We start from the raw sequence: 285,574 nt of genomic DNA, 5'->3' as shown, positions 1-285,574 counted from the left end.
AAATTATGTATCTCATTCGATACTCTCAGGACATAGTGATAATTTCGACAAATATTTTTGGTCTGCCTTAAAGTACTAAGGCAGGTGAAAAATATACTTCATGGTGCTCTGTTGATTCTAGTCCAGGAACTTGTAAAGACAAAAATAAAACAATACTTTAAGAAAAACAGGGTAAAATTAAAATGAACAGGTCTTGCATGACCAGTTTATTTGATTTACATTACCATCACACGTAATGGGATGAAAGAGTTTCCTACATATTAAAGCTATCAGTCTTGTATCTTGTTCTGGTCACACAATTCAGTTTGATTATAATTTCTTTAATGTGACTCATCTAAAGTTTGTTAGATTCTTGATCATCCAAACAGCTGAACAATGGCAGCTAAATTTTGTCACTTGTCATGCAGCAATGAATGACAGAAGTTTATTTTAAAAGCTAAGTAGAAGTAAAACTGACAGAGTAATTTTGTCCATTTTAAATATGCATAATTTTAGGTTCTGTCTGATGTGCAAAAGCTGGTGAATTGCTCACATGTGAGCATTCCTTTTTACCTCTCTCTGGGAACAAGATGCCTTCAAAATAAGGTGAGCCACCTTTATGACAATCCTTAATTGATGACAGGCAAAACAAAATATGTGACAAACTGCTTGTTGCATCCCTTAATTGCATCTGAAGTAAATGCCAATATCCTGACTTGACACCCTGCAATATCCTGCAGAGTGTCACCTGAGGAGGTGTGTTCCCCCACACCTGCAGACAATCAAGCTAATCTTCTGGCATATATGAGTCAGTCTCTCAAAGCTTTAGTGTTAAACCTCGTGGTAAATCATACCTCTGAATCGCTGTGGCCCAATGTATTCCTTCCTTGAACTTCTCAAAGGAGAGGAAAAATTCAAGGTTATTAATTTTTCCCCAATTTTGACACAGAGTTTGATACACCTGGCTCATTTTCCAGGTTATTCTAAGCAATATTTCTCTGCTCACCTCGCTCTCTGCTCAGACACTAAGTCCTCCCAACCCTTCAGAAAACCTCTCCTGGACGAAGATCATCTACATATTTCATTGCACAATAAATATGTTTCTCTTTTTGTCTCCTGACAGGATTTGTGTATGTGGGTCGGGCATTTAAACAAGACCGTGACATACCAATAATCCAGAAGCAGAGAGAACAATATTTTACAATTATGCAACATGGTAGGTGCTCTGCATTCTGACAGTCAAAAGCATTGTCCAAAGGCCAAGGAACTCCCACACAACTCTTCAGAGTGTAACACTTTATTGTGCTGCTGGCATTCTTTCAACTGTTCATTCTCTTTCTGCCTAAATATGACTTTACTTTGCTTTCCAGTTGAGAAAAATACATTTATGTTTTACCTGAGGCTTGAACACTTATGCTCAAAGTCGCCAACCTATAGGGGCAAATTGGAAATGGAGGTGCTTCTCTCCAGCTTGGAGCAAGAAATATATAGACTCATAACTAACAACCCTAAGAATAGCAAAGTTTTGGATCTTTGTTTTGAAAGGATTTCTCATCTCAGTTACTTGAAATTGTTTTTCGTTCAACCAGAGCATTAGTAGCACATTTGTACATAGAAATGTGACATAAACTGTGATAAAATCAATTCCAAAATCAATTTCAAGTGATACTGGATATGTTGAAACTTTAAATATGGACCATTACATCTCTCCATGGTGGACACTTTACACTGTCATTTACAAATTCATCCTCTATCTGGTTCCATTATACTTGTCATGTTACATTTTAGGCAAAAAGCATTTGCTCTCAGGAAATTAGTGTTTTTGTTGTTGTTGTTTTTTTTTTACATGTTTTCCATCAGTGGGTATTGAGCTTGGCAAAAAAGCATTCTGCTTCTTTGGCCCCTCCACTTGCAACATCAATCAGCAAGACCTGGAGCAGAATAATATAATGCAGTATATTATGTGTATTGTGTCAAATAGGAATCAACATGTTCACATTTTTCTTTTTGTTAAAACTTGATGGAAGTGACCCATCAAGTTTTGACTCCCTGAAAGGAGGGTCAAAGGTATCAGCAATTTGTGTGCATTAATCAACTTTTGTTGATTAATGCACATTGTTCGATACTTGACCCCACAACCCACAACTATGTTAGCATAATGAAGGTAATGTAGACTTTCTAAAATGTAAACACTACATTTCATAACCTAATTGAATTATACTGTAATTTAATATTTGTAGTTTTTGGTAAAGCATTACTTGATGTAGATCGGGCTAATCCTGCAAACGAGTCTACTATATGTCATGCTTTTGTCTTAAATAACAACAGTCTGCATTGGGATAGAGATAATTAAAAAATAAATAAAAATACATGATATCAAAAATATTTTTGATATTAGGTTATAACAAAATGTCAGCTTACACTGTGAAGGAATTTATCTTTTATGTTCTAAATGATTCTGGCAGTAGTTCACAGTTATTAACATCATATTTAAATCTTTTGTGGAAGGGTTGAACATAATTTTTGTTTTGTCCTATAAAAGTTTGCACCCGCATACCGGTGGTAAATACCAGATATAAAACTCTGACTCACTGACAGAACTAAAATAGGTCAGCAAAGGTCACGTTTGGATGACTACAAGGATTATTTCATGGCAGATTTGTTTGACTTTAAGTGGCTCTTTTGATTTGGCTGATCAGATGACATTCCTTTGACGTGCATTAAGCAGTGGGTAAGCATTGGAAGAAGAACACTAAAAGGCAAATGGACTATTTTACAGCTCCTTCAAATCCTCATTTGTATTCCATAAAGTGCCTAGAAATGTGTTTCTTAATCATCATTCTCTTCAACCACAGAAAGCACAGAAAGCTCTTATCATCTTGTGTGTCTGCCATGAAAATCCTACACCATTTTATTTATTGTTGATATTCTTACATGCACACATTGGGAAAAGTAGGATTCTCAATGAGATGGATGCTGAGGACAAAACCAGTGGGCATTTGATAGGAGGACAAACACTCTAAAAGCCTTCTAATGATAGAGGGCATAAAGACGAGCAATTATTATGTGAGCAATGCCACAATGATTCTGTTTATTTTGGTGAACTGTTTACAAAAGGAAAACACAACCTTAATCAATAATTTGGCAAAAAGGCTTATACATGCCTACTCTATTCATAGAGCCTACAGCAATGAACAATATTTCTGTCCATATACATGGGTACACATACTCACATTTATATTTAAATATACATACATAAATGAATTGTCATGACTGTTTCAGACCAAATTATTTATTTAGGTTGTTTTTAGATGTCAAAAAGCCAGAGTTTAGATCACAATCCTTAGGTGGTTAATACATTCCTAAAGAAAGACGTACTGCCAACGCAATCTTGAAAACTGCATCTGTACCTGGCACTTTCTTAGTAGTTTCTGCTTCTCCTTCTTTTCTATCTTCACCTTCTCTTATCGCTCTGCAGCCATCTCTTCCTTGCTGCAATTCTAACTGGCATATTTTTCTGTCCCTCTTTAACAATGCCACAATCTGTCCTTTTCTTACACTTAACAGCAACAATAATAAATTTTGTAAGCATTTTGCAAAGAATTTATGTTGCTACAACACAAATATAATATAAAAATCAACTTGAGAAAATTGCCAAACACAAAGGAAGTGAATGACTGTGTTTATTTGTGTTTGTCCTGAGATGGTAGAAAAAAAAAATCAATCAAAAAACACAATTGTGGAACTGGACATATAGTTTGTATATTCAGATATTGAAGACAGACTTTCTCATAAAAATGTTTTCTTCTGGATTAAAAAATACATGCCTCCTTCTCATAATCCAGTATGATTGATTTTAATTGATCAAGCAGATTAATAATTTGTGCACCTACAGTTTGGCATTGCTGATAGGCAGCCTTTAGTTTTCTGTGTGGCCTGAACACATCCAAAAACACTATCATACTCTACATTAGTAGAGTATGAAAGTGCCCTGCAACTTTTAGATGAGCCTCTGCTGCAACACACCTGAATAGAATTATTAGGTCATCCTTTCTTTTTGGCATTTTGGACAATTTGCCCCGGTCATCTTTCTTCCTTTCTTTTTTCTTTTTCAGATCTCCACTTAACATGAAAAATATCGGCCTGATCCAGAGCTTCTGGTGTTAAACTCCAAAAGTTTCCTGTTGACAGCATCCACAATGGACTCCTCCAATGATGGAATGTGTCTTCCTGCAATGTAGAATGGAAAACCTGTTGACCTGATGTAAGCGATAACCACCTGGAGCTCAATACTGTCAAAGGAATTGAAATGAATGCAGACTTTGAGAAGAGCCCTGCCTTCACTTTTCATCGTTCAAAGTGAAATTTAACCTGTCAAAAGAAACTGATAGTGCATTTTTACTGGCCCCTGAGTGCATCTTTTCCTCATCCACCTCTGCCTGGTACATTGCTGCCACTCTCAGGAACAAAAGGAGGCTCTGATGTGTCATTCAGCTTGCAGAGAATGTGATTGGATGTAATTTGGCAAGGCAAACAGACATGCATGTCTCCAGGACTTTTAGATTGGCAGGAAAAGCGTGGCCACCCACCCTGGTCATTTTGTCACTTTGCTCTGAGACAAGACTGCGACCCATCAGGACCTGAACCTCCCAACAAAGGGATACGTGGTTCACATTCAGGTGTTATGACACCTGAATGTTTTGACATTCAGGTGTCACAAGATGCATAAGCCATTTTTATTTTTTAATATTAGTATTACTGTCTATATTTTGCATTGTCACTGCCTCCTGGACAAAACTCCCTTAAACAAGAGATTTTTTTATATCAAGCTCAATAGGATTTTATCCTGATAAAGTAAAGGTTAAATATACAGTTCAGACCAAAAGTTTGGACACAACCTTCTCATTCAATGGGTTTCCTTTATTTTCATGACTATTTATAAGTTAAGAAAGCCCAAGTGAAAACTATTTCAGATGACGACCTCTTGAAGCTCATCAAGAGAATGCAGCGTGTGTGCAAAGCAGTAATCACAGCAAATACAAGGCGTATTTTCAGTTGGTTTACAACTAATACAACTAAATTAATAATTTCATATGATTTATAGATGAATATGACTCTTAAATGTATATATTTTTTTAAGACTTAAGGCATTTTAAAGACAATCCAGTTGAATTTTTTTTAAAGAATTTATCCTTTCAGTTTACAGTAACTGTAGACTCATATTTCACAATTATAATGACAATGAAGAACACAAATATTGATAGCATTAAAGTTATCTAATGCTACATCTTCGGCTGCTCTTCAATGATAAAGAGAAGCCAAACAAAAACAGAGACCTAGTAGCAGGCAGCATGTGATAATCCTTGTGAATTAGGGGGGAGGATGAGTAATACTGTCAATGTTTGCCAACATTTGAAAATAGGCATTAAAGAGGTGACCTCTGTTGATGCAAGTAGTAAAAGGTCACCTTTTGATGGTCACAGCAATCCTTGAATTCATTTCTTTCAAATTTGTTCACAAACAGCTGTGCTGTTCTTTGTATGTTTCAACATGGTCTTTGTCAGTAGCTCCATGCAATTTATTCACTTACTTTTCATCTGTTCTTCATTGTCGTCTGAAAATTACACTACTCCATATATCCTCCACTCAGCTGCTTTGTTACCCCACACAATTATAAAACTACTAAGTTACTTTTAAATTTATGTCCCTGAGTTCGGCAGCAAATAACATTTTAAAACATAAACCAGCATCAACCTAAAGTTTGAAGCTGAAATTTAAACAATCGAAACTTTCCATCTGAAATCATTAAAGCATGCAATTGGAAAGATAGATGTACATCCTACGTTCTTCAACTATCAGATTACATTCCTGGAAGGAAGTGTGTTTATTACCAGCCATGATCCTTTTCTACTGGTGTCTATCAGTAGAAAGAAAAGCAATCAACCAAGAAGCATCATGGCTTAAACAGATCTTCTAGGTAAATTTATAGAAAGATGCTGTGGGAAAAAATGTGTTTCTGTTTGACACCAGGTGTTACAATGCTACAATTTTCAGAGAAGAGCAGGATAACTCATATGATTGATAATAAATAACATAATTTTTATTTATTGAGGAGAAGCCTAATGACTGGTTGAAAGGGGGCAGATTTTCCCAGGTCGGAGCAGGAAGGAACCACACCCTAGCTGTTTCCCACTGACGTTATTCTCCTGAATAGTAGGACAGATTACTTACAGCTCTAAGTACACATGGCGTAGTTAAGGTACAATGTTTTTGTTATTGTCTGGTGCCATAGCAACTTCTTATTAACCACTTGGATGACATCAAGCTGGTGGGTGAATCAGTAGCTCTACTTCAAAGGCTGTTCCTGTGTGGGATCCATATCTACACTCATATTCAATAAATTAAGATATGGTTAATACTTTTAAGCAAGTATTAAATATATTTTCTATTAGGCCCAAATAGCTGCCTTTGACTTCTTTCATTGATCTGATGTGACATTCTAATCTGGTCATGTTTTAGCTGTTGAAATAAATTCACAGAAATAAAAGCTTCAAAACATCATTCTGTGTAATTCATATACTGTATGTACCAAGGGTGTTTTACTTGTGAGTTGAGTTACCGAATACATGAGCTTTTCAAAATTATTTTAGCTTCAGTGTTACCCAAAGGTAAGTAGGGAAGGGTGAATTTCCTCCATGATTGTGTTGAATTAAAACACAGAATAATAAAAACAGTCTGGATTTTCAGTGCTGGAAAATGGATTCTCATATCCATTTCCCTCTGGCATTTGTCATCAGTATTTCGCCCTAAGCAACTGCTGCACTCTGCACAATTTCTTTTTATCAGACTATTCTCTGTCACCCAGAGAAATTTTTGTGCGTACAAAAACAAATACACCAGAATCCTGACAACTGGGGCCAATGCTTTACTCTCATTTTATATTAAAACGGTCTGAAATCTATTTCATCCAGTGAAATGTAGCAGCTGGATAACACTTATAAAGTTGATCCTGAAGGAAATTTTACAGTTGTCTGCTGAACCTACTCCTGCAATAACAAACACTAAAGATTAATCAGATAAAAAACAATGAGGATTAAAAAATAAAACACCTCTAAAAAAGGAGTTTAAAGCTAAGTTTTCACAAAACACAACACAGAAATCTTCCATTGTTGTGTTTGAACAGTTAGAAAGTCTGCAATCAATCAAAGTACGACCTCCAGCAACAAAGGACAGTGTTGCTTTGATGATTTGGTGGCCCGAGGCTGATAACTGATCTGATAAGCAACAGATAGTGGATCAGATTAAGAGACTGGCCCCAGCTCTACGGCTGTGAATAATGTTTTTTGTGGTACTTGCTGGACACAAGCAATGTTTAAGTGGTGTCATGGCACACCTTTTATACACTCTTGGGTATTATGATTACATCCACCACTACAGCTGTTATTCTTCTCTCGAAGTTGAAGACACGCTTGAAGACATACTTCATTAAACTTTGTAAACCTTGAGTACTTATGGAAAGAAAAGCATCCAAGTTATGTCCTTCAGGAGAAAAAAAATAAATTCCAGCTTTCTCTTGGACTTAATGACACAGGAAGAAATGCATATCTTTAAACGATGACTATTAAATCCTGCAGCACTTTAATTTGTAGTAAAATAATTTATTCTATTTATTCTGTAGAATTCTACAGAATCATCATTTTACATCTTCAGGTTTTAGCTACTTTACCTCCATAAAATAGAGCAATGCTCAAGAGAAAACCAAACAACTAGAATCCCACCTGAGCAATAATGTTCTGATGTTTCTAAGGCTCAGTGAAGGTTTATATCCCTCAGCTGCCTGGACAGACGTAAAGTTCTGAGCTAAATTTCAGCTCTCAAAAGGGCACGTCTACATTCAATAATACTTGAGATTTGTCTGTGGCTAAAGGCCATGGATGAACATTGAGGTTGTCTTGAACCAATATGCAATAAAAATTTAAAGCCATTCACAATGCGCCTACAATAAAAATTGAAGTAGCTTGGCTATGGATATTTTATATTTTGCTTAAAAGCATTTAGTAGTATAGTAGTTGACTTAAAATTGTGTATTTCATTATGTTGTAAAGAAAACAAAAAGTCCCTAAAAAAGCACCAACTGCTGGGTGAAAACACTGAACTCACTCTGCTTGGTTCTGGTCCAATACAGCACACAAAGGTCCCAGCGACGTCTTCTACGATAATTTGAAAAATAAAGTTTGATGTTGAAGCTTGTCAATCATTATTTCTTACTTTTCTGAACTTGCAATAGTACTGGTAAAAAAACATCTGTGGATGTCTTAGAATTGCTTTGTTAAATATAATCAGCTCTCTGCTAACTTTTTTATTAGCCCGTGGTATTTTGCTGCAGTAGTAATTTGATATCCTGAATGTCTGAGCCAAAGAACAACAGATTGAACAAGCACTTTCACTTTTTGCGCTCATATTCAAGCACGTCCACTCCTTCCATCGTGTGTGGTGATTATATCATGCCTTGATGAGCTAATTCATAAAAAATGTTTACAGTTCTCAGTTCCTTTAGTTATTCTCTTGAGTGTCCTGGGGAAGCATGAACACAACTGAAAAGATAAAGTGCAAGATCCATAATGCAAAGTTGAAACCAGATATTTTCAGTAACAGTATGAAAAGACATATAACTTCAGGGTATGAATATAACCTGAGTTCTCTTATAATAACACAACTGTCTCACCATTTAGATCTCCATCTAAATGACCTCAGCAGAAACATAAAAGCTGCCACAGTAATCACTTCACAATTTGACACCTTTAAATTGGCCCCTGTTTCTTTAAGAACAGGGGCCAAGAGAAAATCAGCATATTTACAAGCATTCTTAGGAGCTTTGGGCTAAAAAGTAGTTTACAGAAGCACCTCAGTATACAGACCGTTACATCAGGTGTTAATTGCCGTTGCTGCTAGTTTTGAGGAGATTTGTGGGGGCGAAGGCTTTTCTGGGGACCACAGCTCTAAGGAGGAGGTTTGGGTAAATAGGCGTCACTATGTGGAAAAAAACATATGGGAGCCAAGGGAGATTCAAGGATTCCTCAAATGTGTTATAAAATATCAAATTAACACCTCAGCTATGTCAATTATGAAGGAATATTAAAACATAAAATAAATCTCAAAAAAGTTGATTTCACACAACACTACACCCTCTTCTCCTCCCCTACCTTTAAAATTAAAACCAGGGTTACTTCTTCTGAGCACGTTTGCAATCTGCCCCAGACCAGCTTGTGGCAAAACGATAAACAAGCAGCCAGCTCAGTTTTGCTGAAACTGGTTGGATGGATTTTTTTACATGATAATTTAAAGGGCATTTTTCGTCAGCTAGGAAATGATAATGATGTCCCTGAATGAGATAAGGAAGTCTGTCTGGCACTCTGAATGAGATGTTAGGGGTTCAGAAGAACTCCCAGTTGGATAAAAGATGTCGGTTGTTTACACTGTTTGTATCCAGAGAATAGATGGTAACAATGAAGTGATATCACCAGCTGCAGTTTCATAGAAAAATATAAATTAGTTTCCTTCCTTATTAAAACATGTTTTCTGTGAGTTGAGTTACTCCTAATCCCATTGCTCTCGTCATTCATAGAAAAAAGTCTGTTACCTTATTAATGAAAAACTTAAAAAAACACACACACTCACACAATGATTTACCTTTCAATCACAAAGTCCCAATTACTTTGTGTTATTTAATACTGTCACTGTTTAAGGAATTTTCTATATAGGATGCCAAAATACTATGAGAAGATGTCATTAAATCTTGAACAACAAAAACATATATTTAAACATTGCAAGCTTCAAGAGTGCATGGGATACATTTGTTTATCTATTCCAGGATCCCCTTCTTAATGTGTGAATGAAACAATTCTGTTGCAGTTCATGTAGCTTGATTTTAATGCAGTTCTATTTTTGGTATGAGCGCAAGCAAATCCCCATCTGTATAATTCATTGTAAGAGACTTAGAGAAGAAAACGCTGTGTTCTGGCTGAGAGATTACAGAAGAAGAGGGCTCTTAACAGATGATGGCTGCAAAGCATATTTTTCACCCTTGGTTTCATCTGAATGTTTAGCTTCATTGAAAAAAATTAAAATTTTATTATTTTATGGAAAGTTACATCTTAAATACCAATTTATTTTTCCATTTTATCAGATCAAGACATACAAGCATGCCAAAAAAGAATACAAACAAATAAAAAAATCTATGGTTTAAGAACAGCTTTGTAAAAATGGACGTGCGCCTCACCAGCTGAGTGTCAAACTGTGCTTTGATGTTTTTCTTTCTAACAAGAGTTCTCTGCTGGAGATTGGTGTTGTCTGACAGAATGAGTTAGTAATGCTGTTTGAGAGTATAGCGTTCCTAACCTGCAGCACAACACAAGAGGAATTTCACTTTTTTTTGTCATTTTTCTTGATTATCCTTATTATTTTGTGATTCATTAAAATCGCTTTTCAATTGAAAATACTGTGAGGGCTTGATGTTTCAATGAGTCAGATGAGTTCAGTTTTTCTTTCGTTGCGTGAGGCAAACTTTAATCAAACACAGATGCAATCTACAAACAGTGAGCCATCATCTTAATCCTTGTTTTAGTTGGGAAAATGTCACATCCCAAATTACTAATGGGGTGTGACATCTTTTCAACTAATTCCAATGAGTAAGACCAAATTACCTAAGTACATGCCTGTTAGTACAGGCATGATAAAAAAGTCATGATAAAATAATAAAAAATATGCCTGTACTCACAAGTAGCTCCCTGTGATGTCATTATAAGAAAGAGATGATGTAATAAAATGATTGACATGGTGGAAAGTCATGCGTGATAAATCACAAAAGTAATGTGGATGTGAAGAAGGCGAGATCAATAATGGGGATCCTGTGTGTGAATTAGGCTATTTCAATTTTGCACAGTTTCAATTCCACTCTATGGATTAACATAGACTGACTTTTATGTTAGATTAATTTTTGTTCACAGTGGCACAGTTGCTAGTTCTGTTGCCTGGGTTCAATTACCAGCACAGGATCTTTCTGTGCACAGCATGTTCTGCATGTTCTTCCTGTGCATGCATGGGTTCTCTCTGGGTACTCCTTCCTCCCACAGTTCAGAAACATGACTGTCAGGTTTAATTGGTGTATCCTAATTCTCCATGTAAGTGTGTGAATGGTTGCTTGTCCTGTCTGTCTCCGTGTTGCCCTGCAGCAGACTGGCGACCTGTCCAGGGTGTGCCCTGCTTGTCGCCTGGAATGTTAGCTGGAGATAGACACCAGCACACTTCCTGACCCCACTAGGGACAAGGGTGATAAAAAGTAGATGGATAGATGATTACAAACTTGCTTATCTACCCCTTTTGTCTTTATATGTGTATCAACCAAAACTTGACTTTCACAAAAATTTTAGAAGTAAAAATTGATGATAAAACAACATAGCATGACCAGGAACTAGTGTGCACTGGCACCAGTGGCTCATTTAGCTCTTGACTCATCTTCACAATGTCTTATGTTTAAACAAATGTTCCCATATTTTGTAACTGTGATCCTGAATAAAGCTGTACATGTAGGATGCCTGTCTTTTATGCTTTTAATTATTAAAGACTTATTTCAGATGGCTCAGATGCAAATCTAATAACTGTTTCTTTATTTTTCAGATGCAAGCCTAAGTAGAATACAAATATATAGCCTTAGAGATCTGCTGCCATTGTTCAATGCTATGTGGATTTGTAATTCTTGTGGTGTTACTGAGAGGTGCAGGATCAGTGTATCATTCAGCTATATAATAGATAGATGCTCTACTTGTTGAACCCACAGAGAGAAAATGAGATGTAATAAGACACTAAAGCAATCAGTAAATTTATGCATAATGTATTAACTTTATTAGTTAATTTTCTTTGTTTCTTTGTGTTAAGAATTGGCAAATGATGCTGTGGTTACCCACTATATAATGTTGTGGTCTCCAGACATTTGCACATTTAAAACCAAGCTATGCCCATATAAACCACTGTGCAAAGTGTGACAACCACACATCAGAAACAAGTTAAACAGCTTTGGTTGCTTTTCTTTAACCTTCATCTCTCCAGAGAACTACAGATTAAACTGTGCATGTTTCACTGTAATTGAGGGAGTTACTGTCAAACATATACTTTACATCTGTTGTCGTCTTTGATGGCGCTCTTTTTATGAGTTGTAAATGTCTGAGAATGACATTCCTGGTTCTGTTGTGAAGTCTGTACTTTTGTTTTTACTGTCAAAAACAAATAGTACTGAGACAGAGCAAAGGTGACGCAGAAACACACACATATCACAAACCCTTTGTGTTCCTACATCTTGATAATATTCATGTTTACCCAAATGTCAGAGCAGCAGGTAACTGATTGTGGGACTTGCTAAGACTTGCCAGCGGCAGCTGAGAACAGCCTGAAGACTTGGGTGTCACCAGAGGTGACTCATAAGAAGGAAACTTCAGGACAAAAAAACTCTTCATAACTTTGTAATTTGTGGTGAGGAAATAAACATATCTGGACATTGTGAAGGGGAAAATCTTTCAGTCAGGTGCATTAAAGTGTCATATAAGATGAGAGCAAAGAGTTCAACACAAAACATATATCTTGTAAGTTCCTAGCTGCAGATTCAGTACATTTCTTTCATTCTCACTGAGTCTATAAGCATGACAAACTCAAGACATGACATTAACCATGAGGTGAAAGAACCAAGAAGCCAAAGTTCAACATAGTCTTGAAAACAATAGTCAGAAACATTTATCAGCACACACCCAAGACTAAATACATAACAAGCCATGCTGCAGATATCTCTTTCTTCCTGGCTTTTGTGCTTGAAGCACACAGAAGGAACAGACTGTTGAAAGACTGTTGTTATCAATCACAAACTTAACTGAATAAATGTGATTCAGTGCACCATTTCTCAACTTTTTAAACTAATATCTCCTTTAATTAAAAACAATTTCTAATGTTTTAGCAAGGGATTATAAAATGATTCCAAGTAATTGCTTAATTTTTCTGTGCACACAAAGTGTAATCTTATGTAACACCCAAATTGCAGTGGCTCCTTGTAAATATAAACATTTTAAAAAGGAATTTAATGAATTATTTGTTTTCAAAGAAAGAAAGGATTTTGCTTTTTCAAAAAATGTCAGTGTTGTTTTAAACATGCATAATGGTAAATGGCCTGTTCTTGTATAGCATTTCACCAAGTCAAGCTCACACGCTAATCATTGAATTGAATCTTAAGCACCAGATAGGAGGAGTCTATGCATAAACCACCTGTACTTTAACTTCCCAGGACATTTTATTGGGTGTTGAGAATGTGTGCGGTGTTATTTAACCAAATGTTAAATGAAGCCTCTGGAGAGTTTTGAAATGCAAAACCCGCATGCTTGCCCGTCATAAAAAAAGCTCCAGTGCTGATAACATATGGATGGGATAAGGGTTTTTTCACCTCATGGTTGTTAAAACATTTTCTGTGAACAGCTGTCTTTCAAAGCCTGTTCTACAGGTATAATGTAACATATTGAGTCATGTTTTTTTTCTTATTTTTTTTGCTCTGGTCTGTGTCTGTTACTTTTTGACATAGACTAAGGAAACTGAAACCTTAGCTTGAAATTTAGCCAAACTACAGAAAGTCCTTGGGTTACTTCAAAAGGAAGTTTTGACCTGACCTCCAACCTTCTCAGATCTTTATCCAATTCAACAGGTGTCAACATGTTCTGGGAAAACAAGTTTGATCCATGAAGGCCCCATCTTAAGGCACTGAAAGGATCTGCTGCAAACATTTTGGTGCCAGATACCACTCCAGGTTGTTTGTAATCCAGAGCAGGGGTGCTTAGGCTGAGAAATTAGACCCATAAGTGCTTAGTACTTATGTTATGTCTAATCTGGACATGTTTTACTGTTGAGGCCTTTACAAAAAATACACCAAACTAATTCAGAGTCAATTTAATTATTGTGAGAAACACAACCATGTTACATTCATCTGAAGCATGCAGAAGGCAATTTCATTTTACAAGGTGTCGTCTGTTTTTCTTTCAGCATGTAAGTTTCTTTCCTGCAGAAAAGTGCAATACAAATCTCCTATGCCTTGCATTTTGAGTAGCAGAATAAATAAACTCCATTAATAAAGTCAAGACAGACCTTTTGTTGTTGAGTTGTTCAGGTAATGTTCCACTTATTCTTTGTTTGCTATAAGGCTTTGCATTCCTTTATTTATGATCTTTGATTTAATCTAAACATTTAGACTTAATGTCAAATAATATGCTATTGTCTGCTCAAGCAATGTGAGATGCACTTTCAAGCAATTTTGTAAGAAGGAGGGGTTCCATCGATGATAACATTTGATAAGATTTAATAACAGAGATTCTTTAATCAAAATATATCTGAATGTTTGAAACCATGTTTAATGTAATTTGTGTTACACCAAGGTTAGCTCTGTTTTTTTATTCTCAATATTCCTGGACTAACACTTTGACCATTTATTGTTTTTACAATGATATATAGCTTTTTCTGTGGAAAAATTATAACTTGCAGTATTGTTCTGCTCTGTGCCTTCCATAAAGTCAAATCAAGTGAAAAAGCCCTAAACTTCCAATGAAGAATGCAGACTCCATATAAAGAAACTCTCTGTCCAAGTGTTGACGCAGTTAGGGCACAAAATGCTGAACAAGAATTCACAAATTGACATTTTTATCTCTCATCTGCACTCTCCAGTGAACAAGAACTAATAAACAAAAAGGAAAACGAGTGTGCTCATCCAGGGAATGTTTGCAACAGAGATAAATAGGTGATAAAACTGATAAAATTAACTACACTCTACCTTAACTAGTTATTATTAGGTCATGGATGATAGATTTAATCTCCAGAAGTCCCAGAACAGTGTAAGCAGTTGACAAGAACTAATGCTGAAGCATTCACTAAAACCTCATGTCGTCACAATCTTGATTTTCCTTAGTGTGAACTTTGTTCTTGTAGACAAGATGGGGAGTGGCTTAATGTCTCAAACAGGTTTATGTCTGCCTGGAAGCCAGTTTCAAACTGGACTATTTGCATGTTGAAACAGGAATCCACACCCTCCCACTTCAGACTGCTGATCGAGTTTAGATGCCTCCTGTCTTTGTTTCTCCCAGCTGGGTCTCAGAAGTCGCCCCAACACTGAACACAAGCTAAATGGAAGTGGGATATTTTACGAGCAGTCTTGGGGATTTCCACAAAGGTCACTATGAAAATGTAAGTCATTGTTGAACATGGCACTCCTATGACTACTTTCTTGTGCTTTGGGACTCTTTAAGAACAAAAAGGGTTTTTTTCAAAAATAGCAACTTATTTCGCTGGAATGTGAGAGTTTGGAACAAAATGTGTGACTAAAGAGTCTTTCTCTTGGTTGTGTTTTATTGTGTGGATGCAATTTATTAAAGCTGCTGCAGCTTTTTTTACATTTAAAGAAAATTGCTTACATGCTCCTTTCACATCTACAGCTTTGTTTTTCAAAATCCTAGTCACACAACAAGCTTCATTGTGAAAAGTTCAACATTTTCTGCTAAATAGTAAAATGTAAATGGCTTCTAATCAGTCTGATGATTACTCGTCAGAGTCTAAATGAATGTTGAATCTGCTCATCAGCTTTGACTATTTTGGCAACTAATTCAGCCCAACATGAACATGTTCAAAAAATAGATTAATGTATAGAGAGACAAGGCTCAACATGAAAACTCATCATTAGATTCGTGGGAATGTAAAATTATTCCCAAATGAAAACTATTTAAAAAACTGATAGAAAATAATTTGGATTTATTTTTCTGTTTATTTTATACACTTTTTCCACTATTACAGAACACCTGAGTTCTGAATAATTTTTTAAAAATCCTTAAAGGTGTGAAATTTAGGACCTTAAATCATTCAAATCCAAGATGGCTGCCATAAGTCCAAAACAAAGTGTTCGATGCAATAATAATATGCTTAGCTGTACTTTTCATTGTTTGTATCTCAGTGATTCTTTCATACACAGATTACTGTGTATGAACCATCTGCAAGTGGACACAATGGTTTACAGTAATCAAAGATAAAATGCACAGATACATAATTAGCAATGTGCATATCTAATGGTAATTAGCTTGTAATTGAGCATAGCAATTATATTCCACTAATTCTTTCTCTTGCCATGGAAACGTGGTTAAGTCTGAGTCAAAGTTATTCCTTGATTGATGGTTGCACTTCAGTCATAAGTATCCCACTTCCGTGTGAAGATGGAGTACTTCTAATATTCCTCACCACCCTTTGTTTTTGTTATTGAAGTCAGGATTATTTATGAGTTGTTAGGTGCATCAGTAGTTGACATACCACAGCAGTTCCACGTGATTTGACTATGTTTGGAAATGATAGGCTATTTTTATGACAATTTGCTCAGAGATCTATTTTTTTTTCTCTATATTTTTTAAAATACAAGTGTGTTCCATTGTTATACTTTTTAAATGTTTGTTTTAGATTTGGAAAGTCTGTCACCATTTTAACTTATCTGTATTTAAAACTCTTACTTTTCTTGCCAAATCAAGTAATCAGCTTGAATAGGCTGAAATTAAAACACAGGTACAACAAAGGAAATTTTAGAAATTGACACCAACGCCCCTTTTTCCATAAATGCACCAGAATTTTTGATTTTGTTTTGATGTTTGCTCACTGACAAGACCTTGTGTCTCTATTACCTTCAACAGGTCATAAACAAACAGTCCGGGGAGATGGACTCTTCAGAGTTTTCCCTGCTGTCATCACTGAGAGGCGACGTTAAACATGAGGATTTTGTCCACCCTCATTATAAGGAGTCATATCGCCTGGCAATCGATCGACTTATTAAAGATGGCAGAGACAGTTATTTTGAGTTCCTAAAAGAAGAACGTATTGTGAGCTTCCTCTCAGAAGATGAGATTGTCTTCCTCACCTCTAATGTTGAACAGCTGCCATCCCAAAACCAGACAGAAGAAATCACTGACCCAACAGACAACCAGTCGTCGTCTGGGACGTACTGGCCCACTCACTCAGATGTGGAAACGCCAAATTTGGATTTGGGTTGGCCACATGTCCAGCATGAAAAACATCCAACTAATGTCAATCTGCTCTACCATCCACCGAGACTCAATAACCCAACCATAAAGGAGGTGATCCGGAAGTATATTCAGGACGCAAGAATGGTAATTTAATCAGCCTGCAGCTGTACACTTACAGAGGCAGCAAAACAAACAAACAACAACAAAAAAATCAGGCCCTTTCCACTCTAAAGCAGTTATTTCACAACATGGACTTTCTCTGGTTTGTGTCCACCATCCACATTAAACAGTTTTTTGTAAGAAAAAATGCTTTTCAATAGAAAACCACCCCTTTAGGATTTTTTGCATGCAATTTTCCATTTAAGCTTTGAAGTAGTTATATCAGAATGAATATATTGTCCACTGACTTAATACATAAACATCTTATATTTTCTCCACTTAAACCCTAATATATCAGTTTCTGTGACTGACCAAAGTGTGTTGCAAGCTCTCCCTCCCTCTATGCAGCCAGATTGCTGCTGACTACTGCAGCTCTTCATTTCAGAGGAAAGGAGTGTCTTCTGGGCTGGATTAGGAAATATCTGGTTCTACAGCTTAGTTTCGGAAACACAAAGAACCATTTTCCAGAAATGCCACAAAGTTGTAAGGCCAAATGTTTCTTAAATTCTCAATTACCATCATGAGACTTAGTCAGAGGACATAAGAAACAAATTCTGTTTTATAAAACTGTGTAAGATTTGAATATACTGGAGGTTATTTGTAACACTTATGGCTGCTGAAATTGCAAAAAGGTCTTGATCTAAATGGGTCAAAAAGCTTTCAAAACTCAACTTTCTGTGACTATTTCTCATACAGTATAAATCAAATATTTGACTGATATAGCAAAATATTTAAATAAATTTTTTTTATTAATAGTTAATATCTATTAGGGGTTAAAGTTTACATGACAATTGCTTTTAGGTTTTTAAATTAAACAAATCAAATTGTATGTGTTCTCTTGTCAATTTGTGTGTACTGAATGGAAATAAAAAAATACTTTAGTTTAATCAATAATTTCACCATAATCACAGGAATAAATTATAAACACCATTTTTACCACTATTATAGTTCTACAAGTTCTAATGATATAAACTTGTAAATAATCAATGGTTTTGGTAATGAGAAATATTCTGTGATATGCTTTTTTTCATTTTTTTACTATAAAAGTGCAATGTGTTTTTCCAATACACATTGCACGTCCTAATTTGATCTTTGATGTTAGAACATGTGTACTTTTGTTAGTGCTACGTCCTGTTTTGGTTTCTTTGCACATGCACAGATGTAATTGCAATTGAATGACAAAATGCTCTATATCCATTCTGAATTCATTCTGCTTTCTCTTTGAAGGTCATTGCTATTGTGATGGACAAGTTCACAGATGTTGATATTTTCAAAGAAATTGTGGATGCTTCTGTGCGAGGTGTGCCAGTCTACGTGTTGTTAGATGATGGCTATTTTAAAAGCTTCCTCAAGATGGCAGATGATTACGATATCAATCTACAGCAGCTAAGAGTAAGTTCATAAAATATGTAAAATGTAAAAAATGGCCAGTAAGTGGAACATATTTATTGCTATGTCCTTATATATGATTATATCTCTTCAAATTTAATGAGGTTTGAACAGTGTCAGTGTTCACAAATTACATCTAAGTTGTCACATCACTCAGATGTGACCAAACCAAACTGAGAGAGAGAGATGCCTTCTGCCTGATAGTTGACTTTGTACATTATATAAAACCTCACCACTTAAGTTTTGTGCCTGCAAAAACTGGAAAACTGTTGTGCGAAATAGATCTTGTCTTTTTTTGACAACAGAAGAGGAATAATTATTTGATGATGCATGTTTTTTTGGGGGGTGGAGTCAGAATTATTAGCAAGGTATTCAAAAGTGTGAAACACACCCTATAAATTTCTCTTTGAAAGCACATTACGTGCCAATAAAAAAAGGAACTCAGTGACTCATCAAACTGAAAGCAACATAATCTGCAGAATGCTTTACATGAACTTTTGTTTGTTGTTAGCGGTTGTGATTTTAAACCTGACATGATCCTTTCACTTCTCTCGCAACAGAACATGAGGGTGCGCACAGTGAAAGGTCCGGATTACCTCTGTCAATCTGGAGCCAAATTTCATGGAGCAATGGAGCAGAAGTTTCTTTTAATCGATTGCCAGACAGCAATTTACGGCTCATACAGGTAAATAATGTAACAGTATAACTGGAAAACATACTGAATGTGCTGCGGTGTGCACAAGACAGAGTACTGTACTCAATGTCAGAGTTCAAACATTGTAGAAATGATTTCTCACTGACATTTTGTGAAAAAAGTGTACATCTGGTCCTTCTGAAAATAATAAACATTTGAGGCTTCAGTAGTTGTTTATTTTATGCAAAGCTTTTAAAAAGCTGTAAAAAACAACTCAGCACCAAATTCCAGCGATTAATTGCATTTAATCAACAGATGGGTGAATTTTTTTTTTTTTATCTCTAAGTCAAATAAGTTAAGATTTGTTTGGTCTTTTTTAACAGCTTCTCTTGGTCTTTTGAGAAGATCCATCTGAGTATGGTTCAGGTCATCACAGGCCGGCTTGTAAAGTCCTACGATGAGGAGTTTCGAACACTTTACGCCCGGTCAATGGAACGAGCTGAGCTTGGTACCTCACCGGAAGGGACAAACAACAGCAGCTTTCATATGTTGTCAAGACATCATTCTGCTCCAAGGATTGGACGAAATGACCAGATGAGGCATTCCTTGGATGTAGTAAATTGGAAAACCGGTGAAATGAAATCTGGGACCAGAGACAGACTCATTAAAGAGGATGGTAAATTCCTTAGTCCCTTAATGAAGACACCTCAGTTGGAACTTCAAGCCCTAGATGAGATGAATTTGTGTAAAAGGCACAGTTACGCCTGGGAAACACAAGATGGATGCATCCCACAAAACATGAGGCCTAGAGGAAGCAACTGGAATATCCACAGAGACTCTAGCATTCTACAAAACAATTACGCAATGGATAATTATTTGCAAATACAACAAATACGCAGAGGTCAACACATGCGTAAGTCTTATAACGGCCTTGATAAACAAGTCCTTTCCATGCAACAAAACTTGCCAACATTGGAGAAATCTTCCAAGTCGTTCATGCGCACATGGAGAATTGAATCTTATCTTAAAAATCCTGACACTCCATCTCCAGACACATTTGACTATCTAGACCAGCTTGAAACCGTGGATAAAGCTAACTTCATGCAGGGACATATGCGTAACTCGATTGCTCTCAGGTGCCCCATACCAGGACATCTAGAGCCAAGCCGACTCATAAACCCTCCTTCATGCCTTACTGGTTACTCAGCAGGACCCAATGCTCCCCTGCACTACAGTTCAATGCAGTGGGATGCTGCAGCAGCTGAGAACAGAATGAACACCAATGAAATCATGCTAAAGCAAAAGAGTTTGCAAATTTCAGACAATTTTGACAGCTATGCCTCAGGTAAATATTCTCATCACTCCACATATTCCAGTTTAAGCAGAACTAAACATGGTCAGATAATTACAAACCCAGACATGTTGACAGACAGTTGGCAAAAGAGGCACAGTGTGGCTGATCCAAGGTCAAGCACGGAACACCCACATGAAACCTCGGGTCACATGTATGGACATTTTGTCCGGAAAGAAGTAAACAGGAGCACTGCGGAGATCCCAGTTCAGAATGGTGGTTATAAAACAAGCATGAATGAAGATCAGCGATCTCTCTCCCACTACGATGTTAAGAATATTGCAAACAAAAAGAGCCCAAATATTCGTATTTGGCACAAACCCCCTACCAGGGCTGTCTCTGCAGCCGCCCTTCATCTCAATAATAAAGAATTAGCAAACAAATCCAACAGTATGAATCCTCAGCCCATGCCAGATAATGGCTCCAAGAAAATTCAATCTTTGTTGAACATACCGGAGAGGAAAGAGGATTTCAGAACCACGGATACAACAAGTCTCAATTCTTGTGAAAGCTGTGACACTTTAACAGCCGATGATGATGCAAGATCAACTCAAAGTGGAAGAAAATGTCAGCAAAGTTCAACCAGTTCTGTCAGATCATCGCCAGAAAGCCATTTAAAGTCCGAAAAGCCACAGTTCAAAACAAAAGAACATCAAGATCACCAAGTAAACTCTCCCTCTAAGGCTGCCATACAGAAGAAACCCTCGTTTTCTGGAAAAAACACTAAGCCGGCAGCTGAGAGTCGTGTGTACAGCAGGTTTGAACCTTTCTGCTCACTTGAAAAGAAAAGCTCCCTGTTGCCTGGTTCCAAACGTGCACAGTCCAAAAGCCTTTCTCGAGGTGAAGCAGCCATCGAAGCCAGCCACAATCAGGCAACACGAGGACACCAGGAGAACAAGCTGGAGAAATTCTTCCATAGAGTGGGAAGTTTGTTAAATAAGAACAAATAGTGAAGACTGCTTTCATGGCACACTCAAGTTAACTACTGTTGATGCCCACTAGATTGGCAAAGTTTCCTTATGTAGTTCAAGTATTTGGATTTTATTTTTTACCTCTTGTATTGCACTAAAAAGGATAAGAAAACAGGGTACATTGATGTGCATTACAGATTTCAGTGATTTAGAAATAACCCCAGTCTTTGTTCTGCTGTCAATTAAAATGATGCCAAAAATATTTGCTTGAGCAGATGGTCGTTTTGTCAGGTCACATAATTATGTATCTTTTCTTTTGCTGGAACTTCAGATGTGAAGGGTGAACATCCCTCACTGATTTCTGTATAGACTTTGTGTTCTTGAGCACTGACATCTGCTCCAGGTGCAGACTTAAAAAATACAATAGGCGTGTAAACTCAGACATCAGGACAAGCATTTCTTACTAATCTGTTTCACAAAGGCTTTATAATGCAGTGAAGTAGGGCACAATATTGTGAGAAAGAATGCACATTGTGTACTTTTCTCAATTAAAGTCTTAATCTTCCATTAATTTTATAAAAAATTAACAGGGTCTTTAGTAATGGGATTGCTTTGTTTACAGAATGGTGCACCTTAATGTGAAAACTCTATGTATATACGGACAAGATAAGCCAAGAACGAATGACTCTTAGCTTCACTTGTGAGGCGTTGATACTTTGGTCAACGGTTTTTATTTCTTAGGGGATGAAATGAATGTGCTCAGAGATAATGCACTTTTAAATGAATGTATTGTAGAGGGGTAGATGAGGGTTTGTGTGTCAATGTTACTGTATAGTAAACACACTGCAGCCTGGAAAACGTTTCTTTTATTTTGTATTGTGTTTATTTATCATGTCAGTAAACATTTTTATAAAGAATTTTAATTATCAGTTTAAATGTTTTTCTTGAGTGCCTAGTGATTTATAATTTGTGGCCTCATTAAAACATCAGTAGACGAGCATTTTCATTGTAGTTAACCAATATTTTGTAAATATGCTAATATGCTCATACATTATTAGCTGTGAAACTTATTTATATTGGTGAAATGGCTTTTTGCCCAGGGTAGCATTTGCCTTCAGATAACATTTTCTCTTGTGATGCCATGTCATTTGTACATGGAATACGTTTTCTATGCCTTATTTGCCTGCTGAGTTAATGAACAGTAAAATAGGCTTAATGTGGAACTTTTAATTGTACACCAATGGAAAATATTAACATGCCTTGATCCAAATTTAAGACTAAAATCATCATAAACCAAATAACCGCAGTGTTAGGCAGTGATTTTCTAGAATAGAAAGTGATACCTAGAGATGATTCCTATTACTAGCTATGTGGCCAGAAACACATTAAAGTGGTTCTCATCAATGTATATTCAGATTGCAGAATAGCTCAATAACATTCTAGACCTACCTAATATTTTTCTATTTTTGACAAAACTCGAAAATTAAAGTTTCATCATGATTGCTAGTAATTTGCTTGCATTTAGCATTACAGGGGTAATTACTTAATCTTCCTGGGAATACTCTATGCAGAAGCATACTGAGATATTTCCCCACATCTCTATTTTGTCTAGCTTTGTTTCCTTAAAGCTGTTCTTATGGTGTGTGTAAGTTAGATTAAAAGAACCAAGGTCCCAGAAAGGGCTACTTGTTTTTGTTTTGCCTTGCTCACGTTATTCAAGATATAGTCCATGATTAGGCTTGTGCAGGGACTATCGCTCAAGGTGTCAAGAAACACAATTCTTACAATAAGTGTCATGATGTATGAGTTTGAGAATGAACCAAATGCAGACTGGAGCTAGAGCATGTATCATGTTAATTATTTAATAAAAAACTTACGAAACTTACAAATAAAACCACAGAGAAGTAAGGAGTGTGAGCAAGAGAAGGATTTAAATACTGTGACTGTGAATGCTGGAACAAAAGGTCTGGGCTGATGAGCTAACAGGTTGCAATAGTGAGGAGAGAGTAAATGGCACAGGGGACAGGGTTAGAGTGCTCAAGAGACAAGGAAATTAACCTTAAACAATTAAATTAGAGTAACAAGAATAACTAGAGACAAGAAATAAACATAGTATACCAGAATCACTAAGAAAGGACTGAACCAAAGTAAAACACAAACACAGCTGAGCTGATAAAAAAGAAGGAACTAAGGAAGACAGAAACGAACAAAACCAAATTAAACAACCTGAGATCCTAACGATAATAGTTTGCTTTGGTACACATAAATTCAAAAAAACTGAACAATACGTGTCATTTCCTTACACACTGAGGATGGTGAATCATAGGAAAATTACATGAGATTCCATGTTCATCAGAAACAAAGGAATGTTTTCTTAACAATCAGATGCCTAAAAAAAGATAGTTAGCTAGTGGCGATATCATGTGACAGTCGTCAGAAATTTATAGAGATAAGCCTCGATTAGCTCTGGTGCAACGCTGTGATGAAAAATCCTTCCCTTGGGACAAAAGCTTCTGTCATTCAACTCTCTCCCCACTGAGTCGAGGTTTTACTTGTCCAAACTTCTCACTCATAGTGTGTCTTTTGTATTGTCCTAAAGCAAAAAAATTAAAAGAGAAATAATTTGTTACAATCATTCCACTTCAGAATAATGTACTACTTTATATTTTCTTTGTAATGTGTTCTTTGTGTTCTTTGTAAATCCCACATAAATCTCAACTAAATTTAAGGTTGTTGGACTAAAGAAGTAAATAAAAATCAGGAATTTCTAATGCTTTCAACCCACCAGTAAACAGGCAAAAAATAAAATAAAAAATTATGACAACATCAAGAGAAAAACTCAAACAAAGTCTCCACAGAAAATCACTAGGTGTTGGTCTTGATGGTTTGACATTTCAATAAGTGACAGTAGACAGAGATCAAAACCATTTTTTCTAATCCAAAGAAATTGCCAAATTATTTAATACACATCCATCTATTGAAAACTTGGTTAGTGTGTTATAATAGGAGTAACAACATAAGACATTAAACCGCATGGTTTGTTTGCTTGCAACAATAAGAAAGAACTTGACTTTGATGAGTAGCAAAAAGAGAACTCAAACTGACCTTTCTCCTTTTTTCACACAACCCACAGTCTGACTCTGTACATAACTGTGGGGAAAAAACTGAAATAAACAAAAATCTCTGGCTACCAGAGAAGCCTTCAGCATTCTTATCACCTTTCATTTGGTAAATATTGAAAACATAAACTTTGCTGGCTCCCTTCATTAATGCTGATGCCTCTAGCAAAGTAAACTTGTGGGAAATGTATTTACCTAATCCAATTTTCCAAACTAAAAGACATTTTGCTTCACAAGAGTGGACCTCAGGCTCCCACCTCTCATTGCAATGTGGAGGTGTTTATCCAAGAATGTTGAAAATTGTAAATTTACTTAAATTTATTTTCTCTATTGTAAAAATTGGCCTATACCAATAGGTCTCAGAGATTAATTGCCCCTTTTATTCTGCCTTTACCCTGTCTTTTGTCTCTTTTGCTTAGTTCATTCCTACTCTTAAAGTATAGCCTTTGCTGTCTATCACTAATACTCTGCTTCAGGAACCTTTGTTGCAAGACATTTCCTATTGAGTTTTCCCAAACTCTATTCTCTTTGCATATTAAGCCAAAAATATTGAACCGTTTCCTTTTTGATTGTGTCAGACAGTGTAGTTTGACATTTTGAGATGATGACGATAGCAGAGTCCAAAAAAGCAAGGGCAAACCTAGAAGCATGTTCAAACAAAAATCGTCCAAAAATAATTTCAGTTTCTTTTATAAACTTATCAACAAATCCTGTGGAAGAACATGTGTTGTCCTCAATACTTGCAGTCTTTACATCATGTCCATTACATATGAAAAATATTGTAAATTTATTTAAAATCAGATGTAAACATGCCCAAAAGGATTTTGTTTTCCTGAAGTCAGAAGTCACAGAGCCCTCCTGTTGTCTTCGGGTCATTTTGACCCGAGGCCTGGGTTTGGTTATTCTTATTTTTTTCGTCAAGTTCACATTTGAATTGCTCCAGCAGAAAATTCCATCTGAGTTGTGAACACTGTAGTTCTGATGCAGGACTGTTAGATTTCAAGTTGCTGTATGGAGTTGCAATTAAAAAAATGTTTTTTAAGGGCTTGTCCTCGGGTCATGTCAACCCGAGGGCAAGAGGAGGGGGGGAAAAATTTGAAAAAATATCAGTTTTATGGAGATCAATGATGCCATTTCAGACTGTTTGTCTGAAATGGCAAACAGTCTGAAATTTCCTTAGTCTTCAGGTCAGTCTGACCTGAGGCCTGGGTTTGGTTATTTTTATTTCTTTTGTCAAGTTCACATTTGAATTGCTTGAGCCTAAACTTCCGCCTGAGTTGTGCACACCGTATTTCTGATGCAGGACTGTTAGATTTAAAGTTGCTGTATGCAGCTGCAATTGAAAAAATGTTTTTTAAGGGCTTGTCCTCGGTCGACATGAGCCGAGGACAACAGGAGGGCTCTAGGAAATTGTTGAGGCAGTTTCCTAGTTTTTGTCTTTTTTTTTCTCTATAAAATTGCAGATTTTATTATTATTTTTTCTTTAGTCTCAGGGAAAAGAAATGAGGTGAGTTTAAATTTCGAAGGCCTTTTGTGCTGCTGATCAGCTAATTAGAGACAAGAGTCATCAGTGTCACTAACTGTGACATGTCTGTCAGATAATGAGTTGGATCCATGAAGTCACAGATAATCCTGTATAAGGCAGGGTTGCATTTGTGCAGATAAACAACAAAGTAACAACAACAACAAAAAAGAACTTTTAAAGTGAGACTGTTTCCAAAATGCAAACCTCAGAGCAGCAAGTCTTTGTTGAAAACACAGCAGGAGCCTTAACCCTATAAGCACAGCACTGCCCGAAGCAGAGGCAGGAATCCCTGATTTCTCACTGCAACATGGGTGGCCTTGAAAAGAAACGAAGTGGTGCACTTTCGTATTTGCAACTTTATAAATGTTTCTTAACTTGTTAGGAAAACATAAGTCCCTTTTCCTTTTTAACTGAAATCATTTTGAAAAAAGTTAGATTTTTGTTTTATGAGCATGTTACATGATTCCAGCCAATGTCTTTCTCAGATGACTTGATTTGCAGTGGTGCATTCAAAAACAAAATGTAGATTTTGTTTTGTTCTTTTTTTCAGTTTCTTTGGGTTTATATTTTAAACAGTTCGACAAAAATAGGCATATCTTAATTCTTATGCATCGACATTTATTTTTCTTTTCTTGCATTTTCATCTGTAGCGGACTAATGACCTCAGAAAATATTCCGCCTATTTTCCATTATCCCTTAAAGTTCTCCATAACCTGTAACCACTTTGGAGCGTGGCCCTGTTTTCGTAGATGGAGACAGTTGGCTAAACACCATCATCATTCTGACGAGGTCGTTGGAGTACGCGATCATCGCTCCACGGTTCCGCGTCTTGGCACAACAACCTCCGATCAGTGCAGACGCAGGTCCCTTCGCCGCAGTTCAGAGCTCATATATTTACTCGAAGCATGTCAAAAATCACGGAGAATGCAGATTGTGACGACTGTAAGTATCCCGCCCCCGGGGGAAATGACACAGGACCGCGCGTGCATTCCACCATGGATGAGGACGACGAACTTCTGAGATACATTTGGACCGATTATTTACACCCAAAGGAGTACGAGTGGGTTCTAATCGTGGCTTACATAGTTGTGTTTTTTGTCTCACTGATCGGAAACTCGCTTGGTAAGTGGAATTTCAAGCTGCGCTCCTCACTCCATTCATGCGTAACGAATGTTGCAGAAAGCCTTAAAGCACACTTTCAAATTACACTTCGAACAAATCAATGCACTTATAAGTGAAAGGCGAGTAAGATTTTAAACCATGTTGATGGAATCCGTAAGAGTGTTAGTTTGTGATTAGAATGTCTGATGCGCATCTGGTGATGCAGCGGCATGCGCAGCCACAGAGCGCAGAGCAGCAGAGTGCGTCTCAAAACGAAATGTTAAGGGGTATTTTCATGTTAGAGGCGGCCGTGTACACTTAATATAAGTCATTTAACACTCTCACATATAGATGTGCTCTCATTCTGGTTTGATCATGAAATAAACTTGAAATTGACATTTTACCATCATTTTACCCTTCTTCATCTCCTCCTTCGATTGCCCAGTTCCATTAGAATCTTGGAAAAGTTAAGTGCCACGGGTGGTAATGACAGCACCACCCGTGGCATTTTTATCATGCAGCTGGATGTTCACTGTTTTGGTTGATTTACATAATTAAGGCTTAATATAACCAGTTTGGGGTACTGACTTATCAGGCGCATGTGCCTTCATACAAAAAACTTGGAAGAAGAGAAATTATTTGGTTTTAGAGTGATGAATTAATAATGATTGAAATATTTTTTCCTTTTGTTGTTTTCTCTGTACATATATATGTTTTAACTTTTTCTTTTTCCCTCACTCGGATTTGGCTCTGAAGGCTCTTTTTCTTGCAATTTTTTATCAGAGTAACTGTTGCAATTCAAACTCCTGTGTGCCTGTCTTCCTATGCATTTTCTTGTCATTGAGTTTTATATAATCTCCTTGTTTAGCAGCTTTTTTTTTAATTTGCAAAAGTACAGAACTTCAATTAAATATATTTTTTGATGTGATTCATTTAATGGTTGTTAATGTTCATGGCTGCATGATGGACAGGAAAACAAATGTTATTTCACAATGAGTATTATAATTTTTTCACCAGCTTCTATGCACCAGAACATTTTCCATGCAATCTCAGCTAAGACTTTGCAGCACAGCTTGTTCCTTCTAGAAATCCATGTCCAGCAGGTCTAGAATATTGTAACATAATATGTGGAAGTGATTAATTTGTGAGTAGTGTGATATTGTTTTTTTTTTGTAGGGCCAGTCACATTGTTAACTGTCCTTGTGATAGTCAAAGGTTCATATCTGTGTGAAGTCTAATCAATCAACGGGACCTTTAAAATTTCATCATTGATGATTAAAGTACACTAATAATACAGCAGATTTTCATTTCCACATAACAAAATAATTAGAATATTTAGTGGATGATTGAAGTGCAACTTTACAGACTACTCACTCAATTATTTAGACATCCAACGGAGACACCATTATTAATGTCACAGTGTTGTTAAATCAAAACAGTGTTTTATAATAAACTTGTCAAACAGAACACCATGTTTCAGCAGATTTAATTAGTGTGGCCTGTCGTGCCAGAGCTAACAGGGCGACATTATGATTGTCTATGGTTGCTAAGAAGCAAAGTTAAATAAAAAATATGAAAGACAAACCCCCCCAAATAAGATGTTGGCAATACTGGTTACATTTACTGGAGTAACTTTTTGAGAAATAAAACTAACTATTTAAATTTTACTTGAGTAATGTTATAAACTATTGTTATTGTCACTTTAAAATATTTAGTAGTACTGAGAATTTGATATTTTTAGTTTTGTTAGTGTTATATAATTTAGTTTTAGTGTTGTGACAAACATATTTCACACTGTGCCATATGTACCTTGTTAATTTCTGCAGCAGGGGCGTCACATCTCTGAGAAGCTGCACACTCTGCATTTATGACACAGCTAAAAAATAAATGCAAAACTGGTGAAAATGTGAAGTAATGACCTGATAATAACTTTTCTGATATTGCATTATGCAAACACAACTTGTCTGCTGTCATGCTTCAACACTAGTCTGTTTTATTCCACAAGAATTTTCTATAGCACCTGCAGGGAACAGTCAGTGCTTATCACATCACTAAATGCAATATCACAATTAGGCCTCTTGGAATTGCCTGGGGTCCCAGGTGGAGTAGGACATGTAAATTTCAACTGTGCTTGTCGCTAAGTGATAAAAGAAATCTATTAATTTACCTGCTGGCAGTTAAATGCAAATTGCACCTATCAGCTTGTCAAAAATAAAGCCATATTATTCACGATGAGTGGAAAAAAGAAACCAGTGGTTTCTGGCATGTCCAAAATTGATTTATGATACAATTTTGAACATGCCAGGGTATTTTCCCAGATAGCAAAAAATGTTAATTCAACGTTATGTGGTCCAAAGGGTTGACTTTTGGTTAAGGTTAACGATTAATGGTGGATCAACCATTAAATAATCATCCAATTCTAGCCAATTAACTAATGTTGAAAAGATGCCATTGAATCTGTGTTTTGTGGTCAAGTTCTAATGGTTGAGATGTCAAAGTCTAATCAATGTTGAGTCAACGTATGCTGTGTGCCGCACCCCAAACCCTCTCTTCCTTCTCCTTGAGGTATGGATGACAGCATTTTGTTACTGGGTCTGTGTTTATCAGTAATCATAGAAATTTGTATCTGATCTACATTCACATTTTATTTAATTTTATATTAAATCAATGTTAGGGAAACATTGATTTAATATTTAGAGTCAGGTAAGAAATTGTATAGGAAGGAGTGAATCCTTTCTGAATATTTTCTTACCTGTAATATTCTTTAGAAAAGATTGAACCCTCTTAATTAGAAATATGTCAAATAGAAATATACAAAATCACTGATTTATAAGTTTCATCCATTCTTATGTTGACATTTTGATGTTACCCTATGGAATTTAATAATCAGCATCAAAGTCATTGTTCTTTGGAGCAGACACATCTTAGGAACTCTTTTGTGGCAATTTTTTTTTCTGGTAGTCAGCAGGATGTTTAAGATGTTTATTTCTTCCACCACATTTCCTGAATCAGGAAATTAATTAGGTCTGGTAATCTCCCACACTTTAAGTCAGGTGTGTGAAGGAAGGGAAGCCCTAAAAATGTACAGTGTATTGGGTTCTGAGGACCAGGAGTGAAAACCACCACTCTGAATAGCTTTGAGAACAAATAGATCAAACTGGATGTTCAAGTCTTGGGTTGCGTTACAGAGGTGCTACACTTCTCATAAAGATATAAATAATGGAGAAATGTTCTTGCACATGCCATAGCAGATTTCTTTAAGTTTTCTTGAAGTAACTCTCCTGGATCGTTGTTTTATGGAAAAGAAGGGTGATTATTCTTTTAAAGTAATTATTGATCTGCAAAGCATTTACACAATTATGAGTTTGTGCCTCATAATTTTAATTTGTTCCTCAACATGTGTTGCTTTTAATTGTCTTTAAAATTAAGAGTGATTAATGAGGCTCCTGTGATACGAGAAAGGGTTAAGCCCAGTAGTAACAAGATGTGTCTAGTATTGACTAGTGAGCACAGTGAAGCTAAATAAAAAAAAAAAAAAAAAAAAAAAAAACGACATAAGGGTATATAGGTTTTCACTTTCAGCAGATGTCAGAGGGATCCTTAAAACTATTAGGGTAGAGACCATGCTGTGTGGATCTAATAATATGGACATATTCGATTGAGATCCTGTGGTCTCTCTTCTCTCAATCTTATTAGCATGCACTATGTCCCTCTACCACCTTCTCAATATTTTCCCCCAGTGGTAATTTGCTTGAAAATCAATCCTGACTTCAGAAAATGTGTATTTTTCTTGGTCAGGCATGTTTCAGACTTTGACAACCAAAGGAAAGTTTTCTGCAAAATTCTGTCAAATTCACGACTTTTCATATTTTATTATATTCATGCCAGTAGAAGAGAGAGAAACATTTAGAACATATCTTAAGCCACAGCTGCTGGCAGTGAAAAGCAATAAAAAATGATGTTATACACTAGCATGAGTCCATTACTCAGGATTATCCTCAGTGCAGTCCGCTTGTGTTTCTGCTGGTGAAATTTGACTGTCTTGTTCAGTGGGGATTTGTTCTTGGTCTAAAGAATTGTTCTTGGATCACAAATCAAACAGCATTTAAAAAAAAGAGAAGAACAAACAGAACAAGAAGTTAATTTGTAATCAAGACAATGTCTCATGTATAGCAATGCACAGTTTGTGACTAGCAGTAGTTGTGTTGACACTGGAGCATAATAAGGTCCGAACCTGATTCTACATTGACTGGTTGTAACCCGATTGTTTTTGAAGTTGATTTGCTCGTGTTTCACTCTTGTTATTGCAGAAGAGTTTGAAAACATAGCTTCAACAGCTTTACAATAGCTTTACTCATGTCAATAACCAGAATGACTAAACAAATTCAGTTTGGGTTATTTATATTACACCAATTTACAACAAATATAATCTCGAGGCACTTTGCAATTACAAGTCATTTCAGTTCAATCCCACATACATTTCAATCAATCCTAGCTGTCAAACAATACACAGACCAGTCGACCATCCAAATTAGTTTAAAAGTGATTGATCTCAGGAAACCCAGCAGATTGGGTCCACTCATCTCAGACCAGCATAAAAAATGACTGAGTTCTTACATCAGGTTCGGTACATCTGGTAGAGTACTGTGGCTTTGACAGAAACACTAACATAACTCTAACTTGGTTGGCCAGGACCTGCCTGAAAAAAGGGCATTAATCTCAGTGGGATTTTATCCCAGTAAAATAGACCTAACCTAAAATAGAAGTTTATATTTAAATTTTGACATCAATTGAAATTATAACTCTTTTTAAAAGTTGTTAATTGTGTTGAAATCAATATGATGGCAAGAAAAAAGATTTAATGTAACATACAGCAAGTCAGCAATTATAAAAGCAGAGGAGAAGCTGTAATGGGGCTTCACGCCAAGGGCTGTAGTGTGTGGTGAAATCTTTGCAGCTTCAAAACAACACTGATTACTGTTTGCAGCTCATCTAAATGAGAGTGCAGTGAAAACATGAAATGTCAGAACTACACCTGATAGTAGAAATGAGAGGAGCAGAAAGAAGAGAAACATTAGAATTAGTCCCCATGATTCAGAGTCATGTGGAGCTTTTGAATGAGCTCCCCTTCCACAAAATTCAACAAATTGCAAGTTAGACCTGAACACAGCAATCCATGTTGTGGTGGGAGCTGCTCTCAACGTGTCCTTTTGCTCAGCTCAGTGCAAAACCAGCTGTTGTTGGAGAGAGGGCATAATGCAAATTGATGGATTTCACAGCAAAGGTAGAGTAGTGCAACAGTATGTGTGAAAGTATAAACAGGAACTGAATAAAGGCGAGAGAAGATACAGAAATAATCAAAGCAACCAGAATCATGACATAGCACAATAAAAAATAAATAAATAAATAAATCAACATGAAAAAGACCTTTAAATATTTGTATCATATCATTTGACTAAAGAGCATTTTTGATTTAGGAGAAAAACATGAAATGAAAAAATTATATAGAATGGAAAAGAGACATGTTTTAATGAGTTTTATCTTTCTGACATAAGGTAGTTTATTTGTGTATGTTTGATTTACAGTTTTATATAATACTTAATGTCTACATAACCTGTTTAATTTATAAACTTTTGATATGGCCTTGTATTCACACTGAGGAATATGACATCTTTACTGTGGCAGAATATGTGTCTGAAGGAATTAAATTAATTAATTAATTCATTCATTCATTCATGAAACAGTAAACATATTAAATATGTCTGCCATCAAAAAAGAAGTGGATAGAAAAAACTAAAAAATGCCTTACGAGTTGAACGAAATATGGCCGTAACAAGGAGATCAAAATATAATTGGCAGATATTACACACATGCTGCACCAGCTGTAAGCTTGAGAATTGCAGGAGGTCTGCATGAGGTAAAGAGAGCATCATCAAGGATGCTGCAGCTGTAAGCCATTTTAGGATTTGTAACCACAAAAACTCTGTTGGTAGAGACAGCATGGATTTCCCAGTCAAATGCGAGTGTTAGAATTGTATGAGATTAAATAAATTCAGAGTCAACGGTTTAATCTTTCAAATGGTTGTTTTTTTTGCTTCATGGGTTTTAAAAAAAATTGGGACAGAATGCTTTTTCTGAAAGTGAAATCCACACGGTAGCCTTTTTCATTTAGCACCATGCCAGGGAATAATTTTCTGAAGCCTTAAAAATATAATTGATAACACCGTTGCACAAAATCAGACACAATGTGAAGACAAGTTGTTTTGTTACATTAAAGTTTGTGGTTACACAAACTTTAATGTGTAACCACACATTAAAGATTAGAACAAAATGAAATACTGTATAATTGTTACACGAAATAAAAGCTAGTCATGGTTTCATTTTTTTTTTTAAACATAAATGACTAAAAAGTGTTGTGCACATCTGCATAAAACAAGGGTACTTTGTAGAACCAGTCTCAATAAGCTTTGAACCACTAGAAACAGAAATAATTTTCTCATTTGTCTTTGTTAAACTGTGATGATTCAATGTTCTACCATGCCTGTTCTTCCTTCATGTTTTCAAGTCAACATATTTTTCATGGCAAGTCTCTCACTGGTAATCAGTGAGATTCAACCCACCTGTGCCGTGTCTAATTGTCTCTTTCGGTTTCACCTGTGCCCTGCGCTATTTTAGCCGTCTCCAATCTCTGCTCCTCTGACAGATTATCATCCATATTTGCCAGTAGAAATTTCCCTGCTCTTGTGATTCTTGGTTTGACATGATCCATGTCTTCCTTCTTTTCCTTGTCCACTCTAAATTCTGTCTGCATATCTACTATCTGAACCTCAACCTGTCTTGTGCCTACAGATTCTGGTCTAAAACCTCCACTAAGTATCCTGACCTCCATTTAATTTTGTGTTACATGCTGTCTAGTTATTTAGCACAACATTGGATTTTGGACTGTGTCTGTACTTTTATTTGAGGTTTTTGGGTAGAAATGCCAATATAAAAGTGTCAGTAGGAACGACAAAATTGGACTGCACAGTTAGCATTTGAATGTCATCACAAAGTTGGCAGCTGGAGCTCTGCTTTAAGGTATTCACAATATGTAACTATTGCCAAGTGCGACCTAATCGGCTTCATTATTTAAAACTTTACAGAAAACTACAGTATTAGACCAACTTTGATTGTATTGTTCGCCGGAGGCAGCAAGTCTCAGCAGGAGGCAGAAGACCTATGCTGAATCCATCTGTTTGGTGTGAAGACATTCACATTATTAAAAGGTTATCATTGCCAACTTATGAAGTCTAGTTTACTGCTACAGTTAACGTCCAACACTCATCAATCGGTATGAATCCCAGCATTGACGCTGTCTGTCTGAAAGTTCCTCTTGATTAGGGTTTCTTTACCACAACTGATCCGTGTCTTCCCATTAAAACACAGATTCTCCTCAGACATGTTTAATTTTCTGTACATTACATGAAAGTACATTGTGTGGTGCAGAAATATAAAAATAGAGTAAACATCAATGTTTGATATTCCTAGAGTCTATAAAAATATACAAAAAAAAAAGACTGGCAATTTTCACTCTAATATGCAGATTTAAGATAAATAAAAATCAAGGGAAAATCAACATCCTTAAAAAAATAGGTTTATATTTGAAATGTCAACATATTTCAAACTTTTATCATTTACAAGCCCTAAAGGGAAGTTCTCTTTATGAAACAGCCTATAATCAGTGAATCAACTTTTTGTTGATGAATATTTCACAACTATCACAGCAGAAGTGAAATAACATTTTAATTTGAACTCTTTGCCTAATAGCATGCCTTCTGGGCTTGTTTGTAGTGTGTCATACATTTCTCTGATATTTAGTCAGTTTTCAGGTCTTAAATCATCTTTGATAGTTCATTTCTTTCAGTTTGTTTTGCAGTGTGGAAAAATCGTCACATGCGCACAGTGACCAACTACTTCATAGTAAACCTCTCCCTGGCTGATGTGCTGGTCACCATCATTTGTCTGCCTGCAAGTCTTGTGGTTGACATCACAGAGTCTTGGTTTTTTGGTGAAACTCTTTGCAAAATTGTCCCCTATCTTCAGGTAAGAAATTATAAGGTGATTATCATTTCAACTGAATTAAAATCCAACAGTCCATTTAAACTATGCTTAAGAATGTCAATGTAAAGTTTTATATACCCAGCCAGAAAATTTTACTTTCTGTAGCTGGAAATTGGCTCAAATGTTCATAGTACTTCTTAGTGGATTTGGAGTATTTTAAAGGTCTTCATTGTTAACATACAATGTCATCATCATTTCTGAAAAAGAAAAAAATAATGGTGGGGTTTCACAAACCCCCTTTTTTTTTTACTTTCTGGTGTTTTTTTCTGTGCTTGTTAAATATTTTATTTAAATCTTTGAATGTGGCCAGAAAAGTTGGACATCTTGATGCATCTGCCAACCTAATGCTTGATATTTTAAAAGAATTGAACTGAACATTTATTTCCCACCGGAAGTGATCACAGATTTTGAACTTCTAGGCGTATAGAAATTAATACTGACGAAAGCTCACTGCAAATTGGAGAAGTGCACCTTCGAACTCAATTACTTCTAATGCAACAAGTTCGGCATCTGTCCAGCTTTGCAGATTGGCATTCTGCTCTGGTGAATCCGCAATACACCAGAGCAGGGGTTTAGATAGTGGCGAGAGCAGTGTGTCCTCTTCCCTCACTGTCAGACTTATTTAATTCTCATAAAGTTTACTTAGAACTACTCACGTGTAACGTTTTAAACCTTTGAAAAATAATTCTTCCTATGTGCATTGTGAGAGTCACATAGGTATAGTAAGCTGTATTTGCATATGAAGAAGACCATATTTTATGTTAATATAATGGTCCCAGAAGTAGAGATGAGAACTGGAAGAGCATAATGTAAACTTATTTTAAATTGTAAATTAACTAAGAAAAAGAAACAGCATAACTGTTTGGAGGCAGATGCAGAGGATTGATACTAAGAAATATTAATGCAGGGAATTCATACATGGCAGGTAATGAAAAATAACAGAAATCTAGGAATTGCAGGGAGCATGTATCAACCTGTATGTTTGCTGTAGCATTTCTGTAATGTCAATTACAGAAAAATACTAAATACTGATCTCAGTATGCTGTGGGATATTTTGAAACCATCATTAATTTATCTTTCATCTGGAATTGTAAAGACAATTTATTAAGAAAGATACTTCTGGGTCATTACACAAGGTGCACAAGATTACACAAGATTACTTTAAAATTTATAACTCTTTATCCTTCATTTCACAGTTCATTTTATAATTTACTATGCACTTTGAAGTATGTACACTATTTAGATTTGTAATCATAGCTTTTACACGCCAATTTATCACATGGAAAAGATTCTAAAACTCATGATTGCATTAAATATTTTAGGCTGTGGTCTGTAACTTTTATACAGGACCTGTTCTTACAGAATTGCAGTGGGCATAGGCAGAGGAGTTACAAGATTGTCTCATACTATACTCTGATGACATAGTGACAATTTCAACAAATATGAAATGAACATATTTTTTCATAAATGTTATATGTGGCAGCTTTAAGAGGAAAACAATGTAACTGTTTGCCTTTTAAAGCTCTTGAATTTAACTCTTTTCTGCTGTTTTTTTTGTAAAAATAAATACGCATCTTAAGAGGTTTATTTCCTTCTGAATTAATGTTTAATGTTAAAGAAGGAATCAAAGAAGAGCTATTTTGTTTTTGTTATTTGGAATTATTTGAACAAGGTAAATGTTAATCATCAGTGGTACCCCTAGAAAATATTCACATTGATGGCCATATCAGACCAGTAAAACTTTTAAGGTGGTACACCTAAGAAAACAGTACCACAATCAGTCATAGAATACTTGAAGAAATGAATGTTCACTTGCGAGCACTATAGATAGTAGATCAAATCACCAAATGTGTTAGAGACAACAACATAACTTTAGTTTTTTGGGTTTTGCTAATAAAGGCTAACTCCATCTTTTATCAAAATCAAGATTTCTGACTCCAAGCAAAAAGGAAATGTAATTCATCTTCTTTACATTTTAAGTAAAAACAAACAAACAAAAAAAAAACATTTGAAGAATCACAATATCTTTTTGCTTCTTTGTGCTTTATTTTGTCTTTCCAGACCATTTCTGTTTCGGTGTCCGTTTTGACACTGAGCTGCATTGCTCAAGACCGTTGGTACGCTATCTGTCACCCGCTTAAGTTCAAGAGCACAGCCAAGAGGGCTCGCAAAAGTATCTTTGCCATCTGGGTGGTGTCGTGCATCATCATGATACCACAGGCCATTGTGATGGAGTGCAGCAGTCTTCTGCCTGAACTTACAAACAAAACCAGCCTGTTCACAGTCTGTGATGAGCACTGGGGAGGTTAGTTGTTGTTCCATTTCCTTAAAGATTTTCAGGAATCATGTAAAATAAAATAAAATAAAGGTACCTCTTATTCTTTCCATGAAGCGGAAGATTACATGTGACATCCGTGTCAAAAAATAAAAATCGAGTGTAGTTTGATTTGTTTTTATGAAATTAGACATAGCACAAAAGAGCAGGAGACAATGAGTTCACTAAAATGTTGTGTTGCTGCGATCGCTGTGTGCAGAGTTAGAAAAAAAAAAACAGAAAGTGGCTTGAAATGGTTTTAGGGTAATCCTGTCAGGCTGCTTCTGTAATTACAGCTTTCAAAGGAAGAAAAGCTTTTTAAACCAATTTCCTGTAAAAGTCACTGCAGAAAACAATTGCCTTCATACATCAGAAACTTTTTGTTTCATTTTTCAATTTCTTTATTTTCCTAATGAGGAGTAAGAACTTACTGATGGATAAACAGAAATAGAGTGTTATTTCACAGTTTACATCAAATGCAGTTAATGAGTAATTTTATGGTTCTTTTAAGATGAGTTGCATATTTTTCAATGCATTTTTAATGCAATGATTAATGTATAGGCTACACCACAATTACTGAATTTTATTTTAATTTTTTCAGTTTTTTTCAGTAACCCATCATCCCTGATCTTGTTTTTTTTTTTTCAATCTGATAATTCTTATTTTTATCATGGTATTTTGTCCTTTTTTAAATCTGATAATTCTTATTTTCATCACGGTATTTTGTCCTTTTTTTTGTTTTCTTTTTGCAGCTGAGGTCTACCCAAAAGTCTACCACACTGGCTTCTTCATTGTTACATATTTTGCTCCATTATGTCTGATGGTCCTGGCTTATATTCAGATTTGTCACAAGCTGTGGTGCCAACAGGTGTGTATGTCAAACTTAAAAAAGGTCTATTTCTAATAATTGTGATGAACAAATTCAAAATGTTTGCTTTCTGCTGTTGAGGCAGCTGTTAGGCTTCTCATCATTATTCTTCAGCAATTCTCTAAATACAATATGTTGTGCAGCTTGAAAATAAATAAAAATTAAAGAGAGAATATGTTTGTGTATAGCATATTCACAAACTAAGCAAGTTTTTACTAGCTCTGTTCAACATTGAGACCCTGAGATATGCACAAAGTCAATGTATGCAAGCCATATTCAATATTATGCTATATACTGATTAATTCTCTATTTTATTGCAATTGTTTATTATGTTTCAATTGTTAGTCAGTATGAGTTTATTTTTTACTGTCTATTTTGGGAGCTGGTGTGATTATTTTCAACAGTGTCTTGATCCTTGGCTCCAACTGCTTTGTGAAATGTAATGATCTTCCTATATATATGTGTGTATCTGTACACAACCTTGTAAAGATCATGTAAGTATCGCTTTTGTAGGGTTACATTATATGACATGTTGAACCTCTTCCTTTTAATTTCCTTCACTCTCTGAAGTATTATGCCCTTTTCCTACTCTGAAAAGTAAATACCTAATCTGCTCTCCACCCCAGGGGTCTTGAGGTTCCTAAGCCTGCAGAGTACAACTCATCTCAGGTCACATAAATGATCTATTCAACTGACAATTAGGCAAACTCACATGCATTCTAACGACTAAACTGAGTATCTAATCTCTCAACTTTCTGTGACTCGGGCAGACAAGGGATCATTCACTTGAACTCAAGGCATTGTCCTCCAAACTACTGCCACTCCCAGATGATGATTGCAATATGTCTGACCATTCTGTATAACCCAGGGAAAAGGCTGTGTGAAAATCAAAGTAGTTTCTTAAATAGCCAAAGAGTCACATTCACAGCAACCTAAATACCATGTGATCCCCACTCTGATGGTTTTACATTTCAGCTCAATGCCTTTCCTGCATAGATACCTACAGTTGAGCCTAATCAAATATCCAGTTAGTACATGTTGTGTTAGATAAATGGAAATAAACTAGTCAGGTCATAGACTTTTGTATATACATTTTAATCTTAGTAGATGTTGACTTCAGCTTTTAACTTTAAACTCTTCAATAGCCTTAATCAGCTCCTTCAGCTAAGCTAAATGATTTACATGATAAATGCTCTCATCAGGAAAAACCATATGATCTAGATTGCATCTGAACTCCACATGCAAAGGATGAAACAGTCTTCAAGGCATTATAGCATTTTGTTCTATTTTATTGAGCAAATATTAAAATAGATATTAACCAGGCTATGAATTTGAACACTTTCATCATTACACAAGAAAGCCAATAACTACACCATTAGTTGCTTCACTAAGTCTTAAATTACGTGCTTCCTCATCTCATGAAGTCAAAAATAAGCGTACAATATATATTATATGTTTATGATAATTGTTGAAAACCTCTCAAATATGCATATATTCACTAACTAGATTCCTGGAAACACATCGGTGATTCAGAGGAATTGGAGGACTATCCAGTGCTCAGCTCGGAGTTCAGGATCGGGAGAGTCTGGAGGGATGAAGACAAGCACAGTTTCCGCTGAGATCAAACAAATCAGAGCCAGACGCAAAACAGCTCGCATGCTGATGGTTGTGCTCTTTGTGTTTGCTCTCTGCTACTTACCGATCAGTGTGCTCAATATCCTGAAACGGTAATAATCTCTCCAGCTCCTCTGTTTACAGCATCGACAGCCAATAAAAATGAAATGTGAACTAAAGTATTAGGGGCCTATGCATCAAAATTGTTATTTTTCTTAATACCTTTCTCATCTTTTTGACTGCAGTAGATTTTTTTAAATGCATAAAACTGTGGCTTATTTTAACAATACAGTGTATGACAAAACAAACTTGATGCCTATTTTCATTTTTTCTTTTGCACCTTCAGGGTTTTTGGGACCTTTAAGAACACAAACGATCGAGAAACAATATATGCATGGTTCACTTTTTCACACTGGCTAATATACGCAAACAGTGCAGCAAATCCCATCATCTATAATTTTTTGAGTGGTGAGTTTTTCAATCTCCTTTGTTTCTAACGTTTTTCTTCGCAAAAGAGCAGGTTTATTACTGCCCTCTAGTGAACAGTTTTATATTAACAATTACCCAAATCCTTGGAGTTCCAATCCACAGTTTGTTGATAATCCAACCTCTACACTTAATATATTTCTTCATGGGTTTGAGTTTACTTGTTCATATACGGATTGGACTTCTATCTGTTAATTATGTGTTCTGAAGCATTTCTAAATTCTGTGGGGCAATAAAAGGTTACATTGACATGTGAAAGTGACGAAAACCCTTAACATTTCTGAATTCGTTCATATTATACACACAAGCTTCACATAATTGCAACGCGAAAGAAAGAGGTGCAGCAGGTTTTATGTGTTTTTTTTTTCTTATAAATAAGAATCTGGTGGGTGTTGTGTGGACTTTTTTAAATTCAGTTATCTTGAGACAGTAGTTTGTAAAATTACACCTTTCTGTCTTTTGGGTGTCTACAAGTTTTGCAAATCTAGAGATAAATGGTTTTGTCAATTTTCTTTTGCAAAATAGCTGAAGCTCAATCAGATTGGATGTGAAGTATCACAATCAGTCAATTTGGCTGGCTTAGTTTTTATGCCCGTCCAAGAGGTAATAACGATGGCCATGAGAATACTCTTATTTTCTTATTTATGAAGAAATAAGAAAATGGTTTTATAAACTTCAACCTGCATTTGAAGGAATTGTGGTTCAGTATAAAAGTAATGAGATTAGACTTTTAGGATTTTAGATTTTGAATTTCAGATTGAATCATACATTTTTAATTTTCCATTTAATGTGTTTTTTCAAGATTTGATCTTTCTTTTATTGATGTTTTGTCACTTCTGGTCCTTCTTGAATCAGACATGGGGACAGCAGATGACAATTAGCTGGAAAGAAACAGAGTAACGCAGTTCGTCTTGGCTCTTTGAACAAAATGTTTTTCTTGTGCATGATCTCTTTTAAATAAACAAACTTGAAAGGCCCATGATTCAAAGCATTTAATATTATTTGCCTTCTTTCCAGGGAAGTTCCGTGAGGAGTTTAAATCAGCATTCTCTTGCTCTTGTTACGGGCAACAGAAAGACAACAATACAAGGATGAGGATGCGAGCAAACAGAGACAGCCGAAAGTCCATGTCAACCCAAGTTAATAATGTGGACAACTTATCACGGCTATCAGACCAGATTGTGTAGACTTTAATACATGTGAGAGGCTTAAATATCCATCTCAAGGACATGGAGATAGCAAAAAATCCCACTGAAGAATGTAAAAACTCTCCAAGGACTTGCTACAAAAGAGTAAATGGGATATTAGTGAACATTTTCAAAGAACTTTCAAATGTTATTTTCTGGAGACTGATAAAATATGTTTAATTTCAAAAGATGGATTTCTATAAACTGTAAATGATGCAACTTTAAGGTTCAGTGTTTTCTTTGTTTTGCTACACATATTAATAATATACCCTTTTTTCCATATTAAAACTGTGCTGATTTTAAAAATGTATTTTGTTTCAGCAATTAAAGTATTTATTTATTATTTAATTATTTATTCTATTCTAGTGGAGGAGTTGTGGCTGAAAAGATCAAGTCCCTTGTTGCTCAGAGAACCTCAATGAGTTTTGTTGGTGAAAGACTGCAGATGTGAATTAAGATTGAATGTAAAGGTAATAAATAATTAAAATTGTCAAATTACAGTATTAGTGGTGGTGGTAAACTTTGATTTAGCTTACTTTGTTAACAGCAATACTAAAGTTCACCTTTTAGCCAGTACATGCAAACCACAGAAGTCAGATTTTTGAATCTCAAACTATGTAAAAAGGCAATTTCCCACTTTATAGAAATAATATTTTGAGTGGATGCTTCAAGGTATTTTAAGGTAGTCTTGTTTTCTTATTTTGTGAGCATTACAATGTATCTTCTGGAAAAGTATGTCAGGCTGCTAAGGAAAGAAACATCTATTAACAGGCAGATAGCAGGGCAGAAATTGTTACAACCACTTTTGTAACCAATTATTTGTTTCTTCAACCAAGGACGTGGTATAAAAGTCATGTCTAAAATTTTAAATTTTATCACAAGCCTACTAAAACAGAGGAGTTTATTTATATAGGTCCAGATTGTTTAGAATATTATTATTTATTTATTTATTTATTTTTTAATTGTTCCAAGGTAAAATATGTTTTCTGTCGGGAAATATTTTACTCAAATTAGAGTAAAAAAATCTACTGAAGGATTGATTGTCATGCATCGTTTTGCTCTTACACAAACATTTGAAATGATGAAACAAATTATTGCTTAATCAATGTTATTCATAATTGCAATCACTGCATCTGTTGAAATATCAACAGGTTACAACAATCATGTTGTAATCAAAGAAAACAAAGATGAAAATTAGCTTCAAAGGACCTGCTTTATGTCTGGTCATTGACTTGTGCTGGACTGTGTTTCTGACCAGCTGAACTATTGAAGGTTTGCTTTGTTGAAAGTAATTGTGGACACTGTTGCCGTTATTTGTTTGTTTTGTATTTATTATTGTGATTATTTTGCAATTTTAAAGTTATAGGTTTGAAAAAATAATTTCACATTTTGATCGTCTGATTGAAAACCATTGAGTTTTGATGTCACTGCTAAAAAAAGTTTGCAATAATTTGAAGTCTTAGGGTGTTGAGCTTCATGATTTAAACAAATTATTTTGCTTCTTCCATGCAGATGTACATTGTTACTTGGTTTGAAATGTAGTGTCTTGTTTTTGTTTCTTATGATTTGTAATCTATACAGGGATATTGTGATTGTTAATTTGTTCTGTGGGTTTTTTAAACGTTCTTCATCCGAGTTGACTACTGCAATCAAAGTGCTTAAACTGTATGTGGTTGAGCAATAAATTATTTTCATTGTGCAATATATCAGTTTATTGTTGACATTCACATCTTATTTACATTTATTGTGGCGTATTTGTATCCAGCTTATGACTTGCACAGTATTTCTTGACTGTTTGGAATAAGCAAAACTTTCACAATTCGTTTAAGGTGCAGTATGTGAAATTTACTTCTTTTTTTGAGCTTAGAATGTTTTACGTTATCAAAATCTGAAGTATTGCTTTAATCCTTCATTGCATGTTTGATGAATCCGTGAATTTGTTATGGCAGGAGGAGGAGGTTCTTAAAGAGACAGAGGCCAAATTGCAAGGTGTCAAGGTTTGATATATACAACATTATTATAACAACTGAAGGTAACATAGTTACTTGATTGTGCTATGAAATGGCCATATGTGCTTGGAAAAGTAATAAGTGTATCCCATGTGTGTAGTTTGATCAGAATATTGCTGTTGTGTGAGGCCCTTAAAAGTTTTATAGAGAACGATAGAGAATGTTCCAAGCTTTGCAAATCTCACAGACCACTGACCAGTCCATCATCTGAGAATGAAAAGAGCATGGCACAAATGGAAACCATCTGACATGACCTCCTGTCAGACAGTTCACATGCATTATGCTACCATCTGGAAAAATGTAAAAAATTCCAAGAAGTATGAACAGTTTTGCAAGACTGTAATTTTAACAGCTTAGTCACATGAAATAAGTGGAAGATAAGATAAATTAATAAGGGAAACAGAAACAACACAAATATAGAAGCTCCCCAAAAAACTTAAATGGGAAGACAGAGCCCTTAATTGGATAAATCATTAACTGGTATCCCCTGTAGAACTCTAATTGTGTAAATAAATTCAGAATGTTGCATCTTTGCGTCTGTTTTGGAATTACAAGTAGAGGCTGTAATGAATGTGTTACATCACGTTGACTCTGTGGTGGTGAATCACTGCTTCAGCTGGAACTCCACAGAGAGGGGCAGATCAGGGACAGATCAGGCTCAGGGAGGAATCAGTCATCATCACAGCAGCCAGCATGCATTTGATACATCTGGATGTCGGACTTGTTCTTGGTAAGTAGACTTTACAAAAAGCTGCTTCAACAAATAACAACAATTTACATTTTTGTCCGTGAAATTTTGTTAATAGCTTTTTGACAAAACCAGTAATTAGTTCTAATTCACCTGTACTCAGTATAATTAAGGAATATTATTTAAAAGATGTCATTTCAATATGTATTTTAGGATTTTTTTTTATGCAGATATCCAGTTTCAGCTTCTCATCTCCAGCTTCTGGGTTTTTGGCTTCAGTGGAGACCTGCATGTCAGACTTATGCAGCTGTGAGAGGGCACTTGTCGCTGGCAACTGTGAGGGTAAAACATTAAGAAGAATAAAATAACATGTTTACAGTTCACTCTTAAAAATGCTACTTTTTGGTATAGATTTGTGAAACCAGGTGCCATGTAAGGACTATGTTTCCATCTAAATCAGCTTTGTTCGTGAAACCTGAAATTAATTCACTAATTCACAGTTGTAAAATTTAACATACAACTTAATTTGACACCTGGTGTTTTTCAGTCGTTTAATTATTTCAAATTTACTGACAGTCTCACCACTAATTTTAATAGAAATAAAAAAAAATCATAAAAATAATATTGGAGTTATAAAATGTTTTTCTGGTAACCTCCTTTTAAAATACTAACAGGTGGACAAGGTGGAAATTTATCATTGCAATCTTGAAAAAACTTGTTATTGTTTCTTTAAACATAATCTGAATAATTGATGGTTACACAAAAGCTATACTTTTTATGTATGTCTTCAATAGATTATTAATAATAATTTGTTTTTTAAATTATCTCATTCAGTAAAAATTACATTTTATACTCTGTTCTGTGTTTTTCAGGTTCTCAATAATAGTAGAGCCTTATAAATATCACTAATATGTTGAACATCTAAAACTGACAGTGAGGTAGAAAACACCTGTTGCACAGAAACTTCACCAGCTTATGAAAAACCCTGTTTATTTGTTTGTGATATTCAAGATGACAGGTGCCAAATAAAGGGTTCAGAGAACTGTAACTTGACCATCCAGGCTGCACTGGACCACTTTCCATCCCTGCAAGGGTGCGTGTGTACATGGGAGGAGGAGTTCTGTGACTCCATACAAATGCTGGCCACACAATGCCTCCAAAAGCCAGGTGCTGTGTTCTCTCATTCATGCTTGGGTTAAGCATTAATGCCTGACATTATGGTTTTGTTTACGAAAGGTGATGAGCTATATAAACACTGGTTGTTGTATGGTAGAATATGTCCAGAAAAGCACACAGTTGAATGAGTATTTGTTATTTGAAAACTAATTCTGTGTCTTCTTGTTTGAACAGCAATTCAGCAGGGGAAGATCACACCGACTGTCTGGAAATCAAGTAATTTAGCAGACAATGGTGAAAATGATTTATTTATTATGACAAAACACAATACAGTACATCCATTTAAAAATTGGCATATTGATATGAACTCCATTTGTCTTTTCTTCTTTCTTTAATTGTACAAAGTTTGCCAAAACAATATGCTAGGTTGTATCATATTTGCTACATAGTCTTCGTGCTGTTCTGTTGATAGCCCCTAAGCTACGACAAACCAAGCTGATGTTGATTTGTAATTATAGGTTTTTCACTATTAAACCATTTTTTAGTTCCTTTTGTTGCCCTTCTTTTCCTTTGAGTTCACATGAGTCATCCACTCTGTTCCTTTCTGAAATCCAAATTGTGGACTAACTGGAGCTGGCTTACTTATTGTTTAGCATAAATTTCATATCAACAAGCCCACAAGAAAATATACTTAAATGTTCATCACTCACTTTCTCTGCTATAGATGTGCTTCTTCCAGTGTATGAAGGCTCTGGATCCTGTGTGGACCGCATTGGTCATTGTGTGAGTGAGCCTGTTTGCAACAAGCGTCTCACTCCTGTTCTTCAAGCGTGCATGGCTGATCAGTGTGACAATGAAAGGTGTCGGCAGGAAATTCAACAGTTCTACGGAGGCATGCCTCAACAGTCTGCCGAGATGCTGGTGATGTGTGAGTGTGACGACTCAGATCAAAGCTGTTTGCTCATGAAATCCGGGCTGCAGAGCGGGGCTTGTGGAGTTGAGACAAGGATCTGCCAAGAAAGAGTCACTCAGTGTGTCCAAGACAGCAACTGCAGGTAGGTTCTTCTCCAGTCCTAAAATAAAAAGTTAATACATCCATTCCTGAACTGGAAGGAACTCCAGTTTTAAAGATTCATGCCCTGGAAAATATCCAAAAATTAATATAAAATATTTGTTGAAATACAATGAATTTGTATGCTGGATTTTATGGATCCTGCTATAGGGAACTAATATGCCAGGCAGCAAGGTAATATGAATGACATAAAGTATGCTAAGATTCGAGACGCAGAGCATTTGCTTATTAAAGATAACCAGGGAGAAAAAAAATACTGAAAACCCTGGTTTGCAAGTGAATTCTAATATGAAGGTCCTTGAAAAGAATGAAACTGCCTGAAAACTGTGTTTTTTGACTCGGACTGACAGTCCTATAAAAGGCTTTTGAAATGTGTGGAGGAGTAGGAAGGAAAGGAGGCAGAAAAATGGTGTTAGATCCAGAGTTTGGATCTAACACCAGTTAATGCTTAAAAATGATTTTGACTGTGAAAATGTTAGGATCAATGAGAAATGACTTTTGATGTTTTTGCAGAAAGCCAAGATGATTACTGCTGATGGAACCTTTTAAATATAACATTTTTATGTCGGCCAAACACAATCCTCTGATATCTTAAAAGCTGAAACAGAAGTGGACTTGTGACATAAAAGCAGGGAGGTGGCAGTCACAATTATTGTAAGAATACCAATGAAAACAAGTGAGATCAACTGGCTATTTGTAAAAGGAGTCAAAGATTAAGAGCCATTTTGTACCATATTAGATGAAATAGTAATAGTGTAATTCTGTTCTCAGTGTTGCAGTGTGTGTTTAGCACTTTTGCTGTTCATTCACCTTTCCACAAGTAGATGGCAGTGACACAACATCAAAGGTTTAGGCTCGATGTGCCTTGAAGCAGCTCGAGTTGTAATGTTCTTAAAAAAACACATTCAAACATTGTTGATTTCCCCATACTACAGATCTTGGCAAAGTAACCCTTGAAAAAGCAAAACCAAAAGCTTCATTTTATCTTTGGATTTTTATCAAGAATATTTCTGTGAAATTGTCCATTCAACCTTTTACCGGTTACATAAAATGGAAGACAATTCCCCTCTAAAAATAATGCATGCAATGACTCACAAACTGTTGAGTTATATTTATCAGTATTTCATAAACATATACATTTTTTGCATCAAATTTTAAATGAGCTTTTTTATGCTTTTTCTTAACCCGCGCACAGTTATTAGATATGTACTATTAATAGGGGTTATTTGCGGAATACCAAAAATTAAATTTAGTTGAATTTGAATGATTACTTTTACTTTGACTTTTTTGTTGGCTCTGTGTCAGACTAGCATCTTATGGATGTACCTTCCATCTTGTGTAGCAATAACTTGTCACCTCTCATCACATGTGACCATGCAGCTACAAGATAAACCAGTGATACAAAATTAATTATTGGATTTATTTATCTTGTTTTTTTTTTTTTAAAGCTTCTCTCTTTTTGACAAATACAACTTTGTGAATTCTATCTCTACTAAAAATGTTGCCTGTCGCAATGAAGGGCATGCGAGAATGTCCTGTACACTCACAACACTCGGTTCTGTTCTCGTTCACAAGTTATTTCTTAGAACAGTACGCTTGTTAAGAATGTGGACCTCTTATCAAAACATGTTGCCTGTGTGGTTGTTTTTCTTCCTGATTCATTAGGTACCTCTTGAAAACACTCCAAGACAAATGTTGGAATCATGAAGAAATCCTATGCAGTGAAAGAAATCTCCAAGAAAATGAATGTTTTACTTTAAAGGATCCCGCTCTTATCCTTGGCACAAATTCTGAATGCAGAAGGGCCTTTTTAGCCACTTTGGGTACGGTGCTTCATCATCCTTGCACATGCAAAGGAGTGCACAGCAATCATCTACGGATGTGCAACATGATTCTTGAAGTATTTCACAACAGACTACACTTCAGTAAGTAGTGTATTTACTTCTAAGAAGTGTTTCAAATAATTCTTTTCAACATTTATAAGAATTTGAATACAGTTTCTTTTTTTCAGTGAAACTGGTGAAAAGCAACATCAGCCCTTCCAAAGCACCTGAAATCAATGAATCCGAGCATTCTCACATGTGGCCATATGGTAAAGCAGCTTTTGAAATTCAATCATTTTTATTTCATTCTATAATAGATACTAAATACCAAAAAACGTAAAACTAATATTTTTATTTATTTATTTTTCGTAGGTTACCTCTTGTATGCTTTTTCAGCTCTCTTCCTTGCTGGAGTTGTCATAATATCACCTCTGGTTTTTCTCAGTAAGATGTGGTACGTAAACAATATACACGTTTTTGTTGAAAGGACTGACATTTTTCTGAACAGCAAACCTCAAAACATTGCTTTTCATCATGTTTTCTTTTAGGTTGAAAAGGAGAGAGCAGATAAAACTTAACCATCAAAGGAAGGTGAATCATTTCACTTTATAATATAACATCCTCTTCGTGACTATTTTTTAGTTTCATATTTTATGTGTTTCAGATAAAATATCTGAAAGAGTCACTCAGTGTGTCACTTGTCCATTTGACATTTTATAATAACTCATGGAACTTTAGGTTTGAAGGTGTTAGCAGTTTGAATAAGCAGTTAGGTTCATACAAAGTTAATTAAACTCAAAGAATATTTTCTGTGACCTGAAGTTTGTTCTTAATGAACAAACTTTTTTTTTATTAGCAACTGTATCTGTGACTACTCCTTTTGGTTTTAAATAGGTAATTGTATCTGGAGGTCGCTGCTTGGTGGAAGTTATTATGTTGCAAAATAAATTCCCTATTCAAAGTATCACGTCCTGGAGTCATTCAGTGACTTGCAAAACTATTTACACCTTCCTGAACTTTTTCCCCCACTTAACATCAGCAATTTTTTAAGGCAGCATCACAGATAGTATGTAGTAATGAGATATAAGAAAATGCATGCTAAATATTTTTAGATTTGAAGTGAATGTGCTGCAGCTGCAGGAACTTACAAAAGTTGTTCTTGCAGCCCCAAGATCAACTTTATGTTCTCTGGTGCAGTATTTACAGTCGTTAATAAAAGTTTCACAGCCCCTTAGGCTATAATAAATGTACATATCATTTCAAAACATTTCTGACTAAGAAAGTAAGTTGATATGATTCAAGGTCATTTTTAATAAGTGCATGTATCATTTTCTAATCAAATGGCTGGATTATTACTTTGTTTGCTTATTAGATTTTAGTTCCAAGGTAAACAGAAAAAATATTAATCTTTCAGCTAAAGGTGGAAAATGGGGTACCTTCTGATCAAACATTTGCTTTTTTCTACATTAGTCAGTTTTCAAAATCACATATAGCATTAAATCAACTTCTAAAACTTCACCAATGTCTTTATTAGTAAAAGCACATATTGTTTGATCATAAAATAATCCCTGAACATTTTGGACAGTTAACAGTTTCATTTAAAAACTCTACAGTAACATGGCAATCTCATTCAATTTTTTCAATCATACATACTGTATATTCAAATTATTTTTTTCTTATTGAGCATGGAGTGCATTAAATTCAAATCATTATTCAATTTAGTTAAAAAAAAAAGTCTCAGAAAATCTAACAGGTCACTGACTTTTAGCATTCACTCCTCCTAGACAAAAAAAAACCAAACAAATTATTTGAAAATAGTCAATATTTTTTTTATGCACAGCTGAATAAACTATTGGTGACATTTGATAAAACATTGGATTTATTGATTTTGGATACATTTAGAATTACACGACCTGGAGTACAAAAAGACTTGAAGCACCGTGGAGATGAGTTGTAAAAATGCAGCAGGTAAAGAAATACTTCCCAAAAGCAATAAACTGAACTTATGTTTGTGTGCTCAATTGTTGTTGTCGTGTGTATCATCTTTCCACTCTGAGGACAAAACTGTTAAAATGGATGATTGAAAGTCCAAAGTTAAAATGGATCTAATTTCCATAATTAATGGTTGTAAAAGTCATACATAAACACACTTCAACTACAAGTTGAAGTGTACTGTTGTACTGTTGAAGCTCCTCCTCTCAAATCTTCTCATCTGATTTTCAAAGGGCCCTGCACAGAATAAACATACACTGCTCTGATCTATTTTAGATAATATCAAATTAAAATCCAAAGTCTTTTTAGATACCATCCTTTTATTATATACTGCAACTTTGCAAGACAGACACAAAAATAAATATCAAATAACTGTAACCTTCGGTATGATCACAGTCTTTTCAGTCAGGGTTTTAAAAAAGAACAAAAACAGTTAAGGAGCTCTGATTCCTTCATTTTTAGCAAAATTATTGGGTTCTTTGGGTGGTTTAGATTGTAGCTGCAATCTAGCAGGGAAAACAAATACTTTAATCCATTGGGTAGTACTGCTGTATGCTCCCAAGAAGTGGTAGCATGTATCCCATGTAGCATGTTGATGCAAACATTTGTTCTTGGGACATTTCAACAGAAATTGGCACGCTGGTTAATTTTAACATTAGCTGTAATTAATGCAGGATGAATAAATGACCAGGCACAGTCCAAGCATGCTCAGTGAGGCTGTGGAAGGTGGTAGAATGAGCCCATAGATCAACTTTCTGCCATGGGTGCCATAACAACTTGGACTGGTTCTGAACCATATCAAGGTCCTAGCAGTCAGACGTTTTGTTAAATGAAAAACAAGAATCAACAAATTCAAATACAATGGTGCAGAAAACAGATCTGAAAAGAAAAACAGCAGAATACACCCTTAAAAAGCAAGTGCATAAATGTACATAGCATCCTCAAAGTGCCATGCTTCTTGCCTGAGCCACCTTGGAGTTTGTCCTGCGACCTAAAGCGTTGCATATAAAGTCCCCGGTTTCTATGACTTTGTCAAGGTTCACTCCCTGCGAAACAGAAAGACAAAACAAAAAAGTAATAATTCAGGCTAGATCCCATCGCAACAAAAATGAAACTGCAATAGAAATATTCCACCAGCAGGGGTAGGGATTGTTAAAGAGTTTGAGGGAGCACAAGTGCAGTGCCTTCTTGCTCTTGCATAAGTTGTGTAAAGACATTGATATTGGAAAAATAAACGTTTACAGAGCAGCGTATTTGCAGAGCAATCAGTTTATGTCAATATGGTCTGAAGGATTGTGTGGGTATGGTTTTCTGGGGGATTACTGAGACAGGTCTGCCAAACTGAACTATGAAGACAAACTTACAGTTTCAATGCCCATGCCATGGAGCATGTAAAGAACATCCTCTGTTGAAACATTGCCAGATGAACCCTGAGCGTAGGGGCAACCACCGAGGCCAGCAACTGCAGAGTCCACCACAGAGACTCCCATCTGTGAGGACAAACAACAGGGACATTCAGCACCTCTGAGCAACCTTCACGTCATATTAAATCCAGGAACAATCTTGTTCTGTTTGATTGTTCTGTCTGGTGCCCTGCACCTCGCCAGACCTGCGGTCATGTTTTACGGCTTTTCCGGAGAACTGTGGGCTCTGCTCCTGAAGATGAGCGGGCAAAGAAAAGTCCCACAGTACGGCCTAGTCATCCTCTCTGTCAGCGTTCACTGCCAGCACTATATAATTATGGTCTTGTTCCTGAGAGAGGAATATTATAAATACTGAACAAGACACTTTATGTGTTACTGATCCTCCTGGTTATTCATGTTTTTACTGGACTGTTCTGCTCTCAACCACAGGGATTATCTTTCTTGCCATTTTTTCGTCATCCAGACTTGTCAATGTGACAAGTCTCCAAAACTGAAAACAAACCAATCATTGTTGCAGTTTAAAAAGAACTTGTTTAGGTATAGAAATGTAAAAAATTTTCACACATTTGATACTGTTTGAATATATTAAATTAAATGCAACACTAAAATTCACTGAAATAATTAAATGTATTGTTTTTAAATTAAATGTGACAGACTAACATTAAGTAATGCACAACTGAAAACTGGAAAGCGGGTAGTATGACATATAGCAAGATCCTTGAGTACATTCTGATGTAAACCTTTCTTAGCGCTGGCTTCGTGTTTGAAGCTGTGATCCTTTAAGGTAAATAACTAATTTACCTTAAAGGAATATCAAGTATTTGCTGCCTTGAAAAAATATTCTTCTAGAATTTATCTTTATTTAGCTATGTTCATCTTGCCCTTGACTCTGAGCAGCTTTAATGTTTCTACTAAAGAAAAGCATCCCTGCAGCATGATGCTGCAACAACCATGTCTCACTATGAAAAAATTGTGAGCAGGGTGATGCATAGTATCTACATATGCACTCTTATATTTCAGTAAAGCAAAGATCATTTTGGTTTCATCTGACCATATCACCTTCTTCCACTTGTTTCCAATGTGAGCTTGGGGTAAACTACAAATGGCTTCTGCTAAGCCGTCTTATCACCATCAGTACACAAAGGCAAGATCTGTACTGCTCATGCTAATAACTAATAGTTATATTCTTCCACTTGAGCTTCTCCAGAGCTATTATGATGTATTCCTTATTGGTTTAAAACTGTGCCATATTTTTCAGACTGGTCTTTGCGAGATGTTCAAAAGTGATGATTTTATGAAATCTAATCCTGGTTAAAAATACTTCCATCACCCTTTGTATCTTTTGAGAACTTCCTATTTTATTTAGTATGTCATGACAGATATTTTCATAAACCTTCTACCACTTTGATATAGGTATCTTAGAACCAAGTTTAATTGTCTTTATATGTTTTTTGTAGTTCTTTGTGCCTTCTTGCATTATCAAAAATAACATTTTGCATTAATGTGTTGTTATAGGATTTGCATTTTGCTAAATCCAGTGTATTTGCCAAAATATTTTTTCATCATTAATATTCACTGTCCGCTTCAAATAAAATCTATTTTGTGCAATTACATTTATTTCCCTGCCATTGTCGAATATGTTTCCTGCTCCTGATGTTGTTTGTTCAATAATTCTCTCTGAAAATGCTGTCAGGAGAATTAAACTCCATGCTTGATGACTCTTGTAAGGGATTCGGTTGCATTCTGTTTACTTGGGGTTTTCATAGTAAAGGCATAGGATGGAAATATGCACTCACTTTTCTTTATCTTTTCACAAAACAAATGTGTCCTTTTATGTTCACTGTGTGAGTTAAAAACCAAATAAAACATGCTGAGCATGTGGTCATGAGAAATGTATATAATATAATAGAAATACCTTTTATCGTCTCACATTAGGGTCATTCAGGTGTAACAGTAGCATGAGGATTAAATATATGTTCTTCCACTATTTAAATGTAAATGTACAGATAAAAATGAATAGTACAATTGTTCTGCCTATCAAGTTTCCAGTTCTTTATTATTGGAAAAATAAAAAGATTCTGAGCACATGGACACAACAGACACAAGTATTTTGTTTTTCATGCAAATGTTCCAAGTCACCATGAGTTTACTATTATTTTCACACCAAAAGACACCAAAGCCAAAACTTCTGGTTTTAGTCAGTCTGTGGATGTTTTCCACATGTCCCTGGGACTATCATGAGAATATTAAAATTGTTTTCCAGCTTCTGTGTCAGAGCCAGATGTCGGAAGATCCTACAGTGAGACTAAATTAACACAGTGGTCCTCTCAATGGCATTCGGGACACATGGGGCTTCCACCCTGTGGAGCACGACCAAGCAACTTAAATTAAAAAGGACCTTTACATCTATTTTGGAACAATGAAGCTAATTGGGTGCTTTCCTTGCAGACAAGAACCTGCTTCTTTCAGGGTTTGTCTGAGCCAGCAGTAATTGCTGTTTGTGTTGGCAAAGGGAGAGAAGGAGGTGTATGTTACCCGTGCACCAGGTTTCCAGGCCTTGGTAAAAGCCAGAGGAGGATACTTTTCAAGACAGATCTTTTTTTTTTTTTTTTTTTTTGTAAAATAAACACAGAGTTGTAATCTTCCATGTCAATCGTCCGGCTTTAAGCTGCCACCACTATAAGGTCACAAGCCTTCAGCATGAATGTAGCCCCTCAACAGCATCTCCAGTACCGCTAATCATGCAGGAACTGGTGGTCAGTCCTTAAGCTTTCCAACGCTCAGTTAGACTTGCAGTGCCCAGAAACCAGATGTGTGCTTAGCATAAAAAAATAATATTCACTAAGCTGTGGCTGTGTGGAAAACAATACATTCCTGTATAAAGACAATGTGCCTTGTCAGACTACAATGATTTGGGGTAAGCATGTTGACGTTTTAAACTATGACCGGATGAGGCTTTCAGAGGGACATAATCACAATTTAGTATGAAAACTGCGTCAAAGGAAAAGCAGTGTGTATTTAAAATGGGATATGAAGCTGAGATACATAAACAAAGGTGCTAAAACTAAACTGACACATGTCCTACAGTGAAACACAAACCTCCCTGTTCCAAAAATGTAAAAAAAAAAAAAAAAATTCACAAGAAGAAAGCAAACCAAAGAGCACTGGAAGGCACAAAAGCCCACAGAATATAATTTTACTTCATGACTTCTTTATGTATTAAAATTAAGTAAATGTAAGAAAGTTTCATGCAATCCATTTCATGCATTGGTAGGTTTACTGCATCCAGAACAAATAATGTCCTCAATACAAATACAGATTGTCTTAAGTAAAACTCTTTCAAAAAGTTTGATGAATTGTGCAATTGAAAAATACGTTAAATATGTTAATTTTATTATTTTGAACCTCTACATGATAATGTAGAGCCTGTCAAAAAAAAAAAAACCCTGTAAAAAAGAGAAATAATTCAAACTGAAAATAATACCATCTCAATGCAACTGTCTAACCTTAATAAACAGTTTAGGAAAAACTGAAAATTTATACATTGGTAGTTGCATGCTTAAACATAATAATGTTGGCTTAAAACAGAACTTTAGTACATTCAATCACACCCTTGTATGTGCTGATCACACCCTGCCCCTTGTTGTGTGCTAAACTACCTTTTCCTTCCCCAAAGCAGAACCTGCTGTTAATGTGGAGTCAACATGGACACTGATGGCGGAGGATACACAGTTGTCCAGTAAAGGTAAGTTGTTTTCCTCCGTCATCAGAGCTGCAGCAGACCAACAATCTTGAGCAACACAAACTGACAGAGATGTGCGTTTCTGCAGATATGTAGTAGGATCGCAGAGAAGAGACACAAGGGTTGGATCTTTTCACAGATTATGTGTCTCATTTTGTCAGGACATGTATATATCTACAGACCATAACAAAAAGCAAATGGAAGAGTTAGACTGAAAAACACCAGCTTTCATAAATAAATACTATGACTTTACAAAATGTTTGAATTATTTAAATTTAACCTTACGAGTAGAACTGGATTCAAAGATAATGTGATTAGGAAAAATAAAGTAATAAAGTTTAGCAGTTTATAATAATTGTTTAGAATTTGTGATAATTATTTTTTTTTGTGAGCCATAGAAAATTATAAGATTTTTGATGGGATTTCAATTAGAAAAATACTTTTCAAATACTCTGCTGTCAGGTAGCAACAACTGACACGCTGTCCATGATAAACTGATCATTGCCTCTTATAATACAAAATGTGAATGTGCAAGATGTCTTGAAGAAATAAGACCAACAAAAAGTTCCTCTAAAGCTACTTGAATGCCAGCAATCCCGGAAAGAGAACATAGGCTACTGTAAATCCCAGACAGAGTAGTGCACACTATACCAAAATTGCAGGAAAGGATATGAAAATTTCCATGCCAAGCCTGTGAAATCTAACCACATACGTTGTCATTGTGTGACCTGCCCCAGTATGTTTCAGACAAAGCTACCCCCGACCTCCTGAAAAAAAAAAGAAGTTACAAAGACCAAGGAATGTCTTTATCAGGAACAAAAGCGGTGACTCAGGGCTGACAGCACTGGGGGAATTCATTTCTCTCTCAGTTGGTGGTGCGGAGTTCTGGCACACAGTAATGAAAAACTATGATAAAATCTTTCATTTCCTTCTTGTTTATGGGCGAGCAAACGGTAAGCTAAATATCCCTGGCTGCTATTATTTTCTCCGTGTATACTGCAGCTGTGATGAATCATAAAGAGTACGATCCTCAAAAGAATTTCACTGACTCACAATGCTCCTTCACTCTACTGTTAAAGATAACAACTTTAATAATGCATGCTTTTTAAAACTGACAATGTCTGGTTTTTCAACAGTCTAAAGGTTGCATCTTATTTAGACGACAAAATCTGTTTCAGCATTTATGCATTTTATTATGCTGTTAAAATTTACATTTTCTTCTACATAATCAAGAAAAGAAGGTGATTTGAAAACTTTTGAGTTTGAGGCTGCAGCACTATTCACCACATTCCCAGCACGAAGTAAATACAAGGATCATTTTCCAGCGGCTTTAAGCACAGCATTGTCAGAGAGTTCAACAGCCAAGCGACAGACGAGTTAGGAGCCCCCCAGGGCCCTTCCATCCACCTCACTCCCAGTTGCTTTGTCCAACAGACACCGAATAGGTGAGCCTTTGTCCTGACCCCTTCACATCTGTTGACCCACCCAGCCCCCAATGAGCTTCCTCATTTGCAGTGACAATGTGCTCCAGAGAACTGATACAGCCATATCTCATTTACCTCTGTTTTATGTCTGGATGTGTGTCAGGTTTGCAGTTGCTGCAGGCAATGTGGTGAAAACACCCCAAATGATGCTTTGTCCACTGATTACAGTTATGCTTTTGTGAGTTATTATCACTGTCGTTGCTCTCTGTTGTACAGCTTATTTTCAAAATATGGAGAACAGCACATATTTTGTTTAAATTACTGCATTTTTTTCACCAGATTGTTTGTGAGAAATGTTGCTTTCTGCAGAAACAGATCATATTTCTTAAGCTCTTCTTGTCTGTTGACTGTTTCACTATTCTCGGAGGACTGTGAATTTCACTTTTTATTATTTTAGTTTTGCATTTTTCAAGAAAATAATAAAAAAAAATGTTATTTTATCTGAAAAGAAAAAAATAATGCTGTCTCTAACTGAGATAATCTAACTTAAACAAAATGTCAAACAAGTTAGATTGGGGAACAGTTTAGCAAATAATAGTACTCATCACAACCTTAAACATTGCTTCTAATCTCTACATTAGAAGTTAGAAGAAAATATTATTAATTCATATTAGCTTAGGCAGTTGTAAGATCAAATGCCACATTAAACATTTAAGCACAAGCTTTTTGGTTCAACAAATATACTCATAGATACTTAAAGGCAGAAATTATAATCAATTCCAAGACATCCTGGATGTCTAAAAATATCTGTCCACAAATACCTCCATTTTTGGTACAGAAGTATGACAAATGGTTCAGCAGAAGTTGATGAGCAGAAGTAATAATTATAAGAAGTAAAATAGTGATTTTGAGATAGTAAAAGCCGGGAACTAAGATGCCTGATCCATGGCATGATCTATAGATGCCATGCCATAGATCAGGAGACCTACCTGAAGAGCAGTAAGAATGTTAGGAAGTGCTTGACCATAAGTGTCATGGCAGTGAACAGCAAGAGCACTGATGGGGACTTCTTTCATCACCTTCTGCAGCATCTTGAACATGGAGCCAGGTGTACCAACACCAATAGTATCTCCCAAGGAAATCTCATAACAGCCCATTTCATACAACTTTTTTGCTACCTAAAGAATAGAAAAAAATGCTGTAAATATTTTCGCAAGAAGCCAATTGCTCTGAAAAGCATAAATTAAACAGACTGCCAATTTTATATTTATGAACAAGAAACAAAAAGAAACATACTGATAAGTAAGTACTAAGTAATTGAAATCAGTGGTAGTTCATTCGCAAAGTAATTCCATGAGGAAGGCATGCTAAAAGTGTAAATAGATTTTTACCTCAGCAACTTGCGAGGGTTCGATGTGCCCCTCATATGGACACCCAAGGGCACAAGAAACATACCTGAAAAACAAAAGAGTATATTTATCCAAGCTTAACTGTCAAAAACCTAAACAACCTCTAAAACACCAGCATTTTTTTCAACATGAAAAACCTCAAAAGCTGTTGCTTATTTGATTCCAAAACTCAGTGGTGTCTTTACTGGGAAAGAGTTACAGTCCATTTGGACTTGTGGTTTAGGCATAGTTCAAAATAATCTGGTTAACATCTGGAACTGTGCTATCTGGTTTGTTTTTCTTCTTTATGGAAACTTTTTTTTGTCCTTCATAGTAGATCTGTTATTCAGTATAACATCATAGGGATAGTGAGAGGTGTAATTCATGTTTTGTTAAATGTGATAATAAACATTTAGAATACAAACCCACGAACAGGGATTTGTCGATCCTTGGCAGCACTAATGACCTCCTCAAACCGCAGCATGCTTTCAGAAATAGAACAGTTGATATTTCTTCTACTGAAGGTTTCAGAAGCCGACCCGAACACAACCACTTCAGTGGCTCCTGCTGCAACCTTTAAACATCAAAGTTATTTTCAAGTCCTTCCTTAGTGTGAAACCAGTATACAAGAGTGACAAAATTCTGGTAATTAAAAAAATCTGTTTTTATTTATATATCTCACAAATCAATACACTGAAAGCACTCGAAAAGCTTACGGCATCCTGAAAACCTTGGATGTTAGGAGTCAAAACAGGATATTGAACTTGAGGCACTCTCTGGATTCCTTTGACAACATCTGTGTGGTCTGCCATCTAAATGTGTCCGGAAAAAGACGTGAAGAAGTACAATAAGCCATGTTCTGTGACACAAATTTATCACCATGAAGAGAATAAGTTTCATGTGAAATTTTGAAGAGCAACATTTTTTTTTCTTTTTAAGTAAATAAATGAAGTGCAATTTATGGCATGGAATGCTAAAACAAGCAGACCACAAACTATAAAAACCATCAGTGGATCAAACCACAAGAGCACATTTCCATCAATACATATGCAGCAAGAAATAGTTCCTAATAAATCATTCAGTGCTCTGCCATTGTGCACAAAAAAGAGCTATTACCTGTGGTACCCACTTTGAAGAGACAAAGCTGGTGGCCTCAATCACAGACAGACCTGTTGTGGACAGCATATCTATCAGCTGGATTTTCACCCTTGTTGGAACAATTTCCTGGGGAACAATGAAACAAGTCACTGGGGTTTTATCCTAAAACAATGTTTTTACGAGAGTCACACAAATGGTATTTGCAGAAGGCGGTAATGGCTGTATAGCATGCTAAAAAATATTAAAAACTCCATTGCAGGTAACTGAAATATTTGTAAACTGTTTATGTGTAATACAAAACAAAAATATTTTTCACGGGTGAGGGATGTAGTAATTGTAAAAGGTATCCATACAAATTAATGAGGTTTGTGAGTGACATGTCAAAGTATACCTTTTCATTTTGAAGTCCATCTCTTGGCCCAACTTCAACAATTTTCACAAACTCTGGACAGTCATCTTTGGTAATGATCTGCAGAATTTATTTTTATTTTTTGTGATAAAAGCAGAATATTACTCAGCATAATAATGAAAGCTTGTAAAATTATCCACAGTGTTGTGATGGAATGCACCAGGGCATGCTATTCTGAACATAAATTCCTTATCTCAAAGCCAAGTGAAATCTATTTTCTAGTCTAACATACAAAATAATTGTTTTGATGATGCATTAACAGATACTGAGTGGAAAACAGTCGATTTTACATAATATCTCCTTTAGCAAAATAAAAAATGGCAATGCATTTCTTTTCTTTGTATATGTTCATTTATATTTATTTCACTGATTAGTATATTAAGCTTAACTAATTCCATGTGATTAGATTTATAAAATAAATCCAGTTTGTTTCATTTAAACAGACTGGATTACGCATCCGCCAGATGTTTATGAATTGCCCCCAAAGTTGGGTCTTAGATAAGGGAATGACTACATACCTTAGTTAATGTTTTAACTGTTGTGATGAAAACTGTTTCCAGTATTAACAAATAACAGAATATAATTAATAATTTTCTGCATTTAAAAAGTAAACAAATTACAAACACACAAATTGCACACCACTTTGTGTCACACTTGTTTAAAGAGATAAAGGATAATAAAGTGCTAGATCGCTTTGACTTTGTCTATTTGTAAAGTAGCCATTTTAAATTTGAACTAAGAATATTATCTGGGAAATCTGCTTTCCAAGTCATATTTCAAGTTCAAGTTGCAGTCTACTTCAATTTCTCCAACTTAAAACAAAAAAAATCTTGAGTTTTGAAGATATATGAAATGCACCAAGACAATGTTGAGATAGAATGATTTAGACATTTATATTAGTAACACTTATCAGTACACAAAAACAGTCAGAATGACATCAATTCAAGCTTTTACTAAATGTGAAATTACTGCTATACATCAAGAAAAGCAGAAACAGTTCAGTTAATTGCTACTACTATGTTGCCAGCTTTAGCAGTACGATGAGTGGCTGCTAAGAGGCCTTTCAGTAATGAGGAAGTTATGTCACAGAACAAGTGCAGCAGATTAGAAAAAAAAACAGAAAATATTATCCCCACCTTCTCTTCCTGCAGCCAGCTTCTAAACCAAGGGTATTCCTCGATGATTTGCTTATAGCTCAGGCAGTGCTTCACTGTAGTGGGTACGTTACCCATCAGGCTGATTGCTGCTCAACTCCTCAGGAAAAAAAAAATGTATCAGCAAGTTGCAGTAATAATCTGCACACTAATTCGGGCCTGTATGGTGGATGTCCATGCTGCGTAGGAAGATGACATCAGAGGAAGGCTACAGACCGGGTGGAGAGTGATTCAGCAGTTGTCATGGCAACCACATCTCCGACAGGAAGAGTTGGTGCAACGGAGGGAGGGTGGCTGTCATAAAGGAGAAGCGGTATGGGGGGGAAAAAAGGACAAAAATGAGCCAAGAACCAAATAAAGAAATGAAAATGAAGAAAAAAAAAGAGACTCAAAAATGAGAAAAAAAAAAATCCCAAAAGAAAAATGAGAGGAGAAATTGTGTACAGGAAAGATTGAAACTACGAAAAATTTAAGAAATATGTTTTGTAAAATAATAAAAATATTCTGCCAAACTAAAAAAAAAAAAAAATAGAGAAAATTGCTGTCAAGAAATTCACAATGTTTGAGCTTCAAAGCATCCAATAGGAGTTGACTTATTCACACTTGATATGTGTTTATGTTGAGTTAACAAGAGGAGAGACGTTCTGTTCCCTTTTTCAGCTTGGAGCTGAAGGCTGCAGGGAAATAGCCTGCTTACATTGATCTCTTGTGTCCTAAATCATTGGAGGCTTTCATTGCCAGACCTGCCACTGCTGCCAATATCAACTGCCTGGTGTAATAAAACCCCTTGATAAGGCAGGTCAAGATTTACCAGAGCGCGAGTTTTTCTGAACCCAGATGTTAACAATAGACAGACTTATTGAAGCCCTCACCTTCAACCATCTCCTCTCTGTACTAGAAAGACGGGAAACTCATGGGATCAGCTTTAAAAAGGAAGGACTTGGAAACTCAATGTAGAGATATCAGTTGCCCTAAACGTTAAAACACTTTTCTGACTTGTTCTGTTTCTCATGTATTCAAACTTTTTTAAGAAACAGAATAAAAGTACAGCAACTTGAAGGGTATTTTGATCTGATCAGACTTTAATCAGGTCAAAAGTTAGATTTTTTTTCAGTGTAATGTCTATTTGAGCAAAACTTGAACTGGAAATTAGTAAAATGCTATTTTGTAGATTCATTTGAAATAATATATGTTTAATCATTTTACCATAAAAATCCCTGTTTATATATTATTTTAAATATTCATTGAATGTGTTGTTTAGGACAAACACATACTTTAGATTTTTCTTATTTGTGTTTTCTGTTGTTTGGGTTTATGTAGAATTTGACATTTTTTCTTTCTCTAACACTTAATAATGCTGATTTACGATGACAGAAACCAGCTGCAGAAGGTCACATTTAAGTATTGACCTTGAGGGCTCTTTCTCCTCTCAGAAATAAATCTACTGCAGGTGAAGACTCTATTTAGGTTGGCATGTGGATTAAATTTGTTTGACAATTTGTCATTTTACAGCAGTTAATCTGACATCTAAAAAGCTATGAGGATATTTAAAATTAAACTTGACATAATTGGTTTCTTTCATTGTACTGTAAACAGTACAACATTTAATCTATAATTTAAAAAAGAAAATATCTTTCACCATTTGTGTGGGATTAAATAAAATTTCACCAAATTTCCAAGAAAGAAAATGTCCATTCATTCATCCATTTTCTACAAACACTTAGTCCAGCAGGAAAACAGGCAGGAAAATAGAGAACGTAAAAAAATAAAAAATAAAAATAAAGTTGTCTGTGTTCAAATGAAACCCTCTGGCTTAAAAAAATGGACACAGATGTGAGAAATTACTTTAAGGAGTCCAGATTTCATCAAGGCATGAAAGTAGTTTCAAGCTCCGATGTTTACTGAAAATGTAGAGGAAAGCATATTAAATCAATTTTCATCTCCCATCCGTTTTAAATTTCTACATGGTATATTTAACCAAATTGTTCAGCATGTCAGTCCTGGTCCTTTTGTGAATTGCCTGTCACTATCACCCTAAAAGTAGTTATATGAAAGGATTTACTGTAACCAGGTGGAGGTGAAGTCCAACAAAAACAATTCCCTTAAACTATTTGTAATTGGACAACAACAACAACAACAAAAAAACATGTATTCACACCAGAATGAAAGCACATTTTCAGTTTTCCTTGATTAGGTTTGAATCATCATATTCAAATATGCTCTGGATGAAAAAAACCCCAAACAATTAACACACAAATTCACTAAATAAAACATGAAGACTGTAAACAAGTACAAGACTGCCATACGGTTATTCAGGAAGAGATCTCTGAGTCAACTTTCCACCGCTCCCCTTGGAGACAGCATGTGCAGTAAAGATTATCATGGTGGTAAGTACAGCAGAGTATCCCAGGCACTCACTGAGGTTTTAGCTCTATGTCCACATCAGAGTAGATGTGAGTCTTGCATCATTTTCTCTCACTTTGCAAGTGTAGTTTGAAATAATGCATTGCGTCATTTATATTCTCTTGATATGCGTTTACTAACAAGTACATAAATTACCTAAATGTAAACAAATTAAAAAAACAATTAAAATTGTTATAAAACTTTTACATCTCGTTGTCTGTCTGTCCGCCCATTGATCCATCATTTGAACACACAGGTTAGCCCAAAATTCCCTGGTATATTGTGATTTTTAAATATTACATTATATTGTATTATATTATATTATATTATATTATATTATATTATATTATATTATATTATATTATATCTCAAAATATATTAAAAGCATATCAACAGAGTATTAGTCTTGTTCTTTTTTTACATATTCTTTATGAAAAAGTTATTCTCCATCAGTTATCCAGTTTCCAGGTAACTTTTTGTCAGTAGTCCATAATGAACATTCAACCTTTTTGACTTAATTGTGGCACTTTTGGAAATCCATATTACCTAGAATTCAAAAATCAAATGTTTGTTTAAAGTTGAAGAGCTGGTAAGCCTTAATGATATGCTTGTTTTGCTTTGATTGCCAAGGACTGTGTCCAGATATGTCCTGATTTTAATAATAAGGCTCATTTTAGAAGTATGATAAAAGACCTCAGCCATTAAATCAATGAGCTTGACTAAAATAAGACATGTTTTGGCCTCAGGAGTTATTTAATATCCTGGTTGCCTACTTTGGTTTACATTTTACCTTTAAGCCTCTTATTTAGTTTTATGTGTTCTTTGATGTAAATTGTGCTACAATTTGGCAACAACAGGATATGACTAACCTGTATATAAAGAAGAGTTCATGCATAGCACATGATTTTAGAAGCTTTTATTGCTTGGAGAAAACTACAACTACAACTACAAAAACTGAAATAAAATTAAAGACCTAAATCCTGCAGGATTTCAAGAAAAATATGTTTTACAAAAGAACGCATGCGGTGAAGAAAAATTGGGAAAACAACAACTGTAAATCTATTTTATAGGGCTTGCAAAATAATGAAATATAATTCTGGTGTTTTTATCGAATTGGCCGAGAGGGTGTAAGCATTAAAATGTAATTTTAATGCCAAATGAAAAGAAAATATTTTAAAGACAAAGACTGTTTCAATCCACAGGTGCCAGGACTAATGTTAATGGGAAGTGACAGCTTCGTTCATAAATACTCCATTGTAGCTCAGAGAGCTCTGAACTCTTCCCCTCTGCGCACATATGAATAACTAGCAAGTATAACAACGTTTCTGCGCCACCCTCTGTGAGGACACATTCCTCGCTGTCCTCCTGCAGCCTTGTCATACCAAACAACATGTAAAAATGTGACCCATATGGTCTCCCTTTGGAGAAGCACTGATTGAGCTGTATAGAAGTCATAGCCCACCCACAGAAGGCAAATAAGGAGAACCATATGTGGTGAGATGAATTAGGTAAACTGCACAACATTTTTATTAGATACAATTTCACTTGCCATCTGAATGGACTGAAAGGTGAAACTTTGAAAATAAACTTAGGAAGATATCCCAGGTTAACACAGGAAAAGCCAATGAAACACTGAATTTACTAAATAAAATTAACAATAATTTATAGTTTTGTGTCTAAAAATATCACTTCAGTTAACACCATCTCTGTCATTTACATTGCTGAAACAGGGGACCGATGGTAGATTAGCCAAAAATCAATAATGAACTCTGATAAGATGGTTTACAGTCCATGTTTAATTTAATTTAACAATCCACTTAGGACTTGAAAGAGTAAGATAATTCCCTCTGCAAATGTTAGCTTTCTGAAAATTGGTTTACAAAAGAAAGGTCTACAAATAATTGAAGAACTTCCTAAATAAGGCAAAGAATGTGTCCAATGAAAAAAGGAAGATAAGAACAGCATAAAACTGTCAGAGGCTATATTTTCTATATTACTGTGTGCTTTCAAAGACTTCAGCTCCTCTGATTTGTATTTTTCCTGAATTTACTTCAATAAAAGTGGGTAAGACATTACTGTGTTCTGGTGTTTAAAAGAGGGGAAACAGAAAATGCATCATTCGTGACTGTAATCTCTGGTTCTCATATCGTGCAGAACATCTCAGTTGCCTTGGGCACAAATGCTATCCTTGTTGGTGGTCTGACAGGATTAGCCGCTGTTATGTCATCATTTTCGAATTGAATTAACTGAATAACGTCAATCCACTGCTGTTGGAGATGATTTAAATTAAATAAAAAATGACTTGAATCTTCCATCACTTGTGGCTTTTGACAGACAGCCAGGTCCAGAAGGGTCAGGGCTAAGGTTGACTGAATGAAGGCACATGTTTTTAGCAGCTGCTGACATGGATGTGCCTGTTTTCTTAATCATTCAATAAGACTAAACATATTTGTGAAAGAAAATGACTTATATCAGCACTTGGAAACTTGGTGTTTATCCAGTGCGTTCACACCCCCTGAACAACATCTATAAATTGAATCTATTTTAAAGGGGTTTTATTTTACAGTAATGCAAAAAGGAAAAAAGGATGCATATTTTTAAAAGATGCTTTTTAAAAATATGCATCTTAAGAGTTTTGTTCTAATTGTGGAATAATTAATGAAAAAATAAAGATTGAAGAAGAGGTTTATATAAAATAAAAATTCCAGGGACTGTACCTTTACTAGCATGTTGCATAGCTTCCCATTGACTAGATTAATGTAAAGGCACTTCAGATTCACTACAGCTTTTTCCTGAGTAGCAAAGTCACATTATTATTCTGCACTATAAAATTGCCTTGTTGATCTTTCTCTATGCGAGTAAAGTCATAAAGGTTGTGTACTTCTGTGGTAAACTAATAGAGTTTCATTCACAGGACTTCCTGTATTTCTGACACTAAAGACATGTAGCTGAATTGGAAAAAAAAATCCATGAATTAAAACAGTAGATGGGATTGTAAATGGTGAGTAGTAATCATGCAAGGCAAGAGGCCGCAGGAATGCATATCATGCCTCAAGCCAAAGGTTTAAGCTAGCAGGTGGCCGCTTCTATTCACCGAATGTCAACACTTCTTTTAGATGGAGCCTACATAACATCTGGGCATGTCAGCCACTGCTTTTAATTAAGTGAAATACAGTTACTCAATGTTCTGCCATGATGGAGAAAAAAAAAAAAGAAAACTAGGGTGAAGTGCGAAGGGAAAAAAAATTGACAGTACATATACTGTTCAGTGAAGGTCAGCACAGATGTGTAAATAAATATAAAACCTTCAGCTAATCTCTACATTTCCAGGATCATTGGAAGTCCCTAAGTAATCAGAATACTCCCGTAGAAGCAGCTCAATCCCCTGGGCCATTTTTCTGGAAGTTATGCTGATCCTGAATGAAAGGAAACCGCAATAACCACCATTCAGGGTAGTTTAAGCTTTAAACAGGCCAACAAATATAACATATACACTTTTCCAATATGTATTAAAGTGGCAGAGCACATTGAACTTTACAAAAATGCTTATTGAGTGATGATGAATGTCTTTTTGGCACAAGTGCACAGCTATTAAAATATGTCCTTTCATCCAACCCAAGTGATACTTTTCAGTCAGCCATAGGAGTCCATAACCCATTTAAATTCTGTTTTCACTGCAGAGATTCACAGCAAAGGTGAATCTGTGTTGTGGGAAGGAATTTTCTTATGCATGGACAAATGGCTAAGTTTTATAGCAAAATGGATGAGGCAAAATATAGGGCAATCTTGGAAAATCTCCTATAGGCTGTAAAAAACTTGAGATTTGGGTAAATATGAAGTGATTCGTTTAGATCCCATCAAATTCATTTTTTAGAGTCAATCTAGTTCTACAGTTGGGAATCTGTAACAAGACTTCCAAATTTTTGATGACCGACTGTCTGCATCAAATCTGAATGAATCTGGAAAGCTGGTAAAGAAATACCCCCAAAAGCTTGAAGTTTAAAAATGCAGCATGTAATATTTAATTCATGCCATACTTTAGATTTGTGTTTGTTTTAGACTGTGAAAACCATGAATCTTTTTCATTCCACATCAGCTTTTGACAACTTTGTGTTAGCCCATGACATGAAGTCCCAATAAAATCCTTTAAAAGTAAACAATGCGGTATAGCCACTGAGATTGCAATCTTTTTTCTATTTTTTTACTACTAAAACTACTCTGCAAGAACATGTCAGAGGTTTATATCATGCTTGTTAAACATTTATAAATCTGGGACGGTAGTCCAGCAACAGAATGCTCAACAGTGAGCGAGTTCCCAAAAGAATATGAGGCGTACAAGGTCAGTTTGAAAAGGTCTGGACAAATTACATCTGGTAGAGGAGTATACAGTGGAGAAGACTTTTCTTTCAAGGCTTCATTTGCAAATGTTCATCAAGTTTGGGGTGATAATGTGAGTAAAAAAAGCTGTGGAAACAATGAAAGAAAAAATGTTTCTAATGGAATATTTATTAAACATACAAAACATTCTATCGTTACCGATTCTTTCTAAACACAAAATAAAGTTAGTGTGGCACTAAGATGGTTGTTGCAATGAGGAAGTTCACAGAAAAATGACTGTTTAGATGTGGAGGATTACATGAGCAGAAACTGTTTAACAAAGATGGTAAAGCTCTCATATTTAAAATTTTAACTATGTACGTATTCGATTAAAAAAATATATATTAATGCGGCACTCTTGGTGAAATAAGTCAGAATTGAAATGACATTTTTAAAAACATTTTAATGACATTTGTAACACTATTCTGTATGTATTAATGATCCAAAACAACAATCTGTCACGGAATTTACCACAAAAGTGAATTTTTGCATTAAATATTTTACAGCACAATTTCACAACTTAAAAGAAAAGGCAAATATGTCACAATGACTCCAGTGAAGTGTTTGATCATGGAAGATATATATAATATATATATATATATATGCCAGAGGACACAGAAGATAAAAGATTATGCACATAAATTCAAATAATCATTTTGTACTAAACACTTAAATATTACAGTATTCAGTGCTATTATTTTAAAAGGAAATAAATTAACCAAGAAAACTTTATATACATAATACTGTACATCAAATCACACCTGCAGCAAATGTGCTTCAAAAATTAAACTGTGTCAAAACTAATGGCACCCACATGATCTGACAACCATATTTCTGTATTTTTTCAGAATAACATTAGAGCTGTCATCAAAGTACAGCACTGATATTGCATTGAGCTTGGTTGGGGCACAGCAGGGCTTTGGCACGTTGTCAGGAAACATTAAATGAACCTATAAAGAAGAAGTATAAATTTTTAATGGCAAGAATATTGTAAGGCTAAGCACATGTACAATGCATTTCAAACAGCACTTACCAGGGTTTGCACAATAGCATGATTTGTTGCATTCATTTGAGCATTAAGTGGAAAAGAGCATTCGCCGTCACAATAAAAAGCAGCATAGCCCTCCGGTGCAATGATCCAATCCTTGGCAAAAAATAAAAATAAAAATACAAGTTAGCTTTTCTAGTTTATAGCCTGGATATGCTTTTCCACATTCATATGATTTTAATGTGACCACCATGTGGTAACTCTGTCAATACTGTTTTACAAGAAATTTGAAATCTTTGTGTCTTACCTGCCATCCCAAATCTCGAAAGCTGACATAGAGCTCATGCTTTTTGCAGGCCTGCTTTTGTTCACTTGTGTGATAGTCTAAGGGAGAAAAGATAAAGACAGAAGTACAATTAATCAAGTAATGCACCATATACTAATCACGAAAGCTGTTTTGCATGTCAGACACAGGATAATAGTGTTTATCCTTGACGGTATAAACACTATTATCCAAATACAGCTTCAGGATCGCCTTTCTATATGCATTTTCCTGTAACGTGCATAATTTCAGCTCCTGCCATGTTGGATACATGTGACCTGAGCCTCACAGAAATACTACACTTGCAGTTAAAACCAGAAATTTACCCTCACTTTTAAAGGAGACATAACCCTTTTCTCAACAGTCTGTCAATTAAATCAGTAAAATGTTTTTTTTTTGTTTGTGTGTGTGTGTTGGGTAAGCTACAATAACCAAAATTAGACTCATTTGCAAAATGCCAGAACAATGTTTTACACTTCCTTCAAATTCAGAAGTTTACTATTTGGAAGAATTACCTCTTAAACTGTATGAACTTTCTATGAGTTTCCCAGAAATTTGGCTCATTTCTCCAGAAAGGGCAGAAACTGAGTCACTTTTTTAGGTCACTGCCCTCAGAATGAACCTTCAGCTCTGCCAGTGAATTTTCTATGGATCTGAGATCAGAACCCACCCCACCCCAAAACATTACATTACTAACACGATTATGCCGTGAAACCATGTGCAGACACCCCAAGATTTATTCAACTCATGGCAAAATTCTATGCAGTTCCAGTTAAAGGCAACTTGACTTACTTTTTTTAACATAAAATCATGTAATGATTACTTGAACATTTGGGGGAACCCCTTGTACCTTTGAGAGAGGCCATCTATAATTAGTTCCTACACATGTGTAGTATATTGATAATTTGGTACCCTTAGTAGATATTTTTAAAAAACTCCAAAAAATGTTTTCGGGGGCTGTATAGTAATGTAGACATAATTGAAACATTTCTTTATTAGTGAAATGTGGAATTGTTTTTTTTTTATCTCTGTGTGATTAAATAAAGATTGGTTCTCATCCAATCATTTTGTCTCACTTCTACATATTTTAAGTAGTTGTGTATATACAGTTGAGGGTTGCTTCTAATTATGCGTATATTGGAACTAGTAATAGATTTCTACTTAAAGGTTCTAATTTACACTGATCAGATTAAAGCATACTTTGAACAAACACTTTTAAAATGTGTACATTTTCAAATTAATTTTGACAATGCTAATAGAGTCATTGGGAATTTTGCTGAGTTTTCTCACTCTGGCATTTTTCTCTTCAACTAATGCAATGTGCTGAAATTAGTGGCCTTTTGCTTTCCAGGATAACATGTTGGGGTAAAACTGTTTTTTTTTTATATGAAATACATATATTTTAAAGCTTTTTACACATTTTTATCATCATTATCAAGTATTTTATATGAAAGAAATCATTAAAAACATTTCATCATCATAAATGTGTGCTCACTGCGCACCTCCAGGTTTTGGCATCCTTGATGATTCTTGTTGATTAGTTGATTTATTGCGATTGTGGTTCTTTTTCTTTCCGCCAGCAGCTCTCACAGAGCGAAGCAGTACTCCACTGGCCTTAAAGAAAGCAACGACAAATGGCTGTTTGGATTGAGGCCCATTCCTCCCAATGATTCCAGCAGATTTTATGTTGATGCTCCTTCCTTTACAAAAAACAAAATGAAAAACATTTAAAATAAATGGGATACTTCGATTTACGTCTATTTCTCAGCAATCTAATGATACTTTCTTTGGTTATATTTTTGTTCAATATAAAATGTTGACATGTAGAATAAATCAAAAGATGAAACTCAAGATTTTTCTGCAGCCCAAAGCAAATCTGTGGATCATGTATGTTTTTGTAGACTGATCCCAAAAATGTTGTGAAAAGCAAAATTAGCTTTGCTTACCGTCCATCATTTCCACACAGAGCTGAAGACCAAAATTTTGCTGTGGGTTTATCACCCAATGGTTACTGGTGGCTGTTATATCAAACACAAGCCAGCCCCCGTTACATGCCTGCACCTTCTTGGAGTCGAGCAAAAATGTCTCTGCATCTCTGTAAGTACAAAAGAGCAAGAGAAGCATATTTTTTAATAATAACAATAAAAAAGTGCTTAGAGATTGTGTTTTTTAAACATGTCTTTTCAGAGGCCTGCCAGTGAGAACAACCTAGACTAAAACACATGCAGCCATTGTTGAAAAGTTGCATGCTGTGACAAATTGCACTTATAAGGTCAGATCTGTGCCAGTACTTAAGCCATTTGATGAACATAACATTTTTAGGGCAATGAATCATGCACTTCAGCTTTTGTGTATTTTACCATGAGTTTAGCAGAAGGCAACAATCAGCCATTCTCTTTGAAAAATTATAATTAAGCAAAACTTCTGCAGTTTTTGTTCGATTCCTTTCAAGTGGCAGATCGGATAAGGCAGCAGCTGTTAGTTTTTTGTGGTTTCACAGAGTTGGTTGGAGACAGAGGTTCTCCATGTGGTCTCAATTGTTTTGGAACTAGTCATATGTTTTTCAAAGGTGAAATAAAACTCTAGATTAATTCTTTTGAGGGACCAAGTGTTGAACTTGCTACGGAGCCCTCCAGGGGACGTGGGAATTTTTGTTTTCTTTTGCGTCCCCTTGCAAAAGGTTTTACGTTCCCTCACAATAATCTACTGATCAGTTATGCAGCTTAATTGAATACTGTAAGCCCTTCTTACGGTGGCCGCCATCCTTTCTGCCTTAATACAAGGTTATGTGAGGTTTTCACATGTACCTTTATATCTCCTTATGAAATATTTGACATTTTACATCTTTTTCTTTGGGATAGAAAGGCACCACAAACCTATAAAATAAACAGAAACTTTCCATAAGTAGAAAAGAAATAAAAATACGTCCAAACTATTTGGACCATTTCCGAGTTATTATCGTGGGTATTAAGTCATCTGACAGTTTTGACTGCGTCTCTGTTATGTTTGAAGTCTGAGTGGTTTAAAGGGCTGCTTTCAGTGCTGTTCCATCTTAGCCTTAACAGACAAACATGCAGTAAATAAATCGATTTTCAATCAGTGTTTTGCACCAAATACTCAAAAATAATAAACACATTTTCACTGAGGCTCTGTAAGAGCCATATGAATGAAATAAGTAATAATTGACACGACAGGAGCATGCGGTTTTGACACGGATGGTGGGCATGTCGATGTGGGCGTGACCGTCATCAAGTATGACTAAGTAGGTTACTGGAGAAATGGGGGAAAATAAATTGCCATGTTCCCTGGAGGGCTCCGTAACTTACTCTTTAAAGGGCAAAAAAATAAAATAAAAATAATAAAAATCAAGCTTCTTTTGTTTTGCGATTTGAACTGTTAGAGTGAACATTTACTGATCAAATGACCATATTTCTGAGGAAATTTTTTTTCTTATTCCTGACTGAATAGTCATCAGCACTTATCAAATAGGAAAAATTTGGTGGAAACAAATATAACCCCAGCTCTCGCCTGTAGATGGGCACCAGCACCCGTCCCAACCCTACAGGGGTGTTAGAAAATGGACGGATGGATGGATGGATGGATTGAAACAAACATGTAATGACACTTAACGTTGCCAAAAATACTTCCTCATGTACTAAACTGAACTCTTAATTTGGTTTTGTTTGTCATCAATTGAGTTCAGAAGCAAAATTCAAAGATTTGTGGAAATTGTTTGATCCGCAAAGATGAGTGACCTTAGTTATTTTGATTTGTCAGATTACAAAGGTGTTGTCGCTGTAAATGTAGGCTCCTTTATGTATTTTGTCCGAATTTTTTATGAGGCTAGTGGCTTGGGTAATTCAGCAAGACTGTGATGTCAGTGAGTGTATAAGTTTTCAAATAAACAATATTGGAGATACACTATACAGCATCTTGAGGACACTTTTCATTCTCTGTAGTTTGCATATATCTTTTAACCAAAGACTGATATTACGAGAGATGATTCCCATTTTTAAAAACTGACATTATTTCTATGCTTAATGATTGTATATAAAATACTTATTCAATCCTTCCCACCATGAACGGTTATTAATTATGTATTTGGGAGCAAAGGTAACTCCACACCACATGTGCAGATAAGCTACAAATATCGTAGAAAATAGCAATTTATTTTGTGGTTGTTTGCTATAATTACATTCTTCTTGTTTTCACATTAATTTAAATACCTCACTGATGTTGTAAGAAGTAAACCTCTCTTTGCACAGCAACATCAATTCTTGCATTATTAGAATTTAATCTTATGAACTAATGCACTCTGGAAACAAGTTTAAAGAAAAATTCAGCTTCACAATTGTTCAGCTTAGAAGCATGTTTGCTCAGTGCCATTGTAGGTTATCATTCTAGTGGTGACTGAAACTTTTATTTACTTGAATGAAAGATATTAGATTAAATGAACATTAGCTTCACAATGAAATGAAGAGAAATGACGTTATACAAATTGTTGAGTTGTAAGCACCAATAAAGTCTCACTCCTGCTTGGGAACACTAATCAAGATTTCTTGTTGAAAACATGTGTAAAAACATGAACTGAACCCCCTTCACCTTTAAGATGGCAGAGTCCATTGACTGAGACCTTTTCAACTCCCTGGAGGGCCGTATCTCCCCTTCAATCACTCACACACGTTTTTGGAAAGCAAATGTGGGGCCACTGTTAAGCACACCCCTGTGTATTTAGCAATGCCATACTTTAAACTTCCGGAATATTTTTAAGACAGGCAGGTGGTGGGCAAAACACTGACCATGGGCTGACCCATGAGAACTCCCCTGACCTCCAAGTGTGGTCCTTAATGCTTTGATTTGGGACACAGCCAGCTTGGTAAGCAACACAAGATGAGTGACAAGTGACAAACTTTCCAATCTACACATAAGTGCTCGACTTGCTAATGGGGTTCACTTTATCCACAAACTATATTTATAAAAGCAGACAGTGCCTGTGAAGGAGACCAGAGTTTCTGATAAAAGGATGCTTGTTGGTGGAAAGGACACCAGCTGAAGAATTATCTGCCTCTTTTAAATGTGAAATAATACATAACTTTTTAAATGTATGTTGTACCAGAAATGGGTAAGTGCTGCATTAAACCCTTTAGTCTAATACAAGAAATAAGAGTTTTGAAATTAATTTCCATTTTATTTCAGATATTTTAACAACAAATACAAAAAATCATATTTTGTGTATCATAACTGACATAAGGTATTGTCAGTCCTGTGCAACCATGTCTTTGCAACTAAAAATAATAGATACAGCTGAAATTAAATATTAAACTGCACACACACAAACAAATACTTCAATCGATTAAGATTACTTAAATGATTTCTACTTGCTAAATGCCAATAAACACATATCAGGCAAGATGAAGAGAAGAGAAGAGTAGATCTGCACAAGTCTGGATCCTCCTCAGGTACAATTTCCAGACAGAAGTAGGTTTCACATTCATAAAATAAGCAGTTATTTCAAACTATAGACACCATGATAATATTCAGCCATAATAACGTTGCAGACGAAGTTGGTTTATGTCCCAAATATTACCTTGTTTATGCAAGTAAAGTGCATATTTTAAGGTCTTTGGGCCCAAGTAAAACCCAAAGACCTTGTGAAGATGCTGAATTAAGATGATCAGATGGTAGGTTGTAAATCTTACTTGCTGAGGGGCTGTAAAACCACTCAGAGACATGATGAATATGAAGTGGCTTGTACATGTATGGTACTTTATGTAATCCAGAGGACTTCAGAGCGCTTTATACTACATTCAGTCATTTACACATTCATTCACAGATTCTCACGCTGATGGTGGGAAGCTACACTGCAGCCACAGCTGCCATGGGGCAGTTTGCCCACCATCAATGACAATGCAAGTGTTTAGCCTGGACAAAAGACAGAGATAGGAATAAAGGGGGTTCAGACTAGCAACCCACTGGTCATAGGGAGAACTCCTACCATCATCTCTACTCTGCAATCTATCTACCCAAAACAAAATCCAAAGTCCTTGTGAAGACGCTAGTTTATGGTGGTAAGAAAGTGTTATTATCCATGGTGTTACAAGTCCTGTTCAGCACTGGGCTGAAAAGTCATGCAGAGACAAAGGAGCCATTTCTCCAAAAACATAACAAAAATACAGATAATAGGTTGCAAATCTACTAAAGTCCACCATGAGAATAATCAATAAAGCAGCAGAAAACAAAAGCTTTTATGAGTTTCTATTTGATAGTGGCATTAGTGTGTGGGTTTTAGCTGATTTAAACTTACTTGTTATTATATTCTTTGATAACTTGATATATGGAAACCTTCAGGGTGATATTGCTGTAGCGAGCGTGACTGCGGTCCTTATAGATCCTGAATTCAGCAGCGGTCACCGCCTCTCCATCTGGGATCTGAGTCAGGTCAAAACGGAACTCCTTGTAGTGTCTTCTTTGGTGAGAAAAATCTTTATCTTTCTCCACTGGGAAAAGAAAAAAAATTTTACGATGAACTTCTGTATTACTGCCAAGTAAATCTCAACAGAAAATATGAGTTCACCTCCTGAACTGCGTCTTGTGTTGCATGACAGAGAAAGCCAGCATGAATTGCAGAGGAGGGGAAAAAAAAAAGAATATTTATCACATCTTCTTTTACATTCAAGATCCAACCCAAACATTTTGAGTACCAACAAAAGCACTTTCCAGTTCATTAAATCAGTCAACTGAATACAGGTAGCAGTTCCCAGACAGGCCCTCTACTGTGTGCCATACTGCATTCTCCAGCCATGATGAATGGGCTGTCAGTTAAGAAAAACAGGCTGATTTCAATTAAAGACACTTTCCGCTGCTGCCAAGCAGAAAGAAAAGAACAGGCAGGACTCTTCAGAGCCCATGTGAGTGTCTGCTCTGACCTCATTTCTGACCTGCAACTCACCTCTACTAAAAATTCCCCAAGGAGTCGTTTGTGATTCGGAAATAAAATGAAATGGCCCTTGTTGAGAAGAATTTTGAATTATTTTGACTAACACAATAAAATCTGAGCAACAGCATGAAAGATAACAAGTAAGAAGAGAGAGTGACCTCAACTGTCTCACATCCAAAACTAGCGCAGCAAGGAGGGATGCAGCTGAGGTCAGCGGACGTCCTGAGATTGGTGGTGATATCATGTGGGGTGTTTTCCTGATATTTTATCAAGAGAGAGCACCTGTGGTTACTTAGCACAACCAAGTCAAAGGTCAGGCTTGACTTTAAACCACTGAGTGACTTCTATTAAATTAGCCATAGGCTGTAATCTGAAGCAGAAGTGCCACTGAGAGGAAAGAGCTTTTAACTTTGAATGTCAAAAGCTTCAATGAGTTCTCTCCATGTTAAGACTAACTTGCATGAGAACTGCTGACTAATTAAAGTCACCAGAACAATCTTCAAACCTCTTTGAGAATGTTATTCAAATATATTAATATAGTTAGGCATGTTCTTGTTAATAGTCTCAAGGTATTCCAATTATTTAAAATGTTACAATTGATACAGTTTAAATTTTTTAAATGTGCTCTGATTTGATTGGGCTATATTGCACATAATTCAATGCAGTGCTGTCCTTCTGTTGCTGTGCACTGCTAATAAGCTAGCTGGTTACCACTGCACTTTCCCTTACTTACAAGAAAGACACATTTGACTTAGGGGAGCTATTTCCTGTCTATAAAAACTTGGGTAAGAGATAGGCACCAGCAACCCTCCTGAGCCCACTAAGGACAAGGGTGTAAGAAAATGGATGGATGGATGGATGGAAAAAATGAGGGAGTCATTGTTTGAAAATCACAGAGTGATTCTAAGGTTAGACTTGCCTTAGAAATGTTTGCAAACTATAGTTAAACTTAAAGCAGCATATCTGTTCAGCTGTTGACTGCAGGCCAACTATTGCAGCAGATAACCTGATATCAGCTTTATTACACTAATATGCAAAGAATGGAACAATAAGCATTTATTTACTATTATTAAATTTCATATGTATAGTAGATATTTTTTTTTTACTTGGGTTTATTTAATAAAAATGAAAATAAATATTATATGTAGTCATAATAACCAGTATTTTAAATAATTTTAGCATGAGTTGTTTTTCAATATTAAATGAAAGTAATTAGATCCCTGTGTACTTTTTTTGTTAATACAATCATTGAGAATTGCATACCGACTCATGGCTCATTACAATATTAGTTGCATGAAAAGGCAACCTAAACGTTTTTTTTTTTTACACAGTTGAGGACCGCCACTGTCTTTAGCTTACTGTAATAAAGACAAGAGCTTCTTTGAGAACTTTACTGAAAATCTCCCAGAATGAGAGCAGAACTCGAGGCTGACAGCGTACATGCCCGGGTAGAGCGGTAAGTGGAAACAGATGGCCTCAGACCAAGGTGAGGAATTATTGTTTCAGGCAATGCTGCACACGTTCACTTTCTTTTTTTTCTTCTTTTTTTGACATTTTTCTCTCTGTTTCATGTAAAATATAATTTTCTACCTTGAGATGCCAGCACTATGTTACATGGTAAGAAGTTTATATTTCCAGGGATTTTTAAAAATAGTATATTTATGTTATGACTTTCTGAGTAATTCACCATGTGCTTGAATTATCCTTACAGGGCAACAAACAAATTTGCCAAATGTTGTGGAACTCTAACAATGCAAGAACCTCACAAGCAGGCATCCATCAATATCACCCTCCTCTCTCTCTTTTAACAACAGGAAATAATTGAGATCAATTTTCTCAAGGTCAGACAGTCATCTGATAAGCTGCTCTGAACCACTGGGTTCAAAGTTGCAGCTACTGAACAAATACAATCATTATACAAATCAACTGCTGTTTTCATTGAAAGGTGCACAAATGAAACTGGAATGTTAGAATGCATGTCAAATTAAAAAAAAGAAAAAGAAAATAAAATCAACCACTAAGTCTTAAATTTCAATGGTGTTTGAATTTTACATTAAAATGAATAAGATTAAATTTTATTAGTGATTTATGTGACCTGTTTTCAATTAAGCCGTTTATACAGCAGCTCATACTGGCAGACACGCAGCGGGATTTCCAACAAAAACATATATACCACAATTTTTCGTGCGTATTAATAAATGTGGATAGGAGGATTTTCTTGGAATAATTAATATTATTCAAGAGCGTATCAAAATAAAAAAAAAAGATTTAAAAAATTAAAATTGAAGCTAAAGACAAACTGCGTCTCTTATTTGAGCATGGTTGGAAGTTTCCTAATTTTTGATAGTTATTGTTAACCTTTTAAATGTATTCATCATTGCCCGGGCCAGTCAGACACTCACCTAAATTGACAAAGCTCATAACCATGTCAGCATCATTGAGGAAATTGGTGTCGTGCGCCGTGGTTAGTGAAGGACTGTGCCCCAGCAGAGGGGCCGCTCTGTAGGGCTGCGGCACACGGGAGTAGCCGGCGTGCTGCGGGTTGTAGTAACTTTTCTTGGAGTGCCCTTGAGCTTTGGCACTGAAGCTCTTCCCTACGCTCCGGTTTAACACCGCCACCCCTTCCTCCTCCTCAACGGCCATGGCGTTGTACAAGTCGAGCATGAAGAGCGGTGCGGAGGACGACTGTTTCCCGGGAGAGAAGGGCCTCGGACGGTGAGGCAAACCCAGGATGGAAAGGATCTCTCTCTGGATCTCCCTGCGCTCGTGATTGCGCAACCTCCTGTAAATAAAGCTGGAGTGCACATGGTTGTCAGTGAGAGCGCATTGAGCGCAGGAAAGAAAACTGCTCCAAGCAAGTGCGAAAAGTGCGCGGCTCAGAGGAGTACAAAGCGCTGTCATCCTGGCAAACTGCTCTCTTAGAGATGAGAGGATGAACTACATGGCAATCTCTGAGGGAAAAAGAAAAAAAAACAAGAAAAAAAAACTTCTCTAAAAGTCTACAAATACGGATTCATAAGCTTTCCATAAAAATAGAGGAGCCACAAGTTTCACGGTATAGACAGGGGTCTGTTTGGGTACAAAGTCTGCAGGAAAAATCGGTACTCCTGTCTGTCCTGTGTGAGAACTTTGTCTGGCAGTAGGCCCGTTTACTCCTCCAAGGTCTATCCAGAGTCTCCGAGTATTTATGAAGCGGTGACCCCGTCCCTCACCTTACTCCTCTAACATGAAAAAAAAGGAAAACAAAAAAAAAGGTAGGTTGGTACGCCCAGGACGTCGAGGGATTTATTCGTTTCCAAGTGGATGAAATGTGGTGAACTGTGTCAAAAATAAAAACAGAGGAACACTCCACTCATGCCCCGGCTCGTATATAATATATGTATTTATTTCAGGAGAATGTGCACTAACTGGGGCTACAGTTGTCCTTTGGGTCCATCCCACACTCTGTTCTTGTTGTCGCATCCTCCTCTAGCGGCCGCAGTAAAACTTCAGCCAGGGTCCCATGATGAATGTGGCGGCTTCGGAGTGTAAATGGAGACACTTGAAATCCGAGAGCTCAGTCCTAACGAGTGAAAGAGTAATGACAGAGCCTTTTAATCACCTCAGCTTATTGAAGTCATGGTGTTTATAGGTTAGCGCTCCAGCTGCATTTAATGCTTTTGATCCTACTGTAAGTACTTTAAACGTTGAGAAAGTCAAATTAAGTGTTTTGTAGTTGTACACCAATGACACAAAGCGTAATAATAGAGTTCATTAATTTGGCAAACTAGAGCATCTACCACCGATCTAACGGTTGCACTGAAATTTAAATGTTAACTGCAATGAAATGTAGGCTATTTGCAACAAAAAGCATGTAGCAAATGCATTCTGGTTGGCTTAATTAAACAAGAAGTCACAATGAAAATCATAAAGCCATATTAGAAGGAGACACAAATCAAACTTTCACATGGAAAAAACGTTTAATTTCATTCCTCGACTGAGTTGTTACCCTGCACTGACATCTAGTGGAAGCTAAAATGCCGTCATTAGGTCTGCAGTCTCCACTATAGTTCAGCTGCCTAACAAAAGTATTCATACCCCTTACAAAGTACTCACACCCATTCCCCCACATTAGAAAAAGTGATCTTGTTTGAAACATCAACACAAGTTACAGAAAACTGTGAAGCAGGGGAAAACCATATCCCATTTTTAATTTATTATACAACTGAAAATAAATTAAATTATTATCCATGTGCATTCATTCTCCTTTAACCTGAAACCCATAAAATAAATCCTGTTTACCATTAATCTGGTCTTTATGGAAGAGTGCCAAAAAGAATGTAACTGGTTAAAAAAAAAACATGACTTGCTACTTCTTAGAGAACATGCATGGTCCCTCTTACCTTAATTTGTTCCGTGAACACCTGAAATTTCTCACTATTGGATAGAAAACACTATTCCATATCTGAGGTCTTAAAATCCAGGCCTTCAGTAAGTCCTGTGGCCACGAGGTCCTAAACCTGCAGCCAAGTTCTCCAGACTCTTGCTAATGATCTCATAATTTGACTCAGGTGTGTTGAAGCAGATACGCGTCTATAAGTTGCAGGGCATCACCTATTAAGGCCTGGATGTGAAAACTTTTATTCTATACTATTCCATTTTCTGTTTGCACAAATTATGTAGGGCAAAGGAAAACATCCTAAAGACCCCACTTATAACGGTTAGTGTGTGGCTGAACACAGACTAAACGAACACATACTGTGGTCAGACTTTGTGGTTTATGGAAAAATGGATGGAACTTAATGCAAAAAATATATATTCATTGTTGCAGAGCCATAGCATAGAATTAGCTGAACTCTAAGTTTCTACATGTGCAAAGTTGATAGACACTTAAAATACCTGCAGCTATAACTGAAGCAAAAAGTAATAGTATCCTTTCTTTTTGACTTGATGGAAAAGAATCAAAAACCTTGCATCATTTTACTTGCATGTCACTATCATGCATCTTTTTGTGTTGGTTCATATGATCCTAATCACATGTTTAAAGTTTTTGGTTGTAAGACACCATAGTCAACAACTCCAAATGCACCTTTGGCAGTTGAGTTCATCCAGTTTTCTGACTTAAGGGTTTTAAGCGGAAATATTAGATGGCAAGCATTTTTTGTAAGCTTTTTTGCCAGTAAAACGTCATCTTTTTATGATTTGAGATTCACACATATGTGTATATGGGTGGATGTGTAAGACAAATTAATTTCCCAAATTGTTCAAAAATTTTAATTCTATTTTTTTGAACATTGACAAAAACGTACAAAAATCACAAAATATCTACATTGCAAATGTGTTAAAGATGCATCACTGCTGCAATGCACAGATATGACTCTTATAAATAACAATACAATACCTAATACAGAAATTAAAACTGAAACTGGGGAGAGTAAATTAAGTAAAATGTCAAAACTGTCACTTTTTTTTTCTAATTTTCCATCCTAGATAAAATGAGGTGACATCTTAAAGACTTCTGTGAGGAACAGTCTAATTTTATCTCAGAAAATACACAATGTAGCTGCTTGAAAAGCTTAAGAAATGCTCACAGGAGATGATAATCAGTAAGACCAAATCAAAACATGCCAGATTAACAACAAAACATGTAATTTATATAACAGTTTTATTTAGTTTCAAACTTTAAATAACACCCACTGACAGTGTCGTGAAGTTGGTAGAGAGCGTCATGCACTGAAGCAACACCAGAGGGCACTAAAGGGAAGTGTACCAGCCACAATGACATACAAGTTTTCAAGGTGCTCAGATGGAGGTATTCAAATGAGCCAATTTTCAGTTCTCCTAGCACCCTGAAAACCTCAAGAATAATGTTAAAAGACAAAGAATAAAATATTATTCATTATATTCAATACACATATTAAAAAAATATACAATGGTGAATGAGAACACAAAAAAGTTGAAGAGGTACTTTTAGTTTTTATGATAGAGAGGAACTGTAGAGATTAAATTTTCCTGAGAATGGCTGCTTGTTCCATATCAGCTTTAGATTTGAGACATTAGTGACACTGCACTCCATCAATAGTTTGGGCCTTTGCTGAAGGAACTCCTTCTCATTATGCTAGGGTAGCACAGGGATGGGTCACATACTCCGGGATGGCCAGGAACACCGGGATTACCTGGTTTACCCTCTGCTCCATTTTGACCAGGAAATCCATGCTTACCAGGAGGACCTGGTTTGCTGTACCCCTGGGGACCAACAGGCCCTGTCAAGATAAAAACACTGAGCCATAACAGTTGCAATAGGAGACTGATGAACACAGACATCAGGGCAACAATGCTAGTCAGAACCAACGCAGAAATTGCACCATAAATTCAATCCCTCCAGAACTTAAGTGATTTAATTTATAATTGTTGTCACAAGCATTCCTTGGCTGCCTCGCTTTTGTTTCCTTTTTCTTTTCACACTTCTTTTCATATTTCTTAATTTGGAGCAAGGGAAAGAATAAACATCTAAGAAAGAACTTAAAACTGGAAAAGAATTGCAAGTATTTGTTTTTCATTCTGCTGGATTTAAATCAGGTTATACGTTCAGCTTCAAATGCTAACAGAAGAAGCAGGTGTAAACCACAAAAACAGAAAGAGAATTTTATTGAAAATGACATTTAAACTCAAGCAGGCTGTTGAACAGCTGATCAAAAGTTCAGCACCCAAAAAACATAGCTAAAAATATAAAAAACAAACTCAGCAGTGAGTGGCACCATGACTCTTGCTGATCACTTCAAGAATATGCTCAGACATGCTTGATGTAAGTGTTTCCAGTTGGCTAACTGTAATATTGATCCATGTGGTGAAGATAGCTTAGTGAAGGGCATCTGTGGATTAGAACTGCCTTCCATTTTTGCGCACTACCCCAAACACTTTCAATAGAACTTGTTTTAACAATGCCTTCTTTGTGTTTTGTTTATTTCTTCTTTTTTTTTTAACATTTCAAAAATGTACTTAAAATCTGGACATGATCACCTCAAGAAATGTGAATCTTTGTGGTCTCTTACAGGTCTTTGTTTAAATGTGGATATCTGTCTCAAACAACAACCCGATGTCCACAATTCAGGAAAAGTTGTAAGACTAAACATATACAAGTAAACATACAAATTTAAAGTGTTGAAACCTGAAAATATTTCCAAGATGTTCTGTCAATAATGTTTTACTGAATGAAAAGCAACATTTTCTTACCTGGTGGCCCAGGAGGTCCCTGATCCCCGACCATAACTTGACCAGGACTCCCTTTCTCACCTTTGTGACCCGGTTCTCCTACAAACACCATTCTACGTTTAGAACAAATGTATATTATAACTTTTGTACAGCACATATGATTGTACTTTTACCTTTCAGCCCAATAACCCCTGGACGCCCTGGACGACCAGGTTGTCCTCTGGAACCACTAAGTCCAGGAAAACCTGTGAGTCCTTGGGGACCAGCTGGACCTTGTGCACCAGGTGACCCCGGCTGGCCTTGACATCTTGTACAGCTACTCTGCTGGTTGCTTAGCAGTAATAAAGGCAGCTCACCTTGAATCAGAGACAAAAAAGAGATTTCACATGGTGCAGTTGTGTAGAAACAGCTCATTGATTAGATTGTAAGGCAACTCACTTCTCAGAATGTCTCTGCAGATTTGTCGAATGTGACTGTCTGACATTTCACTCGTCTGTAGTTGATCAATATGATGTGTTGGTCATCACTGCATGTCATAACGACCGAAAAAACATTCTGTTTTCAGAAAGTGTCAAACTTACAGATCTGCCTTCGGGTCCTGGTGGCCCAGGGGGGCCTGTGTCCCCTCGCGTCCCTTGGGGTCCAGTTGGCCCTGACTGACCTGGTTGTCCAGGCCGTCCCATTTGACCTTCTGGCCCCCTCTGCCCTGGATCCCCTGCTGTCCCTTTCTGGCAAGAATACCACCCTCTTGTTAGAAAAGCATGCATTTACACAGGTTGTGCTGACGTAATTATCACATTTTTCTTCATCTCAACATACCTCCCCCTTGAATCCCACTGGTCCAGGTGATCCCTGGTAATCAGAATAAGTCACCAAAGACATTAAAAGTCAATCTACTTCAAAATGCACAGCAACTGATATTATCCTTATTATAGGACCGAGTCACAATAATAAAATCATTCATACAGTGGGATCATGTTGAAAGGAATTTTTCTGATGAATCAGATGCACTGATGCTAAAGAAATATTTTTTATAGCATCAGTGAATAATGTAAATCAGCTATGATATTGACTGTTGAACTCAGATATCTGCATACACTACATAGGCAGATGCAAAATAATTTTTTCTTCCTGTCTGACATTAAATAATATAAAAACTTTTTGGTTTTCCATCAGTTTGAAAAGTTCTTCTAATTGCCAGTTTAGAGAATAATCAGAATTTTTTTTTTTTCCCATTGGTTTTAGAAGATAAATACGCTACTATTACTATGCCTTTGGACATTAAGAAAGCTTTGTTGTGGCTTTGTAGGTTTTTTGTACTGTAATACACAGATAGCCACACGGAGGTGCTACAGCACCTGTTATTTTTCCCTGGACAAGAAAGGTCCCTATTGAGATTGATTTTTCCATTGTATCCACATGACATTTCTGTATTTAAAACCCTATATGTCCACCGCTGCATAGTTTTGAAATTTTGATTGACCCTTGATTATCCTAATTTTATAGGAGAAAGGAGAGCTGAGTGGCCAAGTCAATTAGATGATCCAAAGTAGTATCCAAATAAAAATCTGTGGGAATAAGTCAGTATTTGAGTGCATAGAGGAACATTCTACGCAGAATGGATCCTACATGAGCAATTCATGTTGTTAGTTTCTCCATTCAGGATAAACCTTTAAGTTGTCATCATTAAAAAATGGCTGTTTTATATGCAAAGTAAATGTTCACCTTACTTATCCCCTGTCTCATTCATTTATTGTTTTTGCTCATTTTTATTTATGGACTAAATTACTTTGATTTTATTGTGTTTTTACATTATTTGTGTTGCTTCCAACATCTGGTATGAATTTTAATGTCAACAAACCTCAACAAGAAATTTAGTTTAAGAGAAACAACAATGCAATTTAAATAGAAATATGTTATTCCTACCTGACCCAATACAGAAAGGTTCAATGTCAAACAGGGAGAAAAATTGCTAAGTGTCTTTTTATAAAGTGTGTGAATACCTGGTTTAAAATGCAGATCATGTGATATACATTTTTAAAAACACCATAAAAATGTTGTGAATCACATTATTTTTCATTAAATAAAATCCTTTGCCAGATATCTGTAAATGTTGGTAAATCGGAATAAAAATCCCACCAGATAAAACATTCAAAGATTGAGGTATGTCTCAGCCCTTTCATTGGTAGTATTTAAACATTGAAATAAGGATTATGAAGCAGCCACCACGTTTATTTTAGATAATCCCCCCATAACCTCCAAATTGGAAGCATTAGTTTATTGTAGTGTATATGCTTGAAATGTTTTTTGAAAACTGGCCCAAAGCAAATTTTAATAGATTTTAACAATGTTATTGTTCAATTTATTTTATCTCACTAGCCAACAATTTAATTTGGTATTCTGAGCTAAAAAAATTGTACAAAAAAAAAACATACAGAAATTCCTGGTCGTCCATGTTCCCCTTGATCACCTTTCACTCCCTGGTGAGAAGAAATGTTTAGATTCCAACCAACATCTGAATTACAGCATATGACAGAATAAACTCTGCAGTAATATATTGTCTTATGCGAAATATAAGCGAATATATTCTCTCTATGACATTAAATAATATAAAAACTTTTTGGTTTTCCATCAAAAAGTTTTTTTTGATGGACATCAAATATTATACAAAAGACATATTATCTTTTATCAATTTTAAAAGATAATATATTATGTGGAGTTAATGATAAAAGAAAAACAGCTAAAAGTTGTTTTAGTGGGAAACGAAATTAAGGTTTCGTTTCCCATGGAGTCTTCAAATATCTTGCACTGGATATTGATGGTTGTGTGTAAAGAACAGTTCCCCGTTACAGCAGCTGTCAAAATATTTAAAAAGGTGTCTGCGCTGATGTGAAATATTAATGCAGAGCTATTTAGTTACGGTTAAAGCTTACCATCACTCCTGTTTCACCCGTGTGTCCTCTTTCTCCCTGAAGAAAATAAAGATGACAGAAGAGAAAAAACAGAAGAAATTTGTAAGCTGGAGACTTCTAAGGATCAAAATCTACAAACAGTGGTGTTTAAATAAAAAAGGGCAAGAAGACCATCATGAAATATAAATTTTTGATCTTTGCGTAATGTCTGTATGAAAAATGCTCTTGATTGATTGATTGATTGATTGATTGATTGATTGATTGATTGATCAATCGATTCATCGATCGATTGATTGATACCTTGCTTCCTTTCAGGCCTGGCATGCCTGGGTGTCCCGGTTGACCTGGTAATCCTGGTTCCCCTGTGTTCCCCTTTTTGGAAAATAGGGATGTAGAACATAAACAAAATACTTACAGCTACCAATTTCATAAATAAATAAATTTAATTTGTTTGCTCTTTTTAGATGAACAACAAATTCGGTATGAATTATAATGTTTTGAAAGAAACTCACCACAAGCCCTTGTGATCCTCTCATCCCAGGTTTTCCACTTTCACCTTTGTTGCCCTTGATTTGTTAAACCAGATATCGATTATTTTACAGAAAATCATTAGGTTACAGGCAATATGTGACTGTAATCATAATTCAGTTTAACCAATGTGATCCAGTTGATTTTGAAGCATAATATATTAAATGTGTAAAGCTAAAGGCTTTACACAGAGACCAGAACTGTTGCTTTTAAACTAAACATTACCCTGAGAAGTGGGTCTGGATTTCTGTTAAGTTTTGTTCCACTAAGAGTGCTTTTTGTTATGGTCTCTTTTAGTTAAACCCCTGACCAAGCAAAACATGTAATGCTCTTCAATCACATTTTTTTTCCCACAGATTTTTAATCTGCCCCCCTTGAAAGCTCCAAAAATATCCAAACTAATAGTCATTTGAACTGTATTTTGTGAAGGATATGCAACATTTACTTTGAGAATACAATTTCACTAAACACTGTGCTGCTCTGTATTGCAGTGTAAGAAAGTGAAAAGTGCCAGAAATCAGCGTAACTCTCCTGCCAGTGGATAAATAATGACCTGTAAATTTGAATACAACTAGTGAAATGCTCTTTAGTCAATGTGTTTTATTCCTGCCTCAAAAATACTTGCCACCATCACTGGAAAGACCTAATTGTTAGTTAGAATGATAGACTCAGTGAGGGCCAAATGGCTGACATCACTTTGTGTTTTTGATTTAGTTATGTCTGCTTTGAAGTGAAGAGTTTCTCTACCTTACACGATCAGGAAGCACACACTGTCATCCTCGCCCTCTTTCCCCAAAAATATCAAGGTTATCATCCAGCATAAATACTTACAAGTCAGTTATATCGATACTATGACTTGCTTGGACCGGTTATTTGCAATTATTTTTATTGCCACTTTAATGGATTTTAAAACTACAGCGTCTGCAAATAAATGAAGAAAATGTGTACTTTTAGTTGTTAAAATTTATTGAACAAATAAGCAAAACTGAGCACAACTAAATAAGTTTAAAGGAATAAATTAACTTAACTTCCAAAGTTCTTGCTAAACACAAAATGTTGCCATTTAGTTTTTCTTTTCTCTTTTTTTTTGTCCCAAGAATAAGCTACTTGGGACAACTTCAGCCTGTAGAGGCCCTGTGGGATCTCCCAAGCATTTTTCTCTAAGATATCAGGTTTCCACCAGCGCAACCCTGGCTCAGGAATGGCAGCAGACTACAGTTTTGGCACTAACTGAGTATGAACAACTAAGACAAGCAAAAAAGCCAAGATCCATCCAAGATGAAAATATGTAGGATCTCACAATAAGATAATTCTTACTATTTTATTGAATTATCAATGTTGATCTTTGAATCAACACTGATGAAATGTTAATTATATCACTTTATGTTATGGAAACCTCAGAAAGAAACATTTGTTTGTGAAATAACATTTCTGTCTTTCTGCACGGCTTGGCAGTAGCTATGCACTTTACTTAGAGTCAGATGAAATTAAGACATGACTCTAGTTTCCTTGTTGCAAAAGTTTGCACATGAGATCTCTGGATCATGCTAACGTCGCACAACCATCCTGGTTACTATGTACTTAACTGTTTTTCTTTTTAAAAGTACGTTTTCTCCATTTTTAATTTACCTCAAATTCTAACAATTTCAGAAAAGCTGAATCTTGCTTACAGTTACAAATTATTTACCTTGGGTCCAATTGGTCCCCTCATGCCAGGTTCACCAGGTAAGCCCAATTCCCCCTGAAAGTAAATATATTTCTTAAGAAATAATCCATACCAGGCCAGGCATGTAAGTAAGGGACTTGACTCTCACAGATGGGCCAGCAGATCCTTTGATTCCTTTTGGTCCAGGCTCACCAGTTTCTCCCTTTAGTGAGAATCATTCCAGTCAAAGAGGATTGCATTGTATGAGGCTTTGATTTTTGCACAACAGCACAATTTTACCTTTTGTCCATTCAGGCCTGCATTTCCTGGCAAACCAGGAATACCCTGGAGACAGTCAAGTATGGAAGATGAGTTTACAAGAATTACAAAAAGAGCACCTGAGACATTACTTGTTGTTTGGTCAAGTTTTGTCTTCTAAAAATGATGGGAAATGAGTTCTCCTTTTTAAAGCAAGCTTTCATAATGTTTGATGTTCAACTTGAAAACATTCAGCGTGATCTTTTTCCGTCTTGTAAGTCTGTCTCTCTGATTTAGATCTCAAATGGTCAGCAAGCTTCTGGAACTATTGACTCACATTTTGTGAACCTATTGCAAACTTTTTGACACCACCATTGATCATGATCTGTGTGATGAGTCCCCAGTTGGAACAATTTGTTCCACAATACAAAGTTCTCAGTTTTGGGAACAAACAGTCTCTCGATTAGCTTTTTTCACAGTCAATAATTCAAGCTAATGTGCGTTGCTTATTACATGTAAGGATTATCCTGTGGTGACTTATTGGAGTCGCACTTCTGATTTACTGGTTGTCACATTCAGTCTTTGTGGGGGTGGTTATGACACTATGGTTTCAATATGACACTCTACACTTCATTAAAAACATAAATCACAAACTTTGTCTTAGTAATCATGTTACAAAATGGGTTTGTGATCATTCAAGCAGAGGTAATTTTTGCTAAAGTCAAAAAACAACACAGTAAGTAAAAGTTTTATAAATCCATCACACCACATTTGTCATGTCTACAATTTTGAATTAACTTATGGTTGCTCTGAAAATCTACAGAATACAAAAATTGCACAGAAGTATTTTTCGCTTCTTCACATGACCAATGCAAAGGAATGCTTAAATGTACGTGGAAGGATACATTCTCTTTGGATCACTGTATACAATATATATTTATTTCAGCCCCTCCAAATAAAGGCTTGGAATAACAGTTTTGCACTTTAATGACCAGATTTGTACCTAATCCAGTCTCTAATAGGTTTTGGCCCATGGTTATTTATTATTTAACTCTCTCCACAACATCTACTCTGACTTGCTTCCATGTTCCTGTAGAATAACCACAGTCCCACAGCATGTCGCCTTCACCACTATGGTTCACCTTAGGATGGTGTGTACAAGTCAAGGTGTGGTAATATGGTTCTGTATAATATGATCATTTTGTTCGTTATAATTAATTGTGGTATCCACAGATCAATTCACCTGAACTGTGGGTCTCTACTGCTTCTACTGTAGGCTTCTTTGATTTGAATTTACAGTGTTTTTCCCAGCCTGTCTGGTATATTCCTTGCTATGTTTGTTCACAAACATTCTATAAAGAACTTATTAGACCTTCACAAAAGAGTTTTTTTTTTACATTTAATAACACATAAGTGAACTGTTTACTTACCAGGAGATTTAGGCAACTGGTAGCACTTGATTCAATTTTAAAATATTCAAATCCAGATCAGTCTGTTTTGAATTCAAATTGTAAACTCAGTGTTCAAATTTTAGTCTGAAAATATTTTGAAAAATTTGCTTTCATTTCCTTTTACGACTTAAAATTACGCACTGATTTGTGTTTGTCTTTCTCATAAATCCAAATCCAAAACATTGTAGTTTGTGTTTACAAAGAGAAACCACATAAAGACTTTAAAGTCTTACAAATGCTTTTGCAAAGCACTGCATATTGTTAACATGTGTACTCACAGGATGGCCTTGTCTTCCATCTGAACCAGGAATACCGATGGCTCCAGCTTCACCCTAATAGAGAAAAAACATTTTGATTTGGTTGAAAATCAAGTCATGTGGCTTTAGTGCATTTCTGAATGCTTTATGAAGCACTAAAAATTTTATCTAAATATGAAAATAAAATAAAAGAAATGATAGATGTCCCTCTGAACAAAGAGACGAGTTTCCTATTGATTTGGTTTAAATAGTTGCTTGAAAACAACAGCTGTTTTCTTGGAAACAGTTCAATTATGTTCACTGTTCTCCAACAACATGCCTCTGTTTCATCCCTCAAATCGAAATGATCTTTGTAACATGTAACACTGTCAACACTACCAAACCTTTTGACCATGATTTCCTTGAATTCCATCTTTTCCATCTCTCCCAGGAAATCCCTGTAATTACAAAGAAACATTTTTTTTAATACAATACAGGCACAAGGAATGTGGATTTTATACTCCTACATGTGACACACGTACAGGATTTCCAGGAATACCTGGTGGCCCAGGAGGTCCTATGCTTCCTTTTGCACCCTGGAAAGAAAACAATATCCAGTTAAAAAAAAATAAATACTGTATGACAACCCATGTGGCATCTGAGTTTTTTAACGCCTTTATTACATTCTGTATTCTTACCAATTGACCAGGTATTCCAGGCAACCCTGCAATTCCTGGTAAACCTATTACACCCTGAATGAGGCCAAAAGATGAAAAATAAACATTAGATTTGTTGCAGAGATAAGTCTGTCTCTCTGTATAGATGCATAGATGAGCCCATTGTTTAACTCCATGACCATCCAATCAATATGACAGTACATTAGGTACTTTAGTTAGCGCATGGGACAAATAGTGTTGAGCAGGTAAGAAGTATACTGTGAATTGAAAATCTCAGTCAGTGACATATTCTACTGATATCAGCCATCAGAGGAGAAATCAGTATCATTGAGCCATTGGAGCTCTAATATTTGGGAGCGGCTATGTATGCTGTGTTTTGGGAAAATTGTAGACCATGATTTTAAAGAAGAGCTACGGAGTCAACACGTTCAAATGACACAACTTTTTCTGAACTGTGCATTGTTGTTATTCTAAAATCATAATGAAAAAAAAAAACATCATCGTTCTGCTACGATGATCTGTTGTCATTTTTGCCAGAAGTAACAGCCAGTTAATGATTGTGTAACGCGTGAAAAAAAGTAATTCTACTGCACTTTTGCAAAATACATTTATTTTGATATGATTGAAAGACCGCTTCATCCTAGAGCAAAAACTTTTCGTAGAAAAAAGGGAGTTTTTTTTATTTTTATTAACCTGTTTCCATTAAGCAAATGTATTTTCATAATATAAATTTATTCAGTGTCATAGAATGGAAACTAAATTACTGGTGTTTCCATTAGCTGACGATATTTGTTGCCTTTACCCTAAAAGACCTCTGAACATAAACAGAACCTTAAGTGGCTCTTTGGTGTTTGGAGAAATCAAGTTTGAGAACCACTTGGATTCTTTTGATATTTTAAAATTATTATTATTCTATCCTTCATGAAAGTTCTTTCCTGAGGGCAAACAGAATTGGACTTGTATAAGTGGAAAATCAGTTTTCGCATTCCAATATTTGTTTTTTACTTGGCACCTATGAAGACTAGTTTAAAAATTGGTTGCCAGTTGGCCACAATTTTATTTGCGGAGGAGTCAAAAGCACTGCAGTCTGGTCCTGCTTATAAATGAAAATTTTTGAAATGAGACTTCAGGAACCATGTACAACTCTGTTTTAACAAGACTGAGTTTGTGTACCGGCCACACTGATATTCTTTCAAAAAAGGAAGCAAACAAAAACCTTAGGTAGAGAAGGTAATTTTTGATTATTATATTCTTGATTGTCCAGAAATACAACTAGAAATTAGCTGCCATTTAGCTTCAAATGGCAGCTAAAATCTTAAGAAATCTTGGTCACGATTGATCTAGCTATGTTCAAATCAAAAGTGATGTATGTATCAAGAGAAAATCCAGTCTCTTTTATTTCCTAAACCCTTGACAGTTTTGATCTTTCCAGAAATAAGATTTAGTGTCCGTTGAATGGAGCTGGATCTTGTAGTGCTGTTTCTTTTACAAAGCTATTTAAAAGATTTATTTTCACTTCCGTTTATTTATTTTGATTCATTTCCATTTTGTGATGGAAAGCAAGTTCAGGCAGAACTTGCTTGCTTTGCTAAATCTGGGCATGTTGGCATTTCCTCAGACATTTCTTTTGATCTTAGCATATTCACTCTTACTTCAACAGTCAGAATACAGCAGACAAAAGGTCGAACATTAAAGCAGTGCAAGCCACTGTAAAAATACAGAGTCCTGATGTTCTCATGATGCAATATGCATGTGTGTGTAATTTTTGTAATTATAAATGTGGTTCCCTTGTTTTTTATCTTATCTTTAAGATAAAGTTTTCTTTTTCAAAATATTTTTTGACTTAGACTTAAACAAGAGCTGCTTAAAGAACAACAAATCTATATAGTGCACTTTTATTTTTCAGGACTGTTTGTTCAGTGCTGTCAGATTGCACACATGATGTCTATGTTTGAATCTGACTATAGATAAAGGCTATTTATCTAAGAATGAGCAGAAATACAGTCGATTTAGGTAAATGATTCAGCGTTAGCACCTTCTCTCCTTGCTGCCCTGGCAGTCCAGGTAATCCAGGCATACCCCGTTCACCCTAAGCAAAGGAAAAAGCAGACTTACACTGAAACACTAAAAAGTCAGAAGGTAGAACATTTCTACTCAATTAACTGTCCCGTGAATGATGTTTTGACCTTCCTACCAAAACACCCGGTCTCCCTTGCTCGCCTTTGTACCCATCTGCTCCTTGTGCCCCCTAATGAAATTGACACAAAAAAGCATCCTTTTTTCAGGATAGTGTTCACCAAATGAATATTTTTGTTATAGTAACAAAATACTGATTTACCTTTTGTCCTGGTGGACCTGGAAGCCCAGGAAGTCCTCTAAGGCCAGGAATACCCTTCAGATTTAACAAATTATTGATGGTTGATTAAACATTTAATTGAATCCATTCAGAGGCAAGACACAATAAAACTCTTCCACTGAACTTTAGATAAAGTTGTATACATGTTAATTTTCTATAATGAGAAACATATTCTGATCAGCAAGGACTTAATTGTCTGTACTCTAAACATTTCAAACATCAACATTTGTAAAGAAAACTGGTACTGGTTCACTTTCCTAAGTGGCAGGACAGGAACTAATCCAACTGCATTTGATCATACTACATACCAGGAGATCCCAACCTTGCTGCTCAAGGCACACTGCTCTGAATGCTTTCGATGTTTCCCCACTTCAAGCGCAAATCATTTCAACTGATGGCTGATTAACAGATTTTTGCTGATCTGTTGTTTCAGGAAAGTGTCTAAAACATGCAGAGCAGTGTGCCTTGAGGAAACACTGCTATGGGCTACAATACAAATTGTGCTTGAACACTTTCATTTTATCCGTCAGGCAGCAAGTTTCCTTCATGCAGTGGAATTTCCCATTAAAGAAGAGAATGAAGCCACTGGTTCACAGATTAGAATCATGGAACTGTAATGAGATCAACATGCAATGTTGGTAGTTTTCATCACCCTGACATTTGCAAAGGAGGGAAAGCTAACAGAAAGTATCATTTAAAAGAGGTTTTATTTTAGGTGCTTCTGCAATCTTACATCTCCAACTGGAGAACTGGAGAATTAAGGAAGCCATAATTTACCAAAGCTAATGGTAATTGAAGTTTATAACTAATTTATTTATAGCCTTTTAATTATTCACCCTCCTACGTCGACCACAGCCTCCTATGTCGACCACAGGACTGCCTGGGATTCCCGTGGTCTATGTACAACCAATTGTCTGAAGAATTCACTTAATTAGCAAATTCACAGTTGTCATCCAATGACGGTATCAATACGACTGTTCTGTGAAGGCATCAAAAGTTTTGTTAGAGAACATAAGAGGAGAAACAGTATCATGAGATGCAAATTAGTTTATAAAACAATACCCCAAGCTTTGAGTATTACAGTTTAGACCAGGACTGGTGTCCTGTGGGTTTTAGATGTATTTCTCCTTCCAATATAACTGAGTCAACTAATGAGGTCATTAACAGCACTGTGGAGAACTCGACTGCACCGAGGAGATAATTCAGCTATTTAATTGAAGTGTGTTAAACCAAGAACACATGCAAGGATTGCAGGAAACCCACTCTCAAGGATTGGGACTGCCTGGGATTTTCCTGGTCTAGTATTTTATGTGGATCTGGAACGAGTGGCTCCTAATCAGACAAGCAGTGGAGGAGCTGCACAGATCTAGTGCTTGGTGGGATTACAGTTATTAGTCAACAAGTCAAGTCTATTTGTATTACACATTCCAGGAAAAAGACAGTCAAAAGTGCATTACAAGACAACATAACATAATAACTAAGACAAAGATCTACTTAGATAGTTAACCATCTATCCTCAGGTGGTTGTTTCCTTCTATCTAACTGAATTTACTGCACTGTATATCTGGGGTCAATTTGGATGTATGTGTGAATGAACTAAAATGATTTTTTTTAATGCCTCAAGACAAAATTTAGTGTAAATTTGTGCTATATAAATCAAGTAGAATCTGCAGTGTGTGATAAGTGTACATACTTTGAAAAACTGCTAGCTTGTACCCAGCGAAGAGTATGAATTTACTATCTGAAATAGATCAGATGGAAAGGCAGGCAAAGCAGGTATCAAAACAGCAGGAGAAGTTTAATTGATATATAATTTCTTTTGTTTAACATGATCTGATACTAAATACCATCCTGAGCACAATAGAGATTTGGCAAGAGATAGAAGTAGAAGCATCATGGAGAGGGGAAGCTTGTTTCCGTAACAGCAGATCAGATGCTTAGTGTTCAAAGGTAAATTGAGTTAATGCATTCTAATCCTGAAACAAAAACCTTTCAGAAGTAAGAGACTAGGGTTAAGTTTATCTTCCAACAGGACAGAGGTCTTAAGAACAAAACTTCAGGTACAATAGAGTTTAGATAAAAACCTCTTTGTTTGAATGGTCAAGTCAAAGTCGAAATTTGAAACCAATTGAAAATTTCGAATAAAACTTGAAAATTGTACAAACACGATAAGTTTCAGAATACTTATTGTGGCACACACCATGGTGTCCTTAGGAATAACAACAAAGTATCTTTATAACCATTCATTTCTCATCCATGCATCAAATGAACCTATATCTCATCAATGCAAGCAGAAAGCATACTGTTGCCACCGTGTGGTAGAAATAGCCTTTATGGAATATAATGATCAGATTGACACAATGTATTATCACGTGTGTACAAAATATTTGTCATGTTTATGCAATGCCATTATCACATATGTTCGAACAAAAACTGACAACAACACACTTCTCTAAAATACATTTGGTTGTAAACGTGAAAAGGTTTAAGGGCTGGGAAAACTTTTGTAAAGTCACAATAGATCCTGTGTTATGCAGTGAGACACAATATGACGTGAGACACAATATGACATTTTTTTGTATTAAAGGTCACTTAACAAAAAAAAGCCCATTGGTATTTACAACAATTTCTAAACAACTGTTTGGAGCCACATAAAATCTAAAAAAAAAACTAATGAACTACATAAACTCATCAATGATCATTTTAATGTTATTTTTAATTGAACTATTGCCGGTTATTTGCTGTGTGTTTGTATAATTATTTATTTAGTACTCACAGGCTTACCATCAGCACCAGCAGGTCCAGGTTGTCCAGGGATACCCGAGTTTCCTTTTTGCCCCTAAAAAAGTGTATAAAAAAAAAAAAAAAAAACCTTTTGTACAATGGCGCTATTACAAACATCAATGGTATCAACATGTTTCTGCCTGAGCTGTTGTTTATTTATCCATCAACTGCTGATCAAGCGGGTTTGTCTAATGTAAGATTTACTGTTTGGAGCCAAATGGTACATCTGCAAGCCAGTTACACTCCAGGCATTTTGGATCTATTAGGAAATGTTGTAAAAGCACACTTTGTAACCTTATAAAAAAAAAAAGCTCCCTGAAACTATATATTGAAGGTTTTAATTAACGAGTTTGTTTTTTCTTGGCGATATCTAAGAATCTTGTGAATTACGTTTGCAATTCACTATTATCTGCTATCAGAAAATTTTTTAAATACAATTATTATTCTATTATTCTACATTGTCTCAGATTTTCTTTTTGAAGTGCACCTTATTAAGCAAGTGGTCTGCCATTTTTTTAGGAATGGACACGTTACATCTTGGTCTGAAAGGAACTTTGAGTTATTTTAAATCACTAGCTTCAATTTAACTGCTGAGAACTGTTTAACCATTAAAGAAATTAAAGTACTATGACCTCTCAAACTGTTCTAAATCTAATGGTTATTGTAATTACAGCCATTTAATTTGACCTATTTGCAAAGTGCAAAGTCATAGACATTGTCTGATTGAAACAGGATCTAGACAAGTCCTGGGAATTAACATAATTTTCTCAAACCTTGTGAGCATAAAGGATTTGGAGACCTGCTTTCTTCTGGGCTTTCCAATATGTTATATATATAAGCAAAGTAATATTAATCATTCCCAAATATCTGCCACAGTTGAAAGATTTCTGTTTCAATTTATGTGAGCATGATTTCACTACCACTTTAACAATCAGGATCCTTTACTCGGAAAGATCAAAACAGTTTTCAAGGTTTTGTATTTACAGTTGCATCATTTAAATATCATACAATTAAGCATCCTCACAACACAAGGTAAATGGGGAATGGGAAGAAGAAAAAAAAAAAAAACTGACTGCTGTTCCTGGTGGTCCAGGAGGTCCAGGAGGACAAGTACAAGGTTCCTGTGTTGGTTCAATGTAATCAGCATTGTTGGAGCACTGTAACAGGCAAGCAAAGTGTTTTACAAATCAACCTGATTCATTGTTAAAAAGTAAATAGATCTTCATTAATCATGAATAGCCAAAAATTAACTATATTTTTTAAAAGCTTAATTACACACTTTAAACAGGCTATAAACAATAGAAAACACACAGAAAACAAAAGCTGTGTTAATAAATGGGAAGATTCTTTTTTAAATCTTTCTACACGGTTTCTGCTGATCTTTCTTTTGAATATCTTCACAATAGAAATAGAAATTTGGCAATAACTTTGTGTCTGTAGTAGTTTAAAGCCAAAATAAAAACAGGCCAAAGATTCACAGCCAAGAAGCAATAAAATTCTATATATACAGAGTGCAGCATGTTTGACTCTAAGCCATACGTCTTCCTTCAGCAGATCAATTAATGCATGCCAGATGTGGCTTTAGGATTACATGGTGAGTTTGCAACTTTCCTATAAAGAATGTCAGTATCCCACAGAGATGAAATATAAAGCGAGAAAGCACCATGCGGCATTAAGCAGTGGAAGTTAGGAATTTAGCACATCCTGAAATGCTTTGACATCCTTATAGGCCATGTATCTCAGAGAAAAGGTCACAGAAGATCATAGGTAGATAAAGATGTACTCACAACCCCAGGTATTTCACATGCAGTCTCTCTGGTGTTCTGCTCAGGGTCACAGTAAATGCGAAGTTTCTGGATTTCAAACTAAACATAAATGGTTTAGGGGAAAAAGAAAGTGTTAAATGTAAAACTTTTACTTTTGGGAATCCCAAGAAGACTGTGCAAAAGAAGCTGATTTGAACATAGGAAGTAATTGTGTAACATTATGCTGGGTTTTATTCGAGCAGTGCCACCAATGAATTGAAATTACCATTTTATAGGAGCTAAAGAAACAAATAAGTGCCCTCAGTAGGCACTGAACTGCTTCATGTTGCCAGACCTCCCTTGGTGTTCAAGCAACATTACACTATTCTTCCATGATTTGGTGTTCTGACGATGCTGGTGGTAAAACGGCTCAGGAAAATCTGTTTCATATAAGCCCCATTTGTTAAATTTCTAGCCTCATAAAAAACACACACAGTTGTATTATCAGGGATGTAAATCAGTCTGGAATAAAACAATACAGTATTGTGCAGCAAAAAAGCAAAGTAGTCACAATTTTATGTAAGTACCAGTCTCATTGTGGTAGAGATAGCTGTATCTAAAGGTTTTATTGTTAATATTTATACGCTATCAATAATTGTGTTATTTAGCAGCAAAATAGAAAATTCATCCAGTTACAAAAGTCTTCTTGCAGAAGTGCATTCACTGTGTTAAATGTCTTGAAACACTTAACACATCATTAAACTCGACATTGAGCAACAAGATTGTGCACTTTTGAACAATTTACTGCTGTAATGATCAACAGTCAAGATTTTGGAGAACTGAACATTTCCAAGCAATTTAGCATTGCTAAATTAGATTAATAAAACACCCAGTACTAAGATCTTGTGAACAGAAGATTTGAATAGTATTAATTTAGGTAATTGATCAAGTTGAAAATGATCAGGATATACTTACAGGCACAGTTGTTTCCTTGTTTACATATTTTCCAACTTGGGTTTTTCCATTGATGAAAATGCCAACAGAGGGCTCGAGAGGCTGTGTCTCCATTTGCAGGTCATCAACATAAAGAGTAACATCCTCTTCGGTTACCAGTAGCCGCAACTGGTGCCACTTTTCATCGAACAGCTTCTTTGATCAGACAGAACACATAAAAGTCATGACTTTACTGGTTGGTGGTGACCATATGATTGAAATAAAAATGGGAGCACACATTGATCTAATTCTACTAAAAAACACTAAATACTAACAAAACCAGAGGGCCATATTCAGACTTTATTGCTTTGTGGCTGCAAGTTGTTCATTAGGTGGTCAGCTACAACATCACAAAAGCCACTCATTCCTAATGTATGGACATGGATGTTTTTCCTCTCTAAATGCCAGACCGGGGCTCTATTGTTTTCATGGTTTCTCCATCTTTATGTAAAAAGAACAGCTATTTTTTTACAGCTTACATTCAATAAAGCTATGGCTTTATAATATAGAACTTATACTACAGAACACATAAAGTTATGGGTCAATTAGAACCACAGAGCCCGAATCAACATAGATCGAAAATGACAATTAAATATCTTTGCCACCTATTTTTAAAAAGGAAAAGAATGAAGAGAGCAGCATTACTTTCCACCAAAGTCAGCGAGTTCTGTAAAAGTAAATAGGGTCTCACTTCTTGATCTAAATGCTTCTTACACCACATTATTTTTGGATTAAGCAAAGGTGCAACGCACAAGCATAAAGTACCTATAAAGTATATTGTATTTCACATATCTGTCAGCAATGCAACTGACAAATTTAATCAGCAGCCAAATCCTGTGCAGAAAAAAAATCTATGTTGTATAACAGTATTATTTAAAAGAAACTTTGCTTTGCATGTGTCATCTGTTAATACAAAACATCTAGTTACGTGCAATTTGCAATGAATAAGAAAAGCATTAACTACTATTTCAAATTTTTCTCCTTCATGATCTTACCCATAATAATTGGATGTAGCAGAAAGTCATATTTTCACACTGTTAAAGCCAAAAAAGGATGAGGGCGTGTTGACTGCAGCTGCTGTTTGATTATTTATAGTCATTTTAGCTTCCCTTCCACTCATCACCTTTGCTACAGTATGTTGAGCTGACTTTTTAGGGTCAAATAACATATGAGAAAACTACTATTTGACAAGCCCTTCTCGTCACGGGAATTTATGAATGGTATAACAGAGGGTCTGTGTGAATCACAACATCTACAGTACTGCAGAGGGGGGGCCTTTAAGTTATTTAGATTTTCTTCAAATCACCGCCTGGACATTTTTGCATGTTCTTTAAATGTCCTGTGAGTAAATATATATTGTCTATTTATCCATAACAATCAGAACATTTTATATCTAGCAGTTATTTTAGCAATTTACAATCTATTAAATGAGTGTCAGTCCCTGTTTTTTTTTTTTTTTTTAACATATTTTCTAAAGCTTTTAAATCAAATTGTAAAGCCATTTCAGAATAAAAGCAGTGGAAACTTACCCTTGCAGTCTGTTGTGAAAATGTGACAGTTTGAATTGCATTTGGTGTATTACTGGTTGTTGTGAACATGACGGTATTATCCAGACCATTTAGAGTCACCGCCATCTGAGGATCTCCATCATGGGTCTGTATTCTCCACAGGTCCCACTTCTCCACGGCTACAGATCCTTTATACCTCAGTGTGGCCACAAATACATACGATGGAGGGAAGCCATCAGGAAAAAGGCTCCTGTGTGGGTTAAGAGGAAAGTGGTTGACTATCACATAAAGATGGAAAGGAATTTTAAATTGTTGCTGTTATTACCTTGTAGTTTCACTCAAGTCAACTAAAGATGTGACTTCATACGCTTTAGTGCCATAAAATGATCCTTGTGTTTTTTTAGTTTTCTTAGCTAAATTTAATTTTAACAGAACATCAAAGCCCTTCTCATCACGGGAATTTATGGAAATTTTTGCAGGACAAACTGTTTCTGTAACAGGAAAACACCATGAATCAGCAAAGAAGTATATTACGACATGATGAGAATCACCCGACCAGAAGCTTCTTACCTTCACATAGTTTCTGACGTATGACCTGTATAATCCTGGTAATTGCTTTGTAGTCCTCAACAGAGAAGACATAAGTTGTGGACGGTTTGTTTGCAATGTCCCTCAACTCATTCTCTTCTGTCTCTGGTCCAACTCCAATTGCAAACAGAATTATCCCTTTTTTTCTTGCTTCCTCGGCTGCTTTCATGACCTCATCTTGCGATTTCCCATCTGTGAGGACAACAGCAATTCTGGAAATGCCTGCTGGGCCCCTTTCCGAGAGTCCAAACAATTTGTCAGTGGCAAACTTAATGGCGGTCCCTGTCCTCGTGTTTCCTCCCATGTAGTCAATCTTCTGCATTGCTTTGATGAGATCTTTGTTTGAGGAGAACTTCCCCAGAGGTATTTCTAAAATTGGGTCATCACTATACTGGACCACACCGACCTGAGTAAACTTCTGTCCAATGTTGAAGCTGGTTGTGATGTTGACAAGCCATCGCTTTACAATTTCAAAGTTGACATCCACAACGCTCCATGAGCCATCTAAAATAAAAACTAGATCGCATGGAGCAGTCCTGCAGCCTGACACGAAACAGAACAGATTGATGAATAAAAAAAGCACCAAGGAATGAAAGTGACTTATGATCAATTTTCCAAACTCAAAGTGTTTTTTTACTAAATGAATGAAATCAACTGTTTCATACAAGTATATTTAAGTGCAATAAAATTAAGTTTTCTTACTTCTCAAGTTTTCATCTTGTGCTGCACTGATCAAAGACAGAAGCACAAAGGACAGGCATCTTAGGAGCCAATGCATGGAAAACGTTTTGCAACCCATCATACAGCTGTCTTGATTTTTAACGGTGCACCTACAGTAAAAATGAAATCATGCTTTCAGTTCCAAGGATAAAGAACAGACATATCATATATTTTAGGATGTGCTTTTCATTATTTCTGTCTTGATATATACAACTATACGTTTTGGAAAAGAGAAAAGATACATGTCAGATGTCATTTTGGTGTGAATCATTCCTGACAGCCATTATTAGGGACTCCCTGATCCAATCCCAGCTACATGGGGTTCCATTCACAGCTGTTCTCAGTGAAAGCTAAGAAATCTCTGAAAAAACTCGGAAAAACTTGTCTGTGAAAATTGTTGTTGTACCTCGAGAGAAACAGAAAGCTGTGTTTATATTCACATCACAACCCAATTTTAATTCTCACAACTTACTTGCGGAAATATAATATAGTTTGATCAAAATCTAATAAAGATAATAACATGATGATAGTCACAAATAACAAATATGATTGTATTAAAAACATTAAATGGATTTGGACTGCATGGACGAGGACCAGAAGACAGAGCTTATTAGCACTGAGAAAATTCTTTGAGGGAAAACCTCTACAAGTTGTAAGCCACATCCCTTTAACTCTCTATTGTCATATTAAAGCTGACACAGTCTGTAAGCTCTTTTTCAAAACTTACAGTAACATCCAAAGGGATGTTATTATAAAGTAACATGCTACAAACTGTGAAGGCTACTGTTACTCCCTTTATTGTCAAGTGATATGATTTGTTCTCCCCATTGCACTGAGATTTCCAAAGAGAGCTTTCAGTGTATGAGAAAGCTCTGCACAGAATGCAGCTGAAGCCCTTGTCATTGAGAGTTATAACATTCAAAACAAAACTGCTGAGTACCTAAAAAGGGGGAACAACTTATTCTAAAAGTTTTGGCCACCCACGATGAACTTGAGCTGCTCTAATATTTTGATATTACGAGTCATATCAAAATAGAGTACAAGCATACTAGCAATTTCCTGTGTTATGAATCATGGATATTTATATGCAAAGAGAAAATTCAAATATTCACCTCCACAAGATCACAAAATAAGATTGAAATCATTTTAACAGATCAACTTTTTCCTTTAACTTATTCCCTAATTGTACTATACAAGGCAGTGCCAGTCTTACTTTATAAACATCTTATACTGTAGTTTTGCTCCAATTGTGTGTCTCTGTTAACTTACTGGTAATCTGCCTGTCATTCAACCAATCACTTTACATTGAAATGTGAGAAGGATGTTTAAAAATGCTGTGGCAAGAAAACCATTGCATACAACACAATGCCCAATTTGGAAAGCATAAATTAAAAAGGAAAACGCTGCCTTACTACTGAATCCATTGTAATTCCTGGTTGTGCTGCAACCAACATGTGTAATAATAATGGAAAGTATTGTAAAGGAGAGTTCAGTCAGCAGAAAGCTATTATTTTTTAAAGTTGTTTGTTTGGCTGTATACTTCTCACTAGTTTCCATTTTGCAAAACTGCTGACTTCCCCAAAAGAAAGCATTTGTAAATGAGAACCAGATATGCCAAACAGAATGAAACACAAGATAAAGAATGTTACTGGAAAGGAGTCAACCTTCTTTAAATGACGACGCGTCTTCATATGTCACCAAAACGGTGGCCAGGGAATAACCCTTGCCCTCCCCAAAGGCTTCTATTCCAGTACAGCCAAACAGGGGTCACACACTTCAACATGACTGCATTTTTCCACCATGTAAATCCGTAGCAACACATTCAAAGGCAGAGGCGTTCAGCTGCTGTAGTTGTGTAAGTCATTTTCCTCTGAATTTTTTCCCCCTCTAGAGTCCTGGAGTAGGCTGTTGGAAAACCCCCTCATTGGCAGCATCCAGCTGCTGGGATGAGTTTCTCCTCAACTGACTTTCCCCAAACCAAGTATTTCTGTGTCTCTACTTGAGGCACATGGAATTAATTTACTCTGTCGGACAGTAAAATTCCTGCTGCCGACAGTAACTAAACACATGTAGTCATGGTGAAGTGACTCCTTCTTCATCCAGTCATAATAATACCCAATGCAATATTGCAGGTGCATTGTTTTGAGGCTTACATGAGGGAGGTGTGTAGGCACACCTGTGTTTTAGGTTAGAACCTGTAAAATGTATCAAAGCAGCTTTTGGTAAAAGCTACAATAAATGCAGAATTACAATTTATGGAAATGTGGTTGACATTCTTCATATGCCAAGCCACAAATATTAAAATCTTTTGGATTATTTTTTAGTAGCGGTTTTGGTTTAGCTAAAGATGTCATTCAGGAAACTGCTGACCAAATGACTTCTCCACAGAAAGTTGCATCTGTTCAGTGTGAGCGACATCAATCACACTGATTTAATGACTGCATTAGACCTGATACTTAGTGCAACTTGCCAGTAGCTTTATTACAATATGTGTAACTAAAGTACAATATACTAAAACAGGTTTTCATGGTATGAAACTGAAGATTCGAACTCTGTTTGGACAACTAAAGTTACACATATACACATAATCTGTTGTAAACTTGGCAAGAGAACGATGTTCCATTCCAGAAACAACAACTGCTGTTCAGCATGTGGAATCCTTGCCAAGACCAAGGGGGATTTAATGCTGCCAAATCTGTTCAACATATCCAAGCAGCTAAATAGTGCCATGTGAAACATTATCTTGTTAAGTCCTTGGCTTTCACAGTTCTTCTCAAAACATCCTTACAAGTAGATGTTTTCTGTTGTAAACTGGTACAGAACGTTTGCATGAAAACACACATACTGATTGATACTAGTCATGCAATGTTGTGATGAAAATCTTTTTGACACATTTAACAAAAAACAAAACAAAAAAAAAAAAAACAGGAATTCCAAGAAATGAAATAGCAGAAAAATATTCAGATGATTTCATTCATTCTCCGCATGGTGTTAGAACAAGAGGTGATGACAGATCTAATATCTCCCGTATGTGTCGAGGTGTTGCAAAAGCTATGCAGAATCTTACTCACTGAACAAAATCTTCAGATACATTTGCAGTATTGGGAAAGATTTAAGAAGAAATAGCAAAAGAAAAAAATATCAAATTCATACAAATAATTTGCTTGCACCCTTTCTAAAACATCGGTGTATGCATTACTTCACAGATGTATAATTATACAAGAAAAGCATTGCAGAACAGCAAAAAAATCTTACAAATTTAGAAATAAAAAAAGTAGAGTAAATTGCTCAAAGAAGAACAAGTGTTACCGTTAAGTGTCCAAACCTTTGACTGTAATCCTGGTAATCCTCTCATTGAGAGCCAGTGATCAATACTGCTCGGAGCCCTGCGTTTGCGGAAACTGGACCTGGAAAGAAGCGCACATGTTTCTCAGCTGAATGAGAGCCTGCCCTTTGTAGACGCTCTCTCTGTCTTCTGTTTCTGTATGTCTTCCTATCCACCCGCCGACCCCCCTTTTACTCCCGACTTTTACTGGCCCACAGCCACACTCAATTATTATGCATGGAAAGAGAAGCTGATAAGGGGAGCGTGAAAATAGTAAAGCAGAAAGCCCGTGTTGGTCAGCTTAAAAGGAAAATAACAGTAATGAACACAATCTTCTTCCAAAGGTTGATGGTTTGGACAGAGAGCAAACCAAAGAACAGGGAGTTTCTATTTTTTATTTCTTGAGCAGAACAATTATTTGACAAACAGGCTTATTCAGCTTTTCTGGGAAATTAACGGCATCTGTTGTTCTTTGTTCTTTCTACATTCCATCACTCCAATTCCACGAGATACGAGGAGGGAACAACAAATTACATTGGATGAATTAGGAGCGGACAAGGTGTGAAGGGGCTTCCATGACCAGCTGGAAGACATTAGAAATGCTGATTTGCAGCTGTTATCTGTGGAGAAGGCAGATTTCACTTTAATCCTCTTGAACATGTCTTATCACGCTTGGACTCTGTTTATAAAGGCTCCAAGCAATCTTACAATGTGCAAAGCACATTTAGAACAGAGAACAAAACAGTTCACAGAAGCAGAAAGACAGCTCCTAATAATGTTTTTTTTCTTTTCTTCAAATCTATTTGAAATTGTAATAAAATTTTAAATAGGCAAGGTAACAGAGGGACAATTTCCAGGTCCTGATTCCAGATTCCCAAATAATATTTGGTGGCCGACTATTCCAAAATATTGTTTTCAGGTCATTTTCAGCTACATTTCAGAGAAAAACGTTACAATTCAATGCTAGTAATTCTCTGATTTGATCAAACAGTACATCACGCATGTTTAAGTAACACCATCAATTGACTTGATCAGCTCCTTGTTTATCAAGCATTCTGAAATGAATCGAAATTGTTTTGTAGACTGATATTCCTTAAGTGTTTCCCTTTGTGTGACAATGGCAGGGATTTCATTGCAATGGCCTCGTTGACCCTGAGCCTCAGCACACTCTGGCGGCTCTCAAATGCAAATACTGGGCTGGTGTCCTGAATCCTGGGAGTGGCCATTCTGTTTGACGCACCAGACTTTCCAATGCTGAGTAATTTTCTGTCTTCTCTGAAGGAAGTGCATGTGTTCGAAGGAAGCGAAATTGCTGAGAACCGGTCTATTTATTTCCACTGAGATGGCCACTATGATTTTTGAGGTCAGATCTGGAAACATGACGACAACGAAATAAGACAGCAGACTTTACCATAATTATATTTCAGAGAAACCGCTGTAATTAGGTGACATTTGTTTGGAACTTAATGCCACCATGTTAATTTGTAAGAACATGCATAAATTAAAGTGAAACTAGAAACCAAAAAGTTGTGTGCAACCCAGTTCTAATGACTATGTGAGCAGAGACATGATTTCAAATGAATTTGTGGCTTTTTATGTGCTCTCTGTCTTGCATGTTTCTTAAACTTTTAATGGTTATTTAGAAGGAAGTAACATTAGCAAAACTGCTTAGGAGTGGGAACCATATTTTGTGAGGTAAAATATGCACTTACAGCTCTGGAAAAAATTAAGAGACCACTACAAAATTATCAGTTTCTCTAATGTTGCGGTTTATAGGGCCATACTTACGAGAAAATGAGCGTTTTTCTTTTATTCTATGAACTACTGACATGTATCTGAAATTCCAAGCAAAATTTTTGTTTTTGTTTGCAGACAATAAAAAGTGCTCAAAATAACAAATACAGTGCTTTCACATTCCAAGTATTCAAAGAAAACAAGTTAATATTCATTTAGAAACAACAATACTAATTGTTAAAATTTCAAAATCTACTTTTGAAAGATTTTCTTTCAAAAGTAGTCTTAGGTCTACATTGGGATTATGTCTGAACTTCGAATAGGCCTTTCTAACATATTTAAGATATAACTATTCCTTGTTGCTCTGGCATCTGTTTCTACCAAAATCAGGTCTCCTGAAGCATGGAGACATCTGCAGCGTCTAAGAGTTTTCATTTCATCTTGTATGTTAACAAAAACTCCAAATGAAGCAAGTCAAGTTTAAAGAACTTTTATGTGATAATGACATGGATGTCAGTTAAAAAATAAATAAATAAATAAATACCAAGACAGCTGATGGGTTTTAATTGCAAAGATTGCTGAATGATTTGTGCACCTCCAATTACATTGATATACCATTGGTTCTTATGGTATAATATAATATTTTTGCAAAGAAACCATGTATTCTGAGTTGAAACAAAAATACATTCAGCTTACATTCTTTTAGATGGAAACCTCTTGGTTAAATCCTTATTTCTCAAAATCAATTATTTGCCAGAAGCAGCTTATGCCAGGGTCATAATCACCAAACAAGCATCTGGAGCAAAAACAGGAACTGCAGATTTGCTGACCATAACATTCCTACTTCAGGGGTTTCCCCTCTATTTAGATCCATCTGCCTTTCCATGAGTGAGGATCAATGCTTGTTGCCAAATATCCTTCCTCTAGCATGACATTGCCACCACAATATTTCATGGTGGGAGGACAGAACTAATATAATATTGCTTAGGAGTAACATCCTTCTGTTTTTCCTGTTGCTGAAGACTTTTGGATGTGTACTTTTTGTAGGTCTGCCGCTGTTTGTTCATAGTCTGTTTCTGGTAGTTTTGACACAGAATAGACTAAGGACAGAAGTCTGAATTCTGACTGGTTCACACCTTTGAATCGGTGGACTAGATATAATTTTCCTTACTAAAGGACATGCCTCAACAGACATGATTAGTGTACAGGTGTGGTTTCACATTTTCAGTTCATTGTCCATTAGATCTTTTTTTTCTAGACAAGATGACTCTTGTCTAGATTGTGTTATAGTTTTCACCCTGGCTCTGCACAAGAAATGTCCACAAAGGTTAAACAATTTGAAGAATATAGAGTGGACATATACTGGAGAAGTCTGAATGCTAAACTAAAATCCTATCAAAATGTGCTTCAAGAGTTTTCGCTTAGGGTATGCAGACTTGCAATCAAGTTAATACATTTATATATATATATTTCCTTGTAACATGTCTGTATGTGCCCCAAAATTTGAACCTTTGTGCACTAAGAATGTATTTGAGCTGCCTTGAAGCAGTGATGATCCGCAGATTGGCATTGCCTCTAAGCCTCGAAATACCTTCATCAAGACCTTTAAACAGAATCATGTAAAAGTAATTTAACTCCAATTCTTGTTTTTCCATCTACTTTCCTCATGATCATCAGCAGATCATGAGGAAAGTAGAGCTAAAACTGAACTGTGCAAACTTGACTTTATTATCGTCTGTTTTTAAAAAACAATTTAACCAGCATAAAGATTCAAAAACTAGAAATTAAACAAATGGCTAAAACATACATATAACTTGTGCATAATACATTATGTTCAATTGTAAATTAAATCAGTGACGGTTATGATGCGGTGTAGCTTGTGTTAGTATAAATAGACAAATCTGCAGTTTCAATTACAGTAACAGCCTCAAAACGCTCTCACATCCATGTAACAAAATCAAAATCTACTAGCTTGTTACTTGCACAAGTTTACATGAACAAGTGCTGGCAGACACTCTTAAATGTTGAAATAACTGGATGACTTAGAACTTCAAATAACTTTTGATTTAGCACTATTACTTTGAGGCTCAACTGTACAGGGACTTTTTATTCAACTTATGAATCAAGTCATGTTCATCATGAACTCTTCTGGTTCCCCACAGGAATACATTGTGCACAGGTCTGAAGCAAGTTGCTGAGCCCAGAAAGCAAATTCAGGATTATGAATTAGTCATAGTTTCCATGACAGAGGTGGATACTTTGGTTAAATAAATGAGGGCTCAAAGGAAGCCACATCTGATGCAGCAGCAACAAAAGGATAAGAGGATAACTATCTGCCTTTAATATAGTTCCCAAATAACACATTTGGGACTAGAGCTCATCGTGACAGTCTTTTTAATGAGTATATATATGTTTGATAATGCTGGAAAAATTAAAACAGCATTGAAAATAACATCCACTCAGAAATCCAGAGAGTGGATGTGTTACATCGTTTTGCAAGTTCCACTGCGATCCATGTATTTGAACCCAATTCAGCCACTCTACAGGCATGTCAATGCCAAGGGATAAAAGGGGATTAAAAGCTGCAGTTTGTGAGTTTTATTTTAAAAGACATGCTTTTATGTTTTTGTTAAAACTCTCACTATTTCATGACAATTTAGTGCAAGGCAGAGCATGACTGACAGTGCCAAAACTTTCCTCCTGACTATGATTAGTTGTTTCTAGTTAGCTCCAGGGTCAGTGGCAGAGGAGCTCAAATGAAAAACCATCCTGCATTGTTCTTTATGGGGTTTTTTCATCAAAAGCTTTATCACCACCTATGGCCATGGCGCAAAAACATTACTACTGCTTTAATTCTAAAGATTATGTCTGAAGACATCATAAACATTTTATTATCTTCCTCATTCTATAAAAGTTATGGCAAGTCTTAATTAGAGAGTAATAAACCAAGAGCTTAACAAAGTTGATTTTACATGACGAACCAGAGTTCAGCTCATCCTGATGTCTCTATTTGGAGGTAAATGTTTTAGATATTTCATAAAGAAAAGAGACACAATGTTTTAGCTCAAAGTGAGTCTGCTTACTGTTGAGTGAAAAAGTTGATTTAAGAGTGAAATGACATTTGCTATAACCTGAAAAAAATGAACAGTTTGACTTAATTGAATTAAACTGTAAATACAAGAAGGTTGATGATTTAATTTGTTCATTTTATCACTTTCACTGAAGTGCTACTGCAAAGCCTGACCTTCCAACAAAAAGGCCTTTTTGTTTGATAAACTATCAAAGGTCTGACAAATTTGTGCGGAAAATATGTCAAACAACACTATAAGCTGTTAACATATTTATAATTACTTATTCACCTGATAGTCAAACATTATGGCATAATATTTGTATACATTTTTCACATCTCCCAACAGAATTTAGTGTTTACCATTTTATGACACACCATGGCATTTTTAAATTAAAAAAAACCCTCGATGATAAAGGATTAGTAAGAGGTGAGTAAATCATTTTATATAAAACTCCAAAATAAGTCAAATAAAGTTGTTTTTTTCAAACAACCATATTTTGTCCCTCCGAATGTTTCCTCTGAAGACATTTGTTTCAAGACTACAGCAAAGGTTTATTTAGAATATTTACATTAAAATGTTTTAAACAACCTGACAAGAGACAACAAATAACCACTTTGTTCTGAAGACTTTGATAAAAGTTTATCCTCCTAATTCGCCTCTTTTCCTTTTAGGAGCGATTTCTCAGCCTCTGTGGTGTTGGCTGGCGTGTCCCACTGAGCAAGTTCTGCTCAGCACATCCAGAGGTCACGCAGACGCCTGGGGGGCCCCTGAGACCTGGGTGGCCCCTGAGCCCCAGCCGGCCTGCATGTCCCCTTTCACCTGGTTTTCCAGGCTGACCATTAAAGGCTCTGCCGGGATGTCCACGCTGACCTGTGATTGGGGCAGAAATGTCCATTTAGCTGAGTAAAGATGTTCTTTCTACAGATTCCAGGAAAAGAAAACTTCCACAGAAATATTATTTCTGTTTTGGCAAACAACACATTGTGATGTAACAATTCTTCTGCGAAAAACCTCCACATGGTTTCCCTGGAACTCAAAGCCAAGAATCAGTAAAACACAGTCTCAAAATTACAACAAGCCCAAATCTGGGAATGATTTCATATCTCTTCCTTATAGCTAAATAATCAACAAAGACTCATTAAAAGATTAAATTACCCTTTGGCCCCTGATCGCCGGTGAAGCCAGGAATCCCATAACCTTTGACTCCTTTATCACCATGCTCTCCTCTGTCACCTGCAATTCATCCAAAAGTATTAATCCTTTTGCAGGGACCAACTGCAAACACAGGGTTCAGCATCATTCATGATAATGAAAGAAAGCATGTTTCAGTGATAACTGTAAGACAGATACATGTCTTGGAACAGTTTGGGAATAATTTATTTCAACAGCCTGCATGAAAACCTAAAATGCTTGTAAAACATACTTTGAAATGTTTTATCTGCAGCTGGAATTTCACCACTGAGAAGCATCTGTACATATTTAAATCACATTTCAAATGCTTGTAGTAGATTTTCATAAAACATTTTTTTTTTCATGATTTTCTCTCTGTACCTCTCCTGAAAAACACAGAAGCAACAACATCCCAAACAACTGCAGGCGTTATCTGTCCGTATTTCAACCAGATTCACATTTTTGTCTCATATTATGAACAAGGTGAGGGACACGGGGTCCCTGACACCTTCATGTGACATACAGAATATTTCTGTAGAGATGGTGTGGTAGTTCACCTTATACACATCATGGTGAGTTTCATGATCACCTTATGTAAGGGGCATAGAGAAGCCTGATAACAGCATCAAAAAATTGTTTAGAATAGGTGATCCACACAGCACTGTTGCCTTGCAGCAAGAAGGTCCTGGGTTCGATTCCCGGCCCGGGGTCTTTCTGCATGGAGTTTGCATGTTCTCCCTGTGCGTGCGTGGGTTCTCTTCGGGTACTCCGGCTTCCTCCCACAGTCCAAAGACATGACTGTCAGGTTCATTGGTCTCTCTAAATTCTCCCTAGGTGTGAGTGTGTGTTTGCATGGTTGTTTGTCCTGTTTGTGTCTGTGTTGCTCTGCAACAGACTGGCAACCTGTCCAGGGTAAACCCCGACTCTTGCCCAGAACGTAGCTGGAGATAGACACCAGCACCTCTCGACCCCACTAGGGACAAGGGTGAACAGACAATGGATGGATGGAGGTGATCAACATTAAAATATTTAAAGGAGAAACAGTGATTTAGCCTTAGAGCCCCAAGTAATTTTTTGAAATTCTCAAGGCCACACTGACATTGTAGATATTCTATACCATCATTGCTTTGGCTCTCTCGCCATGAAGCAAATAGTCCAATAAAACATAGTGTCATTATAAGACCCCTTACAGAAAGACACATGTAGGCTAAATACTAAGCTCTTCATCTAACACGTCTTCTGAGTGGAGAAAACTACACACACCTCCAATATGGAAATTGTGACATGGTACTCTTTGCGCTCAAAAAGGTATTGATTGCTGTTTACTGGATATTGGCTCTTTTTTCTGATCAGGGGTTGTGCATAACAGTCCCTGTAGATTAGGCCCTCTGCTCTGTCTGTGTCAAACCCTTTGGGAAAGATACTTTCCCCACCTTGCCTGCTGCCTGTGATGAGAGAACCTGGTAGCGCCAGTCTCACTGTGGCTGCAATGTAGTAGCTAGCTTACCACCATCAATATGTGAATGTGTGCATATATGAGTGATGTAATGTAAAGTACTTTGGGGTCCTCTGGACTAGATACAGTGCTATACAAGTACAGGCCATTTACCACAAATCAGTTTCTGAAATACTTGGATAAACCCAAATGCTTCCACCAAGTGCGACACATTAAACTGAGTTACTGTCATGTAATTAGCTGAGATGGTCTTTGCATATAAAAACAAGTACACCTTATAAAGTGACCCATGAGTGTTTATCTTTAAAATACTTACCTATGTGATAAAGTGACTACTGTGCATTCATAGTGCACCTAAAGCTTGTTTTCCTCTACTTACTGCAAAAAAAAAATAATATTTTTTTTCCAGCATTCTGTCTGAAACTGAGATTTACTGCATTGAAAACAGTGTTTTATAGGTTTTGCTTTCAACAAATTGCATTCCTTGAACATGACATTAATACCTGAGTCTCCTTGTCGACCTGGCTCACCACCTTCTCCATAAAATCCTGGTAGGCCCATTTCCCCACCAACACCATCAGTACCAGGGTCACCCTGGCAACACCATCACAAAACAAGCTTCTAGTTACACTATAGAATAGAATAGAATAGAAAGCATTTATTGTCATTGAACAGGATTCAACGAAATTTCTATTGCAACTCCCGTGCAAAAAGTCAAAATATACACTATCTGACACACACAAAAAAAATCCATAAAAAAATTGTAGTAAGTTTAAATACATTTCTTTAAAAAATTTAAGAGCTGTGCATTTTGCCAATGAGCAGCCAAACATCAAAGTTACTGAGCAAAATTATAAATATTGAACAATTCAATGGAGCCATGGCTTCAAAAATATTTTTCAGCTTTAGAATTCCTGCAGTGAAGAGCTTTGGAACATGAATTGATTCTGCATTGTATAATGGGAGGAAGGCTGTCCAATTGAAAGACAGCCAAGAACCACTCAACACAGACCAAGTGTCTTGTCTGCAAATCCTTATTTGTCTTCATGGAGACATGGAAAATTGCAATGTTTTCACTCCGAGTTTTTCTGCCAAATACTTTAGCATTCCCAATCCAGACCAGACCCTTGCAATGTGGTTGCATGTGTCTCAGTTGGAAGAACAAAAGTCAAAAGTGAGTGATGCATATATGTATAACACAAAGACAAAGCTTTGATGCCAAAGGTCTGCAGGAGTTCAGCACGATGCTTCATCAACAAGAGCAAAACTTACAGGAGGCCCAGGGGGTCCTTTCTGTCCAGGGGGACCAGGGGCGCCCATAGGAACGTCCCCATAGAGAGGACAAACAGCAGCACACGTCCTCTTTACTGAGTTGGCAAAAGTGGACATCTGCTCCAAGACCACTTTCTTACAGACCTCAATCACATGTTCAGCCGGAAGCGATGGACCCTGTGTGAAAAATCATTACTACAGACATCCATGTAGGTCACTTGGCTGTGGAACAGGTCAATTTGGAGCAATTACTTCTGTCTCTGAGGAGATTTAGTGAGCGAGTTTACAGCCACACTCAATGTAAGTGTTCCTGTGACTCACCCACAGCTCTGAGTTAACAAGAAACTGGCTACATGTGTTCTTGACAGTAAATGTGTTACTAAAAAATGTGTGGGCTTGATAGCAATAGAATTACTAAAAAAAAATACTACTCTGTTGTTCTTGGTGGCCATTACTCAAGAACAGGCTGAAAATCTAGTATGACTGCACCTCAACAAACAAAAAAAAAACATTAGAACAAGAATAATTTATTTCTTGTATTTATGTATTTATACATTTCAGAGCTAAAAATAAAAATCTTAAAATAAAATGTTAATGAAAGACTGCTAATTTGACATATGACCATTTAACAGACACCAATAGGTTACACAAGTTCATTGCAAAGAACAAAGTCTATTGCCAGAAGACTATATTCCAACATATTAAGGACAAAAAAGTTAAATAATAAAGTTCTGGTGAGGGGGAAAAAAAAACACTACCCATAGACATAACTGCTATCCTGAGCAGATTTGGAAAATAAGCCCATTAAACAGTTTTGAGTAAATTAATAGGCTGGGGTCAGTGGTTCATTTCTTTTATAAAGCCAATGTCCCAGAGTCTGGGGTAAGAGAGTGGAGGTACGAAATCCAAGTTTTGTCTCAGGTCTAGAATGACGTTTTCAATTGTTGATGATTTAAGGAGCCATGTCATCTGGTGGTATTGTTCCGCTGTGTTTTCTCAAGTCCAAAATCAATGTAACCATCTACTAGGATTGACCTAAGCCACCTAGAAAATCTGTGATATATTGTAAGAAGATTATGAAGGACAATGGAGTCAGCACTGCAGATGAGCTGAAGGTTGCTTTTAAAGGAAGCTAGATCACCTCAAGCTGATCAACTCCATGCCATGCTGTATAATTTAGTAAATCATGGAAAATACATCCTGTTTCCAGGAGATAACATTGTTGTATTAAAGAAATTATATTTTCTGCTTTCTTTACTTACCGGAGGTCCTGGGAGTCCCTGAAAACCATTAGGTCCTCCTTCACCTTGAATCCCTTTTTCTCCAACAGGACCTGTCCGACCGGGTAGGCCTGCAGGACCTCGCTTCCCCCTGCCTCCCTGAGCACCTGGATAACCTCTGTCTCCAACCTACAGAGCATTAATTGCACAGGGAGAGGATAGAGCAGCAGATTAGGTAAAAAAAAAAAAAAAAAAAAAAAAAGTAAGCTCAAAATTTAGGCCTCTACAGTACAGCCTGCTTACAATAAAAACAAAATCCTGATCTTATGATAAAAGCATAGACCTTGGTTGTTGTTTTTTTTGTTGTTGTTTTTGTATTTTTGTTTTTTTTTTCTTTACAAGTTTGGAGATTTGTATGAACATTTCAAAATAGAAACCAAACGTGATAGATAACATTTGAGAAATTTGTGAGACTCATTTTGTTGTAGCAGTGGGCGTTTCTGCTCCTATCGCATCTGCAGATGCTCTAGATATGTAAGGAATGTTATTTGATGGATTCATGTGGGACTTTTCCAACTATTAACTTTGCAAGTGCCATCGAATGAATTGAGATGATCCCAACCAAAATATAGGCAAGAGTATCATATTTAAATATGACACCTGCTCGAATTTTCTGCTGAATAACAGAACTCATCACTGACAATTTATGATTATTTTATTTTTATAAACTGAAATCATCTCCAAAGGGTCAGTACTCTGGCTGCACAACTGGCTATGATCTATTTATATTAGATGAGTTCTTTCAATACAGAGGTAAGATGATCAATTTCAGAGATTGTTCACTCCATTATAATTATTGTCAGTAGTTCAGATTGAAGCTCACCCTTCCATTTAGACCTTTCACTCCCTTTTCTCCCTGTAAAAAACAAGTAATTAAGTATTGAAAAGACAGAAGTAGGAGAACTAATGTCAAACAAAAAGAACATATTCAATACATGAAGCTTTACCTCTGCACCTTTAGCTCCTTTAATTCCTTGGATTCCTGTGTCACCCTGTGCAAAACAAATTATATATAAGAGCTTGCTAATGGATTGTAGGTTAAATATTACAAAAATAAATAAACAACTAGCACAACCTTTTAACAGTACTTTTAAAAGTACTTGTTTTAAATATATGTATAAAAACTTGCAACTTGCAACTTTTACAATGTTAGGCTTTGCAATGTTTATATATTTCAGCACATGAAATGAGGGAATTCACATAGGTAACATTGAGACAGTGGATGCTAATGTTGATTCTTTGACTCTGTATAGATGCGTAAATTAGGAAACTTTTTGTGAATGTAGTGGGTCCGGCTTCATTTCAAGAGTGTCACAATCCAACTGCATAATATTACATTAGCAGCACCTTCAGCAATAGCCATGTTGACCGGGGGTTACATTATTTGCAAAAACCCACACTTGTAAGATCAGAAAAATAATACTATTGGTCTAATATAAATATCAAATATCAATAAGTCGTATCAGAAAAGACAGTTTACTTGGTAATGTTAGCTTACCACCTCAGTTAATTGCTCCGGAAAAAAAAAAACATAATCTCTAGGAGCAAAATCTGAGTGAACTGAAAATTGTAGCTGAACGTAACAAGTAGTCTTTAGGTTCATAAAAAGACGGTCATCTTGTAGAAACTACAAATGAATCGGGGTTTTTTTTCAGGATAGTGTCTAAAAATAATTGGTGCATGAATTAAGTTGGATAGTTCAATACTAATTTAGACCATATATTACTGATAACAATTGATATTATTATCTTAAGCTAATGATACAGGTTTTAATGGATTATTTTAATTAAATTAATATCCAAAATGTGTAACAGTCAGTAGATTAGGCCTCCATCAGTGAAACTGTGTGTCCTATTTTGAAAAGAAATTATTAATTAAAAATAAATAAATAAATAAAAACTTTGGGCTCATAATTTTCTTTTTTTATTTCACTTTTTTGGCCCAAGTTTAGCTAATTGTTGTAAATTATTATAAAATGTAATGATCAGAGAAGATTTTATGGTGTTTCTACTTCTCAGTCCTGCAGCTTATGTAGAAAAAGCACTTCACAGATGTTGTGCCTTACTGAAGCCAGTATGTGTGGGACTGAGGCTCAACCTGACAAAGTGCGAGATTTCAGGTCAAACCATCAGCTTTGTAAAACTGCAAGTTCATGGAGGAGTAACACTGAACACAAACAACAAAACTCCTTTCATTTTCTCTTTGCAGGATGTAGCAGCTTCATTTTTTTTCTCTGACAAGTGCTAATATTCATATGTATAATTTGGCATACTTTTCAATCCCTTTAGAACAGTCCTGTTCATTCTCATTAACTTTAATGTTTATCAACTCATACTTGCACGCCTCTAAATATATATTTTTGTTGATTTATATGCTATATGCATATGTAGAGGCAACTCTGTGCTCCAAGTGTCGGTTATTTCTGATTAGATTTGTTCACTTTTGCCATAGTATGCCAAGGAAACTCAAACACCTGTTTGTGCTTTCTGGAAAATCTGTCATCTTCATTGGCTTGAGTTAGTCTGTAAATATCATGAACTGGCCCAGAGGGGCACTTTGGTAATTATGCACTCTCATTACAAGCGAGGGTAGTAAAACCTCAATAGTAGTTATGTATTTACCATTTGCATGCATTGAAACAGAAATTTAAATGACATTTTTAAGTAGTCTGCATATCAACTCAGTGGATCTTTCGTTGAATTCCTAAAAGTGCACCATTTCTTTCAAAACCAGTAAAAGGTATTGGTTTGGAAAGAAAGTACATCTGCAAAACATGTAATCTTTGTGACTCAGAGACTAAGAAAATAAATCCTGAGTAGCCATTACAAAACATTTCGCTCTCTCACTTATGGTCAGAGGATTCTTTACCTTGATACCTGGTTTTCCAGGTACACCCACGTGCCCCTGTAAAGAGTTGACATGCTTTAATTAATTGAGGAAAATTAACTGGTGTTTGAAAGACTCAAGAAAATTCTTTGAGAGCACTTACAGTAGGTCCAGGTGGACCAATAAATCCAGGTCTTCCTGGCTTTCCTGCAGAACCTTTGTAACCTCTCAGCCCCTTGAGAATAAGGCATTTATAAACCAATGGAGAGTCCGCTTTATTCTTTGTCGCTTCCCTTTAAGATGGCAAACTACTTTACAGACAAAATGTATTATACGCTTGTCTGCAGTGACTGAAGGGCTTGAAAATGTGACTTACAGTTTGGCCTTGGAGACCCATTTCTCCTGCTGGCCCCAGGGTGCCCTTTTCTCCCTGTAAAAAAAAAAAAAAAAAACACAAATGGCTATAAATTAATCTGCCAAAAACAACTTCATTTCACATTTATTTACGGAACCGAAAAAAGATCAGACCTTCCCACCGATACGCCCAGGTTTTCCACTCAGGCCCTGGGGTCCTTGATACGCCTGCAAGAAAAGAGATGACATTTACAGGATAATGATAGGACCCTCCAAAAACGCAAGAGAAATTTATAAGACAGAAGCTAATACCTCTATTCCTGGATCACCATCTCTGCCAGGTAAACCCAGATCTCCATTAATGCCCTGGAAATGTCCAAATCATTAGCAAAACGTATACTAAGTATTTTAAATTTATGTTAGTGTCCTGGTTCTCTGACAGGTGGTTCTTTAGCTGCCATTGGTGGTGAAAAGAAAAATGTCTTGGTATACATTTTTTACATGGCAAATACAAATAATTTAAATGTAATGCAATGTTAATAAGTATCAACAAAACGATGTGTTGTTCAAACATTGATTCTTGCTGTAAACAAGCTTTTTAAAACCATAAGACAAAATATAAATTTAAGAAAAATGGAAAATTAAATAAAACAAAAAAATTGTGCTATAAAATTATTCTTGTAACAGAGTTTAAGAAGCAAAGAGATTTAGTACATTGTTTGGATTTTAGATTTATTCCACATTAATAAAATGATAATGCTTCAGTTAAGGCTTACAACAAGAAGAGCCATCAGCAACTTTTGTGGTCAAGAATTACTTTTAATAATTAGATATGCTCAATTTCCCAACAACAAAGTATATTCAAAGTGACTCAGAAGAAGATCACTAAGCGATGCTGAGCAAGGACAACTTAAATCTGTGCAGGATATTCCCACAAAAATGAAATAAATGATGCAAAAAGTGGATTGCAAATAAAAACATTTATTACTCCTCAATCTGACAAATTAAGGCCATGTGATCTGGTCTGGATCTTATTGCTGTTTTTCTCTATGATTCCTCTCAAACCTCAACTTCAGCAAGCTTGTAGGAAAAGGAGGACTCAACAAGGAGACTGATTAGCAGGTGACTGTGAAACACAATGTCACATTACAGAGTGAATAAGAACATGTTTTCTGCCAAATTTTCCTGCCACACTCTATAAAATAGAGAGAAACATTGGATGTAAAATAATTATCAATGTAGTTGATAATTTTCACTCTGATTTGGACCAAGGATGGTGCTGAAATAACTTAGGTTCCATCAACCTCTAAATGTAGAACTTACATACGAAACTGACTCAAAACCCAACCCAATTGTGAATTGTGTCACAATTCCAAGTATAAAATCCAGTGGGATGTGGTAATTGACAGATTCAGTGGTCAGGCTAACTACAACATCAACACAGACTTATGAGAATATATTTACCACATTTCGATTTCTGCAGTATTATGTCTAATAAAGTAAGTTGAGAAGTGCTGAATGTACAAAAGACCAAATGAGAGAAACTATCAGACATGCAAACAAATGGTTTATAAGCAAAGCAACCATATTGAATATAGAGTTAAGAGCTGAGAGACTTTTTAACCTCTCAGAATTACAACTTATGAGGACCTTTCTCATCATTTTCTATACGAGGAAAATTTAAAGTTGTCAATATAAGAAAGAAAATTTTAATTGCATCATTTGTCCAATTAAGCACATACATTTTTCTTCCTGAACATAAAATTTCCATTTTCTGTTGTGACATTTAAAAACATCAGGGAAGATGGTGGTACTTAGAAAACCTAATATTTATTGACATATTTGTGATACAAAATGTGAGAACCATTATGTTATGTAATGCAGTGTTTGTGTCAGGTTTATCATTACTTTTGATCCAATAGTCCCAGCTCTGCCTACAGGTCCTTGGATACCCTGAATTTTGCAGGTAAAAAAAATTGCATTAATTCCATTTAACATATATTTGTTTTCTTTGATAATTTTTGATATCATTTTTATACTCACGGGCCTTCCCTTCTCTCCAGGAGCTCCTCTTTCTCCCGGATCCCCTACAATACCCTGTCAAGTCAGCATATGAAACAAAACCGATTAGAAAGTTACTCTGAACGGGACATCCATAAGAAGACGTAATGAACGGGGAAGTCCTCTTTCGTTTGCAGGGCTTATTAATGCGGCTTAGGTTCTTCTTTCAGTGACTCATTTGCTCATGTTAATACAGTTCAGGCCTTTACATCTGCGCCAAACTCCAGCCACATGAACTAATGCTGTTTATGGAAACGGCACATCAGCCAAAAACCCTCTGCAGTCTGATTCCAGTGTTTTACCCCGTCAGAGATGATTTAATAGTCCACTGTGGTCACATGGAGGATTGTGAACATAGAAACAAAACATGAAGCATGTCCCACTGTGCATAATGGAACAGGGAATCCCACCACAACCCACCTGCTTTCCTCTGGGTCCGGGCCGCCCCGTAGCCCCAGAATTCCCTTTTTGGCCCTGAAAATGCAGAGTGATGAGTTCTGATAATTTAAAATGAGAAGCAAATTATCTAAATTGGAAAGACACAAATACCTTCACTCCTTCAAACCCTGGAATTCCTGGATAGCCTGGAAGCCCTTTAATACCCTTAAAGGAGATAAAAGAGTAATTAATACAGTAGTTATATGACACTGTTGAAAGGGTTTGCTCCTGAACAAGAACAAGTCACCACTTCTCCTCGTTTCCCAGCCTCTCCAATGTCTCCAGGAAGTCCACGAATTCCCTTTAATTACAAATAAGTCCAATTAAAAGTTAGCTTTCAAATCATGCAACTGCAGCGATAAACATACCTTAAAGCCCGCAGCTCCTTTTAGTCCTTTCAGCCCTTGTGGACCTCTTTCTCCCTGCGAACACAGCATCTCATTCATGCACACTTGTAGTGTTTCGTGATAAATGATAGGATGAATGGAAGCAATAAATTACCCTTTGTCCCCAGGGTCCTCTGATCCCTTTTTCTCCTTTGATTCCTTGCTCACCCTGAGGATGTACACATGAGTCTTCATTAATTCAGTTCATGCATGAGATAGCAAAATAGTGGAGCACTCAAGTACAGAGACAGAGCTCACCTTTGGTCCCGTCTCACCAATGTTTCCGTAGTCCCCTGTGTTTCCACGGATTCCCTACAAGAAATCACAAGTGTGACTTGTTGCTCTGCAGCACTTTTTATTTGTTGTTTATAGTGAAGCTGGGTTCTTGTAACCAGTGCAGGATGTGGTTTGTGATTTTCTTGCTGATATCACCAAAGAAATAAACAGAAATAAACAAGTCATTCAAGCAACACACTGAACTAATATGAACCCTCTCTCAATAGTTTCAAAACTTGCAGGTAAGTCCAAAGAGTATTTATTTTGTAAAACAAACAACAAAGCTAAAAGTAATTTTTTTTTACAGTTTAACGTTTTTAAGATTTTTTTGAACTATTTTGAATTTAATAGGTTTGGAAATTTCAAATAGAGATACATTTTAAATTATATTACAGAAAAGTTTATTCATTTCAATTGAAAACTGACACTTATTAGACATCTATCACACAGGATGATGGATTTAAATTATTTATACATAATAATTTAGGTGATTAAACACCAAGATTTAATTAGAAAAATAGAATAAAATTATTTTTATGGAAATTTTGAAGAAATTTTTGACAGTAATCTGAATGCTATGCCCTTCACAATCATGGTGAAACTGCTGACAGGCCAGTTGTCCAGCGAATGGTCACTGATACGCTCCACCGGGGAGACAAGTCTCAGAAGGTCATTGCTGTATCCAAGTACAGAAAGTTAAAGGACAGAAAAATATTGGAAGAAAAATGTTCACAAGTAGTAAGGGCAACCACAGACATTCAAAAATTAAATAGAAATTTGCGTCTGATTCCTTGTGTTAAGCTGCTCTTGAACTAGAGTTTGGCTAAGGATAGAGAAAGCTGGGCTGTTGCTCAGTGGTCCAAAGTCCTCTTTTCAAATCAAACTAAACTTTGCACTTGAAAGGGTCTAGGAAGAGCAGAGAGAAGATAAATTAAAATGCTTGAAGTCCAGTGTGAAGTTTCCACTGTCAGTGTTGATGTGGGGAGCCATTTTACCTGCTTGTGTAGGACAACTTTGTTTTATCAGATCCAAAGTTGGGCAACTACGATAACATTTTAGAGCACTTCATGCTGACAAGCCTTGTAGACATGTTCATTCTGCAGAAGGTCTTGGCACCTTTCCACACAGGAAAGAGCACTAATGACCAATAAACTCACCAGACCCCACAAAGAAACTGGGAATTGTTTAAGAGAAAGATGAGAAACACCAAACTCAAAGCAAACAAACTGAAAACAACTATTAAAACAATCTGAGTTTCCTTAATACCTCTCAAGCGTTTCAGGATGTGTGTGGGTTTTTTTTTTTTTTTTTTTACCTGTAAGCAATAATGTTCTAAATCAATAAAAATTAACTAATGTATCATGCTGTGTGTAATGCACTAAAATCCACCTGTTATCGTGTTGTTTCTTTTTGTTTCATGGGATTTCAGGGATCCTAACTTTGTAAGAGTTGTATTTATCACATTAGCAGAAAAAACAGAAAAGCCAGATTCAGGAAATATTAGTCATAAATACAACAGTAATTGTTTGCACAGATGGTGACTTCCTGAGTTGTAGATGGAAAAGCACTTTCTACTGCGTTGCCTGCATTAAACTGAGACAACAAACTGTTGAAACAAGACCTGGACGCCTTTGTGTTGTCAGTTTATTTGACCATTTCACCTAACTGTGTGCATTCAGCGGAGACAGCTGGACAGAGGTTAACCTCAGAGATTTTGTGACATTTATTGCATTTATGTGGCCAAGACAGCTTGTCCGACTGAAGGACCACCCACCACCTGAGATGGGCAAATCCATGTACCTGTGCCAGTACATGCCCTCCTTGGATGCTGTTTAGAAAGCACATAAGTTGTGGCTTTGTGATTCACAAGCTGGCAGGAGGTCAAAACTCTAACCAGTTACTGGAGACAGATGTTTCCTCCCAGATGAGCTATTGCAATAACTGAAGACATGAACATGTAGCATGTTGAGCTCTGGAAATGTGCTCTGGGTGTATGTCGATCTACATGTGTTTCTTCAGGCACCAGAACGAGTTTTGCTTGAGACCACAGACAAGATGAATGCCAAACCATCATATGTTTAAAAAAAAGAGAAAAATCTTTGTCTTTAACACATATTCCCTTGAGGGTTATTAAAACTCTTGGAGTTTTACTGCAAAGCATCAAAGAGATTAACAACACATAAATTCAAAGTGGAAATAACAGCGTCTGTGGTTCGCTCTTGTATGTGCAACTGGCTCCTTGAGCGGGGGATTTTCTTCTGTAATAATACCTTCCATGTTTTTTCCCCCAAAAAGGTCTTCCTGAGATAAAACTGTGTGATTATTCATGCAAATATTACCATAAGAAAGCAGTTTGGTTAAACAGCTGACCTGTGCTCATTACTAGATCACTGGATAGTACAGTTATTGCCTAACACTTTTTTTTTCTGTGTGTGGGACTCATTACAACATCTGGCTCGGTTTCTTCCCAAAATCAAAAACATTAGAATTCCTCTTATCTTGAGCCAGAGAAATCCTTCTTTGAAAACTGATGGGGTTAAGACTTTTATATTGAAATTGCTATTTCGGAACTGCAAAAACAAATTCTTTGTCATTACGTGTTTATTTGTGTTATAACAGACTCCTTAAAAAAATCCTCTCAAGACTACACTCGGAGCCCTTGTATTTACAATTTATGCTGAAATTGAGATCTGTTTTCATTCATTGGTGTCTCTGTTGAGTTTCTTACTTGTATTTTCCACAGTCTTACACTGTCATTTTAGAGACAGTTCAACTCCTCAGGGTGCAGCGAGAACAACTCAATTGTACTCAGGCTGAGAACATGAATCATACTGTGTGATGCAAGCCTCGATGCTTGCATGACAGTTTAACATCTTGCATTTATTTACCCAGTTGCCCAGTCTTCCTTGGTCTCCGGGTTTTCCTGGAAGCCCTCTGTGACCCTATGGATCAAGAGGCACACATGTCAGAATAATACAACATGTACAACAAGTTTTCCATGCAGGTGCAATCACCTTTGGCCCTGGAGAGCCCTGAAGTCCTGGTTGTCCATGCATGCATTTACAAGTTGCTCTTCCAGCTGTGAGGCCAATCTCTGCATATCCCCCGCACTGGGCAGACAGACACCAGCGTAGGTTTCAAACTTAATGCTTTTGTATAATAACTGAAGTGCATCAATGTTTGAGGCTGAAAAGGCAGAGTTTACATATGCTCATGATGAACATGAGTTTGTCATGAGCATGTGTGTCACATTAACTTGTTCTTAATCACATGAAGGAAACATTCTTTTTCAGGTAGGGAAGATTTTTATACACATTTGTGAAGTGATTTTTGTTTTTTTAAACTGGAATGGATGTTCCAGTTTCTAAATTCTAAATTTATTGAGAACTTTTCTGAATTTGCATTGATCAAAATTGTACATATATACATATTAATCTTGTATGTATACTGTAAAAGTATGTAACCACTCTTAAAAGTGGGTCTTATTTTACTCATAAATGTTTTATAGAAAAAATTAACAATAAATTCAAACTTATGCGCCTGTTTCTAGATTTCTCAGATTATAGAAATTGTTTGTTGGATGGTCATTCCACTCTGGGGAAAAATGGCTAAAATGTATCATTAATAACCCAATACCGATGTGACATTTATGCCCAGGATGAGTGTATAGAAACAACTCTTTAGCACAGCAGACAACTTACCACACTGGAGAGCTCACAGCAGCTCTCTGAATAAGCCTGCTCTGGATCACATGACACTTGCATCTGCTGGAGATCCACCTAGATGACAATAAGATGCAACAGAAAATTAATTATTTCATTTTAACTTCGACAAATTTTATTGTTACTAAGATTCAAGATCACAACATACAGAAGCAGAGCGGTCTCTTGCAGCTCGTTTCACGATGGACGTGTAGCCTTGTCGGATGACTGGCCTCGGCTCATCGATGCTCTCCACACTGATCTCCTTGCAGTCAATCAGCAACCTTACTTGGCTGCCCTTTACGCTCAGAGCCAACTTGTGCCAGTCTCTGTTAAACAATTTTTGCACCCCTTGGAAAGTCCTCACCATCTGTGTCCCCTGTGGACCAGTGTAAAAAAAGTCCAACGACCGTCCATCAGGCAGGAAACGCAGGCCAACTTGCTCTCGTCCTTTTGGGTCACTGACTTGCCAAAGGTTCCAGGATGTCTGAGCAGTGTCATTGGTCACTTTAAATGTTGTGATAATGGAGTATTCAGTGGGAAGTCCATCTGGATACACATCACTGTGCAAAAAGACTGAGATTAAGATTCAAAGAGCTGAATAATTCTAAAAAAAACACACACAAAAAGAAAAACAGAAAACACTGAAGAGCTTTTGGTGAAACAGATGAGTTTCATAAACTAAATGCAATTGAGACTAAAATGGACCAACCACGATCAAATTTGGATTTTTGAAACATCTGCAGTACCCACATGCTTTCTGTGAAATGGTTAACATCAAGTTATAATAATCCAGATGAAAATTAAGATAATTTACAATTCTGTTTACCTCACAATAGTGCCACAGCAGCACTTTATTTGGAAGTAAATCTCACCAGTTGCTAATTTTTATTATTTGTTAAGTTTTCTGTGCAACCTTATCACAATCCACAAAATGCTTTACAACATATATTACTGCTTTGATCTAAAGAATAAGTCTCCAAACTCAACTCTCAAGGGTTGGAGTCCTGAATGTTTTTAGGTCTTTGCCTTATTCAACACACTTGAATCAAACAACGATTCATCAGCAGGCCTGTGCAGAACTTTGACATGCTGAGGAGCAAGTTGGACCATTTGAATCAGCTGTGTTGGAGCAGAGTCACATCTGAATCTGGCAGGAAATCGGCTGTTGAGGACTGGAGCAGGACACACATGATCTAAAGCATTTTACTGTAGAGTTTGCTGTATGTTCCAGGACGTTGTCCTGCTGGAATATGAACTTTGGAGAGAAGACCTGACCCAAAGAGAAGCTGAAATACAGTATTTCTATGAGAAGAGGACATATATGGTGCAGTAGTGAATATTATCCACAAGATGTTGCTTACAGTAATAGAAATTATGTTTCTGAAATCGATGCATGCAAATATAATTATCTGTTATGGAATACTTGCACATGTCAGCATGGACAGGTAAGTGAAACCAAGTCAGCTGAATCCATAATTTTCTTTCCATGGAATACTATTGGATTATCGAGTGTAGAACAATACCTCAATGTCTTCTGTAAATGAATTGAGGGGTTGATCCGGTAGGCCACTGCCTCAGCTTCAGACCCATCGACTCTCTTCACTCCTTTCAACTCAGGAACATGGAACCCCTCCAGCAGATCAAAACCTCACAGCACAAACATTTAGTCATGGTTTGACGTCACTTCAGTTTAACAATTAGAGTAGCTGGACTGCTTCTGCATCACATGTCAGGGCTGATATTTCTGTTAAGTATCTGCATTACTCAGTGTTGTGAATAATGACCTAATCCATCCATTATGCTTGAGCAGCATGTTTATTTTTCCTAAAGGTGTATTTGGCTCCTGAATTTTCAACACATGGTGATTTGTGTTTGAGTTTCTATTAGCTTAGTGTAGCTCTCGTGTTTCTTTTAAGGGAAGAAATTCTGAATGAAAGCTGGACGAGGTTCTGATTTCAGATATTTAGACTTAAGCAGAGAAAATGTTTTTTGTGTTTGTTTCTCCTAACCATACTGTACATTTTTATTGGCAGTTAATTCAGTCAAAGAAGCATTGTGCCAGCTGGTTAATTTACAGAGGCATCGAGCCCCAGTGGCAGTACATTGAAGCTTTATGTTCACACATTAACCTCAGGATGACCTCATAAGAGCAACACTGACTATTCTGGAAACACTGACTGAGCCACGATGAACTGACACACACTGACATCTGCTGGTCACATTATGGAAATACAGCAACTATGGTGAAACAAATTTTATAAAAAAAAAATCTTCACATATGTTTTTCTCTAATTTTACCAGATTGCCTGTTTTGATTCAGCTATCTCTTTAAAATGTGAGATTATGGAATGGCATAATCCTGCTCTACCAACATACTGTTTCTGCATGCAGAGTGATGTCAGTTTTATTTAAACATGCTGCATTAAAGCAGATATTGCAAGATTTAAACTTACTTGGCAATTTTTGACAATGGACTGATGAGAAGATGAAAACGATTGCCACCAACATCAGCATATCCCTGAAGACTGACATTTTTGATGTTTAAAGACTGGAATTTAAGAGTACCTGTGATACAAAAGTTCAGTTTAAGTTATTTAAACAAAATAAGATCAAATCAGACTAATTGGTGCATTGCATGATTAAGCAGGAACTTTATAGTCAAAATCCAAAGCATAAATATACATCATAAGTAACAAGGAAAGATTAAAGTAGAAAACAGAGAAAAATAAAACTAACTGAAAACAATATTTTATGTGAACTTGTTAAGCATCCTAACCAGTCGAGGCATTTTCTTCTGAATGTCAGGTGAATAATTCAAATATCAATGGCTTAAGGTTAAAATGCATTCAGTTTTATACCTGGCAAAAAGGACAGAACATACATTTAATGGGTTTGAAATTAAGATTAAATTTCATCTTTATATACGACCAACCACAATTACAAAGAGGTCCTTTTAACATAATTTGTCGCAACAATTCACAGTGTATTTCTAAATAGAGAGAAAAAATTGTTAATTACTCACATGTTCTTGAAGTTTTCAGGGGTCCTGCTGACAGAACTTATGCAGGTCCTGCAGTGACGATATATCCTAGTTTAAAGTGCAGCCTGAGGGCCTGGGTTTGTTCTAAACAGGAGGGTCATTCACAGAGAGCTTCAGGAGCCCAGAGGAGCCTGTCTCCTGAGCTCCACTCCACCTGTGGTCCCTAAGGGAATCTGTCTCTCCTCATAGGCCAGCAAGACACCAGTCATATTAACAAACCTGAGTTTGCCACATTGATTTAACATATGGAGCAAAAGGCAGATAAAGCAAGTTGGGACATTTAAAAGGTACAATACCTAAAGTGGTAAAAATGCAAGACAATTAGGCCTTCAAGAAAATGTTTGCAAGCGGTTTTGTGCATTGAAGTGTGCTTTTGTAAATCTTAGAAATTTGATTCCAACAAAATCTTAAATATATCCTATCTTAAAGTAGATTTTAAAACATTTTTTAAAGATAAGCGTTTCATCATCTACCCTTTTTAGCTGTGAGGGAGGCATAGTATTTCACAGTTAAACACGAGGTGTTCTACAAACATTCCACCCTGACTGAATCACCACACAGAAGATCAGTGAAACGCTATTTACAAAAGATAACAGCTAAACACCACCGACTCAGTGCCGTGTATCGTACTCATGGCCAGTTGAACCTTTCTACGTCTTGCCACATGACATCCACAAACCACAATATGCTTTATTGAGATTTCATGTGATACCAAAATAAAGAAGTAAATCACTGTGAATCTGTTTTTAACCTAAATGTAGCCAAAAATGAGGCACGCATCAGACAAGTTTTCAGGAGAAAACAATTGAGAAGTTAATTTGATAAAACAATGTTCCAAGGTTAGCCCACACTTATTTCCAGTTTACAATTTGCAGCAAGACCATTTTGCTAAGAAAGACACACCAATTTCAGCATAAAGTTGAGTGAGGCTAATGAAGACATTCCTCAAAGAACATGCAACTGTAATTAAAGACGTGTCCTAGAATGTTTTTGGGGTATTGGATGAACACAACATACTTTAGACTTCTATTTGTACATAAAAAAATAAAAAATAAAAAAATAAAAAAAAACTTATTTTCTTTCTTCACAACTTTGTTGGTATATCAGAAAAAAATTCTGTAAAATGCATAAAGGGTAATTATTGAAACTCAACAAAATATGAACAAGTTAAATACTTTTGCTCGCCACTATAATTCAAAAAGCGAGAGAAGCAGAGACGATTACAGGATGATTGACAGTTTCCAGTAGCTTTTTGCAAGCAGATTTATTACAAAGTAACATTACAATAACAATTTCAGCTCTATCGAAATGAACCATACATAGACATGAATGCACATAGAATGGCTACATGGAGTGGCACTTCATCAAGGTCACACATCGCTGCGAAGTGGAGGAAACAAAGTAGGAGCTGTTGTGGCAAACAAACAAAAAAGTGATTACAAGGCTTCTGCTACTTCTCCCATGTAGGAGTTTTCAAAGGTTTCTTGAGTGCTTACTAGAGTTTAATGTATTATATTGCATTGCCCTTTTAAATGCAAGGTGGCAGTATGATAAAGCACTTAAATAGATATTTGCAGTGCCTCAAGCGGTACGGTATTGCACCAACTATTCCAAAACATCAGCAGGCATAAGTTACAGTACATTCAGTTACTTTTAAAACGTTCTCCTGCTTTCTGCCCTTCATTAGGGTGAAGAAAAGTTAATTTTACAATTTAGCATAGTTATTCCCAGATTTTATGTAGTGTTTGTCAAACCTCTACAGGATTTGCATAAATAAAATTAAATACAATATAAAACAATTTCAGAAAAAATAAAATACATTAAAAAACCAACACACACAGGGCCATCAGCAATCCATTCGCACACAATATTAAACCATATTGCCTCTTAACAGAATATTTTACATCTTACCAACAAATTAAATAACACTCAACAAATTTGCAGTCTCTTACGGTAGACATTGACAGTGTCCTGTATTTGTTTTAGGGTGCAACTAGCTCCAGGGTCATTGTTTTAAAGGCCACTGACTATCGCTTGGATCCCTTGGCCAGTTTGCTTATGGAAGTGGTTCTCCTTTGAGGAGTAGGGATCTTGGATGGTTTTCCTCCGTGTTGGCGGGACACAGAGCGTGGAGTTGTTCGCGTGGAATCGCCGACAGTCTCCGACATGTCTGAACACACAGACTGAATGTCTGAAATGTCAAAGTCAGAGGCGTCGCTCCCTCTGCGACTGCTCCCTCTGCTGCCGGCTTTACTTCCTGGTCGGCTGGAGTTTTTTCTTGGTTCTGGAAGCATTAAACCATTATGTAAGTAAGCATTATTCAAAATTTTTGGTTGTCCTTCCAGCAGAAATTGAGACATATCCACATATCCAGCAATTAACGTACCTCCAATTGTCTGTGCTCGTGCTTTCAGTACAGCATTGTTGATTAAGGTTCCCTCTTCACCTGATTGAAATCCTTTGCCAGATAAATAGCCTGGAAGACGCAGTTTGCTACCTTGAACTGCTGTGCCCTGCAATACAAACAAAAAAAAAAAAAAACAGAAATAAGTTTTTTTGTCACTCAGTTATTTCCAGTTGAAACACACAACAAACTTTCCAAAAAAAAAAAACACAACAGATGTCACCGAGTTAGAGTTAATCTTGCTTAAATCCCTTTTGAAACCCTCTTTTAACATCAGCAAAGCCCCTGTGAGTAGGTGTTAGTATGAAAGGGTTAATAACTCAACAAACTGTTAGAAGCTTATCAAATTTCACAAAGTGTATCAAACTAAAGCAGCATTAGATTTTGAGCAGAATTTTGAAAACTTCAAAATATCTCGACCCAACTGAAATCTTTTTTTTTTTTTGGCTTTTATTCAAAGTCTCTTTGTTAGAAAAGCAACATGCATGCAAGGTTAACACCTTAATATTAATTTAGTGTATTTCATATTTGTTTGAAATACAGTGGATGTCAGTTGGGTAACAAGCTTGAAGCATTTTGCATCACATGCTGGTTTCCACAATACCTCTGAGGATGAACCTTGGCTCTCAAAGGAGTCTGATGATTTAAGAGGAGTGGAGGGTTTGCTGTTTGTAAGCCATGGCTTATCATAATTGCGGGTAATGTGTTGAGTCTAGGGAACGATGGCAAATTAAGAAAAAAAAAAACACATATGGATTCACAAATCAAAAAAACTACAAGAAACAGTAGGTGGAGGAGTTATGCAATATATGTGGCAGAAAAATCAAACTCAAGTAGCTAAATGAGATGAAAATTAAACTCTGCAGTTCTTTGGGAAGCAAAATGAGAACAGGTCTGCCAATCAGGTTTGCCCTCTCACCTTAGGAGTGCTGGAAGCAGCTGGATTTGTTGGAATTGCGCAGCTCTGACTTGAGGTGGATCTGTTGGGAGAGGCTCCTCTGGACGATGGCCGAGACTTCCGGCCTCTGTAGCGGAAGCTCGCCATTACTTGTGTTGCTCCCTCTGGGAGGATGAATTTCTCACGGAGCTCCATGTTGGTCCGGCCCTTCGCTGAAAAATGCATTCAAGAATTTGAGATAAAGGATAAATCAGCCAATAGAGATTGCAACCCTATGCTTTTAATGTGTTCAGGGTGATGACAGTGGTAATGAAAATGGTGATGATGATGATGATGATGATGATGACAACGGTGTTAACACTTTATATTTTACAATTATGTTTCAGAATAAACTCAAATTTCATAAAATGTATCGCCTTCTCAACATAATTTTTGTGAAAGATTATCTGCAAAGGGAAAACTGAATAAATGAGGTAATCTGCTTAACTAAAACAAATATCCACATCAAACACATTTTTAGAGGTCTTTGACTTATGAAATAAAGTGTTAAGATAATGAGGTGTCTTGTCATGAAAGCAATGCTCATGCAGCAACACATCTCAACCAGAATGAATAAAAGAAAGAAAAATACTGCTGCAACAGTCGAGGAATACAGGTATACCTCAATACTACAGCAGATGAAAGGTAACATATTTTCGTAACTCAGTCAAAAATATTAATACTCAGATTGTGCAAACTGCAGAAAGAGTGATATAGATAAGTATTATTTTTAGTGACCTTTGATGACTAAAGCTTACAGGTGATGAAAACCCACTGAAAAGCATGTCCATGTGCTCTTTAGTACACACACTGCTTAATTTTGCAAGAATTGCTGCACCAGTGCAGTATTGCATAGTGGCAATCAGCCTGTGGTTTTGCTGGGGTGTGGACTTGATAAAACACAGTGAACCACCAACAGCAGATGACAAGGATCCCCAATTACAGAACATTGGAGTCTAAGCCTCTCCACTCTTCCTGCACAATCCGGGACCCTGATTCGCTAAGTGAAATGCAACATGTGACTTTATCTGAAAAGAGGATTTTAGAACACAAGCCATTTTTTCCCATTTGCCTAAAAGAAGTTCTTATTATATTGTCACTTGCAAAGAAGTGGCTTAACACAAGAAATGTGATCAAATGTGATCAATCCTGAATACAGTGGTGTGTGATGGCTTTTGTAGGTGTGAATATATTTCCAGCTTCAGGTTACTTGTGAATCTAAATATAGTGACAATCTGCCCAACAAAATGCAAAGTCAGCAGTCTTATGCATGGTTGTATAGCCCATAGCTATAAATGTTATTTTATTATAGTCATAATAAAATAACATTTCTGTAAAATGATCTAAATTAACATGACAAACTAAAAGTTTGATCTAAAGTTTGATAATGAACCTAAATAAAATATGTCTTTTAATTTTTTGCACCGAGTTACCAAATAAGTTAAATATTTCAATAATTTTATTTACTGAGATGTACCTGTTTTTTTATTTCTCAGCCAGTCTCAGCTACTGTTTAGAACAATAAAATCAAGTTTATTGATTTGTAAAGTTTTGTAAACTGAAACTTTACAAATTTTAGTTTACAACTAAAATTTGTAAAGTTAGATAATTTACAAAACTAATGAAACATAAACTGAAAGAAATCAGTTTGGCCACAAAAACGCACCTTCATGCAAATTAAAACAAAAGTCACATTGTTTTAAAATGCAATGGATTTTGCTTTAGTTTAAAGTATAACAAAGTTATAGTTATAATATTTAGAGTTGTTAGTCAGATAAGCGTTTTATGATCACCTTCTTGGCTGAAAAAGATAATTGGCATTGCATGCTCAGAGAACAAAAAACCACATGGAAAGACTTTGTTCTTCTCAAGTCTTTAAATAATCCAAGTTCATGGACAAAGTAACAGCAGGTGATGTGAGTCACACAAACAACTGCATGCATGAAAAATCCCCGCAGCAGCTGACTGGGGTGCAGCCGTTTTCTGAGAATGCCGTTCCTTTTACAGTGACCTCTCACATGTTGCTAAGCTACACAAGTTGTACACACCAGGACCAACACAAGCACCACACACTCGGATGTGCAGACACACATACCGCCAGTGGGTTCATGGAGCAAGGTGAGAAAGTGTGAGATTTGCCAACCTATAGGAGACTGAGTAATTGAAGAGTTTGATTCCGAGCGCAACATTTTGCTCCCGTGGTGATGGACTAGAAGAAGCAATACCATGTTTGGCAGCAGCGGGGTTAAGCAGGAGAGACACAGATTCAAGTTATTAAAAACAAAAGCAGAAACATGAAGAGTACAAAACTTTAGCAGTTGGTGGTGATAAAATGTGCAAAAAATTTCAAAATCAATAAATAATTTTTTTCAATTTATACACATAAAATGTATACACACACACACATACACATATATATATATATATATATATATATATATATATATATATTACTTATAATTTTAAATTTCACTCAGTTTTTAGTTTTCAGTTTTTATGATTATGCAAAGAATAAAAAAAGCAAATTACCAGCGACCAGGTTATATAGACCATTTTCTTAATTTAACAATCACCAAACTTATTACAGTCAGTAAATGCACCATAATGAATCATAAGAAAACGTACAGTTGTTCTTGAAACAACCTTTTAATTGTTCTCCGGGTTACCTTCAGATTAAGGATTTACATTCTCTGGGAAGTAGATTGAAACCACCGTCAACAGCTACTAATGCCAGCGGTGCAAATTGCTAATACTCCTTCACTACCTCTGATGCATAATCAGTGACCACTTTAACATTTACTACTTTGTTTATTATATTTCTATCTTTTTTAAGCCGTAATGATGTTTTTGTGTTTTAATGGGGGCTTATACAATTTAATTCATTCTGCATTGTGTCTTTGAGGTAGTCCTGAATGATAGTAAAGTGAATGATGAATCTCATGGAACGACAGCTAAAATATATTTTGAAATCAGTTTAATGCAAGCCTCAGAGAGACTAGTATATCAATGCTTTACCACAAGATCAACCACAAAACTCAAATTTATTTCGTGACTTAAGAATTTCCTTTCCAAACAACTAAGTACTAAAAATAGAGAAAATAAAATATTTTATATCAACCTGAATGTAATCTGATGCATCTTTCAAAATTGATAGCTATTCTTCTATTACTCTGAATGAATATCTCTCTTATTTCACTTCGATAAGGTTTGTTTTATGCTTCCTCTCTGAGCTCACCTCTACAGGGGTCGTTCTTCACAAGGAACTCATCCAGAGCCATCCAGCCTCCACCCACTCGCACCATTACGGTACTGCGCAAAATTCGCACAAGACGCAGCTGTTGAGAGTCTCCAAACTGTGACGGGAGAAGGAAAGCAGAGAGATGACGTGTGAGAAACACTGACCTAACTGCTTGCTCCTTGTTGCTACACACAACAAGAAGCTGCGCAACTTAAGAAGAAAAAAAAAAAAAACAGACTGCTTGGAGGAATCAGATTGATTCATTTGGCACAAATTTAATTGCCATTAAATTATTTATGTGCAGTCTGGTTTTCTTTTCACATAAGATATGCAGACACAAAACATACATGTTTACTTTCAATTGTCAAACACACAAATTACTCAAAAATTAATGTTTTTCTTTTCTATTTTGATTAGGATTTCTTTATTTTATTTTTGTGCACAAGACTTCCTAAAATACACACAATGGTCTGATAATAAGCCTGACTGAACAATGTCATCATGACTGACATTGGTAAAATTTTCAGGATGAGTTATACATTTTTTGCCTGAGTCATTCAATCAAAATGTCATAAACTGAGAGTTCAGATCATGGTTCGGTTGCAGTGTCAGTAAGGCTTTATATCCAGACCTGTGGAAATTTGAATTAAGGCTCCTTTAGAGTTTGTGGAGCTGAGCAGTAAATACAGCAATTACTCAAACTGCCACAGCTTCACAACTGAATTATATATTTTTTGAGTCATTTCTGCGCATGTTGGTTCTCACTGTAATAATCTCACAAATTCAGTCACATGTGGCTTAATCCATAACTGCAGGTTGAGCCTGTAAAATACTACAGCTGAAGGCACATCATTATACCACCAGGGGGTGTTAGTGTACAATAATTTGCCTTCACCTGATCACGTCATACAAACATACAAACACTGAGCATTTTGTGGACTTAAATGCTTCAAGCTCTATGAAAATGGTGGCATGTCAGTTGAAAGTTGCACAAAAACGTGCAGATCACAATCACATTCGCATGCTTTCTGTCCATAAACAGGCTGACGAAATGATCAAGGGAGCAAACATCCAACTCCTGCAACCTTTGTTGCACTTTCTACAGCTACAACTGCTCAGAATGCACTGATGGCACTGACGCATATCAGATGCAGCTAGCTTTGCTAACACAGTGAGAACAAAATGAGGGAATGGTTCAAGTTGTTTCTGCCTAATTCACGTGTGGCACGCAGACATGATCAAACACTGATGATTCTCGCCAAACTCCTTATCATCGCTCCCCTCCCCAAAACAACAAAAAAAATCTTTTGCTAATCTTTTATGAGTATTGGAATGATTTAATGTGATTGGTGATTCTAATGATCAGAAACATTACAGGTGATGAAGTAAAAAAGAAGCACAAAGAAACATCTGAAGAGTAACCATTTACCAGAATACAGCTTTCCAAAACCTCAACGTGTAGGTGGTGGGTAAGATTTTGATTTTCCCTGTTTGCTATTGTCTCATCGCCCATTAGGGAGTCATGTAAGCAGTGAACCAGACCAAACTGTCAAAAGAGTTATTTCAATTCATTGTTGAGTGAAACATCAATACAAACTGTTGCACAAATCACCTCTGATACCCTTATCCCGTCTCACTAACCCTCATCCCAAATGGACTTCTCCAAAATATAGAGTGCCTTGCAAAATTATTTAATGTCAAGTGAACTGTTTCACATTTTGACATTCTAGACAAATTTTTTATTTTTTTATGGCCTTTTGTGATAAGATGTGACAAACCAAAAAAACCTAATTTGATGAATACTTTCGCAAGGCACTGTAACATCCCAGAATTTGTTTTCGCCAAGACAAAAGAATTGCACATTTAAGTTGCCCAACTTTAAAATTCTCAGATAATAAGAATTTGGCTGATGGATCAAACTGTGTCAGCCATTGTGGAGGTAAATCATTGCCATGATACTGAAGCATCAAAGCCAAGCAAACAAAAGCATTATTAGATGCCCAGCTGATGGATTTATGCCCGTGAACCACTGAATACATGGGCTGAAATGGTGCTGGCAAGCCAAAACTTTATTTTCTGAAACTCAAAAGCAGATACAAAAAGATCTACAGGAACAGGTGTAAAACTCGTTCACGTTGGGCTTTTTAGTTTTAAGATCTGATTGGCTTCAGAAAAAAATAGTCAGATGTTATTAGAAATTTTACTTTCTACTTCTGAGTTTCAGTCCAATAACAGCAGCCAGAAATCTGGGCAAGAAGTGTTAACTGGACAGCAAACATAGTAAATGCAGAAAAGCATAAAGGCCTGAGAGAAACCAAACAGACATGGACACAGAGGAGGACTTTCAGAAGTACCTGATTTCCAAGGTAGAACTGGTGATGGAAAAACAATAAGAAAATATTCAAACGTTAGCAAAAGCGTGATTTATTTTTGCATATTTCAACACTTACCTTCAAACAATTTCCCATAAAACGAACCAAATCAGCTGTAGATAGAATGTAGGAAAATAATAACTTACCCTGTATTTATTTGCTCCAATCTGCTCTACTTGGAATCTTTTTGGACATTTGCATTTTGCGACTTGACGGGTAACCTGTAAACATACACTGTATCACTGAACTGTTCCTTTGAATTAAAAGACAGTGAACTCCAGCCATGACAGCCATTACCTCATCTTCAATTTTGTCTGCATCTGTCAGCGGCTTGTAGGCATCTTTGTTCGGATGCAGAGCTGCCACAAACTCGTAGTAGTCAATGTAACCGTCACCGTCTCTGTCGAATATGTCTGCCACGGCACTCATCTCCAGGCGGCTAGTCGGGAATTCTTTAGAGGAGAAATTTCACTGTATCAGGACTTTGTATATTTCCAAAATTTCACATTTATAGTTGAATTATCTTCTCATTTAAAGTATAAATACAAAAGTTGAATGATGAATTCTGAGTTAAATAAATAAATAAATAAATAGATGGACAGATGGATGAAACCACTCTGATTTGTAGTGGACACGTACTGGATGAGAGTATTCCCTCGATGAACTCCTGTCGAGTCACTTTGCCGTCTTGGTCTTTGTCAATGCGGCGGAAGAAGTCCATGACTCGAGACTTTTTGTGATTCATCCAGCGCATGTAGCGTTTCCTCCACACGTCAAAGTCAAAGTTTGCAAATTCCTTTAGCTAAACCAAAAAGGAAAGAAAAATAAAGTAAACACAGATTTCTTAAAAAAAAATTACTGAATTAATAGAAGCGTTGATTTACCTCCTCCTGTCTGTCCAATGCATCATTGAGTTTCCTTCTTCGGTCCAACGCCAGCAGCCACACATGCTGCCACTTAGTAACCAGCAGGTTAACGCGAGGGTTCTTGGTTTCAATCGGAGCTTGTGTTGTTGATGCGTACATAGTTTGCGTGGGAGAGCGTTTTCCTGTAAGCAAAAGATAAAACTACATAAGAAGAAAAGGATTTACCATGACATCACTCAAGCAGATAAAAGAAGGAAGATGAGGATGTCACATCACTGTGCAATGACACAATGCTTGGCTAGCTGCCTCAGATCACACTCTGGGCAGGATATGAAAGGGATACATACTTCCAGCTCGTCCTTTGTCTAGCACAGGAATATGTGATTGAATTTGGGGCTCCAGAGCTGGCTTCCTTTTATGTGTTTTAGTGATTTTGTCAACATCTGGCTGCTTTCTCGTCATTTCCTCCATGAAGGTCTGCAAAGGAAGGGAAAAGCTACTGTTTTAAAACAACTGCAAAATCAGAAATGCCTTTTTCAAATAAATCAGAAATAAAACAAAAGAGGTGTTTTTATTTTCACCAGTTAAACTTTACCTGGTGTTCTGCTATTAGGCTTTTGATTTCTTCAATTTCCTGAGGCAGTGTCTCTTTGTCCCTGTCGTTCAGATTAGTCTCAGCCCACTGCAGCCAGGTCAGCAAATTCTCCAACAGTTCCTGAGTGGCTAACAGCTCGGTAAGCGCCACGGCCAGTCGCTGTTGGTGCTGCCTGACCCAAGCCTGCACCTGCACTCATGGGAAATGCATGTAGCACATACAATCACCTGAGATCTGCCCTTTGACATTCAGTTACTTCCACAAAGGTAATTCAAAAGGATTTTAGTGCTTCAGACAATTTCTGGAAATTTTCAAGATATGTTTGTTTTAAATATATCATAAAAAAACTAACTTCAGTCAAAATAGGTCAGAATTTTTTTCTGTAGCTCAAATAAGTGGACAAATCTGGAAACATTCAAAATAATCCAAAATTAATTTGTTACTTCAAGTGATGTGTGTGAGACTCAGGGACATAATATAACTTTGAATCTGTCTGGTTGACAGGATATAATTAACTAAATTTTCCTATATATAAATTGGATTTGTTTCTATGGCTTGAGACAATGTTGGATTTGAATTGGCATTATATAAAAAAATTAAATGAACTGAACTTAAATTCTGAAATGTAACCTTGTCTCTAATTTCTCAAAAGTGAGTAGTAATGAATATAATCCTTGATTCGATGTCAGTGACTTAACAGTACATGCATCTTATTTTTTTTAAAGACATACAGGATCTCACTAATCATTGTTTAAAACATATACTACAATAGTTCCCTTCCTGACAAGAATTCTTGACAGAAGCTGAAGAAACTGGACAGGAAAGTGTGTTATCAAACCAATACATATGGCAGGCATTCATAACCACTGCAAACTAACCTCTTCAAACCTGGCCTTAATGATGGTGTTCCAGTGCTTAATGGTTGTGATGGAGTCTGGATGGCATATGCTGAGAATAGCCTCTCCCATACCTGTCGCTTTGTTCAGAGCAACTCGCTTTTCTTCCAGCTTTTTAATTAACTCCTTAAAAACAGAAAATAGACAAAAAAAGTTGTTTATATTTTTATTGGCTTATCTTCAGCAAACATAAAAATAAATCATTGCTAGTGCGTGTTTTCATGTAAGAGCAATGCAGAGCTATTTTAAGAGGATGAAATCATAGGAAAAGTGGAGCACTCAGTTTTTGGCATTAAGGATGACAAGGCTGACAGGTTGCAATTACATAGTTTAGACTGTTTGTCCAGGCAAAAGATATCATTAAAAATGTTGGCAAGCTAGATTTCTTTCATAATATATGGGAAGGTGGCATGATCATCAAATTGTATAAATAATAACAAAGCCAGGGCTAAAATTCACCTCCTATTTTTTAAAACAGTTTTGCAACTGCTGTTTTGTTTACTTACCACTCTGGATGAAAAAAAATCCACATTGCAATAAATAAAGTAGACATAAAAACACCCATTGCCCTCTTGTCAGTTTGTGCAGTAAAGTGATTAGAGATGCAGAATGTTTTTTCTAACTGATGAAAAACCAAGATGTTTAGACCTTGATCTCATGAGGTTTTTCCTCAATCAATAAGCGATTGTGCAGACTGTGATACAGTGGAATGATGGATCCTTTCAGCTGATTCATTCAAGAATAAGACTGATTAAAGTAAGAAATGTTGAGCAAAAAATAAACATTTGTGTGTTATCAAATACTGAAGTTTTGCTAGATTGTACTATATAAAAAAGGGTTATTGTGCAAAACTTAGCAAGAGTTCTTAGCAGATGGTAGTTGCAGGAGTGAAAGGGCATACAATCTCTGGTTTGCAGCATTTAAGCTGGTTTAAAAAAGCCCTTCTGAAGTGTTAGAAAATGCAGAAATATTAGAACCGCTTGCCTTGTGTTGTTCAATCAATGTTTGCAGAGCTTCCTCATCATCTGGGAGGTTACCGTGAAAACGTAGACTCTGCTCGGCCTCAGCCAGCCACTCCAGCAGGATATGAACAGTAGAGTGAAATTCCTCAGCCTGCAGCCAGACGACAAACATCAATAAGGCTAACAGAGCTAGTTTACCTTCCACGTAATGAAGCGGAGGCTGTGCTTTACCTGGCATAAGGCCTGCTCCAGTCGGGCCTGCTTTGATACAGACAGGTTGCACACAGTATCCCAGCGAGTGCTAAGCTCCTGCATCTGAACTTTGACCCAGGAGGAGTCATCATGGCTGTTTTCGACGAGTTCTCTTGCAGAACGCTTGAGAGCCTGAACGCTCACTGTCCGCTTTCCCAGCTCCTTTTGGAAAACCTATAGTCACAAGTTCACAGAGGAAACAATTAGATGACTTGCCATAGTGTAAAGCACTTCAAACTTTTCACTAATTGAAACAAATATAAATAGGAATATATATTTCTATCTATATTTCTGGTTTTGCCCAGTTTTTTGGTAAACTGGGCCAAACCGATAAACCAAAGTGAACCAAAGTGTTCTGCTAAAGTGTTAGTTTGCTTTTAACATTTCAACTTTTTGTTAGAATATGTGACAAAATAATGCAGAGGGACTTATGCTCTTCATGTGTGGCATATCTTTATATTCATCCGTTCCAAGTCAAAACTTTATAGAGTGACCTTTCACTGCAATTATAGCTGCAAGTCTTTTTGGGACATGCATCTAATATCTTTGCACATCAGCAATCTTCTTGTCAATTCTGTGCAAAATTGCTCATGCTAAGTCAGACTGGATGGAAAGCATCTGAGAATTTTCAAGTGTTGTTTCAGACTCTGAAATGGAGTTTGACTGGATGATTTTTAAGACATAAATAGGTTTTGCTCTGAACTCATTTGTATTTCTGGCCATATGCTTAATCTTGTCCTAGTGAAAGCTCAACCTCCGCCTCCGTCTCAACTCGACAGGATTTCTTCCAGAATTGCCTGCTGTTGAAGAAAAACAACCCCACAGTAAGATGCTAAAATACTGTGACCACCGCCATGATCACAGCATTCTAAAGATGCTGTGATCAGGGTTATGATAATGATCCTCCACAATTAGTGTTTTTCATGTTTTGCAGCAAATAGTTTAATTTTAGTTTCATGTTATCAGATCAACTTCTTCCACATGGTCCCCACAAGCTTGTGGCAAACTTTAAACAGGATCTCTAAAGGAACACTTCAGTTTTTTATTTTTTTTTATTTTATGCCAATACACACTTTCTTTCTTTTGACTTCACAATTGCACATAATTAATCAGTCACATAAAATTCCAATAAAATTAAACTGAAGTTTTTGGTTTCACTGTGGCAAAATGTGAACTTACTCAAAGGGTCTGAATATATTTACAAGCCACTGTACGTGATATTTAACATACTGCATGAAACAAGCCTAACATACAAATAATACCACAAAGCTATATTTGCTGTATACCTTTGTGGTGCCATCTGTGAAGTTGTTTAAACACAGCTATCTTCACAGCCTTGTGTGGTTTATGCGCCAGAATGATTAGAAAGCCATTAAAAGGATGAAAGAGTAGGGCGGTGGTGCAGAAGTGAAAACCCTTATGTTTTCAAAGTTAGCTTTTGTGACCGCGTCTCATATCCATGAACAACAAAAGTGAGGTTCCTACCTTGTGATTGTCTATCAGATTGAGAACCAGGTCTATGTCTCCATGTACTGGCTGGTCCTCAGCTAGCTGAGGTTCCACTTTATACAGCCAGTCAATGAGTGCCTGGAGGGCATCCGTAAACTGACCCGAGAACAGCAAGGCCTCCTCCAGCTTGTTTTGCCTGCAGGTGAACACAAATAAATAAGCAAAGTGCCCTGACTACAGCTTGTAGACAGGAGAGGAAAATCTTTTTAAAAAATATCTTCTGACCTTTCCACTGACTTTCCACAAACAGTGTCCCACTTATCTCTCAGTTCACTCAACATATCGTCCAATTTCTGCTTATCATCTTTAAGAGCAGTTTTGTCTTTCAAGGCCCGGCCTGTTCGAGCAGTGGTGTCGTACACAGAGTGTTTGCTCCCCAGAGCTTTCTGGAACTCCTGCATTTGACAAAACACCATCAGTTTTAGAGGTGTGCTAAAAATCTGCACATCTAGATGAAAAGCCAGACAAAGATTATTTCCTAACTACTGCTGGAATGTCAATAGGGCTCTAATCTTTGTGTGTGTGTCGTGATGAAGATGCAAATCTATGTGTGGCAAACACAAAAGGGGGTCAAATCTCATCTACTGCTCCAGAGAGATTAAAAGTATCCAATCCCTAATAGATTTGGTCCAACCCCAGATTATGATAGGATTAGCTCAATCTCCCTACATAACAGTGCAAACATGGCAAGAACAAACAATAAAATAAACAGTTTTGGAAATATGTCCTACTGACACTGAATTTTGTGTAAATAGACCTCATTGGTGTACTGGACATGATACTGTAAACATACAGGCTGACAGTTTAAGAGATGGCCCGATTGACCTTGTACTGACCAATGCCAATTCCTGGTTTTCTTTTGTGTTTGATTTGCTAATATCAGTATCAATCAATTTCAGAATCAGCTAAACTTGGTGTCAAAATTTCATGCAAGAAAAAGCATGTATGTAACTTAATAACTTAATAATGAGCTGCAGGTTTTTTGGAAGGAGAAAGTAGCTTTGTATCCAACAAGAAATTGTAATAATTACTGGCATATTCACATCAAAACATTATTGACGATGTTCCCTACATTCATTTGCATTCTTACTAAAAGTGCATCAAAAGGACATTCATTCATTCATTCACAGACATAAACAACTTTAAATATAGACAGACAAAAAGAAAAAAAAATATGTCATGATCACTAAATCACAGCTAGTCAAGGTCTCCTTTGTTCTTTTGCTGACCGATTTAAGCATCTGATATGCAGACGGTTATGTTTCATGAGTGAAGGCTTGAGTGTGCATGTACCATATATGGAGATAACATTAAGGGGGCTACAAAGTGATTGGTCACCTTATGCTGTGTTAGCTGTGTCTTGATTTTGTCAGGATCATTGGCAATTTCCACTTCAGAGTCCAGGGCCTTTTCAGATTCATCCAACCACTCCATGAGTTTGTTGAAGGTTTCATGGAACTGAAGAGACATTAGAAACAGTGTAAAAATAAGTTAAGAAAAATCCACGATTGAACTTGATTTATCACAAAGTCCTGCTTTATGTTCACATGATCCAGCACTTTGGCTCTAAGGAAAGAAGTTCTACACACTAATAAAAACAAAGCTACAGCATGCCGACAGAATTTTAAACAGGCCTGTAATACACTTTCCAAGGAGCTTTCCAATGATAATAAAACAAACCTGATAGTAGTGCAGCAAGGCAGTGCCAGACTCAGCATAAACATGCATAAAGCATTACCTGCTTCGCCCTCTTCCTGGCGTCATCCAGCAGGCGACCTCGTTCCAAAGACCTCTGCACCAGCTTCTCCCAGCGGCCTTGCACGCTGAGCAGAAGGTTCTTGATCAGCACCACGTCCTGTTTCTGGCTGAAGTACTTCAAATGCGTGCCTGCCTTGTCCAGCTCGATGATGTGCTCTCTGTGTGAGTTCACCTCAGTCACGAACATCTGCACAAACACAGAAAACATGCAGAGAAAAGACATTCAGGTTTGGTGTATTAATGAAAAAAGTTTAAGTGCAGTGTTTTTTTTTTTTGTTTTGCTTTTAGAAAAAAAAAAAAAACTAGATAAAAAATGTGCTTGGCTTCTTAAAATTGCTTTTATTCCAGGAATACATTCACTAATGATGCAAAATCTAAAATGTATTTATTTTCATCAGGATTAACTTTCCCACCAGAGGCTCTGTCTCTCCACACATTACCTTATGCTCATCAATTTGAAACATGATGGTTTCCAGAATGAGGGAAGCAGGAGAAACCATGTTCAGCGTCTGTTCAGCCTGGGTTAGCCAAACAATGAAGTCCTGAAGAGAGTTGTGGAAATCTGTGGCCAGTGTTAAAGCTTCTTCAAGTTTTGCCTGTGGAGACAAACCACCAGAATGTGTTAATTTCTCCAACTTCATATACACTGACCTAAGAATAACCCACACTTCACTATTCAGTGCTGCAGATTTTGATGTTGACAAGAGCTGGGCAGATAAATGGCAAAACTGAAAGGCAATGATGAGTTTATAATTGAGGAAGAGAAACAGCCATGAGGCTGAATCATATCCGCTCACCCAAGCACAGAGAGCTTGGAGTCAAATGACATTACAATGCTGATGACATTTCTGATTAATACATTTTATGTAGGAGAAATCAGTGGTTTGCTAAATATAAACTAGACTTTTAAAGTCAAAGCATACTGAATTTTTGTGAGTTATATAACTCACAAAAATTACATAATTTATGATTATTTGCATTCTGTGTTCAAAACAACAAAGGTTTTACACTGACTGGCAACTCTGTAAAGCTCTAAGATTTAGCAGGCTCTAAATTCCTAGGAATGCCACCAAAGTCAACAGGAACAAAAACCAGTAAAGACAGAAATACTCAATTTTTGGAGAACAGAGGGATAAACAATGAAAATATGCAGAGCCTTACAAATATCCCATAGGAGACCTTTCCACATTTTATCAAATTACAGCCACAAACTTCATTGTATTCTACTGGGATTATATGCAACAGACCATCAAAGAGCAGTACATCAATGTTGCTTGGAATGATTAAGTTGCATTGCTTTAAAAATGTTTTTATAACTAAGTAAAGAGTTATGAAAACTTTTTCTTAGAATATTTTGTGATATTTGTTGCAATAAAAGTACAATAAAAAGTAGTGAAACATTAGTGGTGATTTGTTTGAAAAAAACATTTATGCCTGCCTTCATTGAGGAATCCACAGTCACCTTCCTGCAGGAAGGTGAGCATCTGTTTATCCATCTCTCAAGTCTTTTGCAGCTCCTGCTTTGTGCTATACTTAGTTCCATTCATTTTTTCATCAAGTTGACCTGAAGAACGGGATCCCCACAGCATGATGCTACCAAACATGGCAAATTGCAATTAGCAAGAAGGGGAAAAACGCTTAGTTTTGGTTAGCTTTGTCTAGACCTCAATGAGATGTTCCCAGCTTTATCCCTGGTCTGTCTGGTCTGCTTCTTATGTTTCCATGATGCTTTCCTACAGAACAGCTACATTAATATTGAAATTAAATTTCAAAAAGGTGTACTTTATTCAAAGGTTAGACATGTCCTGAATAAAATGAGCTGCATACAAAACATTAATATAAAGAGAACAAAAATAGTGTTGTTTTTCTACCTAAGTTGCACTTAGCACTATGCTGAAAAAAAACAAAAGGTTTGTGGTCACAATGTGAACATTTTTAGAGGTATGAATATTTTTTTAAGGTACCACACATTTTTGCTACAAAAAAAATGATTGTACTTTATTATAGGAAAATAATAATAATAATAATAATAATAATAATAATAATAATAATAATAATAATAATAATAATAATAATAATTAGAAAAAGTGGTCCTGAATTAAAAAAAAAGAAGTGACACTTTCCTGTCAGGTCATCACAAAGAGAAAATAGAAAAATAACATTGCTCCACTTCAACAGCATCTGCACTGCCCTGATCAACCATGTAAACCACATCCTGAGTGTCTTTGCCAGCACTTCCACCCTTCATTATCGACATTGGGATTAAAGGCTTTAAAGCTGCAGAGTCAGGGTTCAAGTGTTTTGTCAGTGATACCTCCCCGGGACCAGAGGAGATGAGTCATTTCTGCTCAGAGCAGTAAAAGTCGTACAGCCGTAACCCACCTTCCTCTCAGTGACCTTCGCCTGCACAGCTTCCCATTTCTCCTTCAGGCTGGTGAGGTCCTGCTCCGTGTTGCTGTCCAGGCCCTGAGGTGACATGGCAAGCAGCTGGCCACCTTTGTTTTGGAGCTGTCTATAAAGCTCCTCCTTGGCCTCAAAGGTAGAACACAACTCCTGAAACAGAAATAAATACGCTGGAGTGAGGAGAGTTTTTGTCTGCGCAAAACAAAGAGTTTAAGACCATTTGTTTGTCAGTAGTAAGACCAAGTTTCATCCATAAATGGGCAAAGAATGAGCACAGCCAAGCTGCTTGAAACTCCAAGAAACATGTTTCCAATAAATATTTAAACAGTATAACATTACCAATTTGATAAAGTTATTGTTTCCAGAGATTTGCTGTTTATAGTTCTACCAAATGCCACCACTTGTGTTTTTTTTGGGAAACCACTGCTGCTGAAGTGTCTCCATAACTGAGACCAAAAATAAAAAAGGAAAACATTCCCAGATTCATTAAGGTCAGGCATGCACAAATCAATTAGAAACACTTGAAGGGCTTTTCGTCGCTCTCTGCAAGTTGTGTATTTTGCAGTGTCGCTTAATTTTCACACTTGAGATGAAACACAGCACAGACACAGCCACCTCCTCGCCAGTCTGCCATCTGCATGCAGCCTTTCATATTGTTAAACACATACCAGATGGGCGTTAAGCTGCTCCCGGGCCGTGTCTGGTAAACCTCCCACAGCCTTTGATGCCAACAGCTGACGTTCTGTGTCTTTTAGCCATTGCAGCATATCTTCTATCTCGCCATGGAAACCTTGGGCCTACAACACAATACAACCTGGGTCAGGACAAAAGGTGACTCGCACACACATGCTGATAGTTAGAAACCTGAGTCTGGGAGTGGAACAGCCCAGAGTTAATAATTCCTTCACTTCCCTCCTGTACGTGTTGAGCCTGAACTTAATCGAGGGTATAATTTGTAATATTTTTCTGTATTGTACCCTACCTTCAAGATGAAAATATACTCCTAATTTTAAACAAGATGAACGTTTAAAATGAATATCTTTCATTCTTGTTTCAAAAAAGTTCACTCTACCTTAAGACTAAATTATATTTTGAAGGCTTTCTTTCTTGCCTTTTCTTTCTTTTTTCAGCTAAAAGAATGTCATATTTAAAAACACGACTATCAAATTAATGTGGAAAGGGTGGGATCACTCATCCCATCAAAAACTTTGGGACTTAGTTGTAACATACTTGTTTCCTTGGGTTAAAACTAATGGATCACTGTTTATTAAAGCTAAAGTGAGGTTTCTATGAAACTAATAAGAACCTGAAGCAGAGATGCTTCCAGCTGTTGCTTTCTCTGGTCTGTCTTCTCAAGAATGGCCTTCCACCTCTGGTTCAGATTCTCCAGTTTACTCTGCAGACTGGAGGCTTCCTCTCCAGCACTGGACTCCACCAGCTCATTACCAGCCTTGTTCACTGTCTCCACAGTCGCCTTATGGGCTAACACATCTATCTGGAGCACCTTTAGGGAAGAAAAGGGAGAGATGACTCATAAAAATATGAATGAACCCAATATATATTTTCAACCTTACGAATATAGTTTGGATTTATTGTGGGGGGTGATCTATACTTCCAAAGAAACAATTAAACAAAGGTGAAGGAGATTTGTCGTACATGATGCTTGGCGAGCTCTATCTCGATGGCTTTGGGGTCTCCTGCCGCTTTTCTCTGTTCGTTGAGCAGCTCTTCCGTGTGGCTCATCCAGGCCAGCAGCTCATCCAGTGCATGCTGAAACTGGCCCAATGCCAGCAGCCCCCCCTCCAATTTGTGCTGGATTAATGACAGATTGACCCATTAGATTTGGCATTTAGTGAAAGCACTTGACATATAAAAGACATATTCACTAGTCTGGCAGAGCTATTGTTCAGGGCTCTAGACTTCAAATAGCAGCTGTATTTGTAACTAATTTCTATAATAATATGCAAAGAATTAAGTTCTAAAAGAATGGCAAAAATATATTTTATTTTCATTTCAGTTCAACTCAGAAAACAGATTTTTTTTTTACAAATTTATCAACTTAGTTATTTTTCTATGATCAATTTTTATGTTTTTATCACTATTATGACAATGCAAATCTGTCCGAGAACTGCCTTGACTCATGATTTTAGAAAGATAATATAATATCCAAATTTGAAAAATTGCATTTAGTTGTAAAAATTTTTACTTCATGTTGTCAATGCAAATAATTTTCTTAAGTGTAATTATTTTTGCAACATTTCACTAAAGGAATGAGCGAAATTTTAAAAATTTAACCGAAAATTAAACATTTTGGCACAGTCTGGTCCATCCTTCTCTCCAGTTGTTTCCTGGCTCTGACCTGTCGACTGATAATCTTCTCATCCAGGTTGTCCCAGAGCATCTTGAGTTCAGACATCGGCTCCTGGATGGCACAGCGATCGGCCTCTTCTGTCACCTTCTTCAGAAGGAGGCCGGCCTGGTGATTCAGCCGCTCCATTTCGATCTGGAGCTGGTACGCCTCTCCTTTGAACTCCTGACAAAAGGAGAGGCATGAAACCAAGTCAACCCATCAGTCAGCACAAGCTCAAAGACATGCAGATAAAAGCAGAGCTGTTTGCTTAGGACAGCGTTTGTGTTATTGCCCATCAAAGGTGCATAGGAACCTTTTCTTTTAGAAAAAATGGTAAGAGCAATAAATTGGGCCTTAAAAGTAAACACAACTTATATGTATACAGCTGGTGTTAAAAACACTTGCAGTGAAAATATCTCACAGTCAAAAGAAAATTATCAAGCAAAAAATAAATAAAAATAAAAATGACCGAACTGTACCTTGAGTTCTACAATCTGCTGCTTGACCGTCTCCAAATCTGTGCCTACTGGGGACATTGAATCCAGTTTGTTTTCCAGTATATCAACCCAGTCAAACATGCCCTGTGTACAAAGTGGGAAACCATTGTTAATGTCAGAAAGCAAGGCTTAGCACACACAGAGTCATGTTTCACTTAGGTTTATCTGATTTCATGCAGAAAAGTTCCAGCTCTCCTGCACAGCCTCCAACTGGGTAAACATTTACATTGAAATTAAAAAGCAAACCGCAAACTAAATCTGTGACCTCAACAGAGTCAAACTAGCTGACTTTAAAAGACTTCATATGAACTTCATACAGAAGTTAAGCTGAACCAAAAATAGAACAACACTGTGGTTGGTGTTTATTGTCTCTAAATTACTAGTCTTCTCATTAAATCTTCTATCACACAAGTCAGTTGTTTGATCTTGAAATCATCTGGCATACGATTCGGGTTTAACTTCCCACATATGACATAAATTTACGCAAAGAAATAAGTACTCAAAGGTGATTTATGCTCCCAGATTTGTGTACCTGCAGGCCATCCTGAAACTGCACAGCTGCCTGCATGGCTTCATCCAGCCTCTCCACTCGTTCTTTCCAAGTCTTGTTGAGATTCTCCCATGCTGAATTCACCTAGAAACATTAAACAGTCCACATGTGAGTGATAAAATCTAATCACACAAATGCTTCACGTTATCACCAAGTGAAAGTTCTGCATATCAGGCAGAACATTATCTATTACCTCATCCACACTTTTCTTTATGACAGGTTTGTCAGGTTCTCCACAAGCAGTCATAAGCTCTGCACCCTGGTTCCGAACCACATCAAGTTCTTCCTGCAGCCCATCGATTTCCTCCTTAAAGCCCTTTGAAATAAAAAATAATAATTTAAAGACAAGCCTTTGAAAAGCCAAGCCCCATTAGGTTTTATTATCTATGTGCTAATTCAGAAAGCCAGCCATTTTCATTCCACCTCCACAAATTCCTGCTGCTGCTTGACAACAGAGGGGTCGATTCCAGGTTCCTCCAGCTCCCTCAGCAGGTCCTGGCTGTCTTTGATAGTGACGATCAGAGCGCAGTGGTCACACCAGAACTTGTCTGCCAGGTCCATCACATCCAGCAGCTTTCCTTCACGCTCCTCCAGCAAGACCTGGATGTCGTTCCACAAGAACACCATGTGGTCCAGTTTGTCTTGGACAGCTAAAGCAGGGAAAATTGAAAGTGTCAAAAATTTGATAATTAGAACATAAAAGATTTGACAACATGTTTTATTAAAGTGTTGTGTTCTGACACTTTGACACTTTTGTTTGGTTGTTTTTATGACACGTTAAAGTTTTTTTTAGATACAGCACATTTACAAATAAAGAGAAGGATTTAAAAAATTACAAATTCAATCTCGATGGGTTCTGATCAGAGACCAGCAAGATGGAAACTTATAAGGCGAATCTTATTCCCATCCTTGACCACACCATAAAAAAAATAAATTAATTAATAAACAGGTACCATTCTTAATTGAGAAAGAGTTAAGCTATCTGCTTTAAGGTGTTCTAAAATGAGCTAATAAAACAAAGAGTTTACATCATTACATAATTTTCTATTATAAATCAAGACATGTCTTTGGTTCATCCGGGGTGTGACAAAGTGATAGAGAGCAAGACTAAAGTAGGTAACAGAAAGGCCCAACAGTCAGTCTACAGTTAAAGGTAGCATAATTTTTCTGTCTTAAAACAGTAAGTCTGCTTGAGAACATGATTTCTTACACATCTAGTGTGAAATCGTGACTCTTCCTAAAGGAAATATTTTATTGTTAAATGCAGAAAGGTAAAAAAACATTTTGAATTGTTTTTTTTTTTTTTATCTTGTATGTTTTTAATCGAGTGGCCAAAACTTTATTATATAAATATTACAGGAAGGACACAGGCGAAACTGATACAGCCCATCCAATACCTTTAGCAGATATGTCCTTGTCTGCTCCTTCAGCTCGTGCAATCATCTCTTCACCTCGCTGCTTCAGTGTCTCGTAGACTGGCTGCAGTTTCTCCAGATCCACAGAAACAGCCTTATTTTCAGTAATTTGTTCCTTGATCTTGTCTACTTCCACAGAGATGGATGGAGGCTGGCGCAGGCGTTCAGCAATTCTTTCTAACGACTCCAGCATGGGATCAATCTTATCGTGGAACTAAGGCAAGTTCAGAAAGAAACTCCTCAGACAGAATGTAAGGTTGCTATATATTTTGTGACTAACTGTGTTAACAAGAATTGAGTTAACTCTTTACAATGTTTTAACAATACAACTCAAATACACCATTTAATATGCAACAACTGGAGACAAAAACCTAAACTACTACCCACCTGGGTAGATTTGGAGATGGCTTCATCCAAACTGGCTGCTCTCTCCTTCACATCGGCCTTGAGTTTGGTGTACAGCTGGTCGGCCATTGTGTATTTCTCTCTGATGGGAACTCCCTCCACCGGGCTCAGTTCAAGCAACTGTGGACCCGTCTTATTCATCTTGTCGATATGAGGTTTGTGCTCGGCAATTAGCTCTCGCATTTGCTGAAAGAGATATCACAAATTAATTTAAGTACCTATTTTTCCCTTTCTTTTGTACACAAGTCCCAATGAGAATGTTCTTACCCTGAGCTCCTCCTGTTGCTGTCTGAGCATTTCATATTCGATGGCAGGCAAGGGCAGCTGGCTGAAGGAGCTCAATGTTTCTTGCAGCCATGGCCACATTTCTTCATAGGTCTCCCAAAACTGCCCAGCTAGAGACTGCGCTCGCTCCAGCTGGAGACAGCGCTCTGAATTCAGCTGACTGACAATGCCGTATTTCTCCAAGAGACTCTCGGTCTTGGCCTGATTTTAAAGAAATATAAAGCAACAGAATGTCTAGCTTTTGTCTACCAATTATTATACTTATTATTTTTAAAAACACTATATATATATTACCTTCAGGGCTTCTTTCTCTTCTGGGATTTTGCTGCTCATGATGGCTTTTCCAGTTTTCACAATCTCATCCACAGTATCTTTGTGCTTCATGATATCCATAGACATATTCTACAAAAGCAATCAAATGAATCCAGTTTGAGGTCACATAGCAACTCGGTTTAGTGTACATTTCTTTTATAACATTAACATGTGCTAACCTTCTGTGCTTGGAGTTGGGCTGTAGTTTGGTCATGCTCCAGCCTTATCTCACCCATTGACAGCAGCTTCCCCTCAGCAGCAGCCAGCCAGGAGAGTTCGTTATCTGCAGCCTGCTCAAACTGGGAGAGAAATATATTAAATAAATGTTAAACAGAAGAACAAAACAAAAAAGAACTGATGTAGCAACCAATTTGATTTACCTGCTGAGATTTGAGGATGTCAGCGTTGATCTTGTCGACCTGCTGAGTAATGGTGTCACAAACGACTCTGAACCGCTCATTATCTTCAGTCACCAGTTTGTCCAAACTCTCCCGGGTGTGCCAAGGGATCAGATCCAGGAGTGAACTGCTGAGCTCATTTAGCTTCTCCAAGACAGGCTTTTGATCTTTAGTCTCTTTCAGTAAGGCCTGGATAACATTACATGAAACACATTATTCTGAAAATAATATAACCGGCTCTTTCTCTTGAACACATCTAAACAAAGAGAAAAAGTCTTACTTTCTGTCTGTTTTGTGAATGAATCAAATGCTCGCCCATTGGCTCCTGATCAGCAAATTCCTTCATCTCAGCTTCAGTTGTCTCTAACCAGGTGTTCAGGTCCTCATGAGTGTGCACTAACCTATCGGAGAGACTCAAAACCCACTCCAGTGTCTTTAAAACATTGTCACTCATGGAGTTAATTTCAGCATACTTTGTTTTTATTCCATCCAGTTTGCCTTGGATGATGACAACCTCGTCTCCTAGAAAAAGAAAAGAAAAACAAAACTAAACATTCTGTCGTCAGATGTGACAACAGAGTCACTGGTACCTTGGGTAACCCTAAAACCTCAAGAACTTCAACCTAATGAAAATTGTTAATTTATTTACACTCCTGGTAAAGCTGAGCACAAATCCTCACACTGAAAAATTCAATGTTGGATTTGAGTTCATTTGTTCAGTTTGGGAGAAAATAAATTATGTTGAAAAAGTTATTTTTACCCAAATCAGCAGTGCACAATTATTGGCACAACAGAGAAAAAATAATTATACAAAATTACTTTTTAATAACTCATGAAGCCTACTCATGTAAGAGGATAACATGCCTGTTGTTTGCTTCAGAAGCTCCATTCCATTGGAGATGGCTTGGTCAACATTTTTCTTCCTTAACTCAATATCACTCTGCAGCATCTGAAAGGAAAGGTTTCAGGGAGTCAATGAGGAAACACGAGTCACGTGTCTAACATCGCAGGGCACGCTGGTAATTGATATGAGCTGAAAGATGATGTAACGTAAAATAAAAAACATAATGGTTGGCCTGGGGAGGAGAGTATACCCGCTGTTCTGCCAACTGCCTTTCAAGAACGTCAGGTTTGTAGTCCTCCACGGAAACTTCCTCTAGCTTGGCGTGCACCTCGCTGAGCCAGTTCATGAGAGCCACTTCGTCCTCTCCAAACAACTGGGCGTTGGCCAGAGCTTGCTGCAGCATGTCTGCTTTTCTCCTGCATCGCTCCTGGAGCTCTATGTAACTGGCCTGGGTGGCGTCCAGTCTGGACTGGACGAACTCCTTCTCTTCCACCGAGCTCACAGTTTTAAGCATCTGCCCCAGACTGACCGCCTGACACAGGTCTTTACTGTGACCCATAATCTCCTCTTCTAAGCCCTGACCAGGGGTGGATGGAAAACGGGAAAAGTGGGGGAACAAAGATGATACAAAAACATAAAAATAAAACTGAACAAAAATGGAAATTATTGATGATGAAAAACTTAAAATAAAAAGGTAAATGAATGTAACTGCATAATTAAATAAATGAACTAGACCTGGTGATGTAAAATGTAAAAAAAAAATCTAAAACAAGTGAGGTAATGTTGCAAAAGCACTGATATTACCTTATGCTGAGTGATCTGATCCTCTAACTTGGATGTCTCAGTACCAATTGGCTCAGAATTGGCCAGATGTTTCTCTGTGGCCGTGAGCCACTCACTCAGTGGCTCCAGAGTCTCATGAAACTGCTGGGTGACCACTAAGATGCTCTCCAGTTGCTTTTGCCTGCCATGTGTATTAAAGGAGACAGAAAATGTTGTTTAGAAGTCCTATATAAACTGGACTGTAAATACAGTTTCAATTTTAGAGAAGGACTAAAATTATTTTGCAAACAGACATAGAGAAGAAAGCTCTGACAGATAAATACGAGAAAAGAAATGGAAGTCGTAAAAAACCTCAAAAGGAGAAACAGTGTTTTCACATTTTGTAATTCTATCTCAAACTTTAATGTATTTTATTTGGATAAATTTTATATGATAAGCCAACACAAAGAAGTCCATAATTGCACTGGGAGAATAAGTGGGCAGGTTTACTAGTCATGCACAGTGCAAATCTGACCAATAAGGAAAAAAACTGTTCTAAGAAACATCAAAAGACCTATTTGCTGTTTGTGGGAAAAAAAAAAAAACATGGAGAGGGATCAAAATTAAACTTTTTGGCCTCCATGCAAAATGCTGTGTGTACCAGCAGACGGATGACCCTAAATATACAGCCAAACCTACAGTGGAGTGGTTTTCAGGGATCTCAGAATCCAGTCATCAGAGGCCAGTCTTCTGCAACTTTAGATCTGTTTCTGCTTTAAAACTAACTAAATAAATAAATAGAGGGTAACACTTTATTTGAAGAACTGTGCATAAGACTGACGGATAGATGACATGTCATAAATATGACATTACTCCAGTTATGAACATGAAGGAGTTCTCATGAATGTCTGACTGTATTAGAAAGACTCTGCAGAACTCTGAAGAGATAATTCATCCATATGATTCAAGTGAGTTATATCTAAAAGTTGCAGGACACCAACCTATGAGGACCGGTTGAGAACTTGAGGCCTTGGATCAAAGTGTTTTCATGTGATAGAATGTTAAAATAGCCCAATACCTAGACCTAAATTCAATTGAATCTGTGGCAATACTTGAATATTGATGTTCACAGTTGTGTTCTATCCAATACAAATGAGTTTAAGTTACTTTCAAAATGCAAAATAAAAAAAAGTCAGTATGTAAGTACACAAAAGAAATTACACCCCAAAATAAAGTATTGACGCCAGGCCTGAAAACAAAAGCACAAAACTGGTTTCCAACTTTTTTTGTAAATTATTTTTGAAAACTATGTATCAGCTGTTTTGTTCCGTTGTAAATAGTTACACTGAAAAAAAACATAAAACTTGATTGTACAAAATGCGAAGAGAAGTTAAAGGAATGTTATTTGTTATGCTAGAACAATTGAAATCTTGCTTTATGAGCGATCATGTTTTACAACGGATAGATGGGCACTATGAGTTACGTGCATGTATATACAGACCTGTTTTCAGCTTTCTTGAGCAGATTGTCCCACCTCTCTCCCAAGCATTCAATCTCTTTGGTGATCTTTTCCTTGTCCACAGCTTCTGCCAGTTCTGCAACTTTTCCTCCCTCGTTTTTTATGAGCTCCACGGTTGGCTTTCGGTCGTCCAGCAGTCTCTGCAGGAGCTGTCAGTCAGGCACAAAGAAAGTGAGTTATTAAGGACAATAATTAGAAAACCAGTACATCCAACAGTTCAAATTAGAAGTCCATTACACAAAAAGCTTTGTGTTAACACTCATGGTTAACAATGGTTGTCACTAAAGTCAGATGAATGACAAAACAAATGTTAGATGTTTGTTTAAGTGCTGTAGTGCCAAGTCTAAAGCTTTGGCGTTTATACATTTCACACCATGTAATTAACACTTACTTTCTGCTCTTGAATCTGTGCCTTCACCACTTTGAATTCAGCAGAAGGAGGCTTCTGGTTAGCAACAAGCTCTTCTGTATCGGTCAACCAGCTGAGAAGGGACTCCAGGGCATCCTGGAATCTTCCACAGTGTAGTAAGGCTTCATGCAACTGTGCTGAACGCTCAGCAACCTGCAGATACGTTATAAATATTAAGAAATTACTCACTTTAAAATGGCTCATAATACTATGAAGGATGTTCTTATCCAAATATCCACAGCATAATTTAATAAGAAACTAATAAGAACTGAAACTACCTTCTTATTAAGGGTATTCCACTTAGAGTTGATTCCATCCAGGTCATCCTCAATTTTTTTGGTGCTGGTGCCTTTTGCAGCGTTCTGGATGAGGCCCTGCCCAAGTGAGTTGATGTCATGGAGCTGTGTCTGCAGTGGATCAATGTCCTCTTTCTGGAAAGCCTAAAGACAAAACAAACAAATAGTGAATAGTCATTTCAAAATAAAAGCTTTCACATAAGATGGGGCTTTTATTGGTCATTTTAAAATTATTGTTCAAACAAGACACAATTTTTTTTCTACACTTCAAGAGGAAATTAGTTGAATTGAAATTAATAAAACAAATTTGTGCAAAGCAACAATGTTTCACATATAATTTGGGTCATGATAGATTGTAAGGGTTAACTCAACTTATTTATAATAATAGGTCCTCTCATTTTAAATGCCCTAAAATATCCTTTCACATTATTTCTCTTGTTGTTTCACTTTGACATTTTCTTACATATTTACCCACATAGACAAAAGTCAAAAATAACTAAAAATCTCAACAACAGATTTAACAATTAAAGCACAGCTGTGAATGACATCTAGACTGGGTGCGATGCGTGTCCTGAGTCCTGATGTGTGAACCAATCTAATTCACGCAGCAAGTAATCACATACGTATGTATGAGTCCAGGCAGCCAGGAATAAACTTTAAATAGACATGTCAGTTACCAAAATGTCTGCTGGGCAAGCTAATAAGAAAAAATTTAGAAATGAAGAAAAATGCTATTTATAGGCACCTGCGGGGAATAAAAACCAAAGGGTTCAAGATCAGGGCATCCAGCAATGGCATTTAGTAAGGCCTCAATCTCCTGCTCCCCTGCATGCTGGAATGTCTGTAAACTTTTAGGGAGACAGGCCTCCAGTGATTGCAGGAATTCCTCCAGCTCCTCCATGTTGTACTTGGACGCCCCTTGCTGTTGCAGAATACATGGATCTGTCGGCTGGCGGCTGCCTGTGGGTGAAGCTGCAGAGTTTCCGTACGTCTCAGGCTGTGTCACCACCACACTAACCAGCTCACAATCATCCTGAGGTGATACATCTTCCAGCAGCTCACCAGTGCTGAGCTCATCATAGTCTGTTAAAGCCCTACTGCGATAGCCACAGGGACCATTTTGTGTTCTGGAACCAGACCCCAGAGATGACCTCCCTGTGGAGTATTTATGCTCTCCGTTGCTCTGGCTATCCTTTTCATTAAGCTTTGCCACTACATTCTCTTTCAGTCTTGACTCTCGAGTCATGCTGCTGCTGTGGTAAAGAGACTGGTTGTCCCTAACAGGAGTGAAAGGAAAGTCCTCCTGCCCTGAGCTGAGTGAACGCCCTGTTTTCAGATCCCCAGAGGTATGCATTGCCTCTGAGGATGAGAAGCTTCTTGTGCCGGGGCCTGTTCTTTTGTGGGATCTGTGTTTGTGTCGGTCCCTCTCCACAGAGGGACTATAAAGGCCTGAGTCCTCCTCAGATGTAAGTGAGGTGGTCATACTCTGTCCCCTCTTGCCACCAACAGAGCCGGGTCTCTCCCCTGTCACAGAACACAGTGTCCCACTGCGGCTTGTGTACTCTCCCAAATTATTAGGAACGAAGGTTCTCCACGACCTTCGGTGATGAGGATGATCCTTCTTCTCTCCTCGATGAAGACGTGAATTAGAGAGCACTGTGTCACCTGTCATGTTCCCATTGAGTTTGAGCCCCTCGAAGACCGCTCTCTCATCCAGAATTGCGGGTTTCCTCGTCTGGAGTTCAAACGAGCTAGAAGTGGAGAGACCTCCATTCCCACAGAGGCTGCTCAGATCCAAGGTGCGATGCGTGTACGGTAAAGTTCCCGCAAAGTATCTGGAAGAGAGGCTTCCCTTAGATCCAGAGTCTATCTGCTCATTGAGTCGCACAGTGTCATATATGGATCTCTGGGGAACGTAGCAGTCATCAATGTTCAGGTCCTCCTCCTCCCCCTTCCCAACACAGGACGGGTTTTGTCTGAGGCAATCGGGTCTGCTCAGCGGTTTTCCCATTTCACAGACAATTGTTACTGGTCAAAACTCAGAAAAGATTCAGAATGAAATCCTTTGAGGTATACTACACAATGCTTCAGTGCACATTAAGCAATGAGGTCAAAATAAATGAGCAGCACCTGTATACAAACATGTTTGTGATCATTTGAATCAGAAGTCAAGAAATACACTCTAAGCATTTCCTGTTATATTTTTTACGTATAATAAAAAAAAATGTCTCTCTTGAGGTATTCCACATGTAAAAAGTTTAAAAATACAAACATGTCTAACCAGATAAAAACATTTACAGTAAGTTAAATTTTTACACTCCAAATTAGGAATCAGAGTCCTGCCTTTTTATAGAGGCACCAATTCCCAAAATATTCCTCAAGGCTTTCGTGAAAACTTATTGTCTGTTCCTCTTGTCCCAAGTGCTCCCTTATTCCTCCAAAATCTTCACAGCCTCCAGTTTACCCAAATGAAAAAATGCTTGAAAAAAAAAAAAACAATATATCCACAAACAAATCCCGTAGGCTCTTCTTGAAAATACAAGCAGCTCTGAGGGGAACTGGTACTCCGTGATAAACAAAAAAAAGCCTGCCCTTCTTCTCACATCGCTCCCCTCGCACTGACAGACACCCTCCTGGCAGAAGGTTTCATGCCCCGCCCCCGCTCTTTATTCAGACAACATCTGCCACAACTCCATTTGTGCTCCGAGCTGCTCCGGCACATGTTGATTGGTGGACATGTGACCCTTTCCCCCCCTCATTCTAATTCCCCCCCATTTCTCCTCGGCCCATATGACTTCATTTCTAAGCCATCCTCCGCATCCTGACACAGTCACTCACTTTCCGTCTTTCTTCTTTCAGCGTCTGAGGGAATGGGGAGGGGAAGCAGCACGCGCATGCTTCACTCACACACACACACACACACGCTACACACCGAACTAGCTCTCACTGATGACATCACAATATGCTGAAACAGATACACGTTTTCCCTTTTTTTCTCTCTTTGCCCTGCAGTCGCCGTGGACCCTGTAGATATTCTTAATTACAGTGGAATGCTGAGGGAGGCACAGGACTCAGGTAATTTAACACCAAAAGCTTTGCCAAGTGTGCGATAGGGCATTTACTTCCAGTAATCAATGAAGAAAAATAAAACAAGACGAAAGAGGAAGAAATAATAGGAATTTGTAGTTGATATGTCCACTACAACAGTATAGATAGAGGTAATCCCGTCAAGCTATGAAGAAGAGGAGGAGAATGAGGATGTTTAAGAATAGAAACCTGGATTCCTATTTTATTTAGACTTTGGAAGAAATAACTATAAAGCTCCTTTTTTAGGGTGTAATTCTTGTTCTCTGCACTTCCAGACTATAATAATTGAGCATCATTTATTAAATTGTAAATTGTGTGGTTTATTTCTTATTCTTAAAGAGAAAATGCCAGTTTGGAACATAAAATTGTTAGATAGTTTTTCAACATCATCGTTTTTCAGCTAATCTCTCAAAGCATTCAGTGAAATAGGATTTAAAAGAAAATCATGAGTAGAGGTAAAGTGCTTTTAAGAATGGTGCCTTCTTATTTTACCACTTGTAGTCGGAGCCACAATAATTAGAAAATCTCAATGTTTTCCAAGTTGCAAATGAAACCCAAGCAGAAGCACAACTGAATCCTGAAACTAATCTTCTCTTTCTTTTTGACTTTGAGATACTAACCGGTGTTTTGTCCTTTTCTCTTTTTTTTTCAACAAAAGACACCGTGTTTGTTGCTACATGCAGAAAAGGAATGTTCTCATTATCAGTAAATCAAACATAGCAACATGATGTCACCATAATTTGCTAGAACTGAGGTGAAAAAGGCTAAAAAAACACAAATGTTGCATATTTTATTTCAAAATTGTTTTGCTTTTTCATTACTATTTGTGGAAGCATTACTAAAATGTACAGTCTATTTTCATAATGTATTTGCTATTCATTTGCTTTAAAATATAATTTAAACTCTTTATGTCATACTAAACTTTGACAAAATATTCAGCATTATTTTTTTTAATATATTAACTGTTTCCATATATTTACCTGTAAAGCACTGTGAATTATGTCAGACAAGACATAAAACAGACACATATTTAAAATAAGCTATGGGATAACACAAAGAGTACATAAGTCACTCCCACAGAATCAGGCTTAAAATATCTGACCTCTTGCCATACAGAGATGTAAGTATGCACAGAAAACAAAGAATATAAATCCTTGCTGAGTGGGAAACTCAAAGTAATCACCTTCCAGGAAGGATGATGCATCTCTGCTCTTAGACTAACAAGCCTGCAGAGGTTTCAGGTTTCACCTGAAGGAAAATGTGTCATGATCCACAGAGCAGGGTATAATAGATGGTTTCAGTGACACTTTTTTTTTAACATCAACATCAGGGACTTAGAATAGTAAAAGTGTAATTCGGTGGGTAGAAATTTTTTTAAAGTTACGGAAGATCCTGATGTAATGTCTGAGCAGTTAAAAAGACATGTACGGCCCCACTCAGTAGTGTTGAGTCAGTACAACTGACCTTTACACACATTAAAACATACAGAAACCAGGTCTGGTATGCTTTTAAAAAGTTATTATGCCAAATAAACACATGGAGTCCCTCTCAAAGCTTAACCAGAAATGGTAACAAAGGAAAAAAAATAAACACGAATCAAAACTTATTTCATTTCTTTATCACTAAAGTCTCCAGTCTGATTGATGAAAACAAAGTTGAATCACTGTTTGTTTCCGATGTCCTCTTAAAACTAAATATTATCCACAACAAGGACTTTCCACAAGCAGCTGAGGCATGTGTGACCTCTCAACCCTGTGGAGCGATATGACAAAGACTGGGTGTGCACCATAACGCCACTGCTGCTTAGCAACACTTTGAATCAATCACTTTTTCTGTGATTGCCAACAAAACCAAAACTCCACTCTAGAGACTGCCACTTCCACCCCCACACTACCCCAGTGATATTTTAATCCAGGCATATGTGACACAGAGGATAGTGTGGCGCGAGTCCAGAACACTTCAAGTATAAATAAAAAAACAACAAAAAGACAATGATTAACCTGCATCATAGAACAGTCAGTTATTGTTTACATTATTTTAAAGTAATGACATTTATTACTGTAAATGAAGAAGTCTTTCAGACCTTTCACTGACATATTCAGGTTAATCCATTGACTGGAGGAGTGGAGATGAATTTAGGAGACTCAATATGTTTCATATCTGTCTGCACATTTTGATAATGAATAAACTCCTGATCCCCAGATGTACAAAAGTAAAAGCATCTAAGAGTAGCTATTGTACATAGCAACTACCATTATTAATATCAACAAAAAGGTCTCAATTGGTTGATTGTCTCAGCAATATTGTAGCACCCAAGAACCCATTTCCATATTTAGTAATCAAACTTGATGATCACCAAGATTTTCCCACAAATCACAACATTCCATTTCAGACCCTTGAAAATATCAACCCATCAGTTACTGATACAGAATCCAAATATCTGCTATTATAACTGGTCAGAAAATAACAATGTAAATGTTCAGAGGTCAGGACACAGGCTCAGATGTATTACTGTGTAAAGTGACACCCTGCTGAGAACCACCTGGCTGTGACGGACTGTCCCATTTGCCCTTATCATTGCACATAGACCCTAGTGCTTTTGTGAGTGCCAGCTGCCCTGACTGAACAGTAGTTCCCAGAGGAAGAAGGGCCTCTAAAATGCTACGAAAAAATTTGCAAAGCTGACTTCACACCAATTTTAGGGTGGATGATCAATGTAAAAAACAAAAATGGATTTCAAAGAGCTATAACACCAAACCATTGTACAGAGTAGTTTAACTAATGACAGCAAATTATAATAAAAATCCAAAAATGCTAAGGATTTAATTTGGTTTGTAAAAACGCACCTTTACAGCATCCAGCTGTTGGTTGATCACATCTGTCTCCAAGCTGACCGCCTCCTGGGAAGCCTCCCTCTCCACAGCTCTGAGCAGTTTATCTTCCACATGATGCACTTTATCATAGAGTTCCTCCAGCTTGGCAAGAGTACTTTGCACCTGGACTTCTCTCGCCTTGGATCGGTCCATGAGTTTGCTGCACTGTTTGCTCAAAGCGTCCAGATCCCGCTTCAAGCCCAACAGGTCCGGTGAAGATTCAGACTCGTTTAGCATTTTCTTACAACTGTCCCCAGCGTTTGATGTGTCGGCCATCAGCTCCCTCAGCTTCGCTGTGAAATTTTTAATACACTGCTGTTGCTCTTTAAGGGTGGCCAGGTCTAAATCCACTGCAGACATGTTGTCGAGCTCATCGTCCAGTTCAGTGAAACAGGTAAACATCTCACGAATGCTGTTTTGGAACTGTCCAATACTCTGCAGTTTACTCTCTAGCTCTTGGCATGCTTCCTCCAGTTTTGTGTTAAGATTGCTGTAGTCCTTTTCTACGCTATCGGTCTGGAGCAGGAGATCAGTCACTCCTTCAGCATCAGGGACATCTACTACAAGATCCTTTGCCAAGGTCTTCATGTGCTCCACGTGGTTCTGCACTGCCTCTAAACTCTTATGTTGGGCTTTCAAGTTCGTAAGGCTTTTGTTGCTATGTGCCTGAACCCCTTTTGATTCAAATGAATCAACCTGCTTCTTAGCTCCTTCAAGTTGATTTTGTGCCTCCTTGTAGGTGTCATTAAATTCTTTAACAGTGTGTGAGATTTTCTCCAGGCGTTCCCTTTTGACCTGCAGTCCTTCCACCAGTTTGTCTAGTCTTGCACCAATACTGACTTTCTCCTCTGTTATTGCTTCAGTGTCTGTGTTGGCAACCTCCAAAAGGCTTTCGGCACTTGTGTTGAGCTGCTCCACCAATCCTCTGTGCTTGTCAACATCCTTCTGGAGAGCTTTTACCTGAGAAATGGAGCCCTCTATTGCAGCTGGGTCAACAGTGAGCGTGATACGACCCTCACTGGCTGCACAGTCCTGAATCCAGGAGCTCAGCTTCTCTGCACTCTCCTGAAACTTCTGAGATCTTAGCAGGGAGGCTTTCAGCTTGTCAGCCTGCTCTGTGGAGCTCTTCTTCACTTCTTCCCAGTTGGAAGACAAAGTAGTCAACTGTCCTTGTAGCGCCAGCTTTTCCGCCCCATCAGTACTCTGCAGCAACATCTCCCCTTTTCCTCTGATTGCATTGTAAGCTTCTTCATGCTCCCTGAGAGACCTCTGGTGCTTTGTCTGCTCCTCCAAAGCTTGTTGCAGGACGTCCACTTTGGCAGAGATGGGCAGAGTCTTATACTGGTCCTGGAGCTTCTCGGCCAGCCAAGATTGGAAGTCTTTGGAGGTTTGATGGAACTGCTGAGAGCTTGTAAAGGTTGAGTTGAGCTGCTCAATCCGTTTAGCTACAAAACAAAAAACATAAGAATTCTAAAACACCTTTTTGATATTTTAAAGCATACAGTTTATGTCTGAGGAGATTTACCATTTAACACAGAGATGCACCAATCAGAATTTGATGGCAGATTATAGAATTTCCACTTTTTTTAAAAAACGCTCTGACTTTATTGCAATTTTAGCCAATTGCAATATCTAAAGTAATGAGTTTCATAAAAAAATACTTTTACCAATCCCACCATGACCAGGGATCCATATGTTTGTGTTAGACACAAGTGTCCCGAGTGTGAGAGAGTATTAACATTTTAAAACAAAAGAGAAATTTACTTAATTTACGTTTGAGCAACTTAGAACCCACTATGTGGTTAGCTGCTTGTTCCTTGACAAAAAGAAGTACAAGTTGGAAAAGATAAAACTGTTTTCTGATAAATACTCACTTCCTCTTTAACAGTATGAATGACCTTTCTCTGTAGAAGACATAGCTCTCTTAAATATTTTGTATTTAATCTTGCCAGAAAAACTAACTGAATAGGATTTTGTTAGGGCTTTGATGTGGTGTTTACCAGTGCTGTAAATGAAATGAAGCTCTTTTGAGTGTTGACGTGGTTAGTGTTGTATTTTCACTTTGGTATAATACATTCTTTGAATAGAAAAAAAAATATGTTCTTGAGATTTAAGCTGGCCTCTTAATGGTGAGAGCCAGTTCATATAAAAATTGTCAATTCCAGTCATTAGATTTTAGTCATTTAATAATTTTTTGGTGCATCTCTAAAAAAAAAAATGCATTCTGCGATAAAGTTGAAACACCAACCTGCTTTGTCCTCTAGTTGTTTAAATGGCTTGCTGACACTCTCCAGTTGCCTAACCAGGTCGGCTTTAAGATAGTCTTCAGTCACCAATGCTGAGAGCTCCACATTAATGGCCTCAGCTTGTTTCAGCTTCTTTCTCTCCTCCCTCAGCTGAGCTGAGATGTTTTGGACGTCTTCTAGCTGTTTCTTCACGGCATCCGGCTGGGTGCTGCTGCTGTGATGATTGGTTAGCTGATTCTCCAGCTGAGTGGTCGTGTTGCTGAGGCTCCTCAGCAGCTCCTGAAACTGACCTGTCTTCACCACCGCTTGGTCAATGAGGCTGTCCCGCTGGTCCAGCTGTCCAGTGAGCCCTTGCCATGTTTGGGAGATGGAGGCAAGCTTTTCCCTCACCAGTCTTCCACTTGAGGGCTCTTGGTTTCCTGCTGAGCTGAGGATGGCGGAGGCTGCTTCTTCAAGTCGTTCATGTTGAGCTTTACGGCTCTTGAATTCATTCTGCAGAATCTGGAGAACACATAATTGTTGAGATGCTCATTTCTACTACAGTCAATTTTTCTTTTCTTTTTTTTTTTTTTTTTTTTTTGCTTTTGCAAACCTGCACTTGTTGCTTCTGCATTTTAAGCATGTTGGGGTCAATAGAGAGAGGTCCAAGAACACCCATCATCAGCTCCTTCTCTGAGAGCCACTGGCTGAGCTGCAGCCCTGTGGTCTGGAAGATTTCTAGATTCTTGTTGGACTCTTCCAGGTTCTGCTTCCTCTCTTCCACTGAGCCACTGATTTCCATCCATGCAGCATCTATGAAAGAAGCCAAGAAAAAAAATAGCATAAAAAACTGACACATATATTGCTAACTAAAGACGTGTTAGTTAGCACAAACACATCTTTCTGACCTGTACCACTTTGTTGAACTCCTATTATGCACATCTTGGCACCAGAAATGTGTTACTTTTGTTTATTTAGAGTAGCATATAGTACAAACCTATCCCATTCTGTTAACACACTCTGCAGTTTTTACACAACAAGCTGACAGAGTAACATAACTGTGAGAGTGCAAGTGACATAAATAAATGCTATTTAAACACATACCTATTTCTGCTAGCATTTTCTTCCATTTTTCTGCTTCGGGAGCGCTTGCATTAGCTGAGATCAGACACTGAAGCCTCTCTCTTAGTTTCTGGAGCTGCTCTTGCTTCTGCTTCATGGCATCTTCAAATGTCTGTGAGAGTTAAGTAAGTTACATATAAAATGTTTCCAGGAACACCATTTCTTTCCAAAGGCAAAAAAAATTGGCAAAGACAACATGAATGCTTTGTTTGGTGAGCTGAAAAACATCTGTACCTTCTGTTGTTCAAGCTGGATCTCCACAGAATCCTTCTCAGATGCTGCAGTGTTCCAGGATGATGTCGTCTTTTTTATGTCCTTCAGCCATGTCATCATCTCCTCTGTCCCCTTCTGGGCCTCTTTCACCTCCTGCAGTGCACTACTTAGCTGCTCCACACGGTTTTTCAGTGTTTCTCCAAGGTTTGTGTATCCCTCACTGACGAACGAAATGTTCTGCTGGATTCCCATCAGTTCTGAAGATATCATAAATAAACCTTTTAATCTCTCCTCAGCAGTTCTTTCTATGACAGTCTGTCAATAAGTTTATCCTCATAGAGAGAGGCTGTATATGTGTGTAAGTTCATTATGTACAGGTTCAATTGTCCATTTAGAAGTTCATAGCATCTCATATCTGATAATAAAACCTACATTCCATCTAAATTACTAAGATATTTATGTGTGATACATCATCAGGAAACAGAACCAATCCTAGATTTTAAAGAAATAAAAAAAACAATCTAAGTTTACTATAAAAATAACAGAGTTACAAAAGTATATCGCACACATTTAGAGCAGGGATTACATTCAACATTAGACATATCAAAGTGAGACCAAACTTATAAGGGTCTCACTGAAAAATATATGTGAACAAACTCAGTGCCTGTTGAGTTTTGATGCTACTAAAAATAGTCATGAGCCTGAATTTGTTACAGCATTTTTACAAAATGTTGTAACATTTTATAAAAATTATTTTGAGTTATTCCTGTAACCACCTTTTGCTAAGAATGACTGACCAACTTGATGAAGAATGCATTGCCTACAAGAAATACTAATCTGGCTGACTATAACTGTTACCAGTCCTCCAGACTAATAAACGAGTTAAGATGAGATTATTATGTTTGTGTTGCACCATTTGAAAGCAAAACAGCAAAAGATTTCGGAAAAAATTTGAATTGTAAGCACTAAAAACCTCTAATCAGCAGGTTTCTGCATAAATTTATTGAGCGAAATCCAAATAACCTTGAATAAATTTAAGAATAGCATTATAATAGAATTAAGAAGTAGGAAAAAAAATTGCTGTTCTGTTTTGAGTAAAACAGAAAAGTTTTACTCAAAGTTAGCATATGGTGAGAATCCTGTAAAAGTCTACGCCTACACCAAAGCCACAGCAGTTCAACACAGAAATATCACAGTGCACCATAAACAGTGTTTTGTCCACATTAGCGTCCGCTCTTGGTTACCTTTATGGGTTAGGTAGGTATGACTTGCTGGACCACCACCATTAGTAAGAGCTGATGCAAAGACAAAAGACAATTTTTGCCAGAGATGAAAAGCAGAACACTGACTGCCAGGTTTGTTGATAAAAGTTATTCCACAGTTAGTCTTACAAAACAACACAAGTCATCCCAAACACCATGCCTCCTCGTTTTCTAAATAATTCAGATATATAAGATGGATGGAGATGTTTACCGGACTTGTTGGGGGTCTTAGTCTTGGCAGGGGATGTGAGTGAAGTGATCACGTTGCACAGCACCGACCCTTTACTATTCAGGTCTTGGACTGCAGAGTCTTTGGTTTTCCATTCGTCAAGCAGCTCCTAATAAAAAGCAATGTATAATTCAAAACATTTAAAAATCAAGCGATGATAATTTAAGGCAGACTAAATGTATATGCTGGAACTCTTCTAGCATTGTTTTATATGATGCATTTTGGGATGAAATGTGTTGATAACAACCTCTCAGCTAGATAACAATGTTTAACTCCTTGGTCTTCTCTGTGTAAACACTCACAGTTCATCTGTCATTAACTGGCAGAGAAAGCAAGCTGGGGCTGAAGGGAGGTTAGGGAGGACAGATTTAATGTACCTTGTAATCTTTGACTTCTGTTCCTACATTTTATCTGCACTAGGATGAATACAAGTGCTGGAGGAATAAAATAGTTTCTACTATGTGATATTCATTGATATCAGACTTACAGTGACTATCTGCAGGTCTTTCCCCAGTTTTTTCTCACTGCTACTTGGCTGAGTGGCAGGTACTTTGTCATTGGTTTCTTCCAGCCATTTGGTAAGCATGCAGACTGCAGACCTGAACTCTCCGAGCTGGTCCTGACAAGATGATAGCTCTTCTTCTCTGCAATAGTCATGGAAAGTCAGTCAGTAACATGATCTGAGCACTGATGAGCTGCAAAATGTTCTTTTATTGTACTTACTTTTCGTTCACTGCGTTCTTGAAGGTGCTAAAAATATTTGAGATATTTTCAATCTTGCTCTGAAGTTGAGCTTTGCTTCCATCCGGGCTTATTTCACACAACTCTCTGCACAGAGTCTGCAGCTTCTCCATGTCACTGGCATATTCAGCCATCTCCACCTTCGTGTTCTACAGGAAAATACAAAGATAAAGTTTCCGTTTCATGTTAAAAGAAAAACACTGAAATTGTTACATTAAACAAATATTTTTTCACACCTGCATTTGCTGAGACAGTTCACCAAAGGTTTTTCCAGGTCCGTCTGTTTCATGCAGTTCTTGTGACCGCTTCATGACAAACTGCTGGACCTTATCTGTGACTTTTTCAAACTCTTCCACCTTTTCTTTCAGCTGCTCCAGTTGGGAAACTTTCTGCTTATGCCTGTCACACGCATCAGAGAAGCGCTGGGAGAGAGCATCCATCTTTGACTGCAGAAGCTCAGCAGTGGAAGGATCGGCCGTCTCCACAAACTTCTTGACTTTGGCTTTGATGGCTGAGATGCTGCTCTGGCGACTCGCTATGTCCTGCTCTAATGCCTAATACAAGTTTATTTCATAGTTAAAGGGACTGCAGACAGCCATGATATGAAAGAAACGTTATCAATGAGTAGGTGGTAAAAAAACTCACTGCTTCTCTACTGAGCATGTCCCCGAGAGATGAAGAATCCAAAGGTATTTTGTCTTCCTCCTTCACACTTGCCTCCACTCCTTCCATCCAACCAATCATCTCATCCAAGCCATCCTGCACACTCATAGATCGGGTCAGGGTGATTTGAAGTTTCTCGTTTCGGTCACTCACAGACTTGGAAAGGTTGTCATAGCGCTCCACAATGTCTTCTGCAAAATGGAGACAAAGCAGCAACAAAGCTTTAAACTGACCTCATAAATTCCTCTCTTTCTCGGCTTTAGCCTTCAGTTACTAATCTTGTTGATGTAAAATGTCATTGTCACCATTGACATAAAATTCAGTAGGTTTAATCAGTTTTTATTTATCAGGAACTGACTAGAGATTAATGAGATCATGAAGTTAATGATGTTGGTAAAAGTGTTACCCAGAAAAAACAAGTGAGATAAAACAAAGATAACTAAATTAAAAATAATAATTGTCAGACTTTTTAGATTAATTGATAATGTTTTTTTAGCTGAATCCTGATGCATTATGGGAACAGAAACCTGGTTGTTTCCCAGCATGAACTCCTTTTATTTTAACTTTAAATTAGGTTGGGAAAAAGCTTCAGCTCTTTTCTGGGTTTTTTTATTCATGCTTTAAACATTTTTTGACATGATATCAAACAAAAATGTTCTCAAACTGTTTTAATTCTGATTTGTAATAAATGTTACCAGTACTAAGCAACACATGAAATATGAGAATCTTTACATTTTATAAATAGTTTCCAATGTATTCAAACACATGCCAAAATTTCAACATCTGGTTTGAAAGGCTGTCATTTGAAAACCAGTATTGGGTTTTCATGCAAACAAATCTGGCTTTGCTTACCGACTGTCTCCTGTATTTCATCTGGGTTGCTCAGGAGGTTTCCTTCTGATGTCACTAATGACTCGGTTGTTTTACGTAACATGTCGACGGCTGTCTGGTGCCCCATCATCTGACCCTGTAAAGCCTGGGGATTAGCAGAGGACAAATCAGAAAAACTCAATTCTCAACCTCACTTGTAGTACATTTATATTTTTACTTGTGCAATGGGAAAAGAAAACAACTGATTGAAAATATTTAATCCTTTAAAGCCTTATAGAACAAATAATAGCCATAAAAACAATTTTCTCAATCTTACCCATCACATAGACTTAGAAAAAAAATTGTCATAATTGATTCCATAGATTGAGATCTATTTTATGTCAATGTATTAACTTATCAACATAAAAGATGTTTTCTGTAAATATATCTGCAACTCTGACAGATATTTTTCAATAAGAATGCACTTGGCATTAAAAAAAAAAGAACAGCTCAATCTAGGAATATAAATTAAAATAAACTTTCTACTTTGACAGGAAGACTAAGGCTTCCAGTATTTTTGAGATGACTAATATTTCAATCTCCAAGTCCTAAACCCATTCCTTGGCTTACAGCAGCCTCTTATCACAGCATATCTATGCAATAATTCACCATCTCCCTGTACAGAAATGTTAAAGTCAACGGTAGTGAACAACTTTCACACAGATAGCTTTGTCAGCCTGTTCTTGTTTCCTTTTTGTAGGAGTATCCAAGCTACAAGAGAAAACTATTTACGTCTGTGAACACACAGCCAGAAATAGCTTTGTTTTGTTTTAGACGATGGAAACACTGTATAAGGTAAGACAGAGCTGTTCTGCAGTGACTTTAAACCCCAGTTAATGCTTTCAGATCCACATGTTGTTTCTCAATAAAAATCTATGAAAAAAAAACAGCATTTACACTGTCTCTTTCAGAAAAAAACTTGAAATTAAAAAGACTTAAATCATAAAATCCTTGCCTTAGTCTCCTCCAGCTGTTTCTGCAGTATTTGTGGGTCAGCTGCAATGGCTTCTGATTGCTGCTTTCTCGCCTCTTCTTCTGAGTCGTTGAGCCACTTAAGAAGACCAGCACTTGAGTCATTGTACTTTTTGTATTTGCCAACCACTTCCCGGAGGTTGTTGCCCAGCAGGTTGCACTAAAATAAGGTGAATACATCCAAAAATTGACTACAAAAAGTCACATGAAACTAGATCATATAATCAAATGAGAAATAGTCATTGACCATTATAAAGTATTAAAGAGAACTGCTACCACCCAGGGGCAGTTTTATGTAAATGCAACCAACAGATCTATGATCAGCCATGAAAATGAAATACCTGTGAGTGCAGCGTTTTGTACCGACTGGCTGCTGAATCCAGTTTATCCTGGACAGAAGTGCAGGTCCCTGAAGTGTCCACGTGTAGCAAAGCATTCTTAGATGTAACATCAGCCAATCCACAGGTTTTAGCCACATCCAACACCTTCTGTCCTGACATTGTGATGAAGCGAAGGTCTCCCTTGTGCGAAATGACATCCTCTGAGAACATTTTCTGTTTCTGAAGTTTATCACTCAGGATATTAAGGGAGCCTGCAGGAGCACCCAGCGATTCAATCTCTCCTTCTGCCTGTTTCAACCAGTCTTCAAACTCTTCACAGTCATCCTCGAACTTCTTCACCTCCTCCTGGACTGACTGCAGCTGCTTCATCTGCTGTTCAGCCTGAGTCAGTGAGGCCTCATAGCGTTCCTTCAAGTCTTGGATGTTTCTCTGCAGCCTTTCCTTTTCCTCAGGAGACAACATATTGGCTTGTTTGTCCAGCAAGGCCTGAGCAGACTGTGTGGCCATGATCAAATCCTGTTGCTGGGACAGAATTTCTTGATGGTGGGCCTGTGGAAAACAGAAGTAGTCTCAGAAGTAGTCCCTATTATCACAGCAATAATTCATGCATTCATATTCAGTTTCTTGCCTGGAAGCAGGGAGTACCTTCAAATCAACAATTTGTAGAGTTTTCTTTTGCTACAATTACAGCTGCAAGTCACACAGTCAGTTTTCCAGATCTAAAGACTTTAATTTCTATCCATATTCACAAAATATCTCGAACTCAGCCAAATTGGATGAAAAGCATCAGTGAGCAGCAATTTTATAGTCTTGTCATAAATTCTCAATCATATTTGTGTTGACTTTGACTGAGCCACTTTAAGACAAGAATATTATTTGTCCTAATCTATATGACTGTAGTTCTGCCTGTATGTTAAGGATAGCTGTATTGCTGGAAGGTGAGCATTTGTTATCTCTCATTTCATCGACTTTGGCCAACTCTCCTGTCCCCATTAAAGAAAACCATTGTCCTAACACGATGCTACCTCTACCATCTCTTACTCAATGTTGGTTTCAATTAATCAAAAAAATCTAACTCTATGTCTTATACATTTTGTCATCTTAACATTGTCCCTATTCTACCAAGTTGGTAACTTCTGGTTGCACTGGATTTTATTTTGGGGTATTCAAGTAAACAGGGTTAAATATTAATGCCACCACAATTTTTATATTTGTCAGTAAAACATTATGTACAATCCCAATAAAATTAGCAAAACACTGCAAGTCTTATATAGTCTTTATCTAAGCGTTGTCCTTTTATTTGACACTTTTTATGAGCAGTTTGTAATATAACCATTTTAGGACTCACTGTGATTTCATCTATGACTGCATTTCATTACTTTTTGAAAGTTGTCCATTTTATAAAAGTGAGGTAAATGCCTGGCTATATGCTTAATATTCAATCTAAAAAGTCAAAAGTGTGTTTACAACATGAAGTAGACTGGGAAGTATTACAAAAGTAAAATTTTTAGAATAAACAAGCAGTACCTTGACCCGATCGTACTGTTTATCGAGGTCCAAGGATGCAGCGTTCTCCTCTTTGGAGTCACTGCCAAAATCCTTTTCAGAAGTCTGCAAGGCATTTCCATTGGCATCATCATCCTCTATTAGTCCTTTGGCCGAGGTCTCCTCTGGCAAGTTTCCGTTCTCTTTACTTATATGGTCCGTCTGATCCAGACTCCTCATGTTTTCATTCCCGATGTTGGATATCCAGTCCAGAAGACCTTCAATTTTGCTTTTACTCTCTTCAAGCCGTTCAACAGCTGCTGCCTGCTTAAACAGACCACACATTAGCAATGTTGATTTCCTGTGCTATAAATTCAGATTTTTTTCTTTCTTTTATTTCAGACAGCAGACGTGAAAAAATCCTGAACCTTTTCGCTTTCCTGTTTTATGGCCGTTGTTACAACTTTTTCCAAATCCTTCCGGGACTCCTCAGCTCGCTCGTTCATAAGCTCAGCTTTGCTTTTGGCCTCCTCCAACTTTTTCTCAATTTTCATAATCTTATCAGGTGCCAGTTTGCCGCGGTTGTCCTCCAGAAACTTCTTAGTGCTGATGATCACTTCATTTAAAGTGCTGGCATTTGTCAACACGTCTTTCTGCAGGGCCTTGATCATAACAATAACTTACTTTCAGACTGATATGTGATTGTAGTTATTTCATTGTTGATGTGAAGCAAATGAAACAATATCAAACCTGGTGCTCATGTTGGTACTGTTGAAGATCAGTGAAGCTCTCGGCATTATCAGCCTGCTGCTGATGACCGATCAGTCGATTTTCAGTCAGAGTCAGATTATCACACACTTCCTCTAGCTTTTCAGTAAACTCCTTGTGCTTCTCCAGTAAAGTCTAAAAAAAAAGAAAAAACATAAAAGGTGATATCATCACTTAAAACCTTCATAGGCAAATTTTACATAAAATATTATCTTCAAACAAACTTGAAGAAGAAGAAACCTTTTGAAACACTCAGGCTTAACATGCAAAGAGTAACCTAAATCCAGTATGCTGTAAACATGCTGTTTCAGATTTGCCATCTGGTCTTTTTTGATGCCACTAAAGTCAAGAAGAATTTTTTTATGTGTGTGCATGTGTGTGGGTGTCAAAGGTTTGGTGGGTGTAAAAAAACTTCCAATGATGCATTTAGTGCATTGGGGTCTTGAGACCTGTGGAATATAAGCAGCACAGATGTTAGTCAGAGGCAGTGGTGAACACCAACGCATGCAATCATTATCAAAATATACAGGCTTTTATAGAAGAATCAATCAGCCCCAAATTCAGAAATAAACACTGTTAAAAGTAAGCTCAACAAACAAAAGCAAATGAATGTAAAAGAACAAATTGTAATTCAAACTAAAGTTTACATTGAGTACCAAAATATGTCAATATATGAAACAACCAGAGCATGGTGGAAGTACGTTGTCCTTTTTTTGAAGGGACATCTCATTTTAACATTCATTAAATAAGTTTGAGAATGACAATAAAGACAACTGTATATGATTCTTGGTCACAAGCCCAATAAAAGTAAACTGGACTGTGGAACTGAAGTGAGGGTGAAGGCAACTTTTAGCAAATTGTTTATCTTTGACATACAGCTTTTGTTATTAGCCAGTTCAAAGGATTATTTTTAGCTTGTTGCTTGTGTTTAGGTCAAAGTTGTGTTTTGCTGATATTTTTACAAGGGCACTCAGGTTTTATGAATCTCTTTGTCTCTGCTCTTGTGTTTTTTTTATTTTTTATTTTTTGCCAACATTGATGCCCTCTGGATTTTTTCTGAATTAATAATATCTTTGGTATAAAAATAAAACAACAAAAAGTTTTTGCAAGCAATAAGGGGCAATAAATACACAGATGCATGCACATATTAAAAACCAGAAGAACAAAAGAGAGCCAGAATGTAGTGACTTGTCTTAATAGTTCTACAGAACCGTACTGCTAGATTGAAAAAAAATCATACGTTTTCCATAATTGATGAAAGATATTCAACAAGTACTTATTCAGTAAATTAAAATTTGTCATTTATTTGCTAAAAGATATTTCTCTATATATTCCACATATTGTTTTAACTTTGATACAAATCACTACATTCTGTTAAATGTTGTACTCTTTACTTCTTTTTCTAATTGCTCCTTCCTGAGGCAGACCTCTTCCTGCTTTTCTTTCTCTTTAGCATCCAGCAGGTTATCTAAGGCACTCCTCTGGGTAGCAAGCTTGTCTGTCTGCTCCCTGAATGCTCGCTGTGAGCTGGTGAGGAACTTAAGGAGGTAACTGCTCTGAGCTGGGCTAAGAAATTGAGTATTCTCAGAAATGAAGCATTGGATGTCAAATGTAACATCTTCCATTTTGAGTCTGATTTCTTTTGAAAGAAGACTCTTTGTGTCCTGGAAGTAGAAAAAAATAACAGATTAGGGTGTTTTTTTTTTCCAGTTTTGGCTAATATATTGATGCATCTTTGTTATTAGATTACAAAGGTACCATGTTTAGCTGACTTATATGCTTCAGCATGTCTACATCACATGCAGTCAAATCCACATCCCACATCTCAGAGTTATTTTGAAGCATGTCTGTTATGTTAAGAAGATCGCCGAGATGTTTCTGGTATGTTGACTCCAACTGTGACTGAAATATACAGTTAAAATAGTTATATGCTTGTTTAGCTGTTGCCTAATTTTATTTTTTGTTGTTTCCTTTCTTAACACAGACCTTCTCTGCTTCCATAACGTGAATCAAAGAACTTTGCCTTTCTGCGGACATTTGGGAGACAGCAGCAAAATCGGACTCCAACTGCACATATGTGGAGGCCAAATCTTGGTGAATCTGTTTGGGAATTTGGTCGTCGTCAGCAGAGTTTAGGAGATGTTTAGCTTTCTCCAAATCCATTCTTAGGACACTGCCCAGTCTGGAAACCTCAGATTGTAAACACTAGAAGAAAGACAGTTTATGTCAACAAACCTACAAACAAATTTAGCTCACTAAATAAAAACATCTAAGGAAATTGCTATTATCAATGTTAGATCATTCTAAAGAGAAAAGTTGGTACTTTCAGTGTTTTTTTTTTTTTTTGCCTGACCTGACATTCCTCTAGCTGAATCTGCAGTCCTTCCATGTTGTGAACTGGGGATGCCTGGTTCAAAAGGTCATTTTTTACATCTTCTATAAGATCAGCATGATCTTGCAGTCTGCCAACACATTCCAGGTAATCATGAACGGAGAATAACTGTGGAAAATAAGGAATATATAAGTGTAAGAGCAATTTCCCTCCATATTCTTTTAACTTAATTTTCTCACAATACAATATTAAAAATAAATGTATTCCACAAGGATTTTATGTGCTGTGATTTTATGTGTGGCAAAAAACAAAGAAGGGCATAGTTCTCTGTATAATGAGAACACATCTTTTCAATGTTTTTGTGCAAATCAGACAAAGAGTGAGGGATATTTGTAATCAGCATCTCTTAGGCTGATACACATCTGTGGAATGTTGTGGAGGTGCTTATCTTCAGCAGCTACAGCAAAGCTGGTCAGATTTAATAAGAAGGTATCAAAGATATAAATGCAGTCATGGAACATAAACTTCTTAAAAGCCGTGAATGTTTTGAAAGTGGGGCAGAGATCCATTTTCCAGCAAAGCCATGATCCTAAACATGCAGCCAGAGCTTGAATAACTTACTTAGATCAAAGCAAAGTAGCTCAATTAAAGTCCAAACCATAAACCGAATGAGAATACCCTGGCAGACCTAAACACTGCTGTTCATAAACACAAGTCCAGTTTGACTAAGATTAAGTTAGAAGAGAGCATTCTATCTGGATGAAGAGTGAGTTGCAACAGTAACTGCAGCTATAACAAAACATGTATAATTTCCTTCAATTTGGCCTGTCACATAAAATCTCTAAACAAAAAGTGAAAGATTGTAGGTGAACAAAAAAACAAACTCTACCTCAGTTTTGACCTCTTTAGCTTTGTAGACATCCAAGCTGTCGGACCCTGAAGCGGACAGTCGGTGAGCACCTTCACCTGGATCTTTTGTAGACACTTCGTCCTCTCCCTCAGAGCTCTCTTCCTTGATGCTCTCCAACGTGCGCAGCCAGTCCTCCTGAGTGTCACCCCCCAGAGCGCTGCTCAGGCTTTCCACCATTTCTTGAAGCACTGAAAAGTCTTGGCTCAAAGAGACTGTCTTAAAAAGCTGCAGGAGCTGCAGCTGAATATTCAAAGGATTGTCCTGTTCTTTGATTTCACAGGCCTCATCTTCCTCATATGTCAGTTCTGAGCTTCTGGTGCCACTGCTCTTTTGATTCAGCATATCCATGAGAAGGTCTGAGGAACTGTTCTTATTTATTCCCTGAAAACTCTCTTTGTCTCCAGGTTGTAGACTCTCTTCAGTTTGTTGGATTTCCTCCTGCTCATCTACTAAAACCTTTACTGCTTTATAAAATGTGGACTGACTGGAGCAGTAAACAGAGGACGTAATGCTGCCATTACCATTAAGCAGATCAGCAGCTCTCTCTGATTGAGGATCAGATCCCGATCCTTCACTTTCAAGTTGCCCCAAGTGTATGTTTGAGATTTCACATGTTTGATTCAAACAGGACACATTCACATTATCATTGACTTTTTCCTGCTGTGATACTGAATTCTCCACAGCCTCGCTGGAGATCATGACAGTGTCATCATGCTGCTTCTCTGGAGAAAACTTCTTCCTGTTTGTTTTCACATTAATTTCATTTCCATAATTACTGTTTGGCTTTAATGCATATTTGATAGTCTTTGATGGATCTTCCATATCAAATTCATGACTGGAAGGAGGGGTGTTTGATTGCTGTTCAGGTGTGTCACAAAGAGAAGCACACTGTCTCTGAGAGATTTGACTACAAACAGGTTGAGATTCAGTCCTTAAATCTTTTGTTAAATGAAGCACATCTGGCTGAGGAGATGCACAGGTGCTTGCAGCTCCTGCATGGCTCATTTCACTGATTCCTTCATCTGTTGAAGCTGAAATAAATGCACCTTCAACTAAATTCCAAGAGGGCAGATGATAAAGACTCTGAGCTGGCTCACTGTTTAAATATGAGCGAGCAATGTGTGTGTCATGTTCTGTTTCTAAACAGAAATCATTGCACAATGATGGAGTTGTCCCTAATTCACTCTCACAAACAGCATGAGTTTCTTTTTGGAAGTCATTCCCTTCAATGGAAAGCTCATCAATGGGCTGGCTCTTAGATTTATGAGAGCAACATGTAACAGAGCCTGCATGCTGAGGCTGGCTTTGTGAGACAGTGCTCATGCCACGTATATTACACAAGTCTGACTCCTTCATAGGAGCAGTGTTCTCTTCGATAAAATTGTGGACATCAGCTGCACCTGTCACCTGCCCGTTGAGTGAAACCTGTGAGTCACAGTCTTTAGTCATCAAAGGCAGAGTGTCTGTAAGGAAAAAAAAGTCTCCAGAAACAGGAATCAAAGATGAGGGTGAGAGCATCTTGGACTCATCACCACAGTGTTTTTGAATACTCTTTGTTTCTGCACTTCCTTCTTTATCAGCATCCTCAGTGTCTTTATTGTCTTCCTCATTTGGTAAATCAAGCGCCATGACAGTCGTTCCTCTCGTTCCTCTCTGCACCTGCATGTTTTCAGCTCCGTACATCTGACTCCAACTCACAGTGTGACCCTCGAAGTTGTCAGAATTGATGTTTTCTCCAGAGAAAGAGCAGGATTTTAGCTCAATGGCAACTGGCTCAGTTTCACCTAATTCAAATTTCAATGCATTGCTATAAGTAATAGTGCAATCAGATTTGAAAGAGCTGTCCTGCTCTGTCGGACAAATGTCTGTTTGTTCCAGATCTAACAATGTGTCGTCATTGAGTCCTAACACACTAATTTTTTCATCTGACTCCATGTTATTTAGCTCTGGTACAGCCTGTACAGCCATAAAATTCTTTAGAGATCCCAAGGGGTCAGTAAAATTACCCTCTTCCTTTACTTGGTCTTTATGAACCAGAAAGGTACAGTTAAAGTTGTTCTCACCTTCAATAATGTCAGAAGAGCATGACAAGTAAGATTGGGTTATGTCAGCATTTGTTAATTTTCTGCATAGTGAGTCGGCATTGCAATTTGGCAAAGTGTCTTGATCAAATTTTAGCACAGATTCATTATCAAATTTTGAATCAGCATTTTCACTCTTTGCAGAATATGAAGTTGGAGGCATTTGTGTCTCGAGAAAAGCTGTGTCATCAAGGCTGTTACTGTCAGCGTTCCCGGGGCCACACTGGAAACGCTGTGTGGCTCTTTTGAAATGAATATAAGGATCAGTAGTTTCTCTGTTTACATTAGGTTCAATGCCATGAACCTGTAAGAGTTCATAAGTAAAATCTCGTTTCAGAGAATGAACATCAGTGACAATTTTTTCTTCAGAAGTCACAGCTTTATTATCCAGATGGACTAAATTATTCAGTTCTGATTTATGTTGAGCGTTTTCATCAGGTGTAGTTGGGCAATTGATATTATTGATAAAATCGAAATAATTATGTGGGTTTTCCATTAGTTGCTCTGTTTCCTCATTTATGAGCAACATTTGTACATCTGCCTGTTCTGAATCATAACTGGAGTTAGAAGTAAAGTGAGTAAAATTTTGAAGAAAAGTTTGACACTGATTGTCAAAAATCAAAATCCTCTGAGCTGATCTGAGATCAATGTAGCTGTTCATCATCAAGTAAGAGATGAATAGCTGCTCTGCCTCTGATGGTGAGGGAGAGGTCAGATCTGAAACAGCTGCAGAATGATGCCATCTATCCACTGAAAGCATTTTATGCATTAGCCATGATGAATAAGTCTCATGAAGGTGCTCAAAGTCAGGCAGTGAGTCAGGAATTGCAACAGACCTCACTATGTCTGCTGTACAGCTGCCAATCAGACCCTTTTTAGCAGCAGAGTTGATTTCTATTATCTCTGAGCTCCCTGGAATGTAAATGGCAGCTATTTTTCCTCGACTACTGAGCAGTGTGCTGGTGAACTCACTGGTGGTGATTTGATGGTCACGCAGCAATGAGTTGTACATAATTTCCCCAGTAGGGGGCAGCACAAGTCCCATAAACTGCTGCTGGTGTCCCAAAACTATAAGGGTGCTGCTGGAGCTCATCAAATCACACTGAACTGCTACATCCACCCACACATCGTCATTGTTTTGGAGATCCACAGAACAATCATCGCACCTTAATGTGGTCACCTGATCACTTGAACCTGACTCACCCTCAGATGTCAGCGGGTTAATTTTCCTCCCCGATGGAGGTGATTCATTATTACCGAGGCACCTAAGAATGAGGCCATGAACTTCGTTAAGCTTAAGCTCCACTTCAGGCTCACAGAAAGACAAACCCTCAGAAATTCTCATAACTCCCTGCCTTTCCAGAATTTTTAAATAAGTAGAGGCAGGAATCAACCCGCACTGAAACGCCGTCTCTACCATCAGCGCGTCTCCTGTGTAGGACACATTCAATCCGTCACCGATCTGGTTCATCTTTATTATCCTCATGTACAGATCCTGACTGGTAGAAGACTCCCTAGCTGCTGCTATATCACTCAGGGACACAGAGGAAATGTGTGAACTTTGTATGCACTTGCTTGATTCATATTGGGGGGGATGTTGCAGTGCTGATCTGTAGATGTGATTTTTTTGGACACTATCGTCCCAGTCCAGTTGGACATGAGGCTCAGAGGAACAAGGGATGCAGTCTCTGAGCGTGTCTGGGAGAGCGGCAGAAGCAAAGTGATCAAACACTTCTCCTGTGGTTCCAGTCCTGGACGTCTTTAGATCCTGAAGAAAAATAGAAACACAGCCAGTAACTCCACTGGCTTTGACTTCTACATACAATACCTTGGAAAAGTATTAGTACTCCTTTGAATTTTTCACATTTTGTCTCACTACAACCACAAAAATCATTGTATTTGTTTTTTTTTTAGTGTGATAAATCAACATAACTATGAAGGGGAAGTAAAGGTGGTTGCATTGTTGCATTGAAGATTGTGGTTATATCACAAGATGTGACAAACGTCAAGGAGTAAGAATATTTTTTCAAGGAACTGTATGTGTTCTTTGTAAATGTGGATTAAATATTTACCAGAAAGACAAAATCTATACTCACCATCACACAAACATGGTTAAAATATTGTGTGCAGAAGAGCAAGACTGCAACAGGGTTACAACTGGAGAGTGACACACAACACACTGAAAGCTAACATGCGTTTGCGGTGTCCGACATCTTGCAAAAAAGAGTGTAGTTAGTTAGTTTACACACTGTAAGGTTAAAAGTCAAGTCTGGTTTGACACTGAACCATCCGAGAGTTGAAATACACAAATGATGGAGAACTTTTCAGACCAAAGCTGGCACAGTGAAGCATGTTTACAGCATACTCAGATACTCTGGACTCCAGCTAAACATATATCATACCAAAAGTGCAAGAGAAAACTGCTCCAACTATAATAAGGAAAAGCAGATCATGTTCATTCATGCGTCTCAACATCAGGAGGGTGTAGGAGCACACATTTGCAATAGATGCAGTCAAACATAATAGCTAGAACCCAACCTCATCTGCAGAGGTTGTTTGATCTGAACACTGCTGAGAGATTTCACTGTAGGCCTGAGTGAGAGCATTCAGCTGCTCCTGGGTCTTCATCCTGTCCTCCTCTGTCATCCTGTGAAAAGCAAAACATAGAGTGAAAGTGAAGAGCTGAGTGGATAAAATATCCACTGTGGATATTACAGATGTAATATCAAAATATTAACACTTACTTGTCACCATGTTTGTTAAGCATTGTTTGTGTGGACCTCAGTGCTTCTGCAATTTGCTCCTTTTTGGAAGCCATTTCTTCAACTGAAACCTAAAAACATCAAATGGGTAAATGTTTACATGTTATATATAGCAGTCTGCATTTCTGTAATTAACCAGAGAACATTATAAACTGCAATACAACACAATTATATTTCAAATTTGGGGTTTAAACTGTTTAAATATTACAGTTTTGTATTACGATGCAGCAATCAAACACAGAAATTTTCATTTGATCAACACTGATTGCTAATCAGTAGGTCTATAATTTAAATGTTATTTAAATGAAAGAAAGAGCTTATAAATGTAATAATCAGCATGTGCCTGGTGTTTGAATTCAATATAAAAATCATCTAATAAGTGATATTTTATTGCTACAATGGTGAAAACTGTAGTTTTTTTTTTTTTTTTCATTTTTCTTTGGATTCAAAACAAACATTTCTATATTCCCAATTTAAAAAGAAAAATTGTGCAATATCTAAATTGGCAGGCAGGGCCTCAAAAAAATTGGAAATTATTAGAACTTAATTATTACTAGGTTCCTATTGAGTTGTAATTTATATGTCTCAAAGCAATGTACAGACATATTTTAAATCTCTGTCATAGACATAAAAAGACAAACACCGATTAAAAGCAGAATCAAAAATAATCTTATAATTTAGCTAATAATCTTGTATTGGACAGTAATTACAAAGGGCCAACTACAATATTTGTATCCTCGCAAAAAATTGGTCAGTCATCCAATACAGTATGTTGGTAAATTAAAATAACGTCTCCTATGAATTAATAGATTTTCCTAATTTAGTTCATTAGAACAGCTCCAGGAATTTTTCAAAGCCTTGTCATTATTTTTCTTTCCTTTTTTTTTATAACTCAAGGTCATTGACAAATAATTGCTTTTAGGTAAATCACCATTGCCTCCACTATTAACATGCCCTCACAATTATTATGGAATAAATAAGTAGTAAAAACATAATTTGTACTGTTCACTCTTTAAAGTTTTTATTCCTTCGTTACACTGAGCTATTTTTATTTGAAATGTGTTTATAAGACTGTAATAATAATTGGGAGTGAAGACGTTCTCGTATATATGCGTGCTTGTGCAACTTCTGGAACTGTTTTTCTTGCATGGAAGTTGATTGGATTAACCCAGAATATAATCAAATTAATATTGTTAAACAAGTGTTAACCCAAAAGATGTTACTGCAACCACTAATAACATGTCTGTGGTTTTTATTGTAAATCACACAATGACAAGAAGGATGCACCTTAACATATACATGAGTTACCTGGTGTTTATTTGAGGTATCTGTGTTGGCATTACTATCTTTCAGATCATTCCCGTCATTGTTCATGGTCCGCTTCACATCGGACATCCAGTGCAACAGTTTGCTAACTTTATCACCGTGCTCTCGCTTCTCCTCATCAACAGACCTCTACAATTAAAACAGGCAGGCATTCAGCAGGATTCTTAATTTCTTAAATACTCAAATGTCGTTAATAAGAAAAGTAAGTTCTTTACAATTTTACAATCCTCTCAAAAAGCAGAAGAATTGCCTACATCAATCATAGCAGTAAAATATGGGCATAAAAAAACAACAAAAGGAAAAAATATTGACGTCACATTTCCATATATCCTTTACAGATGTTTACTTAAATGCACAAAGATAATGAAATGCTGTTTTGGCTCCAAATGCATGAACTTTTGTAGCCTCCAATAACCTCAAACCAGTGTGGCAGTCAAACACACTTCTTTCCAGCGCCTCTTTGAATGTGATTCGTCTCTTTGTCTTGGGACAGGTGAGGCTTTGAGCTTGGAACTTCTCATCTTTGAGCAGAGTGGCTGTAGTCTTGTCGACAAAATTGCTTTGAATCACTTCTTCAAGACAGACTCTGTCCTTTGTGTCAGGATTTATCAGTCCACCGGTCAACAGCTGAAATTCAGCGCAGCGGAGACCCACATCCTTTGGGAGGAGGTTTTCTTGAACAGCCTGGAAAATAGACAAAACCTTCCCAGTCTGAGGGTGGGTAATACCATTGAATGCCTCTTCGAACTGTTGGAGCTGCTGCTTTAGAGCCTCGTCTAAAAGACCTCTTTTCAGAGCGTCGGAGAGTGTATGTTTCTCCCCATTTGAAGGGTCGCAAATTCCCCCTGTGCAGGCTTGGGACTCTAACAGTCGTAATGCCGTCACTCTATCAGTAACGCCCTGCTGAAGTCCCTGAAGAACTGAGAGCCTCTTCTTCCTAGTGATGTCCCAGAGACCAGCAATGGGGCTATTGGCATCTTCCACAACAACCCTTCTTGAAAATATGATGTCTGCAATCTCATAGATGCTTAAAAGACCACTGCGGTAGCTTTCAAACTCAGACATTTCAAGAAATCTTTGACTTAAAGCAGATTCGAGACAAAGCTGTCGCCCGCTTCGGGCATCTGTGATGAAGTGACGTAGGTTTCCACTTGGGTCAACCAGACAGTTTTCCTGCCAGTTGCTTTCCTGCTGAGACAGGAACAGATAGGTCTTCTTGTTGATGTGTTTCCCCTTGAAGGCTTCGTACACTGACATTTCTGATCCACAGCTGCTGTTGACGACTGACATTCTATGGGGACTCATGGGAGATGTGTTTGTCAAGTGTCTCTCCCCAAACGGGACAAGAAACACACTGCCATTGATGTCAAATAAGCAGGTTTTAAGTATTTCATCGTAGTATGCCCTCTGTCCGGTGTCAGGGCTGTGGAAACCTTTTGGGTTGCTCACTGGATCATGCAGACTCTGCAGAGTCTCTTTGTTTAAGAGACCATCATTCAATGCAATAAAAGTTGGGACTTTCATTCCTGTTTCTGGGTTAAACAACCCTCCTGAAGAAACCTGGACCTCCAGTATCTTCTTGCCTTTAAATCTATCTATAATTCTCTCCTCCATTGCCTGAAAGACAGAAAGTTTTCTGCCCTTACAGATGTAGCCACTAACAGCTTTCTCTGCTTCCTTCAGTTTCTCTTTCATACTTAGATCTATGATGCCTTTCTCTAGCGCCTCTGCAACAGACACTGTTTTTCCTGTAGCTAGATCCACGAGACTGCCTGTTGCAGCCTGAGCCTCAAGGAACTCAAGAGCGTATGTCTTTGCAAGAAAGCCCTTTTCAGCTGCTTCTAGGAAGGGCGTCTTTTTCTTACTCGACTCTACATAAAGTCCAGCTACAGTGGCAGGTTTATCCATGTGATGAATAAGTGATGCTTGCACTTCTTCAACAGTGAGGAGGCCCATCTCTAACTTTTGTAAAACCCCCTCATCCAGAAGCTTATGCTTGATCCAGTAATGAATGTCAGGACTCCCAATTAACTCCTGGTGTTTCTGGGAAGAGGATATGTGCTGTGTTCCATAAGATTTTCCTGTACTTTTTTCAGATGTATTTATGGCTTCATGAGTTTCTCTGACTTGGTAAGTGCCTGTCTTACTGATGTTAGTTTCATTCTTGGGCCTTGGGTCGTTAAGTCCACACAGAGCCATGTATCCCGGCACTTTGACTGTGCTGGGAAGATCGGATGAAATTTTACTTTTGTGAGCAATGTGCTGCAGATTTTTTGCTTGAATACTGGGGGTTACGTAAAGAGAGGCAACTTCCTTGACTTGCTTAATTCCTTCGAGAACGTTTTCTCTTTCCATCGTCTCCATCTGTAGATGTGACATTAGAGGAATGCTTAAGTTATGAAAAACAAAAGTTCACTTTTAAAACTAAAATATTAACAGTATTAAATTTCATTTAAATTAATAAAATATCTTTAAATTTCACTCAACAGCTTTCTTCATACCTTTTGAATATTGAGAGGTTCATCCTCGATTCTGCTCTTTGCTCCTTCAATTACTGTCGTTATTTTCTTCTCCATGGGAACATTTGCCTTCAACAGATTAGCTTTGCTATTTTCCACTTTTGAATGGACGGTTTCAGTCACTGCTCCTCTCAGAGTCAACAAAGTTTTCTGCAGGTTTTTCAGCTCTCTGACGTACAACTCTATTTGTTCTCGTAGGGCTCTTGCTTCATTTTCTTTCAGTAACAGTTTGTGCTCACTATCTGACAGCTTTTGTTCAAACTTTGTTCTCTCAACTGACTGTTGATTGTAGAGGCTTTGCAGAGAATTTATTTTAGTGGAGAGTTTCAGTTTTTCATCCTCAAGTTGGGTAATCTCAGACTTTGCTTTCAACAAGTCTTGCTCAAGCTTTGTTCTTTGTCGCTCCATTTTCTCCATTTTGTCCATATGGTGCCTTGATTCTACTGTGTTTTGTTGCAGAGTTTTAATCAGTTTTACATCTTGCTTAAAATATTTGTTGAGTTTCTCTGCTAATTCCCCACTTTGTGACTGCTGGCCTTCCTTTGCAATCTCAGACTGCAACAAAATCATTTTCTTCTCAATTTCTGCCTGCATAAGTGACAGCTGCCTCTCATAGCCTTCTTTCTGGAGTTCAAGTTTACCCTTTAGCTCCTCTAGCATGTTCTTACATTTCTCCAGCTGTTCCTCCATCTGCTGGGACCTTAGCTGAAGAGTAAAGTTTTCTCTTTGCTTTATCTCTGCATCTGTTTGGCTATGTTGCAGCTTGTCTTTTAGCATTCTGAGTTCTGTTTCCAGAGAAAGGGTTTTTTCCAGCATCTCTGATTTCTCCCTCTTCAGGACTGTGTTTTCACGTTGTAGATTTGATTGGGATTTGTCAGAGCTGGACATGATTTCTTTGATTTCAGTCTCTAGCAGAATAATTTTAGATTCTTTCGATTTTCTTTCTTTTGTCTCTTGAGCTAGTTCATCTTTTGCTCTTTGCATTACGGAGCTAACCTCTGAAAGTTGAACATTCAGACTCACTACCTTCCTTTCCACTGCTGCCTTTTCATTCTGAAGCGTATAAATTTCCTGCTTTAGGTTTTCGATTACTTTTTCAGAGTTGTTTGCTATTCCTTTAAAGCTCTCCTTGTGTTGTAAAAGTTCTTCTTCTAGAGTTTTAAGTTTATGCAGATGTTTCTGACTTTCATCAGATTCTTTTTGCAGCTCCACATTTATTTTCTTCAGCATCTCGTTCAAATCATTTATTTCAGCTTTCTGCACGTGAACTTTCTGATTTACAATGTTTTTCTCGGCAAATACAGATTGTAGTTCTAATTTCAGATTTGCTATTTCTTTCTCATAATTTATGATTTTTCCATTTTGGGACTTTAATTTCTGCTGCAGATCAACAATGATCTTTGTCTCCTCACTATGTTCTTGCAATTTAATTTGAAGCTCATGCATGGTCTGCGTTTTCTTAGTTAGCTCCTCATCAATAATTCTAACCTGAGATTTAGCACCCTCTATCTGTGACTTGAAGATTTTAATTTGCTGGTCCTTGCTCTCAATCTCCATCATCACTTGATCAAGTTTGGCTTTCACATTCTTGGCATTCTGCTCCACTTCTAAGTTGATCTGCTTGAGCTGATCAATCTTCTTCTGCAGCTGAGATGTAACGTTTTCACTCCTCTGAAGTTCTGCCTCGAGGTTCTTGTATTTGATCTGCAGGGCATGTTCAGATCTCTTCACTGTGTTGCTCTCATCCTTCGAGATTTGAAGCTGTTGTTTCCAGCTCTCCACCTCATTCTTTAAAGATTTTATCTTTTGTTCAGAGAATGATCTTTCTTTTTCCACGGACTCTATTTGGATCTGAAGACTTCGAATGTCACTATCAGACGAGACGTTCATCCTCATCAACTCATTGCATTTTGTTTTCAGCTGATCTATGGCTGACTGTTTGGAAGCTACCTCTTCCTCTAGGTTGTTTATCTTGTAGGAGTTCTCCTGCTCTACAGAGCTTCTCTTCTGCAGCTCTGATTGGGTGATCTTCAGCTGCTCTTTAAGGCCTTCTACTTCGGTGGTTTGGAAAAAGTTGCTTTGCTCCAATGAGGACTTTGCTCTCTGGAGAGTTCTGATTTCTTCCTGAAATTCAGAGATGGATTTTTTCATGTTCAGCATTTCCTGGTGGAAATCATCTGAATTCTGTCTAGTCTGGACACGTTCTCCTTCTATCTCCATCTGCAGTTTTTTCAGTCTGTTGTTGCTGTCATCCAGAAGCTTTTTATAGCTTTGTGCTTTCTCCTCAGCCATCTCTGCTTTTTTCTGGACCTGAGATAGTTCATCCAGTTTCTGCTGCAAGACATCATGCATTCTGTCTGCAGATTCCTCGAGTTGGGTGCCCAGTTCTGATTGGCTCTCAAGTCCCAAAGACTTTGCTGTCTGATCATTGCTTTTAGCTGGAACTTCACTCTGTAACTCCTCTGCTGCTAAATCTACTTCCTGTCCATTTGTTTTTCTTTGTAGGCTGGAAGTCTGTGCATCATTTTCTTTCTTTAAGACTTCCTCAAGTTTCTTCTGAGTCAGAGAAGAGGTGGCCTCCGACTGCTCCATTAAAGTTTTGGTGTACTTTAATTCCTGTTCAAGTGCAGCTTTGTCTTTAATCACTATGTCTAACTCAGTGTTATACTGACTGACATCATGCTCAAGCTTTGCTTTCTGAAAGTTTAAATCCTCAACGATCTTCTTTTGTGTTTCTAGTTCTACTTCCAGCTTCTCCACCTGTGCTTCCCTTTCCGTAAGCAAAGCTTCCTGTTCTTGGATCCGTTCCTTAAGTTGTCTAATTTCTACTTCCTCTCTGGCTTTTTGGACCTCCATGTTCTCAGTCCTTTTTGCATCCTCTGCTCTTTCGAAAGCCCTCCTGTTCTACAATGCAAAAAAATTAGTCATCCACAGATTCACATTTAAATAGACATGGTTACCTCAAATATGCAGCTATTCTCCTAAAGAATCTCTCCAAGAGTTTGAGATTTAAAAATATATATATTTATGAGAGAATGCTAATTTAGTTCATATCGCGAACAGTATCTAAAAAATTTTTAATAGAATTCTGATTACTTTTGTTAAACTTTTAAATACTTCATCATACATATGTTTTGCCACCCATATTTATTGGAGCAGCAGAATCTCAGACTGGACAATTCAGAAAAGTAGCAGCCTTTAACTTGAATATTTCAGTCAATGGAATAGAATGTCATGTTAATAAAAAAAGGAATGGTGTAGATAAAAATTATAAATATGAGTCTTTCATCTAAAATCTCTAAAATGTAAATGCTATTAGAAACTGCTTTACAAACTCCTAGAGAGATTTTTTTTATTATTATTTGTTTCTGTCCAAGAATGCTTGAGATGTTTCTACCCACTTCACCATCACCAGCAGACATGCAGCTATTTTACACACTTATGCACTTTCTTTGCTTCTTTTGCTCAAGGAAGCAAATTCTCTGTCAGCATGATGAGCCTGTGAGTCAAGAAGTCAAGTTGGATGAGAAGTAAAGCATATGGAAGATTTGTGAATCTAAATATCATCCATTTCAGAAGAAAAGACAAAGATGCTGTCAACATCAGGAGAAAAAAAAGATGTCCCAGAAGCTGCAAGAACCAGAGCAAATACAAAACAGGATGCATTTTTTTGAGCATTGTACATAAATGTTATTTTTAAATTGAAACCAGTTCACCTCTTCATCTTCGGCTCTTTTCAGAGTTTCACTGGCAAACTTCACATACTGGGTCATAAGAGTGACAAGAGCAGTGTAGCGGGTTCGGAGGTCCATGAACTGCATGAAATTAATCCCCAAAAAATTAATGTGTGAATGTGCAGAAAATACAAAAGCAAAAAATATTTTGCACTATAAATAAAATGCAAATCTAGTCTTACCTCCTGCTGAATGGCGTCAGAGGAGCTCTGCATCTTCCGCTTTTTAAGAGGGGACTTGTGTTGGGAGTCAACCATCGCCCTGAATGTCATTAACTGCAGCTCATAATCCTGGAATTTTAAGCAAAATTTTTAAAATTAGTTGAAATATTTTAGGTGTTGCCTTTGCAAAATCAAAGAAAGTCTCAAATTACCTTAACAGCACATGAGTATTGCTCCGAATACTTTTGACACTCATCGATTCTGTTTTGCTTTTGTTCCATTTCAGCAACAAGAACCTAAAAAAAACATATTTTAGGGCTGAAAACTATAAAAATAGATACATCTTATTATGAGAAGGGGACTTCAGTTCTCTCTTACTTTCTGTTTGTTTAATATCTCAGCAAGAGCCTTGCTATCATCAGGTTTGTTTTCTTGGGCTTTCAGCTGTGCTGTTTCCAGTTCAGAGATCCACTGATCCACACTGCTGTAGGAGTCTCTGTAGTGTTTCAGAGACTTGCTGATTCCATCAAGGTCCCGCAGCCTGAAATTGTTATAGGAAACCTTCATAAAAAAAATATAAGAGCTCTTCACACAAATCCTGTGATCAAATAAATTTAAGAAATAAAAGTGGAGAGAAAAGGTGAAACTGATTTGGGATCAGGCAGGGACTATATTCCCTGATGATGGCTGGCAGGTCAAAAACTCAAAAATTATATATTTTAAAATGTTTTACAAGACAATTAAATGTAATTGTCTAAAGCATTATTTTCTCCTTCTAATATTTTGAGGGTTTAACCTTCATTACATATGAAGTGCTAAATTTGTGTACTGTATTTTGGAAATTCAAGAGTCAAGTTCTACAATCCTTGGTAAAAACATAGGCGGTTGTTATATAAAGCTACTTTAGCAGCACTAAAGTAGCTTTACAAGACACTAAAACTAGCTAAATATGAGAACTGTGTAATTGTGTGGGGGGTTTTTTATGCAAGAATCTTTCACACAAAGCCATGATATGGCCTTTTATCCAAAAAATGAACCATTACAGGCTGGAATCTAGAGCAAATGCTTGAATGTTCTTACATCTTTCATAAAAGTATTTTAAGAAAAACCCAAATCATCTAAAATTGATTTTGGCTGGTCAAAGCTCTACAAAAATGGAAATTTGATTCAGAAAGTTGTGAAAAAATTCCGATCAGTGCATCTCTACAGAAGGGATGCAACAAAACACACATCCTGCAAACCTGCTATCAATCTGGGAGTGAATATTTTGCCATCTTTCACTCAGCTGATCCGCCCTCTCCTTGTGCCAGTCCAGGTCAAAGTCTCGCTCGTTATGGGCTTTAAACATGCGATCACTGATGACGCGGGCTTTTTGCAGCTCATCCTCCATGTCGTGGAATACTTCCTGCCTCTCGTCAATCTCCGTCCGCCATTGCTACAAACAGAAAAATGGATGACTACTTAAAACAAGTTGTCACAGTGCAAGCAGCTTGTTTTTATATTTTTAAAAATGTAGCGCTACCTTAAGTGTAGAAATCACACTTTCAATGGATTTGACATCCGAGTTGACAGCATCCTCTTCGTATAGTTTGGACTCATAGGCTTTAACGAGAGACTCTGCGCTCTGACTGTGCTTCACCACCAAACTCACTGTTTTCAGCCTACAAAAACAGAGGCTCCACTTCAGATCAACCATTTCCTGTTAAAAAAAATATCTCCCTGACATGCAATAATACAAGTGCTTACTTTTCCATATAAATAGAGGACATGGAGTACACTTGGCTCATGCTCTGAACAAGGACAGAAAGTTCAGAGGAAAGCATGGACACAGACGGAGAGCCTGCAGCCTGTCTGAAGAACTGCTCGCACTTCTCCCTCATGACATCCAGATCGCCTTTCAGCCTCTCCAGCTCAGACATCTTCCTCTGCAAACCAGAATGTAGAATGTTATGAATAGTTACATCACATAAGTACCTATTTATGTAAGAAGGATAAAAGAAAAAAAAATACTAATTTGATTACCTCGTGTTCAGTGATGCACTGCAGACTCTGCTCCAGGTCATCTCTCTCCAGTGGTGATCGGATTTGCCTGATTAGGTGTTCCTCGTGGGATTCCAGGTGCATACGGATGTTGCGGATTTCTGAGATGTAATGATTGTACACCGACTCCTCGTGTTCTTCTGTGGATAAAAAATATTGACAATAAAGATATCATCAATTAAGAAAGGACTTTTTTGTAATCAGTAGTGTTTGACCGAAACCATGTAAAAAACAAAATAAATTGTGTGGGTTATACACCACTAGGTGGTGGCATTATCACAGTGTACGTCACGTTATGGCTCATGAAATGCAACCCTGACTTTTATTAGTTTAGAAATAAACTAATAGACACATTTCAATGTTAAAAAAAGTATAAATTATGTAATTGTGTACAATCACAGTCTTAATTTATAGCTTAAGGGCCATAAGGACCAAAGTGCCTCTGCTGGAGGCTGGGCTGTTATTAGAAGGAAAATTGAAGGCTTGCCTCTCTCTGCGGATCTGAGCAGTTCCTGGTAGTACTCCTTACAGGCTGCCACGTCTCTCTCCAGCTGTGCACAGTCTGCCACTGTAAACACCTCTGACTCCTTGCTGTCCTCCAGGAACTCATCGAAGTGGGACTGGAGGTTGCTCAGGACCTGCTGATGCTCGCCAGGCAACATCGTCTTTATCTGAAGTTGTTTCAAAAATGAAAGCATTGCAAATCTCTGAATAAGATCATAAACTAAAGCTAATTAGTAGTAATTATTAACAGGGAGTGGGGGAACAAATATCTATAAATACCGAGGCTACGTTCCAGTTGCGGATGGCCCGTATGTCAGCCATTAGGTAATGCCAGGACACAACACTCTTCATGTTGACATGGGAGTGGTGCCACAGCGTCAGGACATTTTGGTATAACTGTTCAGTTCTGCAATAGAAGAGAAGCGATTTAGACAATGAATGCTTCAGGAAAATGGATCCTAGTTTCCGAGTGGCTCACTTTGCTGCCAAGTCAACGGCCTCTTTGTTGGTTGGAGGCACAGTGAAGCAAACAGAGGGAACCATGGCCTCATTCCCTGCTGGGTTGATGACTTTCCACTTGGCTCGGTGAGAGTTGCTCACCAAAACACACTCATCATCTTTATCAATGGTAATCTGAAAGAGTTATCAAACAGATACAGCGGAGATCTGTTACACAAGCTTCTACATGAAATGGGACTAACTGTGTTGTCATGTTTTTAAGACAACAATACCTCTATCTGCCGATAATCACATATTGCTCTGACAGGAATGGAGGACCTCAGGGGAATTTCAGGGTTTCTCGGCCGGAGTTGCACAATGTTTTTGGCCCTGCCCACTAAACCGGCGACAGTGCTACGGTATTGAAGAAGCTGCTCTTTCTCATCCTGAGAATACATACAAACAATATAGTTTGTACCATGACATAAAAAGTTTAAAAAATAAAAAAAAAAACATGTTTGTACTTTGCAATGTTATGACTGAAAACTTGTGACTGTAACATGACATTTTTTTACATAAAGTAGCACATCATTGTAAAATGGTGGAAAGAGTTACAAATTGTCGAAATATTCAAAAGATCTCAAGGAGCACTTTTGCCTTTCTGCAAAAGTGGCAAGAATAAAGCCATTGTTGAAATAATTGAATAAGTACTACTAAAAATTTGCAGCAGGTTATTGGAAAGACACTGAAAACATGTGGAAAAAGGTGCTCTGTTTCCCATAAATGAGTTTGTGAAGAACAAACTAACTTTGTGTACTACCCTTAAAAAAGTGACCAGACAAAATGTGGACAAAATGTGGGAAACCTATTGTACTTTTTCATCTTTACACACAAATGCATACAGTTCATATCACTGCATCAGTGTTACCATGGACTCCTGAATAAGATCCTCCAGCCGGTGTAGGCTGCTTGATCGATCACAGCTGTATTTTCTCTGAATTGAATCTTTTAGGTTCTTAAGGTAGTCCATGGACACTTTGGCATCACTGAAAAACTGCATAGGGGAAATGAAAGGGAGCATAAATGTTAGATGTGAAAATAAACAAATAAATGCATTTAATAGAACAGTCTTTGGGAGCAACGCACCTCAAAATATACCGCATTTCCTTTAAGATGCTGTTCGACGCAGGAGCAGAGCTGCAAAATCCAACTCCACTGTGTCTGCATTGCAGCTTTATATGCCTGTGAGGAAGCAAAATTATCAGACATACTGGAAAACTGCATGTTGGAAACAACTTGCAGTTGTCTGCACAATTCCAGGCCCAAATACAGAAAATAGTACATTGCCCTCACTTCAATGGTTAGTCTGGCTGGGTGATTCTTCAGCATGAGGCGCTCTGCCTTGTCTTGCACAGACTTAATGGTGTCCTCTTTTTCATCCAGCTCCCTCATCAGGTCCTGTGTAAAGACGTTAAGGTAAATGCCCCTGGTGCTAAGGCGTGGTGAAGGATCAACTACTCCATCGTCTCACATAATCTCACATCCTGCCTCAGTGTGGAGAGTAGAGGCAATCATTCAAGGTACCATTTAAACCCATTCCCTGAAATTATCTATTCTGAATGAATGCTGTAAACTGATTTGTTTTGTTTTTTTTCCTGGGTGCACGAAAGATACCAACAGGTCAAGACAGAAATGGCTTACAGCATGATAGTCTCTTTTCTGCGAGATGTTGCTGTTGCGATCACTCCAGTCGAAGGCGACCTCCTCTTCCTCTTTCTCATTCAGCCAGATGAGCTCTTGAGTCGCCTGTGACACAAAGTCATGAAGGCTCTCCAGGTGGCTCTGCCGATCCCTCGAAGAGCTCTGAAATATTTCAAACAGTCAGACTACAACTTTAAAATGGGAAAATAATTCAGCTGAGCTCTAGGGTCATACTCACCAACAGCTGTTCGTACTGCTTTTCGAGTTTGTTCAGTTTGTCTGAATATGTCAGCTTTAGTGGCATGTTCATCTGAATCTAGGAGGAAAACAATTTTGTAAATAAATAAGTTTCATGCTTTTTATCTATGAGAAAGTTTAAAAACTAACTCACTTCACTCAGTCGTGCATCTTTGAGACTCATTTGAAATTCTTCAATGGCTCTGTGCACACTCTTGTGGTTGTCCAAATGCATTTCCACACTGGGCAAATCGGTTCCCCACTCTGAGCGTTCCAATTGCATCTAAACAGAAAACGAAAAGAAGCAGTGAGTCAAAAAATTATATTTAAAGCCTACATAAATAAAAAGGACATAAACTGCTCACATGCATCTCTTCCACCCAGTTCAGGAGGTCCTGCACATATTTCAGGTTGACCTCCTCCTCCGTCATGCTGGGGTCTGCCAGCGACGACTTCATCAGCGGCTTTCTGATCTGCATGTGCTTCAGATGCATGAGGTTACCAGGCTCCATGCTGCCCCCGCTTCCCATGTAGCTTGGGACGGAAGCTGGTGGCAGATTTGGTGTCAAGGAAGGGGTCAAAGGTGAGGTCAGTGACGAGTTGAAGCTCGGGGTAAGGCCAGAGGTGAACGTGGATCCGGGGGTACCCAAACCCCCTGATGTGAGAGAAGAAGTAATATCTGATGTAAAGCTGGAGTTAATGCTCTGTGGAAAGCCAGAGTTCAGGCTCTGCGTGATGCCGGAGATCATGCGCTTGGTTTGCTCTGTTGTTAGGGTGCGACCTTTGCTGTACACAGTGGAACACTCGGCTCTGAGGGCCAAGAGATCATCTCGGAGTCTGGAGACCCTAAAAATATCAGAGGAAAACAGTTATCAATTTTTATTGATAGAAATTCTGACTGCTTTTGTTATTGTTTTTCAATTAAAATATATGTTAAATAAATGTTCATATTATTAATTAAAGTAATTATACTTTTCCCTTGTAAGACTAATGCCTTTTCTGCAGAAAAACAGAGTACTGCCTTTACTACAGTGTAATATTTCAATTTAATTTTCAAAACAACTTTAAAAAACCTTTAATGATGTCAAACTTTATAAATTTGAACACAATAATCTTACAATGCAAAAAACAAAAATATTGAGTTGTTTTTTTTTTTCTAATTTCCAGTGAAACTATCTTAGTACAGTTCAAATCAAACAAACCTACTTACAAGTAACTTTTTCTAAAATATAGGAGTTTGCCTTAAGTCAGTGATTCCTTAATATTGTTGAAAAAGTGAAAGTTATACATTAAGTAATTTGCCAGTGGAACAAAACATTTCTCACATATTTAAGTGAAATAAACGGACAGTGGAACTATTACTTTTTTATCAGTATTATGGAATTATTGTCTTAAAATTCATCTTTCTTGTTGAAAGCTAACTTGTACGCTTGTGTTTTCTTATTTCAAGTGCACTAAGATATTTGCACTAGAAACTAGACCAAAAATACCTAGTCAGATTTTGTGTTTTTGCAGTGTACAAGATTTTAAAATTATTATATCCCTAAATAGAGTATCTGAGTGGGGAATTAGGATTCCTTTCATACCTCTGAACAAGCTGATCTGCAAATGGGAATTTTCCATCCAGGAGAATCTGGATGTCCACCACTTGTTGTCGGAGGATATTCTCACACTCCAGCAAATAGCCTGCAATCTCAGCCTCATTCATGAACTGAATCCCTGACTCGAGACGTTTTGTATCCTTAAAACGGGAAAGATATTATCAACACCATGAATAATTTTTTCTATCACCTTTTGCTTTCACAAAACACTTACAGACTGCAGAGCTGATCTCGCCAGTCCCAGTTTGTCTTCTCCATTAACACAGTCTCGCTGGACTCTGTTGGCAATCTGCTGCAACATCTCAAGCCTGAAAAACATAGGAATATTAAAGATATAGACTGCCATTGAAAAAAAAAAGCACACTTAAAAACAACATGTTTTGTAAAAGTCAAGAAAGAAGAAAGTATTTTCACCTGGATCCATAAGCGAGGTTGTTATTGAGAAAGACCGAGCTGTTAATCTGCAACGGCTCAGTGAGGATGCTGTCACAAGAGCCAAAGCTAGTATTAAAGCTACTGTTGCTAACAGTAGAGGTCCTGCTCAAAAATGCCATTTTACTTCACATTTTAAGCAGGCATTACTTTCACCAGTGTACCACGAACCGACACAGTCAGAATTGAAGTCTGAAACCTTGATAGCCTGACTACAAGCACTATTAGAAAGAACTGACAGAACCATCTCCAACTATCTAGTATTTATAGCGTTCCATCCAGGCAAGGGGTGTGTAAAACAAGCCACCCTGAAATACAATCCCACTCCTTAGGGGATGAAAATTAAACAGCATGTTGGGACAGAGCAACTTCACAGGTAGCAGGACTGTAAGCACCACAGCCAAAAGAGCCACACCCAGATCAGACACTTCATTTTTTAAAGATGTTTGAACTACTGTGAACTGAACACAAAACACCATCTCCATAAAAATAATATTAATGCAAAAAAAGAAAAAAAAATGCAACTGGCATGTACTTGAGTTAGCTAACAACTATTTTAAAACTGTTGTGTTTGGATAACTTGTTGACACAGCCATTTCTCTCCATATAATTTGGCATGACAAAAAAAATGAAGGAATAGCTGCACAAGGTGACTGAATTTTTTCTCTTTTAATCTTTGACAATGAGCTAAAACGTGTCTTGAATAAAAGCAGTCTTTCAAAAAAATCTAAACAGTATAGATAAGATTGTGAGAATAAAGTTAAACTAAGGGTTGACATTTCATGCTATCATTGTTGTCTCAAAAGTGAGAACTTGCAACACAGCATAGTTGCAGGTCATGAAACCACTTGAGACTGACAAGCTGAAAATCAAGTGGTATGAATACTTTGCAAGGCACTACATTTGTGGGCAGATATTTCACATTCTTGTAAAAACATCAAAAATGTTTTTTACGTTTGTTATTAGAACAATTTTTTAACTTCACTATCATCATTCTGACTTCATATTCTACATTTTATTTCATTCCCAGCATTATGTTATGAAATGAAAAGAATTAAAAAAAATTGTCTTAATCGTATATTCAATGAGTATAAAATGTGTTATGTATGATTTGCAAGACATTTTGCAGATCACTCCATTACATGTTGAACATTAACATCTATGAATTGTGCTCACTGATGTGCATTTGTGCATTAAGTCTTGTGACTTACTGACAGTGCAAAAATATTGGAATAAGGGGATTTCTGCTAATTAAACACAGGAGTCCAGCAGTGCCCTCAGTATCTAATTTCAGTAAAGACATTAAGAGGCTTGAAATATGATATGGGTGCACTCTGCCCGTGAAAACCTTACAGAGCAATACGCTGACGAGTGTAGTGTGCTTCAAATCACAAAGCAGCACATTAGAAAAACATTTTATGAGTTCAATGCCTCATAATGTAGTCATATTGTCATAATTTGACAATTTGTAAACAGGTATATAACCAGGTACAATTTGGAAACAGGTGTGTTTGTCTTTTGGGTAATTCACATTTTTAAGACCAAACTTTTAATAACTCTTGATGGGTCAGATTGAAAAAACAAGTGTTGAAGCTCTCACTCTCTGCTCATACCTTTCCAGTTCTGGCCGCAGGGTCTTTTCTCTCTCCAGCATAGCAACAATTAATTTACCCCACTCCTTCTCCACATCATTTGGATGATGGCTCGGGGGTAACTGAATACGCCCAAACTCGATCCACATCTGTGAAACCCATAGCAAAACCAAGCTTGTTATTGGTGTGACACACAATGAATGGCAATGAAAGTTAAAGAGAAAATAAAGTTGTTTTCTGTTTTCCATACCTCTAGCATTTTGTAGAGATTCTGAATTTTTGTTTTCTCATTTTCTTTTAGTGGTATTTCATGTTCTTTGAACTGCAGATATTGCGTATAAAGTGCCTAAGAAAAGAAGTCAGAAAGTAAAAATCACTCTGTTTAATTGAGGAATACTACCCTCTTATAGCATTTTTGAAAATAGCCACCCCTCTTTTCAACTACCCTAATAACCAGGTCCATATATCTCCAAGGAATTACTCTCACTGTTGCAAGATATCAATATCCTACAGCTAATGGATGCTTCTTTCCAAAATCCATCAACTGTACCTACAGCGGCAGACAGGGATCACATTATGCTGTTTGAAGCAGGCAATTAACCTTGACTGGTCAGATATCTTGTTGTATGCTATGTACTTCCGTTTAACCAGTTTTCTGTACAGTAAAAGACACAAATCTAACCATCCTTTCAAAACCTTACAGTCAGGTTTACTACTACTACTACTTTTACTTCTACTGCTATGACTGCTACTACTCCTTCTACTTGTTGCAAGGTATGTGCTACCAACATTGCAGTTGGTCTCTTAGTGGTGCCTAAAATTTATAATATATCGAGAACCAAACCTTGAGTTCCACAGGATTGTTGGGGAAAGATCTATCTGACATAACGGCCACATTATGTTTTATCCACTGGTTGAGGTATTTGATCATGTTCTGGTACTCCACCCATTTGATATCAACATCCTGTTGAAAGACAGAGAGTCATCATCCATCAAGCAGCTGTCAACAGTTCTTTCCTTCAGGTGTGTCAGTGCCAGGAACTTACATTAGGACTTATTCCATCGACACCGTCTGGTACTTTGGGGAAGGCATCATACAGAGTTGAGACGTATGTAATCACAGACTTCTCATCCGGTGACTGAACATCAACATCTGATGAGCAAAGTTGAAACCAACAGTTGTGGACAGTTCTATTGGAATATCAGCACCGCCTTTCAGGTTAGGATGCAGACAGAATTACTAACACCATTCTTTTTTTTCTTTTCTTTTTTCAGATTAGTTGTTTTGACCAACTTCAGCTTTTGAACATCTGACTTTCGATGTGACTTTAAAATACTCCAGTAAACATGAACTTTACTGGAATAAAGCAAAGTTGATAAATACTTTTGAATAGAGATTAGCCCATGGTCTTCCCAATGTTTGCAAAGAGCTGTAGTTGCAAAACAAGCCCAAATCATCTTAAATCATTCTTTAAACACCTGAATGTGTTTTTTTTTTTTTTTTACCCTGTGTGCAGTCACAGCAGTGTAATAAAAACCCTGAATGCACTTTTAGGAGTTTTTGTGTGTGTGTGGTTTTAAAAACTGAAGAGCTGACAGGACACCCCATCACTTCCCCACTGTCCGACCATGACATCAGCTGCACTCTCCCTTAACCTAGCGCTACGACTACAGGAGGGTTAAACATAGTTTGTACACTTAAAGCTGCAGTAAGTAACTTCCTCTGCAACTTTCTCTGCAAGGTTCCTCCTCTTTGCTTTCTGATGCACTACAGGCCTTTGTCCACAACAGACCCTGCCAAGAAAATGCAGGCTAGAAAGCATGGCCACCAATGATGGCAGATGAATAGCTTTCATGTTTCTCGGTTGTATTCTGGTTGCATCTCTGATTGTATCTCCAGCTGCAACAAAACGTCAATTTTGAGCTTGAACAACGGTTGGAACTCTGTGGGGAAAGAATGTGAGTAGCGCTTCAATAAGCATGATCGAAAATGCTAAGACATTCCTCTTGGATCTGTTTGGTTGTTTCTGACTGGGAGCACTGCATTACTGCTGATCAGTTTAGGATCACTGGAAGGAGCCTGTGAAGCTTGATTTTTTTCATAACATGCAGGTAAAAAACACATTTTATGATAGTTACCAACTGCACCCTAAAGGTTCGATGAAAATGAGCTTATCCCAGTTCTGAGATAATTTCTTACTCAAAGGTGCACAGGTCTTCACTATTATCCCATGCACAGGGGACACTGTACAGGTCTTACCCTCAGGGTCGAGCAGTTTGGCCACCCCCAACTGTTCAGCTACGGTAAACGCCTGCTCCAGATTGGAGCGGTTGGTTTGTGTCGACACCCGGCTCATGTCAACTAGATCTGGTCTGAAGTAAGAGGGGAAAAAAAAAAAAAGAAAAGGAAAACGTGTGACTTATTTAAAGTATGTTGAGATGTAAGTTGGAAAACCCACATAGGTAATAATTGTTAAACAAACATATGGAGCATAGAAGAATAAAGGTTAAGCCCATTTGAAATGAAGAGTAGTCTCATCAAACAGATTACCATTCTGTGAAACTGTACCTGTATTTGTGAATGATGGCATTAAACAGCCTCCCATCCCTCCAGGAAGTGGTGAAGTTGTCACATCGTACGCCTACATAGCCATCTGTTATTTGTTTAGACCAGAGCAGTAGTCTCTCCTTGGCTGTCATGTCCTCGGACTCCCCTGTGACATGGATGTCTGAGATCTACCACAGAGCAGAGGGAGAAAGGTGTTTCACAATGCACCGACATGTTTATAGGTCAAAGAATTGTCACAGAGTTCACTTAAAACAATGATTTTGTTATTCCATAATAATTTTTTTTTTAAAAACTGTAACTAAAACGGCTTCATTGTCCCAGCAGTGCTATAGCCTGGAGCAGGATTGTTCGCATTAAAACTATAATATTATTCCAGTGTTCCAGCATCACAGATATGCTACAGAGTCATTAGGTTGGCACCACCCAGTTATGGATATACAAAAAACATTTGTTGCAAATCCACAATACGTTTTACTTTTTTGCCCTTGGAAATATAAGGTATGCATGAAAGGGCACACTTATTCAAATTTTCAGGCCATACTAGCAAGGTGTACCTAATAAAGAATTTGGTGAAAGTACAAATACTTGTTTACAACTCCAGATTTCTTCTCTTCCATTGCCTTTAATGGCACAGCTTCATTCAAGTCCATCCAAAAATGTTTTATACATCTTGGCAAAATCTTGAGCCACAACATCTCACATTGTTAAAATCTCACAATCTCTCTCATTAAAATTAAGTATGTGTTATTCAGTTGACGTCAGCATGTGACTAAATTTACTAGATATGGTGAAGTATTCTAAGTATAAGCTAATATTATGGGTACTGAATATCAGAGTTTAATGCTTCAAGCTTGACATCTGTATTGTATATGTGAATTTGTGACAGATAGTAATATCTCAAGTTATTGAGTCAGCCTGTTTTATTGGCAAAATCAGGATATTAAAAGTATACATTTTCAGTCTCAGATTTCAAGCTATCGGTCACCTAGTCATTGGAAACTAGCAACACACCCAATGTCTACTTTTATGACAAGGCATAAATTCTTTGTTTTGACAAGATTTATTGTTAGAGAGGTTGAGGTTATCCTAAGTCATCTCTAGTTATGATGCCATAGGTTTAAGCCTCTGAAGGAAATACTGACCAACACTTTCTTCTAGTTTCTCTAATTACTTTTTAATCATGCATTATCTGCAATTACTGCTGCAATTTGACATGTAGTTTTTTTTAGTTTTTCCTTCTCATACATATGGCCTGGTGTCTGCATTCAGTTGTCACAACTTCCTGGGAGAGAGAACCATAACTTAATTGCAGAAATAGATCAGCTGATTGTCTCTGCTAAACATTTCTCTCCTAGTCAAATGTACTTTGCTTTTCATTCCAGAGATTTGACCGAATGCCATTGGCAAAAATCTTATCTAATAGGTGTGTTTCTCTGCTAGATAAAGCCAGTAAAGCAGGTGCTTCTGCCATTAACCCTGCTTATGTTCTCCTTCACTTAGAAAGAGCTTCAGGATCAATGCTTCCATATTTTTGTGTATTCTCCCTGTCTTCTAAAACCTCCAGTCTGTTACGGGAGATGACCATTTACACAAAGCTGAATTCCTATGGAGGTTTATTCCTTTCAAATGTAGTTTTCCTTTCCACTATTGCCACATGATCAGTATGAAAAATTGCTGGAAGTTTAACAACTCGATGCAATTAACTGTCCACTGTTATCATAATGCTCATGTAGGGGGAGGCAGAAATGCTACAAACTCAATTATTTCAAGTAATCAAGCATAAATTGCTTCTGTATTTCTGTGTGTACATTGGATTTGTTTGTCTTGTAAAGAGCCTTGAGATGACAATAATTGTGATTTGGTGCTGTAAAAATAAGCTACTTGTTCAACTGAGCTGAACAGATTGTCTTAGTCCATTAAATCTTAAATCTTCTGACTTCCTCTTCTTCTTCAGAAAATACAAACAACCTCTGAGCTCTTTAAATCCAGGCCTTAGTGGTGTTTTCTTTGTTGCTTTTCTTTCTTTCTAAAGGACAGGCTTGTTTCTAAAGGACAAGCGGCATTCTCCTTTATGTCCAAAAACACAGCTCTAGATGTTTTCCATGGTGGTTATATATTTGATAACCTATCCATTGACAGTGTCTTTACTGTGCCCTGCATTTTGCAATAACCATTTCAACATCTCCATGTATTTAGGTTTTGATCTTATTTCTGTTCAGCTTTGTCAAATAAAACTTTCAGAAGAACCATCTTAAATCAACATTCCTCTCCTTGGCAAAGTATGACATTCCACTTTCAAGGACTGATAAAATGAACAACTCATAAATCTTTATGAGATATACACTGAACACTGAACATGCCACAAAGCAAACAGTACCACTTCACAGGTTGCACTGAGAGTTAACTCCGATTACATCTAAACAATGTCTATAGTACTTGCTCAAATTTTGGAAATTTTTTAAATATTATGAGAAGCCAAAATGTGGAAACACTACATAAAAGACAAAAACACCAGCAAATCAATAATGAAAAAGATAATAATAATGAGCAGGATGCAACAAAACAGCAACACAAAGCAGATACAAAATATACTATGAGCAAATAACAGCTAAGTTTATGTTTTATGTAGGGACATTTAAAATGAGAGAAATAACTATATCATCCACTGAAGATTTAGTACATTTCTTAATTTGTGCAAAAGAAACCATCTAAGTTTTATGGTAGCTTCACTTGAAATTTGAGAGACAAATTATTAAACAAACATTATAATACACACAAATTAACCTCATCTTTGACAACACATCAAACTATAATGTATAGACATTACTGTACACACTATTAATAATATAAGAAGGGCTTGTTTTAAGTGTCCAGCATTGAAATACAAGTAACTTTTCTATAGTTACTAGTATAAACTATGGTTGATAGCACTTATGGTTCAATGCAGCATGCGAATGGTAAAGAAGGAAAAATCGTGACAAGGTAAAGTTCATAAGAAGCATCATGTTATGTATGTTTGCATTGATGCAAAAGCAGAAAGACAACCAAATCTGTGGACTTATCACATCATTATCAAATTCGACAACATTGTCAAATTTTACATGTTTACATGTAATATTTGTTTAATCTTAAGTTAAGATTTAAACAAGCTTAACTTAAATCTGTCAGTGAATATGACTAAAGTATTTAGAGAAAGATTGGAATAAAATGCCGAGATTAGATAATGCCAAGTCATCAACTTATCTTGCTGTGTTTGGAAGAAAAAAAAACAAAAAACGGGTGAGTGTGATCTGAAAAACACCATTCCGACATTGAAGCAGAGGTGAAAACCTAGTGTGTTATGGGCAGTTTCATCTAAGGACACAAGATAACTTCAGCACCCTGAGGAGCTCATACTGTACATGGAGCCAAAGCGCATGCAGGATGTGAATCTATGGTAAAGTCATGGAATACTGTTCCAGAATGACTAATATCCCAAATATGTCCAGATAAAGTTGAGGAGTAGCTAAAAGAAAGTACATTTTTATTGAGATCTCAATTCCACAGGAAATAAACCCATGAGTAACCAATCAACAGTAAAAAGCATACGTTCAAACCGCCAATGTGTGTCAATTTTGACTATCTACAAGAAATCTAAAATTATGTTCGGCAATGAAGGAGCTACATTTTTTTATGTAGCAGTAGTGCCACCTTATTATAAACTGACACTATCATTGCACTCAGGTGCACCGCTTCTTCGCCCCCATGGCAACTATTTATAGCACACTCTCCTTTTACCTTGTGTTGGGTGGAAACAGACTTGGCAGGAGCTAGAGCAGGCTCGATGTAACCAGGGCAGGTGTATGTTCTATGTCTCCTCCTTCTGTGTGCTTGAGAGCCGCATATGATCTTTGCAAACATTTCCTCGCTCCCAGGTATGTCATTGCCCTTCAGAGTTCGTAACATATGCTCCACCGCTCCGAAGCTAACAGCCCGTCTCAGCTGGCGCTGCAGGAGCTTCTTTACAAGCAGACCGTCTTTGGCCGAGACATTCTTGGAGTTTGCACTAACACCATGGAGCTTTCCTTCAATAGCATTCCTGCAGTTGTGATTATTTTCAATGTCTGTAGACAAACTCTCCAACCGACATGCCACCCTTGTGTCAAGAACTGGATTACCATCGCCTCTGAGGACAGTAACTGGTACCTCTCCAATATTTACACCTTTACTAAGACTACTTTGCCTGGTTAGTTGGTTCTCCACCTGGGAGAGTTTATTAATCTCTGTTTGGTTTCGCTTAGAGTTGTCTTCTGAGTCATCTTGAAGCTCAGAACTATTACAGACAATACTGCTTCCAATGAATTCACCCGGGGAACTCCTACTTGGTCCATTCAGCTTTAAATCTTCTGATTTCCTCTTTTTCCTCTGAAAATATTGACGACCTCTGAACTCTTTAGATCCAGGACTTAATGGAGCTTTCTTGGGGTCAACATAGCATTCTTCTTTAGATCCCCGAACACAGCCACAGATGTTTCCCATGGCTCTCAGATCTTTGAATACTTTTCCATTGACAGTGCGGGAACCCCAAACAGCAGAGGGATTTAAACATCCAGTGAGCTATCTCTCAGTCCATTGAAGCATTATCCCACTGACGGAAAGCCATTAGATAACTAGAGCAAAGGAACATACAAAAGCAGCTGCAGTCCGGCAGCGAGAAAAGAAGCTCTGCACTCAGAGGAGTCGACTTCAACTTTAAACTTCCGGCTGAGAACCAGTCAGCCTTTTCTCACGCTGCGCCTCTTCCGTGCTCTCTCCTCTTACACTGCAGTCTTTGCTGACCTTTGAAACATTTTCCCAGCTTTGCTAATCCGGCACAAACACCATAAATGCACACACAGACGTGGCCCACGTGCTCCTGGCACTCAGCTGGCCGAGAATGAAAGAGACTTGCAGACAAACCAGTTTAAATCTGGCTAGTCTGCTTTTTTTTTTTTCAAGAAAATTATTCAACACACAACAGCTGTTTCTACATTTCTCTAAAGCAGTGACAACATATTGTGAAGCAAAAGCGACATATTATGCTTTTGCACAAAAATTGTGGCCTCATGAACCAGAGACTCAGAAGAGCAGGAAGGATAATTGAAAAACAGGATGGTACAAAAAGAGTCTGAGAGGCTGAAGCAAATCCCAGCTGGACAAATAGTCATTTCACTTTGTTTATCGATCAAACTACAATAACTGTGCCAGAGGAGGGGTTGGGGGTGAGTTCCAGTAGAAAAAGCAAACATTACAACTAACAGTTTTGAAAGTCGCTCATAGTCTGATCAGGAAGTGACTCAGTTTATAAAACCATTAGAGCTATTAGAACTGTCTGACAACAAGTTTAATGAGCATGCAGGTAAATCTAAAAATAACTATATATCCCTTTGAAGCATAATATTGAAATTTCTCCAGAGGTCACAGACACCAGACACTAAGTACAGTCCAAATAACAGTCCTTCTTCTAACAATGTAGCATAAAAGCAGATCGGATCCTATTTGTTTTGTATTATTAGCTTATCTCTCCAGATACCAGTAAATTAAAAGTTAATGACATGCAGCAAGACTTGCTGTTCCGGTTGCAGCATTCTTCGTCAGTGACAGAGTTTTAATAACAGCAAAATGTAACAGTGGCTCCTCGACTTATGTTTGTGCTAGCTACATAATGACAAAACAAATATATTGCAGAGAGAAGCAGGGACACAATCAGGGCAAAATAAACAAAGACGTCACACAATTGCTTAAAACCCCTGACATTAGTGAAATGCTACAGTGGTACCATGGCAGCACAGACTCAAAACAGTATGATTGCCACACAGAAGTGCAGAATCTTAGAGTACACCTTTGGATGCTTTATTTCAGCACTGTCTACATCCCTGCTCAGACAAGACTAAAAAACAAACTTTACAAGTAAAAAAAGCTAGCATCGTATGAAGTAGAAAGTTGAAAATTTGAGATAAAACTTATGTAAGTTTTAAAAATTAGCCTCAAGCACGAAGACAAGCATGAACACCATTTTCGAAAAGAAAAAAAACTTGTCCTCAGGTGAAGAGGTTAATCTTGGATTCCTCTGTCAGACCCTAAAAATAAAGTATTTATTATAAAATTCCTTCTGTTGACACCTGTCAGTTTTCTGTCAACCGAGTTTTTTAATAAAAGACAAAAGTGTGCAGCTAGAATGAAGTTCAACATTTGAACCCATCAGGTACCCTGATGTCCTTGCAGAGCAAGAAGAAACAGGCCCAGTGCCGCAGCGTCAAATCCCCTGGGGGTTGCATGAGAAGGACAGCAGCAGGTGTTGGCAACATCATGGACGCTACCTGTCAGCTTGTCTGAGTCCAGGCAAAATTTAATCTGCTGCTTTCACTCTATTCATTCAGGCGCTACAGAGCAATCAGACGTGCACTAATTCTATCCTTAAGATCAGAACATGAACACAAACTCAAAGTAGAAATGACATTGATTTAAAGTAATTATATTCCTGATCCAAAATGATGAAGTTTTAAAAACCAAACTGTCTCCAAGTGGGAGAAAATTGAAGTAAACATAAAAGGAAGAATTTCCTCACTGGGCACCTGGATGTTCATGTGACATGATTTATGTAACAGCATTAGCGTGATTAAGTGTTCCCAGGGGGAACATTTTTTAGGAAAATACTGAGAATATACAGCACCATTCCTCAATTTAGAGTTTAGAGTGCACAGAATACTTAGAGTGCTTATAAATAACACAGAATGGCTCAAATGATTGTATATATCGATACGCTCAAAACTATATTTTTTTTCCTTGTAGATGAAAGGCAGATTTGAGAAAATACAAATTATACAATGAATATGACCTATCATTTGCCTAGTCTATTTGAATGTAGAGATGTTTTGCATAAAGAACATTAAAAAAGGTAATTTAGAACTAGAGATCTTCTGAAAGTAGCCCTTTCTAAATGTATCTTTTTATTTATCTCTTTACAATTACAAACTCCAACATATTCAAAAAACACTCATTTGTGTTTTGATCAACAAAAATTATGTACAGTTCTAAAGTTAAAAGAAAATGACTTTTAATTTTAAAAATTCTCTGTAAATATAAATCTGAAATGAATGGCAAGAATTTTTTACCCCATCCCATTTTCCCTTACTTTCCAAAATACATATCATCTGGCCTCTGGAGAATTGCTCCTCAAGTACTGACAGGGCAAAAAGAGGGGAAAAAAAGCTGCAAAATGCTTAATTCCTCTAGCAGATAGTCACTTTTCCTAAACACACAACTGGAGTTAAAATATTGCAGAATGTTTTAGCTCAAACTATATTAATCAGAGAGAAAGGCCCTGTCAATATAAAATATAAAGACTTGCAAACTGATGTTTACAGAAAAAGACACCTTTACAAAGTACTTTTACCAACTTTCACTTACAATTATATGCCTTTTTTAAGGATTATTATATAAAATTCAAATGAAAAAAAATTAGTGGCTGCAAATATGATGAAACAGTAAAAAGAACTTCAAGAAGTGCAATAGTTCACCAACGAAGTGTTTTTTAGGGGGTGAGGGGGTTATAATTAACAAGGCCATGAGTTTATTAATAAGAGATCAAAGAGTCATTGAAAGAAATGAAGCTGTGTTACTACAGAATGAGATGCATCACTTACCTGAAAGTGCAAAATAATGGTCCAGATCAATCCCAAGGTCAGCTTTGGATTTCCATCAGTGATGTCATCGTTTCTTATATTTACAAGTTTGACCTAGAGATATAAGATCAACAATCAGTACAACACATCCTTATATGTTTATTAGTTGTAATAATCTCACACAAAATAACCGCAACTCTCTTGTTAACTTTTCCTGTGTAACAACCACCACCAGATGGCACCCTCGTCCAAAACTTCTGAACGGTAACATTTCAGGTGAACTCTGTGCAATAATGGCTTTATCTAGGGGAATTATATAAACTTGCTAGGACATTACCACATACCCGAATCAGAAAGTGATGAGTCTTTGAACTGTCTCTCAAATTTAAGTAGAGTAAAGACTACACTGTCTGGGTTTTTGAAGAGCCACCATTAGTTCCTGATGGCCTTGTTTAACTAGAATACCTGTAATCAGTCCACACTGGGAAAGGCAGATCTAAATGTTTTAATAGCTAGATATTTTATCAATAACAACACTGCACAAACACATTTTGTTTCTAATTTAGCTGAAGTAATACAATATCTCATCTGTGGTCTTCCATGAATCCTTTGTTTGTGGCTGTACGTCACATCTGGCTACAGCTCAATGAGGCTGTGTTCATCTGTACACCCTGCATACAGCTGAGGGGGAGGGGATGTAACCAGAGAGCATTAAACTCTCTCAGATGGGAATTTTAATTTGTACAAATTCAATGGCATAATTTCTGTTTAGAGCAGCTAAAATTAATTTAAGGTATCAGGGAATTATAAATTAAACAAATAAACGCATCAGTTGTTACTAAGTAATGTGCATCTCTTTGTTGTCAGTGTCTAAATGGAAATGAGGAAATGGCTAACAATCTCAAAATATGATTTATCTGCAAACTTAAGCTGTTTATTTTAGCATTTTATTTTAGATTTAAAGTTATTTGTAAATTTTACCAACATGTTTCTTCTGTCTCAATGTAATAATATTTTTGGAAAGCCCTAGTCTGAGTTTTGACCTGAATTTTCTCAAAAATCTGTGAGGAGGAGCTAAAGTATGACATAGCATTCCATTTGCTAATATCAAAAATAATTATTGATCATTCATGAGAAGAGAAGGCTAAATTTTCTTTATGGCCTTTTTCATTTACAAGATGAAACAAAAACCTGAAGATGACCATGACCAAGTCCTTTACCTGTCGCCTCTTTAAATAATCCAGAGCTATTTGTACATTTTGGAGTCTGTGGAAGCGCATCCTTCCTCTCTCCCGAGGCTGTGGAGATAAATAGGAAAGAACATCTGCATGCTTAATCAGATACTTAACATCAGGGAATAGGTGGGAAAATGATTAGGTAAAAAACAAATGACACAGAACATGCATCTTACCCCCACATCTGAAGAGGTAAAAAAAAAAAAAAAGTAAAAGAACACACAACTGACAGACATAGAATCCACAACAATTGTTGCCATTTCAAATCCACTCAAATTGTGTGCATACTCTGAATAAAGTGTGGTGAACCACCCTTGTGCTGAACATTTTCCATCTACTCAAGCCACATAGATTAGTTCAAAACAAAATAAATCTCAAAACCAAAAGGAAAAGCAATTCTTAAAGCCAAAATGAATGAATGAAATAAATTAACATCCGTTTGTATCTCAGTGCCACCAATGATTATATAGTGCTGCATTATGATCTTCTGTGGCAAATGCTCATGAAGGGCTACGGGCCACAGCACGATGAGGTAATGAAATGGAAAATGCATTTGAGCCAGGATGCGGCAGCAGAGGCAGCAATGAAAGGTTTGAATTGCATCCAGCGATCCTGTCCCTCTCTGTAGTAAAGCAACGGCACTAAAAAAAAGGTTTAGTGAAGGCTGTTCAGAGAGCTTCAGCAACTAAATATTTCCAAATCCACAATTTAAAGGCAAAGAAAATATTAATCATCATAAAAGTTCAGACAGAATGAACTGTATGACTTCATGATGTGTGGAGCTAGAGATGTGGATGTGGAAGCCTTCAAGCGAGACTTTTTTAATGCTTTTTATACATGGGTGTGGCTGATCTTATGTTGCAGTTTTTGTAAAGAACTGAAGTGAATGGTCCCAGGAAAAGCTATGCATTATTTTTATTCTAGCATGAAATTTAAATGTAATTTCATTATGCCTTCATCAAAAAAGTCCCAAAGCAAAAGTGCCTTCAAACAATGTGAAAAGAAGGAAAATATGTTCAACAATGGGCAAAAAATTGTTACAGCTAGAGAAATAACTACACAGACCTGTAAGAAAAGAAACCCTATTGTATGAATATTTCTATGCTTCTATTCAAATGCCACATGAGCTGAATTAGTGGGCTATTTTAAGGGTGCAAGCCACACGTACCCCCTTATCATCATCATCATCATCATCATCCACCGTGTCTCCATGCTGCTCAACCGCACATGCTTCTCTCCCACTCACCAACCGCAATGTCTTCAGAAAATCACGCTCCCTTTGCTTTATCACCGAAAAGGCAACACATAGGGAAGAAAAGGAAGACATGGACACACACACGCACACACACACAGCCACCAAATCATAGGAAAGTTGGACAATGGACAGAAACCAGTCAAAGAATGGAGAGAGAGGGATGAGGAGTAGTAGGAAATAAACAGAAAAAACAAACAGGTGCTTAGAGGATGAACGTAACATTAATGCAAGGGGGGGGATGCCAGTATTTGGATGAATGAAGGAAGTGATAACATAAAAGTCTCATACACTGATGTAGGCAAATAAGAGTTTTTAGACATATTTTAACAAATGAATGAGCAGAATTATCATAGTTAGAATTCTGCACATAATCAGAACCTTCACAAATTACATATGACTTTCACTATAAATCCTTTTTCAATTTTCAATTTTGTTATCAAATGCAAATTATTATATTATGGAAATACAAAAAGACAATAAACCAATTTTAAATTTGAATTTGCCGACAAATTCAGACACTTTGATCATTTTCTTTTTGTAATGACATTTATTTATTTTTTTTATGTCAGCTTATGTTTTGTATTGTTTCATAGAACAGCATAGAGCAAATATATATATATATATATATATATATATATATATATATATATATATATATATATATATATATATATATATATATATATTATATATATATATATATATATATATATATATATATATATATATATATATATATAGATATAGATATATATATATGGTTTACAGAGAAACAAACTACAAACATTTAGGCTCCAAATTCAACAACAAAAAAATAGGACGCAGACCTATCTTCTAGTATAGTTGAGTTGTTCTCATATTTTTAAGAAAATAGTAAACAGTTTTTACTGGTAGTAGAAAACATTTAGAAAGTACAGTGGTTTCAACACAACTGTCTGTCTACTGTACAACCTACAGAAACGCTGTAAAACTGATGCTGTTAAAACTGATGAAGATAAATATAGTGTTCCCTCCTCCACCACAGGAAAACTCAAACTGGTGGAAGTAAATTTACAACATAAATTTGTAAATTTACAAACCTAAATTTCACAGATATTAGAATTTGTGGAAGCAGATAGAGTGCAGAAGTGGTACATTTGGTCATATCAATATGATGCTATAGCAAAGAAAGCAACAGGGTTTGTCAGGTTTAGTTCAGGAGAATTGTGTTTGTCTTCACTCTGAAATGAGGTTATCCAAACTTTCTGTGATCCATTAACACTAATGTCGTACTATCTTAACATTGAGATCGCTGTTGAGTGTCTATGCATTCCATACAACATTAACAACTTTCTGTTAAGTAGGTTTTGTTGATCTTTTTAAAAAAATACACTTGTAGTATTTTGCTGCGCAGAAGAAAATGCTAAACAGCGCATTGAGTAACATTGTATACCTCACAAGGAAAGAAATTAGGTTTTTGTATTACATATCAAGGCCAATAACACAATTTTAGTCCAATCATTTACAAAAAAAACAAAAACAACACAACGTTTAGAAACACGTGTCATGTAATTAATTCAGCAATTTTATGTTAATATGTTAGATTTTTAAAAAGCATTTAATATTTGATGTTTTACCAGCAAAAAAAGTTGATTTTTTTATTTTACTTCAGTAGATGAAGTAGAAAAGCTGATTACAGGGATTAAAATCCCAGGATTTCCCTCTTCACTAAGTTAAAGTTACATAAGAGCAAAAAGAAAGTACCAGAGCAACCACAATGAAAATGTAGGATCATCTGTGCTGTATGACAAGATCTCTAGATGTCTTCTTTGTGTCTGGGTTATCTGACTGATTTCTTTCAAAGTGGCACTAACTTCTGTATCAAAATCCAATTTAAGGTGAGCCAAAAGATAATCAGATTTTATTCCATGTAAATCTGAGCCCTCGTCTTTTTATGAAGCATAGAAAATAAAAAGCATAAACTCACCAGTGTGTCTCCAGACAAAACCTCTAGCAGTGAGATCAGGTTATGTCCATCTCGTAAGTCTTCATACAGGTCATTTATGTGCTTCCGTACCTGCAGAACCAAAAAGGAAGATAAAATCTCTGCAAGTTGCACAAGTGACTGACTTGTTGTTGTTCATTCACATTTTAAATTGATTTAATAGATTATACGTGAGATAGAGTTTGTTTAAAGTTCAAACATTCTTGTGCAAAATAATACGGTTTCAGCTACAAGTTTCTTTATTATTATTGAACTTTTCAATTTTAAATTATCCGAGAAGTTTAAAAAGACATTATTTTTACACACACATATTTTATTACATTTACCGACAACTCAGAATCTCATTAACTCAATACTAAAATTGATAAAATCTGGAATCATGTCTGAAAACCAACCAAATTAGCATTACCATTTCTAACAAAAATATTTTTATACCAGAAGTCTGCTGAAGGCTACAAAAAAGAGGGCTTTTTTTTCTGCGACTTGCCTAGAGATATTTATCCAAATGCTGTTTGTGTATGTTTGAACCTTTATGCAACATTCTTACCCTGTGTAAATTTTGCTAAAAATTCACAATAAAATCATTCTTTTTACATACTTTTAAAACTCTGTAAAATAGTTACATTACTATTTTCAATGCTGAAAACAGAATAGTTCAAATACACAATTAAAACCTTCCAAATTGTCCTCACAGTAAAGTCAATAACTAAAGTATGCAGAGAAGCATTTGTCATTAAAGCCTTCCAAGGTTATCAGCATGACACTTCACCAAGCAACTTAAGAGAGGTGCTAAACAACAGCAGTCAGAGACTCTGTCCTCCCTGGCCTAAATAGCACCCCTTTAAAATCAGTCAGCTGCCCATTGACCTGCTTTAACACAGGACTTTCAGGACTTTATTCCCTGATAGCAACCACAGCTGTGGATCCAGAATAGATCAGTATGTTTGCATTATTGAGTCTGCAAAGAAAATCTTAACCTCTAATTCCTCATGGACTACATGTGAGACCCTTTGTATGAAGAGAAAAAGTACCAGAATTCAAAATAAAAAGATGTGTGATTGACATTTCGACTGACCAAATGAATTAATGTGTCAATTGAGTATGATTAGCGGTTTAAATGACTGAGCTGCACAAAGAAATTATTTCAACTGTTGTGGTCACCAACATTGCAAGTACACAGAAGATCAATCATCTTGATTGGAGCAAATGTATACCTAACTAATGGTCTTGATGAGTCACATTAGCAGGTAAGAAAAACCTATGCTTTTTTACATATATTTTTTAAATTTCTTTTCTGAATTGTGTCATGTTTGACACTCCATACTGCTAAAACATACAAAGCAAAAATCAATATCTCTGAAAATACATGTAAAAATTATGAAGAGTCATGAAATCATTAGGCTGGTAGAACTTAAAGGATACTACACTCTGATCTCAAGCTGAACACTTTCTACAGTCTTTTAAAATGAATAACAGAGTAATATCTGTCTATGCCTTAAGCCATCAGAGCTACTTGACTGACTATGACATGAAATCAGTTTTTTCATGCTGTATTTTTAAAATGCTGGTTGGGGGGCAATTCCAAATACAAGTTAATATTTCAGAAAATTATTCAAATTGTGCCTGATTGTGCTTATTCAAGCGATTTACTTTTCCCCAGGTCATACTGTAGGTACTCTGTAAAGTAATCTTGATGGAGTAGCACAAACACCCCGCCTCTCTCAGACTGATCCTTTGGACACTGACAGGTCCACTGACAGGTCTAAACACATTGAGCTCAATGTGTTTAGTGGATCATATTTCCTGTTTTTTGTTTTTATCTGGTCATACAAGATCAGCATTTACGCTTTAATATTTACCTACATATTAAACCACATTGGTTTAATTAGTTATGAAGTAAAATCACTTTTTAACCAGAAAATAAATCATTAAATCAAAAGACAGAGTAGTGACAGTCTCTTTTCTGAGAAAAAAAAAATCTGCTCAGATTTTATTCTTCTTTTGACATTCTGGCCTTGAATTTTAATACAAAAGTTTCTATATATGTTCCCTTCCTGTTGGAAGGGCTAAAGCAAACAGAATATGAGAAACTACAATGTGAAAAACAATATAGGCTTCGAAGGAAAATGAGCAAAACTAGTGAAAACCTATTTACCTGTTTAGCATTTATAAGAAGAATTTCATCCTAGTATTTTTTCTTGTCATACTATAATGGAAAAAAGAAAGAATATCCTCCTTTAATGCCAGGGTTCTCCATATAACGAGTTAAAAATTATCTGGTCCCTTCCGGTTCTAAAATGATTTACGTATCAGACGTGTGTTTAGTTTATGACAGTTTCTACATTTTGGTTTTATGTCTTGATAAGAAACCAACTCTCAGTTTTACACAGGGTGTATTTCCTTTTGCTAATGACTGAATGTCAGTATTGTGTTTATAACTGTTGTGTACTTCTACAAATTGTATTTAAGGCCTTTGTAAAGCCCTACGTGGATACTGTAAATATGTACTAATAATGTCCAGTACTTTTTAAAAGACTTCCTAAATCTTTACATTTTTCCCATTTCCAGTTTCCCACACTGACCCCAAACCACAAAGCAAATCTGAAAATGTGACTTTCACTTGTATTTACACTGCAGTGTATCATATTTTTCCCTTCTCCTCCACAATGTCCTCTATTCTCTAGATTAATTCTTTAAAATACCACTGAAATACAAAAAGACTTAAGAACAAAGTGTGACAAACTGATTAAATTCAGCTATGAATACTTATGCAACACACTGTATGCACAAATACATCCAACACAATGATTTCCTGCATGCTTTTTCTATAAAACTGTTGTCATCATGCCAGATTAATTAGCAAAGATCATCAAAGTTTCTGTTTTTCTGCAAGGCTTTTCATTCAGTTCACAGCAGCCAAACTTCAACCAATAAAATTTCTTCAACAGGTAAATCAGACAATAAAAGACAACTCTGAGAAATCTCATTTAATAGATTTAATAGTAATTCCATCTGATATTTGAAACACAGATACAAACATTTTCATATCCTCTCCATATCCTTCATATTCCAAAAAGGCGTGACAGATAAGACATGTCCATGCTTGTCTATTTTCTTAAGTGTTTCATTAAATTCCAAACACTGATGAAACCACATAGTAAGCGTTTCAAATTTACCTCTCAACAAAAGAAAACCTGTTGCTGCTGCAGAGCAATCACATGTCTTCCTAAATGAATTTCAGCAAGCTTTTATAACATCTCAGAAGGAATGTTAACATGTTGGAACCTAACAAAAAAACTAGCAATAAATGATTTACTGTGCATGTTACATGAAAATGGTTTTGATAAATATGACAGAAAAAAGACTTGCCCAACATATGATCAGTACAGTTTTCATGTACTATTAGTTTTTATAAGCAAACATTTGCAAACTACTGCCAGATAATATGTCTTACCTTGAATAGATGCTGATTTATCCATTTTGTAAAGGTCTTTTTCTGCACTCTGTCTCTTTCATCTAGAAAAAGGAAACACATCACAACATTACTGTAATTGTTTTCTTCTCCAGTTGTTTAGGCACATCTGTTTTTGAAAAATCCATCAAAACTGAAACTCCTCCAAGCAATACATGTTATGTAGACTGTTAGGTTAGTATGTATTTTATTGTAGCAGAAAGGATTACAAAGGCTGGGTGACTCACAGCATGATACAAAAGTGCGGTTGTAAGATATACTACATTTTCATTATCTTGGGGGATTTCAAAGTTTTATAGCTTAACTTTTTAAGCAAACTCTTAACCCTGTCAGTTGTATATTGACAAGGCATTGAAAAGGTTAGTGGGAAACACTGCACTAATAACAGAAAAACAAAAATAACATAAACCTAGATAACCAGTTACATAAACAAACATAAAATCACTGTTGTCACTTCAAAACCACAAAACTCAATACATTTCATTGGGATTTTTTTTCAATTATTTGTAAATGTGAAGCTGAAGGAAAATCTTAAATGCTCTTCAAGATTTTTACAAAGGAAACCCTGAAGACAGTAGCATGCTTATTTTTACTCTTCCCGTCTGTGTCAACACTACGCAGAACTACCCTTGGTGTAAATGTTTTATGTCTCACCCGTGTAGTGACAAAAATGCCACGTTTATTGGAGAGCATCTGAAAATATTCCCAAGTCTCAAGTTTTTTCTTTTAGCAGGTTTTCTTTTGCATTGCTTTATATTTTGCTTTACGCATTTTCCCTTAAACTGTGACCAGTAGCCATGTCGCTACTGAAGAAAGGCTTCCCCACAGTATAATGCTGTCACCGCTATGTTTCATGTTGAAGACCTTCTTCCATATGTTTACTGTACACCAAAAATCCTGTCATTTGAGCTTTGGTATTAGAGTTCTAACATCAACCAAGAAAAGGCTTTAAGTCATTTCTTGGTAGGTTTGCAGTTATGTCATAGTCGATCATTTTTCATATGAGGGACTGAACAGTGATCCATGACATGGTTGAAGCTTCTGATGTCATTTTATAAGCTAAATCTGAATTTGTCCACAAATTTATTCCTGACCTGTACAGTGTCTTCCCCTGTTCAAAAGTATGCTGTTTGTTCACTAAGGTCTTCTAACACTCTATTACTTTATCATTAAAAGTCTTATACTAAATATTCAGTTTGTTATGTAAAAAACATGTAAAAAAGTTAACTCTGCTAATAATTCTATCACCATAATCAATTGCTTTCTTTCTAACAATTGTAACAAGTTAACAAAAAGACAGTAAGAACAAAATCCTGGAAACCCAAAAAACAAATCACCACATTTGAAATAAAAAAATATACCCTAGCCCTAACCAATTTATCCAGAACAAAAGGACTTTTACTTTTCAAAAATAGACATGAAGCAATGCTGGAACTTTTGAGGATGGGAAAGTGTTACATTAACACAAATGAAGATTGTGATTTCCCAGAGGCTAAGATGAAATCACTCTTAGCTACATGCTGTCAAAAGCACCACAATGTTTTATTTGTTGTTTGCATCGCCATACCAACCGTACTGACATCACCCTGTGACAATGACAACACCACTGTAAAAGCACATGCATTTTAGGAAAAAGCAAACTGGTAACTTCAAATTAAAATATCTATTTTGTTCCTGCAAATGTCAAGTCCTCAAGTCCTGGCCAGACACCACAGCATGTGACTCATTCCAGTGCTTACGCGTGTGTATACACTCTCCTCAGAGCAATCTTTAGTGATTGTAAAGAAGAAGAAGAAGAAGAAGAAGAAAAACACGTGTACATGCCGATATTAATAAAGGCAACATCTGTCAGCCAGCTCACTTTTTGTCCCACAACTACCACCATCAGTGGTTTCGGAGAAATATTTCCTGAACCCAAACAACAGAACCAACAGCACATTACTAAATACCTTTCTTAGTCTCCATGGTAGTTTACACTTTAATTTTTACTCAGGTAGATCAGAACAATCATTAATGAGCAAACAATGACGGACCCCATCATTTAAGAAAGCTAACATAATTACTGACCCATGCAGCACATGAGAGTTACCAGATGTGCTCTGTGATCCCTTTCGGTTTCAAGCAGGTACTTCATCCTGTGTGGCAGCTTCCGACCAGCAGACAACAGGCTAATGGTCCAATATGACGAATGTCATGTAAATGAACGACCAGAGAAGCTGTTTTAGTCTCTCTGAGCTTTCCTTTCTGCCTAACAGCCTCTGAGGGAGTTGCAACTCCCTCTCTCATCAAGGATCCAGAGCGAGTCCTGTCAAGTTTTCCATGGCTACTTGCTATTTTGAGTTTCCATGCAGTTCGGTGGTTTTCCAGCAGCAGCTCGTGAAGGTAGTGAAAATAGAAAGATTTTTACAAATGCATCCATTTTTAGTCCCAGGATGATTTCAACTCACCATAATATATGGTGAATTAACTCAGCATATTAATGATTAAATAATTAATTTTAAGAAAAGAAAACAAAGACTTAAAAAAATAGCTGTCTGGTGCAGTTATTTGTGGGTTTTTTTAATCAGCACATTCATCTAAAAACATCCAATATTGGTGAAAACAACCAAAACAGGCGATACAATTTAAAAATATCCAGTGTTCATTTCTAACAGATGATTGCTTTTAAAAATGAACCAACTGCTTTGTTAAGCCAAAGATTTTTAGAAGTGGATGGCAACTTTCAGTAAATGTTAGAAATCTTCATGTTAAGCTGCAAAAATTATTGTAGCTTTCTTTGCACCATTCAAATTCAAGGTGAAAAAAGCTCCTATCACATAGAAAATCCTTCAAAACAACCATAAACCCCAGAAAATGTATCTCCATGATAACAAGGGGACTTTAAGTGTTCTGGTAGTCTATCCTCCACAGATTTTTCCATTTAGTTCATCTAAAAATAGTCCATGAGTAAGAGGCACTGGGAATTGGAAAGTAAAGTGGTGTGACAATTATTCTGAATAAAAATATCAAGCAGAAGATTAAATATTTCAGTGTCACATTATGTCACTGTAACATGAACCAACCCATATTCATCTTTCCACTTTCCTGCCATATAACCTTAAATAACCTCAAATAACCTTAAATAACCTGATTCCAAATTCAAAGAGAAAAGCTTCGGGACATCCAAGATAGCCGGTATCATGAGGCTTCAGCCACACAAAATGTAATAGAGACAGCTAGTGTGCAATAGCAGATTGAGCCACTGGAGAAGCAATGGGTGTTCAGGTGGCAGAACTATGACAAAAACACACATGGTTGATTCCAAAAAAATTGTGGAACCAAACCTGGAGTTTCAACTTTTCAACTTTTTTTCCCAAAATTAATATTAGGCTTTTAGAAAGGAAAAGTAATTTTCCTCTGCACATCTGTGAAACACTTTTTTCTTAGATTTAGGGTAGGAATCATCTAAATCCTTAGAGGAAAACTACTCCAAGTCTGATTCTAATTTTGTCAACAAATAGTATAGCTTAGGAGTAAAATAATGTCTGACAGACATTAATGTATGTTGTGGTGGAAAAAAACTTCTTTTTCTGTCACAGTATCAAATTTAATTTACTGTAGTTGAGTCTAACAATAAGTAGATATTGACTAGTAATGCATGTGCCTTATATCTCTATAACCCGTAAAAAACTTTGCAATGGTTATCATTTTTTGAAGAATGTAAAAATCAGGGTTGTTAATCATGAGTTAAGACAAATTCCTTTTACTATTGTGAATTTTTTTAAGGCACGGGATTCTGTACATTTTGACCCTCACATGCATCAATTGCAATTAAATATTTTAATCAGTTGATATCCCTAAAATATATCTACTCTTCTTTTTAAGTGTAATTTAAAGTATCAGATAATCTTTTGATAAAATACTTTAGACTTATAAGTTATTATGCTTATTTGATTTTGATAACAAATGAAATCGAATCCAATATAAATGTTATGTTACAATAAAGTCAATTAAACTGAGGGTTAGATAGCGACATCACCAATAAAATACCAAATATTGGTAAAGCTCAAGAAAACATAAGATATCTAAGGAAAATACCAGACATTCAGCAGTTCTGCTGTGTCATCGCTGATCCTTACATCATCGTGTAGTTGAATCACAGATGGGGAAAGCTGCTCAGACTGAACAAGGACACCGACTCATACATTGCATTACATACAAATTTATCCAAAAAAGGAAATAACATAGACAAGTTGCTTACATAATCCAGGAAACTGCCCAGTTCAGAGCAAAGGTCAGGTCAGAAAGAGAAACCATCGAAGAGCCAGACAGTAATGATTACCATGCTTCATATGTTGACAGTTCACTGATAACACACACACATACACCCACGCACACGCATAGGTTTATGACAAACACAGACACATCAGCTGGTATGAGATAGCATAACAGTAACAGATTTCTTTTATCATTATTATTTCTACCATGAATGTCTGAAAGTAATATATTGTGGATCAGAAAAAATGACGAAGAGTTGACCTGCACTTCCAAGAGAAATAGTCAAGGAAGATTTATATTGTGGTGCCCTCTGGAGGATCTTCTAAGAATAAAAAGCAGGATTCTTGGTAATTCTCCAGATCAATAAAGGTCATTTAATGTTTGGCCATGAAGTGGACAGAATGGGGACCATATCAAACTAACAACAACAAAGACATGATACAAAACAGTGCCAAGGTGAGAAGTAATGTGATCATTCCCGTAATCTGTTATTAAACAACCTCAGCACCTTTGTCACACACATTATAGTTATCCAATCTTACAAAATCAGTGAGCAAAACATTTGATACTTAGAGGCTCACCCAATGTTTCTCTCAACTGATTGAATCAGCTAAAGTAAACAAGATTGCTTCAATTTAGTTGTTCACTGTCAAAGCTTCCATTATTTTTGCTTGTTTCAACAAACATTACACCTTTCGACCAAAATTCCATTTAATTCCTATTGACTTTCAGCAGCAATCAAAGCTTTTGAATATCAATATCAGCCTCAATGTAAAGGTTTAGCATAAAACACAAAACAACCAAATCAAAACAAAAATGTAACTTCAAAAGCTAAATTAAGGTCTCCAGTTAAAAAATAGAAATAAGACTTTTACCAATTTTAATTGATCACAATATTTGTGTTTTAAGAAATATTTTAATGGTCACTCTACAAATCTGGCCCTGCTGATCAGACGTTTACAACTACCAGTTTTATAAGTGACCAAGATGTCTTGCTTTAACATAATAAGAAACCATTTCGTTTTGAGAAGCTTTTTTTTTTTTTTTTACCTATAGACATGATCTATGTCACATTTTTACCAGACTCCCACCCGTTCTCAAAAACAAATATCCAGCATATTAGACTTGTTTGTAACAAATTATTTTGAAATCAGAGGAAAATTTTGGTTTTAGTCATCACTTAAAAACTCATTGTTGTGTTCCTCAAATCATTTTGCTTAAAAGCAAAAACATAATCTTACTACTACCAAAGAATAAGACTTTCTTGAAAGGGTGAGTATGATAGGGTTGTAGTAGCAATATTATTTCAAACTTGATGTACATAGTAAAAAAAATACATAACACTACTATTTTCACCACAATATCAAGTGTTATCAAGTATTTCTTTAAAAAGTTTGGCTGTTTGCATTTATTCTGACACATTTTTGGTTTATCTTCATCAGCTTCACTTTGGGTCTTTAAAAAAAATAGATAAAACAGTTTTAAGACAAAATTTCAATCCTGCAGACTTTAAGTACTAAAAAGCGCTGTAATGAAAAGATGCAGGTTAATTTACCCCTTTCCCATTTCATAGTTCCCACCAGTAAAAGGTCAGAGCCATAATGGGGCTATCAAGAGGTCACCAATCTCCAAACAAAAAACATTAGCTTGTGCCAACCATCATAATTACTGTCCTTTTTTAACTCCTCATTAACTTTACAGTGTGGGTTGTTTTAGATGATTTACAAAGTCTGTAGTGGTACTCTGCTTTGTGGCCAACACAGCAGCACTAATGACTTAAGAGCTTATCAACATCCTTTGCCTTTTCCTGTCCATCTCCCTCCTAGGTAAAGTACCCACAAACTACCCCTTTGCTTTTGCCTTTTGACCAAAGAGAATCATACATTTTCTTCTTCTCTGGAAGTACTTGTCATGTTAGTGATTAACTTCCTGTAGAGGTGCACAGTTTGTTCGTCAGCAAATCTGTGTTCAGGTGAAAGGGAAAGGCTAAGTGAAAAACTCTGTGCCAAAGTGAAATATTGATACTGAATACAATTAGAATCTTAAAGAGATCATTTATTTTGTATCACTTACATTAAAATCACAATTTCTTTCACAATATTAGCACAACAATGCTTAGAATGGTGATACATGTCAAGGGATATTTCCATAGATGGCATAAACTAAGGTTTTCTAACAGAACATCGCCCAAAGCAACACACTGTTTCTGCCAGTTTGTGTTCTTTCCATAGCAAATTCTGATTACATGTTTTGACCGGAAAAGCAGCACACATGCACCTAGCAATATATGTGATGTAAATAAATTAGGTCAACATCTTCCATTGCTTTGTGATTCAACTGTGATGATCACAAGCCCATTGTTGGTTCCACGGGCAGTGATAGGAAAAAGATATTTCCTTTCAGCAGAAAATGGTGCAGCAATTCTAAGAATAAAAAATGCTTTAGGAATGGTTGATTGAGGACCACAACCATACGTGATGGCTGACCTCACCACTTATGAGACATTAAGAAACCTGCTGCTAACAAGCTGGCATCAGGTAACACAACACACCTTTAGGGGTCAAGTGGAATGGGTGTTTGGGTGTTTTTTGCTAAAGCAAGGGGTAAGCACACTACTATGGAAGTTCTCATAATGATAACCAACATAAAATGTTGCAAGAGACAGTTTTATCCAAGCTTTTGCATATAAGAGTTGTACCTCATATTTGGCTGAATACTTGCTGCTAACAGTCAATGTAGATACGGCCCGTCCTGCGAGACCACCACAGCATGCAAACTGGCTGCCTCAGATACCTATTTGTAGCAAAAGCACATGTGCATGGCTATAAATAAACACAACCCTAAACTATCCTGGCACTCCAAGTGCAAGCCACATAATCTCTGCCACTTAGGTGACATCCTTCATTTCCTAATGTGCACTATGGAAAACTGAAGGAGAGTCATGCTTGTATAATTGAAAAGGGGGAAAAGGGTTGAAAGCCTGTTTTGAACAATGATTGCAGACTATTCACACTATAATGAAGCTTAATACAATTACATATGTTATTGTGCTAGACCATTTAAAAATGTAATAAAGCCATTTTCTATTGTATATGCTAACCAAATTTGTATTTTAAGGAACCAAGAGAAGATGCATGAACTGGCTTTATGCAGCACTAGTATGAGGAGGTGGGAGCTCACCTTTATGTAATCTTTTAAGCAGCAGAATAAAACCCTGATCCATTTGGCAAACTCTTTCACGTCTTATATGAACCTACATATACTTAGGTAACAATAATCAGCAAACACATTCTGACTTTCACCTTATGGCTACTTCATCACATTTTTTAAGGTGGCAAAAAAACATTTCTGTTCAACTTTTAACAACAAGCACAAGGCTGATAGTGATGGTGAGATACTTCACCATCACATTTCTGACATTCTTCGTGAGTGAGAAACTGCAGTCTTCTCAAAAAGGTAGGGCAGCATCACAACTATGTGACTGGAACAGCTCTGTAATTGAAACAGGTTGTCAGCATTCAAAGCAGCCGAGGGAGTATTTGTTTTTCCCATTGCTGGAGACAAAGGATAAGAAAAAAAAAACTTTACAATGTCCAATAATGACTCCAAATACTCTATTTAAAGCATAAATATTGCCTAAATTTCAAAAATAGGTTTTAAAGGACAAATGTAGGATTAGAAGAATGCAATAAATATGGTTGTCTGAACATCACACATGAGTACCATCACAAAGCCATCATCAACCCTCATATGTGCAGATGTGAAGATGCCATTTTAAAGTAAAATATTCTCATTTGGGTGATCAGTAAACATAACAACAAAGACTTACACAGTTACAATGGAGTGTTCAAATTGTGTGATTTTTTAAAATTTTGGCATTCCTCACAGAAATATTTGGAAGCCTGACTTTTAAAGTCTGAGGTTCAAACTCATTTTGCCACCCACACATATAAACCATGTTGAAAGTTGAATGAAGACAACAGCTTATTCACATTTCTGTCACTTTTTATCCTACTAAGCCAAAAGCACCCCAATTTCATTCATAATGTGCCAGAACAGCATGTGTTTAATCTGTTTGATGTTTTTCTTTCTTCCAGATTTAGGTCTTAAATCCAATTAAAAGAAAAATCTCACATTCTTCTAAAAACAAATTTAGCAATAACAAAAATAAATACTTGAACACATTTATTGGTCATCTATCTTAAAACTAAAGAAAGGAAGTCAGTTTGTCAGTGCCTCTGGATGGAGAAGTGGTGCTGGAGAGGGAGGGGGAAGGCTGCAGAGCATGAGTCAGGGGAGGGAGAGACTCACAAGATGATCTCATGTAAGAGGAGCTAAACAGAGCTGTGGTATGAGGCCCAGTCATACTGGTCTTCTCATCACCATGACAGCATACAAATACAACAACGAGCATGCATCATTTTCAGGCATCGATATGATGCAACTGCATGGGACGGCAGTGCAGGCATAGTTTATATGACCTTCAATATGACATCCCAGGGATACAGTTGTGTTTTATTCTGCAAGATCAGAACATCTAACCTATTTAACGGTAAATATAATGGATATCTTGGATAAAACAGTTAAATTGTTCATGATGCTATTGTAAAATTACTGACGAAGAATAAGCAAATGATCAAAATTATCCTGCATTCCCTGTTTCCAGTCAGAACTGATGTATATTATGATCAGCAATTATAATAAACACACTGATTTTATATGTTCATTCTTTGTTGAACCTAATCTACCATTTGTGCAAAGCAAGGTAAATCTAACCAACTATCCACAGATTTTTTCCCCCATGAATATAACATATGTACACTGATCAGGAATGGCATTGTGATCTTTGACTAATAATTTCTTTAGGTTTGCACCCGTCAGCGAGGGGCACATTAGAAAATAAGTGCTTAACCTGTTCTCACAGTTGACTTGTTGGGGAAGAAAGGGAAGGCTTAGGAATTTGAGTGAGTATGACAAGAGCTTTAGGTGTTATAATACACAGTGCATTGCAGGCTGCAAAGTGACAGAGTGGTCGTGCTGGTCCCTGACGGCTGAGGTCTCACTCAGCAGGATAATTTGCACTAGCACAAATCACAAATTGGCTAAAGGGACACCTTCAGGAGCTTCAGTTTGTCCACCAAACTGAACATGTGTGATGTGCTCGCAGTAGATGTTACCACTAGTCTGGTGGTCATAATGTTATGCCTGATCAATGTTTCTGTATAAATACATCTTTGAGTAAGTGTAGTGCAGAATCCACCTCTGGCTGAATGACCGATGCTCTCATTTTGTTTTTGTTTCCTGTTCTCTGAGGGAGATTTGCCACTGGGCAACACCAGGAGTGACCTCCCAGATGATGTCACCTTTCAGGAAGTAGTGTAAGTTCCAACAATTATGCTGTATTTATAACCATTAATTTAACAAGTTATAAATACAGTAACATGTAATAAGGAGGTGCAGCATCACTAAACCTCCTTATTACATGTTATGAATAGAAAGTGAGTTAGTCTTCAGTAATTGGGAATATCAGAGACTCAGATGAGACATTTGGTGGCACTGCCTATTTTCAAAGTGCACCTAAATTCATTTAGTTTTAAATTGTAATAAAATATCTGAACAAAGAAGTTCACCCGACTGAGCAGAACACAAGTCTTGGACAATGCTCCCATATAAACAATGTATCTTTTGTTCAAAAGTAGACAGGCTTCACAGAGGAGGCCTGGCGTCTACGTATGGGCCAGTGGGCCATATGAATGTGATGAGTGGGCTGTCAACAGAGAGCAGAGGGGCAGGGCTGAGCCCAGGAGGCCAGACAAAGGCAGTGACTGTGCAGAAAAAAACTGAATATTATCTAACTCCCCACTGCATGTGATTATAAAGGTATTAAAGACTTGGTTTAGTCATATCGAGATTTTCTTTAAGAATCTTCAGTGATCTTTTTGCTGATAATGCAGAATAAATGAATTTACAGTCAGCACAGCCTCAGAGACTCTTGCAGACCACACCCTACAACACAGCAGAATATCTAGAGCAAGATGAACAACAGCTAATGCTGTTTGGACATCAAGATTTGATCAATTTTGCTACTAAGTTAAAAGAAAACAAAAGAAAATCTGTATTTTTTTTAAGTTTAGTTTTCTCTTTTTTGGGGAAATTAAGACAGTTTAATGTTTAGAAAAAACTTTGAAGTAATAAATATTACATTGCTGTACCAACCATCACAAGAAATTATTTACGGAAATTGGGTTTTGACAGCAGTAAAACAAATACAGCTTGAGGTTCTTAATTATGAAAGCATAGTGTTTAAGAAAGATTGACCACTGAGACCAAACATCACCTGAAAAATGGAAAACAAAAACTACTGACTGATCCACTTAATCTACTCTGATGACAGAGCAAAATCCACTGTTGTGAAACTTAAATGGTCCCTTCTACCCAGCAGGCTCAGCGAGAACAGCATGCTCCCATTTAAAATACAGCATGGCTGTTGTTGTGTGCCTAAGAAGCCATTCCTTTAACCCATTCCCAAAGTTTTCAATCTTTTGTCCAAGAAACCTGTTTTACTTTTCAACACTGTTAGATGTATTATTAACTCACAAAACTGCATAAGTATGTGTTATTTCAGCAACTGAACCATGAAGAACTGTTTGTGACTTTGCATTCAATCAGAGAAGTCTCAATTTTTAATTTTGCCAATTTCTCCAGTTATTAAAATAAATTTAAATTAAATATGTGCTCAACAATTTCTTGAACTGACTAAAACAAAAGATAAACATATATAAGCAACAGGATTAATGTAACTCTTGGGTAAGTAGGGCTGCATTATATGTGAAAATCATGAGATGGTGATACAAAAAGTGCATATTGATATCGGTCACTATAAATCCACATTTTCCTCCCGTTCTGTTCCTTCTCGTGTGTCCTTTCAACATTTTCTTGGACTGCAATCTGTGACAGATGTGAAAATCTATTGAAGTGAGATTCTGTTATATTTCAAAATTATATTTTTATTGAATCCCAAACTTTGCAATAATTATGGTACATTGCACAATCTGATGTAAAACTAACTGCAATATAATTGTGAAGACCTATTAGGTGCACAACATAGACTTTATCTGACCTACTCAGAGCTGGAATCTTCAAGAAATACTAGTTCTGAAATTTTACAAATTTATCTGCGTTGAATGTTTTTAAAATCACAAAGTTTTATATATATATATTTTTTATTATTATTATATTATTATTATTATTATTATTATTATTATTATTATTATTATTATTATTATTATTATTATATTAATCAGTTAAATACCTCCTCTAAATACCTAGTTAAAAAATATATTTTTGATTTCAACAACCTAAAAGCGATCATTTTAATATAAAAATGTATTTGTCTGTTTGTTAGGTTGAAGTAAACTGTCTCTTGTTTTATAACTGTTTCTACAGCTGTTTTGTTTACTGGCTTGTTTGCTTGGTTACTGCTTCTGATTTTACTTTTAAAATGCATCCCATTGATTCTCCATGCATCACAAGGAGCAAAGCTCGAGGCTCTATGTAGCTGAAGAAAGATCAAGCTAACTTTAGGTAATAATAAAGACAACAACGTTGTCAACGGTTTAGACAACGGTTCAGATGGGAAATGATTCAAGTACCAACCCTAACCCTAAGAAAAGAACACTTTGAAAGGGTATATCTTGATTTTCTTTTCTAATGGTAGACTAAGAGACAACCAAGACACATTTCCCAGCTTGTTGTTCATTTCTAACAGTGTTACAGAAACCAGTAATCTCTGCAAATAAAAATGTGTCGATATAAAACTTCAGTGAATATTTTTGTTAAAATGCCTCTATGCTACTGTCAAAACTAAAGCATTTTTAACCTTATAATTAATGTATCACTTCAAACAGACTGTTCATTGACTCCTTAACTCTCTGGTGAATAAATGTTAAAAACCTCCAACTTCAATTTGTCCTCCATGATGTAATCTATAACCTGAGTAGATGGAAACAGGAAACTCAGAGTTGGCTAAAAACAAATTATCAGCTCATAGTGGATCTAATTTGCAGCAGCAATGGCTTAAACATCACAAATAATTATACAATTAATCAAAACTTATTTTAGCATAAAGTGAGGAAAACACAGATCACAAAGTACACTGCTGCTGTAAGACGACATGGGATACAATAAACTGGAAAATTATAAAATCATACTTTTTTTGGAAATGTGCCCTTACCCTTCAGTAAAAAATTCATCGTTCATGCAACAGCTGGTGGGAAGACAAATATTCCCAAAAATCTGTCCATAACATGTGGAAACTGATCGCAGACTGGCTGCAATGGCTAGAAACACAGAAAATAAGTAAGCTTTCTATTTGTCACAGCCCATCTGCCTGAAGACAACAGCTACAGATTCCTAATGATGCTCATCATATGACTCCTTCAGAGCCTACTCACAGCGATTAAACCTTCCAGCACAGCTGACTGGACCTACTGGCAAAAAAATCCTCAACAGCTGAAAGAACATGCACACATATGCTGAGTATCACAAAAGAGCAAGGCATTTGTTGCTTATTGTTCGACTGACTTACTCTGTGTTTTACTGAGACACAAAGAGTTAACAATCCACTGCTGTCAGTTTGAATTTAGCCTTTTTCTATGTCTTCTGGCCTGTCCTGAGGATACATATGTCTGATATCGCCAAGCTCAAGCAGAGTGGAGCTCGAATCTGTGATGGAATGATTCTAATTAATGCGGTACTCTCAAAAGGCATGGCAATGCGAAGTGACATGGGCTCCTGACGGGTCTCCTATATTAGGAGACCCGTGAATTCATTGCATGGGTCATAACAGCACCACGCAATGAATTTTATCTCTGTACAAGAAATCAAACCAAGTCAACTAAACAAATAGGAATGGTTACTAGTATAAAAGTTTACAAAGCCCTACTAATTTACCAGCTAATGTTGTGATGGTCACTCCAAAAATTATCACTTGTCCTAAATCCACTTTGTAACTAATTTGGTCATGTTAATGACTCACCAAGCACTGTGTGTCTACGATTTAGTAAGGAGGCTTCATTCACTGAATTCTGGTGACAAATAGAGTGGACTACTTCAGCAGAGTGCTGCCTCAACTCCACTTCCTGCTAGCCCCACAAACTAGCAACAAACGAGCAACCACAGACTCTAATACAAGCTGAAGTACTACTATGTAGCACTGGTGCTACTTTATAGAGAGAAAAATGGCAAGAAGGATAATTTTTTATGACAAGTCTATCCAATTTAGACACTCAAAAAGGACTTCTCAATGTGGAGGGTAATTGTTCTAGTATGTGCAACAAACTCATAAGTAATTTAATAGACAATATTACTATGACATCATGTAACCTTGTTATTTTTACTAAATGTAATCATCCTAATATCACATTGGCCCACACCTTACTGCAAAACAAAACCGAAGCTATTTGCTAGGTTTGGTCCTATGAATCCATGGGGTATGAGATAAAATTGATCAAATATTGTCAATTAATGTTATCAGTACATCTTTAAACTTCAATTTTCTTTTTTCTTTTGAAAAATGTATTGCAATTACCGAATAACTTTAAACTTTACATTGAACAATAGTGTAAGCCAAATGTCCACCATGTTCAAGCCACAATGCTCTCTGCTGCCTTAAATGTTGAAAATATATTCTACAGTAATAAAATAGTTAAACAGGGCAAATACAAGTTAGTTAACTGATTTCTAACCACTAATAAACCTTTCAGAGAATTGCCATGTATGATCTTTTGTTTCATTTGGAAGTTATTTTACAACTCAACAGAATAAATTGTTAGACCTGCAATTCTTTTGCACATGTGTATTATTATTGGAGAATTTGCAGAATTCCAAAAATGTACAGACCTTTATTCTGATAAAGTAAGAACTAATAAGGTTTTAAGCAAGCAAACTACATGTAAATATTTGCTGGGTTTTTTTTTCTTATTTTCTGCCCTTTACTTTTTTATATATATAAATTTAAAACACGATAACCACTACTGTTACAAGAATTTGTTTAATTTTACTTCTAAAATTCAGGCTGAATGTGATGTCATGCGGGAAATATTCCCGTTTTCCCATTGAAAGCTCCCAGTCAGCGGAGAGGAAAAGGGAGCAGGCTGACATTTAGCCACTCAACTGTCAAGCAGTGACCGGGCAGATTTCTTCATCGCTTCAAAAGCCTCGTCTCAAAGACCCGCTCCTACCTTTATATTTTTCCAATACGTCCTCATAGGCCTGGAGGTATTCCTGTTCGTCCGAGAGCACATACCCCTGCGGCGCGTACTGAGCCATAACCCGGGCTTCACAAACTGGACGCTCACCAGAGACGGACTGGGACACAACATGTGTGTGGTTGTGTAGCTCTACATGCTCGTGTGTTCGTGCGCTTGTGCGTGTGTATTGGCTGTGGGCTAGAGAGTGATCAGCGCTGTTGTCGTTCTGAAGGAAACGCCCTGCAGCCCTCCCTTGTCTGCGGTCTGACCAATAGGAAACGCTTCCTCTGTGACTTTACAGGACTGATAGGAAGGACCGCACTGTAAAAAATAATCAATGCCCGTCTTCACAACCCAACCCAAAACTGAAATCAAAACTAACATTAAGAGATGTTTAATTGTTGTATATTGCACAGTTTTACTAGACCAGACTGAGTTAGATTCTGAAGAAAATGTTACTAAAAACGGGCCGACATTATTTTAATGTCATGGAAACCGCCCCCAAAATTGACAGCATTAAATATTAATGCAAACAACCTTTTCATTGTTTTCCAAAGCTACTGCTCTCTTTATCGCAGAAAGTACCATGTGCCATTTTAATCTCTAGACACAAACTGTTTCCATAAGTGGAAAATCTCCTTTAACAACAATATGTCTCTTTAAAATTTCTTATTTTTCAACATTAACATGTAACATACAAAAACAAATTCCAAGTCACGACTTAGCTTTCGATCTCAAACACCTGGAAAGGTGCTCCTCACAAGATGTCTTTTTTAAATATAATTAATTCAAACATGTAGTATTGTATATAAAAATATAGTGTTGAAAATAAATTAAAGGTACTGCAAATTAAATGACTACCTTACTGCTGTTAAGTGTCGTAAAATTTACAAGAACCTTTATACAGTGACATATGTATTAGCTCACATTCAAGCAAAAGACTTCACTGTCTTCTTTATTGCAGTATGGCCACAGTGTTATGCTTATTATGCTCAAGATTCCGCTGCAGACATGATGTGTTCAGTGTCTAACAACCTGCCCGAAAACTTAAATTCTTGAGGGTTTTTTTTTTTTTTTTTTTTTTTTTTGGACTTATGGAGGATGGGTGTGGTATTTGTAATTTTGATTGAGAATCACAATAATCAGAATAAAAATCAAATTTTGTTTGTTTATAATATTTATTTTATTAGCATAACTGGTCCAGAAGGTTAAACAAAGTATTTTGTAAATAAAATCGTAATGAAGGTATTTTTTACAGTGTCCATAAAATGAGCGTCCTGTCAATTTGCTCCGTTATTATTATTGCACTTTCTATTACTCTTCATACCTGCTACTGATTTCGTCTGACTCTCAAAAATCCACAAAACTAAAGTTATGTTTATTTTGTATTTAAATCAACAGGGATTTCACTGTCAGAACAGATCTTTATGAGCTTTAATTGAGACAGGGCGCCATCTCAATTAATATGTTGTAACCAATAATGGTTATAAAAATATTGTAATCACATTTTTACAATATCAAGCTGTGTCAAAGTAACATTATAAAACGATAAGGTGCCATAAAGGCAGTTCACCATGCATTTCATCACGTTTCTATCAACCTGATTTCTTAAACGTCTTATTGTTTCACTGACATTCAACGTTGAAAATAATATCCACAGGAAATTCTAAATATATAGGAGCACTTCAACAACATCACGGACCATATACCCGTACATAAATCCCATTATTGCGCATTCAATCCTTGTTTTGACTTGTTTTCTCTCTCGATCTCTCTCTCTCTCTGACTTAACAAGGTGCGCGTCCCTCACCTGCGATCCTGAGCACAGCTCTCTCCGCCGGATCCAGTACGGATCCTCCCTGGATCTTCCTCTTGGACCGCTCGTGTCTCGGCAGGTTCCAGGGCAAAGTGTCGCCGGGTGCCGGCGACGCCGATCCGGATTTGACGCTGCTGTAGTCATCCTCGTCCGAGATGTCTGCCGAGGAAGACATGGAGCAGTGCAGGGAAGGGTTCCCCGAACTAGAGCTCTGTGAGACAAAAGGAAGCGAACAATGTCTTGATTATACACATGCATATATAGGCTACATATACGCACGCATAAAGGCTAAAAGGACAGAAAACACCGCTAGGCTGTGATCGCATTTTTCTCACCATGACTCGTCAAGGCGCGTAATGTGCGTGAATGTTATGAGTGACATGGGCCACCAGTTCATGGTGACCCAAAACAATAAAATACTGAGCCAAATAAAAGCAAGACGAAAAGCAATAGCATCTAGCTCCCCCGCCAGGTCAAGTCTAAGACTTACCACAGTATACATGGAGACCTGTCAGCTGGAATAAGAAGAAGGCAAAAAAAACATATATAATCCTATTCGGGTATCATTAGCTTCCCCCTTCAGTCATTTATTTTAGGGGTGCCACACCCTTCCAGGGATGCTCCGGACTCTGTTTCCCCCTTAAGGCAGCATCAGGGATGCGGAGTGATGCAAGATCTCCTGAGGACCGACAGAGGATGATGCCGGTGGGTGCTGTGTGTCGAGGCTGAGCTGAGCTTGACCGTGATGGGAGAGCAGACTGCATGTGTCTGCGCGTCATAACACCGGCAGCCAACAGCAGCAGCAGCTTCGGTTCTGCACAGCGGTGTTAGAGCGCCATCTCTTACACAAAGGAAGCTGGTGGCTATAAACATCCCCCCTCATAAAGGGTACAATAAGTTCCAGAGACACGCTGCTTTCACAATGGTGACTTCAGACGTAATTCCACAACAAAATGTAGGGCTCAGCACAAAGAACGCACCAACTTGCCTTTTCACCGATCATAGGATAGTTACCTGAGAAAAGTTTAGATGCAAATGAAGATTTCTGTTTCCAAAATTCCAAAATCCTTTGAAGTTCTTTAAGTTTGGCTATTCATCGGCTAAAGTAAGGGGTGAATGCCTGTGTTTCTGTAGTAATTTTCTGCTGCACCCTGACACTCCCAGTTTGAGCAACAGAACAAATAAAGACACACACATCCCTAAGGAAGAGGGTTGGGTGAATTATATACTTGTACAATCACGTTCAATTTGCCTGATAATCAGGGATTTTAACAGGGCTTATCAGGGCAGTTGCATTGGAACAACAAAATTATTAACTTTTTGTTTTTATTGTTGTTTTACTCTATTTTGAAAATTGAACAGATGGCGGTTTTATTCAATAATTGGGCACTTTTCTATAGAAAATCAATAGACCAAAAAGTCTATCAAAAAAATTAAACAAGCATCTCTCAAAAGATACTACGAAACCATAAAAGCTATCAATCAAAAAATAGTTATTACTTACATTTCTTTATAAACATGTAGGGGTGCACTGATTGCAGGTTTTTGGCCGATCACAGATTAGTGATCTTGAAAATGCCTGATCTGCCAATTCAGATTTTAGCCAATGTCATTATTTATTTTTGTCTGGTATGTTGTTTAACATAGCAATAAACATGGCTGAGTTGGTGCTGGTGATTCTCTACCAGATTCCAGTTGGGATTCTAACCGGGCAACTCCAAAATGTCAACATCAATATCTTAAGCTGAACCTGTCAGGGGTGTGAATAATTTTTGGTATGACAATAGACAATGAATAAGCAACTTTTTGTAAAGAATGATGTTAATCTCACCTTTGACCCCAAGCAACTTAGCTTAATCAATCTATATGATTTCTAAAAATAAATAGGCTTTCACTTTCATTTTTTAATGCTTAAAGCTGTGTAGATATTGCATATATATTATTGGTTAATATATACCGATTTAATGACATTCAAAGCAACAGAAATGTTCAAAAATGTTTGCAGCGGGCATACTTGATTCTAAACTTATGGACACTTTGAAACCTTTCCCTCTCAGAACTTTTATTTCAGAGGTGTTTATGTTATATTCCTGACTGGGAACTCAGAAAATCTTACTTCACAGTGCAAACAGAAAGCAACGTGTGGATACTCCGTGCTCCATGCCTCCTTCTTTGTCTTTGATTTGCTTCAGTGACTGAGTTACATTACCATATAACAGAGTGGCATGAATTTTAAACATTTTGTCTCACCTTTTGGATGGATGAAGATATTTCTAGAAACGACGATGAGTTTAAAAGAAATGTATTAGACAGAAAAAATATAAATATGACTCAAAACCTTGAAATCTGATGTATCACCCTGTTTGTGAAAAGTCTTTTTTTTTCTAATTGAAACACATGGATCTTGTGTTAAAATAGTAGCTGATATAAACATAAGGTAAACAGTCCCTGTGCAGACATCTTGATGATTATATAAAAATAAAATACAATGAATGAAACATTCAATGTATAATAATTTCTGGTTAAAAATGGGCACAACACTCAAACTTTTATAAATATAAAAGTAAAACTACTTTTTTTTTCTTTATCCAAAATAGTTCAAATATATACATTATTTTTTAGACTGCAGGGACACATATTTGCAAAATAAGAGTTTGGTATTTCTATCCACTTTTGTTCTTTTGCATCTATAAATAGACCAGATGAATTGCTTGTGTGAAGAATTTTTCAACAGGGCCACACAGAATCATTTCCAGTTTAAAATAGATGCTACAGAATTGATGAAAGCAACACTATAATAGCAGCATCACTGCCTCCTGTTTCATCAGATTAAAGCCGAGTCCTGCAGAGGCAGTTTAATGTTGCATTTATATTATGATCATACTCCCACTTATTCAGAATATGAAAAACTGAAAGCATATATTACTTTAGATAGCTTGTTTTTCTAAATAAAAATTTTGCTGAGTAAATCTGATACTGTACAAAATCCCTGCAGAAGCAAGGATACAAGAAAGATCACAGAACCACCTCACAATGACTCATTTCTCTCCTGGGAGTGGCCTTATATTAGTACTTAGCAAAATCTATACTGTGGTTGGCAAGTTAAAAAAAAACATTGTGAGTAAAACATGAAAAAAACACAAAGTTTTTATGCACATTTGATAAAAGATTTAGTTTTTGACAAGATTCATGCAGGCAACGAACATCTTTAAGAGCTAGACATGAAATAAGACACGTCTGCATCGGCTTCACTTCCTGTCAATAAAATGTGTTGTCGTTAGCTCCTTTGCACCGGTCTGGGCCAGTTAAACAGATTAAACACTGTAGACATGTTCTTATCGACACAACCACTGTGAATCTGTCATCTTGACAATCTAGGACTGTACCACAAAAGAGGGTGGGATGATAATAAGACTAATTATACACATTACTATTTTTCTGATTCAGGCTGACATGGTAAAATATGTTTGGTCATCCTGGGATTCTTGGGATTTTACTAATTTGCTCATGTTTATTCACACACTTAGGTCAAGAGTTTTACCACTTGTCTATTTAGGTTACACTTATGGTCAATTTAAGGAAATTATTGCTTAGTTGAAAGTAAAATAAGTGAAACAAATTATGTAAAACCAAGCTTTGGCACAGCTATGCTGGATCTTGTTTGTTGAAGACTGCAATGATTGAAAACCAATGTGTATCCCTGTGATCTCCAGCTATCATACAGCAAATAACAGGTCTACACAAATCAATAGGTTCCTTTGAACTATTAGTCACTTCCAACATAACACAAAATTTGACAGAGAGATCCCGACTAAAACTACTGCAGAATAGGTAGGGTGAGGGCTGAAGTTCACCTTCACAAAACATAAATCAAAGCTGAATGGAATGGCCTTTGCTCAAAGCATAAATATGAATTATAATGACTTAAATCCAACTAAAAATCTTAGTAATACTTAAGAATAGCTTTTCACAAATGCTTTCCATTTAGTCTGAGTGAGCTTGAGCAAATTTGCAAATAAGTGGCAAAAGTCTCAGTGCCTCGATGTGCCAAACCAAAGGAGATGTTCCCCAAAACACGTAAAGCTTTCATTCAGAAAATTATTGACAAATAAGTACCACACTTATTAGATATTTTTTATAATCAAATCTTTAAAATTTTCCAGCCACTTTATAATTATGCATTACTATGTTTTGGTCTATCACATAAATCCCAATGCAATACAATGGCATTTACGGTGTGAAAGTGGTAAGTAGTTTTTGTGTAAAATATGACTTTTTTCAAATATTTGTTATATGCGAATATATTTTTTTAAGTAACATTCATGCAAATATTTGGACGGCCAGCTTTCCGTAGGAACTGATTCCGAAGTATTTTCCACACCTGATAATCCCGTATGCTTAGAGCTCTTTGTACTTTTCCAGCTAGACAATAAAAAGCAAGCAATTGTTGTTCTGATCAGGAGACGGGTTCTGTCTCACCTTAACTTCTTGACCACACAATCTGAACAATCCGAAAAAATAAAGTCCTCTGCTGAGAATAAAACATTTGCGCTATATGGCACATAAGAAGCAGGACATCTCATGTTTACAGTTAAAGCCGAAGGACTGAAATGAACAGATATGGCTGGACAAACAGCTTGAACAAGAAGACTGAATAAAACTCAGCAAATATTACCATAAAAATGAATTATTTTGAATTTGAACCGCAAAGTTGTATCAAGCAAGAAATAGCTATGACCATTTCAGTGACAAGTTTTGTGAGTTTTTTTTGTATAAATGTATACATTTTAAATGTGATTCTTAATCAATAATTTTTATTACTCAAAACGTTCACTTACACACGTTTTATTCTGGTTTCTTCTTAAAAAATATTTTTCTCTCTGTCCCAGTTCTTCAAATGAAAATAGTATTAATTCATTAATATCCCCTAAAATTATTCAGAAGGGGCTTTATTTTATGTTGTGCTCACAATAGCTAGTTTTATATGTTAGAAGAACACTCATAACTGAATGAAATTGCAGTTTTTATCTTCATATGTCACATAATTCTTACCCATAATAACTTTCCAGAGATTACCTATGTAGAGATCAAAGTTCAAAAGCACATTTATCTGCAAGCCCTTTAAATAAACATGGTTTTGAGATAACTTAATGTTCAAAAACACACATTAGAGGCCCCAGTAGTGGATAAATCAAATGACCGGCACCACGTCATCATCTGTGTTAATGATGGTTACCGTTAGGGAGGGATACCTACAGCTTTACGAGTGGGAGTGACTTGCACAGATTGGTAAAACTCTGGCGGGAGTCTCTTCTTGACTTTGCGTTTTCTCACAGTCGAGGATACATCTGGTTCACTCTCTGGAACCTCGACCAGTCTGGGTTTTTCTTCCGTCACTCGGGCATGCACAGTCCTTCTTAAGTGACGTGGACTGTGTCTGAAACCCTGCGGAAAACAATGAAAGGTCAAAAAGGCACAGATGTTATACATTCAACACAGAAACCAGCTTACATTTAAAGATGCAAAAATCTTGAGTTCTAGTTTTTCACATCAAATGTGAAAAGCATTTAGTGTGAAAAATCCTGAAGAACAAACTTGAAAAAACTGGTTCTTGCACCTATGTTAAAATTAGCAATTTTGAGACGTAAACATTTTACTTGAATAAATTATTTCAATATTTACTGCTGTGTAATCGAGGTGGAAATCATATATAGTGATGAAAAATTGTAAGAAAATTAAAACTGCAGTTACTTGGTTGCATAAATGTGCATACTTTGTTGAAGCCCCTTTTGATCAGATTTCAACATTCGGTCTTCTTAAGTTCATATTCCCCAGCAACTATAGCGACGCTCGTCTTGTTGAAATTAAGATCACCTGTTGTCGTTGTTCTAAAATCTCCTAAAAGCTTATGCAATGGACTCATGAGACCAAATTAGAATTTTTAAGCCACAATTTCAAATAGGGGGTTTGGCACAAAAAACACACTGCCTTGACTGGCAGAGACCCAAACACAGAGACGAGGGCGGGATGAGCAAGCTGCACACAGGTATGGGAAAGGCTGCGGGAAAGCTGAGGAAATAAATATGTAAAAAAATGTAAAATACTGAAACACAAAGCGGTTGGACAGATGGGGATTATGCAACAAATTGCTTGTCACTGACAAAGTCACTATATTCATGGAATATGATGGCGGCAGCATAATCTTATGTAGTTATTTTGCCTATTTGTCTTTAGATGGAACTGAGATTTTTTTTAAAGCGAATTAAGTTTAAAAATATGTCAAAATATTATCTAATTTTGTCCCAAACTTTTATGTCTTTGAAAGGCACAGATGAAGAGAGATTTCATCAATCACCAAAAAAATTATCTCATGAGGCAGAATGTAAAGCACTGGTAAGCACTGGTGCCAAAAACTAAATCTGACAAAAAGACTGTGAGGTCACCAGAGGGGATCCTACAACCTGGAACATATTTGATTTTAAGAAGTTTTGCAGGTGGAGCAGACTAATAATAATCTCCCAAGTCAAGATGTGAGATGCTTACAGATTTCTAACAAAAATGTCTCAATGCAGAAATTGCATCGAAGGTTGTTTTAACACACTAATGAAGGATATTCACTTGACTTCCATGTCTTGTCCACAATTGGGTTGTACAGGACACAAATGTTATTACATGTGTTTGAAAAAAATTAATCATTCATTAAATTTTTTCTTACAGGCATGTGGAATTTCAAAAGGGAGAACTGTGTAAATCTTAGAACTTATGTTGAAACAAAATTAAGTACATGTTTTTGTTTCGTAAATAATGAAGCTTTAAATAAAAAAAAATAAAGCTTTTTGCACCTACTTTTGTTTTTCTCACTCTAGAAGGTTTATTAGAAGACAAAAGGATATGGTTTAACTGATGGTCCACAACAGCCTTGATGTCCTTGAATATGATACTCTATGAGAACAGAACCCCAGGGGTTCAGTGACATGACCTACTATGTTAAAGTAGCTCTTGTTTTTGTATTTTTTTTATTTAAAAAGGATGGAAAATATCAGTTTGTACTATCATTACAGAAATATATTACTTTACAGAGGCACTCAAACGATGTCTTTCATATGTCAGAGAATTTCAGCAAAACACAACAACCCTTGTATAAGGCTAAGGCAGCTTTGCACACTTGATATTGACCATTTTCATGATTTGTTTGGATTGAAAAGCAAGCAAGAAAAACAAACACATCACCTAGATTAATATGTTGTGGTTTTGGTTTTTATTTGGCCTGAATTACAAGGCTTTCTGTTGGTTCAATTACACCTCGTGTTTGACAATTACAAGAGCACATGCAAAGTCTTAATTCATTCAAACTGCAAAACCTCTTCGCCAACATTATTTATTGATAATGGTTGCGCATTGCGCACATCTACAGTGCCTGAAATAGGCATGCAGTCCTGGGCAAAAGTTCAAAGAGCCAAACTTTGTGAAGCTCGTGTATTTCAGAAGTGGCCTACTGGACCAAACTTTAGTCTGTGTAGTAATGACAAAACAATGTGAAAGGTTATCCTACCTCCGATCGAAAATGATGCGTTCGGAGACCAACTACAGAACAGATAACAGATATTACATTAGACTTTGATCAAACATTCTTTAAAAGAGTGAAACTGCACAATAGTTCTCAGATTTATGATGTGTATTCATTACCAACGCAAGAACGCAGGAAACAGCATGCACAATAATGTGGACTAAGCAGTTAGGGAGGATGAGATGCGGCTGGCCTGCGCTGTACTCACCGCGACTCCTGGAGCGTCCACCGGATAGCACAGATTTCATAGGATGCTTCCCATTTCGGAGCCTGCGATGCCAGCAGCAGAAAAATAAAATCGTCGCAATAGTCCCGAGCAAAAGCAGCAAAAGCAACAGAACACACTGAATACTGTATGGCCTGAGCAGGACCAAAAACGCCGCAGCGATCATCATAAGGCGAAATATAGGACAGCTCCTTCTGCTCCAGACAGTTGCCTCCTCTCCCGTGCGCCTTTTCACCACTCAGAGCTCGGGATGCGGCGAAAGACGTTCGTTGGCATACGTGGCGCATCCCACTGCCAAACGCGGAGAGCGCACAGGGCCAGAGTGGACAGTCCAGGCTAGAGATGTAATTTTTTGTGAGGTACAACGCATGACTCAGCAGAGAGGCGCACCTTTTATTATTTATTTCATTTCCACAAGGGGCAGGGAGAGTCAGCAGATTCATCCCAGGCAGCGCTGCGTCTGCTGCAGAGCAGCCTGCCCACCAGGATAACGCTGCAATATTTCACACTGTCCTATTGGACGGTCGGACGGATATCTGTGTCAGTCACGTTGTGTCAGCCCAGTTCAGATGCAAAAATGATGACTGCTTTTCTGACGGTATTGGTATTAGTAATAGTCTGTAGCTTTCCAGTGTGATACAGATCTTGATGTCCTAAAAATACCTACCTGGTAAATAATATACCTACATAAAATGGGACTGTATTCTAGCATTTTCAGAATGCGGGAAGGTAATCAACACAGAAATCTTTTCTGATTATAAACTTTGAATGATGTAATGTTTCTGCTGTAAAATGAGAGTCAAACAGGAATCCAATAAACTGAGGAGCAGAGGTATAATCACAAAAGTAAAGTATGGAAGACCTCTGATTGCTTCAGGCTACCGAAAAAAAATGTGCGTATTTGACTTTGATTGTAGCCTCATCAAAGTGAATTGTGATGGTGAGGCTGGGACTCAGACATAAATAGCACGGAAGCTGGCCACAATGTCCCACGTCTCTTAGGAAACGAGCCCAAACATGTGGGAAGTTGTTCTGACGTTTGACAGCATATCCAGAAGAGAAGAGCTTCAAGGTCATGCGTCAACGCCTCCATCATATTGTGAGTGGCATCATTGAGCTCATCTCTTACAAGAGAGACCAGTTTAGATAAAAACAAATAAAATTGCAAACACAGCCACTGTAGCGTCCAAAAGCCTCTATTTTAGAGCTACTGGTGGTTGCCTCTGGGGGTAGTTCGTTTTTACGTGCGTTCAGATTAAGTTTCAGAATGCCGATCTTCTTTTGCATGAAAGTCTTTTATTATAATTGCCATTTACATACATATAAGTTCGTTTTCTAACCCTCAAACCAAACACAGTCCCTAACTGTGTCCTCTTCCCAATGGCCAACACCTGAACACCATTACAATTGACCTTAAATAACCCATCCCCCTCAGACACTCAGAAAACAAAACAATACGCCCTCTGGTGGTGACAACAATGGCTCCTACAGCCACAGTACAACTTAAGAAATTTGGCTCAATTAAATAAGCTAATAAAATGGGAACTAAAAACGAGCAAATATCAGTTCTGATCTGAAGGTTTTAAATTGGGTGTGACTGCGTAGTTTGTCGTGATACTGACGTTAGTTGCACATTCACGTAAGAAATTTCAAAAAATTGTTAATTCAACTTTTACGGTTTTGGAATTCACCAAAAACAAAGTACTTAGCTATAGCCTACAGATAGCAAAAGACGAGTGTTCAGTTAACTGCTGTAATCCCCTCTAATTAAACAACTCAGAGGGGATTAACTAAATTTTTATAAGACTGTTAAAATATAAATAAATATATACGATTTAACTGCTGGCAACATATCATGGTGGCTACTTGAACGTAGTGACAGAAAAATATAGACTCCGCCTGTCCGGTACACACCGTTATGAGAAAGAAGCGCACAGGCTTGTCATGACGTAGCAGTCTGGATTAGATGCGTTCACGTTGATTTGGAGTCTTGCAGGAGCTAGTCGTCACCCTGCATACGGAGAAGCCAGTAGGAGAAATTTGGTAAACGAGCTACTCAGTTTGATTTGTATGTTGGGGAAAAAAAGTCACGCTTTTATGATTGTGGAGTAGTTTAGCGAAATTAAGACATTGCTATGGTTGCACTTCTCAAGTAGCTAGCCTTACTAGCTTACTTGTAAAGCTAGTGAGGCTTACAAATGCCCCACCGTTTAGGACATTAGTTCAAGATTGTCCAACCTTTAAAGTCGCTAAGCAAGTGGTAAGCATTTGTACAGTTAACATGTCGTGGTAGTCCACCCACAGGAAAATGCAAAATGTATTTAATATACGGATTTGATCGAATAAATGCAAAGTCGAGCATTTTGCATTGGATTCATGCAAGTACTTGAACATGGCATTTTGAGGCGCGAGCTCATGTCTGCCCCTGTTGGCTGTGTAGGTTATATTTCAACAACACTGATTTTAAATGGTGAGCATAGATTGAATTATGCTCTAATTCTGCCAGTGAACTTTATTGTTGTTGTTGTTTCAAGCTAAATGTCTTCACCGACCCCATTGGACGATGACGACGAGCTGGAAGAAGTGGAGTTTGTATCGGTGGGTCACGTTTACGTTACGTTTTTATCAGCTTTCAGAGAGCTGCAGTTTGAAATGACGACAAAAGAAATTTATTGTCGTTGTCCTTTGTCTGTCATTTAGCATTAATTGAAAGCCTTGTTAAGCCATTGCACTTTTATCAGAAAATCACGTCAGTTCTACATTCTTTCATTTGTGATTGTAGGATTTTATTTAATAAATCTCATGGATTAATCTTTATTTTGATTTGAGTTAGTCAAATTATTTGCATTAAATGTAACAAAGCACAAAAAGTTCCAGCATAGATCTTTAGTGTAGTTGTGATTTTCTGTGATGATAAGCTATGTTCTTCCTTCAGGAGGGCCATTTTAGACCAGTACTGGAATGCATTGACCTGCTGAGTGACAGTGAGGATGAAGGATGCTCGTCACTGCCTGGCAAGGTAGGTGACAAAATGGGTAATTTGTTTATAAGTGATAATACAAACTTTGAAATGTGTGGTATCTTTCTTTAAATTCCTAGTTTGAAGACAAAATCAACAGACACAAAGCTCATGTAACATCTACACTTGACAGACTGGCACATAAGGTGGCACAGGAGAAAAAAGAGAGAGCGGATAAATGTAAAGCATTCAAGGTAAGACCTGAAAGAACAAAGTTTCTGCCTTTCTAATGCACGTGGATGGAAATGATCATACTCTATACTGCATTTTAAACAGAAAATTTGTATTGGATACGACAAAGAAAGTGCCCTCCAGTGGCCAAAGCCCAGAATAAACAATTGATCAACTATAAATAAGCAATGCCGCATGTATTCAATCACTACTTATCATTTAAAACACTGGCATTATGTTTTCTTTCTTGGTTTTCACAACTTTGTGATTATTGTCATACCTTTGTTACTGTCCCTTTTTTCTTTAGGAAAAACAAATCTTACAAAAAGCTCATGGGAAGCAAGAGTTGGCTGGTTCTTCAGCAAATGGTGTAAGCATGGAAGCAAAGCGCTGTGTGGACATGTGGTTAAAGATGCCAGGTAAATCTATATTCCATACAAATCTGGAATATTTTGGAATATAAATAGCTTTGCTCTTTTGATCTCTGTGCGTTATTAAATATAAATAATCATTATTTTTTGTGTCTATTTAGGCCCTAAGCCTGGAGTGATCAGTGCCGGTTCAGGAAGAAGACGCACTCATGCCGCTTTCCCTAGAAGCAGTTCAACTGGTCACACTTGCCCAGTAATTAACTGTGGTCGTGTTTACGAGAACATATCCCTCCTTGATGGCCACTTGAAGCGGTAATGTCGACTCTCTGTTCACTGCAGGATTATTTGTGTAGTTTTTTCCATGTACATAAAGGGGTCATTTTGTGAAAATGTTTTGCAGGTTTGATCACTCTCCGTGTGACCCAACAATTCACCTCAGAGGAAGTCCATCTGAGCTCTTTGCCTGCGTTGTCTGCTGTTTGTGCTTTAAGACCAAGGAAGAATGTAAAAAACACATTGAATCCAAGGTTGGTGAGTTTCAGTGAAATGTAGATATTCAGTTGATAAATTTAAAACCGATTTGCTTTTCATTATTAGATTTCCTCGTCCAGCACTGACAGTCACAGCTTGGATCAAACTTATCAGCGGATCGTTTGCTTTGCCTGTCCCGCCTGCTTCCTCCTCTTTAACATACGAGACGAGTGTCTTCAGCACATGTCAGACAAAAACCACTTCGCTGAGTCTCTTGTTATCACCGGTAAGGTTTATTGATTTAAGTAATGACTGATGTGGCAGCACATATTCTTATTGATAAATTTGCGCTGGAATTTGTATACATACTTTCTTTAAATTTAAAACCAATTGAATGATCAAGTTTGTGTTTAACTTCTTTCACTTTCTTTTTAAAGAAAGAAAAGGAGCAGCGCAGCCAGTTCCGGTCCCACATCATGCAAAGGATTGTCTCATTCGTTTGTGTAAGGATGTAGCATTCAAGGTCCGCTGCTCCTTATGTCACCAAGTGCTGATCTCCCATCAGACTGCTCAAGCTCACTTCAAGTAGGTTTTTTCATGTCTTTATTAATTCTACATATGTAATTCATTGCACAAGGAATTTAAAGAACCTTGAATTTTGTTCTTTAATCAAACTATTAACCAAAGTTAGCATTTATAGACTCAACAAGCTCTCTCTTTTCAATAGCTCATGTTGATTTTGTGGCTTCCAACAAATGTTACTTAGGAGAGATGTAGGCAAAAATGGCTCCGTACATTTTGAATGTTGATGATCTTTGGTCTTTCAAGTAATTCCCAATAAAATACAACATAGTTTGTGGCTATACTGCATCAACTGAGGAAAAAATTGAAGTAGTGTGGTTGTCTTTGCAAGGCACTGTTTTCAATAGCTGTTATTTGTCTATTTATCTGGTACTCTTCATGTTTCTCTTCTAGTGCGCACTGCAGGCAAGGCTGCGCTGTGGCCAAGTCTGACAAAACCATAGTGGACATTATGAAACAGCTCCAAGTCCGAGGCCAGTGCATTCCCTGCTCTAAAATCTTTCTCAACCAGGCTGAAATCGAAAGACATAAAGAGTCGAAGCTACATGAAGTCGAGGTCAATCAAACCATGGCGAAAGCACTCCTTCAGTACAGTCGCTTTGTTGAAATGCAACAAAGTCTAAGAAATGCAGAAAAACATCAGAAAAGAATATCGTCTGGCCTTGAGGTTGAGTTTCAAAAAAGAAACGATGAATGGAGTGACCGACATGGATTTCCAGCCAAACGACAAAGACTGAGCCCAGGCTTGAACGACAGCAGCAGCAGGACCTTGGTGACTGCTTGGTTTTGCGAATGTGGCCTGCTGTTTTCTGAGGAGGGCAACGCTAGTAAGCATCTCCTGGCTATAAACCAGATTTTCCACCAGTGTGGCGTTTGTGGCAAACACATGGGGGAGTCTTCAATCGCCCGCCTACATATGAGCCGTTTCCACGGGGGAGCGCACCTCTCCAACTTCCTGTTCTTCTGCCACAAGTGCAACGTGGAAATGCCCCGACTCGAAGATATCTTGCTGCATGTGTCCGAAGTCCACAGCGGACACACCTACCTCACAGAGAAAGCGGTTCCCTACGACCTCATCTCAGACCTTGATGCCAAACCTTCCACTAGCATCGAAAGCTCATTGCCCTCGCCCCCTGCTTCCAAATTGCGGCAGGACGCAGTGGAGACGCCTTCTTCGACAGCGGGACATACTTGGATGTGCAGGATGTGCGAAGACGTCTTTGACTCAGAAGCGGCTGTTCTCAAACACTGCAGCGATTTGAGCAGTCACAGCTTCCAGAAATTCATTTGTGGACACTGTCCGCAGAAGTTCTTCAAAGAATCCACCGTGCGGCGTCACTGCATGAATGAGCACGACGGGCAGATAAAGAGTTCCCACTTCTGTGGCCTGTGCGACAGCATGCAGTTTGACACTGAGGATGAGTTCATGGATCACTACAGGAATCTTCACAGTAAGGACTACTACTGCATGGATGAGCCTGAAGTTGTTCAGCCTCCTGCTGCTAAGGAAACCAGTCAGAATGCATGTCCTTGTATGAATGGAGAAGAGTTCATAGAGGAAAAGAAAGCCACTTACACCCAGTGCATGAGAAATCTCGCTGCAGAAGGACGATGTCTGTATATGTGCGCACCCTGCTGCGTGTCTGTTCCCTCTTATGCACAGATGAAGAATCATATCCACACAAAACATGCGGCCCTGAACTTGGACAAAACCTTTGACATAGTGTGCCAAGAGTGCCAGGAGAGCTTCAGCAGTGTGCCGAAGTTTCATAAACATTATCATTCTACGCACTGTACACTGGAACCATGCCTTAGCTCCCAGGAGTGCATGAGGGATTCAAAGCCAGACCCCAAAACGGTAAAAATAATCAATGCTGTGGAGCTCAATTCAGGAAGTGACGGTAAATCAGTTAGTTTCTTGTTTGTTCACATTTTTTGTATCGCATTTCAATCTTGGTTTGTGCTTTAAACAGAGATTGAAGATGAAACATTGGTGAAGATTCTAAGCACCAATAAAGTCAGTGATGAACCAGAAGGGCATGAAGGTAAACAAGCTACTAGTCATTACACTTACTGTAAGAAAAAAAGATTTCTACTACCAAAAATATGTGTCAAATATATGTAAAGTCTGTTTTCATTTTCCTCAGCTGGACCCTTCTGATTTTGTTTGGATGGTGCAAAATGCCAGTTGAAATTACAGATCAATTTGTCAGCAAACTTAATGATCTATGTTATGCCCTTTTGATATCCAGGAAGTGAAAATAACTCTTCATTTGAGTTTCTCTGTATGTATCAGATTCCTCGTATTTGGTTAAAACTTTTAGAATCAATCAGTTGCATTTTTTTTCTGGTTTTATTCCAGAGCAAATAGATGAAGAAATGTGCCGTGTGTTGTCTTTGAGTGCTGAAGAAGCAAGAGAGGCTGCAAGAGAGTCCGCTGGTATGTATTCATACGAAACTGGGACTAAACTTGTTTGTCTTATGACTAACATTTCCTATTTTCTAATAGGAAATGTGCTGAGTATTTTCCTATTTAGAAGGATCTGTTATAATAGCTTTAAATAACAGCAAGAAACCGTTTTTCTTTCAGTTCCTGGATGTGTATACTATAACTCACTTTATTTCTGTTATTGATGGTGAACTTTTCTGCTGCAATTACCTGAAGAGTATTTTTTTTGTAAAGGCATTTGTCTTCGGTGTATTATTCACGGTTACCTACATCAGAAGTACCAGATTGTTACCAACATGGTTTGTCCAGAACTTGTTGCACAATCTGGTGTGCTACCACCCAATAAAACAAAGCCTAAACACAGATGTGTTCCTATGGAGAGTTCCATTTTTTACAGTCAGAAGAAACAGCTGGGAGTTAATTGATTTAAATGTCCAAATCCAGGAAAACGGAAACATTTCATTTGAGGTTTATGTTTTCCTAAGCATCCAAATCCACCTAAAATTAAACAATTACCTTTTTTGTTTCAGAAGAATTGCTTGACGAAAATCATCTCAGCACGTTTGGTCAATTCAATTCATATGCAGTCATATTCCAATTGAATCCTAGAATAACAGTATAGACAAGTAAAGTTTATTAATGGCTTTTGGTGAAATGTTCCCTATCTAAGCCACACTGCCAGTTGTGTGGAGTCAATGACTCCTGAAGAACAGGAGTCAATGACTCCACACAACGGAGATTAAAAATCATTCACTTCTAATCTCTCCTAATCATACATATGATAGTGAAAAGGAACGACTCTCTCTTAAAAGGAAGAGTCTTCCAGCAGAACCCTGCTCAGTATCAATGAGTCAGCGACCTTCTGCAGATACCAGGTAAGAGTTTGAAAAGTAAAGATGTCATTAACTTTACTCTGAAATTTTCATTAAGACTTATGACTGTGTCTTTAAATGAGAACAGTCGTCTAGGACAATGCTAGAGGTGTTATGCTTGAATTGAAAAACAAAAGGCTTAATTAAATATGCTTATGACAGCTTAACACAAATATTTTCTGCTGCTTGAGAAGCTGCTTTAATTTGTGACAATTATTTTTATTAAAACACTTGTGACCTCATTGTGACCAAAAATACACCCACAGCAACTTTTTAACTAAACTAGGGTCACTTTTTACATCCACTAGTTGAGTTTGTGGAAATCTGTGTTATTGAGACAGTGGACTCCACTATTTGGCAGTATGCTTGTTCCTGAGGGGGGGAAAAAAAAAAAAAATCAAGACTAGTCGGGGCTTTTCCACTGACCTGAATCCCATAAAGAACCTATTTGATTCTTTGGGGAAAGTCAGTCCTCACTGCTCTAGTATGGATTTAACTGAAAGCTCTTTCAACAGCCATTACAGAAAACCAGACTGATTTTTATTCCTGGCTGTTTGTCAAGTAGTTCTTCCTGTTATGTAATTTGCAGAAGCTGCCCATAAGCATGTTGTATCTGTTCTTTTGTCTTTTAAAATGTTTAAAATTTTGATGAAGAATATTATTCTGGATACATGTTGCTTTGTCTGTCCATTGTTAGAGTAAATGAGTTTAACTTTAACATGGTGTGATGTAAAATGATGATGTTGACATTTTTAAGTTTGTGTTATTTGGATGGAACCATTGTTAAAATAATATAAACCTATAAAACACCTCAAGACTTTCTCTTTTTATGCTTAAATCATCTTTTACTATAATATTTAAATAATGCATAGACATTTATTTTCAAAATTCTTAATGTTTACTGCGTTATTTACATGTCTTATATTTTCCATGTTGATGTAATTCTCAGCTTAATTGGTAGCCTCTCAGTATTCTGACCATTGGCACAGCCCTGCTTTGGTTATACTAATTTAACTTTATAAATCCTGCTGCTTCATTCTTTCTGCATTTTCAAGTGACACAAAAAGTATCCAATAAGCTTGCTTTCAGTAACGAGGAAGCATTTTTTTTTTCTTCTTGCTAGCTGAACACAAATCAAATATTATGTCACTGTAAAGTCTGAAGATTGGAGGTGTTCATTCCACAAAACATCAGTTCTAGCTTTTGGTGTTGCATTGCACTTTATCAGAAATGGAGCTTTTTCAGAACTAATTGGTCTAAGTATGTCTCCTCTAAGTATGTCTCCATTAAAACCAATGCCATTCGATTTGATGCTCATACTAAGATTACACTCAAAAGTAATCAAATGTGCAAAGTTAAAAAAAAGAATAAGGTGATTTTCTTTTTCTCTGTAAATGCTCATCTTGTCTTTAATTCTTTTTGTACAGATTTGGAGGAAGCTCTACAACGAAGTCTTCTGGAATTCTAAGAAATGGGAACTTCACTGAAATCATCTGCTGTTGAAAATTTCAATTTTCTACTTAAATTGCTGTCTGATTTAATAAATAAATGTATCTTGTCATCATCTTTCTTCTGTTTGGCAACACAAGTCATGCTGCCCTTTCTGCAAATGGGCTGATTGCATGTTGTGGGGTTTTAGTGGAAGCTGGTTGCTTTCTGCCAAGAGAAAGCAACCAGCTTTCTCTGGTTGTGTTGACACTTTGGTGTGTTGACACATGTGCTATAGTTGGCATTGGTGACACTGCAAGATTCCACAGTTGGCCTGGTGACCACATTCTTGACTATTTCTACATCTGTTTTAGGTTTCCTTAAAGACGAGAAAACGTATCCAAGTTTGTTTTTTGTTTTTTTTTAATAAGACATAAGTACAATTGAGATTATTGGTTCATGTGAAAAGGAAAGTATGGTAATACAATTGGGGCACAAATTTAACTACCATAGAATAATATATTTTTACAATTTGAATTTGTCTCTATACACTTAGACAAATTAATGTTCAATCACACATAAGGAAAAAACTAATAGTTCAGGAGGTGCAGCCTGTGTGTGTATGCACATGTTATTTGACACTGGATCTTTGCATGTAGAATTAGGCAGGTGACAGCTGCACAACATCAAAGTTTGAGTTGTTTTTAAATGATGAAACTAAAGCTTGCAAAGGCATTTACACCCATTTTATTCCAATTTTTTTATGTTACAGTCACTAATGTTTTATCAGACTTTTAGTTGACAAAAGCACAAACTTAATTTGGTTCTTTATTACAGACCTACAAAAACATGACTGTCTGTCTGGAGCCAGGCAACCTGTAATAAATTTAGGTTGGCTTCATGCCAAACTTCTCTGATTTCTATGCGTAAAAAAAAATAAGTAATCTGGGTTTGTTGCATATAATGAATTTAAGACAATATAGGGAAAGGTTTTAGATAAACTATCTTTGCTGAATTATGTGTTCCTTTATCAAGGCTAAAAAGGCAGTCATTTAAAAAAGTCTGATTAATATCTGAATATCAGTATGTGTAGGCTGTCACTGTTTTCTCTTAGTTTCTCACAACAATGGGTTGATTCATTTTCCTCCTAATCATGTAAAACCTTTTTGATGGACAAATAAAATTGCCTTGCCTTTTGCAAAGCTAAAAGATACTTTAGGATTCTATGAAGAATTATCAAAATATTTTACTACTGCCATTTAAAAGTTTACAATAAAAGTTGAAGACTTTGTTCCTCACTCAGTTTCATAACATCCAAGCACAACGGCTCCCTTTACAAAACAAATATAAAGAAACTATATCCTAAAGCAGACTGTATCTGTGGACCAGGTGACTGTTCCCTTGGCCCCCCCAGAGGTCCACGACCCACACATTTAGGAACCGCAGCTCTGGTCTCCTCGGGAAGCTTCTACAAGCGAGTGAAGGAAGTCGCAGCCCATGTTTGGAAATGTTCCCCCGAGGCGCCGCTTCAGTCCGAAGAATAACGATTAGCTGGAGAACAGCGAGTGCTGCACTCATATCACAGTAGCGCTCCCGGACGGAAGATTTTCATAGAGCACAGCGGACAAGCAGTATTACCATGGCACAGGCAAAAATACACGCAAAAATGAACGAATCTGCCTGCAGCAAATTCAGCAGGACGCTGTCTATGGCAGATCGCTCCGGGCGACTCCTGGAAAGTTTGGATCAGCTGGAAATGAGGTACAGTGGAGTAAACAGGCCAGACCATGTGCGCTACGTCAGCTCTGTCCGATGTTCCGTTTGTGTACTGTAATGTCTGACCACCTAAATATTTACTGTTTCACTTTATAATCACGATTCCAAATATAAGAGAATAACGTCTGAACCATGTCTAGTCTAGAGCTCTTTCACTGTAAGTTGCTGTGTTTTAATTTGCTTGACAATGGCAACAGTGCGCTTGTTTGTGCCTTTTATCAGGGTGGAGGCTTTACGCGACGCCGCATCAGCCATGGAGCAGGAAAGGGAGAGCATCCTGGAAATGATTCAGTCCGTGCAGAACAGCCAGGAAATGCGAAACATCTGTCCGGGTGAGGCTGCTAATTCTTGCAACTTACATAAGGGCAAAAAAAGTCATCCGCAGCTCTAATGCCGCACAACATAAATATCCGAGAGGGGAGCTGGGCTTGCGCTTTGAAATCTGGTGTTTTTCAGTTGCTTTGTGTGACGTTGTGATCCAGTGAGGTCATTCACGCCCGGGTGATCGTGACGATGAGCAAGCTATAGATGAACACGAAGCAACTAGTCCTCCACCCACAGTGACTTTATACTAAGCCTCGACTGTTTTACATCCAGATCATTTCGTCACCATTTAAAGATACAACTGCATCTCAATTCGAATCTCAGCAAGTAGTGTAGAGATTTCAATGAATGAAAGACGAACTCATAAATGACAGTGATATATTTTTAAACGTGTCTGTTAATTCTGATGATTATGGCTTACAATTATCCATCCATCCACCATCCATCCATTTTGTCCCTAGTGGGGTCTGGGAGGGTGGCTTACATTTAATGAATCGCAAAACTCTATTCCTCAGAAATATAGAATATCACACAATCAAGATTCAGAATATAGAAATGTCCATGTGCTGCACAGTATCTGCCCTCAATGCTTTAACAGGCTGCATTATATATGACTTGTTGTATTAATGAGGTGTGACAAGTGACCCTCTGAAGGCCCAGTTTGCTTCAATAGAGTCCTTCATCTCAACTGCATCTTTCAGGGCTGGTGTTCCTCTTCTTCCTCTTGACAGTTCTCTTTGGGATTTAGGTCAGGGCAGTTTTGTGTCCAACAAAGCACAATGATAACAGGGCCATTAAAGCAGGATTTGACACTTTTTGCAAGGAGGCTCTGCAGGCTCCTGCTGGAAAACAAAATCAGCATGTCTGTTAAGCTTGTCGGCACAGAGAAGCAGGAAGTGCTCCTCAATGTTGCCCTAGATGTCATTGTGACTTTGGACTTGATGAAACGCAGTGAACCAACATGAGGTGACATGGCTCCTTAAATCATACTAGTGGAAACTTCACACTGGAACTCAGCCTGGATTCTGTGCCTCTCAGATTCTTCCTCCAGACTCTGGAGACTCTCATCACAAGAGGCAGAGGCATTTAACATTAGCCGGTTTAAGTGTGTATAAGTACATTTGATCAAGGAATGACAGATTCTGATTTGTTCAAAGTCGTCTTTGGTTTGTGAGGGGTCCAGCCATTTTGACTCCAGTGCCCAAGTCACGACAGAACAGGAACTGCAATGAATGGCTTGCATAGATGAGGAAGGATGGTACAACTGTCTTCATATTCTTGATTCAATTTTCTCCAGTTGAGAAACAACTGTGCATATTGTTCACTTGTAAAATGAGAAAATATCAGATTTTGTTGTCTCTACGACCAAGTATCAAGTAATATTTGACAAAAGTCAAAATATGTTTAGTTAACTATTGGTTTAGCGGTTTTAAAATGCACAATGTTTCTAATGATTCCTCGTATTTTCAAGGTGAGAGAGAAGAGTTGAGTTTAACGGCAAACCGTCTGATGGGCCGAACCCTGTCTGTGGAGATCTCTATTGGCACAATCAGGAACCCCCAGCAGGAGGAGGCGTTGCAGAAGGCCACGTCTATAATAGATGAAATAGTGAAAAAGTTACTGAATGACATGGAAGGTGCTCGGCAGCAGCTGCTGGCTCTGCACGCAGCCTGCGTGACTGAAGCGCCGCCTGTCCCCATCGACCAGAAGTTTCAGGCCATAGTGATCAGCTGCGCTCTGGAGGACCAGAAGAAGATCAAAACGAGGCTGGAGACTCTGGTGAGGAACACTGAAAACGCTGAGAAGAACATCAAGATCATGGATCACCAAAAACTCGAGGATCCAAAAACCAATGGAGGTCACTTAGGCTCCTAAGCAGCATCTAAAACTCGTGTTGAATTCCGCTAACCTCACACAAAATTGATGAAAACCTTTATGTGTTTACTTAATTTCAGGAGTTATCATGCTGCAGCAAAGCAAGTCCTTGTGGGAAAAGTACAGTGATTCAGTGCCTTGCAAATGTAGCCACACCCCTGAACCTCCTGTTTACTGTATTATCTCATACAACAGTGTATTTCATTGGGAGATTTGTGATAGATTAACACATAATCATATTATTTTATTTCATACAAAACATTTGAAAAAACATGTATCAATTTGACAACATTTCACAATTATTCACCACTTTGATCGGTTTCATTAAAGTACATTGTTATTGGTTCTTCTGAAACGGAATACTACATAATATTGAGTTTAGGAGGAATAAATACATGTGCAAGACACTGAATCAAACCCTAAAGACAAAAGAAATGGAGTTAACTATGTAGTATTTTTTACACTAACTGTATGCATGTTCATTAAGTCAGGAGCTGTTTACCAAATATTTGATAAAGCAACAATGTGAGACGAATTGAAAACTATATTTCTACAGTCAGAATAAAATTTTTCAGAATTAAAATTGGATAAATTATGTGTAGAATCCAAATCTTGATAAATTATGAAAACATGATTCTAAAACCGGTTTACTCCAGTTGACAATCATTCAATAGACTATCTTTTACTCTAATTTTTAAACCTCACCTTTAGATAGAGAAGGATTATGAATATGCTATGCACTACCTCCTCCTTGTGTGAAGGCAGCAAGTCACATATGCTGTACATTTTAAATGATGTTTTCATAAAGCAGTTTGTAATGAAAACAACTCAATAAAAACATTACAAAAACATCAGTAATCTGAATTTCTATTCTATTTTAAAGTATGGGGTGAAGAAGAAGAGGTAAAAAAACCCACCAAGACACAAGTGGAAAAAAAAACATTTTTAGTTGTCAATTTTCCAACAAATACTTTCCCCAAAAATAACGTCTGGTGCACGTCTGAGTGCCATACCTTAACCTCCAACATACTGGTACGTGTCAGTTTGTTTAAATGTGTCAATTTGGTTTACCAAGGTAGATGTGAGAGAAAAGCAGAATACAAGTAAAGCAGAGATATTATTCCACCTGAGTAACAATACATATGAATAGTAATTATTAATGTTTTAAGACTTAATTTCATCTAAATGATAAAGTGCACAAAAGTCATTCAGTCATGATGTTACTAATAAAGTAAACAATGTCCAAACAGAAAAACAAAAAAAACAAACAAACAAACAAAAAAAAAAACGGTTTAAGGAGTGTTATTTTTCTTTACAGATTTACTGTGTAGGCAGTTTCACACAAGTGGGAAGAGATGGGATTAAAATGCTTACGAGTTGTTAATGTAAACATTGTTGAACATTCACTGATGTGAAACAAAGGCTTGCATGCATTTTGTATATATAAATAACATACACTTCACATGAAGCCAATGTGGAGAAAAACAAAAAAACAAAACTTGAATCTTTCAGGACACTTTCAGTACCATGTGACTGTGGAACACAATTAGCACCTTTTTGTATTTTCAGAATTCATCATAAAGATGAGGATTAAATACGTGAGAAAATTTGATTGAAAAACTAAAAACAAAACATGCATACATTGGTATTATCATAAGACTTACAGATGTAGTTGCATGTAGAATGCAAATGTTTGCTTTGATTCTGGTTATAATACCAGATTATATCATCGCATAATCTTTTGTACTTGATGAACAGGTTTGCAAAAGAAAAAAAAAAAACTGAAAGGCTTGATACAAAAAAAAAGGCATAAACATAGTCTTAGGTCAATATCCTCATGTTCTTTTACTTTCAGGCAAAGACAAGAACATAAACACTTTAATCTCCTGTCCTAATGGCCGGCTTGTGACACTTTGAGAGTCATGGTTTTACATTCTGTTACAGACTTAGTGCCACAGATGTCATTAAGCAGTGGCCTTTTAATCAAGTAAGCTTATGCCTGAATATCTGTAATGTTAGAATTAAAATAATTTCCTCTTGAATCTATAGTGTCACCAATATTCAGTATTTACAGCTAAATAAATTCAATGATTTAAAAAAAAAATAAAGATGTAAAAGGTAAATCCCTGCAATGAGAATATAGTGTCGCTAATTGTAATTTATATCATAGGACTCAAAGAGTTGAGCATCACTAATTTATCATCTAAATAAACGTTACATTTACTAAAAGTCTACAAAAAAAGGAATAATTTTGTGTAATTCTTGATTATCAATTGTTAATTCAGAGGAGAGTTTTCTAAAAAATTGAGGTTCCATCCAAATCACTGAAATGTGATCTTCAACAAAGACTCGTTGAGAGTAAATTTGGCACGTAGTAATCACTCAACACTGTTGTGCTTAATACAAAAATACAATTTACCTCTGGATCTGTCAGGGATAAACAGTAATAGTTTGAACCATATTCTGTTAATTGCTAGAAAAATATGGTACAAAATAATCTGTGTATCTTTTACAATACATGCAAATATATTGCACAGCATTCATGTGAAACACCGCAATGAGTAGCTGTAAATAAAATTTACATACTGGAAGAAATATTTCCAGAGTCTGAGTGCAACTTCTGCTTCAACACATCTGGACAATTTCTATACGTGAAGACAGTTTTGAGGGGAAAAATCCACTAACAATCAAATATATAATTTATTAGGGACACAAAAGAAAACTGCAGTTGTTGCCGTTATTTAAGGCAATCACAATGGGAGGAGCAACAGCTGCACAAAAGGTGCAAAATCAACAAAGAACTGAAAATGGTGTTATATTGACATTCCCAGTCTTTGTGGGCTTACCTCCAGGTAATACAACAATGACTGATGTCATCTTAAACAGAAACGTAAGTCGCTGAAATCAAAAGCTAAATTGTAGGAAATGTTTTCTAGAACAGACTGCAGCCTCCAAAAGGGTTCTTGCTCTTCTTGGTCCTCTGTTTATTGGGTCGTAAAGTGATGACTTCTCTCCCATTGCTGGAGCTCTGGTTGGTTACATTACTACTAGAGGTATTGAAAACACCTTTGGAGAAAGAAAACTATTAATAATGTAACCAAAATAATGAAATTTAACTAAAATGTAGCATTTAAAAAAAGACGTGTACCTATTTTATTGCTCGTAGAGTGGATCACCTCTGTTTCCTCTGCTGTTTGTTGTTTGAGTCTCTGGAGATATTTCTCAGCCAAGTACTTGAAAACTGAAAAGATTTTAATTTATTACATATAATTAATAGTGCATCTTCATTTGTATCCCACCAGGAGGGAGCATTGTCATTACCTACCCTCATTGACATTCAGATCCTCTTTCACAGATGCACGATAAAATCTCAGTTTAAGTCTTTTAGCCAAAGCTTCCGCCTCTTCACTGTAAAGGAATGTCAAAATAAATCTCTAGTTATTTTCTACGTATTACACATTCAACTGTAAACACATTCAGTTTCACTGAATGGAGGACTTACTTTTTTATTACAGTTTCTTCCAGGAGATCAATTTTATTCTGCACGAGGACTGTTGGAATGTTTCCAACCTCTGCCTCCACCTTCTCCCTCCAGTTGTCGATGGCCTGGTACGACTCGCGGTCTGTTGTAGAGAAGACTAGCACACAGGCCTGGGCACCTGCAGCACAGCAACACACTCAATCGGTTTTTAAGCTGTTGACTCCCTTCAAAAATATACACCCAATGTTTCTTATTATTTTAACAATCTATGATGTGGCTAAAAGTTGCAGTTCAGATATGTTGGTTCCATATGTGGACAGAACCATAAAAATTGAAACAACTGAGCAAAATGTAAAAATGCACATGTACACTCTAATTTGACAGGGTCAGGTTAAAAACATTTGAACGTCACACAAAGTTCTGTTCAAATAATTTGAAAGTGGGAGAAATATGACAACTTTACACCTACAAAGACATGGAGATCTGCTTGAACTGACAATGCTGTGTGTGACAGAAAATGAACACTGCACATCACCATGAACAAATAGCAGATTGAGTACAGAGTCTGGTCACAGCTGATGGGTAAATGGACACACCTAAATACAGCGTGACCCTGTGTTTGCCCTTGATCACCTCTGAAACTTCTCCATTTTTGCCTAGCTATGAGTGTTTCTACCTTTATCTTCTTCACCTCCTTCTCTTTTCACCATCTGATTCTAATAACAGCTATACCAGCACTCAACCCTCATTGCACAGGTAAGTCTGTTGTCTCAAGAGTGATTCTGCAGAAGTAACAAGTTGTGCAGGCTATAGCATCTTCCGTTGAAAGTATTCAAGTTTTCTAATACATATGAATGCCTCATTTGTTAGGTTTTTCTTTGAAAACACTGTGGAAAAGCTCAATCTTTCCACATTACAGTCATGTGGTACTTCGTGTTGTTTTATCAAACTGTGAAAATATTCAAGAAGTAATAAAACTTCTGCATAAAACTGTAATACAGCAGGGTGATCTTGCCTCTGTAGTAAGCCTTGGTAATGGCGTCAAACTCTTCTTGCCCAGCAGTGTCCCACAGCATCAGTCGAACCTCCTCACCATTTACTCTACAGAGGAACGCAATGAAGAGGAACATCATGTAACTTTCAATTCAACAGGGTGATATGTATTCACAGAAATTCATTAAATGAATTCAGACTCTCACTATGTGACTTTAAATGTAAATCACAGAAGAACACCAGGGACAAAGAATGCTTACATAATCTGTCTTTCTAGAAAGTCCACCCCGATTGTCTTTTTGTAGTCCTTTGTGAAAATGCCTTTGCAGTAACGCTGGATCATGCTGGACTTGCCAACGGCTCCGTTGCCGACCACGACCACTTTGATGGCCACCTCCATGTCCTCTTCCAACATGGTGGCTGCTTTGCTTAGTTGCACTCAGTGGATTCAACGATATGACGCAAACATGCACCAACTGAAAGTGTAAAAAAGACAACAACATAATAAAATAAAACAAGTTCAATTTTTTTGAACATACAGGTTCTATGACAAGAGCGCACTGGAAACAATTGTGCGGTAGTGCAGTTGGTAGCCTCGGGGGTAGGGTCTTTCTGCAATGAGTTTTTAATATTAATACACTGGATTCTTCCAACAGTCCAAAAACATAACCGTTCCATTAATTGGTCTCTCTAAATTGTCCTTAGTGTGTGTGAGTGCATGATTGTTTGTCCTATGTGTCTTTGTACTGGCTTGAGATGGACCAGCAACCTATTCAGGATGCACCCCCCCCTCTCACCCAATGACCACTGAAAATGGGACGAGAAGGTACAAAAAAATCTGTGTTTTTAAACTACAGTTTGCAAACTATGAGTGACATGTTCTTTAAAAAGCTGACTGCAAGCCAGAGCAAATAGCCTGATTAATTAACAGCTATCAACTTACTAGATTTATAGCATAAAAGCAAAATGTCAAAAAATATTTTTCTGCCTTATATATGTTTATTTATCCGATGCAGACTTAGCAGATGTTCATTCTATATTTTTGATTAATGCATGACAGTCCAAGTAACCATTATGAGCAACATTTTAATATTTCAGCAGCAGTATAATTACTTGTTGCTTTTTTAATGTTGTACTTCAATATGTTTGTATTTTTTGTCCAAAACACCATGTTCCCTATTTAAAATACTAAAACCTCATACCAGTCCATGCCTGGTTACTCAGTAATTGGATTGTTACATCCTGGTACAAGTTCAGTAGATGGTCAGCAAGAGAGCTTAAATTTAAATCTATAATTCACGTTTAAAAACGACACATGAGGTGAGAGGACAACTGGTCCAGGTAGATTATGAGAAAAAACAATATATTATCCAAGATATAAATATATATATATATATTTTATAAAACATTAATGGAAATCAGAAATCTCCATTGTGTCTAAATTCTTGAAAAGTATTTCCAATTATCTGTAGCCGAAATGGCAGGTTGACATAATCAGGGGGAAAGAAAACAGTGACCCCGCGTAAATATAAAATAGTATACAACAAAGTATCCAATAAAGAATCTTAATATTTCTGAAATGAATAAAAAAACATATTAACATTTATGCAGTATTTAAAAACTACATTATCTATACTTATCAAAGCCAAAATCAGTGGCTTTCATGGCCTCTTATTACATGCATTTGATGAATTCAGCAATATAATCATGCACTCAGTAAACAGCTTAGACCTGTAATTCCCTATTTAAAATACTAAAATAAATGTTGTAAATTCTACAGGGAATCAATCTAAAGCAGCCATCAGCATATTTATTCTTCCTTCAGTGATATAAAGTGCAGGCTCTACATGGCAACACTGTCCTCCCCAGTATGTGTGCAGTGACAGAGTGCGATGCTAAACAACATATTGTTGCAAAGCTGCTCTCAGTGGACACTGGCAGCCTGCTGCGTGACGAGGCCGTCCAACAGCCTCAGTGAGTTTGGTTCAGGAGGGAAAATGATTATTCATCAGCTATAATTAAGCTGCATGATGCATCACAACATGCAGCCAAAACATAGTTAAAAATAAAGCAGGCTAATCTCCTGGAGTCAGTAATTACTTTATTATCACAATCTACCCCAGACACTTACCATCACATATCTTAGTGTAACATTGTTTGGACATTAGGTTAACTCACAAGCATTATTTAAAACTTTAATAACTTCAAGTTATGAAATATGCCTCAAACAAACTGTGTGGCAAGTAATGTCCACCTTTAGCAGTCAACCATAACGTTTTGACCACTGACAGGAGATGTAAATAATCTCTTCATCTTGACATTAATTAGTTGGTGGCAAATAGCAGCAAGTCAACATTGTCATCAAAGTTGATGAGTCAGAATCGATCAAATCAGACAATGGATGAACGGATTGAAGTGTGTTTTTCCCCTCCAAACATACTCTAAAGTGAACTCTAAACGTGAACTAATCAAGCAATATATCTGATAAAGAAGAGTTCACTCGCAAGAATACTAAAGGTTCAAGCGAGTAACAGTTGAAAGTGGCCACCCCAGCAGGGAGTGCATACGGTTTTTTTTAATCGTTGTGTACAGCAAAGTGTGTTTACTGATCAAGCATAAAAGGTATACACAGAAAATAGCAGACACTTCATTTAAATTATACATGCGAAAGACAATACACCTCTCTGCAACGAGGAATGACATCTTCACAGATTCACCTTTACTTTTCCAGGCCTTAACACGACTGAAAGACAATCCTTCAATGCACTAAAATCTCTTTTTTTTTTCTCCAATTCAGTGACATGAAACTATGCTCCTTCTGTCAGTTTATGCAAAAATGACAATAGATGTTGTGTGGGAACCTAAATGTTAGTAATTCGTTGCTGCTTCTTTCTTCCATATCTTACTCCTTTTGTGGTCAAGGCAGGACCTGTTGCTGACAGGGAGGTGTAGAAAAACCGAGTAACTGCTTCTCAAAGCTAACTGACGCAGCCGCGTCAAGTCTGGATGAATGGAAAAGGAGAAACTACACAACTGGGTAATTTCCTACCTGTAAGATCCAGTTAAAACGTCTCCACCAGCATTAGGTCAGCTAACCGGCCAGCTCACCCACAATGACATATCCACGTCCTCGATCTGTTCCTCTTCGCAGCCAGTGGAGAGACTACGGCGCTAAGGTTACCTTGCCTAGGTTAGCCACTTTTCGGAGAGAATTCCCTGGGCGTTAACGATTTCTGTCTGACAAGAAAACAGAACAAAATATGTCGCCTGTTATAGTGGCGAATAAAAAATTATTCAGCATCTAGAGCTGGGTGAATTCTCACTCCATGAACTGTGTGTAAAAACATCCCTATCTTTGGTAAGCTAAAAGGTCCAGCTTGCTACGCTGGTGCTGAGAAGCTAGCGGGGGCTCGCGAATGCTTGTTGCTAAGCAGCGGCGCCAAAGAGTGCAGAAGGCAAGAGAGGAAAGAAGGAAATGTGCGAATTTCAAAGGAGCCTTGGAATCGTTTGCGATTCCAAACTCACGACAGTTTGAAATATTTTGAAGAATATATCCCAATATGAATCAGTATATAGTAATATATGTCATAGTACAAGCTTGTTTATTTGTTCAAGCATAATAAATGTAGGAATATTGCCATGGCTTGCTGTACTTAGTAAAAAGATAAAACGAGGACGCCTTCTTCTTTCAGAGTTGGCCACTGGGGAGCACAAAAGAAGCAAAATCAGTCACATAACTCAAGATTTTCATATTGCCGTGATCCGTTGGAAGTTATTCGGCAAATAAAACAAACTGCAATAGAACATAAGAAGAAAATGTACTTTTCTCATTGTGGGCAAGATATCTCAAATTAAAATGTTCAGTTTTAACACAGACTGACCGATAGAAAATGCTTTTGTTGCATTTTCTGTCTATTAAATTAAACAATTAATAGTTCAAGTTCCACTGAACTATATATATAATATATATATATATATATATATATATATATATATATATATATATATATATATATATATATATATATATATATATATATATATATATATATATATATGTGTGTGTAATATGTTTCTTTACAAGTAAAGAAACATATTACACAAACTTGGAACACTAATATATATATATATATATATATATATATATATATAATATATATATATATATATATATATATATATATATATATATATATATATATTACACAAACTTGAAAACACTAATATATATATATATATATATATATATATATATATATATATATATATATATATATATATATATATATATATTACACAAACTTGAAACACTAATATATATATATATATATATATATATATATATATATATATATATATATATATATATATTAGTGTTTCAAGTTTGTGTATATATATATGTGTATATATATATATATATATATATATATATATATATATATATATATATATATATATATATATATATAAATATATATATATATATATATATTTGTGTATATATATATATATATATTATATATATATATATATATATATATATATATATATATATATATATATATATATATATATATATATATTAGTGTTTCAAGTTTGTGTAATATATATATATATATATATATATATATATATATATATATATATATATATAATATATATATATATATATATATATATATATATATATATATATATATATTAGTGTTTCAAGTTTGTGTAATATGTTTCTTTACTTGTAATAGCATTTTACCGTGGAAACATATTTATTTATTTATCTGTCTGTCTGTTTGTTTTTAGTGTGATTATGAAGTGGCCTCAGCTCCCACCTGGCCTCATAACACTCTTTTCTGCGCAAATTAAAAGGACAGCAAAGGTTACATGTGACCATGTTTTCTTTAACCTAGACAGTAGTTTAAGCAAAACCTTTTACCAAAAAAAGTGTTTGATATTTTTCGATTATGTAACAGAACTTTGTCACTTTTCATGTTGTGTTTCGGTGTTTTACTCAAGTTTTTATTTATTTTTCTTTTTGGGCCGGTGTCAGACAAAACGAGCGCTCACTTTACCACGTGAGCGTTTCTCTTCCTGCTACGTCACTGTTTAGCCGCGTCTGTTGAACTGCTGACTTTTATTTGGCGGGATTGGACATAGAAGAGCCTGCTTCCTCGTCTTGTTAGTAATATTATTGACAATATTTGTATAAATGTTGTTTGTACTATTCGTTTTGAGCTCATTCGTTTATATCTTTATTAAAAGTTACGTGGTAGCTTGCAGAGTGTTCGATGGGGAAATAGTTTTATTCAGAATTTATGTGTGTTTGTCACAAGAGACTTTATCAACGTTGATGAATGTGTTAGTTTGATTGACTTTTATTAGGTTAGACATCGGGTATGTTAAGGCTTAATTTGCAGTTATTTAATGATATTTGCTTCAACTCATTGCGTGGTAACATTTATTAGCATCGTTAGCATCGGCGGCTTTATGAAGTGCAAACATGCACAGTTAGGGATTAGCATAGGTTCTAGTTCAATGATTTTGCCATATAAAAACTGCGATCAGCTGGCATGTATGTTCGAGTTGGTAATAGCTATGCCATGTATCCTACTTTTGTCTGCATATGATATAAAATTGTCTATGTGATGTTTAAACATTTTACACAACGTTTCTTATTTTCCAAACGTTATTGGATCAATGTGTGCACATAAAGTCAACAAATGTGTTATTCTAAATGTAAAAACTTGACGACTCAGCTTGTTTTGTGTCTGTATATTTAGGATAATTTGTTTCTGTAACCATCAGGCACCATGCAGTTTTCTAGCAAAAAAAACAAGGCTATTAATGACCTCAAGGCTGAGATCTATTCACAGCCCCTGCAGTTTTATGGACAACCTCCACTGGAAAACATCTCCCTCTCTGAATTTGAGAGTTTTGCTGTTGACAGACTGAAATGTAAGACTGTAATCTCTTTATTCTATATTTAAACATAGTTTTTTGTTACAGGTGTTGTTTATTTGACTGTGTGTGTCTTACTTTTAATGTGCTTCCATATGTATTTTCTTTCCTTAATTCTACTGCAGTGCTGAAGACTGTGGAGAATGTGGGAGTCAGCTATGTGAAACAAAGTGAGGACTACAGCAGAAAACTTGATAACGAGATTAAAACGCTGAACTTTCCACCTGGAGGTGGTGTGAGTATAGTGAAACACAATTTGAGATGCATTTGAACATATTGGCATATAATTGAAATAATTTGTCAGTACTTTGGTGAAAAGAAAAAAAAATGTTACTTTACCGGTGTACCATATTTCAAGCCTATGTTTGTTACCAGAAAATGGAAATATTTGAAGATAAATTGAAAATAGATTTTTAATGCAGAAATATGTTATTACCTCCACAATCACAGGGCAAAATGCAACTTGATATTGTCCAGTAGAAAGTTATCACACCCTCCACAAGTAGACCAAGCCTGAGTTGGCTGTTTCAGAGTACTGTAAGAAGTTATATTAATGAAAAGGTGAGTGGTAGTGGTCAGATGCACAGGCCATAAGGATAAGTGCAGCATTGGCAAAATTGTGAAGCAAAAATGACAACAATTTAGGGGAAATTCTCAAGGTTTGGACTGAAGCAAGGGGTCTGTGCTTCTAAAATCATTGCATACAGATACATCCAGGTATGTACACTTGTAGTGCTCCCAGGAGTGTACATACCCTTAAACCACAGGCTTCTTTGGCACTGTTGTTCTGCAGTTACCCCAACCCTTCAACTCATTCTATTACTGTCATCTGTTCAGATTATAGATTATATTACAACCTTCTCTTATGTCAGGTCCTATATGTTAATGGGTTGATAAATGATCTGTTATCTAACTTAAGGATGCCAAGGAACAGGCTGAAAAACACAGAAAAGACCACATTTCACACTTCATTCTGAGACTGGCCTACTGTCAAACGTAAGTTGATGATTTTAGTTATCTTGCATAGAGAGAAGTTACAATGCAGCTAACAATTTTTCCATTGATGTTGCAGGGAAGATCTTAGGCGCTGGTTTATTCAACAGGAAGTCGATCTCTTCAAATACCGCTTTAAAAAACTGGATTCTCGTGAAAAACTCAAATTTCTCCACAAGAATAATCTTCAGTACAATACAGTAAGTGTTTGTATTTGTTTCCATTTTAGTAAATACACTCTGTACATTAAATATTTCAGCATTTTGAAATACCTTTTACGTCATGTAAGCTATTTTATCTCTGTGCTGGTGTGCTGAAAGGGCTTGTGGATGTTTCACTTATATTTGTCAGCAAATATTTGATTAAAATGGCAAAAGGCATTCTTACATTGCACTTTATGAGAATTTTTAAATGTTTAGTAACTGACATACACAGAGTGAGGAAACTGACAGCAGAACATTTTTGTTGAAAGGAGATAAAAAAAAAAATCCAAACAAATTTAACTTTCAGGGTTTCATATTGTACTTTATGTTTCCAATTTAATTTAATCTCTGACTGTAATGTGAAAGGAGCAGGGCAGTAGGTTGTGAGCGCTCTATAATGGCTGTACAGTGTTTTGTCGTCCACTAGGGGGGGCAGTTTGATCATTGAGGCCCTTGAACGTTATCCATTGGCTGACTTAGTTGAAGTTGTTGCTGTTTTTTAAAGCACTGTTATTAAATTGTAATGCATTAGGCAAATATGTTTGTCACTTTTTATTTTTGCAGTTAGGTTTCAAGCATCCTAATCACAAAGGACTTAATTATTTGTTTTTGTAAAGTAATAAAATATTTTTCTAAATAGTATGTACATTTTTTTTGTCTGTCCATGTAGACCAAATTTTCAATTGAGAGATATATTTTAGCAGAGTATATGTTGATGAATACTAAAATGCATAAGATGAAAAAGGGTAAACATATTATAAAAAATTCATCTCGTCAAGTGACGAGAAAAAAACAAAAACAAACTTGAGCCTCAGATGTCGGTTTATTAACATTGATGTGCTGAAACGTCCTGATAATCTTTCAGATTAGTGCGAAGGAGAAGGACAGTCTGAGGGAGAAACTTGCCATCTCCAGTTCTGCTGCCAGTGGAGTGAAGCTGGAGGAACATGATGTCTACAAAGTGAGTTACTCGTTTCTTTTCATTGTGACTGATGATGGTGTTAATTCAAATAACTTTCACAAGTAAAATTTTAACAGATCAACTGTTTCAACTGTTAATATGTGCCTATTATAACAGATGCTATAATAAATATCAATTAATTTCTACGTGAATGTTGTAGGTTTCAATATGTCTCATGTGGACAATATTTCCAAATAAGGTCTTCTTCATTTAACAAATTTCTGTATTTTTTTCTGTACTGTTTGTGAACTTTTAACCTGAGTAGGTGGCAGCTTTCAGCATATTTTAATATATGAGTAACCTGCGTTAAGCACTTTTCCAGAAACTACACACAATTTCCAATGTCTTTCTGTCTCGTCCAGACCAAAGAGATTTTTTCCTGACTGTTTTATTTTTAAATCATAACATAAACCTGAGAAAAGGAAAAACTAATTTTTCCTTTTCTATAAAGGAAGGAAATACTTCCTTCATAGGAAGTATTTTAAGAAAAATTAAAATATTTAAAGTCTTGAGTTATAAATGCACAGTTAAAGAAAACACCCTTCTGCACAGTCAATTTCATTCTTGTGATGGAAAGAAAAAAGCCTGATAAATCATAATAAAGCATTTTTATTTTATTTTACTGTGTATTTTGCACAATTCAAACAAAAAACAAACACACCTGGTATGAAGAAAATGGAAAAAAGATGCCATACCTCAATTTCATGAGTTTACACACTCTGATATTGTCTAGAAACACCTTTTGATTCAGTTTCAGCATTTCAATCTGCAGTCATTTCACATGAACACAAAGTGGGCAAGTTGCCTTGGCCTGCTAATTGACTCTAATTTACATTCCATTGAGCAGAATGTAAATCATTCTCCCTAACAGCTCTGAAATTTGTGTAAATCTTCAAGTAAACAGCACACTGTCAATCCCCAAATCCCTTTAATCCTGGGTATTTTTGAATAAATTATTTCATTTTAGATGATTGCAATGCACTTTCGAGTCAGATTTTGCTATTAATCAAATACGTGTTTTTAAAGGTTCCTTTTCAAGATGCTCTCGATCTGGTGCGAACAAGAAAAGTGTACCTCAAAGAAGGCTATGCATACATCCCTCAATACGAAATTGTCACCATTGTTCTCAACGATTTCCGCACAAGGCTTTCTAAAGCTCTCGCCGTAAGTACTGATGGATGTTTTATATTTAAACCATACAAAATGATTGAAAGGCTGTAACACTGCAGTCCTTCAAATCAAATGTCAGAAAAGCACAAGAGCACACATGGTGTTAAGAACATTCTTCTCATTGCACTACAAGTTCAAGTGCTTCTTTGAGCACATGTACTTTATTTTAATGCACATTGTTTACGAAAAGCTTGACTTCATGAGGCAGATTGGTAAATTGCATCTGTTGACTTTGTTGCCTTGAGGGAAATTGGAGAAATGCGGAGAATTAGAGTGCACACATGACATTAAATGTCTGGAGGGAAGACTGGCAGCAGCTAGTAGGAAAAAGCTTATTGTCCCTGCAGGCCTGATGTGTTTTTTTTGTTGTTTTTTTTAGGCGTAGCAGGGGGTTCATGGTTGTGCAGCATGCAACTAGGGGTTCATGTTTTGCTCTTAATAACCTGAGGGAGTAGAAGTGCAGCTTTTTTTGGAACCAGAGGCATTCCTTGTTATTTATGCAAGGCGACAACTACAGTTCTGTGCTGAGGAGGAATCCAGCCTGCAGATCAGGCAACAGCTTCATTTAGCAGCCAAAGTCAGTAGTTTGGTATGACAAATGAAACACAACCCCTGTCCATTAGATGCTTTACAGTTGACCTGAAGAGACTTTATATTGGAGGAAGTGACAGAAGTATTATCAAATCCAAGTTTAGACTTGGCCAAGACAGATTCCTGTTTTTTTTTTTTTTTTTTTCAAAAGTCTGACCTGCCAAATTGAGTTCTGACTGATTCCAGGTTAGAACACAAAAGAGAAAGAAGGTACTGCATGTTCTTTGATTGAGGTAGTAGTTTGTAATCTTATAGAAAATTGGGAAACTTTTTGATTTTTCTTTCCTTATGAATACATCAAAACTTATGTCGCTAACCTTTTTGTTGGACAAATTGTGGATATTCTTAGTTTTGATGAATGGACTTACTTAGGACCCACTCAAAGTTTTTATATGTTTGATGTTAAGATAAAACAATTAATTAGATTAACCATAATGAATCGATTATTCAAATAATTGCCAACTAATTTAGAAATGGACTAATCATCATCTGGAACATACAGAGTCACAAGAAAACTATGTTCCTCGCAGTAACTGAGTCAAAAGTGTACAAAATATACATATTTTTATGTAAAATAAAAAAAAAACCCTTTGTATAAAAATCTTCTACCCAGAACTGGAGTGGCATAGTCTTTGCTTCACCTGGTTCAAAATCTGTAATAAGAAACTAAATGATAAAAAAAATATTCTCTTAAGCACATTTTGTGATCCAATTTTTAATCAGTTAATCTTAAAAAATAATTAACAGATTAGCCATACACCATATTGATGTTAAGTCAAACAGAAAGCCCTGAGGTTTTCACATTTTGGTGTAATTTTTTGCTACATGCTGTTTTTGGCAACGAAATATTTATTTTCTAATTTTAAAACAAAAGAATTATTTGTATTTTTTTAAGTGCTTAAATGAAACATTTGATGAATGTGCCAATTTTGCATGATATTAATTGTCATAATAATCAGCAGAATAATTACTTGCCAAAATAATTGTTGGTTGCAGCTCTAATTTGATGATTGATTAGAGCCACTTCTGAGAAATTTGTCTGATTTTGATTCTTGGTGTAGGTATCTAATTTATTATTGTATTATAGATTTTGTTGTTTTTTGATGGCCTGATGTCATCCATCTATCAATTTATACTCCTTCCAAAGTTGTAGGGAGGTTGTGGCTCATCCCAAGAAGCGGGGTACATTTTGGGACTTCATGTCAGAGATGCTGTTAATGTTCACAAAAATAAAAAGTTAAGTACCTAATAAAAATGGTCCAGTTCACAAAGAGCTGGGAGGCCTGTAATGGTCACTGCTGTGAGGGCACAAGGAGAACATTGTTGTTATCAGGCAGTTGCTCAGGCAACTGACAGTCATTATAAAGATCACTTGACTCTGAGGATGCTTCACAGATGGATTAGTTGTCACTACCAGCAGCTGATTGGGGTGACATTTTAAATCTGAAAGCAGTTTCTATGTGAAGGCATCCATACCCGTTACATTAGTTCCAGGCACCCACATTGCACCAAAGCAATGAGCCTTAAGAAAGAGTGTTGATGTCATAGTGATACATCATTCATTTAATTATCATCATGGTGGTACTTAATTTTTTTATGTCTCTCTGTAATGCTGTTATGTCTGGATTTATTCGCTAACAAAAACGTCTAAACCTCAAAACTCTTATTATAATTAATGGACAGAGGTTTAGGTCTCCTAACCAAATCTGAACTAATTTAATTTAATGTGTCACGGCAAACTCATTTGAAACTCATTTCTGGCAAACTGAATTGTATGATCACCTGATTTATGGAAGTGTGATTTCAGGTGATTGTTAAAATATAACTTCTTATTTTGGATGCCTGCGGAGTAAGAAAGCATGAGAGCTTTCACAGGCTGTGCTTTTTGTCTGAAAGGTTTTAAAGAATAAAAAATCAGTTCTTTGCTTCCTTCTCAATCTAACACACTTATAGTAGCAGATGTTCTCTTGTTGGTAAAGTGAGCCTGATGTACTTGATTCTGGTTAATCAAAGCACATGTCCACTATCAAAGGACAGGAAGTGAAAGCTAATGCAAATGGGAAATTTTTTTTTAACAAAAAACAAAGAGCAGCTTGGTTTAGCCATTCTTCCATTTCCAAGTAATAATCTGGATGGCTGACTGCTGAAATGGAATAATTGTCCCAAACAATTAAATTTTTTCTGGAAATCTACTATTGTGTTTCTGTGTTGGATTTTTTCTTCCACTCGCAACAAGAAAAGTAAATTTGGGAAAATACATAATATACCAAAAAAACAACAACAAACAAAACACTTGGAACAAAAGATGTATATTTACGCCATCATTTTTTTTTATTTACACAATTTTAGAAGTAGTGAAGGTTTGCTGAGCTGATTTGTGCTCAGGCTGAATGAAGCAGCATTTGAATACCAAAACCAGAAATAGTCATATTTTGCCAGACAGTTATTTTATGTGGTACAGATCTTTTGTGGGTTTTACATGTATTTGCACTTTAAAGGCTTTCACATGCCCAAGTTAACTGTCTGCTCCCCATCACACAAGCTTTGTGTAAATGTTCTTTGTTTTAAATATTGCAATTGCGAATCACGGTAGCTGAAACACGATTTGTCTGACAAACAAAAAGATTACCTTCTAAAAGAGTTAGAACTACTGTCAGGTTAATTCAGTGAAGGCATTGCCCATTTTATGAAATGTTTTTATTCAGTTTAAATTAAAAAGCTGTGAAACACTGGGGTTATAATTAAAAGATGTTGTCTCTTAAGTTTTCAGTGGAAATACCTTTAAGCAGTTTGGTTGTACTGATCTGCAGCCTGAGGATTTTCTAATCCTTTGACCAAGACATTATTCATGTGATGCCCATCTTTTCTGCAGCTGACAGCCCGCACCCTACCAGCGGTGCATTCTGATGAGCGTCTCCAACCGCTTCTTAACCACCTCAGGTAAGCAGCAGGATTAAAAACTTTGTTGCTTTTCTTGTTGAAAAACTATATTGTCATGATAGAAAATCAAATGAAGAGTTGTTGAGTAAATCTGTCATTTACTGATGTAATTTTTCATCATCGTTGGGGTGCGTTGCTGCATGATATTTTATTTTCACTTGTTTCTGCAAATGTACAATTTTACAATCTTGGTAACAGACCCCCCAGAGCTGTGATGTTGTCATGTAGTCAGTTAGTTGTCAAAAGAAACTGTCAACATTTGTCATGACTAATAATGAGGGAAATTCTGCAAAAATTACACAAAGAATTATTTTTGTCATTTTGACAGCTGATTCAAAAAGAATATTGAATCATCTTGAACTCTGATCTCCAAAGTTTTGGTTCTCATAAACTGATTTAACTCCAACTTTTATCATGACTTGAATCTAAAACAGTGTCTCTAATGGATAAAAGTCAGAGCTTATTTTTGATCACTATAGAAAACATCGCATATCTAAATAATTACACAAATAATTACACAAATAATTACACCAGAAAAACACAGAGACCCTTTACCTTTTATGACAGAAGTTGAGAGCTCAAATTTATAAAATGCTAACTCCATTTAATCTTTCTCTAACTACTATCAGACTGCATAGAAAATTAAGTGTTAAATAGGCTGTTCAGTCTTTGTGTTTTCTCCAACTTTGTTCTTTAAACACCCCAGTAAAACTGTTACTATTACCTTAAATAGCAACCTCATTGCTGAAGAGTGTTGTTGACCAATTTACCATTAGGTATGGTGTGTTTACTGACTGAAAAAAGGTCAGGTGCTTGAGTGTCCAATTGTCTAGCAAAGCTGAACTCTGTCTAAATGTGTTCACCTGATAGTTTTATGGAACATTCCTTATAGCAAATGTGCTAATATACATTTGTTATCACTAAGGGACAAAAGTTGCAGTTTGATCAATTTAGAAGATAAATAAAGTAAAAGAAAAACACTTTTGCAGAATTTGCAGAATTTATTTTGAATTTCTGTCCTGTATTGCATATCTGAGTCAACCTCATAATCTGGTTTGATTATATTTACCTGAATCACACTGATGTTTTTCAAATGATACATCAGTACTAATATAATATTAGTTTAACAATAGTTGAGTATCATATTGTCTGTTTTAAAGCAACTTTAACGATGCTTGTAATTGTAAATGGGTTTTGAAATGCTACAGTGAACTGCATGTGACTCAGTTTTATTAAAGCTATGTGAAATTTTTGGCTATTTCAACCTAGATTTAGTAGCAAGAAATAATAAAATATCCTTGCAAAATAGCAGGAGAGTTTATCTTTGTTTCGGTAAAACAGCTGAAGGTGTTTATTTTGCCTTAAAAGTAAAAACCCAGATACACTGGTGGATTATCCCAGAGTGTTGTTAGGGATTAGTGGATAGGTTGTTGAGATGAATAGCTATGTCAGTAATCTTTATAGTAGGGAGAATATTATATGATTTGCTGCCCAGTCAGTTGGACTCCGGCTCAGCACAGGCCTTAAGTGGGTTCGGAAGGACATCAGAAAAGTCTGTATGGTCTTAACCACTGTAAACATATTTTTTTTGCTATTTTGAGTTTTAATAGCAATTGTAATTATTAGAGAGAAACAGACCTGATGTGTTATTTTCTTATTTCAGCCATTCCTATTTGGGACAGGATTACAGCGTCCAAAAAAATGTCGGGAAAATCTCCTTGGAGCAGATCGATTCAGTAAGTCTTTCTGACCATGTCTGATTAGAATGCCAGGTTTTATTTATTGTAAGGTAAAAGACAAAAAGCAGTGCAATGAGATGCTTATGGAACATCTGGTCATTCAGTACTGACATATATTAAAGTGCCTTGAGAAAAATACAGAAAGTTCACAGTTGCTTGTTTTAGCCAAAAAATTGACCAAGAAGCCTCACTGTAATTATTGCTTGATTTAGCAAGAAGGTATTTTCTTCTCAGTGATGCAACGAGTACTGTTTCATTCCTTAATCCAGGTCCTCTGCTCTGCATGTTTTAGATGTTTTCTTGCTTCAACAGACCAGATTTATATGATCAAATTACCTCCTCAGCATGTCATTAAGGGCCAGCAGAAGGTTGTTAACAAACCATTTATTTTCAGTCAGGTGTGCTGAAACGGGCAAACCTCTAAAATACACTGGAAAGTGGTCCCTGAGTGAGATTAATGGAATGCTCACAAGCATGGTTTTGTTTCTACATGCATAAAACAAAGTTAGTCATTTTTATCGTGCGACTTTTTCGGGAGATTTTTGTCCATCATTAAAAGTTGAGTGTTTTCAGCTTGCAGGAAAGTCCTTCCCGCTCTGTATGAGGCAGCTCCACCAGGCGCTCAGGGACCAGCACCATCTCCGCCATGGAGGCAGAATGCAGTACGGTCTCTTCCTCAAAGGCATCGGCCTCTCTTTGGAGCAGGCGCTACAGTTCTGGCGGATGGAGTTCACACGAGGCAAAGTGGAAGCAGACAAGGTAATGTAACTAAACTTTTAATTTTAATTTGCTCTGGCCTTCTTAGCAGCAAAGCAGAATGCACCATAGTCAACAAAATATTCATGAATTATTAAGCCGCAACCTAGTTTGCAAATGTTGAGAAACTTTAGCAGACACTGAAATTTTGGCTTGTTTTGTTTTTATTACACAAATTATAAGCTAATTCAGTATCGTTTCAAAATGAAGCAAAATTCCTTGACAGAGACAACAAAAGCCTTGGTTATGTCCTGTCCAGATAACTGTCTGTTACCAAGTTTATTTAAATTTGAATCACTCAGATTCAAGACATTCTGACAGAGAATTGGATATATACTCTGATGGAAATTATTTGAAGGAAAACTGGTATTCCCAACACATAATACAATACCTACTTTAATACATAATAGTGGCAGCAACAATTAAGAATTGCTATTTAGATTCCATCTCTACCCAGACATTTCATATTCTAGATGTGCAAAGTTGATAGAGACATTCAATACGTTTTGACTCAGGGGAACTGAAAGCAAATGTTTGCCACACTTTTCAAAATTTTATTTGTTATACATTTTGAAAACCATGTAATAGTTTCCTTCCACTTTCCAATAATGTGGTGTCTTTTGCAGGTCACTGTAGCTACATCTCATTCCACTGTTCCACAATAAACTTTTATTCAAAGTGGATTAACTTTATTCCAGACCATAGAAAAAAGTATTCACACAGAAAATACACTCATACTTTATATAGTATCAATTTTGTTTTTTATTTTTTGCTTTTTGCCACCTGCTGATTTACTTGGACACTAATACTGACATGTCAAAATAAAGTTTGTGCAACATAAACAGTCAAATTTGATTATATAAATAAAAATGCCCATCACATCACATGTTAAATTAGAAACGTTTGATCCCAATTGATGCTTGTATTTAAACAGCGGCCCTCATTTAGGCTAGGATTGATGTCACCCTGTATTGATGGCTCCTCTGCTGTGCCAGCTGAGCTTTAATGCAGCTTGCTTTAAAGAGTTTTGGCAGGAGATGTTGCCACAGCCACGCTATGCTAACATCTGCTATGGGAAAGTATTTCAAAAACAGCCACTGGCAGCCACTCTGTGTGTTTGAGCCTTATGTGCTGTAAAGACAGAACTGTGTTTAGTGCTACCAATTTAATTAGACAACTAATATTAAAAACACTGACAGAATACATTGTGCTCATTCAGTTGACTTGGGCTATGGTTTGCTGAAATACATTTCTGAGATTTGTTTTGATTGTTTTTTTTTTTTTTAGCTTATTCAGAAGCTATGAATTAGAAGCCAAAGTCCTCTTCATTACATCGTGGAGAAACTTCAAAGAATTGAGTTACAGGACTAGCAAATGGCAAAATGTAATACAGAATGTGTATTAAATTCAACACCCTAGTTGACCTACCAATTGGAATGAGAATATTGGGAATTTACCTTCCCTTTAGAAGTGTTTTAGCTAGGGTAACTACATATCCAACATCCTGCTGCACAGGCATTATAGCATAAGTTTGCAATTATTTTCAGAGGAATGGTTTCTGATGTGAACTTTAATTGGCTTTACTGCAGAAACTTAAGAGCTCACATGGTTGCTCTGTGTTATTACTCAGCTTCTGGTAATAGGATCAATTTTTCATTGTGAAGCTTTGCATCACACTGAGGTGCACGGATCTCATAAAGCACAGCTTGTAGAGCAGAAGAGGAGATGCTTAATACGAAAATAAGAACTTCAGTGAATTAGATTCGATAAGCAATAGGACATCTTAATTAGGACATTCCTTGTACTTAGCCTGAAAATTATTCTTATAACGAGAGGTGTAGTGTGGAAAACAGGAATCATCGCTCTGACTTTGCTGAACAAAGCCAGTTTTGTTTTCCAAGATGTCAAAAAAGCAGCAGCTTTCAAAATGGCATCCACCTGTATACTCTCAGATCATCCCCTGTCAATTGAAATTGACCAATCGCCTCAGTCTTCCAGAGAGTAAGAAAAACAAAAGTTTAACTTTTACATAAATAATGACAAAATTAACAATTTATCAATTAAACTGTTGGTCAGTTTTTAATCACTCACTCACTGTAAATTACAAATCCTGCTATGATGGCGTCTATTGTCAGCAGGGGAAAGGAAATCTGTTATAGTTAATGGAAAAATGTAGGGGAAGCCATGACAATCCAGTAGAAAGACCTGTTCAGGTTACCAAAAAACCTGAAAGTAGGAAAGAGTCACTTTTCAGCAGGATTATTATCCCATGCAAACATTTATACAAAAATTGTTTAGATGGGAGCATATGTTTATGTAGAATGACTAAAATGTTCAGAAGCTGTGGCAAGATTTGAATATTGATGCTCACAGATGCTGTTTATCCAGTCTGACTGAGCTTAGGCTTTTTTGTGATAAGAATAAGCAACAATTTCAGCAGCTAGATGTACAAAACTGTTGAAATGTAAACCAAAAGATTAACAACCAAATTTGCATGAAAATATACTTTTACAAAATACTGACTCTGGCATGTTCAATAGAAATGTATTGTAATTTTTTTAGATTTGTACTTTTAAAACATTTAGAAAATTGTTCTTTGATTTTTTTAAAACAGATTCTGTGTATCAGTTATCTTTAGTTATTGAGGTACATATGATCTCTCACTAGTTAAGTTAGTTTAAAATATAATTATTTCAATGAACCAAAGTTGATGTAATTCACAATAAATATTTTGGGCTTATATTAAAGTTTTCTAACCCAAACAGGAATTTCAAAGAAACTTTTATGCTGTTTGAAAGTGTAATGAATGTCAAAACAGAAATGGGAAGAAATTCCTAAAAAAGAAAATGAATAACATAGACTTTAATCAAGTAGTGCCCATTGTAGTTTTATAATCTCTCAATTTATCAGGCTCACATGCCGGACTTTTGTTGTGTCCCTTTTTTTGTGCCCCATTTTTGAGGTGTCTTACTTGCCATGTAACGCGTGTGATGGCTTTTGGAAAAAGCCCTGCTTTTGTTCTACAGCCGAGGCATCTGAATGGTGCTGACCAGCTCACAGCTCTCACAGTGATGTATGTGTTGTGTCAGAAGCTGCACTTTGTGGCATGCTGCACAAAGCCTTCTCATTAGTATGCGACAAGAGGAGAGAAGGAAGATGAGAAGCAGCGATGCCGAAAGGAAGGCCTGGAGGAAGAGGCAATGTAATATTAGACTAGTGGGAGAGGGAGAATTGATGAAATTAACTTGATCTATCCATTTTTCTTGCCACAGATGTTGGCCTATTCATTTGTAGGAGTGTCTATTTGTGCCACTTTGCTGTAGCGTAGTGTAGCCTTGGGGCAGAACTGCTGTTAAACTACTTGTTTTACAGACCTTAACTTTAAGTTAATTCCTTTCTTCTAACTGACACCATCGGGGTTGTTTTGCTGCAGGGCAAACTGGTTAACTTCATCGAATTGTTTCCATAATGAGAAAACAAAAGTATGAATAAAATTTGAAGCAACATTTCAATATTCTAAGCAGGAGGTTGAATCTTGAGGACAAAGGTTTCCCAAATAAATCATTATTCTAAACATATTGTTAAATTAGTGCCAAAATGGCTTAAGGGCAACCACGTTAATGTTTTAGAGTGTGCTTTACAAAACCCTTATCTTATTCCTATAGGGTACCGAACTTATTTTCTCAGGTGGACCAGCATAAACGTGAAGTGCATCCAAATTTTAGACCTCATTGCATTTAACATCACAGTTCAACAGATCCACTTTAAGTCACTCTCCAACAAGGGAGTATTCACTTGTAAATGACTAACAATCTAGTAAACATAAAAAATCTTTATTTGAAGCTGATGTAAAATTGTAATTTACTGAGTGTTCAGTGCTCCAGTGTTCTTAACATGAAAAGATAAGATAAATGAATGTGATCAAATGATGAAATTAAAGTAAATCTAAATTAGAAAAGCAAGAGTTTCAAAAGTTAAGCATGTTATGAACTTATCAAACTGAACATTTCATTCATGTGCTATTCTGGGGGTCATATTAAAATTTGAAAAAAGTCTAAAACATAATACAAATAACAATTTAGGAGGTTGTTTGTATCTCAACAGTTGCTCTCAGCTTTATGTAATTACTGGGCCCAACAAAATAGTTCTGCTCACGAGCTAAAATCCAGTCATTTAGTACAATAAGTGTGTATTGCAGGAGAAACAGAATTGGTACTAAGCAAGTACCAACAATGTAGAACTACAACTGATTTGGTACAATGTTGTTAAATCCCTCTTTTTTTTACGGTGTTGTAAAAGTTGTTTAGCTGGAATTAAAAATAGTCTTTAAAGAGACTCCTAATGCTTAACGCTTTAGCTGTTAACCTTTCTTGAAGCACTATTAAAAAAGACAAAAACAGAACAAAGAAATTTTTATTGATGATGCACCAATTGATAAGAAATGTAATCTTAGATACCGTTACTGATTTTAAGTCCAATCAGATCCTTTTAACTTATAATAAAATAAAATCTGTGTATATCCTAATTTAATTCTGAATATTTCTTCCTGCTTTTTATAATAGAACTGTTCAAAGATATGGAGAGCAATAGGGAAGTGATTTTTATGGCCAGAAATATGGCTCATATGGAAAAGAAAGTTAGAATATGGCAGGGGAAAGAATTATCCTCACCACCTAATAGAGTGTTTTAGCTAAAGATTTCACCTGGAGGTCACCTGGACTAGATGTAATCCTGAGCTTAATCCAATAGCAAACTTTTAAGCTTATTTTGGGGGAGCGTTAATGCTTCCTTTTTACAAGTCTAATAGCAGAAACCTTGACCTCATTCATTTAAATGCTGTAAAAAAGACAACTTTGAGCAAAGACCAAGATTTAGTCTGTTTGGGAAAAATATGTAATTCTCTGGTCTTTGCAATAAAGTGAAGCTGGGTCATTAGGAGCTTTTAATGCTGCAGAAATAAAATCACCTGACGAACAATAACACCATATCATATTTTTACTGCTGATCACTGAGTAATAACTTCAATCCTCACTTGTAATTTGTGTTGTCATTTGTACAGTTTTGCTGAGGTTTTGAATGGTATTATGACAATTTCCATTTTCTTTGTGGCTAGAGAATGACTCAGACAAACTCAAGAAGTTGAAGTTTCAATTTCTTCAATTTAAATTGAAGGACTGTTTCACAATATATACAGTGAGTGAATATAAAAATGTGATGTATTACATCTGGCTTTTCACATTACTTTTATCAACGACCATCAGTGTCAGTTTGTAGTATCTGTGCTGTCATTCATTTTAACTTGTAGCTCAAAAACAGTCCTGTTGAAAGAAAGGAAACTAAACTATTGCCTTTTCATGAATGTTGTATTACAGTGAAATAGCATGATAAGTAAAGATTTGCAGAATCTTGATTTATCACTCAGCTGCTTGAGTCTCATTTTATTATTTTTAATGCTAAGACTTTGCTAGTGTTTTAGTTTTATAGTGTTGGATATAATATTGGACGTATAGCACTGTAGTTTGTAATTAGATGAAACAGTAAAAATATAAAGTAGCAGCTGCATTTAGCAAAAAAAAAAAAAGAAAGGTATTTATCATTCTCCTTTAACCTCAGTAGTGACCATGCGATCACTTTGTACCACTTAGGATTCTTTTTATATTTACATTAGTCCACAAAATGCATATTAAACACACTTTAGTGCCAGTGGACTATGGAGCTCTTATATCAGCAAGTGGCCTCTTGAATCCTTAGAAACTCAACATAATTAATGTCTGATTTATCATACTTAAAGAAGATTTGATGGGTTTTTAAATTGCCACTGCAGCTTGTCCCATTAGGCAGTTCAAAGGTTTTATTGCGACATTAATGTGTGTGGGTACAGTTTTGGTGATTATAATCTCCTACTGTCAGGGCGCTCTGGGTGGATGTTACAGTGATGTAACATCAGGAGGCAGTCACAAATGTGTGTTTTATTTTTTTGGGGGGTTAGGGGGCTTATAAAAAAATCTATAAAGTGAAATTGCTTTTCTAAAAGTGAAGTGAATGTGAAAGTTTCCTAAATTTCGACACTTTTAAAATATTCTATGGACGTTTAGTTTGTCTTCTTGACTTTGATGTTTTGCTTCTTGAAGATGTTTCTCCAGACTGTAGAAATCAGACTTGTGAAGGTTCATTTAATTTAAACTCCAGTGCAAAAATGTCAGAGATGTTTTTAGAAAGATTAAAGGAATAGTTCTGCATCTTTTGAAGTTGGATTTTTAGAAAGCTTTTTTTTTAAAAAGCCATAATCAGTGTTATACTCTAGGAAAAAAAGTCTCTTTGAACATGCAGACAAAAGCACCAATACAAGAACAGAGAACTGGGCAGTGGGGGTAACAAAACATGTTCTCGCTGCCATTGTGGTGTGTTATATTTGGAGTAGATTTCAGTTTTCTTAACCCATTTTTAAGAAAACTACCAAAAGCTCTTTTGACAGATAGCATAATTTTGCTTTTCAAGGCAACCTTTTTGTTTTTGCTTTTTCTGTTGTCTAGTTATTTTGCCATCAGCTCATCTACTGATGGCTTTGATATTTTTCTTATTTGTTGAGATAAAGATGGTGCAAATTTGCATGTAACTGAAAGATAATTTGCTGTTTGACAAAAGGACCTGAAGTTTTGTTTTGGGATGCCAGTAACTTTCTTCCATTTCATTTGGAAGTTAAGGTGATGGTTTAATGACCATCATCGTTTAATTGGACAGCCAGAACACCTGTATTAAACCAAGCCCTCAATGTATATTCTATGGGTTACTTTTTAGCAGGCAAACATTTCTGCCTACACAATATATATGTTGTTTTGGCCTTAGATCTTATTTCCTACTGACAAACTAAATTATAGTTATCTACTCATGATTTCAAAATTTTTACAAAAGCAGAAATAAACACTTAAAATATAGCCAAGTTGTTTGAGGTTCAGAAACTTTTTAGGACACCTGATGACAGTTTTATTCTTCAATTTGCTGTGATGAATTTTAGAAATTCTGTGTTTTTTATTTTTTCATTTTGAGCGGTCGATATAAGGTCTAATGTACCATTTAATGAAGTAAATGTTCTTGTATTAAAATGTTGCAAGTTTTTTACTCTCTAACACTCTTGGTGAAGAAAGTCTTTTTAAAAAAAAAAACCTTTTAACCTTATCAAAAATTACTATTAAATCATTTTCAGCATCAGCAACTCTGGTCTTTGCAATTCCCTGTGATATGCAGCTCTTTAACACATATCTTGGAAGGAACAGTGGTAGGACTAAACGTTCTTTAAATAAAATTTCTTTGAAATTGATTGCTACAACTAATCAAAACGGGTTATAATATTGTATTATTTCCCCTTAGTAAGAAACACACATAGCAATGCAGTACTTTTCACATGAAACCTGCGAAGTGTGTTGGATTTACCTTCATTTATTTCTTGACTTAAAGTGCGGCTCATGTTGTCAGAGTGCTCTTCAGGACAAGGAGGCAAAAAGCATGGAGAAGGATGGCCTCATTTAAGCATCCATAACGCAGCTATCTAGAGTGTTGCAACACCTCTGTAGCAGGTTCTCTCTAATAGCTCTATATTTCACAGTGGAAAACTTCCCTTCAAAACTGACATGATGTATGACAGTGCCTCTTTCACACCAACCTTGTCCCTCTTATACTCTCATCCTTACTAATGCCTTCTCTTCCTGACCCCCCCTGCCTCCCTCACCCTCGTCTCTCTGTAGTTTGACAAAGCATATGCCTACAGCATCCGCCACATGTTTGGCAAAGAAGGCAAGCGAACAGACTACACTCCCTACAGCTGCATGAAGGTGATTTTATCAAACCCACCCAGCCAAGGCGACTATCATGGTGAGTTAGCGTCTGCGAGAAGAAATCATTATCTGTTGGTTTTAAAGGGTTTTTTTTGTTTTGCTTTTTTGTTTTAAATTTGATTTGAAATAGAGACCTTATTTCTAGAGAAGATGTTTATTAAAAGATTACACAATTTTAGAGCTGACATTTTAAACAAGTATCATGATTACTAATAATAGGAGCTATCATTACTAATAGCAGCGCCTGGTTTATTCCCTGCAGAGAAAGGAGTCCCTTAACTTAAGTGTGTAATTTGCAAAGACTGCCAACATTTCCTAAACCAGCTTATTTTGTTGTGGGACAATTGAACTCTTCAAAAAGATAAACCTGACCCACTTTTCTGTTAGTTCACCATCACGTCATTCTGAATGTGTGATTTCCAATTGTGGCAGACTGACTGAAAAGCTGGCATGCTTCAGCAGAAAACTGCTTTCTGAAAACCTCACAGACCTTGTGTGCTTCCTCAAGCTTCATTTTAAAGTCAGTAATGCTGAAAAGATTTGACAGAGGCTTCTTCCTGCATTAATGGCTTCCTCTCTGAAGAGTGCAAGTCTTCTAGCGTTTATGTACCAGATTGCACTGATCATAAACTATATTCCAATATTTTATTTATTTTCTTTTCTTCCAACCATCGGATCAAGAGTAAAATCAGCCAAGTGTCTCTTTTGAAGTGTCTAATAATTGATTTATTGCTCTTTGTTGTTCCTGATGTCAGGATGTCCATTCCGTCACAGTGACCCAGAACTACTGAAGCAGAAGCTTCAGTCCTATAAAGTGTCTCCCAGTGGAGTCAGTCAGGTAGGTTTATTTTTCCAGTCATACTATTGAATATTCTTTTTGCTTCTGAGCAGAAAAATAATTTCTTTCACAAAGAAACTTTTAAAATTATCTTAGAAATGTCATCAATCTTTCACTGGATTTTTCCTCAGCAACTTCTAAAAGTTTTCTGTCAAATAAAACATTTAAGAACCAACAGATTGTGATATTATTGACTAACGTGAGCTGACTCTTTTTTGCTGGTGTGAAACAAGGCAGCATAAAGTCATCAAACAGTGCGGAACAGGATTAGAATTGATTCAAAGAAATAGACAAGTCGCAGATATTGCAAATGGCAAACTGAGCAAGAAAGTAAAAGAATTGAGAGGTTTTCCAAATCTTTTTTCCCCTGATGTGTTCTTTTTGAGATTTGTGCTTGATAAATCAAACTTCTTGACAAGGTTTTGACAAAGTCCATAATTTAAAAAAAGGCTGTATAAGAAGGAATGTAATATTGACTTTGAAAACGTCTACTTTAATCAATAAGTTTTCCGTAAGCCGAATAAACATTTGTACAGATTTAGTAAAGGTAATTTTACTAAATTACCTTTACTAAAGTAGTTAGTAAAGGTAATTAAATACAGCATTCAATTTGAAGGATAATTAGACAACATGATAATGACAGTGAATTCAGCACTTTTGAAGCCACAAAAATTAGCATCATGCTGACACTTGAACAAATTGGATTAGGAACTGTGGTATTAAGTGAAACATGGTAACACCAAAGCTTTGGTTTATATTTCCCATGTCTGCAATCTGTCTTCAACCATTAGATTAAACAAGTGGTCCCTGAAACATCGTTAATATCTTATTTGTATGTTTGTTGGGGATAGGTTGGAAATGCATCTCAGTGAACAGCTGCCATTTTCTCTTTTTTCTTATCAACCTGTTGCTCTGATAACTACAACAGCTCCCTTTTTCTTAACAAAATCAGTTAAAGCTAGTTTGAAAGTATAATTTCTGGCAGAGAATCTGCTCAGCTCATTCCTGATCTATTACCAGCTGTAGAGACGAGCGTGCCGGTAGCGTTATTACACCAGAGGCTGGCAAGTAGGAGCTTGGGGAATGATGATTACAAACAAATCCAAGCTGAGGAGCAGACTTTGGATTTGTTTTCCAGGAGAATGAAAAACTCCAATATAAGTGAGCCAAAAGGCTTAATTTAATTCCAGTTAGTCACATGTAAGAGTAACTGCTCTTGTTTTGCGGTGCATGTGATGTTACTTTTTTCACAGAACCTCAGTGTCCTCGGAAAGTTAGCTTCACACATTATGGAAATATTTAATACGGTTTAGATCCAATGTAAAGCTGCCTGTGGTCATCCTATCAAGAGCTGATTCATCTGTTTTTATTAGCTTTGCAAAGATTTCTTTAAGAATGTATTTTCTGCTGCCAATAAGATTTATGAACTGTGCTTGTGTTGGTAGTTGACCCAAATCCAATTAAAATGGTTATTGAAACTTTGCTGCAGCAGCACCAGATGCTGATGTTATCTTTAAATGGGACTCTATCTCTTTAGGTAAATACTTGAATTATCTGAGGTGTAACTTTTTCTACCTTTTGTTGCAGATTCTTGAGCTGGTCAAAGGGATGCATTATCAGCTGGCATGCCAAAAGTACTTTGAATTGACCCACAATGTAAGTTCAGTCTGTTTTAATTGCTGGTTTACATCTCACACTGAAACAATCATCACATCCATGATTATCAGAACTGTATATTTTTTTAAAGTTTGTTCAGCCATTCCAGCCTATTTTATTATCTGTAGACACTTGCAGAATTGTGATCTGTTTGACTTTTGATGGTTGAAGCTCACATTTCACGTTTTGCCTGAGTAGATGGTTGTTTAGATCAGTGTGATGCAGATGCTTGCTAAATATAACCATACAACATATGGATCCATATGTGATTTTTTTTTCCCTCACATTTGTCTGGTGGGATGCCATGTGTCTCTACTTGATTTGAAACACATGGTACGATCTGCCTAAATCAAATAATTTGTCAAGTCAGCTTGACTATTTAAATACAGCATTCATTCTGATTTAATCTTGTTACAGCTACAAGCTTCAATTATTTTTTGGGGGGGTTTTGAGGGGCTTATGTAATCTAATATAATGTAGAGCATCTCTGTAAAGCAGAAAAAAAATAAAAAGGCTGCTTTGAAAAGTAAAATTATGCTGTTTGTCAAATGAATTCTGGTTCAGGTTTTCTACACTCAGGTACGGGTCAGTCTGTGTGTACACAGAACTTTCTCTGAAATTCCACTGGAATTTCTTATTATTTATTATCATATGTACTCTGTATGTACAAAAGTGCTGTTTTGTACATACAGCACATACAGCAGTGGCAAAACAGCACTTTTTGCCACTCTTCTTACTTTTAATACCCCCTTCTTCAGTTTTTTATAGTAATATTTAATTGCAAGTTATGAGTAGGTGGAAGTTTGTGCAAATTATTGCACAAACTGTTCTCTAAATATTTTTTATTGCTAATCTTGTTGATATAATTTAATGTATTCTTGTTCTCCAAAGGGAAAAATAACAAATTTTGATATTTTGTCACTATCTGTAATTTGTCACACAGCAGACGCTGTAGCAACTATAGATAAGTCATGTACTTCCTCTACAGGAAACCATAAAATCATGAAATGGTCCAAACCATCTATGACTCAGCTCAGTTATGTGTCTCTGAAATTCTGCAACGTGAAGAATTCAGTAAAACATTTCTCATCGACAATGAGAGAGATAGTAAATGATCATTTCATCAAAGGTGACATTGCATTAAATCAGTCAATCAACCTGTCGTCTTCGTGATAACTAGCACTTAATATCCTCTCTTGACCTTCCTCTGCTGTGCTTTCTCATTTTTCTGAGCAGGTGGAGGACACCGCTTTCTCTCTCAGTCACCCCAACCAGTACTTCACAGAGAGTCAGAAAGTTTTGGGTGGAGGGAAAGATGTGAAGCGAGAAACGGACACACTGCAGAGGCCACAGGAAAACTCTGCCGCCAGAGGATTGGCTGCAGCTCGAGAGCCAGCAGTAGATGAATCCCAGCATTTGGCTGAGATAACAAAGAACCTGGAGACCGACTTTCAAGATGCCTGATTTCTGTTTTAATCCATGTGGAAATAAGTGCTTGTCTGAGGGTCAGGTCTCTTGCTGATTGAAAACTGTATCATCCGACTTGCTGAGGAAGATCTTTTGAGTTGTTATAGTCAGTCATGCAGTGCCTTGTTCTTTTACATGTTTTGCTGCATTACAGTCACAAACATCAATGTATTTTATGTGATTATCCAACACATTAAAATGATTTAAAAAGGATGGCTTGCATTTATTTTGTTTTTACAAATAAAATCTGTAAAAGTTATATGAATTTATCTTTACCAACAACTTCATCAATACATTAGCTGCAACTACAGCTGCATGTCTTCTGGGATGTGTTTGAACCAATTTTGCATTTGTATATACTGAACCTTTTTTCCCATTTTTTCTAACAGAAAAGCTTTAATGTGATTGAAATTGATGAAAAAAGCATTTTTAATTAAGTTTGTAGTGCAAGATGCCCATTTTAATCTGCATTTATAGGGTTATGATTGGTTTGTATTGATCTTTATTAAAGTTACTTTAACAAGCCTCCAATCAATCAATCAATCAATCAATCAAATTTTATTTGTATAGCACATTTCAGCTACAAGGCATTTCAAAGTGCTTTACATCATAAACACAAAAACACGAAGGCATGCAACATAGAATAAAATACCAAGGTTTTTTTTTTTTTTTTTCTCTCCTTCCTCCTTTCTTCCTCCCTCTTTTTTTCCCCTTTTTCCACCTTCCCTCTTCTTTCCCTTTCTTCCCCCTTCCCTTTGACACGGAATTTAAG

At 36.7% G+C, this 285,574-nt stretch overlaps 13 protein-coding genes across 28 annotated transcripts; 6 read left to right on the top strand and 7 right to left on the bottom strand.

Moving 5' to 3' along the window:
* Positions 1-15,089: 15,089 nt before the first annotated feature.
* On the top strand, positions 15,090-22,424 carry fam83b (family with sequence similarity 83 member B). The gene is made up of 5 exons (XM_055030125.1): positions 15,090-15,240; positions 16,722-17,195; positions 18,438-18,602; positions 19,160-19,284; positions 19,617-22,424. Exons 1-5 carry the CDS (start codon positions 15,181-15,183, stop codon positions 21,532-21,534), a joined length of 2,742 nt encoding a protein of 913 aa, XP_054886100.1. The 5' UTR covers positions 15,090-15,180; the 3' UTR covers positions 21,535-22,424.
* A 4,563-nt stretch (positions 22,425-26,987) lies between these two features.
* hcrtr2 (hypocretin (orexin) receptor 2) lies at positions 26,988-43,450 on the top strand. Its single transcript, XM_055030155.1, has 7 exons — positions 26,988-27,261; positions 35,144-35,322; positions 37,402-37,645; positions 38,407-38,522; positions 40,029-40,249; positions 40,483-40,604; positions 41,640-43,450. Exons 1-7 carry the CDS (start codon positions 27,045-27,047, stop codon positions 41,807-41,809), a joined length of 1,269 nt encoding a protein of 422 aa, XP_054886130.1. The 5' UTR covers positions 26,988-27,044; the 3' UTR covers positions 41,810-43,450.
* Positions 43,451-44,469: 1,019 nt separating this feature from the next.
* gfral (GDNF family receptor alpha like) lies at positions 44,470-49,608 on the top strand. The gene is made up of 10 exons (XM_055030146.1): positions 44,470-44,548; positions 44,737-44,848; positions 45,518-45,673; positions 45,857-45,916; positions 46,347-46,677; positions 48,360-48,619; positions 48,706-48,786; positions 48,890-48,971; positions 49,066-49,108; positions 49,412-49,608. Exons 1-10 carry the CDS (start codon positions 44,531-44,533, stop codon positions 49,565-49,567), a joined length of 1,299 nt encoding a protein of 432 aa, XP_054886121.1. The 5' UTR covers positions 44,470-44,530; the 3' UTR covers positions 49,568-49,608.
* A 705-nt stretch (positions 49,609-50,313) lies between these two features.
* On the bottom strand, positions 50,314-61,455 carry hmgcll1 (3-hydroxymethyl-3-methylglutaryl-CoA lyase-like 1). 4 transcript variants are annotated; one of them, XM_055030165.1, is made up of 9 exons: positions 61,131-61,455; positions 59,977-60,054; positions 59,604-59,711; positions 59,204-59,299; positions 58,913-59,061; positions 58,491-58,554; positions 58,089-58,277; positions 51,874-51,999; positions 50,314-51,555 (listed from the first exon to the last, which is right to left on the bottom strand). In XM_055030165.1, exons 1-9 carry the CDS (start codon positions 61,224-61,226, stop codon positions 51,451-51,453), a joined length of 1,011 nt encoding a protein of 336 aa, XP_054886140.1. In that variant the 5' UTR covers positions 61,227-61,455; the 3' UTR covers positions 50,314-51,450. The 4 variants fall into 4 exon arrangements, with proteins under 4 accessions (XP_054886140.1, XP_054886142.1, XP_054886143.1 ...); XM_055030167.1 differs by having other exon boundaries at positions 58,179-58,277; XM_055030168.1 differs by lacking the exon at positions 61,131-61,455 and having other exon boundaries at positions 59,604-59,656; positions 59,977-60,040.
* Positions 61,456-68,039: 6,584 nt separating this feature from the next.
* Positions 68,040-79,593, bottom strand: bmp5 (bone morphogenetic protein 5). The gene is made up of 7 exons (XM_055030145.1): positions 78,578-79,593; positions 75,543-75,735; positions 71,185-71,333; positions 70,741-70,938; positions 69,224-69,300; positions 68,962-69,072; positions 68,040-68,878 (listed from the first exon to the last, which is right to left on the bottom strand). The coding sequence occupies exons 1-7, from the start codon at positions 79,074-79,076 to the stop codon at positions 68,729-68,731; spliced, it is 1,377 nt and encodes a 458-aa protein (XP_054886120.1). The 5' UTR covers positions 79,077-79,593; the 3' UTR covers positions 68,040-68,728.
* Positions 79,594-81,412: 1,819 nt separating this feature from the next.
* On the bottom strand, positions 81,413-105,228 carry col21a1 (collagen, type XXI, alpha 1). 4 transcript variants are annotated; one of them, XM_055030121.1, is made up of 29 exons: positions 105,077-105,228; positions 101,750-101,877; positions 101,030-101,590; positions 100,785-100,950; positions 100,481-100,709; positions 98,934-99,107; positions 98,001-98,078; positions 97,287-97,370; positions 96,206-96,268; positions 93,412-93,465; positions 93,268-93,321; positions 93,109-93,162; positions 91,095-91,148; positions 90,939-90,992; positions 90,801-90,854; positions 90,439-90,492; positions 88,752-88,796; positions 88,621-88,674; positions 88,494-88,547; positions 86,791-86,844; positions 86,579-86,650; positions 86,300-86,335; positions 85,802-85,846; positions 84,186-84,218; positions 83,948-84,094; positions 83,805-83,859; positions 83,540-83,722; positions 83,388-83,465; positions 81,413-82,417 (listed from the first exon to the last, which is right to left on the bottom strand). In XM_055030121.1, the coding sequence occupies exons 2-29, from the start codon at positions 101,847-101,849 to the stop codon at positions 82,230-82,232; spliced, it is 2,877 nt and encodes a 958-aa protein (XP_054886096.1). In that variant the 5' UTR covers positions 101,850-101,877; positions 105,077-105,228; the 3' UTR covers positions 81,413-82,229. The 4 variants fall into 4 exon arrangements, with proteins under 4 accessions (XP_054886096.1, XP_054886098.1, XP_054886097.1 ...); XM_055030123.1 differs by having other exon boundaries at positions 98,934-99,104; XM_055030122.1 differs by having other exon boundaries at positions 105,093-105,228.
* Positions 105,229-110,018: 4,790 nt separating this feature from the next.
* zmp:0000000760 (collagen alpha-1(IX) chain) lies at positions 110,019-127,652 on the bottom strand. The gene is made up of 26 exons (XM_055030130.1): positions 127,574-127,652; positions 126,644-126,767; positions 125,287-125,680; positions 125,118-125,195; positions 124,431-124,526; positions 124,305-124,358; positions 121,399-121,452; positions 121,256-121,309; positions 121,123-121,176; positions 121,002-121,055; positions 120,866-120,919; positions 120,737-120,790; positions 120,299-120,352; positions 120,164-120,208; positions 118,568-118,621; positions 118,430-118,483; positions 118,278-118,331; positions 118,065-118,136; positions 117,944-117,979; positions 116,023-116,067; positions 115,899-115,931; positions 115,058-115,204; positions 113,796-113,972; positions 113,027-113,117; positions 111,053-111,130; positions 110,019-110,767 (listed from the first exon to the last, which is right to left on the bottom strand). The coding sequence occupies exons 1-26, from the start codon at positions 127,650-127,652 to the stop codon at positions 110,565-110,567; spliced, it is 2,292 nt and encodes a 763-aa protein (XP_054886105.1). The 3' UTR covers positions 110,019-110,564.
* A 1,739-nt stretch (positions 127,653-129,391) lies between these two features.
* On the bottom strand, positions 129,392-240,313 carry dst (dystonin). 6 transcript variants are annotated; one of them, XM_055030108.1, is made up of 105 exons: positions 239,872-240,313; positions 239,649-239,680; positions 237,353-237,541; positions 232,091-232,307; positions 215,756-215,817; positions 212,284-212,373; positions 210,231-210,344; positions 209,048-209,125; positions 207,849-207,941; positions 200,185-200,351; positions 199,876-199,988; positions 198,662-198,768; positions 198,460-198,579; positions 197,866-197,961; positions 197,637-197,764; positions 195,806-195,899; positions 195,577-195,731; positions 194,356-194,836; positions 194,145-194,273; positions 193,992-194,069; positions 193,754-193,915; positions 193,406-193,510; positions 193,199-193,294; positions 192,981-193,106; positions 192,346-192,498; positions 192,093-192,247; positions 191,894-192,020; positions 191,598-191,781; positions 191,093-191,250; positions 190,817-190,995; positions 190,593-190,731; positions 190,312-190,505; positions 189,449-189,611; positions 189,283-189,366; positions 189,092-189,199; positions 188,892-188,990; positions 182,639-182,785; positions 181,313-181,401; positions 181,107-181,215; positions 176,467-180,336; positions 175,599-175,745; positions 175,232-175,450; positions 175,004-175,147; positions 174,640-174,909; positions 173,228-173,380; positions 172,906-173,139; positions 172,520-172,801; positions 170,993-171,541; positions 170,635-170,811; positions 169,662-169,785; positions 168,792-169,000; positions 168,383-168,700; positions 168,129-168,295; positions 167,893-168,049; positions 167,388-167,514; positions 167,159-167,209; positions 165,936-166,171; positions 165,684-165,813; positions 165,193-165,392; positions 164,603-165,101; positions 162,328-163,799; positions 156,377-156,538; positions 156,081-156,251; positions 155,672-155,838; positions 154,213-154,372; positions 153,659-153,985; positions 153,429-153,513; positions 152,845-153,086; positions 152,547-152,753; positions 152,346-152,465; positions 152,149-152,256; positions 151,837-152,055; positions 151,552-151,755; positions 151,147-151,378; positions 150,173-150,399; positions 149,943-150,065; positions 149,732-149,833; positions 149,182-149,283; positions 148,712-148,885; positions 148,009-148,164; positions 147,659-147,856; positions 147,021-147,149; positions 146,332-146,502; positions 144,390-144,545; positions 143,930-144,136; positions 143,530-143,649; positions 142,417-142,586; positions 142,168-142,327; positions 140,662-140,856; positions 140,453-140,581; positions 139,451-139,594; positions 138,573-138,761; positions 138,325-138,454; positions 137,996-138,159; positions 137,751-137,913; positions 137,409-137,563; positions 137,258-137,332; positions 137,094-137,111; positions 136,169-136,285; positions 134,737-134,854; positions 133,597-133,710; positions 131,484-131,674; positions 131,169-131,276; positions 130,547-130,673; positions 129,392-130,444 (listed from the first exon to the last, which is right to left on the bottom strand). In XM_055030108.1, exons 1-105 carry the CDS (start codon positions 240,056-240,058, stop codon positions 130,188-130,190), a joined length of 22,035 nt encoding a protein of 7,344 aa, XP_054886083.1. In that variant the 5' UTR covers positions 240,059-240,313; the 3' UTR covers positions 129,392-130,187. The 6 variants fall into 6 exon arrangements, with proteins under 6 accessions (XP_054886083.1, XP_054886084.1, XP_054886087.1 ...); XM_055030109.1 differs by having other exon boundaries at positions 174,673-174,909; XM_055030112.1 differs by lacking the exons at positions 174,640-174,909; positions 175,004-175,147; positions 175,232-175,450; positions 175,599-175,745; positions 176,467-180,336 and having other exon boundaries at positions 239,872-240,307.
* LOC129360048 (desmoplakin-like) lies at positions 182,631-188,880 on the bottom strand. Its single transcript, XM_055030118.1, has 2 exons — positions 185,158-188,880; positions 182,631-185,020 (listed from the first exon to the last, which is right to left on the bottom strand). The coding sequence occupies exons 1-2, from the start codon at positions 188,029-188,031 to the stop codon at positions 182,999-183,001; spliced, it is 4,896 nt and encodes a 1,631-aa protein (XP_054886093.1). The 5' UTR covers positions 188,032-188,880; the 3' UTR covers positions 182,631-182,998.
* Positions 240,314-240,960: 647 nt separating the features above from the next.
* Positions 240,961-249,385, top strand: znf451 (zinc finger protein 451). 4 transcript variants are annotated; one of them, XM_055030105.1, is made up of 13 exons: positions 240,961-240,988; positions 242,424-242,487; positions 242,825-242,908; positions 242,989-243,102; positions 243,387-243,498; positions 243,612-243,762; positions 243,851-243,977; positions 244,048-244,207; positions 244,359-244,506; positions 244,897-246,404; positions 246,477-246,548; positions 246,866-246,943; positions 249,252-249,385. In XM_055030105.1, the coding sequence occupies exons 2-13, from the start codon at positions 242,428-242,430 to the stop codon at positions 249,290-249,292; spliced, it is 2,655 nt and encodes an 884-aa protein (XP_054886080.1). In that variant the 5' UTR covers positions 240,961-240,988; positions 242,424-242,427; the 3' UTR covers positions 249,293-249,385. The 4 variants fall into 4 exon arrangements, with proteins under 4 accessions (XP_054886080.1, XP_054886077.1, XP_054886081.1 ...); XM_055030102.1 differs by lacking the exon at positions 240,961-240,988 and adding an exon at positions 241,845-241,932; XM_055030104.1 differs by lacking the exon at positions 240,961-240,988 and adding an exon at positions 242,242-242,325.
* Positions 249,386-250,688: 1,303 nt separating this feature from the next.
* On the top strand, positions 250,689-254,081 carry bag2 (BCL2 associated athanogene 2). Its single transcript, XM_055029102.1, has 3 exons — positions 250,689-251,013; positions 251,251-251,360; positions 252,824-254,081. The coding sequence occupies exons 1-3, from the start codon at positions 250,892-250,894 to the stop codon at positions 253,225-253,227; spliced, it is 636 nt and encodes a 211-aa protein (XP_054885077.1). The 5' UTR covers positions 250,689-250,891; the 3' UTR covers positions 253,228-254,081.
* A 74-nt stretch (positions 254,082-254,155) lies between these two features.
* rab23 (RAB23, member RAS oncogene family) lies at positions 254,156-261,134 on the bottom strand. Its single transcript, XM_055030320.1, has 7 exons — positions 260,751-261,134; positions 257,962-258,177; positions 257,724-257,809; positions 256,730-256,886; positions 256,553-256,635; positions 256,376-256,468; positions 254,156-256,293 (listed from the first exon to the last, which is right to left on the bottom strand). The coding sequence occupies exons 2-7, from the start codon at positions 258,114-258,116 to the stop codon at positions 256,160-256,162; spliced, it is 708 nt and encodes a 235-aa protein (XP_054886295.1). The 5' UTR covers positions 258,117-258,177; positions 260,751-261,134; the 3' UTR covers positions 254,156-256,159.
* A 1,691-nt stretch (positions 261,135-262,825) lies between these two features.
* prim2 (DNA primase subunit 2) lies at positions 262,826-285,012 on the top strand. 2 transcript variants are annotated; one of them, XM_055029161.1, is made up of 14 exons: positions 262,826-262,880; positions 263,504-263,653; positions 263,782-263,891; positions 264,576-264,652; positions 264,729-264,849; positions 265,718-265,813; positions 266,840-266,977; positions 270,447-270,514; positions 272,178-272,250; positions 272,827-273,012; positions 280,752-280,878; positions 281,597-281,679; positions 283,267-283,335; positions 284,572-285,012. In XM_055029161.1, the coding sequence occupies exons 2-14, from the start codon at positions 263,509-263,511 to the stop codon at positions 284,797-284,799; spliced, it is 1,521 nt and encodes a 506-aa protein (XP_054885136.1). In that variant the 5' UTR covers positions 262,826-262,880; positions 263,504-263,508; the 3' UTR covers positions 284,800-285,012. The 2 variants fall into 2 exon arrangements, with proteins under 2 accessions (XP_054885136.1, XP_054885137.1); XM_055029162.1 differs by having other exon boundaries at positions 262,837-262,876.
* Positions 285,013-285,574: the final 562 nt, after the last annotated feature.

Source organism: Poeciliopsis prolifica, unplaced genomic scaffold, assembly GCF_027474105.1.
Source record: "Poeciliopsis prolifica strain line A6 unplaced genomic scaffold, Auburn_PproV2 SCAFFOLD005, whole genome shotgun sequence".
NCBI classification, from domain to species: Eukaryota; Metazoa; Chordata; class Actinopteri; order Cyprinodontiformes; family Poeciliidae; genus Poeciliopsis; species Poeciliopsis prolifica.
This window is presented reverse-complemented; position numbering and strand designations above follow the sequence as displayed.

Excerpts from the sequence above, each read along its gene's own strand:
- fam83b (XM_055030125.1), top strand. The coding sequence starts at position 15,181 with ATGGAAGTGGGATATTTTACGAGCAGTCTTGGGGATTTCCACAAAGGT. Across the intron at positions 15,241-16,721 it reads ACAAAGGTCACTATGAAAAT|GTCATAAACAAACAGTCCGG; the intron begins GTAAGTCATTGT and ends TACCTTCAACAG. Across the intron at positions 19,285-19,616 it reads GCAATTTACGGCTCATACAG|CTTCTCTTGGTCTTTTGAGA; the intron begins GTAAATAATGTA and ends CTTTTTTAACAG.
- hcrtr2 (XM_055030155.1), top strand. The coding sequence starts at position 27,045 with ATGTCAAAAATCACGGAGAATGCAGATTGTGACGACTGTAAGTATCCC. Across the intron at positions 37,646-38,406 it reads CTGTGATGAGCACTGGGGAG|CTGAGGTCTACCCAAAAGTC; the intron begins GTTAGTTGTTGT and ends TTCTTTTTGCAG. Across the intron at positions 40,605-41,639 it reads CATCTATAATTTTTTGAGTG|GGAAGTTCCGTGAGGAGTTT; the intron begins GTGAGTTTTTCA and ends CCTTCTTTCCAG.
- gfral (XM_055030146.1), top strand. Across the intron at positions 45,917-46,346 it reads AAGTAATTTAGCAGACAATG|ATGTGCTTCTTCCAGTGTAT; the intron begins GTGAAAATGATT and ends TCTCTGCTATAG. Across the intron at positions 49,109-49,411 it reads AACTTAACCATCAAAGGAAG|GTAATTGTATCTGGAGGTCG; the intron begins GTGAATCATTTC and ends GGTTTTAAATAG.
- hmgcll1 (XM_055030165.1), bottom strand. The coding sequence starts at position 61,226 with ATGGGTAACGTACCCACTACAGTGAAGCACTGCCTGAGCTATAAGCAA. Across the intron at positions 59,300-59,603 it reads CTTCAAAGTGGGTACCACAG|ATGGCAGACCACACAGATGT; the intron begins GTAATAGCTCTT and ends GGACACATTTAG. Across the intron at positions 58,278-58,490 it reads AACCCTCGCAAGTTGCTGAG|GTAGCAAAAAAGTTGTATGA; the intron begins GTAAAAATCTAT and ends TCTATTCTTTAG.
- bmp5 (XM_055030145.1), bottom strand. The coding sequence starts at position 79,076 with ATGACAGCGCTTTGTACTCCTCTGAGCCGCGCACTTTTCGCACTTGCT. Across the intron at positions 71,334-75,542 it reads ATCAAAGAATATAATAACAA|AGATGCAGAGACATTTTTGC; the intron begins GTAAGTTTAAAT and ends TTGTACTTACAG. Across the intron at positions 69,301-70,740 it reads AAGGATGCCAAAACCTGGAG|ACTATCACACAAGTGAACAA; the intron begins GTGCGCAGTGAG and ends TTTCTCCCTTAG.
- col21a1 (XM_055030121.1), bottom strand. The coding sequence starts at position 101,849 with ATGATGGGTTGCAAAACGTTTTCCATGCATTGGCTCCTAAGATGCCTG. Across the intron at positions 100,710-100,784 it reads GACTTGAGTGAAACTACAAG|GAGCCTTTTTCCTGATGGCT; the intron begins GTAATAACAGCA and ends TAACCCACACAG. Across the intron at positions 83,723-83,804 it reads CTGCAGAGACATTCTGAGAA|GTGAGCTGCCTTTATTACTG; the intron begins GTGAGTTGCCTT and ends CTCTGATTCAAG.
- zmp:0000000760 (XM_055030130.1), bottom strand. The coding sequence starts at position 127,652 with ATGTCAGTCTTCAGGGATATGCTGATGTTGGTGGCAATCGTTTTCATC. Across the intron at positions 121,310-121,398 it reads TTGGTGAGACGGGACCAAAG|GGTGAGCAAGGAATCAAAGG; the intron begins GTGAGCTCTGTC and ends GTACATCCTCAG. Across the intron at positions 118,484-118,567 it reads ATGGTGATCCAGGAATAGAG|GCGTATCAAGGACCCCAGGG; the intron begins GTATTAGCTTCT and ends CTTTTCTTGCAG.
- LOC129360048 (XM_055030118.1), bottom strand. The coding sequence starts at position 188,031 with ATGGAGGTCCAAAAAGCCAGAGAGGAAGTAGAAATTAGACAACTTAAG. Across the intron at positions 185,021-185,157 it reads AACCTCTCAATATTCAAAAG|ATGGAGACGATGGAAAGAGA; the intron begins GTATGAAGAAAG and ends TCACATCTACAG.
- dst (XM_055030108.1), bottom strand. The coding sequence starts at position 240,058 with ATGATGATCGCTGCGGCGTTTTTGGTCCTGCTCAGGCCATACAGTATT. Across the intron at positions 193,916-193,991 it reads AGCAGTACGAACAGCTGTTG|AGCTCTTCGAGGGATCGGCA; the intron begins GTGAGTATGACC and ends GAAATATTTCAG. Across the intron at positions 143,650-143,929 it reads CCAGGAAGAGGGCGAAGCAG|TTCCATGAAACCTTCAACAA; the intron begins GTAATGCTTTAT and ends ATGTCTCTTCAG.
- znf451 (XM_055030105.1), top strand. The coding sequence starts at position 242,428 with ATGTCTTCACCGACCCCATTGGACGATGACGACGAGCTGGAAGAAGTG. Across the intron at positions 242,909-242,988 it reads GCTCGTCACTGCCTGGCAAG|TTTGAAGACAAAATCAACAG; the intron begins GTAGGTGACAAA and ends TTAAATTCCTAG. Across the intron at positions 243,499-243,611 it reads CATGTGGTTAAAGATGCCAG|GCCCTAAGCCTGGAGTGATC; the intron begins GTAAATCTATAT and ends GTGTCTATTTAG.
- bag2 (XM_055029102.1), top strand. The coding sequence starts at position 250,892 with ATGGCACAGGCAAAAATACACGCAAAAATGAACGAATCTGCCTGCAGC. Across the intron at positions 251,014-251,250 it reads TTGGATCAGCTGGAAATGAG|GGTGGAGGCTTTACGCGACG; the intron begins GTACAGTGGAGT and ends GCCTTTTATCAG. Across the intron at positions 251,361-252,823 it reads AATGCGAAACATCTGTCCGG|GTGAGAGAGAAGAGTTGAGT; the intron begins GTGAGGCTGCTA and ends CGTATTTTCAAG.
- rab23 (XM_055030320.1), bottom strand. The coding sequence starts at position 258,116 with ATGTTGGAAGAGGACATGGAGGTGGCCATCAAAGTGGTCGTGGTCGGC. Across the intron at positions 256,636-256,729 it reads GAAGAAACTGTAATAAAAAA|TGAAGAGGCGGAAGCTTTGG; the intron begins GTAAGTCCTCCA and ends ATTCCTTTACAG. Across the intron at positions 256,469-256,552 it reads GGATCTGAATGTCAATGAGG|TTTTCAAGTACTTGGCTGAG; the intron begins GTAGGTAATGAC and ends AAATCTTTTCAG.
- prim2 (XM_055029161.1), top strand. The coding sequence starts at position 263,509 with ATGCAGTTTTCTAGCAAAAAAAACAAGGCTATTAATGACCTCAAGGCT. Across the intron at positions 264,653-264,728 it reads AGACTGGCCTACTGTCAAAC|GGAAGATCTTAGGCGCTGGT; the intron begins GTAAGTTGATGA and ends TTGATGTTGCAG. Across the intron at positions 266,978-270,446 it reads GGCTTTCTAAAGCTCTCGCC|CTGACAGCCCGCACCCTACC; the intron begins GTAAGTACTGAT and ends TCTTTTCTGCAG.